Consider the following 283,014-nt stretch of genomic DNA (forward strand, 5'->3'; position numbering starts at 1 on the left):
TAACGAAAACATCGATCAGCAGGTAGCTGGATCTTGGGGAAAAAAAGAGAGTATTGCTTCTTTCCTTTTTCTGTTTTGATGATACCAAAAAAATATTATTTAGACGCAACTCAAAATTTGTATTGAATTTATGGAAATTTCATTGTGACAATTTTGACAAGCAAACATCATGACACATCAAGTCATCCAAACTTAAAAAACAAATGAAAAAGAAACGGCTTGTTCGAGAACTACCACAACAGCAGAAGGGCAAGAATACAGATCAGCGTTTTAAACTTGTGTGAACTTGAGCCAGATTTCTCTTCTTGCTCGGCCTAAATTCTTTGCATATCCGATAATTTTACAACATTTCACAAGTGATAATAAATACATAAAAAAAATATCATTCAGGAAATATTCGATCACTTCAATAATGTAGCTCTTCCTCACATCTTTCAAAGGATCAAGTTGAGTACTTGATAAGAAATCGATTTTAGAAGCTAATCAGTAGGTCACACAGTTTGATGGAAACTTGACAAGCATCCAATCAACATATGGTAATTAAGTGAAATGAGATCGCAAATGCACCTCTAAAATCTCAAAAATAAGCATATTCATTGAGTGATGACAAAGAGGAAATAGTCTACATCAGAAACAAGATTAAGAAGAATTGTTGATAAGGGAGAATACAGCTTATAGATGAATTCTTCCCAAAATATAACATGTTTTTGGTAAATTTTATTTATCAGAAATTTACTCTGCTAGTAACTATGATGCAGATACCGCTACACCAGGATCAACAGCAGCTACTTATTCGTTTGCGGGCACATCATCTGATGGAGCAGTATTACCATCTACATATATAACACAACCCAAAAAAAAATATTATGTACTGTAACCATCCTAACCAGTCTCCACCAGAGAATATTTTTAATTTTTAAGGTATTTTCTTTTTGGTGCAAAATATATGAATCTTTGGAACAATTATTTTGTGAAAAATCAAATTATAAAAAAAAACATATAGAGAAATTGATACAGTTCAACCGTTTCGAGAATTTAAAAATGATCCATATGGAAGAGTCTAGCAATCATGCATACCTTCACCTTCTGATGGAGCATAAGGAGATTTACGATATCGGGTTTGCTGTTGTGTTGGCTGGAACATCAAATGCAAAATGAGACCGAATGTGTAAGCAAAGTGGTAAAAGAGAAATTAATCCACAAGCTAGCATCAGGTTCATGCTCAGCGTGAAGAGGAAAACAGAGTAATGAGATAGCATATCAATGTCAAATATACTCAAGTTTATTATTAATCTAGTGATTCAGGAAGGTGACTGATTGGTAGTCTGTACTCGAGCATCTGCAAATCGACGCATGGAACACTAACTGGAGCATAACTAGGTTCTGATATCCAGTCATGAAGAAATTGAAATGACAGCTATGATATAGAACATATTTGAAAATTTTAAATTCAGCCAAGAATATAGAGAAGGAAAAAAAAAGAAAAAAAAAAAAGGAAAGCTCAACAGTTGATCTATTTTTTTTCCCTCTCGGGTATGAAAAATGATGACGGGAGAGAAACTGGATGTGTTATCTGCTTTTAGCAAGCCCTCATAACCACATAAATGAATTGAGAGAGCAGGTATCAACACCCAGTTAGATCATAGATGATCTAAGACTTGTATATACCTGTAACTTAGGCCGAAGAGCTTCTAGTGGTCCTTTGGGCTTGTCTGCACCTTGCTGTTATGTCAAGGCATGAATAATTATTAGTAGCCATAAAGGCACATGTATGCCAAAATTGTACATTCTGAGTATAAAGCAAATTTGTCCAAACATCAGCAGAGAGTACCTTGTTCAAAGCCCAGTCAGCGGAGTCAAAATAGGCTCTTTCATGATCCTGGCAGAAAGGATTCCTTAGGTTCTTAGCAAAAGAAATGTCAAAGGTTATGGTTATACCTTTGAGATCAGTGGTGGTTTCTTGGGGACAATTCCCCCATACTTCTTCTTAACAGCTTCCTCCTGCCAGCAAACCGTTTCTTATAAGAAAATGGCATGAATTTAATAATAAGTTTGACAGAATAATGTAATTAGAACACAACCTCTTGCTTTGATGATGGCGTGGACTTTTCAGCATCCTCCATAAGAGCATCTGTTTGCTCTTTGACTTCCTCAGTGCCCGACATATTCTTACCACAAGCAACCTATAAACAACACCTGAAATGTATGCAAATCACTAATTCTAATTGGAAAACTATTATTTGAAAGAAACAGTTTATAAAAAGTTAGGACCTTTCAAAGTTAGAATTCATGAAGCAATGACACCAGGTCCTAACACAGCCACCATTCAACATCGTATGATTAATAATCTATTACTTCTAATAAGGCAGATATCCTAAGATCGAGCACATAAAGCAAGTGGAAAACAATCTTTCATAATTTAAACTTCTAAAATTATGTAACGAGCAATGTGGTGTCATGCTATGAGTTATCCATGAAGTTCATGAATTACAGATTTTTGCACGAGTTTTAGAGACAAAGTCGAACAGGTACATTTCTCAAAATGCATCGTCGCAGAACTGCTCGATTAATTATGTGCCCATTAATAATTCAATAGATTTTTATTATTAATTGCTTGCGGCCACAATTATCTTCAAATACTCATACTCATAGTCTCACAAAAAGCCCAGTAGCAGAAGTAAATAATGAGGAAGTCAACATTTCAAATAAAAGAGCCGCACTTTCAACTCCAAATAACTAAATGATAGGTGATATCCAATTTGTGATCAGACTTCACCAAATTAACCATGAACACAGGAAAATTCACACATCAGCATCAGTTTGAGCGAAATCCCCAACAACTTTCAAATAAAATCATTTACATTAACCATTACTGTCTCAAATATATTCCCAAATCTCACATTCCCGTTCAATTGACTTCAGTAGACATCCGATAACCCAGATCCTTATAGATCCAAACAGAAACTACGACTAAAATCCATCCCTTGTACATCTCGTGATTACAGAAACATGCAAACAAGCTAGGAGCTAGAAGAGAAAATTAATAATGAGCGGTAAATCGATAAATAATTTTTAAAAAATCAGAAATTAAAGCATAGATGAATATAGTCATTGAAAAGGGAGATGAAAACACGTAATGATTGATTACCCGGAAGCAGGAACTTGAACGGAGAAAGAGAATTGTTCGTGTAGCAGAAGACGCTGGTTTCCGTATTTAATTTAACAGATAAATTCAAGGCTTAATTAAATGGGCCTCTCTCCATAAATATTTCTATATGTTTTTATAAAGTATATGTGATGAGTGTATATCATAAGTTTTTTAATACATAATTCTTCATGTTAATTAATTTTTATTTTATTTTAAAAACTAACATGAAAAAACAAATATTCAAAAGTTTACACTAAAATAAAAAGATATTTAGTAATTGAATTTAATAGAGAAATTCAAGACTTATTAAATGGGCCTATCTCTCCATAATTGCATGTCATTACAAAGTAGAGTATATGATGTTTGTATATATATATATATATATATATTTTTTTTTTATGTTAATTAATTTTTAGGATTTTTTTGTTTTGTATTTTTTTCACTTCGCATTTTCAGTCCTCTATATTTTCAGATTTCAGTTCTAATCCGCTATCTTTTTTTTTTGTAATTTTAGTCATTTTTCTGACGTGTTGCTGATGTGCCACCAATGCAATGCTGATGTGGAGTGACGTTATAGTATCATGTGAGCATTTTCAAAGAAAAAAGAGTGAAATTACCAAAAATCAAAACATGCATAACTAAAACTAAAATATGAAAATATAGAAAATCAAAATCGCAAAATAACAAACATACATGATCAAAATTACATTTTTTCGTAATTTTTATGTTATTTTAAGAATTGAGACGAAAAATAAATATTCAAAAAATTTATATTAAAATAGAAATATATTTATTTAGAAAGTTCTAAAAAGTACTTTTTAAAAAAAAGTTATAAAAAGTAGATAAAATATGGTAAATAATAATGAATAAATGATGTAATATTGATTATAAAGAAGTCCGAGGTTAGATAAAAGGTGATTATTTAAAAGTATTTTTAAATAAAATTAATTAAGACCACGTCAAATTGATTGAAATAATTTCTTGACGGGAATTGATTGAAATAATTAATAAAATAATATATTTTAAAACAAATAAAAAATAATAATCTCATTAGACACATCTATACAATATAATAATGCATGAACCCTTTAGAATAACTACCTTGTCAATTTAAATTCACGTGCGTGAATTACTAATATATATATATATATATATATATATATATATATATAATCTATCAATATAATAATGATTGAACCCTTTAAAATAACTACATTTGTCAAGTTAATGGGTGGACAAAAATGCCCCTTATTTTATAACTATCACCTTTCAATTTTATTTTTCAATTTAAAAATATAAAAAATGTTCATTATTTTTAGATGTAATATAAACTATTTATGCACGCAAATTTTTGTGTGCGTGGATTACAAGTATATTTACATATACAATATACATACAATATAAATTATATTATTATTATTATTATTATATTATTATTATTATATATAATAATGCATGAACCTCTTAAAATAACTACCTGGTCAATTTAATGGTTGGACAAAAATACCCCTTATTTTATAACTACCATCTTTCAATTTTATTTTTCAATTTAAAAATATAAAATATTCATTAAAAATGACCCTTATTTTATAACTACCATATTTCAATTTTATTTTTCAATTTAAAAATATAAAAATGTCATTATTTTTAGATGTAATATAAACTATTTATGCACGTGAATTTTTTATTTGCGTGGATTACTAGTATATATAATAATTATTATTCTATATTATATTATTAAAATTGAATCATTTAAGGCCCTATTTGATATCAAAAGTCAAGCCAGAAAATTATTTTTTAAAAAAATTTGTTTTTTCAGTTAATAAGGTGTTTGGATGATCAAATAAGTGCTTAAAAAATACTTTTTTAAGTCAAAATTAGAGTTTTTTAAAAAGCCAAAAATTATAGCTTAAAAAAGAACTTTTTTAAAAAAAAATATCTGCAAAATCCAAAACTCTAAATATCACAATCCATCCTTCTAATCAATATCAAAATTATCAAGATTTGATTTAACATTATTAAAATAATAAATGTAATGTAGTGATGACTGATGATGAGAAATTTTATAGAACGTCGTCGAAAATTTATCATCTTCAAATATTTGATTATGTTCATAAATACTTAACAGAAATATTCACAAAACAATGCACGAAACGCTTAGCATCTGCCATACTTTCAATGTTGCAAGACTAGAAGTCTACCACCATCGCATAAACTCTAACGGAAAACCTCAATTCATCATCCTTGCAGACAGGTTTGAATGAACTATTTCTCATACAACTCACATGTTTTTATATATATGAAACTCATGAACATCCGTACATTAAAAAAAAAAAAAAAAAAAAAAACTTGTAGCCCATCAGGACTACTTATTTGGACTCAACAAAGAACAAAATTGGTCAAAAAGATGACGAGAACGAAAATCCACCGAACGGACCTTCCGGAATACTCCATGAAAAAAGAGAATATATACATATTACCAAAACTAGATACAGGTTACACACTCGTACACAACCCTAGCGTCCCTGCGAGACACTAGATAGGGTTATATGAAGACTTATGGCAAGAGAAGGAAACATCATAGCAGTATACAATATGCCGATTGTCTTTACCAGAAAACCGATTTGACAAGCAGCCACCCGTAGTCACTGTAAATTAGCTGCGTTGCATGCTTTCAGTTGCTTGCGTTATGGTATAATCCGGGTTTAATATAGGATCTCAAAGAAAGAACACCACACATCTATCCATGATCCTAATCCTTGTTCCCTTATCACCGAGGCTGTAGGGATCTAAAAAAACCTTCTCCTGAAACTCCTAGTCGTAGCTTGATATGAACGCATCAGTAAACCAACACCAATTCCAACTCCAAGGCACATCCCAAGCCCTATCCCGACACCAACCCGTACACCAGCATTGAACCAAGAAAGTTGGCCATCTTCACCGTGGTACATGTCTTCTGAGTAATAGCTGTGTCCAACTTTCCCATCAGACTCGTAGTCATATGCATCTGCTTCCATGAACTGCAAATAAGGTCACAGGGAGCAAAATTAAATAACTTAAGACTTGGGTGGATGAATGGTGTTAAGCACGGGTTAGGGAACTGATGATTAAATCTGCTCTTGCAAACACCCGGTTAGAATAACCATAAAATTGAGTCATGAATGAAAAAGAAAACAAGATCTGTTTTTAGTCAACCTAGCATCATTACATATACAGGGCAAATTAATCAGAGTCATAGCCCTGAGGAGGATGGTATTCCCATTTAAATGAAAAAATAATGATAATATTAATAAAAACTTTTTTGTCATAATGAAAGTTACCTGTCTAACTATGATATTCAATCAAGAAGTTGATTATGTAACAAGTACAATTAAAAATTGACCAGAGAGAGAGATATAGAAGGTAGTCAAAACATGGATTCAAAGAGTGAACACAGCTGCCGTACGGCAGTTCTTTGCCCATGATTGCTCCAGCACAATCTACCACTAGAGTGGACAACACAACAAACATTATTTTGCAGCGAATTCAGAAAAAAAAAAAAACTCAAATTACTCTCGTCAACATGCAAATCCACCTCAATTCAGGAGTTACAACTCAAGTACGGTGTAAAAAAATTTGTTTCAGCAAAAATAAGTGCTGCTTGGTTCCTGGGTGGGACACCAGCCACAGACGCGTGAGACCAAAGCCAGAAATAAGAATATGAAATCTGGATCAACTAGCTTAATCCAGGCATACGTTCATACTTTGATCCATACAACACTTGACTTAAAAAACAATAATAAGGCACCATTTGATAGGTGTCACGAGATGATCTAAAGACATGGATGTATAACATGAATACTAACAAATTTGTTAGACACAGGTAATTTATGATGTGTAATTAATTACATGGCATTTGGTGTGTGCGCTGAGTGTGGGTTGGGCGTCGAAGAATCAATAGATGTCTTATCAACCAATACCGAAAACTTATCGTTCACAACAATCAGTACCATAGACCACTTCTGCAGAAAACAGGCTACAGGCACCAAAGCTAGAATCCTCCATCTACCTTTACTAGCAGACAATCTAAATAAGAGGCATTTAGTCCGGCTAGCATTTTACTTGATAACACACAAGAATTACTTATCCAACGTTAACAACAGTTAAAAGCTTCTCCATTCTTTGTTAACAGCTATCGATAATCATTAAAGTAAATTTTAAGCAACCCTAGCATCTTTACTTGAGATTTAGAATCACCACCATTAAAAAAGCATGAAACATGCAAGGATAGTTTGCTGACAACAGATATTGAATATTTTATATATATATATGAGTCGGAGGTAATCATTGGAGAAGAAGAGAAGTGATGTAGCGAAATAACGCTGACTCATTGACATTACCTGCAATTTCCTTTGCCTAATAAAACCATTGCTTAAACTGCCTTGCTCCTTTCCTGTCTCTTCTTCCTCGGGAATAGCATCAAGCATCCCTTGCCTCGGTACCTTCCTCCTTGGACTGACCAGGATAGTTTTTGTCAAAATTTCCGGAATTCCTGAACAGCATCCCGCTATATAAACCTCGATTGATGGGGAGGAAACACCAATCTTCGGCTGCAAAAACGCAGACCTACCATTAGCAATGGAGGTTGCTACATAACAATCCATGCTCCAGCCAGAGCCATTGGTCCAGGAAGCGACATCGGCTCTCTGCAACGAGCCACACAGAATCAAATCCTCCTCCTCGCAGACCTCAAATTCCGCAGGACCCGATATTTTGACGCTGTCTGTGCTGACATAGGTGACCTCCGACGCGTCCTTGTCGACACGATCGCGGCGTAGGGAGATAGAGACGGAATCGGACGACTGAACACGGGATCCGTTGATCTCTAAGGACACACCGAGTTCTCGGCGGAGGTGGCGGAGCGTGAGTCGATCGGGGAGGGTGTCGACCGAATAAGGCGCAACACGGACGTAGAACAAACGGATTTCCAAGCAACCCCCCGTGAAGCTCAGGGGTTTGTATATAGCGAGAGCTAATTTATCATCCTTATCATCCATTTCAAAACCCCAAATTTCGGTGAGTAAAAACTAAACGAATCAGGAAAATTAGGGTTTTGAATATGGAAATTCACTGTTTCGGGACCATGAGAGAAATATCTGGACGGAGGAGGCGAATCGGCGATTGTGAAGGAAGACCGCAATCGGTGGAGGAGGAGGGGCGTGGCTCTCACGCGTCAGAAAATGGTAGAGAAGAGAAGGGATAACGAGGAAATCTGACCTCGCGGCTCGATACAGAAATCGCAGCAGAAGACAAGCATCCGAATCCAGATTCCAGAATAATAATAATATAATAATTGAATTACCGAATATATATTTATTTTGGGAAAAATAAAAATAAAAATAAATAAATGATTATCGCATTTAGAAATAAACCGGGGCTCGAAATCCCCGCCATTTGTTTGTTTTTTGTTTTTTTATCAAAGAGATTTTTTTTTGGAAGAGAAATTACATTAATCAAACAAAGAATTAGATATATCATCTAGATGTTCAATCAAATAGTGTGGAATCTAAAAATAAATAGAAGAACTTGTATATAGAAATTAAATGAGCAGTTTGAACAAAAGAATGAATTATTATATTTGTTTGTGTGTTAACAATTTGAACTGAAAGCAAGGTTTTTTGACACAATATTGTGTTGATGCACAATAGAAATGAAGATATGTTGCCCAAAAACCAAAATAAACTTCCCTTCATTGAGATGTTGACTTAGTTGTTGTTTTCAGATTAGTTTGATCCATATTTTATAAAATAGAGGTGATAAGAAAATAAAAAACAAAACAACAACAAATAAATTGTCAATCGTACGTAGTAATTCAACTTTCTTCTATCTGCTGCATCGATTCTCTCTTCTACTGTTTTTGCAAAAAGGATTGACCCCAAAGGGGACCCCATTTTACATGAGTCAAAGGCCCATTGACTCATGCGAAGGGTAAATCGAGGGATGTGCACGAGCGGCAGGGACCTGAAGGAGGGAGCACATGGCCCAATCCCCAGAGCATACCCCCCACACTATTTCAATAGGGAATATGCTTCACTCGAGGATCGAACCCGCAACGCTGGGGAATTTCTTCCCACGTCACCTCAGGCCTTACCAACTCGCCTATGTCCCTGTGGGCATTCTTTCTTCTACTGTTGATCATGTCACTACGAGCTTTTCCCTAGGATGCACAGGAATCTGAGACAAACAAACAAAAAATCCAAGAAAAAGAAAGTTATTTTCAAAGGAATAGAGATATACATGTTGTTCAAATTTTACATGTTCCGGTTGTGGCATAAGGGCAAGGACAATTTTCTCTGCACCAAATAGAGGAAAGGGCGGAGCCAGGACTTTCAATGTATCCGAGTTACAATTTTTACCCCTTGAATCTTTCATTATTTTGAATCGAACTACCAGTTCGGGCGGCTATAAGTGTGGCTCCGCCACTGACTAAAGGACGAAAAAAGAAGAAGGAAGATTAAGAATGTGTATATGCATGTATGTATGATCAAAGTACAGTGCCACAACTAATTCACATTGCAGACCGCAATGTGTAACCAATTGGCTTCGTTTGGTTTGAGTGATATGATAAATAATATATAGATAAGTAATGTAATGCAATAAAAAATAAAAAACAATGATAGTAAATATAATATTTGATTGATAGATTATAATTTATTTGATTTAATTGATTAAATTTTATATAAAAATACAAAATTACCATTTTGTCCTTTTAACAATAAATAAAATATGAATAATATTATTTATAAGGAATAATATAGTAATTTAAATTCAATGATTTGATAGATGTAAGATAAATAATTAATGATTTGATTGATGTAAGAATAAATAATTAATAGAAATATGTCTTATTTACTTCAAAAAAATAGATTAGTTTATAAAGTTTTTTTGGTCTATATTTATCTATCTATGTTATTATTTTTTAACAATAGTTATCAAATCTGTAAGTTTGCAATGCGTGGAACCATGCACTATTCTATATAATATAATGGTAATTTGGGAGAAAAAATTTGTGTCTTTTTTCTAAAGAGCTCAATATTATGCTCAAGCTTGGTACATAGGATTGGATAATAGATGATATATAATATAATGAGAAGTTTTTTTTTTTTTTTGAGAAAAAAATATAATGAGAAGTTAAGGATAATTAAAATGTTAGGATATTATATTGAATTTTTAGTATGATTTTAATAAAAATGATTAAATTTATATATTCGATTTTAATGACATATCATAACGTGGATGAGAATGAGGAGTGTTTAGAGTTTAGGTATTTTATATATAGAAGGTAATTATGTCTTTTTGTAGTATATTTTTAGTTGAATTAAATTTATCACACCAAATTAAAGGGATACATAGTCCACTTGTAAAATCATTTATAACGGGCTCATTGATTTACCATAAGTTTTTTAAAAATGTACCAAGAATGAGATAAAAGAGTATAATTTATTAATCACTATCTTATCAAGTGTACCAAACTATGCCCTTTGTATTGAATAAATTTTTATCATGATCGTTACTCATAGCCGAATCAAAAAAAATTAGCACCATTTTTTTCTCGTTAAACATATACAAAGTACAAGTTTTTTGTTTCTTCATTGTTTTATTGTTGTTGCTAAAATATTTTAACTTTTTGTTTTAATTCTTTCTTTTTTTTCCACCAAGAAAAATTTATTGGATTAAGTGATTATTCACTATATCTTACCAAACCATAATAATTTTATCTATTATGTATGAGACATATATAGTTTGGTATACATGATAAGGGAGTGATTAATAAATTATTCTCCTTCATTTCATGTTTGGTACATTTTTAAAAAGCTCATGATAAGTCAATAAGTCCTTGATAAATGTTTTGACAAGGGAACTATGTATCCCTTTGATTTGGTGTGATAAATTTAATATATATAACTAAAAAAATACTACAAAAAAACATGATTACCCTCCACATATAAAAACTTCTAAACTTTAAACACGCCTCATTCTCTTCCACATTATGGTAGGGTTAATTTTGTCATTAAAATCGAATATATAAATGTAATCACTCTTATTAAAATCATATCAAACATTCAATATAGTGTCCTTCCATTTTACTTATCCTTAATTTATCCTTATATTATATATCATATATTTATCCTATCCTATGTATCAAACTATTATAAGAAATTTTGAATGAATGTGTAAATTAATATACACATGCACATGTGTATATTTTAGTACTTGTTGATAAGTGCATTTTGTGTGCATTATTTTATGTCTATTTGGCATGCATTCATATGGCTTCATGTGTGTTTTTATATTTTTTATTTGTAATTAATCTCATGCATGAGCATTTCTGAAACGACCCTAACTCTCTAATATAAATAAATATGAGGAATTTTTTTTTTTTTTATACTTACTAAGTAAAGATATGTACATACATGCCCATACATATATGCACAGAATAAATAGATTTAAAAATAAATAAACTAAATAAAAATGCAATCTTTAATGAATTAAATATCTGAGTCAAACATTTAATAAAATACTGACATAAGTAAAAATAAATAAAATTTGCATGCACTGAAAATATTTAAATAAAATATTCCATACTGTCAACCACTGAAAATAAATAAATAAATGTATAACATGCTAAAATATTCAAAACATGCATAAAGACTCAGACGACTATCACGGTCACGGGGTCACTGCATGTCCGCTCATATGTCCTCGCCGCCGGTGGGTACCACATCCTCCTCTACGTACTCACCTGCACCATACCAGTGTAGTGAGCCTAGAGGCCCAAAATGCTAACATAACAAGGGTTTAAAAATAGTTTAAATCACTTTAATACTAATACATAACATATACATGAATGAGCATGCTTAAAAATATCATGACATAACATAACTTAAATTAACTTAAATATCATAATCATTCATAATACATAAACATTGTTGAGCAAAGTATTTTCTAACATCGCATGGTTGTATCCATAGTGTAACCTTAAATCATACATTAAATATTGATCAGCGTGAGAAACCAACGTACGTGGCGGTGACGAATCACCTCTTAAATTGACAGTAAACTGCCCTTCAATAGTTCACATATGGGGACGAATCCCCCTTAAATTGTCACACTACTTCAACTTCCAACATAAAATTATTTTCTTTTGCTCAACCTTAAACATTAAATCATGCATAAAAATTATTTCATGAATGCATGTACTTAAATAAAATGTGTGTTCTTCATATATATTTAATTTAATTTTTATACTAACATATAAATACTAAAATAACATTCATGCATAAAATAATTAAATATATATTTAGGACACATGCAATTTCTCATGGTTTGTGCTGAACTGCTGGCCCTAACACTCAAGCCCATTTTCTTAAATTCTGGCCCACTAACACTGAGACTGGCCCATTAACATACTTAAGCCCAATAATCAATTATTCTAAGCCCACCTAATTAATTAAAGCCCATTAAAACATTCTTGGCCCATTAACATTCTATTCCGGCCCAATGGGCCCAAAAGCCCAAAGACTGGCCCAATAATTCCCATGGGCTCTCAAGCCCATAAAAATTAGTGGACTAACTTAAATTAATTATTCAAGTCCATTAATAAACTTAAATGTAGCCCATTAATTTAATTAATCTAATTAGCCCAATAAAACACTTAACTTAATAATTAACTTAAAATTAAAAATACCCGAGCCCAATTAACTTAACCCGGACCCGGACCCAACTAATTTAACCCATGACCCACGGACTTGACCCGGACCACTAACCCGACCCGGAACCCACTTGGAACCCTAGAACCCGTCGCCCCCCATTCACGTTCTGCTGCGGTCGTGAGCAGCAGCCGTTCCCAAGCTGCTGCTGGCTTGCTCCGGCCGCCCCTGGCCGGAGCGCCGCCGCCCAGACGTAGCCCACGTCTGGGCGGACCTAACCTGCACCAGCCCTCAGCCCCATGCAGCCCAAACCGCCGAGGCCGAAGGCCCTTCCCGAAACCCTAGTCTGCGCGTCCAAGAACCCGATCGAGCCTAGCTTACTTCCTGGGCTCGTTTGGCTCGAACCACTCGAGCCACTCGAGTCCAGACCACCCCCTCTCGCCTAGGGACCCTGACCAGCAGTCGTATGGACCATGGCTAAGGAAAACGTGAGTATGATCAAGAATCACAAGAACAAACGCATAAAACCTTAACCCATCTCGTTTTTCTGAAAATTTTTGAAGAGGACTGATGCACACGCACACACCCGCATATACTCGGTTATTGCACGAAAAAAAAAGAAGAAATCATGCCTTGCACCGTTAAAGGACGAGATAGGAGCGTGTAGAACGAATCCGGGACGACGGGACGATGACAACTTGCTTTGGACCTTCAAAAACGTGGCTATGGAGTCTTCGTTGGCTGTTGGATCGACGAAGAAGATGATGGAGATGGGGGTGAGGCGGCTGATGGAGAGTTTGGGCGTAGGGTTGGGTAGTTTTAGGATTAAAAATTTTAAATATAATTACACTACATAATTTACTTAATTAATATACCAAAATATATAATTTAAAACTCCACTTAAAAGATTTAAATCTGATACTAAATCATAAATCCCGAAATATATAATTAAGGAAATTTTAAAAATACTAAAAAGTCATTATTTTGGCTTATTTTGAATAAAAACGGACTCCTAAAATTATATAAAATTAAATACTAAAAATATTGAGGAAATAAAACTCAAAATAATATTTTTGGGCTCTAAAAATTCTCATGAAATAAATTGGATAGAAAGTTGCCATCTCGTCCGTCCACGGTCCCGTCTACGCGATCAAAAACAATTAATTTCCATAAATCGTGAAAATCACTAATTATGGGTTAAATGCTTAAAAATAACTTAAAACATGCACAAATAATTTCACATAATTATTTAACCCATAAATCTAAAATTTTAAATAAATAAATTTCCTAATTATGCATGCGAATTTACGTATTTAAAAATACCGGGTGTTACAATTTCACTCTCCGGGTTAAGTTTGTAGGAAAATGGGTTTTTGAAGAATGAATTACGGAGCAGCCTTAATCAAAAATTAAAATTTAGCTTTTGGGAGATCCAAATCAAATCTTCATTGTCCAAATTAAATTTCAAGATGTTTTGAAGATGTTGTCAAAATTTCAGCTCAATCCGACGGTTAGAACTCACGTTATGATTTTTTCAAGATAACTGCGCGCTGAAAACTGGAGGCAGAACTTTTCAAGCCATGGCGTGATTTTTCCTGCGCCGTGGCGTGAACCGAGGATTTTGAAGAAGTGAAAACAGAACTTTTCACGCTATGGCGTGATTTTTCTGCGCCATGGCGCGACGCAGACTGAAAAAATATTAATTTTCTAACATTAAAAGTTGCGATTTTTTGGGGCTTTATTGGATGGGCTTTCAACCACATATAAAAGGGGACATATCAGACGTGAGAAAGGGTTCCGAAGTTCCACACATCAGAAACGCAAGGGAGGAGGCGGCCATCCAATGAGAAGAACGTGAAGAGGGAGGAAACTTGAAGAACTCAAGAATCGCAACACTAGTTTTCTCTTTTTTCTTTTATATTTGTTGGGATTTAAGGGATCCTACCCCCAAAACTTTGTTTTGATTTCTTCTTGAAGATTGAATTTGGTTTTTATGCATTCTTTATTATATTACTGTTTTTATTGATTATTTGGAGATTGATCAACTTCAAATTGATTTTATGTGTTATAATTGATACTGAAATAAGATTTTATAACATGATAGGGTAATATAGTCAATGGATCTACAACTTACATAGACATATGAGGTTGGATACATGTTGATAGTCATAGTCCAATAGGTCGAAAGCTAGAGGATTCCACAAATCGTAATGCAATTGCAATTGTTAAATAACACAAGGACACTTGGTTATTGCAATTTGTTAATTAGATTAATATAACTCGACAGAGTATATTGATAGATTAGGGAATTTCGTCAAAAGCATGACTTGAGAACTGAATTTCAATCATTAGAGAAGAAAAAAGGGTAGGTGAACCGAGATCCTAACAATCGTTTATTTATTTTCTGAATTTAATTTTATTATTTTGTTTTTTTTTTCATCTTTTATTTTAGTTTATTAATTTATTATCATGTTATCTTAATTAACTAAAGAATAATACTTGAGTAATTTTGTCAGACATCAATCTCTGTGGGACGATACTCGTACTTTGTCCACTATATTATTACTTGACTCGTGCACTTGCGATATATTCGAGCTTAATTGATATATATATATTTAGGTTGATTTTCAATGGTAGTATTTGCTCGACCACTTGTAAAGTTTAATATTCATTCATTTAACAAAACAAACTAACCAAATTAACAACAGAAATAACCATTCACAAATCATGTCTATATTATAAGAGACTTTGCATTTCTTCAAACAACTATATAATCATATATAAACTAAACATGGAAAGAAATTTTAAGACTCATCAGTACTTGTGTGTATAATCCCAAACAAAATTAACATATATATAATGAAAGTTCTAGAAAAAAAGTAATTAGAAATTTTCATCAAATCAAATTTCAATAATTAAAAAAATGTATGATTTTGATTAGACAAATTTTATTATTATGGAGATTAAAATGAAAAAAATAATAATTCTAGCTTGTATAGATAATGGTTTTTTTAAAGGTACTTTATTTTTGAAAAAAAAATCAAAATTAATTTAATTCAAAAATATTACAAAAATACCCAAAACGCCATATCTTACCACAGACGCTGCTACCGCTGTCATAGTAAGTGAATCCTGACAGCACGGTACGGGCCGGAGATGTCTTTCTTTCTTTATTTTTTTGTATAAAAAATATTTATTTTTTATAATATGAATACTTGAAAAATATATAAGACTAATAAAAATATAAAAAATGAAAAAAATTGTATAAATATATAAGATATGTACAAAAATGTATGAAGATGCAATATATATTATATATATTTAAATAAATGCTTGTAATAATAATGTAAATTTTTTAAAAAAAATTAAAAAAATGCTTGTAATAATAATGTAAAATTAAAAAATATATATATATTTTTAAAAAATACTTGTAATAATAATGTAAAATTAAAAAAATATTTAAAAAAATAATAAAATCATATGTAATATGATATGTTTATTTAGGGTGTATATGTCAATTTGTAATTTTATACCTTAAACAAAAAGACAAAATCCAAAAAAAAAAGCATCAAATTTAAAATTCTTGCTTTTGGGTAAAAGTTGTAGAAGCTAAAGGAGAATTTAACATTCACAAACATTCAAAAACACTTCTATACAGCTAGAAGCTAAGAAGCACTTTGTAGAAGCCCTACCAAACACTACCAGAATTGTATACGAATTCCTTATTTGAAACATAAAAATAGAGAATTGTAAAAAAAAATTATTGATCTTGATTGAAATCATATAATCCATTCTCGGTCGATTCGATCTACACATACATTTGGTTTTTATTTGTGAATATAGATATCAAAATGGGCAGATTTAAATTCAGTCTCACGATATACATGATATCGTGTTCGAAGCGGATTTAGGGAGTGTTTGATAGAGTTTCTACAAAGTGTTTCTTAGCTTTTAGATGCATACAAGTGCTTATGAGTGCTTGTGAATGTTAAATTCTACTTTAGCTTCTAGAAATTTTAGCCAAAAACAAAAAGCTAAAATTTGATGTTATTTTTTTGCTTTTGATTTTTGTTTAAGGTATAAAATTACAAGTTGACATATATATCCTTAATAAACTTATAATATTATATATGCTTTTATTATTTTTTTAAATATTTTTTAATTTTAAATTATTATTAAAAGTATTTTTAAAAAAATATTTTTCTAAATTTACATTATTATTACAAGACTTTTTTTAAAAATATTTGTTAAAATTTTACATTATTATTACAAGCATTTCTTTAAATATATATATATATATATATATCATTTTTATACATTTTTGCACATATCTGGTATATTTATACAATTTTTTCATTTTTTATATTTTTATATTTATTAATCTTATATATTTTTTCAAGTATTCATCTTATAAAAAATAAAATATTTTTGATACAAAATTCATAATGTAAAATAATATATAAACTCATTTTTTATATTGTGAGTATAAAAAGTTAAATAATCAAATAAGAGTATGGTTGTCATTTAGTTAAAAAATTAAGTTTGGAAGTAATTATTCTTCAAACACTAAACTTTAGCTTGTATTAGTTTTCAACTTCTATTTTAAAACACTTTCTACTTTAGCTTCTCACAAACTTCAAAATATTCTCTACTAGAATCACTTTTAAATAAATAAAAAATTCTCCAAAACACTCTCTTATAGACTTCATCAAACAAAAAGCTGGATAGGTCTAGACCCATCAACGGATTTATAAAAATGTTCATGGTGGGTAATGGTTTCAAATTTCAATAGACCTCTCTTCATCACTATGTATATTAAATTATTAATTACAAATAATACGTGTATATTTTATATTATCTATACTAAACGTACGATATAATAGTGTATGAATTAATAACCAATTGAGTCGTTTTAGTGGATGAATAAATACGTCTCCTCTTAATTTTCTATTTAAATAAATTTATTTTTTTGACAAGATATTTAAATAAATTTATTATCTCTACTTACCATTTTGTTTTTCGATTTAAAAATATAAAAAATACTAATTTAGTTTTATATATGTATAATATAAGTTATTTAAGTACGCGATTTTTGCATGCATGCAGGGCTTTCTATATATTAATGAATGTCACGTTTAAAATTGATTCCCAATGTTTTCGGTTATTGTTGTTAATTTATTATTAAAACGTTGTGGTTTAGATTTATTTTTCATGAATATATTCATATTTTGATTTTTTTTTTATTGTTCATTTACTAGAATTAAAGTTGTGTTTAATGTGTAATGATTTTTTGTCCAACCTAGATCCATGACTTGCCACAGGGTCGAAAATGAGACAGACAAATCAGATCCTAGTTTTGGAAAAAGATCTCTGTTATGGAGATAGAAACAATATATGATACTGTTATGATTTCAATATTCCATGTATGTAATTAATTAATTATTTATTTATTTAATCCTGTGATATGAATTACATAATACTATTTAATGCACAGTATTTTGTGTTGTTTCTTTCTACGCAGCAGAGAACCCGGATCCTTTTTTTTAGCAGAGCACATCTTGTGAATATTGACCAAATCCGTCTCGTACCCGTGCCGTTGTGAACCCTAATGGTGAACCAAAATTGACCATTTAATTATCTCAAATATAATTTCAATTTAAGCACTCAAATTGAACCACCTAATCAAGACAATGTCAACATCAAGAATATCAAAGCACTAAAATATTCACCACAACTAAAACCACTGATTCTCACGAGTCACAAACCCAACCACATCACCTTTGCTTTATTGCTAGAAAAACGGACCACCAAACCAGTTCCCACATGTAGTACAGTCACACTATCTTCATATGGTTCTCTTGTTTTAGAAAAAAATTCCAATAACGAATGATACCAAAGCACACAAGTGCTACTATTTATTTGGGCTTATGTATATTGTCTATATTCTTGTCGTGAATAATTCACGATCGACATTTTCCATCTTGACCTCGATTAACTCGATTCACACGCTAGTTTAGCATCGAAATATCGAAATCGAGATTCCAAGGAGCTAGAACAATCTCAAAACAATGGGTTGAATATCGTCGCAGCTCGACTAAAAACCAGTTATGAACTAAAATGCTAACATACGTTGTTTCATCGTTTTTGCTTAAATATTCTGTGTGATGTATGCATGTGAGTGTGAAGTACGAGAGCAGGACAAAGAACTGGCTAACGTTAATTGCTGGTTATCGAATTAGCTCGAAATTTATCTAATGCATATGAATAAATATAATTTGCAGGTTGTAATTGGCACCAATTTTTTTAAAAAGAAAAACAAAAAACAGGACAAAGAGTAAAATATATTTAGGACCTGAACAAATTCATGCCTCGGTGGTCCACTTTTATGTTGTGTATTAACTGCAGATATATAGGCCGGCCATATTTCTGTCATAGCTTTTGAAATTATTGGACACAATTTAATGCCAGAATTATTTCAATGTATAAAAATCTATATAATATTTTGTATGGATTAAATCAATCAATCACTCATACAAAGAATGAAATTAAGAATGGAGGATAATTATTGAAATGATGATTATACCTTATATTTAATAATGTAATCTGTTCAATGACACGCAAGCTGCTAAGATAATATATAGAATTGTATTATATATATACATACTATTTTATATATTACTATTAAGATAATAGCTAATATTAAACGTGATATTTTGCTAATTAATTGGGACTATTTGCGAGATATTATTATGTAAAAAAACTTATATGAGACGGTATTATAAATTAATTTTGTGAAATGTATAGTTTTATCATATATATTAATGCAAAAATACTATTTTTTGGAGTCAAAAATATCATTTTTCATTTCGATTGGACCGTACTGTCCGTCTCACGGATATAAATCTTTGAAACTGTATAACAGAATATATATCAACTTTTGTAAAATGTATAACTTTATGGTGATTGATTTTTTTATTTTAAAAAAACAATTGATAATTGGCGTATATGAATATTTTATCTATACATTAATTTTATCCCATTACTGTTCTCTTAAAAATGTTGATTGCAAAAAAGTAGAAAATGAAATGAAAGAAAAAGGTTGGTGAAGACGTATGAAATAATTAAAGAAAATGAAAATTCTGCTCAAGTGCTTATCAACCAAGGGTAAAAATCAGAAAACCAATAATTTCCAGACTCCCAAGTCCCAACCACTTTCCACTATACTGTCTATTTATTAATTTGTGATAAATTATTTGTCTCACAATTTACTGTTGCATGCATTTTTTTTATTTTATTTTTAAAAAAAATATTCAAGTATATAAAGTCTATGAGTTAATTAAGATAGGAAATAAAATCGAGAAGATCAATAACGAGAAAAAAATATATTTTTGTCACAAATATTAGAAAATCCTATTAATGATAGTATAAATAATTTGTCAAAATCTAGTATAGATGTATTTTCAATTCAATAATTAATTAATCTATCAACTGTTGGGAGAAAACCTCTATGTATATATAAATAAATAAAATAAATAGAAATGAAGGATATAATGTGTATAAATCTGGTCTAGATATTACATCAACCTAGCACGTAAAGTTAACAACTTTTATTAATTGTACTTGAATCATCAATCATAATCTTCAACATTTTAAAGGTAGATTTACGTAATATTGTAGGCGAACTGTCGGCATGCGCTCTCAAATCTCTTACGACTCTCTTCGATTCGAGTATTGAATTTGGTTCATTATAATTAGGAACAATGGTTTTTCGTGAAATATCATAAAATATTAGTTTTTTTCAAATTGATCGATCTCATTTATGATTTAGTACATGTTGCCCGCAGGGCATTACCCTGCGGGTGACGTGTAACCCCATGATTGGTCAAAATTAGTAGATCTCACGCGGGGCCCACTAATTTTAACCAATCATGGGCCACCACGTCACCCACGTGACACTAACCTGCGAGTAACATCTACTCAACCCTCATCTATATCTATGTCATAAAAAATAATTATTATTTTTTAATGCTCATATCACATTATTTATTTGTGTGACCAAGTTTTTATGTATAATTTAAATTTATACATATACACACATAGTAGATTAATACCACATATTATATATTATATATAAATATATAGTACAATTTAGCATCTCGAAAATATTATTTTTCTGGTAATAATATCGTCTTCTTTTTCAGTGAGGCCATAATTATTACTCCTGTCGTTTTCTCGCACTCGTCTCTATATTTCTCCCCGGTCTCATTTCCCATCTTTTTAAGCTTTATTTGTATACTACTACAGGACTTCGTTTTTCCGTGCTACCTGTTAATCCTCAAGGCCTCAACTACATTTCGAGGCAGAAAAATTACCTGAAAAACCCACGAAGAAAATGAAGGTTTGATTGCATTATTCTTCTCTTTCTGTTCGGATTCTTCGTGGGATTTCTTTTTCTTTTTCTTTTTCTTTTCTTTTTTTGGTTTTTGTCGTTTATTTTTTTGGTGCACGTTTCGTAGAGTTTTAAAGAATGGTTTTTCCCCATCTAAAGATTGTTACTTTTTCGTTTAATTGATTGTCGATTTGTCATGCAGTGTTCGTTTCGTTGATTCCTTGACAAATATTTCGCGGGTCATTGTAAATCCCTTGAATCTACGTATATTTTTGTCGTTTAATTTGAGCGGTCGTGGAAAGTTATGTATTGTTATTTCTTGATTTCTTTTGTTTATTTGATATATTATTGTGGAGTTTTGCTGTTCGATCGTTCAAAAATTAAACGTGTTTGGCATCTTTTTTTTTTTTTTTTTTTTTATATTTTGTTGCAGAAATTCGTGTTGAGGTTGGATTTGGCAGATTTGGACGACAAGAGAAGGGCTTTGAAGACTGTTTCCACTCTTGCAGGTATTTTGAAGGCCTTCTATATAAATCTTTACTTTTGGTAACATCACCAATACCATTGGAAAGACTAAATTTTGAGCTTGCTACCAATTTTGTGTACTTGTATGCTTTTTATGTGCTATTGATCTAATACACGATCTCTAAAATTAAAAACACAGACCGCGATATATGTAAGACATTCAGCATTCTTTTATGTTGTAATTCGGGTTGGTGTAATTTGTAATTTTTTCTGGGAATTCGGAAGTGGGGAAAGTTAATATTGTGTTTGAAAAGTTTTTTGAAGTTACAATGAAAGGAACTTGTAGATTGCATATAAGATGCCTCAACGGATGGACCGGAATAGTTGCCCTGCCTTTTGGAGAATATAGTGATGTAGATATAAATCCGTGTGTTTGACATTCACCTCTCTAGGCATGTCTTTACTACTTTTGTGATCACTTATTTTTCAACAAAGGCAATTGATCATATAGCTTTATATGAAAAGGGGTCGCTTTTTATTATGATTTTTGTTTAGGTATCTTATATGCATTATTGGGAGTGATGTGTAATACGTCTGTCTGTATGAACAACCTTAATTTGAGCCGTGGAAGTTAATTTGTATGGGATGATGCAAGATGCAAAATTGTTGATCTCAACTTATGCTGCTATAGTAGTCTATATATATATATATATATATCGATCAAGAAATGGTTAATTTGCTCATACCACACTTTCAAGTTGGGTGTGCTGGCTTGCATTTATTACTGTTGGATGTCATCAGTTTGGCATATGTTTTGCATGAACTTCCAATGTTGTACCTCACCAATCTTCCCAGCGAAGACATAAATAAGTTGTAGGGTCGTAATAATTGTTCTCACCGTCCCGGTGTACGAAATTGTCACCTTGTCATGATAGATTTGAGGACTTGTAGTTTGGCAAAGTGTGTGATTTTAAAATTTTAAGTAACATGCTGTCGATTTTAAAATGTACTCTATCTTGCATGTGATACTCATTTGAAACTTTGGGAGCATCTTTGTTGTAGGCATTGATGAGATCAGTATCGACATAAAAGGGAAGAAACTAATGGTAATCGGGACTGTCGACCCCGTGACCGTCGTTAGCAAACTGCGCAAGAAGAATTGGCCGGCTGACATAATCTCGGTTGGTCCAGCGAAAGAACCGGAAAAAAAGCCAGAGGAGCCAAAGAAAGAAGAAGCTAAGAAAGAGGAGACAAAGGAAGAGGCCGCGAAGAAGGACGAGGCCAAGAAAGAGGATCCCAAGGATGAAGCAAAGAAAGACGAGCCCAAGAAGGAGGGCGAAAAGAAGGCTGAACCCGCCGAACCGGTCCTCGGCACGATATTGCCGTATAGACCCTATTACCCCCCGATGAACACATACTACTATATGCAGCAGCATCGCAGTATGGAAGAGAATCCAAATGCTTGCATTATCTCGTAAGCGATCTTGCTTTTTGTATCGGGTTGATGCAACTACATGAGCTCATCAACTTAGTAATTTAAATTTCATCCACTGCATGTACTAATTAGAATTTGACTTTGGAGTGTGTATATATATTATAAATTTTTATTAAATTTTTCTTTGCTCGTCATTCTTGGTTTTCAGTATCGTTTTCTTATGCTTCGCTGGAAAGTCGATGTTGGCGCAATTCTTGTTTTCTTTCTTGATGGAGACAAATATTAATTAGGTGGTTTCTAATTGTTGCGCTATGAATACTTGTTATTATTGGCATTTTGCAAATGGAAGGAATACTTTCCATTTGTTTCCTTACGTGGACATATAATTTATTACGAATTAAAACAAAGAATATGTTTTTCTTGTGGGTGACTTATAATTGAGTCTCGAGTTTGAGATTTTATAATATACATTTTATGTGTACACTACTGATACAAGTGGGGATTTTCGCGTAATAAACACTTGAATAGATTTGAATTGCCTCCCCTATGTCCTTTTCATGAAACATGGCCCTCTTGCAAATTGACGTTACACGAAGGGTAACGTACAATTACAAAATGGTCGGTCTTGTAGGTCATACCCAAGATAAAAAGAAACTTGGTCGAGGTCCCCAAAAGATTTAAGGTTAAAAATGTTTTATTAGTTATTTATATATTTTATTTTTGTTCGCATTTTGTGAAAGATAATGACCTAAGATTCTCTTGCAATATTTATTAATATAATTGAAGGAGACAAGGCCGTCTAAATTTCAGAGTGACACATCATATCGAGTCAGTGACAAGATAGACCACCAATCTGTGAAGTCAATAGAAATAGTAAAAATATTACACACTAAAATTGTGTACTAATTAATTAATATAGAGTTGTGATATTATGTCTAATTATTACAGACACTTAAATGAACAACAATTTACGTAATATATTGTACATGTAGACGTGGTATTTTGTATATTTAATCAGTAATTAGCAAGTCAATTGATGTTTATTTATATATTTATGATAATTATCTATGATATCAAAACTCTCTTTTTTACATATGTTAGTTGCGAATCAAATGACTTTTTTTTTTATTAATTGTGTTAAAAATAAGAAAGTGATCTGTCACGTTTTCTTATTTTTGGATGAATTATCGCCCATTTGGCATGCGGCATGTAGTACTTTATGCAATTCATTAGCCTTTTCAAATAATTCATTATTTTTCTAAGTTTTGGTGTGTTCTTCCATCGCCCACTAAATTTAGTCAATGCCTAAATAATTAAGAACTTTCCCTTTTTATGGCCAACCACACAAGAAATTAGCACCCTTTATTACTTTTGGTTATTCAAAAAGGAGACCTTTTAATTTTTTAAATCACTGATTATTTATTTATTTAGTCATATATATTGTAAATCAACACAAAGCAATCTGCCTTTCATTGACGTACCATTTTAATCTTTTGATACGATGGTGATGCTCTACCAATTATCCTCGTTGTTGTCTGATCAGGTTAAAAATAAAATCTCAACCAATATAAATATAATATGATCAGCCTATTGAATTTTGACAATAATTAACTTTGTAGGGAAATTTTTATTTTACGATAAATATGCAGGACAAAAACTCTTGATGAATAAATTACTGTATAAAATGTTCGTGTATTTTTTGTATAAGATGTTAACACAAACATCTTTTATAAATACTCGGGACACAATTGATACATTTGAGATAAGCTTCAATTTTTAGAGTTATATATGCTTTTCGTTTAGAACATAACTTCAAGCCTTTATCCCAAGCAAATTTTCCAGTTTTTCATTTCATTATTATTTATCGTTCCTCTTGAATTTGAACAGTTGTTCATTGAATTTCACTGCCATTTTCATTCTGAATTCCTTGTTTTTAGAGTTCACATCGATTTATGAGACTATAACTAACTGTCAAATGTGAAATTCGCAGTCGTTTGATTTCTTAGAAATTAGATCTTCACTTTTCTAGTTTAATTAGGTGCATTGCACCTCCCACGCCCGAATCTTTTATTAGTACAAGAAATTATTGGGCTTTTCATGGGCTAAAATGGGTTTGCAATGGCCGATGCCGATGAGCAAGAAGAACCCCATGCTTCCAGCCCAAAAATAAAATTAAGAAGCCCTTTTAGTCTCAGCCCATTATTAATTAGAAATCTCCGATTCGTCGTCTCCAGTTCACCTCATATTATTTGCACTCCAGTACAGATCCGATCACACCGTCTAGTGCGTGTCAGTGTGTGAACTCTCCGTTTATCCATCAAAATCTTCCACTCTGTAGAAATCCCAAATTTTTTTGGAACGGAAGAGTACAAATCAAGGAAATGGCATCACAATTTCTTCATCAAAGGCCGAATCAGAACGCTTCCACAGATCGCCACCAATTATCCCCTCGATCCCTGCAAAATTATCACAAACCCATATCCTCCGCCCTTCTCAGCCGTCCGGCCTTGCTCCTCCTCCTCTCTCTGCTGGTAGTTATTGGTTTGCTGTTCCCTTATATTCAGGCGCCATTTAGCTTTTTATCCTTGAATTCGAGCTCAAACTTGAAGTGGCACCACTACACCTTGGCCGATGCGGCGGCTCGAGTGGCAAAGGATAATACTTTGATCGTTTGTGCGGTGAGTGAGGCTTATTTGCCGTTCTTGAGCAATTGGTTGATTAGCATTGCGCAGCAGAGGCAGCAGGAGAAGGTTTTGGTGATTGCGGAGGATTACGCTACGCTTTACAAGGTTAATGAGCGGTGGCCGGGGCATGCGGTTTTAGTGCCTCCTGCGTTGGAGGCGGCGGCTGCACATAAGTTTGGGTCGCAGGTATATGTTATTTATTTATTTTCTTTTTGAGCGATTTGGTGATATATACACATTTCCTTTTGTGGAATAGCTTGTACATTATTTGTAGGGTTAACATTAACATGTGTCTGGTATCAGCTATAGGAGCTTAGAGTTTTTGTATCCATTATCTGAAAATTAATACAAAACGCGATTCCTGTAAATGTATATTTAGGATTTTATAGTTGTTTTCAATCGGATAATGATATACTGATAGATGCTATTGCTTATTGTTCAGCAGTAGCTGTCTGTGGTGACCTAGTGCAACTTGCGGCACTTGCCTACGCTTGGGCTGCTAATTGTTGATCATCTTTTGAATCATATTTTAACTTTCTTTAAAGCATTTCTAGAATTTGAGATGATATTTGATATGATGTTGCTGATGGAGTTCTGATAACCGGTAGGGAAATTCATGGTTCATTTTACGAATGTGTATGGTCCGGTGAGTCTTGGCATTCTTCAATCATTGAAGTGTTAATCTACAAGTTGGTTTCAAATAAGCTTTAATTCAAGAAGCAAATATTTCGGAACAAAGTTAATTTGAACATACTAGCTGCAATCCTTTGTAAGATGCCTTTCTGATTTTTGGTAGAAAAGTTACTGCTACAGCTAATTTTAACTTGTGTGGTGTAAATACTTAAGAGATGGATGCTATAGGATTGTTGTTATAAGCTATTTTCTACAAATGTTTGTCTATTTCTAGTGAGCAACTTCCAGATGTGACAGTGGTTTCTCACTTTCTTGTTGATAATCCCTGTTTATTTCATGTTTCAGGGCTTCTTTAATTTTACCGCCAGAAGGCCCCAACATCTTCTACAAATTCTGGAGCTTGGCTATAATGTCATGTACAATGATGTTGACATGGTCTGGCTGGCAGATCCCTTTCCTTATCTGAAAGGCGAGCATGACGTGTATTTCACAGATGACATGGCTTATGTAAGTATACTAGAATTGATTGCAAATTCAAATGGATTAATTTATTAATTGCCAATCGATCTGTAACTCAAAGACTGGCTCAATTGAAATCTAACATATGATCGTAGAAGAATTTGTTCTTTCCATGAATTTTTACTAGGCCCCTTTTTAATGTCAGGTGAAGCCTCTGAATCACTCTCATGATTTACCACCTCCAGGAAAAAAGGGCCGGACTTACATTTGCAGCTGCATGATCTATCTGCGTCCCACCAGTGGAGCAAAGCTTGTTATGAATAGGTGGATTGAAGAACTTCAGGCTCAACCTTGGTCTAGAGCCAAGAAAGCTAACGACCAACCTGCCTTTAATTGGGCCTTGAATAAAACTGCCGAGCAGGTATGCATATATTGGGATCAGCATCTATGTAGGTCATGTCCCCTGCTCTAAGTTCCTTATTTTACTTGTGCATTATATCTGTGATATCACTTTAGGTGGACTTGTACCTGCTTCCCCAACATGCTTTCCCTACTGGAGGTTTATATTTCAAGAACAAGACTTGGGTACGAGAAACCAAGGGGATGCATGTTATCATCCATAACAACTATATAGTTGGTTTTGAAAAGAAGATAAAGCGATTTCAAGATTATGGCCTTTGGTTGGTGGATGATCATGCTTCCGAGTCTCCACTTGGCAGACTATAATGAGTTGGAGGATGCGTTTCACGGAACTCTCTTTCTCAACTTTGGAAATTCCAACACCAAGTCTGAAGGACTCATCAAACGCAGTGGTTCATCAGTCAATCCAACATGAGATTTATCTGATTTTCGCTTCATTTTTTGGTTGACGGGATTCAATTGTTCAAATTTCTTAAGCATCGGCTACGAGTTTTATCTGCATTTGCATCGACTACTGCCAAAGATGTTGGAGGCGTTGAGAGAGAGATTTTACATTCTTCATCACTGCACCACACCGCTGTGGATATCGCTCCTGGAGACACCTATAAATTTGGTATGTGGTGGTGTTGTCGTTCTACATGCACAAGTTTTGTGGTTTATGATAAGTGCAACTGAAGTAGTAATTCTGGACAAAAGTTGTGCTTGCTGAATCCCCACTGCTAGTTATATACTTGTCCATCTATTTGTGTAAAACAAAACTTGAAACCAATATTTTATTGTTATTTGTTATAAAAATAAAATACATGCAAGACAAGACAAGATACTTTTCTGCAATTGGTCTAAATGGCATATTAATAATAAAAAAAATATAAAAGAAGGGAGAAATCGAAATTATTAAATATTTTTTGTAAGAAATAAACTAAAAATATTTATAATTAATTGAATAATAAGTTATAACACAAAATATATAAATTTACCAAAATATCAAATAATTTATTTTTCAAAAGATCGGTAATAAGAATAGGGTTTTTTTTTAAAAAAAATAATATAAAAAAATAAAAGATTTATAAAAATAAAACATTTGTTAAATGTTTTAAAAAATATAACTATCTGGGTCTGAAAGTCTTCGATTTGGTAGAGTTCAACCTATTTTAAGAATTTTATCCTAATCATAAATCAAATGTCTCATGATTTGCCACATCAACAATATCTTATTAATTATGTTTCTGTGTAGAGATATTGATCATCGAAAACATGATTTGGGTAATACTCATAGCCCCGATTCAATCATAGCCTCTGCCAACATAGCACGGGCTCTGATTTTATTTTTTATTTTTTTAATTAAAAAGTTTTATTTCCTAAAAATCATTTAATTTTTTTTGGCCCATTGGCCATGCAATTTTTCGATAAAAACTACGGCAAGAAAAATTCCCTCCAATCTCAATCCTTCTCGAATCCTATATCATTCTCGTCTCAAAATTATCCTGATTCGAAATTTTTTCGACCCGAAGTTTCTGGATTTTTTCTATTAGGGATCGGGAATAAAATCATTTCCTGATGGGATTCCCGACCCATCTTGAAATAATATTATAATATATTTTATTAATAATTTTATTAATAGATTGGACAAAATATTATTTGGCATTAGCCTATATAATAATTAATTGTGGATTTAATTCGTTTAATTGAATAGTAGAATCGTGAAATGACATTTTATTTTCGCGTATTGTTTTAAAAACTAATTATTACTTTATATTTATTAATATTTAATTACAAAATATGTAGAATAAGATATGTAGTTTTCCCATATATTTAACAAAATTTATATAGTAATTTGCTTCATGAATATTTAATTATTAATTATGTGATGTACAGTATGTCGTTATTCTTTTAACAAAATCTTGAAATATTATTCACAATATTTTAATATTATATGTTTGAAGTTGAAATTTTCTTTTTTCTTGAAATATAATATTCGAAGTAGTATTTTATTTCAAAAAAAAAAATAAAAAATTATTGTTTTGGGTTTTTCGAATAAAATTTTAAAAATGTCGGAATATTCTCTCCCTATTCGACGGGATCTCGAATATTTGAGTTCTGAAATGTATCGATTACGAGATCGGAAGAAAACGTCTCCCGATTATTTTCGAAATAGGGATTGGAAAGGAGGATTACGGGACGAGTCCCAACCCGATCTCAATCCTAATAAAAACTAAAAAGAATAAGGATAAAGAGGAAACACATTATTCTATTGTGTTTGTGTATTTCGATTTATATATAATATTTAATTTTTCACGTGTACAATTAACATATTTTTCTCAAATTTATTTTATAATTGTAATCATATATTTCAACTTTATTTCAAGTTATTACCCAATTCGTTAACTTTGTATTTAATATCGTATTTACACTTAGGGTGTCAATTTGGGTGGTCGGGTCAGGTTGGCGAAAATTGTTTTAAAAATTTCTTAACTTGAACCCAGTTAACAAGTAAAAATTGTTTTTTCTCTGTTTTTATCGGAAAAGCGGCTAGACAATGGGTAGTAAAAAAATTAAATTGATAATTAAAATTTATTGTTAGGAGAACAAACTTTTAAATTAAAATTAAAAAAGGAATCTGTTGAATCCGGGACTGGATTGTTATATTTTTAAAAACATTTAACTAATGTTTTATTTTTATAAATCTTGACAAGAATCAGTTGTAGATCAATTTCAAAAAAATTTTGATATTTCGTGGCGGCCTTCAACTCCAATTTCTTGAAGAAGTCGTTGCCGCATAAAAATCAATGGATCTAGAACCTATGAAAAATAAAGGCGCTGATGAGTTTCATGGCGGAGTTTGGTGAAGCCGTGTACAGTTTTATAGTTGTCGTCACTGCTTCGACAGCATTCCGGGGACACCTGCAGAAGTTGTTCTCTAGTTGGCGGAGAGAATATCATCGTGAGAATTAGAGAGGTTTTGGACAATAGTACTGTTTTTTCTGTTGTTTTTTTCTACTTATTTTTAGAGATACCGATTTGAATTCGTTTGTTGATATATTCACGATAAAATGTTTTTCATGCATCTATAAATTTTGGGTTTCTTGAATTCACTCTTATTGAAATCTTTATGAATTCTTTTGTTGATATATTAACGATAAAATTCTCAACCCGCAGCCTGTTTGGGTTGACCCATTTAGACCCATCTCCAAACGGGCCTACTTGTCACAGACTTAATATAAGATCACCGCTGATCACACGTGGTTTGCCTCTCGCGAGTACTAGCTAAGCAGCCTTTATTGCGCAAGTGTGTAAGTATTTTAGTACGAACACGCGAGTTTGGAAAATGCTTTGTATTTTTTTTTTTCTAATTTGATGATTTACAAATGAGGGTTTCACTTTTTTATAGTAGTGACTTCTACAATATATATATACAAGTCCATTCCAAAGAGTTCTACACAAGTCTATAACATGACTAATGTATAGAATTATAGAATTTATATAACCTCTACCATACACTATGCTCCGAAAGTCTTCCAGAATACGCATGAAGGTGTCTATGCGTGACACTGTGCTTTCGGTCCCAGATTGTTACTCCTTTCATCCCAATTATAATGTCCACGATTCTTTTTTTGTTTGTCCCAAATATTAGGGGTGAACAAAATATTGGTTTAACCGAAATAACCGACTGAACCGAATTAAATTGGAAATTCGGTTCGGTTTAATCGATCGTTTTTTTTTTTTCAAAAATATCGCTCAATTCGATTTAGTCGATTCGGTTTCGGTTTTGAATTTTAAAACTCGGTTAAACCAATTAAACCGATTTTAATATATATATATATATATTTTAAAAATTATTATTCGGCCTGATTTATTTTTTGAATTCAGATTATTTATATTGAGCTTTAATCAACATCTCCAAAGAATTCAGATTATTTATATTGGGCTTTAATCAACATGTCCAAAACCCAAAAAGACAACTCATTTGTTGCCCTACCCAACTCCAACTGCATCTTGGGCCCCGACGTCGTCTTATTCTCTTTTGTGTCATCTTCTTCTTTCTCTCAATTTGTCTGCGTTCGAGCCTCGAGGAGTCTAGCCACGACTTCTTCCTCTTTGAACCAAAATGAACTAAAAAGGTTAGAGGCAAATCGGTTTTTGTTTTTCGAAAATAGGAATATCTGTTTTTGCTTTTTGATCTAACCAACTGTATCTTCTCAATTTAGGTCATGATGCGTGACTTATCCCCAGTGACATTATTGATTTGTGGAACTCTTAATTGTGAGACTTTGTCGAAGCATCAATAATTTGTTAGGAATGGATTTGAGGATTACTTTGGATATTCAATTTTTTTTTATTTTTTTTAAATAATCGATGTTTAATCGGTTCGGTTAACTTGGTTTTTATGCTAAAGATCGGTCGGTTCGGTTGTTCGAAAAAAGATTTTGGTCGGTTCAGTTTTGTTAATTTCGGTTCGGTTTTGATCGATTGCACATCCCTACCAAATATATAGGCATATATTATATTTAGCAATATTTTTTATACTTCTTTACTAATATATAATCCTATTAACTAAATTTTGAAAATTGTGCAATCATTTTTTAATATATTAAATAGAAATAAAATAGAAAGTTTATATAAAATTTACTTTCACAATAAATTTTTCTTTAATTGTGTGAAAATAAAATAGGACAATATAATGGAACGTAAGTTTATTTTAAAAAAATTTAACAAATGTTTATTTTTATAAATCTTTTATATTTTTATATTATTTTTTTTAAAAAAAACCTGTAAAGGTGGTCCCCTGCTTTTAATTGTTGAATTTATAATAAAATCTTTGTGATTATAAATTATCCAAAAAAGCAAACTTATCCAATACAAAATTCTTCTCCTACCCAATTTCGAAGAATGATTCGTCCACCTCTTCTCTCGCTCACATTTGGTATTTAGAATTATCGATCTTTAAAGCTTGAAGGGAAGAAAATGCTCATCTTTTGAAAATTATCGCGCAGATTTGGATTTATTTCCTTTTCCTGATATAAAAAAATGGCGCTTCTGATCCCCTATCCGGAGATGTTTTCATCTCTTGGAATCAGCCGAGAAAATCAATCATCAATTGGTCAGAGTATCAAGAGTAGGAATTCTGGGATTAGGGTCTTTTCTAGTGTTAGAGATTTGGAAAAGGGTTCTGCTCAGGTTTTGAATTTGAGGGGTAATTACCAGGATAGTGTTGGGTGGTTGCACGGAATTTTCTCCTCTCAGGTGAAGCAGAGTGAAACCGCGCCTATTCCTTCAAGGAAGAATGAGGATGAGGAAGAAGAGAGGCGGAACTATTATGTCAATATGGGTTATGCTATTCGGACCCTTCGAGAGGAGTTTCCGGAGCTTTTCCACAAAGAGCTCAGCTTTGATATCTACAGGTTTGACGTTGAAGAAACTTCTTCATGCCTTTTTGTTTGGGGCAAAAAAATGCATAATCGATTAGTTTGATGCTCATGATGGCCATCTGTTTGTCTGTTCTCTGGTTTATTCTCTGTTGATGTTGAAAGCTGTATAAGTTTCGTATTGATCAGTTTTTTGTGGCCAATTTGGCTTATTTTTGAGAATTTATTGCTTAATGCATGATCGAGGTATAATTAAGGGAACAATCCGCTTTTATTTCCTTCGATTTAGGTTTGGAATTGATCTGCAATACTTTGATATCCATGTATCTCTCCTGTCATGTAGCTTGGGTGGTCAAGTACACTGGTATGGATGAGGAGTGATAAAAGAAAGATGATTGGCCATATAGAACGTCTGTCAGTCTTGATTAGTTGGTTTCCTATAACTTAGGTCCTGCGATAAAGGATTTTATAAAATTCACTAGCTTATTGATTGTATATGTTGATTTGCCATATGTGCGCATCTTGAAAGTTTTTGATCGACTTCTTATAGTATAGTATCCCCCTCAAATCAAACACCAATGTATATGGAGCAGACGTTTCATAAGTTTATTCTGCTCGGAGTGTATAGAAGGGCTTATGATTAGAAATGTGAATGTGTTTTTCTCTATTATTATTTAATCGAACTTTATAATTTCATGAGAGTTGTGACACTTTGTCTCTCACTGTGAATGCAAAAAGGACAATATTAACTTCTCTAATTCTTCACTCTTCTTTTTCATGGCATAGGGATGATATTGTGTTCAAAGATCCATACAACACTTTTGCTGGTATAGAAAACTACAAGTCCATCTTCTGGTCGTTGAGATTTTATGGAGGCATCCTTTTCAAAACCTTGTGGGTTGACATTGTTAGTGTCTGGCAGCCATCGGAGAACATGATAATGGTTCGTTGGATTGTTCATGGCATCCCACGAATTCCATGGGAGAGCCGTAGCCGGTTTGATGGGACCTCAGAGTACAAGCTAGACAAAAATGGGAAGATCTATGAGCACAGAGTTCACAATATTGCTCTAAATGGACCCCATAAATTTCAAGTGTTAGGGGTGGAGCAGATGATTCAGACAATAGGCTGCCCCTCCACCCCAAAGCCTACTTATTTTGAATTTTCATCCACCTTGATGAAAAAATGTGCTATTATTACTGAAATTTCCGGTGAGTAAGTGTTACTTCGAAAGATCATGAGAAACATAGCGCTTGTCTGTCTTACAGGAGTTTTGGTCAGTATTACAGTAGAAGAAATTGAACTTTCCAACTTTCATCTTCTCGAGCGCTAATTCGAGCTGGGATTATATATGGGATATGTTGTGCCTATGTGGTGGATGTTGACCCTTGTGTTAATCGTGTCCTCCAGCTTATCTTGAGATGCCTTCTTTCCAAAGCATTGTGCTCTGGGATTTCAAAATGTATCAAATTTTGTATGATGCTGACACAGTTCGAGTTTAAAAACTCAGGCATCTGTCAATAATAACTATGCAATGTAAATTCCCTGAATGGCATATGAGCTGAGTAAATACTAAGGTCCTGTTCTTAGCTTCCTTGGCTTATATCTTCTCAACAATGCCTGTCTTGAGCAAAATAAATTATGGATTTCATGCTTTAGGACACACTTCTAACTTTCTAATTGTTTCACTTTGTTTTATAAGTTGATATCAAAAATAAAAATCCTGCGAATTTTGGATGCCACTTTTTTTAGTTTTTTTTTGCGGGCTCCGTAAAATTGTGCACCCAGGTTCCGAAACCTGGCGAGCCCGTGGATAAAATCATTGGGGAACACAAACTTTGGTGCATCGTGTACCTTCATCAGGAAGCAGCAATCTTGGCGAAGTTCATAAACTCAAAAACCTTTCTAAGAACACTTCAAATACAGGGATTAGACATAAGATGAACCGCATGATATTAATAATTCACTTTCTATTATAAACTAATAAATATTTGTTTTATGATTATAAATAGTTTCCAAGGTACGTTATACTATTATCCTTTAAGATAATATACTCCTTCACCCAGGCCTGTGTCTGAGCCTACCACTTCTAACTCGGTCTGGTATGGGCATCTGGTATATGTTTAGTAGCAAGAACACTTGTAGGCTTGTACATTTAAAAACTCCTCATTTCATTTTCAAAAAAGTAAAATTGGATGGGCTAGTTCCTGTCAACCTCTGCTTATCTAAATACCTCGACTCCAAATTTTTAGCCGGCCCTCATTTTTTTAATAAAAAAATTATTTGAGGTGAAGAATCTTGCGGTTAGATGTAGCGAAAATTGAAGTCTGATAGCTGTTGTGGATATGTTGAATTACTCGTAATTATTATTATTTTTAATCAGAATCATGATCATTCAAATCAATTTGAATGTAACAAAACAAACAGCAGCTAAAAGACACACACACTTTTATAACACGAAAGGTTTAGTTTTTTCTGAACTCCGTGTGCATTAAAAATACGTGACCTTTCAGCCACGCATACAACCAGAAAGGCACAAAAATATGTGACAAAATATCGGCTAATCATACATTAACTCTTGCACTATAAGAAGCATGCACTGCTACAATAGTTTTGCACCAGAGAAACTCAACAAATCTACTGAGTTTGAATCCAAAGATCGATACCTTTTTATGGCTTCCAAGAAATCTACCATCTCTACTTTTCTTGCACTGCTGATGCTAATGCTAGTGGCAGGCTCGGAAGCCGGAAGAATCGCGATATACTGGGGTCAAAACGGGAACGAAGGCACACTCGCTGATACCTGTGCCACTGGAAACTATGAATATGTGATCTTAGCTTTTCTTGCATCATTCGGAAACGGACAGAAACCAATGCTCAATCTTGCCGGTCATTGTGATCCTTACAGCAACGGATGCACGGGTTTAAGTTCGGATATTAAATCATGTCAAGCAAAAGGAATCAAAGTTCTGCTGTCTATCGGAGGAGGAGCCGGTGGATACTCTCTTGTTTCCTCCGGGGACGCGAGGCAACTTGCTACATACCTTTGGAACAGCTTTTTAGGTGGAAAATCAACGTCCCGGCCTCTTGGTGGGGCTGTTTTGGATGGAGTTGACTTCGATATCGAAGCTGGAACAGGCCAGCATTGGGATGAACTTGCAAGATATCTTTCAAGCTATAGCAAGAGAGGCAAGAAAGTGCACTTGACCGCAGCTCCACAGTGCCCGTTTCCTGATCAATGGGTGGGAGGAGCTTTGAAGACTGGCCTATTCGACTACGTTTGGGTTCAGTTCTACAACAATCCTCCTTGCCAGTTCAATCCTCTAAATGCTACAAGTTTTCAAGAATCTTGGAATATATGGACTTCTTCTATTCCTGCAACCAAGATCTTCTTGGGCTTACCCGCAGCACCTGATGCAGCTGGAACCGGATTCGTCCCTGTTTCCGAACTGATCTCGAAAGTGCTTCCCAAGATTAAAGGGTCCAAAAAGTATGGAGGAGTGATGCTTTGGTCCAAATACTATGATGATGAAAGTGGTTACAGCTCTTCTATCAAAAGCCATGTCTAGAATATGTAGATATGTATGTTGTGAACCAGTTAGAGTTGTGTTACTCTGCTTGTATGATCTTGTTTGCACATTTGATATTTAAAGTTTTTATTGCTTTTTATTTGTGCTTGTTATTTTTACAAAAAACGATATATGAATAATCTCAAGGAGCTAAAAGAATAAAAAAGCATGAGAAATATAAAATACCATGGTCTCCCAAAGTTATGTAATTATAAAATTTTGAGTGACAGATATATGAGTAATTCAACATTAGTTAATGCTCTCCAAATCGAATCAAGTACACTAGATATTGTATCAGCAATTGGATATTATTAATTCTAAATTGACTATATTATTTATAGCTTCAAACGAACACGAGTTCATTAATTTAGATACTATTAGACTCATAAGAAAATGATGAAAGATAAAACGATAGACTAAAATGATAACTAATATATTTTACTCCGAAACACTTGCGATTAAACATGAATCCTACATCCTTTTAACATATAATCCTGCCTTAAAAAGAATTTTTTAAAAAAAATAAAAAGAAAAATAAAAAAGAGGTATTTCTAAGAGTGTGGAAATGGAAATTGATTGCTGACTGCTGACCGTTATCCATAAAAATAATTTTTTTAAAAAAAATAAAAGAAAAAGGAAAAAAGATATTGTTGAACGTTAATGGGCTGGGAGCTGGAATCGAGCCCAATTTTCAAAAACTGAAGCCCAAAGAATTGGTAATTACTGCTATTGGATTACCGATTACGTCGCCTGGCCCGTTCAATTTTATTTTTCCTTTTCCTTTATTGTTATTAATTTTTTTTTCCTTTATTGTTATTATTATTATTATTATTATTTTTCACGTAGGCGTTAGGCAACCTATTTAGTTCACATTTTTATCAGATCTACCGTAAGATTAAAAACCCCAAATCTAATTCATTTCAATTTCCAAGTTTTTCCCTCAATCGATCTTCACAATTCTCTTTGAGTTCAAATCCGAGAAGATATCACCAAGAAACATTCAGATATATATGCAGGAATAATACAGAAAGGCATTTTGCCGCGTATAATTTGATGCCATGTGGAGTTCTGTAGCCACTTTAAAGGAAAGTTTGAGTAAAATTGCGCTAGATGTTCACGATGAGGACGATGATGAGCTCTCCTTGTGTACTCCTCCCCGGGAGCGATCGGAAAACAGCAATGGAGTCTCTGAGCGGCGAATTTCTCGCAATTTTGATCGTTCGCCGATGCATTCACCAATCACCAATGGCTTTGACTCCCCTTATGATCATGAGGTATTCGCGAGTTATTTGTGCTGTATTTGTTTTGATTTCGCGAGGTAGTGTGTTTTCTCCGACTATTTTTTGAATATATTTTTAGTTGGAATTATTTACCGTACTTATTATTTTTCTTCTCCATCTGACAATTAATCTGGTTTGAATTATCATTTTTAGGCTTGATTTTGGGTGAGGTTTGATACTTTGATTGTTTATGGAAAAATCTATCTATGCTAAAACCTACCATGATCTAGAAATGAAGATCGTATCATCAAAATTTCCTGAATGTGATTTTCATTTGTGAAGAATAGGATACAAGTTGTAGTCGTGCGCTTGAACATATGCACATTTCGTAGTGCAGTTCCTAAGTCCTAACCTAACTTGCATGAAATGATTTCTGATTGCACTTGAACATATGCACATTTCGTAGTGCAGTTCCTAAGTCCTAACCTAACTTGCATGAAATGATTTCTGATTTTCTTCTAATAGATTATACTTTTGCACAATACTTTTAGCCGAATTGTTATTAATTTTGATAGAGGTGGGGTGGGGGTGGGGGTGGGGGTGGGGGTGGGGATAATTTTATTACTTTTGCCTTGAATTATTTTGTTCCAATCTATACAGAGCGATTTGTAGCTTCATCCGGCATATGGTGTGACCAGCTGTGATCATAGATACATTTTTTTTCTCTTGCAGATTGAACGATACAAATCAGATATTAAAAGACTTAAGGAATCTGAGGCAGAAATCAAAGCTTTATCAGTTAATTATGCGGCTTTATTGAAGGAAAAAGAGGTTGTTTGTTTTCCCCTTACAGTACTTACTTCTTTTGCTAAATAGGTTGAACTAAAGAATTTTTTATAAGAGTAAAACATTAAAGGATTTCTTCCTTTCTATGGTACTTTTTTACTTTTAAAATCTAACTCTGACTCTTAAGTTACAGGATCAAATTTCAAGGCTGACTGAAGAAAATGGCTCATTGAAACAAAATCTCCTTACTACAAACAGTGCTCTAAATGCGGCCAAAACTGTGCATAAGGTACACATAAAAGATTTAAAGACACTTTGAGACAGAAATATGTTAGAGGATTTGGATTTTGGTCTTAGATGAATGTAAATTAAGTGTTGGATTTACTTATCACGAAAAATGTAAGATGTGAATATGCAATTAAGGATCTTAAATTCTTTGAGGAGGTATATACTTCAGTCGTAGTACACATTTTTAGTTTCAACTGTGAACTCAATTTGGTCATGGAAAGCAGTTTCATGGAGTTTGAAGTATAAGATTGATTACCTTGGTGGAGGTGACTGGAGGAGAGGCTGGCTAATACTGATATGGAAGAGGGATATGGAATGTAAACAGTGAAGCTGATGCAATTCTGAATTGTGTTTTATTGATAAGTATAATGCTTTGGACATTGGCTCCGTTAGAATAAGTAGATTTGATAAATGGCCTTCTGTTTGATAAATGAAATTGTAAACATTTTGTCGCAAATTTCTTGGTCTAAGCTATTTGGCAAATGAAGATTTACCTTCTATAAGCTGATGCCTACTTATTTTTTCAGGGGAATGGCGATCTTTCTTCTAATCGCCATAATAAAGCTGCAGCAAAGATCCGTTCTGTTGGAAGCTCACAAATCAATGGTGTTGTTCCAAAACAGGATGGACAAAGCAATGGAACCTCTTCAACAGATGCAAAAGTAAGAGAAAAATGTTCTTTTCCAGATATAGAAGCCTTGGTCTTTCGTGGGGTGGAGCAGCGTTTGCTTTTCTATTCATGTAGAAGTCATTTTGTTTCAGAGAAATGGCCGAATCTTTACTTCATCCATGTTCTGATTCTTGTCTTCACTAATGCATATGATTTTTCTACATTGTTGTTTTTCTATGCACGTGGAATTGAAACTGGAAAGCCTAGTCTTGTTCCTCATCAAAAAATTTGTCCCATTCTACAATTGATAGTTTCCACATTCCATCTTCCAACTGTGTGTGGACTTGATAATAGCTGTATTAATGCCTTCTAGGAACTCACAGATATGATGGAAGAAAATATGGCAGTGATGAAAGCAACTCATGAAACACAAATGAAACAACTGATGGCACAACTTGAGAAAGAACACGACAAATTGGCAAGTTTGCAGTTAATGTTACAAGGTATTTTTGAACTCTTTAAAGATCCAGCTCTGCTTCTATGTCAGCTTTATTTAGTTGATGTATTTCATCAATTCTCAGATGAGAAGAAGTTGAACGGATATGTTCGGCAAGATCTGAGCTCATTAAAAAGGCAAAATGATGAAGTGAGTTCCTTGGTGTTCAACAGAATTTGTAGAGGTTCTTCATGTTTTAGGTAAATTTGGGAATTATTATGTTGTTGATACTGATATACAGCTATTTTTTACTCCTCATCTCTAGATGTCAAAAGAGTTGAACAACGCACATGAAGAGCTGAACCGGAAGATATCAGAGATAGGACGATTGGAAATGGAGTTGCATAGAAGTGACACAGAAGAAATCAATGACACAGTAGAGAAATTGAAAACAGTCATTTCCTCTTTAGAGAATGAAAAGATTATTATAAAGGTCAATATCTTACCATTTCTATTTTGTGCGCGCTTGTGTGTTCAATACATGTATATGTGCCTATTTATGCTTCATGCGTGTACATATGTATATATTCGTATGCGTCATGCACCGTGGATGTAATATCTTTTTTCACTACAGAAAGAAAAAGATGAGTTAGAGGCCGCTTTAAAGGCAAATCATTCTTCTCTGTTGCACCAAAACATACCTGGTGTTATAGACTCTTCAAATAAGCATTCCAGTAGCTCGAATGAGGTGGGTCATATTTTCCTTTTCCGATGTTGATTATGATCTATTTTCCATTTTTCTTTTTAAGTTGGCTCATATCCCGTACTTCAATTCATTTAGCTTCTTTAGAGGGATTAGTATTTGAGCATTTACTTTCACTGCACTGCATTTCTCGTGGTGTGCATTCATACTCTTTAATATTTTTGCACTTTAGTCTAAGAGGTAATACACGGCAGGCACTTTCCCACAAGGAAGAAATAGTGCGATCTATGCAGAAGTTGGAGAACGACTTAAATGAAACACGCCGAGAAAAGGATAAAGCGGTAAAACAATTGAGACGACTTAAGCAGCACTTGCTGGAAAAGGTCTGGCGCTGTTCCGCGTCTCTTTTTGGTGTACTGTTGTCTATCACAATATCAATGATATAAGTGCTTGTTTAAATTGAGTAATATAAAAAAATATCCACAGGAATCTGAGGAGTCAGAGAAGATGGATGAGGACAATAAAATCATTGTGGAACTGCGAGAAGCCAATGAATATCAAAGAGTTCAAATATTACAATTGGAGAAAGCTCTGAAACAGGCAGTTGGAAGTCAGGAAGAAATTAAAATGTCTAATATTAATGAACTTAAGAAGTCTAAGGAAACTATAGACGAGCTTAATAGAAAATTGACTAGCTTCAGGAGCACTGTAGATGCAAAGAATGTGGAAGTTCTGAATCTGCAAACTGCCCTTGGCCAGTATTATGCTGAAATTGAAGCTAAGGTAAAACTTTGTTCCATCGTTGAAATTAGATGAGAAAGGCAAAGAATATGTGTATGACTGTGTGTACTTTATGTTTAGGAACGTCTTGGACAGGAGTTGTCCGTGGCCAAAGAAGAATCTGCTCGACTTTCCGAGATGTTGAAGGTGTGATTTCTCAACTTTATCACAGTTTTCAACATCAGCACACACCACACTTGTATCGAAGCTAATAATTTTTAAGTCGTGATGTATTTGAGCAACTTACAGTTCTATTTCATGTTTTTGTAAATGTGGTACACGACCGTGAGCTTTGATATTTTAAAGTTTGCCAGCTTTCTCATTCATGGTCAAGATCATGATCTGGCTGCTTAATAAGATGCATGTCCTTTTATATTGTTTCCAGTTCAACTTAAACCCTCATCTTTCCCTGCATCTGCTGTTAGGAAGCACACCAACAAACAGAAGCATCAAAAAGGGGGAAGGAAGAGATGTTAGGGAAGCTTTTGCAAGTTGAAAGAGTGGTTGAGGAAAGAAACAGAAGAGTTAAGAAGCTTGAGGAGGATAATGACAAACTGCGTCGAGCTCTTGAGCAAAGCATGACAAGGCTAAACCGAATGTCTGTGGACTCTGATTTTCTCGTTGACAGGTGAGAGAGCCTGATCTTTTCATTTCTTTTTATTCTAGGTGGACCAAATATGATCATTCTTTGTGACGCAGTCAGTATCTCTAGTCATGACTGATTTTTATGGTGTCGCTCTAAAAGGCAAAAGCTATCTACGTTAATGTCTGTGCGAGGACCATTAACCCAAATTGACTTCACTACTTGGTCATCATCTGTATCATATTATACCTTTACGGTTTCACGTGTAGGAAATCCAAAAAAAAAAAGAAAAAAATTTAAAATAAAATAAATGAATTAAAAAAATAAAAAATAAAAGAATCCCCAAACAAATTTAAAAAGGAAAAAATAATAAGCAAAAGACGGAAGTTGAGGAAGTTGTAAGAAGCTTCTGAATATGCCCTTTCCGTGGGAAACAAGGCACCGAGGGTATCAAACTATCAATTAGAAAGCTGGCGATGTCATTTTTTTTTCGTTTTTTTTATCTTGGCAAAAAAATTTCTAATCTAATCCAGAATAAATTTGAACATGTTCTCTGGACTGTACCCAAACAGTTAGCATGTAAACTACCTCTTGGTTCTAGTATCAGCAACGTTAGAGGTAGTTGCGTCTACCATATGAACTTGTGCACTCCATCTAGAACTACAATGCACCATAGTGAACTTCCTTGTACTATTTTGTTTTCGTTAAAGAATCTAGGAGATTGGGGGAAATATTGGGGCTTAGTTTTTCTGCTCGTCTTGCCAACTGCCCTTCCTCTCCCCGATTGTTCAAATTTGAAAGCGTGGTTTGACTATTTTGTGGCTCTAAAATGACCTTGTTTGTATTATGCTGTCAGTTTTGTATGTATTTTCTTTTAAGACAGTCATGGATTCGTAGTTTCATTATCCATATGATATTTGAACTTAAATTAGCTCTAGTTGATATATATTCTAAAAGTTTTGCAGGAACTTTTCTTTGATTAGAAGGAACATAACAAGTGTTTTTATTGCAGGCGCATTGTAATTAAATTACTGGTGACCTATTTCCAGAGAAATCACAGCAAAGAGGTACAGTAACTGATCTGGAGGATGTAGAAAGCTTTACTAAGGAACTAAAGCTACTTAAAAAATCATTATAAGTATTTCGAGTAATCCTGTTCTAGCTCTGTTAAGAATCTTAATACCTAATCAAACATTCATCTGAAAGCTCATGCCCATCTGATTCTGTATGTAGAGTATCTTATGGACAGTTTATATAATGAAGGAGCAAGAAGTACCTGTCTGGCATCCATGGTAACCTCTACTTACCCATTGTTTCAGGTTCTTGATCTCATGGTTCGCATGCTGGGATTTTCTGATGAAGACAAGCAAAGGATAGGCATTGCTCATCAAGGAGCTGGCAAAGGTGTAGTACGGGGTGTGCTGGGTTTTCCTGGTCGATTAGTTGGGGGCATCTTGGGTGGCAGCTCTGCTGAAGCTTCTACCGCTATGTCAGACGACCAGGTCTCTCTCACTGCTCCATTCTCTTGTGGTTTTTTATTCTCCTTTTGATACTGGTTAACACGCCTTATATAGTTTCCCCCATTTCATTCCATCCGAGAAACTAGCCTTCGTAGCTCTTCAATTAACATGAATTACTAAAATTTAAAAAATGGTGGGTTCTCCAATATTCTTCCACCAAATGCCTAAAATACTTTCTGGAAACTTTTATTCAGTCATTTGCAGATCTATGGGTGGATTTTCTACTTAAAGAAAATGAAGAAAAAGAAAAAAGGGAGACTAACAATGGATCGAAGCGAGACCAACTCGAAGGAAGTCCTAAAGCCGCAGACACAGATTTACATCTACCCAACATTGGGAATTCCTCCAGATTGTCAAGTACTGCTACACCGAGCTCTTACATCAACCAAAACCAAGTGCTCCCTGCGATTCATGGAAATTTCTTGCATCGTGAACCTTCTGATTCGGAGTTTTCCACTGTTCCTCTCACCTCATCAGAAAACAATTTTCAGAACTTAAGAATACCACCAAGGTATTGATAATGAATGGAATTGTGACTGTAAATACTCAAAAAGTATAGATTTTTGTTAATACCCCTTGAGTTGCCATATTTTGTTCTTTCGATTCTTTTGTCCGGTCTGTTGAATTAAAATAGATTCATACCTATGTAATTTAGTCACTTAGGCACTGTATATTCTGATTAGCAATTGCCGGCGACTGCTGGGTAAGGATATTTGAAGCGGACTCTTGTCTCTTTGAACCGTTGTAAGGAATAAAATTCAATACGTTGAGAATTTAATGTTGTCAAACTTTGTAATTGATTTTCTCGTGCTTGAAGTAACTTCCTTCGTTCGCTCGCCTATGTTTTTATGGACTAAAAATTTCACGATTCCTAGTCGAAGTAAAATATAGTTTACCCATTCAAAAATTTCGAGGAAGTTTGAATTTGTCATCGATAATTCAAAATAAAAGATATGCATGTAATAAGGAGGGACAGCTCTTACTCATACTGTAATGTCACGAAACAAATCATCTTGACTCAACTTAAAACTTCATTTGCATGTAAGTAACTTAAAGTGGCAACAAGAAAAGGCATTGCAAATAGTATTGAGTTCCAAAGAGAAAGCAGTAGCATTATACATAATAAATTTATCACATTTAAAAAACAACTACGTACGTAGCCTTGAAAGTGAGTTCCTCATCAGGCCTTGGAATTAACTACTTCTGCGTGCATTCATTTTCTTTTGCCTGAGAAAATCCTATGGTCGGCTCACAAAATTTCTTCAACTGTTGATTTTCAAGACCATCTATCTATATGGAATACAGGATTGAATAATACGCAGTCACACTGCATCATAAATTGAACCATAGATGGTTAAACACAAAATGCATCAGCTGATTATCATCTTGTCAAGGTATTCTGCATGCTCCGGAAAATAATTTAGTAGTTCATCCTTTGTCACCCAGACAAAATCTTCGCATTTTCCGATATTTAACTTGTTTGTAGCAATCACTTGAGATTTAAAAAAGAATCGCTGCCAAGATGTAGGAAAGATTAAACAAGAGAACTTACATAATGCTACATGAGTGTATGTCTAAAGAAAACAGGACACTTACCTTATGAGAGGCGTTGTCCTGATTATTCTCCTGAGAGTGTATGATCATATGGCCCATTGGAGCATTTCCAACAAAATATGTATGGGAAAGATCTCCTAGCACAGATTTTAAGGCAGATTCTGCACACTGCAAACATTTGGATTATGTTAACCTTTTTTCCCACGGTATAAATGAAATGAATTTGAGAAAACATGACACCCAATAACGGAGGTTCCAAATCCATGGAGGATGGGAATAATCCCTCGCTACTTTTAATATTTGTTTTCACCCTATTCCTCAGTTAATAAAATGATTTGAAATGAGTACCTCAAATCTAATCATCTAACCAAACTTAGCCTACATATATTTGCAAGCTAAATTACCCCGCGTAATGTCTGTTCAGACTCGTAAACTTTTTCAGGAAAATGCCAGACAGGATTTCCCGTAGAACAATATGCAGTACCATAAAGGAGAAGATAGAGTCTCTGATCAAGTGCTCTTTGCAGTGACCTACATGAAATAGTTCGTTTTCATCAATAGAATGGTGTATGGGCATACGACGTTGGTAGCACAAATGAAACTTCTCAGCATGCATTTATACTGTGCGCTGATGCATTCCTATAATACAAAAACATGCAGACCTAACAAAAGAAAAGGGAGGAAAAAAAAAGGATTTGATCATCATGGTATCATGTTGCATTGTAACTTGACCCGAGAATCAGAATGAAAATTATTACATGAAAACGGAGTAAATGGAAGGTTTTAAGTTCATGGTCCCAGAAAGAGAAAAAAAGAGAACTGATTGTCAAATAAATAAATTAGAAATATACCGTTGATCATTATTTTTGTCAGCATCGGTGATCCGTGGAGCTGGTGTGTAGTCAATTTGATAATCTCCTTTTCCCCTGTATATAAACACTGTTACCACACATAGAAAACCGCACAGACAATACTAGAGAAAAGAACTGAATTAACTTTTATGCAAAGGAATGCAGCAGCGTAAGGACCATAGGAGATACAGGGGGTTAGTTCCTGTCTGTTACTACTGATTAAGAGTATGCATATTCTAGCAGCCTAGTCATTGAGGCACATATGAATTATGAAGAGATATCACATGTGTATTTGTTATTAGACCAGAACACGAACCAACCAAAAAGGTAAAAGAAAAGGAAAAAAGGGTTACCTGGCATCAGATTTTTTCAAGAAAGCTTCAGGGTATTCCCGAAAATATTGCTGTCTCCATCGGAACCTGGACATGGATCCAAACGCTTCAAAAACTAATGAACAAAATAACCATTTAAAAAAAATCACAATCAACAACATTAGCCAAAAAGGAATATGCTTATGTAGCTGATTCCAAAGATATTGAATATCCTATTGTTCATTTCTCCACGAAACAAAAGAGCAATGCAATCATTTATCTTCCCCAAATCCCTTCCAAACAAAATAAAAAGGGACAAACATTCCACACGAATGTAAAAGAGTTCAACACGTTATCTGCAATAGGATATCTCCCCGAATGGTTCAACACGTTATCTGCAATCGCATACTTTGCCTCAAAATGTAAAAGAGATCACGATGTATAGCAAAATGCTCACGAGAATTCTTGAAATGCATAGACAATAGGGTCGATTTTGGGAATGACAACCGGAAGCCTCTCGAATAGCACAGACGCTACGATCTTCTCATCGCCACTCTTGGAACAAAACCCTCGATTTCTTGTCACCAGCCTCGCATACGACGTCGTTCTCTGCATCTTCCTCACTCTGAGAAGAAGAAATCGGAGCTGAATTTTGGTTTTTATGGTTGTACGAAATGGGCCGCGGTTGATTGTAGGACCAAATCGGAAGGCCCATGGTCTCACTTCAAGTTATTGTAGGCCCAAATGAATAAGGTAGTCTCGAAAATGGGTTTTTTGGGGGCCTCTGTTAGGATTGATTGTAGGCCCATAATATCATAATGGATCTCTTAGCAGTGATTGTTGCCAGAAGCGAAGCAATGAAATCTCCAATAATGAGTCTACCGTTTACGCTTGTAGACCCAATAATCTAGAGTAATGGCCCTCTTTCTTACCGTATTTATAGGCCCCATAGTCTCAATTAATGGGATCCTGCTGTTGGTTGATCGTATGACCAAATCGGAAGGCCCATGATCTCGCATTGTAGGCCCAAATAACAAGAGACCCATAATATCTAAAATGAGGCTAGCTTGCATTGATTGCAGGCCTAAAGGAGGCCCATAATCTCAGGAAACGATCCTGAGCTTTCCTTGAATGTACGCCAAAAATAAACTCGATTAATGGGTCTATTCCCTTTAACCGTAGGCTCAGAATCTCATAATGGGTCTGCATTGATTGTAGGCTCAGAAGAGCAGGCCTATACTCCAATAATGAATGAGCCGCCTGTAGGCCCATATAATAAGTTAGTAAGAAAAAGACGTGTTTATAGGCCCATATTCTGCTAGCGATTGAATGTAGGACCAAATGGAAAGGCCCATAATCTCGAAAACTGGGCTCCGCTTGCATTGTAGGCCTAAATGTGAAGGCTCATAATCTCGGCTAACGGGTATGTGCTTTCCTTGAATGTAGGCCCAAATAGAAACAATCTCGAGTAATGGGCCTCTGTCCGCATTCATTGTAGGCCCATAATTTCCAATAAGGGGCTGTAGGTAAGGCTCATAATATATATATATATCAACCCTAACTCCTGTAGTCTTATTTAGACCTAATGTTTTTTAGTGCAAATTCTGAAGCTCACGAACTCATTCATCACTTCAGTGCCTTCATAGGGGCTCATTCTATGTTAAATCGGTGCAGCATCCACCGTTCATGAGTCCGAGCTCCACACAATTTGTGTGTGGGGGCCCAACCCTTGTATGTGGAGCCCGGGCCATGAACGGCCAAGATCCAATTCACCCGGTGGAGCCAAGAATCACCCCTTCATGGGGAAACAACTTTTTTTCTGAAATGTACTGTGAAGTGTAAAGAAGGACCTTTTGACTTGTTAGTGAAATATGTTTTCGTGCTAAAAAAAGTTTGTATTGGAAATGTGAGACTACAATATTTGCATCCTTTCACAAAGCTGCATACTGGAGAGGAGGTTTGAGATTTTTGTTTCAGTGAACTTTAATTATTTGGAATACTATAATGGCAGAATTATTTTTACTTTTGAATATTAATGGGGATAATTCCCAATTCAGTCTATCTTCTTATGCCACAGTCTCTATTATATTTCGTCCCATGTTTTCAAGTAGACCCAATTTAGAACCCCTTCGTGGGGCAATGTTTTCAAAACCAGGTCAATCAGCTTAGGCGTCTGTAGTTGTAAGTTGTAATACAATTATTTAATGATGAACCTTGTCCATTGAGTTGTAATAGCTATCATAATTATGACTGCTATTGATTAAAATAGTGTTTGGGTGAGCTTCTATAAAGCACTTCTAATCTTTTCCATCACAAAAATTTGAAATTTTATAAAATTTTGTTAACAAAAAGCTGAGAAGTTCTACCAAACACTACCTAAGACCGCACCTATCGACCATATAAACCAGGTTTAGTGAATGCCAAGGAACAAATAGAACCCCTCGAGCTCAATATCAAACAAGATTATTAAAGTTAAGACTTAAGAGGAAGTTCATAGTTTGGAGTTCATGGATTTAATTTTTTTTATCTTGCTGACAATACACATCAATCTCTGCATCACTATTGTTTTTTGATATATGCAATATTGGACTGACATTTGGATATGTGCAGTGATGATTATGTAATGCTTTTTTTTCTCTCTCTCTCTTTTTCCCCAGCTCAAAAAATTCTCCTTGAAGTTGATTTGCTGATATTATGTTCGTTAATTCCGCAAATGTTTTAAGATTTAAGGTGTGGATTGACATCTTAAATCCTTTCTCTTGACAGATATAATAATAACGTTATGTTAATGTTGCTTATAGCAGGGTGATATGTTATCATATATCCTTTCACTAGTTCGTATCTCTACTTTGGGGAAAGGGAAAAAAGTATTTTTAGCCTGTTAGTCACAAATATAGAATCCGTGATCAACAGCATTTGTTGAAGTTATCCATGTTTTTGCTAAATTTTGGGGATTATTATGCTGGTGATATTGATATTGGACGCAATCTACATATCTGTATTAGTAATTTATTAGTCAATTTACTCAATTCTTGAACTATGACATCTCTGTAAAGATCAAAGAAGAAGATGCACTAGCCAATATACTTCATTTTATACTATGTTTTGCGATGGGATTTTTCACCGGATTCACCCCAGCCGGCAAACCATCGATTTTCTCGGGCCGTGTTTCATCCCTAAAGGCAGTAAAAGTTTATCAACAGACCAAAAAACAGGATCATCTCAACCGGAGTTTGTCGTATGAGAGGCAAGAACTAAAAGCGCGCGTTCAGAACTTGAAAACTGAGGTAATGCCAGAAGAAGAGTAGTAGGAAATTCAAGAAACGGATTCGAGAAGATTGGTAATTGTTGTTACTCCCACGAGTGACAGAAATTACCAGCATCCAACACATTGACGTCAATTGCCCACCTTGTTTGATTGGACAAACCATTGTTGATAATTGATAATATATACTGTTTGTAACCAATAAAAATAAGTGATTATGGTTTTAGAGGTTGCAAACACTATCTAAATAGTTAAGAGAATCACTTTCAAAGACGTTTAGCTCATCTTATCCTCTTTGCTGTTTACTCCTATGGCGCTGACCGTCGGGAAGATGTGCTCCGCCAAATTAAAAGCTTTCCACTTTTTTTAACCATTTTTTTTTAATATTTAAAGTTTATACGTTCGAATTTGAAGATTAACGATGTGCTACAATTTATTTTTGGAATAAATAATGTGCTATTTATATTGCTATATTATAGCTTCTATTATACAGTCACCCTGCTCCTTTGTGCCTTAATTTGAAAAGCAGCCAACAATAGAAGAATAACACAAGTCCACAACATATTTAATGTAAGCTGTAATACATACCAAGGATTCCTCTATTACAAGGAACTAGGAATATTTTGATTGAAGCTTAAATACGAAAATCAGCGGACTCCCAAAAGGAAATGAAAAGTTAGAAGAACTAAGCAATTGATTAAAATGATGCCGGATCTTTAATATTTCATTATATATCATTATCGTACAACAAGAGACAAGAGAAGAATCAACTCTTTTTTCCTCCACAAGGCTCTTCGTGATTGAGATTCCTATACCTCACTCATCACAAAAATATACAAGTATTATATTATAATATATATATATATATATATATATATATATATATGCTGATTCAAGATTCTTTACAACGAATAGCTGCTACAATTGTTGTCTTGTGCCTACAAAATAAAAAAGAAAAAAGAAAAAAGAAAAAGTGAGTGACCAGAAAAGCATCTAAGCACTTTTTTTCAGGTCAACCACCACCGGCGGCGGTCGTAGTTGGATGGGTGGCAAGCCAAGGGAACTGGAAGCTCGCCGGGAAGTGATCGGAGAAGCAATTGTCAGTCACGGGGGCGACTATGAAATCCTCCAAACCCACGAAAAAATCGTCTTCCAATTCCATGTTGGAGACACTAAACTCATTCTCATCGTCATCACCTTCAGCCAAGTCCTCTCTATCTTCTCTGCTGCTCTCCTGATTTTCCGGAGCCGGCGATTCGGGATTCGCCGGAGACGTGAGTGGAGGTGATGTGTGCTTGCCGCAGGCGGGGTCTTCCGAACTCGGGGTGGCCGCCTTCTGACGCGCGCTGCCGGCGAGTGAGTTCCGTTGAGTCGGCAGGGGGTGGTTGTGCTCCGCCGTGTAGGTGACTATGAACATTCTCGGGTCGGATCTGTTTCGCTCCACTTGTTTCCGGGCCATACAACCCTTTAAGGTACTGCATTTGTAATAACCCCTGTTTTTGCACAACAAATTCTATGAGCAATTTATACATTCACTTGGCTATTATTTTGCTCTCCAAATGTTGGGAAAAAAGTGAAGAGCCAAACCTCGGATAAGGGGAGCCTTTGATGGGTTTTTGCCCATATTTTCTCCAAGACCACGTATCAGAAGATAAACTCTCAGCGGGTACATGGCAAACCCTCTTCAGATTATTCTTTCTGCGAAGTTACATGATATCAAACAAAATTCAGCATTTGAAACTTCTCACAGCACCGACCATTTCGAGAGAAAAAAGATAAATTAATTTACCTTCTTTTGGAACTTGAGGTGGGATGATTTGGTTTGGAAGCATTGGGAAAGGAGAAAGACTTCTGCTTTTGCCTTGCAACTTGCAAACTCTGCTGCTGCTCTGCTGCTCCTGCTTGATTTTGAGATCTTCCAAGAACAGGGAGAGGCGAAATTGGTGAACTCTGTTTATGGAAGAAAGGCTTGTAAAGGTCTTGTAACTCAAGAACCAAGTTTTCTTTCCTGGGCTCAAACAGATCTTGGAAGCCTGCAGAGCCAAAGCTGTGATCTTGATTAAAGGTGCCGAAAACTCGACCACAAGAAGCTTCTGCTATGGCGGCCGGGGCGGCGGCGGCGGCGGTGGTGGTGGAGCAGCCTCTGACCACCGCCTGTAGATCCCAATCATCCTCCATTTCTTTGTTTTTCTTGTATTAAAAAAAAAAACGCTGACTTTTGGAGATAAGAGAGAGAAGGGAAGAGATTTGGGAAATGAGTGGAAAATCGAAACTATGATGGTTTTAGTTTTATAGAGAGAGAGAGGGAAAGTCATAAAGCTTGGCTGGTTTTGCTTTATCTTTCAGACATAGAGAGCAATTTGGACGGTCCAGATTTGCTTATCTAGAAGATGATGGGATCTTTCAGTGTTCAGACACTTGAGGCAAACCGGTTTTGCGAAGCGGTTTGGTGGTTGACATTTGTAAATGTCAAAGGGGAAAAAGTCCACGCGATATTGTTTCATAGTATATTAATTATTGTTTGAATTTGATGGGGTGTTGGTTGTCCTATTATTTGGTTTTCGTAAATGTACAATTAAATGAGATTTAAGAGTGTTTGTTAAAAAGTATATATTAAAAATATACATTGACTTTCAAATATAATGCTTATTAGATTTTAAATTTTCATTGGTATTATAAAAATATTTTATTAACTTTTAATATTTTAAAATTTATTTAAACAAAAAAGTCCGTGAGATTATTTCATTGGTAAATTTTGCGAGATCGGTTTTTTGAATCAACCTAACTCATGAAAAATATATTTTTCGTTATAAATATGCGTCAGGTCACTTCGTTTCGCGAAAATAAATTTATGAGATCGTTTCAAATATAATTACTTAATTTTTTAAATAATTTCGGTAAACAGGTCGATCTGATCCATATATGTTGTAAAAAAGTGATATTTCTTCTCGAGTCATTTATTCGTGGTTGAAGCCCAGATAGTCCAATGCTGGACTTGAGCACAATCTGATGAAGCCACTCGCTTCAGGACCCAAGATTAGAGGGGGCCCAAATAAATCAGTTCTATTATTATATATGGATATATAAAGGTATTGTTAGGTTTAAAATCACATTAATATTTTGAATGTTCCAATTTTTTGAGTACTATATTAAAATAATAACTCCTAAAATTCGTATGTTTTATTTTATATTTTGTACATAGTTTTAATTGATAAAATCATAGTTCATTTTAAGGGGACTTATGTTCAAAAAATTCATTTCAGACCAAGAAAATCTCAAATACGACACTGAGAGAGTCTATGAAAAATTGGTTGTGTTTTTTTTTTCATTGTTTATTTGTGATAACATTTATTTGCATTGACGATTTATGAAATTTAATTATTTTACAGGTTTCATTTTCACAGAATGAATTGATATATTTGTTAGTTAGTAGTTGTTTTATGATCACAACTAGCACTTGTATAGTTGATTGATATAATATCATAAATAAAGATAGGTCGGATTGAGTCGAATGATATTCATATTATTTTTATTTTTACTCGAAATAGTTTATTTGAATCGATTTTCGTTAAGCTAAAAATAGCCACAACGAAAAAAAAAAAAGATTATTTTTTGGGTGTGATTTAGCTGACTAAGACTTTGAATTCAAAGTTTTTTAATCTAGTTCGACTTTTTATTCAAGCTTTGCGGTAATAGACTTTCAATTGAGACTTCGTTGTTGTTATTATCTGGATAATACTACATTTATTTTATTACATTATCAATAATCGATGTTATTGTATTAAAGATTACAAGTATCTATGTTTTGTAGAGTAATTTGGGGAGCTCAACTTCCGTACCTCAAATGTGAATCTTAGGTAATTACATTTGACTGGTTTGATGTGATAATTAATAATTAAATCCAAGAAAATAATATATCTGTATTAAGTAATTATTATTGAAAAATATAAAGTTGTATTTTATCATATTTATAAAATAATACTACTTCAATACTTCAATTTGTACAAAAATATTTGATAACCAATGCAAGAATTTAACCCCGCCGATTATTATAGTACATCACTCAAAAAAATTAATTTAATATAAAATTTTATATGAGACGAACGTAAGAGAGATTATCTGTTGGATAAACATTAATTAATTAATTAATTAATTAATAATAATAATAATAATAATAATAATAACCGTTAAAACGTGTAGATACCTAACCAACCAGGTGAAAAGCAAAGAACCTAGGCCACGGAGCGACTGCAGCTCACGCGGCTATTACGCGAGTAGGATTTCATGTCAACGAGTTTGACGAGATCAAAGGAGATGGACGGCTGTGATTGGAGGAAAGCGATTGATGGAACAGCGTGGGAGATAAGGTTTGGTTGGCACGACAACTTGCTGATACTGCGGGCCCCACAGGAGAAGCAAGAGAAAAAAGAGTGGACACGCGTGCACGCCCCGTGACCTTTAATGCTCAAAAGCAACCCCTCTTTTACTTTATTAATTATTTGGTTTTTCTTCCATTAATCTCTCTGTAAATAAAAAGTAAAAAATTATTTATTATCCGTTATGAAATTTATTATTCTATACAAATAATATTTTTATTTTATTTCGAATAAATAATGTTTTATTTTTTGGATGAAGGGGAAGTTGATTTTTTATACCTTTGGGATGAATAATAGTATGTGTTTTTGTTTCGGATATTAAGTGCTTGAAATTTGGGTTTAAAAAAAAAACAATGTTTGAAATTTGAAAGAGAAAATTCATTATTAATACATACTACTTCCTCCGTCTCAATTATATTGTTCACATTTCCTTTTTTTTCTCAAATATATAGTCATATACCATATTTAGTAATAATTTTTTACACTTCTTTACTAATATTCATCTATTAACTATATCTTGAAAATTGTGCAATTATTTTTTAATACATTGAATAGGGATAAAATAAGAAGTTTATATAAAATTTGCTTTCCCAATACATTTTTCTTAATCTGTGTGAAAATCCAAAAAATACAATATATATGGGACGGAGTCGAGTATGAATTTGATGGCCGCGAGAGAAAGAATGAGAAGATGTGAGAGGTTTAAAAAATCTAATTTCGAAGTCAGTGTGATATTGTTAAACAAAAAACATTCTATAAAAACAAATACATTTATCAAAAAATATCATAAAACTTAATTGATTTTAGTAATTTTTATCAATAAATATCATTTTCTTTCAATTATCATATTTCTATAACATAAAATGCTTAAAAAATATTATTATTATTATTATTATTATTATTATTATTATTTGTTTTGATGATAAAAAAAATATTATTCAAGCTTCGTTCGAACAAGTAATTTAAAAATATTTTCAATGGTTTATATTTGAACAAAATTAAATAATGTTCCGGATAAGATTTTTATAAAATATTTTTCAAATATAAATTTTAAAGAACAATCGAGATTTTTTTAATTATATGTTAGAATTTAAGACAATGAAAAAAATCAAAATATATCACTTTGTAAATGTAAAATCTCTTTTATAAAAATAGTTGTTCACAGATGCTTATTATTAAAATAATTTTAATTTTTTATAAACTGTAAATTTTTTTAATAAAATAGTTATGAATTTATATTTTTATAAAAAATATTTTTTATCTGAATTGGAAAAAAAAAATTATAGCTATTTTTCTAGAGATGCTAAAACGTATTGCACCAGACCAGTGTATCTTATGGCAGTATATTTCTGACAAAAGCAGCATTTGTCTATTTTATTAATTTGTCTGTTTTATTAATTAAGGGTAACCGCAATCCTGAACTAAAAAACTCAATTTTATCGTGGGACCTACTATAACACATCATTCATATCACAAAATAAAATTTTTATAACTTTTTTCCACAATCGTAAACCCAACAACTAACTTTTTTGGGGTCCCACTAATCAATTCTATACATATTATATAATTTTTATTTACTAAATAATTTAAATTTAATTTTTATAATAAAGTAAAATTAATTTTAATTAAATAATGCTAAATGCGTAAAAAATTTTAATAAATTAAATTTTAATTTTTTATGTAATTAATTAATCTTTGATTAATTATATTTTAGTATTTTAGATTGATTATGTAAATTAATGTAAAATGATGATTAATTAAATAATGCTAACATTTCATTTAATAAAAAATTATATATATATATATATATATATATGATTAAAGGAACCACAAATCAAATTTTAAAAAAAAAAAAAATTTGGAAGCTTCAGCTGCCTATATTAAACCTGCAGGCTGCTGCGTTGCAGCATGTAGGTTCAGCTTCTTCCCAACTTTTTTAAATTGGGAAGAAGCTGGGTTGCGGATACCCTAATAGCTCAATATACATCAGTGGTCACGGTATGCCTTTCACTCTCTACTTTACTTATTTTTAATTCTTTACATAAAAACTTTGCAATATACGTCTTTCTCATTTCTCTCTATCCTTAAATTTATTTACGTATGAAATGAAATTATATCTGAATAATAGACAATCTCTAGTCAATTGTTTTCTTACGAATTGAAGTATAAATTAATTTTGTCTTTCTTTACATATTCTCTAATCAATTGTTTTCGTACAAATTGAAGTATAAATTAATTTTGCCTCTCTTTACATATTCTCAACATAATAATATAGATTGGTATCTTCTATTTTTATTGGCAAAGGATTGTTTCCATGTTAAGGAAACAAATAATATCATATCAAGGGGACAATTCCTAAATATATCCATGTATCTTTTTCATTTTTCGTATTATATCTTTTTCACTTTTCATGTTTCAAATATATCCCTGATTCATTAAATAGTTTTTTAAATTTGTCCTTAAAACTAAATAATGCACATTCTACCCTTTATTTTCCTATTTAAAATTTAAAGGTTTAATCCCATCATGCTTCCGTCAATAAATTAAAGCAGAATACCTCTTTGACCACACTGTTGCCGGGTTATGTCCACCGGATTTTACAGGTTGTTCCTCACAACCAAACCACGTGATCGCAACCGATGGTTCCTGACACAGACTCCTTCAGCAGCAGCTAGCACAGCCCCATTTCGTTTCCTACCTTATGGCGTATAGTAAAAGCTTAATTTTTTAAATAAAATAACATGATAGAGAAGAGCTTCGGAAATTTATTCAGACAACATATTATTACATAAATCAACCTCCTTTGAAGAGGAGGAGATAACTTGTTTAGCTACTCATTGTAGCCTTGTTATTGAAATACATAAAAGTAAAACTTAATACAATATAAAGAGAAATATTACAATGTTTTATTTGTAAGAAAACTGAAGGAAATGATCGATGTCTTCAGCTTCCTTAAAATCCTATATTTATAGCCGAAGTTCCACTCGTTTCACCGAGAAACTTCAGGGAATCTTACAGCTGTCTTGAATTCTTTATGCCATTATTGATGGCATCTTTTGCTAGTGGGAGTCACATGCCCGATGACATCTTTTACTAGTGGAGGAGTCACATGCTTGACTTCTTATTTTGGATTTATTCTCCTCACATGCCTTCTTTATTGTTGTCGGGGCATCTTTTGCTTTTGCAGTGGGCCCCTAGGAAAACGCGGTTTTGGTGGTCCCTGTCCACCTTTGCTTGTCTCGAAAAAATCTTTTCGATCCGTTCGGGGTTTGAAGGTTTTTCCGAATTCTGGCTTCTTTTGGTTTGGACATTATGGGCAGATATTCTCTGACCATCTTCCGATATGAGCCATATTACAAAATTTTCGGCGAGTTTCTTTACTCCCCCAGCAGCTTGTTGTTCCACAAAAAGTTCCTCTTCTTTTCGAAGAGTTCTTCCGCAAAAGCCGTAGTTTTTCCTGTCATTGTGTTTAACAGAAATGATCCGTTCACAGAATTTTGATAAAATTTGAACGGAAACTTGACCTTATCCATCTCGGTGTGACAAACCCAAATACCCCATGCCCTCCTGGTTGAAATTTTATTTTCTCCAAAGGTGGACACCAATGGTATTTTTTCAGATATAGGATCCTTGATAAATCTTTGATTATTCATGTCAGGTCTCCTTAGCTTGATGAAATGAAAGGGCTCATGTGATCCTTTTCCTGTTGGTTCTGGAGCAGCACTAAAGAAGTATAACTCGAGCACATCTCCTCTGAACAAATGATCATTATTTGCCTATGTCTCTTGGACTGCTTCCTGAATCCATTTTGGTAGTTGTGATATTTCTTGGAAGCCTGGTGAAGTTGTATAAACTGAGGCTAGAGCCCCAAATTCATACCATAGCTTTACATCCTTAGGATTGACATTGTTTTTTAGCCAAACCCTTGGATATATTCCTGCAACATCAACCCTGCAAGTGATCGGGTTGATTTCACTTCTTGTACTTAATTTCTCCCATCTTTGTTGATAAACCTGAAATGGAGAAATTACAGCTGGGTTAGTATCAATCTTAGATTTGTCCTTGTCAGTGTGGGGCCTAAGATTGATCTCTTCCTATTTTACCCCAGAGGCGGAGGGTTGACTTGATGAGTTATCCTCATCAATTGTTGCTTTATCTAGATCATCAAAAGCTGATGATAGATTAGCGTTTGTTTCTTGAGTATTAGAATCCTCAACATATTGTTTTACAACCAGTGGCTGTATTTCTTATTTTTGAGAAACCAGTGGTTTTTCTATGGCACGCATAATTGGCCCTTGAATAACAGCCCATAGTTGAGTTTGAGCTTGCATACATCCTGTGATTCGATTGGATACTTTGATCCGATCAGCTTGTTGTAACCTGTCCGCCATATCGGCACTTATGACAAGCTGGTTGAACTCGGTTTGAAGCAACCCAAGGTGTTCCTTGAGATGCCTCTGCATTTTCATGATGGAATCTACGTCACTGCCTTACATCTCTTGTTATGAAATCTGCAAGAATATTTTCATGAGATTTAATAATAACAATATCAAAAATATAATTTTGACATAAAGCTTGTCATCTTAATAACCTAGCCTTCTCAGGTTTAGATTCAATCTTATTCCTTAGGAAAGCTTTTACCTGAGTGTTATCAACCTTCAAAGTGAATTTTTTAGCAAGTAAAAATAATGGCTATTTTTCGAAATCCCTTTTAACTGCATAAAATTCCTTTTGTTGATATGCCATCTGATAGACTCAGATTCTGAAAAAATACCGCTACAGTATCTGCATGGTATTTCTCCATCCGGAGTGATCTTAGTAAGAACTGCTTCCCACCATTCGTCACTGGCGTCTGTAAATAACACCAGATCATCTTCATCCACGGGTATAGCCATTTTTGGAAGATTCTTACATATCTCTTTTAATTGGTTCACCCTTTTAGTATGTTCATCGGTCCATATAAACCTTGCATCCTTTTTTAACAAAGGACTAAACACCTTTCAATACATTACCAGATTGTTTATGAACATCCCTGCAAAATTAACTACTCCTAGAAAACTTTGGAGTTGTTTTACATCTTTGAGTTTATCTGGAAAATTCTTTACCTTTTCCACAATATGAGGTTGTAGAATTATTCCAGTTTCATCAATCTCAATTCCAAGGAATTCAATTTTCCTTGTTGCTATGACTGCTTTCTTTACAGATAAAACCAGTCCTTCTTATGTACAAATTTTAGAGAAAATCTCTAAATGTTTAATATGTTCATCTATGTTTTTTGATGCTATAAGAATATCATCAATATAAACAAACATGAAGTTGAAATAATCTTTAAAAAGATTATCCATCTATCTTCGAAATATTTGGGGTGCATTAGCCAATCCCATTGGCATAACTTCCCAGATATAATGTCCTTGTGGTGTAGAGAAGGTTATGAATTTCTTACTGCCTTCTTCCATTCGAATCTGGTAAAATTCAGACTTACAATCAAATTTTGAGAACACTCTAGCATTTCGTACACAACTAATTAGATGTTCTCTACTGGGTATGAAGTACCCATCAAATTCCAGGATTTTATTAATACCTTGGTAGTTAATAACTAACCTGGGTTTTCCTCTTTTTATTTCACCATGATTTCTGACTAGAAAACCTGGCTGTTATATTGTGAAACTCCTTCTTTGATTAGACCAAGGTCCAAATGTTCCTTGATAATTCTTTCATATCCCTTTGATTTGTTATGTTCATTGGGATAGGCTTATATCTAACGAATTCATACTCTTTGTCTTTCTTTAGAGTAAGACTGACTTTGAGTTGATTTCTATCCCACCATGCCAAAGGATGCTCGTTGTAACTTTCTTTGAGACTCTTTTTGACATCTTCAAGGGATACTTTATTTTCTAACTCTATATCTCTGTGATTTAGAGTTACTTTGAGAAGCTCCATATCCTCTGTTTGGAGTTCTTGTTTTGTTGTTATTTTTAACATGGTTTCTCCAAACCTTCTTGGATCTTTCATTTTTGGGTAAACAAAATTGTCCTTTATCACCACGCTGGCTGCGAAATATTATCGGTATTTGTCGATAAAAAGCAACCTTGAGTCGTTGAACGATAATTTTATGATCACAAATTGTAGTGAACATAAGTCTTTTTGACTCATTGTCTTGTGTGTACTTCTTAAACATTTGTAAGAAGTTATTTCCTAACAGGATATCAGCTCCTGTATCATAGAAATAGATTGGTGGTGTCTTTACCTTGTACCAAGGTGTTTGACCTGCTCCTCCTATAAGCATCTCTGCTTGTTTTATTCCTTTGCAAAGAATTAAAATTCTTCGAGAGAAATCTTGTCCAACAATTTTTGGCAATTCTTCTTCACATTCTTCAAAGAAGACTCCTCTTTTTGCTGTACAAATTCCTGCTCCGGAGTTAATATAAGCTGCAAAGTATTCAGCCTTATATTGTTCATACAACATCCCTATTGGAATGTATATGGAGAAAGGACTTGTTGTCATTTTTTAAAGGGATTACTAAATGGCCCCGCTATTTTTAACAGACTGTGTTGTAACTCAGTAATCCGATTAAGACTATTTACCTTTAGTTTTTCTAAGGCCTCAGAAGGTAGAGTATGGTTACTAATTTCTACTTCTTCAATGCGTTCTAGTAAATCATGTTCATGACTTACTAATTTCAACAATTGCTTCTTCCTCTGTTTGTAAACAGAGTTTTCGAATCTGATTAAGGGATTGCTCCTTATCCAATTCTCTTGGTTTTCCATCTTGTAGAATTCTTATTGAATCCTCCAAGTCTTTTCTTTTGCCATAAACTCTATTCCTTTTTCAAGGCGTTTCCATGGTTTATGGTCCTCCAGAAACTCTAGGCCAAGAATGAGCTGATCCACTTCTTTTTTTGGAATTCCACAGATTTGAACTTCCAATTCTCCAATATTTATTAATCCTTGGTAAGTTCCTATTACTGCTGCTCTAAATAGTAAATCGAGTTACAAGGAAATTGGGTCCTGTGACTTGTAATTTCGAATATTATTTTGACTTATTTCCATCCTTTTGGAGATCTAATTTTTTCTATTATTGAAAACTCATTTTCTTCTGGTGAAATTTCCTGAATAGGAGATTTTTCCCACCTTCGAATTGTCATTCGGTCACCTTGGAAAGATAACCTTTGGGGTTATATTTTTAGATCTCTGTATAGAACCGGTTTATCTTGTATTTGAATGTCTGTTTTCTGAATTAAAGGAAACTCGATTCTTTCCGGGTATATTGCTTGAGCAACTTTTCCAAAGATTTCTGGAATTTCAATAAACCCATTTCTAATAAATAATTTAGTATGGTGCGTATTAGAAAGAGCATATGAAATTTGATAAGTAATAGAATATGGTTTATTACCTTCTTTCATTAATCTTTTTTCCTTGAAGTTTTGATGCAACGTCAAGGCTCGACTAAAGTCTCTGTCAGCTAAATTGTAGGTTATTTTTGGATAAATAACTCCTACAATTTTTCCTGCACATAGATTTCCTGAGATCGTACCCAGAACAGCATCTTGGATATTTCCCATTCTTTTATCACATACTACGATATCTATGGGTGAATCTATTCCTTCTTTAAAAGTTGCCTTGATCATTATTTGGATTGCTCCAATATGAATCCAAGACATCGTTCTTGCTACCTCACTTTTCAGCTTTTGCAATTCCTCTCTTACTTCTTCAAAAGGAATTAACTGCATCTCTATTTGATTACTTGTTAACTCCATTGGGATTGCCATTTCCCTTCTGGATACTTTGTAAATCAAATGATTTCTTCTTTGTCTTAGCCCTAGGTTGCCTAAGACCCTATCTACTTGTCCTGCCAAAAATCCTTGGTACTTCTGTAATGTTGGATTTTCTCTCATAATCCTTTGGACCATATTATGAGATATCGTAGTTTGACTAAAAAATCCATCCAAACTCTCTTGTGTTTCGTGTCGAAACACTTCTTCTTTATTCTGATTCTGATTCTGATTCATCTTCAGATTCATCTTGGCTAAACAATATCTCTTCTTCGTATATACTTTCATCTGAGGGGATATCTTCAAATTGATATACTTGGACTAGATCTTGAAAGAATACCGCATCATCCATATCTGGTGTTGCTTCAAAGAGTTTAACTCCCTTTTTCTCGTTTTCTGGACAGTTTGTAGATATATGTCCTCTTGCTCCACATGTCCAGCAGTTACAATCCTTGAAACTTTCACTTGCTCTCGTATGAGTTCTTCTGAAAGTTCTTCTAGATGGTGTTCTTCCCCTGCCTTATGATGAGTTTGTTGTTGAGGATGTTCTTGTAGGCCCACTTCTTCTACATGATCTATAAGATCTGGCCTTTTGTTTGGACCAAAATGTTCTTGGTTTCCAAGAATTTTTCATTCTTTTATTGTAGGGATTATTTCTGAATTTCTTCCTTTTAAATCCCTGTGATTTATTCCCTATAACCGTAGAGAGATCATTTTCTCTACAACATAGAGGAGTATGCTTGTTAATACCCCTTATTTTCTTGTAGTTCTTCTGTAATGCTGCCATATGACATCATTCAGCCAATTTTCCTTTCAAAAAAGAGGTGCGTCTTGCCAAAGTATCAAGATTACCTGGAACGTATTCTTTTATCAGCATTTCTCTCCAGGGGCTTGGCATTTTTGCGAAAAATAGCTGAATGGCTACATTTTCTTCAACTCCCAAATTCCATCTGTATTTGATGAATAACATAATATATTCATCAACTAAACAGATATCATGTAACTCGAGGCTATACAGAGCTTGAGTATATCTTCTCTTTTTCTCTGTATCTTGATTATTGAAATAGTCTACTCCTATGAATTGTGCTTTAAAAAAGGTGGTCATTCTTTCTCCAATCTCGCTAAGTGATTCTCCTGCTAAGATTGATTCCTTGGTTTCTGGCATGGTCATTTCCCAAGCTATCTTGACAGATCCCATTAGACTCATTTCCAGAAGTTTGATAAATCCTTTTTTATTGAGATCTAAAGTTCATGCTGCTATTCTCATGGCTGATGTCCAATCATCTATGAGATCTTCTCTGTTTTTGAAGTCCAGAACATCCAGGTTTAACATAACCCCATAAGGATGTATTGGGTCTAAAACGGTTTTTCCATAAGGAGTTTGATGTATTGGTATATTACTCCTTCTTGATCTGGTTCCTGCTGGATGTGAATTTTCTTCAACATGGAACTCACTATGTGGTTCTTCTGTTTTAACCACATATCTCGGGGGATTCCCTATGGGTTGTTCACCCTCAGGAGAATTCATTTTTAGATCTACTACTTTAAGATTCGAAAAAGAATCCGCAAGATCTTGTAGATTCTCGAGATTTAATCTTTCTAAAGTAGTCATCAGATAGTGTTTTTCTCTGATACTGTCTTTATAAGATTAAACATCAATTCATCATCAGTTAAAGGTTTGTGAACCATTTTGGTTTTACCTTTCTGATGTAACAGAGGTTCGGTACCAAACGAGAGTGGTAACCTTCCTCCTGTATTTCCCTTTCTAAAACCAGAAGTATGTTCTAGATTTATAATTTTAGTTTGAAGATCCTTTAGAGTTACAAGAATTTCTTCTTGTTTTTTAAGGATTTCTTCAATCTGCCGAGGTATTTCATACAGCTGATTACTGTAATATTGTACCGTCTTTTGAATTTCTCTAAGATCTCCGGAGAGTTAGAGGAATCTGGTGTTGTGAGACCTCGATTCTAAACAACTAATCTTGGATTAGACAACAATTAAGCAACCAAGATTCAAGACTAAAAGCAAGAATTTTATTTTTTTTAAAAGGGGGTGCGCCCGGGCGGCTAAAAACTGCAGCCCGAGCGCCTCCCAAAATAGCAACCTGCTGTTTGGCTCGAAGGGGGGGTGCGCTCGGGCGGCTAAAAACTGCAGCCCGAGCGCACCCTGCTGCAGAACTGGGAAACAGCAGAAAAATAAGGAGGCTCGACTTCAACCCTTCCAAAACGAAATCATGCATTACAACGCAACTCAAAAACGTTAATACACATGAATACTCCAATACCAAGTAGTTCTAAAGTTATACAATCTCGAACTAATAGAACATGCTTCCGTCTAGCTTATTCAATACAAAACAAGTTCGAATACGATCTAAGTTCGATTACAAACTCGACTTCTAAAATAACAAGGCCTCACTCTATCAACTCTTCCACCTAGCCATGCAATCTCTGACTCGGTCCTGCCCCACCTGTTGCCAAGTACACATACAAACAAAGACAACAGCCGGATAATCCGGTGAGAATATAATTCCCAGTAAAAGAGACTAGCATATAACACATAAATATATCAAAACATGATATAAAATCAAATTCCACATATTCCTCAAGTAATTCATTCAATTGAGGAATTAAAATGATATGCATGACTTTAAAACTTCTGGATTATCAAACTCAGATAATCAAATGGAATTCTTCTTTCTTTCTTTCTTCGGTTTGGGATCCCGAGGTTAAAATATCCAACAATCACACCGAACTCCCCTTTCGAGGTGGACGAGGTATATTTTAATCCTCTAGACTCTAGGGCATTATAGTGAGTTAATCGACATTTGTAGTAAGTCGCCTACCAAGGCCAATCAGCTATAATCTCCAGATCGTCTAATTCAAAATGAATAATCAATCGTCTCAATATGAATGCATATGTAATCTCATGCATTCAAATATGAATTCAATCATAAATTCATATAAGCATATAAACATGCAAGTATGTGATTTATTCTAGGACACTCGAATGAATCCATATTCGAGTTAATCATCCTATTCCATTTCAAAGTCATATTATACCTTCTCGTCGTTTCAAACTCTTCAATCTGAAAATAACAAATTCTCAATCAATATCCAAACAAGTTCATCAATCGATAAAGAAAGACATCGATACTATACCGGCTCAACTCTTCCAAACTAACAAAAGCTGCAACTCTAGCAACTCCAAGGACTCCCGATCAATATATTAGAAGAAGTCACAGATCAATATCAACATCAAAACTCAATCAAACTCGATACGATCAAACATCGAAACGATATCCAAAACTCAAACTGACGACATAACGGCTGTAACTGATCAAACCAAAAACACAGACAGCAGGGTATCAATTCAATATACTCATTCTAAACCTCAAACATCATATCCAACACAATACCAACACATCTCAAAAATCAGATTTTCGAAAATAATAAGAAAATTCATATCAAATCTGATCGTCGTTAGATCTTCGAACCGTCTTAGATATACTGTCACAGCTATCTAATAATCATCCTCTCCGAATATAAATTAATTCTAACAACATCCAAAAATTCAAACCTCTCAGAATTAAGATAAACTTACATCCCACGGAGCACTCGAAGCTGTGATCGTAGATATCAAGTCAGAATTCAATTCTATCGGACGGATTGAGCTAGAATCGAAATCACAAAAGCTTGGGGAAGCTTTTGGTCGCTTCAATGGAGGAGTGAACGGTTTGGAGGTGATGAAGGGAAGAAGTGGAGACTTAGTCAAAGTCTCTAACTTATAACAAAAACCATTTTTGCGTTTTAGTCCCTGAAATTTCCAAAAATTTCAAAAAGGTCCCTGATTAATAAAAAGTCCGATCTCGAATTCTGAAATCACTGATTATCTCAAATAACATAAATTAAGATAAAAACAGGGCGTTACAATTCTCCCCCTCTAAAAAAAGATTTCGTCCTCGAAATCATCGATATCAACTCATAAGAAGATAATTAAGAATTCAAGAACAGAATTAAGAACTCAAGTCAGATGAATAAATCAGGAAATCTCTGTCTCATGTCAGATTGTGTCTCCCAAGTCTCTTCTTCGACTCCGTGACGACTCCACTGAACTTTCACCAAAGAAATCGATTTGGTTCTGAGCTGTTTTCTCCTTTCTGTCAAAGATCTGAATCGGTCTCTCGAAGTAGCTTAGAGTTTCATCAAGCTCGGCTTCGTCAGGCTGTAAGAACATGAGAAGGATCGGGATGGTATTTCCTCAATATCGAGACGTGAAATACGTCGTGAATTCCAGATAAAGAAGGAGGAAGTTCTAATCGGTAGGCTAGATCGTCTATCTTCTGTAAAACTTCATACGGGCCGATGAATCTCGGTGACAACTTCCTCTCTTCCCAAATCTAACAGTACCTCTAAACGGAGAAATCTTCAAGAATACACGGTCTCCCTGATCAAAAGATAGAGGTCTGCGACGGATATTCGCATACTTCGCTTGTCAGTCTTGAGCAGTCTTCATTCTCAATCGAATAATCTTCACCTGCTCAGCCATATCACGAATCATATCTGGTCCCAAGTCTGGGGACTCAGACATCACATCCCAGTACAGAGGAGATCTGCACTTTCTTCCGTACAACGCTTCGAATGGTGCCATACCTATACTCATCTGAAAGCTGTTGTTGTACGAAAACTCAACGAGAGGCAATGAATCTTGCCAAGTAGTGCCAAATTCAAGCACCACTGCTCGTAACATATCCTCCAGAGTCTAAATTGTCCTCTCAGACTGCCCGTTCGTCTGAGGATGATACGCTGTACTAAGGTGAAACCTAGTACCAAGAGCCTCTTGCAGGCTGTGCCAGAAGTGAGAATTAAACCGAGGATCTCGGTAAAAAACAATCGATCTCGGCACACCGTGCAATCTGACAATCTCTCTAACATACAAGTTGGCCATCTGATCGTGACGACATGTCATCCTATAGGGAATAAAACAAGCATACTTCGTCAACCTATCAATCACTACCCAAATAGCATCACATCCTCGAACAGATCGGGGTAGCTTCGTGACAAAGTCCATCGAGATATGATCCCACTTCCATTTCGGAATAGATAAACTGTGCAGAAGACCTCCCGGCCTCTTTCGCTCGGCTTTCACCCGCTGACAGTTCAAACAACGGGATACAAACCTCGCAACATCACTCTTTATCTTCTTCCACCAAAACTGACTCTTCAGGTCGTTAAACATCTTCCGGCCTCCTGGATGAACATTGAACCGACTGCAATGAGCCTCTAGCAGAATACGCTGTCTCAACTCAGAAATATCAGGCACAACAATACGGTTATTCACAAGTAAAACATCATCCCTGACCTGAAACTCAGGCTGGTGTCCAGATCTCACTTTCTCTATCAAATTCTGAATACTCTCGTCGGATTTCTGTGCTTCTCTGATCGACACAAACAACTCTGGCTCGGCCTGGATAGCACAAACTCTGATAGGATTCCTATCTGATTCAAACTCCAATCCAGAATTTCAACAGTCGTCAATCAAACGAGACACTCCGATGGTCGAAAGAGATAAGGAACAAAGCTTGCGACTCAAAGCATCGGCAGCTGCATTCGATTTCCCCGGGTAATACTTAATCTCGCAGTCAAAGTCCTTCAATAAATCTAGTCATCTCCTCTGTCCCATATTCAACTCAGACTGTGAAAATAATTACTTAGGACTCTTATGATCAGACACTACAAGAAAAAGGGATCAAAAAACAGTTGTACTTTTAGGTGTTGTCAAAAATATAACATACAACAACGGTTTATATCCGTTGTGGATTCCAACATATGACAACGGATATACAACAGTTAATATCTGTTGTCGTACACACTATTTGACCATGGTTTATAACCGTTGTCTTAAGTAGGTGTACGAAAATAGTTCTGCAACAGTTTAAATCCGTTGTCTTTTGAGACTTACGACAACAGTTTTGCAACAGGTTAAATCCATTGTCGTTTCTTAAATAAAAATAAAAAAAATTAATATTCAAATTTTCAATATTATAAATCAATCAAAATTTAAAATTTTCAAAATAAAATTTAATATACAATTTTTCAGTATTACAAAACATCATATCAAAACAACAAACTTTACAATGGAATCCTGAAACTTCGCAGTTCATTCTTTGCTAAACACGTACAAGACACTTCACCTTAAAAGCATCGAAAAGATTTCTCAGGAATCTGCTTGGTTGCACGGTATGCATGTATTAGCCGCCTTCGTTGCCTTGAATATCTCATCTTTATGTACGTGTAGCTTCAACCGTGTCTCTCTTCTCTTTTGCTGTGTGTATTAGTGCCGCCTTGTTTTTCATACTTTCTGCATAATATTCCTTCTGGCTCAACATTTTATATTTATAACTTTCAAATTTTGTTCAGGATTTCATGTAAACCAAAAGTGATGATCATGAATAGCTTTATAGCCAAAATATTTACATTAGAACACACGCAAATTTGAAGATATATGCAAACAAGCAAATCGAAGTTAAATGTTTTTACCTCAAGTTTTCTTAATTGGGCGTCAAAAGATGTCTTCTTAGTGTTCTCCCATGAAGCTATATCTGCTACCTTCTATTGAGCCCTGTTCCATCACACTAAATTGTGATCACAATCTCAAACAGATCCAAGTAATTTCATACAAAAAAAATTTACATAAATCGCTCAAAGCAAGAATTCACCCCATCGGAATCCATTATTTCCCATATTTCATAGCTGAAACACGAGTTCATACAATTTTTCACAAGAAATTTAGAAGTGATATCCGGAGAAATCAGAGACTTACTTGTTCTCCACTTTGATTTTTTAATTTTCCTCCCAAGCCTACGACAACTTCTTGTCACCTTCGAATTTCGCAAGAGCAATATCTGTAAAATATTTCAGACACAAGTCATTCCCATTTCAATTTACAAAAATTCACTTGTTCCTTCAATAAATAAAACCATGACACCTATTAGCACTTCTCTGATCAAAAGCATAACTTTAAGAGATATGATTTTTTCCTCTACTTCCAAAGAATCACCTCTAACATATAGCACAAGTAAGATGATATAGTTATTCAGAACAGGAGCAACATTTTAAGACTTATGTTTTTTTTTCCTCTACTACTAATTCAAAAGAGGCAATCCTTAATTATGCTTTTTTGCAAGTTGCCTATAAAAGTTAACATAATTAATTCGACAGAAATTCGGTTGGCAGATCAGAAGTTTGGGTCTATAAAAGAAAACGCTCCAGATAAAAAAACGGGATATACCGATAGTCAATAGCCTGTTTAATGAGTGAGATCAATCTTGTTCTAACTAAATCATAAGCACTCAAGAAGCCACTATGAATCAGCAGATTTAAGAAGCAATTGCATGCTAATAATCGTGGGTCCAATAAATGCAGTTGCCAAACTGAAGCTAACAACCTAAATAGTACCTATACTTCTTGCTTAAAATCACCACCTAACCTTTCAGGATTTATCCTGTAGAAGCGTACAAAAGATCAGAAATATTAACTTTAAGCAAGCATCCAAATATAGTGCTTCTAAAGGCATCATCTTCATCGGAAATTTCTTGGGTAAGTGCTTCACATTTATTTACAACAGGTTCATGTTAATGGATTGAAGAGAAGCATTTGCCACAATAAATACATGATTGAAAGAAAAGAAAGCAGGATTTTTTTTAAATCGATGCATTACCCCGTAGGAACTAGCATCAAATCTGTCCTCAAATCCTTCCAGCTTGTATGGATGGAAAAAATGTCAGCACATCAGCAAGGAAAATAGACAATACTTGGTGTACTGATCGGCAAAATAGCAAACCTACTTGTTCTGTTCCCCTGAAAGCTATTATCAATCTTTTTTGTTCTGGGATCTTGCCAAATTGCTACCTGCATCCCTTATAAAGTACATGATCACTAAAAAGCCTAAAAAGCACCTTTACTTGGTGAAAATAACATCATTACCAAATTTGAAAAATTGATGAAGGCAATAACTAAAGACACGCTATATTGTGCATCTGCATACTATCATGAAAATATAATAATGTTCCTAAAAGCACAAAAACATAACCATAAAATTCTTGTAGGTAGGAAAACAGACGAAAAGATACTCCATTGAAAATTATCTCAGGCGGAAATAGATATGTCTAAATGAAAAGAAACCTCTACAGTTCCTGGGAAAGAAGAAACTAAATCTTAAAACCCGAACGAAACCGGATGCCGAGTTGGTAATAGCTTACCATGTTGCGGTGTAGACATCATAAAATTTATCATACGCCTTATTAAAACGGTAATGACAAACTAAAATATCTCTAATACCCAAGTTAGAACCTATACAAGACTTCGAAGGGTATATACCTTCATTATTGGACAGTTCAATGCCTTTCCAGCCTCCACAATTGCTTTTCCAGTTGGATGAAGGGTATTGAATTCAACTCCAGCAGCCAAATTCATAATATCAGCTTCAGACAACTTATGTAGATTCTAAAATTAATCAACAAGTTAAAACATCATAACAAAGAAAAAACCTACAAGTAAATGAAACAGATTTAGCATTTAGAAAGTGGTGTTTCACTCAACAAAAATACAACATAAATTTTACATCTCAAATCACTAGGAGAGAAAGAAAATCAAGAAACAAATTTAAATTCACAAAATTTATCTACTAATTTCACCACTGTCTAAAGATTAAAGTGCATACAAAAAAAAAAGAAATAAAGACAAAAATACTAACAGATCATCGACTCCAAAAACGGGAAGCAATAATTATCAGAAAAAAAAACACAAGAAAAATAGTAAATCGTCACCTCAATACCAGCAAGCAAAAATCACATAGATTCACTGGACAATTCAATGCCTTCGCAGCCTCTGCAATTTCTTTTCCACAATTATACAGATCTAATGCATAATAGCCACAATACAACAGAAGGTTCTGAAGAAAAATGCATTTAAAAAAAATTATTCATAAATATGTAAACATGATAACAAATTAAAATTTACTTTTCAGCCAATGTCTTCAACTGGGTGTATTCCTAAAAATTAATTTAAAAGATTTCACTCAAAGGTCGTACTTATGTAACAAGCTAAGTCATCTAGTACCTGAACATAAGTATTGGTGTAAGGGTTGGAGATATGGAGAGGGATCCAACAGGTTTCGTCCATGAATTCTTTGTATCTACTCCCATCTTCCTTCAAGGGCGAAGCAGCCACCACAGAGGCAGTGTAGATAAGCCTTCTCACTGTTCCTGATCCGATACAAAGACTTGTAGTGCTCTTAGTTGAATCAACAATCACATCCACCGTATTGTCGTGCTGTCCAAATCAATCATATATATATATATATATATATATATAATTTTCTGCTTGAAACAAATTAAATGGGATATTGAAATATATAAATCAAAAATTAAAGGAAAGACCTTGAATCCCGTAGAGTGGAGCAATGGTGTCTCAACATGGAAAACAAACTCACAACTTGAATCGCTTCCTCGAATTCCTCCGGTTTATAAAGATCAGCCACAAAAGGATTCAATCTTGTTGCTGCCCCATGAAAACTCTTCAAGATTTCTATCTTAGGATCATAATCTATTCATCATCCTTTGGCAGTATAAGGTGACAAAAACTATTCAAAGCATAATAATAGAAGTAGAGCTTCTAAAATTATAAGAACAAGAATCTAAGACGACATAAACTGGCAGGATCAAAGTTCGAAGCAATCAAAACTAATCCCAGGAAATAATACTATATATTATACATTTAGCAGCCAACAATGATTGGTCAGTCCAACTAAATAGCGTGTGCTTTAATTCAAATATCTACCAAGGAATCTAGCACAATGAAGCAATTAGAAAGCAGGGGAAATATCAAGTTGAAACAAGCAACAACTTAATGATATTCAGATTTTTATGTCATTAGATAAAAAGATAACAGCAAGTACTATGCTAAAAGGTATTATCTTAACCTCTCACTTGTTGGGGAAAAATAGCACACACCACTGGGGTCCAAATTGCAAAAAATTACATAATGTAAAGAAAATAAGCAAAATGATCTTGGGGAATTTGAAGCAAGTTTAAACTTAAAAACTGAAGAAAACATACGAATCGCCTGATGTTCAACACAGAGTCAATCGCTATTTTATTTGCTTTCTCTGTTGCTTCAATGGCTGCTCTACATTTTGCTTTCTCCATCTCTGAAAGTGCCAGGGCAGTCTCTTGAGCTAGCCAGCCATGCCTGCTCGATACGACTCATTTCACCTTGCTTCAGCTGCTGAAGTTCTGCAGCCTAATTAATTAAATTTTCCCTTCATTTATTGTTTCTTCAAGGACTGTCCAAATAATCATATGACAGAGTCAAGGTAAAAGGAAACGAATCCAAAGAAACAAACATAAAATAAGATTATATGAAGTTAAGAATCAAGTACAACTTTTCGCATTTGCTGCATTATTTTGTCTTACTTTTTCCCCATAATTCTCTATTTCCCTTTATTCAGGTTCCTCCCTAAACAGCCCATACATTTTCAGCCTTTGCCTTTCTTCGGAACTCTCCCTGTGTAGCCCCAACATTTTCTTGAGCCGCAAAGCATTTGTCAACTAAAAATCTACCATATGATAATCGGGTAGCCACTTACTGAAGTGACGAAATCGAATTTCATTAAGAGCTGAAGGTCTCTAAAAAACTACAAGAAAATCACCTTTTTTTAGGAGTCTTCATAGCTCAAATACTCTCTGGCCAGATTGTCAAAGTGATTTGCATAAAACTTGAATGTTTCCTGGGAGAAAAAGATCAAGAAAACTTGAATGCTCCTGTCCTACAAGATCTGCAATGTAAGGTACATGAAATAAGACAAGCTCAAGGGGCAGAGAGGAGATAGAAAAGATGGGATTCCACAATAGCTCAAGCTGTTGAACCCCAGCCGTTCTTTCAATCTCTTCTTCCTACTCATCGTAGGATCGACACCATCCATTCTCTCACTGCACAAATCCAGTATAGTTCTCGCCCCTCTCTGTATCTCTATCTTCAATTTTTCACATCAATAAGAAATTTCACATAAAAAAACCTCGATATTTAAGTTGTGACAAAAATGCAGTCTCGACTAGACAAGTAATTTCACATCAAAATAAAGCATAGCAACAAAATAGTTTGAAGTTTCGTGGAGTACCTGCCAAACTCTGTCGCTACTCTGCTATAGCATGGTTTTTTAATCCATTCACATTCACAACAAAATTGGCAGGAAGAGATCGAAAAAATATAGAGAAAACTGAGAGGCCTCAAATCTATGTCGTTGGAATCATTTTTCCTCTGCCCAGCTTGAGTTTCCTCTTCTTATTGACATTTAAAGACCACGCGACCAGAAAAATTCATGCTAGAGTTCCTTAAAAGATTCCATAAAAGAACGAAAAGTATAAATGAGAAGAAAATTAAAAGCACTAACTTCTCGCAACTAACAGGGGCCGAATTTGAAGCTTCAGGTCGACATTCCTTGATACATTGGCGTCAACACGATGGTTATGAAAACCCAAGCGTACTATTACCCAAACATTTAAGGGGCAATTCTATAACCTTCAAGCGCAGACAGAAGGGGGAATTCAAGGGGGGGCGGTAAATGGAAGGGAGGTAGTGGGTGGAGATGGGTGGGTGGTATTTGAGCTCGGGTGGAGGAAATGGAAGGAGCGGAGCGGAGAAGAGGGGCGGGGCGGAGAAGAGTGGCATGAGCTCTGAGGAGAAGGGCAACTAGGGTTGGGTTTTGGAGAGAAGAGTGAGTTAGCTGTGAGAGTGAGAGAAAGGAATTTGGAACGTGTATTTTTTAAAATAAAAATGAAAATAAAATTAAAATGAAACCACAACGGATTGAGTAAAGTGTGATCTTAGATGACATAAATCAACACAAAAGAACAACGGATATAAACAACCGTTGTCGTATAACATCAAATACACGTTCATAGACAACAGTTATTAAAAACCGTTGTCGTAGGGAAAAAAAACCCGCTCATAGACAACGGTTATTTAAAACCGTTGTCTTTTACCTATTAAAGACAACGATTTTTAAAAAACCGTTGTCTTTGAGCGGGTTTTTTGGACATATGACAACGGTTTTAAATAAAACTGTTGTTAAAGAGTAAAAGACAACGGTTTTTTCTGAAAACCGTTGTCTTTATAGTGTTGTGTATGACTATATTTTTTGTAGTGAGAAAAGATCTCAAAAGACTCACCGTACAGATAGTGACGCCAGATCTTCAAGGCAAAAACAATAGCAGCGAGTTCAAGATCATGAACTGGATAACGAGTCTCGTGCGGTTTCAACTGCCTCGACGCATATGCTATCACGTGCTTCATCTGCATAAGAATACATCCAAGACCAGAATGAGAAGCATTGCAATATACCGTAAAACCTCCAGAACCTGATGGAATAGAAAGTATCGGAGCACTAGTCAATCTCTTCTTCAACTCAATGAAACTGGTCTCACACTCTTTAGTCCAAACAAAAGGCGTGTTTTTCTGAGTCAGCTGGGTAATTGGCTTCGCAATTGAAGAGAAACCCTGGATAAATCTGCGATAGTAACCGGCTAAACCCATAAAACTTCGAATCTCAGGCACAGAAGTCGGCCTACGCTAGTTCATAACTGCCTCGATCTTGCTGGGATCAATAGAAATCCCATCTCCCGAGATAATGTGACCAAGAAAAACGACTCGGTCTAACCAAAACTCGCACTTCGATAGTTTGGCAAACAACTGTTCAGTTCTCAAAATCTGCAAAACAATCCTTAGATGCTCTGCATGATCAGCACGGCTCTTCGAATAGATCAGGATATCATCAATAAAAATAATAACAAACTCATCTAGAAAACGCTGAAATATTCGGTTCATCAACCCCATAAAGACTGCTGGGGCGTTAGTCAAACCGAACGGCATGACAAGAAATTCAAAGTGGTCATACCTCGTTCGAAACGTAGTCTTAGGAGCATCCTCCTCTCGAACTCTCAGTTGATGATACCCAGATCTCAAATCTATCTTCGAATAAATACACGAACCCTGCAGTTGATCAAAAAGATCATCTATACGAGGTAAAGGATACCTGTTCTTAACTGTCGCCTGGTTCAGTTGGCGGTAGTCAATGCAGAGACGCATAGAGCCATCTTTCTTTCTAACAAACAGAACAGGAGCACCCCAAGGCGATACACTAGGTCGAATGTATCCCTTGGCAATCAATTCTTCCAACTGCTCCTTCAATTCTTTCAATTCAATCGGAGCCATTCTATACGGAGCTTTAGAAATCGGCTGAGTACCTGACGTCAATTCGATGTTAAATTCAATCTCACGAATAGACGGTAATCTCGGAATCTCATCCGAGAACACATCAGAAAAATCTCTAACCACTGGTATATCAATCAACTCAGGGCTAGACTTCAAAACATCGACCGCATAAATCAAAAATCCCTCGGCTCCTTTCTGCAACAATCTAGTCATAGACAATACAGAAATCAAAGGAATTTTAGAACGAGAACCCTTACCAAAGAATCTCCACTCGTCTGACATCTCTGGTCTGAAACGGACTATCTTCTGAAAACAATCTACTGTAGCCTTGTACTTAGTCAAAACATCTATGCCAACTATGCAGTCAAAGTCAGACAAACCAAGTACAATACAGTCGATCTCGATCAAATTTCCTTCAAAACTCAATCCACAATTTCTAACAAAATTCCTCGCAACAATTCCTCCACCCAAAAGTGAAGTAACAGAAACTACCACAGGTAATGGCTCAAAAGGCAAGGCATGCATCAACACAAATCTCTCAGATATGAAAGAGTGGGAAGCACTTGTATCTATCAAAATATTAGCAAGATAATCAAAGATCGAACAATTACCTGCAATCACATCATCAGGTGCAGCCTGAGTTTGATCCTCATTCAGAGCATACACTCTCGCCTGTTGTCTAGGAGGTTGGTTCAAATTCTGGTTGCCTCCTTGACGATTCTGTTGTTGAGGTTGGAAAAAGTGAACTGCATTCAATTGCCTCTGAGGCTGAGACGACTGTCGAGAAGCATTTCCACTCTGTGCTTGCTCAAAGCCCCGCTGAGGACAAAGTCTAGCATAATGCCCTGTCTGCTGACAAATATAGCAATTCCCAAATATTCCCCTACACTGGTCACTGGAGTGACGACCTCGACACTTGCTACAAGAAGTACCAGAGGAACTTGAACCTTGACTGTAACTGTTCTATTTCGAGCCACCAGAACTTGATGAACTACTTCTCGAGTTCTTAAACTATTTCCCCTTGGGACGAAAGTAATTCTTCTTATTACCTCCACTGCTACCACCTTCAGTCCTCGGTGGTTGATTCGTGTATTGGGACGGTTGGGCCTGAAACTGCCTCTATTGTTGCTGAGGTGCAAACTGATTCCCTCTCTGTCTCATCAGTCCAGCTTCCGCACCCTTGGCATGATCCATAGCATCTGCGAAGTTATTGGGCCTCCCGGTATTGAGCAAAGTAAAGATATCAGGGTTCAAACCGTCAATGAAGTGGTCAGCTTTCGCTTCCTCATTGTCAGAAATGTGTGGAGCAAACCTCAATAGACTGTCAAATTTGGTAACATATTCTTCGATACTCAAATTGTCTTGCTTCAAATTTGCGAATTCGGCATTCTTATCCTTTTGGTAAGAAACTGGGAAGAATCGTTTATAAAACTCAGTCTTGAATAGAATCTAGTTTATAAGAGTACCTCTGTTCTCCATGGCTTTCTTAGTTGAGGTCCACCATTTCTTAGCCACTCCGTGTAGCTGATGAATAACCAATCTAATTCGTCGGTCATCGGAATAGTCGAGAGAATCAAAGAGCTGATCTATATCATCCAACCAGCCCTCGCAATCCACGGGATTCTCCGTACCTTTCAATATCGGTGGTCGGAAAGATTGAAACCTCTTCAGTAAGGTTTCCATAGGGGTAGCCGTGGCATCCATCTGATTCTCAACTGTATCGCCCTGGTCATTTGGAGGAGTCATTACAGGTGGAGTATTCATGTTCAATCTTCTTCGAGTACCCATCTAAAATCAAAGGGATTAGAACACATATATCTCAATCTCAAAATTTCAGTGTCCCACAACCTCTGATCTTCTTACTCAAGCCAAAAGACGGAACTCGGATTCAATGAATGATTATAGTTCATATCTCAATCAATTCATGCTTTATAAATTAAATCACATAATCATGTAATTCAAATAATTCTCAATCAATAAAGTATGTTCGCATCGTATTTAATAAATCAATTAAATAACTCAAACACATGCGTAGAGCCAAAACAATCGGACTCGATCTACCCCGCTCTCTTCTAAATTCAGTCCAAGATCTTAATTCTCTGATACCACTTAATGTGAGACGTCGATTCTAAACAACTAATCTTGGATTAGACAACAATTAAGCAACCAAGATTCAAGACTAAAAGCAAGAATTTTTTATTTTTTTTTAAAGGGGATGCGCCCGGGCGGCTAAAAACTGCAGCCCGAGCGCCTCCCAAAACAGCAACCTGCTATTTGGCTCGAAGGGGGGGTGCGCCCGGGCGGCTAAAAACTGCAGCCCGAGCGCCCCCTGCTGCAGAACTGGGAAACAGCAGAAAAATAAGGAGGCTCGACTTCAACCCTTCCAAAACGAAATCATGCATTACAACGCAACTCAAAACGTTAATACACATGAATACTCCAATACAAAGTAGTTCTAAAGTTATACAATCTCGAACTAATAGAACATGCTTCCGTCTAGCTTATTCAATACAAAACAAGTTCGAATACGATCTAAGTTCGATTACAAACTCGACTTCTAAAACAACAAGGCCTCACTCTATCAACTCTTCCACCTAGCCATGCAATCTCTGACTCGGTCCTGTCCCACCTGTTGCCAAGTACACATACAAACAAAGACAACAGCCGGATAATCCGATGAGAATACAATTCTCAATAAAAGAGACTAGCATATAAATAACACGTAAATATATCAAAACATGATATAAAATCAAATTCCACATATTCCTCAAGTAATTCATTCAATTGCGGAATTAAAATGATATGCATGACTTTAAAACTTCTGGATTATCAAACTCAGATAATCAAATGGAATTCTTCTTTCTTTCTTTCTTCGGTTTGGGATCCCGAGGTTAAAATATCCAACAATCACACCGAACTTCCCTTTCGAGGTGGACGAGGTATATTTTAATCCTCTAGACTCTAAGACATTATAGTGAGTTAATCGACACTTGTAGTAAATCGCCTACCAAGGCCACTCAGCTATAATCTCCAGATCTTCTAATTCAAAATGAATAATCAATCGTCTCAATATGAATGCATATGTAATCTCATGCATTCAAATATAAATTCAATCATAAATTCATATAAACATATAAACATGCAAGTATGTGATTTCTTCTAGGACACTCGAATGAATTCGAATTCGAGTTAATCGTCCTATTCCATTTCAAAGTCATCTTATACCTTCTCGTCGTTTCAAACTCTTCAATCTGAAAATAACAAATTCTCAATCAATATCCAAACAAGTTCATCAATCGATAAAGAAAGACATCGATACTATACCGGCTCAACTCTTCCAAACTAACAAAAGCTGCAACTCTAGCAACTCCAAGGACTCCCGATCAATATATTAGAAGAAGTCACAGATCAATATCAACATCAAAACTCAATCAAACTCGATACGATCAAACATCGAAACGATATCCAAAACTCAAACTGACGGCATAACGGCTGTAACTGATCAAACCGGAAACACAGACAGCAGGGTATCAATTCAATATACTCATTCTAAACCTCAAACATCATATCCAACACAATACCAACACATCTCAAAAATCAGATTTTCGAAAATAATAAGAAAATTCATATCAAATCTGATCGTCGTTAGATCTTCGAACCGTCTTAGATATACTGTCACAGCTATCTAATAATCATCCTCTCCGAATATAAATTAATTCTAACAACATCCAAAAATTCAAACCTCTCAGAATTAAGATAAACTTACATCCCACGGAGCACTCGAAGCTGTGATCGTAGATATCAAGCCAGAATTCAATTCTATCGGACGGATTGAGCTAGAATCGAAATCACAAAAGCTTGGGGAAGCTTTTGGTCGCTTCAATGGAGGAGTGAATGGTTTGGAGGTGATGAAGGGAAGAAGTGGAGACTTAGTCAAAGTCTCTAACTTATAACAAAAACCATTTTTGTGTTTTAGTCCCTGAAATTTCCGAAAATTGCAAAAAGGTCCCTGATTAATAAAAAGTCCGATCTCGAATTCTGAAACACTAATTATCTCAAATAACATCAATTAAGATAAAAATGGGGCGTTACAGGTGTGATCTCTAGAAATTGAGAATTAGAAATCATATTTCTTAATCTCTTCAGAGAGTATAAAAGACTTAAGTCTCTTTAAGTTCTGTTATAAAGAATCTATTTTAAATAGATTCACTTGTTTATGGGATTTCATATAAATGAAATCCTTCTGGTTCAAACTCTCGTTTGAATCCATGGTTTGTTGAAAATCTCTTACTCAACAAAGAAAAGTATGATTTAATGAACAATATAAAGTCTGAATAAAATTACCTAGTCTCTGATACCATTTTTTGAGCCAAGAGGAAATATTAATTATAATTGTTAGAATAAGGATATTATAGGCAATTTTTAGTTTGAGGGACATATTAAGGAAACTATTTGTTAAATAAGGGACATAATTAGGAACGAATAAAGTGTTAGTATATTTTTGGGAAAGTTAGAAAACTTTAAGGACGTATTTGGGTTTTATCCCCATATCAAGGTGAAGAATGAAGCATGCACGGTGTATAAGAGGGAGAGAGAATATACAAAAAAGATAGACGAAAAAATAAAAAAGCGGGGATACAAGCCCACGATCGAGTGTTGGAATCACGATTCACGATACCAAGTTTCTTGCCAACTACTCTGTTAAGATCGTTCAGGTGTTTCCTGCTGCTTTCTTGTTCTACTACACTCATGTTCGTCCTTTACTAGCTTTTTAGTAGGGGTGTTCATCCGGACCGAACCGAAAATTTGGTTAACCGAACCAAATTTCACCGAAAATCCGAACCGAATCTTGCGGTTCGGTTCGGTTCGGTTAAAAACCGAAATATTTTCGGTTTTTCAATTCGGTTTTCAGTTTAACCTAATTTTTATTTATTTTTTATTAATTTATATTTATTTATTAATAAAAACAAATTAAAATGAATTGAAATATATAAAAACAATTAAAAAAATCAAAAAACCAGTTTTCGGTTCGGTGAACCGAAGTAAAAAAACAAAATCAAATCGAAAATAAAAAATCCGAAAACAGAAAACCGAACCGAAATTTCGGTTCAAACCAAATTTTCGATTTCAGATCGGTTCGAACGGTTAACCAAATCATGAACACCCCTGCTTTTTAGTGTTTAGGGTGCAGTTCTATCATTTCAAGTGTATGAGCTAATCGTTTTGTGTCTTTGTCACTCTTGAGATTTAATTGTCAATATTATGTTCAATGTAGAGTGTTAGGATTACTCATTATGCTGAGAAATTTAATTTTAATAGGTTTGCTAGGATTGTTTAATTTTTGTAATTTAGTATTACTTTTCCTAGTGATGATTTTGGCATCACACAAATGTTTGCACTTGTACACAATAATTATTTATTGTTTTATATAATTCTGCTGTGTTTTTATTCGTAATTTCTTATTATATTTTTAAATTATTTTTTTGAAAAAAAACTCGTTAATTTTCAAGAAGTGTTAGTCATTGATGTTGTCAACATCATAGGACAATATCAACGTGTCAATTTACATAATCTTTTATAATGTTGGTTGGATACCTTTCAACATATAAAGCTAGGCATGATATTCAAAAGTCATTTTGTGATTAAAACTTTTTATTTTTTTAAGCATAAAAATGGATTTTGTGGTTGATTCGGTTAAATTAATGCTCATGCTTGTAAAAATCGATGACAGTTCATATTTTAGCTCATATTACTTTGTCAATTTTAAAAAAAATAATTTTACGTCTAAATTTAAAGTCATGGATGTACTGTATCGATTATGAACCATATATAAATTATTGTTTGAAATTGGAAAGAGTTCAAACGACTTTGACCTTAAAAGTTCGTAGTGGGTTTCAAGGGTTTATTTTTTTTTATCATTTTTTTTGCTAGGAAGACAATCCACACATATAAGTCATCATGTTAAAAATGTATATTTAAAAAATAATTAATAAATAAAATAATCCCAAAAAAAAATATTTTGTCACCAAAAATATACATTTTTGGTAAGTCAATAGAATCTGCGACCGTTATGATTTGATACACACTAAGTAAATCGTCAGGCTAATGCGATAGTTTGACAATTATGTTATCCATGTAAACTGTATCGGGCATACTCAATTTGTCAATCTGACAGTTTCGTCCGATAAAATAAAATAACAAATGGAAAAAGGTGAAAGAAACCGATACTTTGTCAAGCTTTGCTAATTGATGTCATTCGATAAATTTGGAACGAAGCAAAAAATGAAGATCTTGTATTTTGAAAATTAGTCACATTGCACCTGCATACTGCAATTTTATGTGATCATACATTTTTAAAATCATTTCTAACTAGAAAAAAAAAAAAAAAAAAAAAAAAAGAAGAAGAAGCTAAAATTGATGAAATCCACGATTAATCCAGTTTTTGATTGGGCCTAAATGTGAAACGATGGGCCTGAACTCTACCTTATTAGTTGTTCCCCAAATTTCATTTAGGAAAAACAAATATATATTTTGTATGATTAACAAAGAAATCGTTCAGTTTGGACGAGCTTATAAGTTTTACAAAATCGTTTATAAGTTTTAATCGTTCAGTTTGGACGAACTTATAAGTTTTACAAAATCGTTTATAAGTTGTTAAAATTTGTTTTATAATTTTTTTCAAATAACTTATTAACTTATAAGATGTCAAAATAAATTTTTTGTTAGTATATAACCTGCTTTTTAAAAAAATATATGGGTGACCCTTTATTTTTTTAAAAAATTATTATTTTAATATTTTATTTTCCAAAATATCCATTTATATTTTAATAAATCTCAATCATAAAATCCTCTCATTAAATATTAAATATTATTTAAATTTTTCCAAATGACATAAATTTTTCTAAATTAAATTATAAAATATTTTTATTTTTTAATATAAATTTATTATAAAACTATTTTTTTATATGCATAACTTGTTACATTATCTTCATAGCATTATAAATTTTTTTGGTAATTTTGATAATAAAAAGATTTTATGACATCAAACATATCAGTATCTTTAAGTTATTTAAAATAAATATATTCAAATACTATAAAAATTTATTTTTAAAATAAGTCCCACAACTTTATAAGTTCCTAAAACAATTTTTGAATTTCAGAAACTTAAAATTTATAAATTATTTTTAATAATTTTAACCAAACGTTTAGAATTCTCTAAAGTAAAATGACTAATTTAATCCTAAATAATCTGGAATATGAGAAAAATGTAGAAAATGATGAATAACTTCCAATTTGAAGTAATCTGAAATGAGTTCGAATTGATGTAACTTTTTTTCAAAAGGGTAAATTAATCATCTGCATCGACTCGCTCGTTTCGTTTTTTATTTTTTATTTAGCTCTAGTCCTTGTATTTACACATTTCATAACTTCACTTTTTAATTACAAGAAGTGGTTTTTTTTTTAAAAAAAATTACAAGAAGTGGTTTGTAACAACATTTGAGTGTAATTAATAATTTCCTTTTATAAGGGAAAAAACAGTGCAACAACTTTAAAAAAAAAAAAACAGATGACTGATAACTTAAATCAAAATATTTAATTATTTTTTAGAACGCATAGAGTGTGCCTTCGGTCTAGTTTGGAAAAGGAACATTTTCATGGCGTTTTCAGACTTGCAAATTAGAATTTGCCGACAAAGGAAAATTTTAAAGAAAATCCACAAATTTCATGGGGATTAAATGCGGTGTAGCTGTCTTCCAAAAAGATAAGGTCCGACTTTGGCTTTATTTTATTTTATTTTATTTTATTTTTAAAAATATTTGTCTTTTATGAAACGAACAACCTCGTCTTGAGTCATGCTTTACATAATATACATCGATATTTATCTTGATAGTGATAATCAACACCCGATAGAATTTTCAAGAACATAAAAAGGAAAATAAATTTCATTTTTTTTAAAGATAAATAAATTTGATTTTGATTCCCCGAAATAATGAAACACATTTTTAATGCAAGTTCGTAACAAAACAAAGACGTTTCTCGTCTCCAGATCAGATGTAAAATGATGAGTAACCCATTTTTGGACTGGTTTTATAATTCGGAATTGCGGATAATTAATTTTATTTACACTTTTTCGTAAGTGCAAAATTTAGAAAATAACCAAGACATACGTGAAAGTTGAAATTATTGAGAATATTTATGGTTTGTTTAGATAAATATTTAAAAAAAATTCAATGTTTTAAAATTGGGGAAAACTTAAGGTATGTTTTTTTATTAGATTTTTGTTAAATATTTTTCAGAAAAATGTTATTCGAATATAGTTTTTAAAAAATAATTGAAATGTTATTCTTGATTTTTTTTAAAAAAAAACATGGGGTTCAACGAAAAATAAAATATTTTAATAGAATATTTGTCCAAAAAAAAATAAAATTATTTTAATTACAAAATTATTATTTTTTAAATAGTTATCTAAACATTTTCTATACTATAAAAACAGGGCTAATTGCATTCACATCCCCTGTGAAAAGTTTAAAAGGCATAAAACACCCTGTGTAAAATTAATAGTATGTTAGACCCTATATTTTAAAAAAATTAGCATAAAAACCCCTATGAGATGATATAAATGTGCCCGAGTTTGTATAACATAGGGGTGAAATGTGCTACATTTTAAAAAACTGAGGGATGTATTAGCCTATTAATATTTCTTAGAGAATTTTATGCCTTTTAGACTTTTCACAGGGGGTGTGAATGCAATTAGCCTATAAAAACATTATAATAGTTGTCCAAACACATATTTATTTTTAAAATATCTTATAAAATTTTTATAAAAAATACGTTTGCAAAAACGTTATATAGATATATGTTCAAAATCCAAATAAACCATATAAACTGTTATCGAAATGTTTCCACGAGGTGGTACGATTCAGAATTTCAGATCATACATTGGATATGTACTTTTCATTGCACTTATATTATTAAATTCTTGTTAAAAAAATATTATTAATTACATTTGATGGATGAATTTGACTGAGACATGAATTTTCAATCCGTTAACTTCAAAAATTCTTTCATTTGCTAAATGAAATGAATTTTAAATCCATGTTAATCAAGTTTTTGGATTTAAAATACATTCAACACGATTGTTCGAATTTATCACTCCAATCCAACCTTTCTAAATCAGATCTTTTTCTCTAAATCAAATTCATCGCCTCTACATTATTATTATTTTTTTAAATAAAAATAAATAAAACTTTTCTTTTTCAAAACTTGACGTGTATAATCGTTGAAGAGCAACAAGGATATATATAAACACATTTAACGGTAAATTGTAATATTCGAATCAAAGGCGTTGACTATTTAATTTTAGTATCTTGCAGTGAAGATTTGTTCAGTAATTAAGAGGTGTCATTTGTGAGTCTAATCTGATTTGACTACTGATTTATCTCAAACCCAAAAATTAGCTGCAACTCTCACTATTATTAATTATATTTTAAAAATAGTAAATGTATTGATTTTTAAATTATTTTTAAAGAATTTAATGTTTCTTTTGAAGAAAAGGGCTTTATTTATTAGCACCATAATCAGCCACATAGAGAGAGCTTCACACGAATGTTTATATTTCGCGAATGCTAGAGGCCTACAAAAATTATTGGTTGTTTCTGACTCATTAACATATGTGCAAACAGTTACGGGCGGTGATGAGAACCTAAACTATATGGAAGCGCGAATTTCGCAAATTCGAAAACTTATGGAGAAAAAACTCAAGTTATTGCTTTCATATATGTTAACCGCAAAGCAAATTTTGATGCACATAATTTAGCTCATTTTGTTTCTTTTTCCTCTTCCTCGCTTATTTGGGAGAATGAAATTTTTTCTAACTTGGTTAAAAAATTTGTAATACTACATTATTTAATTAATAAGAATTACGAGTTTTCTTGTAAAAAAAAAATAAAAAATAGGCCTCTTTTTTCTCTTTATTTATTTTTTAAAAAAATTTCTCCAATTGTCATTTCGTGGTACGGTTGACTTCTAGAGGTGGAGATGTTTGGGAACTGTTATATCAAAAACTTCACATCACCTTACCAAAAAATAAAAAAATAAATAAAAATCTTCACATCTTGTATTTTCCGAAAGTTAAGTTTTTTAGTTTCTCAAAAAGATTCGATCTTGAAAAAATAAAAATTTGAATATCACTATACCCACACAAATATATTTATATAAATGATATACTAATAATAATTAATTGTATTATTTATTATTATTGTTTTTGAAAAGAGCCACCAACTCATATATATTATCATTTCTCGTGTTAAATTGTATATCTGATCTTTGTTTAAAAATTGAAATAAATTTATTTTTTTATTTAAAGTGATGGTGAAACACATTTATGTGAAATCAAACTGGAGATAGTCACACTCACTGGTAGAGGATATATAATGTCAAAATTGTACTATGATTATAGATCATGGAATCAATCACCCAATCATGTTGTCGCCCATGCACCCCCACTTTTCATCACAATCTTGCTGCTGTTATTAAATCCAAGCCACAAATTTAAATGAAGAAATATATATATGTACAATTTATTATTTACCTGTCCTACCAAGCAATAATTGAGATTTGATAAAAACATGTATTTATTAAGTTTGTTGGAAAATCACTAATTATGAGTCAGTTGGAAAATCACTTATATTATGAGTCAATTATCAGCCTTCCTCACGCTTAGGGTAAGAGAGTTATAAGTTGAGAGTGTGAAATTCATGGAGTTTTTTTTTTTTTTTTGGCTAGAATCTATCTATCTCCTTCCACAAGTTTTCTCGATGTATAGTTCATTAGTTTGCATGCCGCTACACATTTGTTGTTTACACAGTGTACACACGAAAGATAATGGTCGTTGCATAATGAAAACAAAAACATCACCTTTTTCGCATTTAGGTAACTGAGTTAGCTGAGTGTGTGAAGTTTATGATATTCCTTGTTAGATGTAGTCTTTTGCAAATTTACTTAGTATGCATGGTTTATATATAATGACAAATGATCTGATGTTTACACACGAAAGATAAAAATCGCGACATTACGAAAACATACTCGATGATGATGATGTCACAATGATGTCGATTTCATGCATATATATATACATATATATATATGAAAATATTATGCATTCATAAAGAGGTTGTGTGGTTATTTATTATTTATATTCATTTTTTGGAAGTGGAAGCTGAGAATCTGAAGAAGACCCCGCAAATCTAAACGATAACCACCAATTCTCATTTCTCCCTACTCTTTATCTTACACAGGTCACCAAACTATATATGCCACAATATTTTGTTTTCATTTTTTTCTAAAATTAATTTCATTATAAATTATTTATTATTTAACAGACAAGTTAATTTACTAGTTGATAACAAAGAAATTATGAAATCAGCGGGAGAAGAAGCCGCATAAATTTGAGAGGGAAATGAATCAATGTTTTAAGTCATTTAATTCAAAAAGATAGTCACCCAATATGTTACTTCTAATTATAAAAAACGATAACTAATTGAGTAAAAAATATAATTCAAACAATATATAAGATTTATAGTTTGTTCATTCTCAACTTGAGATCCTCGAATATGCATAATTTTAAATTTGTAGATTAATCAATCATTTTTTATAGCACAATTCAAATTTTTTAAAATCGTACAATAACTCAAACGTCACGTGACGACCGCTCGTAGTCATAACATTGACAATAATGCATAACTCAACTACTTAGTTGAGTTTTTCTCGTATATATGCGTGGTATTTTCGTTTCTAATCTAAGTAAATAATATATATATATATATATATATAACTCGAACAAAGTAGTATATTGTCTTGCTCAATTTGCTTTATTTATTACTCACCTTTGTTAGGTTGAAGAATTATGTCCGGTTTGATTGATTGATGTAGCGAGGACTGATTTAATTAATAAATAGATTCTTGTGATTCTAAAAAAATAAATTATAAAATTGAATCATTTTCTCGATTTATTTTAACCTACCTTCACAGACACTGCTCCATGATAGATCTAAGGGTCCTCATTTAACAATACATGCGGGGTCCACTAAAAATAATTAACTCCACATTTATTGGTAAATGCACACCGTTAGATCTATATCAAAACAGTGCCTATATAGGTAAAATCTAACTTACCCCTTTTCTTGGGACCTTATCCCAATATTGGTAGATCCGGTGGCATAGGGCCTAGGGGGCTACAAGATCCTTGTTTTCGAAGTGTGCAAACTATGTACAAAAATAATTATTTATAAAAAATGCCAAGGTCATGCTTGTAATTTTATCAATCACTATTGTAAAGTTCCCATTTTATAAAGTTTTGCGATTAAAAAGAAACTCAAAGCTGTATTATCTTTCTTCTTTTTAAAAAAAAAAAAAAGAAGAAGCTGAATTTATTAATTTTTATTATATTACATATAATTTTGTTTTTGCTAGCTAGAGGAACTCAAAAAAATTTGCACTAACTTTATTAACTAAAATAAATCTATAAATTTTATGTATCGTATCAATAAATTTCAAATCTCTGTAGCTTTTGTGTATATATATATATATATAAAATCAAGTGCGCCCAAGCTTAGAATTAATAATGTAACCCTGCTTAAATTTATTCAACTATACATATAAAATTTATTTAGGAGATTGAATTTTTGAATAAATTTGTTACATACTTGATTTACATATATCCTCGTAAGTATAACTTCGAAATGGAAGTACACATACAAGCATATATATTACTGTGTTTGTGTCAATTATTGTCTTATTTGAGCATCACTATGTCTATTCGTCTATTCCTTCGGCGCTATCAAAGTCTTCATTGTTGCATTGATGACAAGTTGATGTTGATTAACTCTTGAGAAATTAAAATAACATCTTAATTCTTAACCCATTTCCTAGCTCGTACGTACACAAACATATCATAAAAATTATAAAATGCGCGTGCGTATGTATGTTATAGTCAACGTCATACTCGTTATAAAAAATAATAAGTTGTTTAGATGATTAGATCCCAACTATGATAACGATTTGGTCGTGACCAGAAGTGAAATACCGTAAGATATTATACCAAAAATTATAGATCGTATTGAAAATTATAGTATAAAAAAATCTTGTTTCGATACAATATTGCAACTTTCGGTATATTGATTTCGGTTTACTGAAAGTTTCAATGCATGTATGTAACTAACATATCGATTATATTGAAATTTTACGATATATCGAGATTTTGATACGGTGTCGGTATATACCGTTTTATTCCGAAAAAAACTTATATTTTGTAAATTCATAAATTTATTACTTAAAAATATTATATATTTTTACATTTTTATATATTGTTTCGGTGTTTCTAATATATACCAAAAATTTCAAATATCATTATAAAAAATTTGGTATCGTTACGGACCTTACGGTAAGTAACCTCCATATAGATAATTTTCCTACCCCTAGTCGTGACACTTTGAATGCTATACCATTTAAAATATTTGATTTGCATCGATATGATAAATTATAGTTTTTAATAAAACGACAACTCAAAAAAAACATTTTTCTTAAAAAAATGAAATGTTTGGTTAGAAAAGCTGTTTTAGAAAAACAATTAAAAAGAAAATTTTTAAAAACTATAATTTCTAATTTTTTGGCTTATGTTTCTACTTCTGTTTAAAAATTTAAATAAAATCACTTTTCGATATTCATCCAAACATAAAATTTCTTATGTTTTTTTTTTATATATATAGTAAAAACACTTTAAAAAACTTTATTTAAACATTTTTTAAAGTTACAACTTCTATAACCAAACTGGACCTTAATCCTAGTTTCAGTGACACCACCATCACCAAAGAAATTGAGTTCGGGACATCACGTTATAATCCATCCTCTCCCAATGAGAATGAAGTGCCAACAATTCGATCCTTTGCTTAAAGCTTCAATTCTTAATTTGATTGGCAAAGTGGCATGCGAAGTGGGCATAGATTATTAAAGTGTTTTTATAGGACTTTACACTAACAACAGTAATATAATGACAGGTAAGTTCAAGTGACTCCATATGTAGCATAATTTTCCGGTCCAAGTGACCTAATTTAAACAAACTCTAGTCGATGGGGCAAAAAAGTCAAAAGAGATATTAAATAGAGAAGTGGATTTCATATTCATGCAATCGAATTTACATAAAAATATTACGCAAGTAATTATAATGCACTGAAAATGTAATATAAATGGGCTATTTATAATTTAAAATAAAAAATACTGAATTTTGAAGATTAGAGCAGATTGCAATTGAATTTATCGACTTGAAGTTGGACATTTTAAATTCATTGGTTTGTTTGAGTCAATACACTTGACAATATAATGAATTTCAATCTCGAATAGTTATTTTTTAAATCGTCGCATTGAAGTTCACATTTATTCCAACATAGAGTAATTCAAATAATCTCTTCAAATTTTTTACTCAACCTAATCTTCAATCCAAACACAAACTAATAGTTTTATACAAATTCTTTGGTTCTATTTCGATTTTTCGCATGCATAACGAATGGTACATATGATATAATTTGCCGCAAAATACTAGAAGGGGCAAACTTTATATTTATCCTTTATTATTATTTTGTATGCCATATTTCTCCTTTCTTAATATTTATATCTTTTGAGAAAGTCTTTTTAACATTTGATGAGAAATTATGTCCTACAATTTAAATTACAAGTCTTTCATTTATGATCATATTTACTTGCACATATTTTAATTTAAGTTATTTTTCATCGGAGGTGCGTCCATGTAAATCAGGCCATCAGCTACCTGGTTTAGGGGTGCAAACGAACCGAATCGAGCCGAATAATGATAAAATTTTAAGGTTCTAATTTGGCTCGATAAGAGTATATTCGAGTTCGAGAATTTCAAATATTTTGGCTCGAGCTCGGCTCGAAAAAGTTCGAGTTCGAGTTCGGTTCGAAATATTCGAACCTATTCGTGAACTATTCTGATATTATGGTTCGAAAAGCTCGAAATGTTCGAAAAAATTTGAAATGTATATATATTTATTATATAATTATATTATATTAATTAAATATTAAGGCTCGCGAACTATTCGCGAACTATCGAACAGAGTAATTTCGGCTCAAGCTCGGCTCAAAAAAAAGTTCGAACATGTTCGAATTCGGCTCGAGTTCGATAAGCTCGAATACGAATCAAATATTTATCGAGCGAGCTCGTCAAGCTCACGAACAGGTTCGGTTCGTTTGCACCCCTAACCTGGTTGATGGATTGTTAGCGTAAGATTATATATTTTTTTTACGTTCTTTTACTAATATACCCATATTAAGTTATTAACTATAATTTGAAATTTGTGCAATCATTTTTGAATACATTAAATAGGAATAAAATAGGAAGTTTGTATAAAATTTGTTTTCTAATGATTTTTTTAAATCTGTGTGAAAAAATAAGACTATATAATCGAAACTAAGGATGCAAACGAACCGAATCGAGCCGAATAATGGTAAAATTTTAAGGCTAAAATTCGGCTCGATAAAAGTATATTCGAGTTCGAGCTCGATTCGAAGCTCGATAATTTCAAATATCTTGGCTCGAGCTCGACTCGAAATGAAGTTCGAGTTCGGCTCGAAACATTCGAATATATTCGTGAACTATTGCTCGGTTATATGGTTCGAAAAACTCGAAATGTTTGAAAAGATTCGAAATGTATATATATTTATTATATAATTATATTATATTAATTAAATAATAAGGCTAGCGAACTATTCGCAAACTATCGAACAAAATAATTTTGGTTCGAGCTCGGCTTGAAAAAAAGTTCAAACATGTTCGAATTCGGCTCGAGTTCGATAAGCTCGAATACGAATCAAATATTTATCGAGCGGACTCATAAAACTCACGAACCGATTCGATTCGTTTGCACCCCTGATCGAACGGACAATAACATTTTCGACGTTACGTGGTTGTTTGTGATGGTAAACTGGTATGGCTCGAACTATGTTACACCGGGTGATTTTCACCCGGTGCAGCATCTGCCCTTGATTGGGCACCCGGGTCCAACCCATCAAGGTTAGACGATGCACCGGATGAATAGCTCTCCCAGCTGGTACCATGTAATTTTCCCATTTTATTTATTTTAGAGAAATAAACGCCATTAATGGCTTGAAAAACACTACCTCAACTCTCACGCATTCACTTTTGTCTGTATCAACAAAATACAAGAGCCCTACTACAACACCACCCTTCGCTTTCATACCCCTCCGCCCGTCGTCCGGGCCACATCAATAGAATGTAGAACGGATAAAATATCCAGGAGAAATCTATATTTTTCTTGCTATAAATATAATATTGGTTGAATCATAATATATGATATGGTACATGTGTTGGGATGCGTTTCATCTAAATCCAGACCGACCCATTTCGTGCTCTTCTTTTCTTTTCTGGGGATGTTTGGAAGGGATTGATTTCACGCCCATTTCCTGATTTTCGAGTTTCTTGAAGACTTTTGCTCCAAAGGGTGGAGCTTTTTTCTTCTTCTTGTTTTGTCTGGCCCGTTTCAGCGGTGAATATTGAGAAATTCGAGCATTCTGGGAAGGCCTATTTGTTTCGAGGAAGAGTTTTTGTATCACGGGTATGATGTTAATTTACATGAAAAAAATGTGTTTTTGTTTTCAGGATCTGCCATTGTTGGTGAATATAATTTAATTGAGTTTGTTTATTATGATTGTTGGTTTTTCCAAAATTTAATTGATGGTGGCTGCTTGGTGCATAGATATATAAATATATTTTTTTCGTTTTTCACCAAACATTGCTTGATGTTTTACCCTCTCAATAAAAAATAATTTAAGGTTTGGTGTCTAGAATTGTGAAAGTGGTTGCTCTTTCTTGAAAGCGCATTATTTTGCATGATAATTAATATTGCAGATGAATTTTTTGATTCCATTTGAGGTAATCATCTCTGGACTTTTCATCCTTTTGTGAAAAGAAACTGGTGGTTGCATTTTCTTCCTCTGTTTGCTGGTTATAAAATGTGATCTTTACTTGTAGGCAAACTTTTAAATTCACCAAAAGACAATGTTTACCTATATTGTAAGCTCATAACTTATTGTTCTAAATGTCGTGTTATCTCTTTTTCTCAAAGAATTAGGATGCAAATGTGTGAAGCGCTGAGTCTGGTTCCTGCTAGTTCTTTACACCTTTTAAGGGTATATTTTTGTGCTTTGTTTTTAAATGGAGGTATACATCTGCTCTTAGATCTCAAGGAGATTGATTTATCAGGTTTTTCTCTTCCTGAAAAGTTTGGTGGATAATTTTATTCTACCTTTATGGTCGATTCATGTGAAATGTACTCCGTATTCATCAATAAAATAAATTTGACATAAGCCGTGGATGGAAGAATGTTTCTCGGTTCCCTCTTTTCAAAAATCAATTTAAATCAATTTAAGTTATCTAATCTTGTGGGGAGTCAGTTGGTATACCGTTTTGGAACGGGCGTTTTGTAACTGCAGCGGCTGCGACAAATTTTAAGGCTAAAACAAATGTGTAACTACTACACTGTTTTTTTATGGCATATCAGTGATTGTACGGCCATCGAGGACTGGAACGGCATTTTCGCCCCCATTACCGCTGTTGCGGAATGTTTTTTAAATATTTTTTCAACTTTTTTCCATTAAACCATTTCCAAATTATCTAATCACTTCTATTTTCACCAAAAAAAACACCACGACAATAACTGCGACCGTTCCACGTAATGCCAATGGAACTGGAACAACAGCCTCCACGACATCGAACCAATAGCATTAGCAGAATTTGATTTCCATATATATATATATATATAAATACACATATACATATATTTGTTTTAGTCTCTGGATAGGTGTTTGTATGTGTACATATGCACTATATTAATATATGAACTCGGTGAAAGGTTCTTTCATCTGTCTGCATAGAAACTATCATTGATTTCTGAATTTTATGTGGTCCTGCTCGGCGATTTTGGTTTCTTCATCAGGCATCATGGTTTTTTGAATCTTTACACAATCTTTTGATGGGAGTTTTGTGCGAGAAAATAAGCATTGATAAGTGCTTTAACTTTAATTTTGTTGGACTTCTGCTCCAGGTTTCAAAGCTTTTTTTAATCATGGAAGAGGAAAATCAGTGGGTGAGCCATAGCATTTCTAGCTTTACTATCCCCTACTTGGAGTTCCATTCATTCTCAGAGCTTCATGAGCAAAATGATAAAGAAGTTGCTGCGGTTTATATGGATTTAATTTTACCCGATGATCTGTTGGAACGAATATTGGCTTATCTTCCCATTGCTAGCATTTTCAGGGCAGGCTCGGTGTGTAAAAGGTGGCGTGAAATTGTAACGTCGAAGAGGTTCATTAGGAATTATTCTCTTGCAGCTTCACCAAAACCTTGGTACTTTATGTTCACAAGCTCAGACGAACCAGTTGGTTATGCATACGATCAGGTCCTTAGAAAATGGCATGGCATCGATCTCCCCTGCATTGATACCTCCAACTGGTCCATTGCTTCATCTTGTGGGTTGGTTTGCTTCATGGACAATGATAGGAGGAGAGAATTGTATGTCTGTAACCCAATTACCTTTTGCTGGAGGGCGGTAGTTGAGCCTCCTGGCCCAAGATTTTCCGACTATCGTGCATTAGCCATTTCAGTGGACAGAGCATCTCATAATTACAAGATATTAGTTGTTAAATCTAGGCAGGTACCTGGAAATTTATTCCAGTGGAATCTCTCTATTTACATGTACAAATCCCAATCTATGACCTGGGGGATGATTTTGACAGAGAGCCTAACAGGGTGGCGAGCTGGTGATGAGAGCGTGATATGCAATGGGGTATTGTACTTCCTGATTTACTCAATTGGAAGTGTTGGTCCTGAGAATCGCCATGGCCTGATCATGTATAATCTTGGAAGCCAACCCTCCAGTGATTTACTGATGAGGAGTTTCATTGCTGCACCTTGTGCCCTCACGTGCGGTCGCTTGATGAACCTGAAAGAAAAACTTGTACTGGTTGGGGGAATCGGGAAACCAGATCGTCCTGGTGTCATCAAGGGGATAGGTATATGGGCTCTGAAGGGTCGAGAGTGGCAGGAGATAGCCCGAATGCCCCACAAGTACTTTTATGGTTTTGGCGAGTTCGATGATGTATTTGCCAGCAGCGGAACTGATGATCTTGTGTACATCCAGAGCTATGGAGCGCCCGCTCTTCTTATTTTTGACTTGAGCTTAAAGCAGTGGAAGTGGTCGCAGAAATCTCCGGTAACCAAGAAGTTTCCCCTTCAGCTCTTCACTGGTTTTTGCTTCGAAGCGAGGCTGGAAATTTCTCCTTGATCCTGTTATTTGATTTGGTGCGGCAGCCGTGAGGCTACTTATCGAGTATATATATTGAGAACATCCTTATTCTTTACATTCAAGAAATTTATTTGAGGATAGAATATGAGAAGTTTACAGCATCTTTCTGATCTTTTGCGGTACCATCTATGTTCTTAACTTCGAAACATACAATTCCGCTCTATGAAATTTACATGTTCTGCTTCAATGTCACCACGTCTGAAGATCTCGAGCTCTTTTTGTTCTGTTAACATATAGTTTTTTATATTTAAGAATTTTTTGGTCCCCCATCCTTTCATCAAATCAGCTTTTACAGTTAATGTAAGCTAAAATTACATGCAACAAAATTCTTATGATTCCGCTGTTTCTATGAATGTAGTAGTATTGTGTCCAATTTTAATGATACACTAGCCAATACATAAATTGGAGTGTGCAAACCTGGAGTGGGGGAGGAAGTTGGAGTATGGACTTATGGTGGAGTCTGCAATTTACAATTTAAAATTTAAAATTTCGATAATGGTCATATCATAGATCAATATACTGTCCACTGTTAATACGGGATAAGTCGATGCTATCCATCGAGCACTACCCTATGGGTAGCTGTCAGGCCTTGATTGGCCCAAGGCATGTGGGTCAGCATCGAATTTTCCGTTACAATCAAGGCCTGACATGCTGCACGCAGGGTTAGCATCGTTTCCGTTAATACGATAGAAGGAGATATATTTAAGATAAAATATCATTTACTTATATGGATAAAAATAAGTATTTATTGAGAAGTTTTATCTTTTCTGAATCTGAATTATAGGATCAAAGTCGATGACTTGCAACTCATCTAAAATCAAATCTTCCGAAACCAAATTAGTTGACGACTGAATTGTAAAAATTCATTCTCTAAAACAAAAAAAAAATTGATTTTAATATGTTTAGTAGGTTATTTTAAAATATAATAACATAATAAAATGTTTGTAAATATTTTAGCATTTGTGGGATGACATTACTAGATTAATAAATTTTAAATCCAATTCTTAGAGTAGTCAAATTTTATAACATCAAATTATTTATGATATGGTACGACATAATTTAATTAATTTAAATAATTATTAAATATATAGTACCATAAATGCTTTAATTTTTATGTTTTAAAATTAAAAAATAAAATAAATTTATACAGTCAGTGGGAGGGAGGCCGGAGGTTAGTGAGAGATGGCGGCGGCAACATTCCGGTACATAGTGCAGCTACGCAAGGATGTCCCGAAAGCAGCTAGATTCTATCCAGAGGGCCTCGGATTCACCATTAATGTCTACACTCAACGTTCGGCTGAGCTTCACTCATGTCCCCTCGAGCGTTCCCCAAGGTTCATGCCCTTCTATCTATTGTTTTCGGGTTCGGATATTCTCTGAGATTTGTTGTTTATTGTTTTCCGAATTGCTTGCAGTTATTGCTTGGTGTGGGTTAGTGGGTATTTAGATGATTTGCACAAGTCTCGGACTTGGAACTTGGGTAATTTCCTAATGGGTTTTTGGATTTGATCTTGGATATTTGTTCAGAAGGCATGAAGATATATCATTTTTCTTTGTTTGGCTTTAGGTGGAAAATACCGTCTTTCTATTCAGCATATTACTCCATCAGTAGCTGCATTTTATTCTTTTTTGTTCGACTGGGTAACATTTGCTCCAATTTCGATACATTGCTGAAGTTTTTATAGTTGCATTATTTCGGAAATGACCATTTTGTTTGTCGTATATGCTTCTTCATTTACTGAATGCTTCTTGCTGTGAACAAGCATATTCAAATTGAAAATTTGACACCAAGGCTTTCTGTACATCTGTTGCTAGATTTCAATCTTGGATTTAGGCAAGGAAAAGAAAACTCAGAGAAAACAGTATGCATTGGAGCGTTGAATTCAACCCCTTGCTTAGGTGTTTGTTTAGTTCAGCTGAGTCCAAGTTCCCGGCTTCTGGTCGATCCCTCAACTTGTTTTTATCAATTCAGGCTTCAGTTGCAACATATGCTAGTTATTTCCAATTCAAAATGTTATATCTATCCGTGTTTTATCACCACTTAAATATTTAAAGTTCACAAGAATTTTCTTGATTCCATCAAAATGAAGATTTTAGACTCAATATTGGTAAGCTATTAGATTATCTGAAATTATTTGTTCTAGCTAACAACTTGTGTACATCCATTTGCCAGTTTATGAACATATGAATACTTGACCTGTTGCTACTACTTTTGCGTGCACTAACTCATCTGCTTTCAACTAGTTTCAGTCACCATGTCGAGCGGAAGGATTACTCATCTCTGCTATCATTTACAGAGACTGACTGCAACAGTATCATGTCAAAACCCATGGACTTGGGTGCAGAACAGAATGTTCCTCTTTTCATCAACATCGCCTCCCTCCTCATCAAGTGCTTTGGAAAGGCTAGAATGCTTGAGGAATTGGTCTTGACGTTCGATTCCATGGATCCGAGATCAAAAAACACCCACTTGTTCAATTTAGTTATTGATGGGTATTTCAAATGCGGCCGGGCCGATGAGGCTTTGAAGCTGCTCAAAGAAATGCTGGAACCGGAATCGAATATTCCACCAAATGCCGGTACATTGGATATCGTTTTATCTTCCATCTTGAGGAAAAGGAGTGGGATAGTTGCTATAGATGAGGAAATTTGTCAGCTTGTTTCCAGTTTTGCTGAACATGGCATTTTTCCGGATACTTTCTGGCTTACACAAATTATTACAAAGTTATGTCAGAATGGCAAGTGTGATAAGGCTTGGGACGTGCTGCACAAGGTAATGAACATGGGGTGCGATGTTGGGACTGTTTCTTGCAATGCCCTCTTGACAGGGTTGGGGAAACATCAGGATTATACGAAAATGAATTTATTTATGAAGGAGATGCAAGAGAAGGGGATCAGACCCAATGTTGTGACTATTTCGATCATGATTCATCATTTATGTAAATTTCGGAGGGTGGATGATGCATTGGAATTGCTAGAGAAGATGGGAGATGGAGAACTCAGTATTGAACCCGATTTAGTTACCTTTAACACATTAATTGGTGGATTATGTAAAGTGGGGAGGCAAGAGGAGGGTTTAAAGTTGATGGAGAGGATGATTTTGGAGGACAAGTGCCCACCAAATGCCATCACTTATAATTCCTTGATTGATGGATTTTGTAAAGCTGGTGAGCTGGAAAGGGGACGTAAACTGTTTGAGCAAATGAATGAGGCCGGCGTGGAGCCTAATGTCACTACACTCAATACTTTACTGGATGGGATGTGTAAAAATGGTAGAGTTAGTGGTGCAATGGAATTCTTCAGGCATATGGAAGAGAAGGGCCTGAAAGGGAATGCAATTACTTACACAATCTTGATTGTGGCCTTTTGCAGTGCTAACAATATTGACAAGGCAATGAAGCTCTTCGATGAAATGCAGGGAAATGGCTGCTTTCCAGATGCTATTGCGTACTATGGCTTGATATCGGGTCTTAGCCAGGCTGGAAGAATGGATGATGCCAGCTTGATAGTATCAAACATGAGGGCAGCAGGTTTCTGCTTGGACATTGTCAGTTACAATGTTCTGCTCAGTGGATTTTGTCGGAAGAAAAAATTGGATAAGGTTTGTGAGATGCTTAAAGATATGGAACAAGCTGGATTGAAGCCCGACCGAGTTACGTACAATACATTAATTTCATATTTCTGTGCCGAAGGGAATTTTGAGCATGCCGGTAGATTGATGAAAAAGATGATTAAAGATGGTTTAACACCCACTGTTGTCACGTACGGAGCATTGATTCAAGGATACTGCTTGAACGACAATCTTGCCGAAGCTATGAGAATATTCAGAGACATGGGTTCATCTCTAAAGGTGCCACCTAACACAGTTATATACAATATGTTGATCAATGCCCAGTGCAAAAGCGATGATGTAGAGGTTGCTCTTTCTATGATGGATGATATGAAGCGCAAGGGGGTGAAACCAAATACCACAACATATAATGCTATCTTCAAAGGCCTTCAGCAAAGGAATTGGTTTGAAAAAGCTTTGGAGCTTATGGATCAGATGACTGAACACGCATGCAAACCTGATTATGTTACCATGGAAATCCTTACCGAGTGGCTTTCTGCAGTTGGTGAGACAAAAAAATTACAATCTTTTGTGAAGGGCTACAAGGTTGCTACTTAAATCGCGTAGAGACCCTGTTAAAGATGCTAGTTAAATCCCAACTTCTAATCCTCTGCTAGCATGTCCGGCTCAATATTGAATATGAATGAAGCCTTTGACGACATAACGCGGAAACACTATCACAATGACATCACTGTGAAAAAGCTTGTATCCAGTTCTTTAGAGGAATTAGTGACATCCTTGCGGAGGGCTAGCCGGCTATGATTAATTCCTATAATGCTCATGTATTTTATCTACCACTTGTTGGTCTTTGAATTTGGTGGCAGAAGTTGCGAAACTATGGAATCCATGTTTTTGATATTTACAACAGCCGATGTGTTGTACTATTGCTCCAAGTAAAGATTATTTTCTTCTGTAAATTGCATAAAGATGATTGTATTCTTCCTTTATGGTTGATTCATGTGAAATGTACCCTTACTGATTCATCAACATGAAAAATCTAACTTTATATCGTGGTTGGAAGAATGATTTTCAGTTCCCTCTACTGACTGGTGTGTGTGTATCAAATGTATATATGAACTTAGTGAAATGTTCCTTTCATCGGTCTTAATAGATTCATGAATTTTTTGCCCCCATCAAACTAGCGTTACAGTTAATCTGACTTTGTTATATACTTGGTTTCGGGTGCCATATTTGAATGCTCTTTAGTCCATTTTGTGGATCGCATATAACCTGGACTCATCATCATAATCATCCAATACTAATCTTCCTCCACTATCACGATTCCACCACCTCGTCCACTATCTTTTTTCTCTTTTTATAATTTTTACAATTCCAAAAAAAATATTAAATTTTTTTTTTTTTGTGGAAATTAATATGGTTAATATATGAGTAGCATGCAGACTTTGAAAATTGATCCATGTAATAAAAAAATGGTGGAAAAATTGGCTTGTTCACAAATGGACATTTCATGATGGCTGGCGGGATGCGAAAGGGGGATGGATAGTGACCAATTGATACATGGTCTAGTTTTGCCTGCACCTCAATTATTTTAATTTGGAGTACGTCATGAAATAATAAATTTAAAATAATTTCCTTTATAAACACATATATATGTTTACACTAGAAATATATTGCTCTTGGAATGGACAAATCGCATTTCGTCATTTAAATGCAAAAAATTCAATAAATTGATATTTGATAGTATCTATTATAATTATTGTATGTGTGAAAAAGATCGATCTGATTTCATGAATCAAGCTTGATTTTATTTTTGTCAAATAAAGTTAGAAATTCGTCTAGAGTCTGAACTGTCTTGTAAATTTTTTTTATACTTACGATGACGTTAGCCCATTGATTACGGGTCCTTTTGTAATCCCATTTTCATATATAAAGTCTTGATTAAAAAAAAATTTAACTCCCCAATTTGAGAACAAGTAAATATTAAAAATATACAAACTGCAACAATTTTTTGGTGTACATTAAACAACATAAAAAACGTACAAATGCGTGGTTACTTTGATTTTTTTAACTTGACTTAAGTTAAAATATTTACCCCCAAACAACATTATTGGTATGGAAAAATGCAATATATATACACATACATATAATATAAAAATATAAATATAAAAAATCATGTATTTGTTTACTTATTATTCCTTCGTCATTAATTTCTAATAATAATTTAATAGTTTTTATGAAAAGGCAGTCTTGAAACGCAGTTGGAGTCTGGATTGGACCCCTTGTCCTCGTGTCTTGCTCGCCATTTCTTGTGTTTTCCATTTCTCTTCAGCCTTTCAATTGATAGCATAGGATTGGAAAGGTTTGTATATTTTGATTATGAGTAATTTGGGTATGGATCTGTTCGATCCGAGGAGTGCTGTGATGGATTCGGACCTCATATCGTCCCCGACCCGAGGGCCTGACCCGGATTTTGGCTTCGCCTTCAACGACAGCAACTTCTCCGACCGGTTGCTCCGGATCGAGATTGTTTCGGATTCCCGAGCTGAATCTGAGGTTTGTCAAACCGTTGCCGATTGGGCGGCGACTCGGAAGAGCAAGCGCCATCGTGGAGATATTGTCAAGAAGGACACGGGTGAGTTTTCTGCAGCTGGTTTTCTAGTCACTCAACCTGAGCATGGGTGCTATCGATTTCTGTGTTTATTTCTTTATGCGATTTCAGTTTTTTTTTTTTTTTTTTTGATCTGATTGGTTTTTTGGACGTGATTGTTTCTGTGTTATTTGGGTTGATGAATCTCGATTGAAGCTTCAGCTTGATTTTGAAAACCCCAACCCTTGTTGATTCGTGGCTAATATGCTTTACGCGGTCAGCTTGTTAGCTTATTGAAGTTGGGTGTTGTTGAGTTTTAACTGGGTTCAACGGTTATCAACATTAAATTATTGTGTCACACTTTCCTGTATGGAATTGGGTTTCATGGAGAAAAAGTGTTAATTCCGCGTGCTTCATATTATTTCAATTTTTTTTTCTGGAGATATATCAAACCCTTAATTTTTATGTGACCAAATTATAATCACTTCATTTTATGAGCAATGTTCTACACTTATTGGTGAGTTCTGTGTTTTGTCTAATCTCTTTTCTCGGATCAAAAAGTTGTTATATAAGGATGAGGTTTTTTTTTTTTTTTTTTTTCAAAGTTCCATGTTTTTGGATATACAAATTTTTGTTTGTTCTTGTATTGTTTGTGCGGGAGGTGTGAAAGACTGCTATCAACTGTTATTTTTTCTGACATGCTTTCTTTTACTAAATTTGGCACAAACTTCATCTTCTCATTCTTATGCTGGTATGGGTTTGCTGATGTTAATCAGACATGTACCACTCGTTTGCAGCTTTGGATATCAACAATTCCCCGGAAGAGCAGATTTTAGATTGTCTGCAGCCAGATGATGAAGAAGGTGTGGGCGATGAGAATCATGATGAAGAAGAGATTCGGATGATAGAAGATCCTCATTCAGGTACTGGGAAAAAAATCAACCCTGGCATTTCTTCCTTCATCATTTGAATTTAAGTACGCTACCACGTTTAACTGATCCATTTTACGTCTTCTAATTTCTTGATTTGGGGAAGCAGCCAATTTTGTATTAGATATGGTTACTGAGTTTAATGTTTGAAACAAAGATTACAAGGTATTGCATCCATTATGATCTGCAGCATAATAACACAATGCATTTGCTTCAAATGCCTGCTAGAATTCCATCCTGATTCCTGACATAAACACTTCGATTATAAAATGAAAGTGAGATGATGTAGAGGCTTGTAAGAAAGTATTAAGAGCTACCGAAAACGGCTTAATCCACAATTCTGCTTACTCTTTTAGTCATTTATATTATATGCTGTGTTCATGGGGAACGTGTAGAAAACTTGAAACCTTTTAATGTTCTATGGCATCTTTGTGGTTGAATGTTTTGTGCAGAATAAGGAGGTTGCTTAATTTTTTAACAGAATATGTTCATTGAGGTTTGTTTGTTTCATAGTTTAAGTTTTCTCTCTGGAGTTGAAGTTCTATGTCTTATGTCACTTCTGCAGGGGATGAAGCTGCAAATAGTGATGATTCAAATTGGTCTGATGATTGTTCTAAAGTTCTAAGGGTCGAGATGTTACACATTAGCTCTCCCATCTTAGCAGCTAAGAGTCCATTTTTCTATAAGGTATTGATATAGTTATATAGCTAGTTATTATGTTTTCTTTCTAAGTTCTGGCTCCTAATGTTTTGTCTTTCTTATGCAGTTATTCTCAAATGGCATGATGGAATCGGAGCAGAGACACGTAACTCTGAGAATTAGTGCCTCTGGTACGTAAAGTTGCTAAAAGTTACATGCAAATTGCTTCTAATATGTTTTAAGATTATGACTCATAGTCATTTGTGTGCCTTTTATTAGACATTCACTTATTCTTTTTTCCTGGAACTGCATAACTCATTATAAATTTTAACTCCATTCCGAATGGAACAGAGGAAGCTGCCCTTATGGAACTTCTGAATTTCATGTATTCCAATACATTAACCGTAACTACAGCTCCTGCTATACTGGACGTTCTTATGGCTGCTGATAAATTCGAGGTCGCTTCATGTATGAGACACTGCAGTCGTTTATTAAGAAACTTGCCCATGAATCCAGAGTCTGCCTTGCTGTATCTGGATCTTCCTTCCAGTGTGCTAATTGCTGATGCTGTTCAGCCATTGACTGACGCTGCAAAACAGTTTTTAGCTTCTCGTTATAAAGATATATCAAAGTAAGTTTTTCCTTATACCGTTTGCTTTGTTTCTTCAAAAAGGAGACTTTGAAGAAAATTTGTATAGTTGTTTCCTGGTTTATATGTCTGTTACTTAGGGTGTTTGGATGAATAAAGTTGTAGAAGAAAAGCCTTTTATTTTTCAACTTCCTTTGCTACAATAAGTGGGTTTTTGTTTTTTGTTCTATGATATGTGTTTCTTAGGGCTTCTTCTCGAGTTTCAATAAAACAATACGAGAAAATGGTATTTCCACTTATTCCAGCATTAAATAAAAATCTAAGCTTCTAACAATTTTTTTTAATTAATTAATTAATTAATTTTTATTTCACACTAATCTACTCAGCGTATCAGGCATAATTGGTTCATGCTTGGACAGGTATCAGGATGAGGTAATGAATTTGCCTCTTGCGGGAATTGAGGCAATCTTGTCCAGCGACGACCTTCAGGTGGCCTCGGAAGATGCAGTGTATGATTTTGTGCTGAAATGGACTAGAACTCATTATCAAACTCAGGAGGAGCGCCGGGATATCCTCTGCAGTCGCTTGGGTCGTTATATACGCTTTCCATATATGACTTGCAGGAAGCTGAGGAAAGTTTTAACTTGCACCGACTTTGATCATGATTTTGGTACTAAAGCTGTGCTCGATGCCCTTTTTTTCAAGGCTGAAGCTCCTCATCGTCAGCGAACACATGCCATAGAGGACTCAACCTACATGAGTCGCCGCTTCATAGAACGTGCATACAAGTACCGCCCTGTGAAGGTGATTGAGTTTGAGGTCCCACGTCAGCAGTGTGTGGTCTACTTAGATCTTAAACGGGAGGAATGCTCCCATTTATTCCCATCAGGTCGGGTATACTCTCAAGCTTTCCACTTGGGTGGACAAGGATTCTTCCTTTCTGCACACTGCAACATGGATCAGCAGAGCTCGTTTCATTGCTTTGGTCTTTTCTTGGGGATGCAAGAGAAGGGTTCCATATCATTCGCTGTAGACTATGAATTCGCTGCCAGATCAAAGCCAACCGAAGAGTATATAAGCAAATATAAAGGTAACTACACGTTTACAGGTGGTAAGGCAGTCGGATATCGCAATCTTTTTAGCATTCCTTGGACTTCTTTCATGGCTGATGATAGTCTTTATTTCATCAATGGCATACTCCATCTCAAAGCTGAGCTAACCATCAAACGCTGATACAGTCGCGTTTTGAGAACCTGAACTAATCTAACACTAATTTTATTTCTTTCTGCTCGTGCAAAGCAAAAGAGAGACAAATTCTCAGGTAATAGCTAGCATTCATGATTGTGGCCACTATTGTATGTTTGTGTTCTCTCGCTTGGACGAGGAACTGTTTGTCGTCTGTCACGTGAACAAGTTACCCGCGGGTTGTAGGCGAAAGCCATTCTATACATACAACTGATGAGATTATGAGAATTCTGTAAATAGGGTCATTGTATTGGTTTAGGTGGTTGCTTTTTGGAAAAATCAAAAGTGAGATTCACATTGCTTTTGGCAATCAAATCCACGAAATGTATTTTCATTCCAATGATGTTTCCACTTGTTTTCCTTTTATTCCTACCCCTGCGTTGATTTTTCCTACTCTTAATGAGGACACTTGTTGCCAGGGCGACTTTTATTATTTAACTTTAAATTGTGTTTGGTACAAGTGATTGAATGGGTTTATGAGTTGTTTTTTGGGTCAAATCGTTTGGTATAATTTTTAATAAACCAACTCAATCAATTATAGAAAGGATAAAGTTAGATAAAGTGGGAGAAGTAAACTCACGTCTCACCGCAGTACTAACAATCCATTTGTTAGTCATGCTCAGTAGTTCCAAAAATACCCTTTGTACCTTTTTTAAAATATTTTTATTACTTTTTTAAAAATATATATACAAGAGATATTTTGGTCATATTATTAAATCCTCCTTTCTTAAACTTTTTCATAAAAATCAAACCAAAAATATCAAGTTTTATCACCACATATTATACATCCTTATCTATCATTTTTTAATCATTTATTTATTAATAATTCAATAATCTCATCAATCAAAATTTCGAATTACACATCCTTATCTATTATTTTTTAATTATTTATTTACTAATCATTGATAATGTTATCATTCCAACCAAACACAGTCTTAAATGTTAGAAACTTTTAACCTTTTTAATTTCGGACACGTGGAAAAAAAATCTGTCTCTAGCATTTATCGTATTCGTACCTTAAGGAGCATATGATTAATTGATATTTACCTTGTGAATTTAAATTACCAGAATTGATAATTTTCTAGAGTTGTGAACTGTTTCATTGCTGATAAATTAAAATTAGGCCGCCTGCAAATCTATTCCCATTATATCACGTGTTACTGCTTAAAAAAAATATATCTTCATTCTTTTTTTTAAAACCAAAAAAATTTTCATTCTTAAAAACTGACTTTTAATTAATTTGTGAAGTTCATATTTAAATTATGATAATAATCATTATTTTTTACACACGGATTATTTTTATAATTAATTTCGTCCTCATTATCTTAAGACTATCTTTCTTAATAAATTTTTAATCTTGTCTTTTTTATATTTTAAAATCATTAATATCTTTATCTATATTTTAAAATTTTAGATCATCTATCATTGAAATGAAAATATCACAAAAACTATTATGTTTAAATAAGATTATTATATGATTAATTATTATTATTATTATTATTATTATTATTATTATTATTATTATTATTATTATTATTATTTTTGTTGTTGTTGTTGTTGTTATTGTTGTACGGGTACCGATCCCACTGACGTTTTGTTTCAAAATAGAATGTTTAAGAATACATGCAATATATATTCGACTTCTTTTGTTCAATTTGAGCCAAAGGGTTCAAATATATTCGACTTCGTTTGTCGAATCGAGCCGATTCGCGAGCTTTTCGAGCCTAAATCGAGCCAAAATTATTGTTCGATAGTTCGTGAGCTTTAATTTTTTATTAATATAATTATTATATATATATATATACATATATATATATTTCAAGCCTTTTCGAACATTTCGAGCAATAGTTTGAATAGTTCGCGAACATGTTCGAATATTTCGAGCCGAGCTCGAGCTAAAATATTTGAAATTTTTGAGATTTGAATCAAGCTCGAACTCAAATATACTTACATCTAGTCGAATTCAAATATTAAAATTTTACCATTATTCGGCTCGATTCGATTTGGTTCGTTTGCACCCATAAGCTCAACTCACTTCTAATATTTATATATATATATATATATATATATATAAATTTATTAAGTATAGTTGAAAAATATATAAACAATAAACACATAATATTTTGGGATGTTACGATTTAGGTAATGATTAATTTAAGTAATACTTGATTCTTTTTTTTATTATTATTAATTTAGGTAATGTTACGATTTAAGTAATACTTGATTCTGGTATACTTGAGCACACACGTTATTTGAGCAATATAAAATTTAAAAGATAATAAATTATTTAAAATATAATTTTTAAAAAGAGGTATTTATCTTATTTCATAGGACTTAATATTTAAAACAAATATTATTTTAGGAAAATAAATTCAATAAAACGATGCTGTCAAAATTATATATAATGTAGTTTTAGTCTGGTGTCGCACCAACCCCTACCCACCCTTTTCTTTATTTTCACTCTCTAGTGGTCCCCATTTTTGAATTAAAAATTAAATAAAACTTATTCTTTGTACGTGGCTTTGTTATACCTATCGAACCAGTCCCGGCCATGCAAGACTATCAGTTACGCAAGGTTTCCAGCCGATATACTCCGGATTAAGGGTCCAACAAGCTTCCGTAAGATAAATTGAATTTAAATACCTCTTTGAACATAATGTCGTCGGGTCATACCTGCCGAGTTTTACGAAGTGCTCCTCACACCTCAACCACGCAGTCGCAACAGATGATTTCTGCACAAGATCTTTCAACGACACCCAGCACAGCCTTAATTCGTTTTCTACCTTAAGGCGTATGGTATATAAATTTAATTATAAAATATGAGCATGAAAAACGAGAGATTTAGGAAATTTATTCAGACATAATATTATTACATAAATCAACTCCTTTGAAGAGGAGAAGACAACTTGTTTAGCTACTCATAGTAGCCTTGTTTTTGAAATACATAAAAGAAAACTTAATACAATAGAAAGAAAAATATTACAACAATTTATTTGTAAGAAAACTGAAGGGAATGATCGATATCTTCAGCTTCCTCAAATGCCTGTATTTATAGCTGTAGTTCCACTCGTTTCACCGAGAAACTTCAGGGAATCTCACAGCTGTCTTGTATTTCTTTATGCCATTATTGATGACATCTTTTACTAGTGAAGGAGGCAGCTGTCTGGAATTTTTTATGCCATTATTGATGGCATCTTTTACTAGTGGAGGAATCACATGCCTGCCACTTTCTTTTGGCTTTATTCTCCTTACATGCATGCTTTATTGTTGTCCCCCCATCTTTTGCTTTTGAAGTAGGCCCCTGTGAAAACGCATCTTCGGTGGTCCTTGTCCACCTTTGCTTGTCTCGAAAAAATCCTTTCGATCCGTTCGGGGTCTAAAGGTTTTTCCAAATTCTGGCTCCTTCTGATTTGAGCATTCTAGGCAGATATTCTCTGACCATCGTCCAATATGAGCCATGTTACAAAATTTTCGGCGAGTTTCTTTACTCCCCGGCAGCTTGTTGTTCCACAAAAGGTTTCTCTTCTTTTCGAAGAGTTCTTCCGCAAATGCTGTAGTTTTTCCTGTCATTGTGTTCAATAGGAATGATCCATTCACAGAATTATGATAAAATTTGAATGGAAACTTGACTTTGTCCATCTCAGTAAGACAGACCCAAATACCTTATGCCCTTCTGGTTGAGATCTCATTTTCCCCGAAAGTGGACACCAAGGGTACTTCTTCAGTTTTAGGATTCTTGATAAATTTATGACTGTTTATATCAGGTCTCCTCAGCTTGATGAAATGAAAGGGTTCGTGTGATCCTTTCACTGTTGGTTCTGGAGCTGCACTAAAAAAGTATAACTCAAGCACATCTCCTCTGGACAAATGATCATTATTTGCCCATGTTTCTTGGACTGCTTCCTGGATCCATTTTGGTAACTGTTATATCTCCGGGAAGCTTGGTGACGTTGTATAAACTGAGTCCAAAGCCCCAAATTCATACCAGAGTTTTACATCTTTAGGATTGACATTGTTTTTTAGCCAAACCCTTGGATATATTCCTGCAGCATCAACCCTGCAAGTGTTCGGGTTGATTTTACTCCTTGTATTCAATTTCTCCCACATTTTTGTTGATAAACTTGGAATGGAGAAATAATAGATGGATTAGTATCAATCTTAGATTTGCCCTTGTCAGTGTTGGGCCTAAGATTGATCTCTTCCTCTTTTACCCCAGAGACGGAGGGTTGACTTGATGAGTTATCCTCATCAATTGTTTCTTCATCCAGATCATCAAAGGCTGATGATAGATTAGCACTTGTTTCTTGAGTTTTGGATTCCTCAATATCTTGTTTCACAACCGGTGGTTGTATTTCTTGTTCTTGTAAAACCAATGGTTTTAGCATATCTTGTTTATGAGAAACCAATGGTTTCTCTATAGCCTTCAAAATTGGCCCTTGAATAGCAGCCCATAGTTGTGTTTGAGCTTGCATACATCCTGTAATTCGATTAGATACTTTGATCCGATCAGCTTGTTGTAACCTGCCGGCCATTTCAGCATTAATGGCTAACTGGTTGAACTCGTTTTGAAGCAACACAAGGTGTTCCCTGAGATGCCTCTGCATTTTCATGATGGAATCCACGTCACTGCCTTCCATCTCTTGTTAAGAAATCTGCAAGAATATTTTCATGAGATTTAATAATAACAATATCAAAAATATAATTTTAACATAATGCTTGCCATCTTAATAACCTAGCTTTCTCAGGTTTAGATTCAATCTTATTTTTTAGGAAAGCTTTTACCTGTGTGTTATCAACCTTCAGAGTGAAATTTTTAGCAAGTAAAAATAATGACCATTTTTCAAAAACCCTTTTAACTGCATAAAATTCCTTCTCGTTGATATGCCATCTAATGGTCTCAGATTCTGAAAAAAGACCGCTACAGTATCTGCATGGTATTTTCCTATCTGGAGTGATCTTGGTAAGGACTGCTGCCCACCAATCGTCACTGGCATCCGTAAATAATATCAGATCATCTTCATCTACGGGTATAGCCATTTTTGGGAGATTCTTACATATCTCTTTTAATTGGTTTATCCCTTTAGTATGGTCATCGGTCCATATAAACCTAGCATCCTTTTTTAACAAATGACTGAACACCTTTCTGTACATTGCTAGATTGTTAATGAACATCCCTGCAAAGTTAACTACTCCAAAAAAACTCTGGAGTTGTTTTACATCTTTGAGTTTATCTGGAAAATTCTTTACCTTTTCCACAATATGGAGTTGTAGAATTATTACAGTTTCATCAATCTCAATACCGAGAAATTCAATTTTCCTTGTTGCTATGACCGCTTTCTTTTCAGATAAAACCAGTCCTTCTTGTTTACAAATTTTAGAGAAAATCTTTAAGTGTTTAATGTGTTCGTCTATATTTTTTGATGCTATAAGAATATCATCAATATAAACAAACATAAAATTGAAATAATCTTTAAAAAGGTTATCCATCTTTCTTTGAAATATCTGGGTGCATTAGATAATCCCATAGACATAACTTTCCAAATATAGTGTCCTTGTGGAGTAGAGAAGATTGTAAATTTTTTACTTCCTTCTTTCATTCGAATCTGGTAAAATCCAGACTTACAATCAAATTTTGAGAACACTCTAGCATTTCGTACACAACTAATTAGGTGTTCTCTACTTGGTATGAAGTACCCATCAAACTCCAAGATTTTATTAATACCTTGGTAGTTAATAACTAGCCTGGGTTTCCCTCTTTTTATTTCACCATGATTTCTAACCAGAAAACCTGGGCTGCTATATGGTGAAACTCCTTCTTTGATTAAACCAAGGTCCAAATGTTCCTTGATAATCATTCTCATATCCCTTTGATCTGTTATGTTCATCGGGATAGGCTTATATCTGACGAATTCATACTCTTTGTCTTCCTTTAGAGTAAGACTGACTTTGAGTTGATTTCTATCCTACCATGCCAAAGGATGCTCGTTGTAACTTTCTTTGAGCTTCTTTTTGACATCTTCAAGGGATACTTTATTTTCTAACTCTATATCTCTGTGATTTAGAGTTACCTTGAGAAGCTCCATATCCTATGTTTGGAGTTCTTGTTCTGTTGTTATTTTCAACATGGTTTCTCCAAACCTTCTTGGATCTTTCATTTTTGGGTGAAAAAGTTGTCCTTTATCACCACGCTGGTTATCGGCAATTGTCGATAAAAAGCAACCTTGAGTCTTTGAACGATAATTTTATGATCACAAATTGTAGTGAATATAAGTCTTCTTGACTCATTGTCTTGTGTGTACTTCTTAAACATTTGTAAGAAGTTATTTCCTAACAGGATATCAGCTCCTGTATCATGGAAATAGATTGGTGGTGTTTTTACCTTGTACCAAGGTGTTTGACCTGCACCTTCCATAAGGATCTCTGCTTGTTTTATTCCTTTGAAAAGAATTAAAATTCTTCGAGAGAAATCTCGTCCAGCAATTTTTGGCAATTCCTCTTCACATTCTTCAGGAAAGACTCATCTTTTTGCTGTACAAATTCCTGCTTCCGAGTCAATATAAGCTGCAAAATACTGAGCCTTATATTGTTCATATAACATCCCTATCGAAATGTATATGGAGAAATGACTTCTTGTTATTTTTTAAAGGGATTACTAAATGGCCCCGCCATTTTTAACAGACTGTGTTGTAACTCGGTAATCCGATTAAGACTATTTACCTTTAGTTTCCTTAAGGCCTCAGAAGGTAGAGTATGGTTACTCCTTTCTACTTCTTCAATGTGTTCTAGTAAATCATGTTCATGACTTACTAATTTCAACTGTTGCTTCTTCCTCTGTCTGTGAACCGAGAGCTTCTTCCTCTGTCTGTGAACCGAGTTCTCGAATCTGATTAAGGGATTGTCCCTTATCCAATTCTCTTGGTTTTTCATTTAGTAGAATTCTTATTGAATCCTTCAAGTCTTTTCTTTTGCCATGAACTCTATTCCTTTTTCAAGGCGTTTCCATGGTTTATGGTCCTCCAAGAATTCTAGACCAAGAATGGGTTGATCCATTTCTTTTCCTGGAATTCTCCAGATTTGAACTTTCAATTCTCCAATATTTATCACTCCTTGGTAAGTTCCTTTTTTCTGTTGTTCCAAATAGTAAATCGAGTTATAAGGGAACAAGTTCCGATGACTTGTAATTTCGAATACTATTTTCACTTCTTTCCATCCTTCTGGAGATCTAAGTTTTTCTATTATAGAAAACTCTTTTTCTTCTGGTGGAATTTCTTGAATAGGAGATTTGCCCCATCTCCTGCTTGTCATTCTGTCTCCTTGAAAAGATAACCTTCGGGGTTCTATTTTAAGGTCTCTGTATAGAACCTGTAATACCCGAAAATTTTTATACGTAAATTCGCATGCATAATTAGGGAAAATAATTATTTAAAATTTATATTTGGGTTAAATGACATTTATGTGTTATTATGTGAATTATATGCATGATTTAAATTTATTTTAGCATTTAACCCACAATTATTGTATTTTTAGATTTTTGATTAAATAAGTTATTTGATCGCGTAGACGGGACCGAGGACGGACGAGAGATCAACTTTTGAGCCAAAAATATTTTATGAGATTTTATGAGCCTTAAAAATAATATTTTATGATATTTTGGTCAAGAAAATTTTAGTATTTAATTATATATTTATTTAAGGGTTGATTTTTAGCCAAAATTAGTCCCTTTATTGACTTTTATTAATTTTTAAAATTAGCATATTTATTAATTTCGGGATTTAAGTATTTTATCAACATGGTAATTTTATATTGAGTTTTATTAAGTATTATTTATATATATTATGCAATTATCTCCTAATTAACATATTATCAATCTAAAAATCTATTTTTTTTTTCACTAAACCTAAAACTCCAAACTCATGTTAATCCCCTAGCCGCCTCCCCCACATCATTCATCAGATTTATCATCATCTTCTTCAGCCCCTTAGCCGTGCCCTTCAGGATTTTTGTGGAGTTCTTCGCCGTCTCGTCGTCCCGGAGCCGTATACGCGATATTATTCGATAATAATTAGCAAGGCATGTTGAATTCTCTCCTTTCAACACCATATAAGCTATGTATTTCGTTTTTATGTTTGTAATCATCATTTTTTAAGGTTATATATGGATTATGTACAGAATTTTCGTTCATGGCATGAACAGTCCACAAATTTGGTTGCTTTCATGATTCATGCTCACGTTTTTTATGCATGGGATGGTCCAAGCTGATGTACAACGTCTGGGTGCATGTGTGAGGGTCCTTATGGTTGAGTGGTGTGGTCGGATTGGGGCTGGAAGGGTCTGAAACGAAGCACTTCTTCTCTGGTGCACCAGATCACGCATATTTGGGTTCTGAGGGAGAAGGCTTCGGTCTAACTCCTCAGGCCATGGTTTGGGGTGAGGTGTAAAGGGTTTGAACCCCCTAGATGTTGGCTAGGATTGAGAAGTGGTTTCACAGAAAAATATGGCCGGAGTAGGGAGAACGATCGGATTTACGGCAGCCGCTCAGGGCTGGACGCGAGCTTGGAGAACAGCATGTTGCAAGGCTTTGTTCTCCTTCCTCGAACCACTGTTTTGGCTGATTTTTAGCTTGATGGAAACGTATTGATGTTGGATAAGTTCTAGAAGTGGTTTCATGGTCAAATATTGTCTGATCAGAGAGAACGAAAGGAATTAGTACAACTGCACAGAGTTGGTTGTGAGCAAAAATATGTTTGAGTTAAGTTTTGAACTTTTGGGTTTTATTTCGGGCTGGGCTTGGGCTGGGTGGTCCGGGTCGGGTCTGGGGTGTCATGGATTGGGTCAGTAGGGTCCGGGTCCGGGTTAGGTGGGCCGGGCTTGGGTATTTTAATTGTTAAGTATTTAATAGTTTTAAGTGTATTTTAGGCTTTAAAAATTAGTTAGAAAATTATTTGGGCCTCCAAATAATTTTATTTGGGCCTTAAATAATTTATTTAAGTTAGTCCAATGATTTTATGGGCTTGGGAGCCCATGAGAATTTTTGGGCCAGTAGGTGGATTTTTGGGCCAGTCTAGAATTTTATTGGGTTTAATTAAATAAATGGGCTTAAATATTTTTATTTAGGCCCAGTTAAGTTAATCAAGTTATTTGAGCTAAGATATGATTATTGGGCTTTAATTTTAATATAATGGGTTTAGAGTGAGTGACCAGCGGTCTGGACCAACCCATGAAAAATAAATAAGTCCGAAATATATATTTAATTATTTTATGCATAAAGTTTATATTTTAAGTATAAGTATATTTATTATGAAAATAAATTAAATATATAATACGGACATATTTTCAGTGCATGCATTCATGAAATTTCTTATGTATATAATTATGTAAATGATGAGTAATAAAATATTTTGGTGGAAATTGAAGTATGTGTGACATATGGGTGGTTTTCCACCATATGATTCGGTAGTTTTACTATCATAGGGGTGGTTATCCACCATATGATTCGGTAGGTTACTACCATAGGAGGTGATTTATCACCGCCATCGTACGTTGGTTCATGAGACTGATCAGTCGACACATGAGCGTCACACTTATGGATAGGACCATCTTCAGGTTTCAAAAGCATTGCTCAATTATGTTATATATGATGAAGAAATAATATGGTTATGATTATGGTTATGATTTAGTTTATGATTCATCAGTTTTATTATGTGATGAAAATATTTCCATGCATGCTCATGTACATGTATATGTATTAGTAATTATGTGATGCATTATTTTAACCTTGTTATAAAGGATTAGACATGTTGAGCCCCTAGGCTCACTACGCTTATATGGTGCAGGTGAGCATGATGACGTTTATGTAGCTCCTACCGGTGGTGAGGACTTATGAGCTCACGGAGCAGTGGACCCCGTGACCGTTGCCTTAGAGCTTTATTATGTTCGAAATATTTTATCAAGGATTTTAAACACGTTTCACTTTATTTATGTTTATTTTTGCATGCATGGGTTTGAATTTTGAGTTACAGATTTTTATTAATATTGCATGTTTCAAGATTTTTATTTATTTAAGTTATTATTAAAAGAATTTATTTGTTAGTATTATTTTTAAATTTTATACATATATGTATGGGCATGTATGTATAGTAGTATTATTTAAAAAAAAAAATTCCGCATTTATTAGTAGTAGATGTTTCAATTGGTATCAAAGCGCGGTTCTTGGAAGGTGTCCTACTGCCACATGAAGCTCAGAAATCCTACTATCGGTCTGTAAGTTTTAAATATTTTATTATAATTTATCAGGAGCATATGTTATGACTTAAGACTTTATGTTAGTAAAGTTTTAAAATACTTAGTTATGCATTGCGATTTACGTGAAGAATATGTGGTGATGCAGTATGCCCCAAGACATGTTATACGACTGATTGACCACAAGGAATTTTGAATTTGGGAATTCGATTTTATTTTGTTGAAACTAATTTTGATATTTATGATATATGGGTTGTCATTTGAATTTTTCTAGTAACTTATTGATTTTAAGTTAGAATGATTTCATTGGTAAATTATTGGGTTTGTGATGGTAAGAGGTAGCGGACCCTATCTAGGAAATTTTTATGAAGAGCGGAAGACAGAACAATAAAGGTAAATTCCGATAAGAGGTATTAAGTTAATGTGATAGTAATATAATTATTGCTTGAGGCAAGAGTAGGATTCCTCGCAAGATCGATTAATCGAGGGTTGTATCATTTTCTTCTTTGGTGAATTTAAAATGTTACTTTATAGAGGCTAGTATATATTTTTGGGAATTAAGTCTGCTTGTGTCAAATTAGGTTAGTCGGGTTCATAGATATCATATTGTCATTCATTTAACTATTAAGGTTTTTCATTTGACGAAGAAGTCATGATTTTCTTGGAGATGACACTTGTATCATAAGATTATAGTTGGTGGTTTGTGGTTTTTAGTTTGTACTATTAATTATATGAGGTATAAATTGATGATAAGTATGTTTTGTATTAGGTTCTTGAATCTTTGAGAATAAGAATAATTGTGGAGTTAGTTTGATAAAGAATTTGATAATCTTTGATAATACTTAAGGGTTCACATGGTTGGGGTTACCATGTAAGTTTTATTGGGTTTGACGTTCAAGTTACTACGTTTAAATAAATAGATTTGGGAACTTGTCAGCCTGACTTATAAATATTATGATGACTGAATGATGAAGGCCTAAATTTTTATAGGCTCGCGTAATTGGTCAGGTGTGACATAACGCTTGTTATAAATTTTGGTTTCGATGTCAAGTATAATATAAGCTTTAGATATGGCCTAAGATTTGACGATATATATATATATATATTTGGAGTGAGTTATTTTGTTAAGAGTTGAGTCATTTGAGAATTTGGGTTGTTGGTCCGACACACATATGGGTATTTGAAGCACTTGGAATAATCACGAGTCAGCTTAATGACTTGATATTATAACTGTTATCTCGATACTTTCGTTTTACGTTGGGATTATTCAGTTTATTAGGTAATTGACTTAGTATTTTGATTTTGAGGAGTTTAGATTCCATGGACTGTAAGTAGAGGCAACTAGGAAATGATATAGAATTAACTACTGAATGTTATATGATTACGCTATTTAGAGACGATGACATGTAAATACTGTTAGGGGAACTTCAATCCTCCAATAGGAGAATCTGAGTGTCTTAAGCCTAAACTAACCACAAAATTAGAATTCATATATTTTAAGCATATTCCTGACGTTAGGAGAATTTATGTTGTACATGACGTTTGACACTAAATTCATTTTTTGGGTTTCATGAATTTATAACACTCGAGATTTAAGACTTTCAAGTGTTCAATAGTTGGAAGCGTAGTGATAAATGGATAAGTTGAAGAAAATTGCGATGAATGACATATGTTCAACTCAAAGATGTTTAACTTGTTATAGAAGGCTAGTGTGTTGATAAGCTTTACAAGTTGAATTTATTGGAGTTGATATTGTAATCCTATGTTTTAATAAGTAAATTTGGGAACAAAAGTTCACGAATGTTGGGGGATTGATGAGTAGAGTGTATAAGCATATGAAATCAGTCAAGTTTTGGCATAGTACGATTGTTGTGTTTAGGAAGATGAATAGTAGAGTTAATATTTGAGTTTTACGTATAAGTTGAGGTAAGTATGTGAGTGTACTTTCATTATAGTACTAAGATTTGTATAAAATGTCAGATTTTGTTTACAGTGGAATGTAAGTAAATTTTAATGATTCTCTTTACGAGGTGTTTCAGCAGCGGAAGTTTATAAATGTAGGTTTGATGGAGATAAAGAGGACACCTAGGAAGGATAAAATATTTTGTTTATCAGAGTGCGCAGCAGAAGCATGACGTTTAGGATACTGAAACTTGGGAACTAGATAGGTAATCGTGGATTTAGTAAATTGGATTTTTGAGAGACTCCGTTATTAGATTTTGATCAGTCGAATTTCGAGGACGAAATTCAATTTAAGGGGGGAGAATTGTAACACCCGGAAATTTTTATACGTAAATTCGCATGCATAATTAGGGAAAATAATTATTTAAAATTTATATTTGGGTTAAATGACATTTATGTGTTATTATGTGAATTATATGCATGATTTAAATTTATTTTAGCATTTAATCCGTAATTATTGTATTTTTAGATTTTTGGTTAAATAAGTTATTTGATCGAGTAGACGGGACCGAGGACGGACGAGATATCAACTTTTGAGCCAAAAATATTTTATGAGATTTTATGAGCCTTAAAAATAATATTTTATGATATTTTGGTCAAGAAAATTTTAGTATTTAATTATATATTTATTTAAGGGTTGATTTTTAGCCAAAATTAGTCCCTTTATTGACTTTTATTAATTTTTAAAATTAGCATATTTATTAATTTCGGGATTTAAGTATTTTATCAACATGGTAATTTTATATTGAGTTTTATTAAGTATTATTTATATATATTATGCAATTATCTCCTAATTAACATATTATCAATCTAAAAATCTATTTTTTTCACTAAACCTAAAACTCCAAACTCATGTTAATCCCCTAGCCGCCTCCCCCACATCATTCATCAGATTTATCATCATCTTCTTCAGCCCCTTAGCCGTGCCCTTCAGGATTTTTGTGGAGTTCTTCGCCGTCTCGTCGTCCCGGAGCCGTATACGCGATATTATTCGATAATAATTAGCAAGGCATGTTGAATTCTCTCCTTTCAACACCATATAAGCTATGTATTTCGTTTTTATGTTTGTAATCATCATTTTTTTAAGGTTATATATGGATTATGTATAGAAGTTTCGTTCATGGCATGAACAGTCCACAAATTTGGTTGCTTTCATGATTCATGCTCACGTTTTTTATGCATGTGATGGTCCAAGCTGATGTAAAACGTCTGGTTGCATGTGTGAGGGTCCTTATGGTCGAGTGGTGTGGTCGTCTTGGGGCTGGAAGGGTCTGAAACGAAGCACTTCTTCTCTGGTGCACCAGATCGTGCATATTTGGGTTCTGAGGTAGAAGGCTTCGGTCTACCTCCTCAGGCCATGGTTTGGGGTGAGGTGTAAAGATTTTGAACCCCCTAGATGTTTTCTAGGATTGAGAAGTGGTTTCATGGAAAAATATGGCCGGAGTAGGGAGAACGATCGGATTTACGGCAGCCGCTCAGGGCTGGACGCGAGCTTGGAGAACAGCATGTTGCAAGGCTTTGTTCTCCTTCCTCAAACCACCGTTTTGGCTGATTTTTAGCTTGATGGAAACGTCTTGATGTTGGCTAAGTTTTAGAAGTAATTTCAGGGTCAAATATTGTCTGATCAGAGAGAACGAAAGGAATTAGTACAGCTGCACAGAGTTGGTTGTGAGCAAAAATATGTTTGGGTTAAGTTTTGAACTTTTGGGTTTTATTTCGGGATGGGCTTGGGTTGGGTGGTCCGGGTTGGGTCTGGGGTGTCATGGATTGGGTCAGTAGGGTTCGGGTCCAGTTAGGTGGGCCGGGCTCGGGTATTTTAATTGTTAAGTATTTAATAGTTTTAAGTGTATTTTGGGCTTTAAAAATTAATTAGAAAATTATTTGGGCCTCCAAATAATTTTATTTGGGTCTTAAATAATTTATTTAAGTTAACCCAATGATTTTATGGGCTTGGGAGCCCATGAGAATTATTGGGCCAATCGGTGGATTTTTGGGCCAGTCTAGAATTTTATTGGGTTTAATTAAATAAATGAGCTTAAATATTTTTATTTAGGCCCAGTTAAGTTAATCAAATTATTTGGGCTAAGATATGATTATTGGGCTTTAATTTTAATATAATGGGCTTAGAGTGAGTGACCAGCAGTCTGGACCAACTCATGAAAAATAAATGAGTCCGAAATATATATTTAATTATTTTATGCATAAAGTTTATATTTTAAGTATAAGTATATTTATTATGAAAATAAATTAAATATATATTACGGACATATTTTCAGTGCATGCATTCATGAAATTTCTTATGTATATAATTATGTAAATGATGAGCAATAAAATATTTTGGTGGAAATTGAAGTATGTGTGACATATGGGTGGTTTTTCACCATATGATTCGGTAGTTTTACTATCATAGGGGTGGTTATCCACCATATGATTCGGTAGGTTACTACCATAGGAGGTGATTTATCAACGCCATCGTACGTTGGTTCATGAGACTGATCAGTCGACATATGAGCGTCACACTTATGGATAGGACCATCTTCAGGTTTCAAAAGCATTGCTCAATTATGTTATATATGATGAATAAATAATATGGTTATGATTCAGTTTATGATTCAGCAGTTTTATTATGTGATGAAAATATTTTCATGCATGCTCATGTACATGTATATGTATTAGTAATTATGTGATGCATTATTTTAACCTTGTTATAAAGGATTAGACATGTTGAGCCCCTAGGCTCACTACGCTTATATGGTGCAGGTGAGCATGATGACGTTTATGTAGCTCCTACCGGTGGTGAGGACTTATGAGCTCACGGAGCAGTGGACCCCGTGACCGTTGCCTTAGAGCTTTATTATGTTCGAAATATTTTATCAAAGATTTTAAACACGTTTCACTTTATTTATGTTTATTTTCGCATGCATGAGTTTGAATTTTGAGTTACAGATTTTTATTAATATTGCATGTTTCAAGATTTTTATTTATTTAAGTTATTATTAAAAGAATTTATTTGTTAGTATTATTTTTAAATTTTATACATATATGTATGGGCATGTATGTAATGTAGTATTATTTTAAAAAAAAAATTTCGCATTTATTAGTAGTAGATGTTTCAGAACCGGTCTGTCTTGAATTTGAATGTCTGTTTCCTGAATTAAAGAAAACTCGATTCTTTCCGGGTATATTGCTTGAGCAACTTTCCCAAAGATCTCTGGAATTTCAATGAACTCATTTCTAATAAATAATTCAGAATGGTGAGTATTAGAAAGAGCATAAGAAATTTGATACGTAATAGAATATGGTTTATTACCTTCCTTCACTAGTCTTTTTTCCTTGAAGTTTTGATGCAAAGTCAAGGCTCGACTAAAATCTCTATCAGCTAAATTGTAGGCTATTCTTGGATAAATAACTCCCACAATTTTTCCTGCACATAAATTTCCCGAGATAGTTCCTAAAATCGCATCTTGTATATTTCCCATTTTTTTATTGCATACTACGATATCTATGGGTGAATCTATTCCCTCTTTAAAAGTAGCCTTGATCATAATCTGGATTGCTCCAATATGATCCAAGACATTGTCTTTGCTACTTCTGCTTTTAATTTATGTAATTCTTCTCGAATTTCTTCAAAGGGAATTAACTGCATTTCAATTTGATTACTGGTTAATTCTATAGGGATCGCCATTTCCTTTCTGGATACCTTATAAATCAAATTATGTCTTCTTTGTCTTAGCCCTAGGTTTCCTAAGATTCTTTCAACTTGTCCTGCCGAAAATCCTTGGTACTTCTGTAATGTTGGATTTTCTCTCATAATCCTTTGGACCATATTTTGAGATATCGTGGTTTGGCTAAAGAACCCAACCAAACTTTCATGTGTTTCATGGCGAAACACTTCCTCTTTACTCTGATTCTGATTCTGATTCATTCTCAGAAACTTCTCGACTAAACAATATTTTTTCTTCGTATATGCTTTCATCTGAGGGGATATCCTCAAATTGATATACTTGGACTAGATCTTGAAAGAAAACCGCATCATCCATATCTGGTGTTGCTTCAAAGAGTTTAACTCTTTTTTTCTCGTTTTTTGGACAATATGTAGATATATGTCCTCTTGCTCCACATGTCCAGCAGTTGCAATCCTTGAAACTTTCACTTGCTCTTGTATGAGTTCTTCTGAAAGTTCTTCTTGATGGTGTTCTTCCCCTGCTTTGTGATGAGCCTATTGCTGGGGATGTTCTTGTAGGTCCACTTCTTCTACCTGATCTATAGGATCTGGCCTTTTGTTTTGACCAAAATGTTTTTGGTTTCCAAGAACTTTTCATTCTTTTATTATATGGATTATTTCTGAATTTATTCCTTTTAAATCCCTGTGATATGTTTCCAATGATCGTTGGAAGATCATTTTCTCTACAACACAAAGGTGTACGCTTATCTATACCCCTTATTTTCTTGTAGTTCTTCTATAATGCTGCCATATGACACCATTCTGCTAATTTTCCTTTCAAAAAGGAGGCACGTCTTGCCAATGTATCAAGATTGCCTGGAACATATTCTTTAATCAGCATTTCTCTCCAGGGACTTGACATTTTTGCAAAAAATAGCTGAATAGCTATATTTTCCTCGACTCCCGAATTCCATCTGTATTTAGTGAATAACATAATGTATTCATCAACTAAGCAGATATCATGTAACTCGAGGTTATAAAGAGCTTGAGTATATCTTCTATTTTTCTCTGTATCTTGATTATTGAAATAGTCCACCCCTATGAATTGTGCTTTAAATAGGGTGGCCATTCTTTCTCCAATCTCGCTGAGGGATTCTCCTGCCAAGATTGATTCCTTAGTTTCTGGCATAGTCATCTCCCATGCTGTGGGGACCCGGGTTGCTAATCTTATCTTAGGGCAATTTATTGTAATTAACAATTAAACAATTACTTACAAGAATTAAAGAAACAAGAGCTAAAATTTTTTTTTTTTTTAAAAAAGGCAGGGTCTCGCTCGATCGGGGAATATGCTGTCAAAAATCTGCTGCCAAAGAATGGATAAACAAGTCATAATCTTTTATACATGCTACAAAATCAAATACATGCTATCTTATAACGTCTTACAAGCTTCTAAACATAATAAACATAAACTATCATGTATTCAAGCCATAATATACAAAGTTCTTGTATCACTTCTAGCATGGTTCAACAACATAAAGTACAAGTCATGCTACTTAAGCCCGTGTCCTCACTTGCTATGCCTCTATCTCGAGCTATCCTTGTCTTTTTTGACTAGCTCCTGCCCCACCTATTGCCATGCACACATACAAAACAAAGCAATAGCCGGATAACTCCGGTGAGAATAAAATCCCAGTATAAACAACTTTAAACGCGAGATAATAAACGTGAATGCAATGCAAATGGCAAAGGAAGACTATCAAGCTGATATCAATAAAACTTAGTTCTTTGGGATCCCGAGGAATAAAATAACTATCAAACCACCGACACTCCCATTCGAGGCGGCATCAAGTATTTTAGTCCTCTGACTTTGGTACAACTATAGTGAGTCTTCTGGCTCTGAACATAAATCCATATTCTGTGCCATGAGTCAAGCTGACTCTAGAAATAAATCTACATTCCATGCCACTCACTACAGCTCTCCAAACGTCATCTGCACTCTAGGCGATGGCTGCCCTCTGTGCTATTAAGGCTGGAGTTCAAGATGAATGCAACATAAGCTGTATGCATTAAAAGCTATAAAACACATCTTGAACAACTAAACATATAAGCAAACAAAGCAATACAAACAAATAATCACATAAGAAATATAAAGAAACAAGTATGTGATTGACATGGGAATACTTGAAATGAAAGCTATTTCAAGCGTTCTATCCCATCTGGATTTGCTGTCATTTATACCTTTCTATGTCACGTCTGAAAGTACTTCAAATCTGCAAGTACATCAATGAGAATTCATATCAAAAGGTTGCTCCACTTCTCAACTCAATCTCAAGTGCAAATGCTAGCAAACCTTGCTTCAAATCCTTCTCGGTTTGACTCGGAGATCTCGAGTTTGGCAACTTCGATAGAAAGCTGATAAATTACATATCGAATAACTAACAAGATCAGATGCCATTCAAACCATGCTTCGGTAAATCAACAATATCAAAGTCTTGACATTTTGCAAATCGACGGCATAACGGCTAAAATCGGCAATCCAAACAATATCCAAATCAATCCAACAATCCAGATAACTTATAATCTCTAACATATCATCTCATTACCATAAAAATCAGTATCAATCAAACATGGTAGTGTTCGAATTATTCTTCCCAAATTCATATAAAATCCGAACGAAAGTCTTTTTCCGAACCGTCTGCGAATACACGATCGGTACAGCTGATATACGCATATATGATAAAATCATAATTTTCCATCTTTCACATAAAAATAAAATCTGAGATATGTGAATAAAACATGTACCAAATCGAAGGTCTCGGAGCGGTGATCGCAGATATATATTTCTTTCAAATTTCTGACTACCGGATCGCAAGATATCGAAGTTTGAAAGGGCTGAAAAATCTGAAAATGGCGTGAGGGCTTGTTTCTGATTCCTTCTCCTTCTATTCTGAACATACACGTGAGAATGATAGGAATTATGTGGACATGTAGATAAATATTGCATATTTGCACTTTAGTCCCTGAACTTTTGGCTATTTGCAATTCAATCCCCGGAAAAGCGATTTAATTCAATTTCAATCCTTTTCAATTTAAAAATATTAGAATTTAATTCTAAACTCTAAATATTCCCAAATTAAATATTCTCGAATTAAAATTAAATAATCCCGGGCCTTACATTTCTCCCCCACTAAGACATGAGTTCGTCCTCGAAATCACAAGCAAGATGTATAGACAATCTGTATACACATAAGATAATGAAATAGCATAAAACAAAATAAGAACTCACATCAATGAAACAACTCTGGAAATCTCTGTCTCATATCTGACTCAGTCTCCCAAGTCGCTTCTTCGATGCCATGTCGACTCCACTGAACTTTGACTAGCTGAATTATTTTGTTTCTGAGCTGTTTGTCTTTGCGATCAAGAATCTGAATAGGCTGCTCAAAATAACTAAGAGTCTCGTCAAGTTCAGCTTCATCAGGCTGAAGAATATGGGAAGGATCCGGCTGATACTTTCGCAGCATAGAGACATGGAATACGTCATGAATACCAGACAAAGATGGAGGAAGAGCAAGTCGATAAGCAAGATCGCCTATCTTCTCGATAATCTCATATGGACCGATAAAACGTGGAGATAACTTTCCTCTCTTTCCAAATCTGACCGTACCTCTAAACGGAGAAATCTTCAAGAAAACTCTGTCTCCCTGATCAAAAGATAGAGGTCGTCGTCTGATATTTGCATACTTTGCTTGTCTATCCTGAGCTGTTTTCATTCTTTTCTGAATAAGCTTTACTTTCTCTGTCATTTCTTGGATCATATCAGGCCCAACATCAGGAACATCTGAGATATCATCCCAGTACAACGGTGATCTGCATTTCTTTCCGTACAATGCTTCAAAAGGAGCCATCTCAATGCTCGTCTGATAGCTGTTATTATAAGAGAATTCTGCAAGTGGTAATGAATCTTGCCAACTAGTACCAAAATCTAGTACTACAGCTCTCAACATATCCTCAAGTGTCTGGATAGTCCGCTCGTCCGTCTATTTGAGGATGATACGCTGTACTCAGATGCAATTGAGTACCAAGAGCTTGTTGCAAGCTATGCCAAAAGTGTGATGTAAATCTAGGGTCTCGATCTGAAACAATAGATTTAGGCACACCATGTAATCTTACCACTTCTCTGACGTAGATTTCTGCCATCTGATCATGTCTGTACGTCATTCTGTACGGAATAAAACATGCTGATTTTGTCAAACGATCAATAATCACCCAAATGGCATCGCACCATCTGGATGAACGTGGTAGCTGTGTAACGAAATCCATGGAAATGTGATCCCATTTCCATTTTGGAACTGATAGACTCTGCAATAGACCACCTGGTTTCTTTCTTTCTGCTTTTACATGTTGGCAATTCAAACATCTGGCTACAAATTCAGTCACATCTGACTTCATTTGTTTCCACCAATACTGCATTTTCAAATCATTATACATTTTTCTGCCACCAGGATGAATACTGAATCGACTACTGTGAGCCTCTTTCAAGATTTGCTGTTTCAAAGCTGAAACATCTGGAACAACAAGTCTGTTATTCACATATAACACATTATCAGCACTGACCTGATATTCAGATTGATGTCCAGATCTGACCATAGCAATCAAATTCTGAATATTCTGATCCTCTTTCTGTGCTTCTTTGATTCGTATCAAAAGTTCTGGCTCAGCTCGTATAGCACAAACACAGATAGGTTGCATATCTGTTGCAAATATTAATCCAGAAAGACAACAATCTTCCACCATTTGAGATACACCTATCGTAGACAAGGATAAAGAACATACCTTTCTACTTAAGGCGTCCGCAGCTGCATTAGATTTTCCTGGATAATATTTAATCTCGCAATCGAAATCTTTCAATAAATCAAGTCATCTACGCTGTCTCATATTCAATTCTGATTGCGAAAACAGATATTTCAAACTTTTGTGATCTGAAAAGATTTCAAACTTCTCACCATAAAGATAATGTCTCCATATCTTCAATGCAAAGACAATAGCGGCAAGCTCCAGATCATGGATAGGATATCGAGTCTCGTGTGGCTTTAACTGTCTCGAAGCATAAGCGATAACATGACCTCTCTGCATAAGCACACAACCCAGACCCTTGTGAGAAGCATCACAATATACAACAAAATCACCTGTACCTGATGGAATCGTCAAGACAGGTGCACTTGTAAGCCTTTTCTTCAACTCCAAGAAACTAGTTTCACAGGCTTCAGTCCAGACATACGGCTTATTCTTCTGAGTCAGTTGCGTAATAGGCTTCGCAATGCTGGAAAAATCTCTGATAAAACGTCTATAATAACCTGCCAAGCCCATAAAACTCCGTATTTCTGGCACTGATGTAGGTCTAGGCCAATTCAATACAGCCTCGACCTTGCTTGAATCCACTGAAATCCCATCACCTGAAATAATATGCCCAAGAAACACAACTTTCTGCAACCAAAATTCACATTTCGATAACTTAGCATATAATTTCTCATTTCTCAAAGTCTGTAAAATGAGTCGGAGATGTTCAGCATGCTCATGTACATTCTTGGAATAGATCAAGATATCATCGATAAAAATAATGACAAAGTCATCCAAATATTTCTGAAATACCCGATTCATCAATCCCATAAATACTGCAGGAGCATTGGTTAAACCAAAAGGCATGACGATAAATTCATAATGTCCATACCTTGTTCTAAAAGCAGTTTTAGGAATATCTTCATCTCGTACTCTCAGTTGATGATATCCAGATCGCAAATCAATCTTCGAATAGATAGCTGAACCCTGTAGCTGATCAAACAAATCATCTATTCTAGGCAGTGGATATTTATTCTTGATGGTTACCTTGTTCAATTGACGATAATCAATGCATAAGTGCATGGAATCATCTTTCTTTCGTACAAACAGTACCGGAGCACCCCAAGGTGAAACACTCGGTCTAATGTACCCCTTGGCTAACAAATCTTCCAATCCGTCAACTCCTTCAATTCAATAGGTGCCATTCTGTAAGGAGCCTTGGATATTGGTTGCGTACCTGGCATTAGATCAATACTGAAATCTATATCTCGTACTGGAGGTAAACCAGGAATTTCATCAGGAAATACATCAGCAAATTCATGCACAACTGGAATATCTGTTACTGCTGGACTGGATTTCAATACATCGACTGCATAAATCAGAAATCCTTCCGCCCCTCTCTGCAATAAACGGGTCATAGATAACACAGATATCAAAGGAATCTTGGCTCGAGAACCCTTACCGTAGAATTTTCATTCAGATGCCATTTCTGGTCTAAATCGAACCACTTTCTGGAAACAATCTACAGTTGCCCTGTACTTGGTTAACATGTCGATACCAACAATACAATCGAAATCTGATAATCCAAGTACTATACAATCTATATTAATCACATTCCCGTCATATTGCAACGCACAATTTCGAATCATTCGAACAGATATAATACCTTCACCCAACGGTGATGAAATAGAAACAACAGTAGGCAATGGCTCAGAAGATAAAGAATGCATCATAACAAATTTTTCAGAGATGAGTGTATAAGATGCACCTGTATCTATCAAAACATAGGCAGGATAACCATAAATAAAGCAGTTACCTGCTATGACATCGTCAGGTGCCGCCTGCGCCTGTTCCTCAGTAAGTGCAAAAACTCGAGCCTGTTGTCTAGGAGGTTGAGTCACAGTCTGGCTTCCTCCTCCTCTGGTCTGTTGCTGAGGTTGCTGTAGCTGAAATGAATGCACTGATTGCCTTTCGGCCTGAGGTATTGGTCGAGAAGAACTTTCACCTATAGCTCTTTGAGGACATACCTTGGCATAGTGACCAGGTTGACGACAAATATTGCAATTACCTGTCACACCCTTGCACTGATCACTTGAATGTTTTCCACCACACTTAAAACAGAATGCTCCTGATTCACCAGTTCTCTGACCTACCCCAAACTGTCTCTGTCCACTAGAACTTGAAGAACTACTACCTGGCTTCTTAAATTGCTTTCCCTTTGGCCTGAATCTAGAATCCTTTCTGCCACTGCTTCCTCCCTCAAATCTGGGAGATGTTTGCTGAAACTGTGGCGGATTCTGTGAAATGAAAGCTGATACAGGCTGGGGAAATGGCTGTGGAATGAACGGTGCTCCTCTTTGTCACAAAATACCTGCTTCGGCTCCCTTAGCTTTGTTCAAGGCATCAGCAAAAGTATTTGGTCGTCCACTGTTCACCAAGGTAAACACATCTGGATTAAGGCCATTGATAAACTGATCCGCCATTGCTTCATCAGTAGCTGCTATATGTGGTGCAAACTTCAAAAGACTTGAAAATTTGGCCACATATTCCTCGATATTCAAATTACCTTGCCTTAGATTGGCAAATTCAGCACCCTTATCCTTTCTGTAGGAGACTGGAAAGAAACTTTGATAGAACTCAGTTTTAAATACAGTCCAGGTGATAATCGTACCTCGTTGTTCCAATGCCCGTTTGGTAGTAATCCACCAACTTTTGGCAACTTCATGAAGTTGATGTATTACCAGTCGGATACGACGATCATCTGTATAATCGAGTGATTCAAACAGTTGTTCTATATCTTCAAGCCAATTCTCACAATCCACTGAATTTTCTGTTCCTTTCAATTTTGGCGGTTTGAATGACTGAAATCGTTTTAACAAAGTCTCCATTGGAGTAGCAGTAGGATCCAACGGGTCAGTAGATGTACTACCCTGTGCATTCTGAGTTTCAACAATTGGCGGTGGTACTTGTACTGGTTCAGCTGGAGGAACCACTAATGGCTGTCTAATGACCGGTGCTTTACGGGGAGGCATATCTGATTGTCAAACAGATTAGTGCATAAACAATATAATATGCAGAAATTTATTCCATCCTTCTCTGATAAGCATTCTCATGCATTCTCATGAGAATTCAGGTTCTGACTAAGGATATTCTGGAATACAATTGCATATATATAGCATGAAGTAGCAATAAAAGCACATAATCATGCAATCATATAATTATTGCTATATATAAAGCATGCTAGCAGATAATGCACATAATCATATATAACATGTACTCTCATGCAATATTAAACAATCAGACAGACTCAAACTACCCCGCTCATCAACTTCTATCTAAATCCAGAAACTTATGCTCTGATACCACCTATTGTGGGGACCCGGGTTGCTAATCTTATCTTAGGGCAATTTATTGTAATTAACAATTAAACAAGTACTTACAAGAATTAAAGAAACAAGAGCTAAAAAAAATTTTTTTTTTTTTAAAAGGCAGGGTCTCGCTCGATCGGGGAATATGCTGTCAAAAATCTGCTGCCAAAGAATGGATAAACAAGTCATAATCTTTTATACATGCTACAAAATCAAATACATGCTATCTTATAACGTCTTACAAGCTTCTAAACATAATAAACATAAACTAGCATGTATTCAAGCCATAATATACAAAGTTCTTGTATCACTTCTAGCATGGTTCAACAACATAAAGTACAAGTCGTGCTACTTAAGCCCATGTCCTCACTTGCTATGCCTCTATCTCGAGCTATCCTTGTTTTTTCTGACTAGCTCCTGCCCCACCTATTGCCATGCACACATACAAAACAAAGCAATAGCCGGATAACTCCGGTGAGAATAAAATCCCAGTATAAACAACTTTAAACGCGAGATAATAAACTTGAATGCAATGCAAATGGCAAAGGAAGGCTATCAAGCTGATATCAATAAAACTTAGTTCTTTGGGATCCCGAGGAATAAAATAACTATCAAACCACCGACACTCCCATTCGAGGCGGCATCAAGTATTTTAGTCCTCTGACTTTGGTACAACTATAGTGAGTCTTCTGGCTCTGAACATAAATCCATATTCTGTGCCATGAGTCAAGCTGACTCTAGAAATAAATCTACATTCCATGCCACTCACTACAGCTCTCCAAACGTCATCTGCACTCTAGGCGATGGCTGCCCTCTGTGCTATTAAGGCTGGAGTTCAAGATGAATGCAACATAAGTTGTATGCATTAAAAGCTATAAAACACATCTTGAACAACTAAGCATATAAGCAAACAAAGCAATACAAACAAATAATCACATAAGAAATATAAAGAAACAAGTATGTGATTGACATGAGAATACTTGAAATGAAAGCTATTTCAAGCGTTCTATCCCATCTGGATTTGCTGTCATTTATACCTTTCTATGTCACGTCTGAAAGTACTTCAAATCTGCAAGTACATCAATGAGAATTCATATCAAAAGGTTGCTCCACTTCTCAACTCAATCTCAAGTGTAAATGCTAGCAAACCTTGCTTCAAATCCTTCTTGGTTTGACTCGGAGATCTCGAGTTTGGCAACTTCGATAGAAAGCTGATAAATTACATATCGAATAACTAACAAGATCAGATGCCATTCAAACCATGCTTCGGTAAATCAACAATATCAAAGTCTTGACATTTTGCAAATCGACGGCATAACGGTTAAAACCGGCAATCCAAACAATATCCAAATCAATCCAACAATCCAGATAACTTATAATCTCTAACATATCATCTCATTACCATAAAAATCAGTATCAATCAAACATGGTAGTGTTCGAATTATTCTTCCCAAATTCATATAAAATCCGAACGACAGTCTTTTTCCGAACCGTCTGCGAATACACGATCGGTACAGCTGATATACGCATATATGATAAAATCATAAATTTCCATATTTCACATAAAAATAAAATCTGAGATATGTGAATAAAACATGTACCAAATCGAAGGTCTCGGAGCGGTGATCGCAGATATATATTTCTTTCAAATTTCTGACTACCGGATCGCAAGATATCGAAGTTTGAAAGGGCTGAAAAATCTGAAAATGGCGTGAGGGCTTGTTTCTGATTCCTTCTCCTTCTATTCTGAACATACACGTGAGAATGATAGGAATTAGGTGGACATGTAGATAAATATTGCATATTTGCACTTTAGTCCCTGAACTTTTGGCTATTTGCAATTCAGTCCCCGGAAAAGCGATTTAATTCAATTTCAATCCTTTTCAATTTAAGAATATTAGAATTTAATTCTAAACTCTAAATATTCCCAAATTAAATATTCTCGAATTAAAATTAAATAATCCCGGGCCTTACACATGCGATCTTAACAGATCCCATTAAACTCATTTCTAGAAGTTTAATGAATCCTTCTTTATTGAGATCTAATGTCCCTGCTGCTATTCTCATAGCTGACGTCCAATCATCTATAAGATCTTCTCTGTTTTTTAAGTCCAAAACATCAAGGTTTAACATAACCCCGTAAGGATGTATTGGATCTAAAACAGTTTTTCCGTAAGGAGTTTGATGGAGAGGGATTTTACTCCTTCTTGATCTGGTTCCTGCTGGATGTGAATTTTCTCCAACCTGGAACTCACTATATGGTTCTTCTGTTTTAACCACATATCTTGGGGGATTTTCTATGTGTTGTTCACCCTCAGGGGAATTCATTTTTAGATCTACTACTTTGAGATTCGCAAAAGAATCCGCAAGATCTTGTAGATCCTCGAGATTTAATATTTCTAAAGTAGTCATCAGATAGTGTTTTTCTCTGATACTGCTTTTATAAGATTAATCATCATTTTATCATTGGTTAAAGGTTTTTGGACCATTTTGGTTTTACCTTTCTGATGTAACAAATGTTCGGTACCAAATGAGAGTGGTGACCTTCCTCCTGTATTTCCTTTTCTAGAACCCAAAGTGTGTTCTAGATTTATGATTTTATTTTGAAGATCCTTTAGGTTTCCAAGAATTTCTTCTTGTTTCTTAAGGATTTCTTCAATTTTCCGAGGTATTTCATACAGCTGATTGCTGTAATATTGTACCGTCTTTTGAATTTCTCTAAGATCTCCGGAGAGTTTAGAGGAATCTGAGGTAATCTCTAAAAATTGAGAGTTAGAAATCATTTTTTCTTTATCTTTTCAAAATTAAGAGCATTAATCACAACCTGTTGTAAGTAATCTATTGTGAATAGATTAACTTGTTTATAGGATTTCATATGAATAAAATCCTCTTGATTCAAACCTTCGTTTGAAGTCATCTTAAAAAAAAAACTTCTCCTCAACAAAGAAAAGCATGAATTAACGAATAATATTATGTCTGAATAATTAACCTAAGACTTTGATACCATTTTTACGGATAATTCTTTGTACCATAAATAAGCACAAAATCTTCAAATTTTAGCATAAAGTCTTTAGATTTTTAACATAAAAAAACATAAATCCAGTACAAGAATTAAATAATTAAATATTCAAGTTTTGGAGTCTTAGGGAGCTATTGCAAATAATCTTATGAGTAGGGAGCTAGGACAAAGTCAAGTTTGAGTTTGGGGATTTATCACCAATTTGCTCTTATAACATATTTGTCTCCAAATTATAAGTTAATAATAGTTGTACGTAAATTATATAGGCCCCGTTTGGTACACGGGATAGTGAAAGGATAAGTCAATATTCTCATGTTTGTCTCGGTTTTTGCACATGTATGGATAACCACGGGCCCGGGAATATTTTGGTGTCTGTGCAGGAAATGGAAGGAGAAAGTAACCCACGTGAAGGCAAGTATTGTGAGTCCCAATTGCTACAGTATATGGGAAAAGAAAATGCAATTACTATTTTCTCCTTTACCCTGAAAATTACAACCACCCATTTCTCTTCCCCACAACACCTTCTTCGTTCCGATTGATCAGATTGAAGGCCAAGAAAGAGTACTGTGGCTGCGGTGGCTGCTCGTATCACACGTCGAATGAGATTCAAGCCTTTTGAGGAGATCTGGTCGATTCATGTGAAGATATGGCGATAAAAATATCGGCTCGAAAACGGGTAAGAATCGAAATATTTGTACGAATTTTCTGAAATGGAAAGCAGAATTCGGGAACCAAATGCAGAGCTGAGTGATTCTTGAGCTTGATCGGAAAGCAACAAAGTCGAGGAGAATTTGCATGAAAGAGTGAGTGAACTGGATAGGGCGTGAGTGTCTCGTGCGAAAGAGTGAAATCAAAGCATGGAATTTTTTAAGGTCTCGAAAACGTGAAGAAATCAAGTTGTGAATGGAGAAGAGCAACCGTATTGTGCTTGTTTTCTTGGGAGCAGAGGCAGAAGAAGCTGTGAATGGAGAAAATAAGGTCGTGGAGTGGAGAGAAATCAGTGGTGGGGTGGGTGAGATAAATAACATGAAAGAGGGTTATTTTCGTCACATAAAAAATTAGACACAATTTTATCCTCAACATAAAAAATGTACCAAACAAAATCAAATTTTATCTCCAATACTAAATAACCTACTCACACATTAAACAATCACACCTCGTTAATAATCCCATCACCCGTATCAAGCGGACCCATATAGTCTTGACTCTTTAAGACGCGGGATTAGATTTAGACCCCTTTGAATTGATCATGATAGCTTGACGAGTAATTTGGGTATGGATTCGGATCTCAACCCGTCCCCGACCCGAGAAGCTGACCTGGATTTCGGCTTCACTTTCAACAACAGCAACTTCTCCGACCGGATTCTCCGAATCGAGATTGTAGATATTGTCGAAAGGGACACCGGTGAGTTTTTCTTCGACAATCATCAACGTTATTGTGTTCGTAAGTTCACAGTGCTTTATTTCTTTCGTTTTTTGCTAATTTAATTTGGCTTTCGAATCCCTTAATTTAAAGAATATTTTCTTGGTTCTGTTTTTGTTGGGTTTTCAAGAAATTTGTTGTGGGTTATTTGGGTTTTTGATTGATGGTTTCCTTTATTCAAAGGAAATTAAGAACTTAGTTGCATTCATTAATATCAAAATCAAATTTGTTATACATGTGTTCCTTTTTTTTTTTTTTTGAGGGTAAAACTTGTAAATCTTATTGAAGAATAATCAGGTCTTGAATTACAAGGGTTACCAACCAAAAAGAAAAATTCCCATGCACCCGCAGAGACGGGGATTGGGATGAAAAAGCAAACTGAGCTAAGGAATGAGCCACGACATTAGCTTGTCGCCTATTATGCAGGAGCCTGGTGTTATGATTAAGATCAAGAAGCTTCTTTATGGAAGAGGCTACTGCACCAATATAACTTAAGTCCGCGTCTGGAGTGGTGACTGCTTGCACCGCCAGTAGCGAATCAGAGTAAACTTGGTCAATCTTCAAACAGAAATCCTTAGCTAACCGAATACCCTCTTCTATAGCCAGTAACTCCGCAATTACAACTGAAGAGGGGTTGTTTATCAAACGAGCAAAAGCCAATACCGGTTGCCCTTCATGATTGCGTACCACTCCACCAATCGCCGCCTGGTTGCTGTCCTCTTTAACAGCTGCATCAACATCCAATCGTAGTTGATTCACCGGTGGAGCTGTCCAAGGGCGAAAAGTCATGCAAGCTTTCTGAAATTCATATAACAAAGGATCACACCAGTCCGCTGAAAGCTTCTTTGAGCCCTTGGGATGGCCATGTATAGCTTCGAGTCTTTCCGCCTAGATTGCCCAGGTTCTGATTGCAAAAAAACTCAAAGGACTCTTTGCTAAGTGCATCTTGCATCCAAGTGAATAAGTCAAGACTGTCTAAGTGACGGGCTTGTTTAAGTGTTGGCCAAAACAGAGTCTCCTTCCAACAACATTTAACCGCAGGGCACCAAAATAAAGCATGACAAGTAGAATCATTCCCAAATTTACATAATGGACAGCAGTTTATTACCGGGACATGGTGATAAAGGAGATTAGCTGTTGAAGGAATGATGTTATGCAGCCAATTTCCGTTCGATACCCATCGCGTACAGAGTACTTTCCTTTGGGGCCAAACAACCAATACCTCGTATCCGGTTTAAGAGACAGAGGAAGAGGGATATCCAATATTTTTTGAGCAACATGAGGTGCAAACAGGTCATGTACCAACTGAGCATTCCATCTCCCTTCCTGCATAAGATTATCAACAGTTCTATAATTACTATCACCTTGTATTCTCTCAAGGCAATTCTGCATTCCAGGCACCCAACGATCAGCAAAAGTTTCAATCTTATCACCAATGCCAACTCTTCAATAAAGACCTTTTGCAATGAGAGATCTACTCCAACAAAGCGACCTCCAAATAAAGGAAGGATTACTTTATAATTTTGCTTCCATGATGTCTCGATGTTTAAAGTACTTGGCTTTTAATACTTTGGCTACTAGAGAATTTGGATTGACGATAATACGCCAAATTTGTTTAGCCAATAATGCTTTGTTGAAGGACTGGAAATTACGAAACCCCATTCCACCTACTCCCTTAGGCTTGCATAATAGTTTCCATTTCATCCAATTAATTTTGTTCCTGCCATCCGCCGTTCCCCACCAAAAATTTGCACACTCCCTTTATATTGCTTTGCAAATAGATACCGGGATACAAAAACAAGACATAGTGTATGAGGGATGTGATTGAATCACTGATTTGATAAGCGTCTCTTTCCCTCCCATAGAATATGCTTTGTTTCCCCAACCCTTCATTCTGTTAACCACATTTTCTATTAGGTAGCGGAACTGAAGTTTTTTATTTCGGGCCGAAAAAGTTGGCAAGCCCAAATAAACCTCATGACCCTGAACAACCGGGATAGCAAGCATTGTTTTGATCAAATCTGCAGTCTCCGCCTTAATATTAGGGCTGAATGATAAAGAAGATTTCTAGAAGTTTATAAGCTGACCAGAAGCTTTTTCATATAAGGACAAACAATTTCTAATCCCCTCACAGTCAGCTACTGTTGCTTTGAAAAACACCAGACTGTCATCGGCGAAAAAAATATGTGAGATCGATGGGCTCGAAGAGGTAATCCGCACCCCTGAGAAAGCTTTACGATTTTCATGGGATATAAAAAGGGAGGATAACCCTTGGGCACACAATACAAATAGGTAGGGCGAGAGAGGATCCCCTTGTCGAAGTCCTCAGCCCGGAATCACTTGCCCGATGAGCTCACCATTTAGAGCAAAAGAGTATTTTACTGAACTTACACAGCTCATAATCTTATCCCCCCAAAGAGATGAGAAACCCAATTTGAGCATGATTTTCTCAAGGAAGATCCATTTCACTCTGTCGTAGGCCTTACTCATATCAAGTTTCAACGCTGCATAACTGTGAAGACCTTTCTTCCTGTTTCGGATCCAGTGTAATGTTTCAAAACCCAAAATGATATTATCAGAAATTAGCCGATCTGGGATAAAGGCACTTTGAAATTCATTAACTGTTTTCTTGAGGATTGGTCTTAGCCTGTTAGTCAAGGAGCGGGCTACTATCTTGTAGCAAACATTGCAAAGGCTGATTGGTTGGAATTGCTTCATTGTCAAAGGGTTTTTTATTTTAGGAACAAGAGTGACAATGGTGTCGTTCCACTCTAACAAAGATGCTCCTTCATTCAAGATTTTTAGGATTGCCACAGTAACGTCCTGCCCAACAATATCCCAATAACGTTGAAAAAATAATGCAGACATACCATCAGGGCCAGCAGCTTTGTCTGGATGCATGTCAAACAAGGCCTGTCGAACTTCCATAGCGGTAAAAGGGGCACAAAGATACGCATTTGCTGTCTCATCAATCACTGGTTCAACACACTCTAGAACAGGGGTCATATATGCTTCTGAAGGATAGTGCGAGGTAAAGAGATCAGAAAAATAATCAAGGATGATTGTGATATGCTAACCTTATCGGAGCACCAGTCACCATGAGAGGAGAGGAGTGCGCTGACAAAGTTCTTAGCTCGCCGAACAGAAACCCGATTATGGAAGAATTTAGTATTTCGATCTCCATTCGCCAACCAATTGACCCTACTTCTCTGTTTCCAATACAATTCCTCCTTCACACTGAGATGTTCCACTTCCCGTTCCAACTGAGTAATCTGTTTTGAATAACATTGCCAATGAACATGATTACGTAATCTGTTCAAAGTGATCCTCTTAAGTTTAATTTGAAGTGGAATTTTTCAAAAGCGTTCACCAGCCCATATTCGTAAAGATTCTTTACATTGTTGGATGCGAATAGGGAGAGTGATCCCGGCATCCAAGGAATACCACCCCCTTTGTACCACCTCAGCACAATCTTCCTCTGTAGCCCAATGAGATTCAAACCGGAATATGACACCGGGAATAAATTGGTGAGGCATGGCTAACCCAAACGATAGATTAATAGGGCGATGGTCCGAATGAAAGAATTCCAAAGACTGAGCTCGAGCTGCCAGGAATAGCAGTCTCCATTCAAAAGTACCCACAAACCGCTCTAGTCTTTCAAAAATGAGGTCCTCAGAAGATCGACGATTAACCCAGGAAAAGAATTCTCCAGATCCATGTAAATCTTGCAAAGAACATGTGTCCAAAGTATCCCTAAAAGCTTGCGTCTGATGATAAGGACGTGGGTTGCCTCCTAACTTCTCTCTATCAAAGTAGATTTCATTAAAATCACCCCCTACTAGCCAAGGGAGAGATTGTAGTTCTCGCATACCTCCCAAGCGACGAAGAAGATCCCAGGATAAGTGTCGAAATTGAGGATTTGGATGCCCATAAAACCGAGTGAATCTCCAAGTTTTTCCGTCATGATGAACCGTGCTATCGATATGGCCAAAAGTATAAAAATGAATAGTGACATCTAAAGTATCCTTCCAAAGAGGAATAAACCTCCACTTTTGCCAATACAGTCCACCCCAAACATTCCTCTGAATCCCAAAACATCTTTCCACCAATTACAATTATTGACCCTCATTTTCATCTCAGAGAGGAAAAGGAGGGTTGGGCTCTTTTCGGCACAAAGCCGTTTCAGTTCTCGGAACGCTCGTTGGTTCCCAAGCCCCCGAGCATTCCATATTATGCAACTCATAATTGTCGGCTGGGTTGCTTAGCAACCACCGCCGTATTGGAAATTTCCGAGGACCCCTCACTAATATCAAGATTTCGTTTCCTTAATGTGCTGGAATTGGACATATCATAATCCAGTCTCTTGCCACTTGATATCTCGGAGTGATCACTACCAACAGTACCCTTGGAGCTAGAACCATCCGCACGTGCTAGCCTCTGCCATTTCTTATGAATTTGAGATGGTGGCAAAGGGTCAGATTCTAGAAGGGGAGTTTGAATATCCATCTCAATCAAAGACATCTCTGGAGTCGCAAGAGGCAGAGAAGATTTGAGCTTAGTGGAAAGATCCTTGCTAGAATCTGGTGGCAAAAAGGAAGTGTTCTCATCATCCATCAGTAGTACTGAATTATTGCCTTTTAATTTCAGCAAGGTATCCATCGGAGAAACTTCCCCAGATATGATTTCGCGATCAGGACTCACCGAAATATTACCCGAGGAAGTCTCCTTGTGTCTCCCAGGGCTCTCAGTCGGAGGAGAATCATTCCTAGTCTTAGGAATAACATTAGCATTGGGACGAGTTCTAGCTCCCAGACCCACGTTGGGTGCTCTCAACCAGGTACCAAACTCAAAACCTTCCTTGCCCACAGGAGGCAGAGCACATTCACGAAACGGGTGCCCAATACATCCACAACGATAGCAAAAATCCGGAAGCCTTTCATAGGCTAGAAGGACACACACATCTTCCTCTTCAGGGTTGATGGAGATACGCACGAACTTCTTAAGAGGCTTAGAGATGTCAATTCTAATACGTATTCGTGCAAATCGATTCATATAGAGGCCATTATCACTCGTTTCAATCTCCTCAACAATACCGATTTCATTCCCTATTTTTTGTAATGAATCTCGGTGCAGCAGGGCTAAAGGTAAGTTGTAGCATTGGACCCACATAGAGACATCATCGAAACTCAACTCAGCCAGTGTCTTCATTCCAGGAGGTTCACGAAAAATGATGAGATCGCGGAACAGGTTCCATGGCCCTCCCAAAAGAGCACGTTTCTTATCTTGGATAGAGGAAAAGTCCAGTAAAAACATATTGGAACCCAAAGATCCAATATTTATTTGTCTTGAAGTTTGTAAAATGCGTGGTACCTGCTGCTTGAATGCCTCAATATTAACTGCTTTGGAAGATAGGATTTTCGCCACCAGACAAAACTCTAGCCTGTGTTCCCCCAATTGCAGGGACTCGCTACCCATCACAAGGGTGCTCTCATTTTCTGATTTAGGATTTAGCTTTAAGTCCTGAACCAATCTATCCACTTCTTCAGGATCCATACCTCCAGAGAGAACAAGAAATATTCTATTGTAAAACGCCACGATCAATTAAAGAGCCTACACGGAGGTAGGAAGAAATTCTCACCAGCAGCGCCACGAAGGAACCCTAGGAGAGAACTGCCTTCCAAGGAAGGAATTTTTAGACGTACGCCACAATTTATACATGTGTTCCTTTATTAATACTAACTATCACTATATCTGCAGCTTGTTTTGTATCCAACCTATGCATGGGTAGTATTGATTTGTAACTCCCACGTGTTTGTTTCCTTAGGCAGTTTTTGTTTTTTTTTTTAAAAAAAATGTGTCACGTATCAAAAATTATTATTATTTACATAAAAAATATAATCTTTTTATTGTAAATACAAGAAAGATATAAGTTTAACATGTTAGACCCTATTTTTTTTATTGCAGGGGATGAAGCTGCAAATGGTGATGATTCAGATTTGTCTGATGATTGTCCTAAAGTTCTCAGGGTTGAGATGTTACACATTAGCTCTCCCATCTTAGCAGCTAGAAGTCCATTTTTCTACAAGGTATTGATAAATTTATATTGATTGTTGTTAATATGTTTCTCTTTCTAAGTCTTGGCTCCTAATGTTGTGTCTTTCTTATTCAGTTATTCTCAAATGGCATGCTAGAATCAGCACAGAGACACGCGACTCTGCGAATTCTTGCCTCTGGTATGTAAAGTAGCCAAAAGTTACATGAAAGATGGCTTTTAATATGTTTTAAGATTTTGGCACAATCACTGCAAAAAATTTATCTGCAATATGGCATGTAGTGATCTTAGATTGTCACTTCAGGTTTATTTTGTGGAACTGCATAACTCATTATAACTTTACTTTATTTCTAATGGAACAGAGGAAGCTGCTTTTATGGAACTTCTGAATTTCATGTATTCGAATACATTAACCGTAACTACAGCTCCTGCTATACTAAACGTTCTTATGGCTGCTGATAAATTCGAGGTCATTTCATGTATGAGACACTGCAGTCGTTTATTAAGAAACTTGCCCATGACTCGAGAGTTTGCCTTTGTGTGTCTGGAATCTCTGGATCTTCCTTCCTCTGTCGTAGTTGCTGATGTTGTTCAGCCTTTGGCCGATGCTGCAAAACAGTTTTTAGTTTCTCTTTATGGAAATATATCATTGTAAGTTTTTCCTATATTCTTTGCTTTGTCCCTTTGAAAAGGATCACAAGTTGAAGAAAATCATGTGTACCCTCGTTTCCTGGTTTATATCCTTTTTTTATTTTTTGCTGTAACAAGTGGTGTTTCGAAGATCACTTTTCGTTTTCTTTTTTGTGATGTCACACTAATCTACTCATCAGCGCATATTGGTTGCATACTTGGGCAGGTATCCTAATGAGTTAATGCATTTTCCTCTTGCTGGAATCGAAGCAATCTTGTCCAGCGATGACCTCAAGGTAGACTCGGAAGATGAAGTGTATGACTTTGTGATCAAGTGGACTAGAACTCATTATCAATCTCAGGAGGACCGCCGGCGTATCATAAGACGTCACTTGGGTCGTTATATACGCTTTCCATACATCACAGGCACAAAGCTGAGGAATGTTTTCTGCCCTGACATTGATCCTGAGTTTACTGGTGAAGCTTTGTATGATGCTCTTTTCTTCAAGATTGGAGCCCCTCTTCCTCAGCGAGCGCGTGCCATAGAACGTGAATACAAGCACCCGCCAGTGAAGGCGATTGAGTTTGATGTCCCACATCGGCGATGTATGGTCTATTTAGACCTTACACGGGAGGAATGCTCCCGTTTACACCCATCAGGTGTGATACACTCTCAAGCTTTCCACTTGGAAGGACAAGAATTCACGCTTGCTGCGTGCCGCATCTCGGAACCGGATACGACAGTCCACAGTAGCTTCGGTATCTTCTTAAGGATGCATGGGAAGAGGAATTCCAAATAATTCTGTGTAGACTATAACTTTGCTGCCAGATTAAAGCCAACACGAAAGTATATAAGAAGACATAAAGGTAACTACACGTTTACAAATGGAGAGGTAGCCGGATGCCCCGATCTTTTTAGCGGTTAAGTCGATGCCGGCTCTGGGGTAGTACCCGGACCCACTCATCGACTGACATGTGGCAATGGGTTTTTTAAATTTATATATTTAGTAAAGCGATTTTTTCAAGAAAAATAAATGATGTTGACCTTGACCATGGTTAACCATGGTATAATGGACATTATACCCGAGTATCAATCAAGCGATTCTTCTCGTCCCTTTTCATTTCGCGATTTGGGGATTTGGGGTTTTTTTTTTCTTCAGTCACTCTCATCTGAATAAAGCGATTCTTGGCTTTTGTCTCTCACTAATAGATCGAATTGGTGCGGATCGATTTCAGATGTAGATCGAGGAGCTAAGAACGATTTGATTTCAGAGGCTCCATCGTGGTTGGTATTTTTCGAACCGTATTCTTCGTGCTCTTAGAAAGGGCTCCGTGGTTCTTATATATTTAGTAAACCGATTCTTGTTTCATCCTCTTGTGTTATTACATCGAAAAGGTGCAAATTTTTTTAAATCTTATTCTTCACTTGCAGATTGAAGAGATCAATTTTTTTTTGGGTTGGGACAACTGATTTTTGCACTTGTTTTAGTATGAACTACTGGTTAATTTTTTGAAACAATTTTTCTGAAGACTCGTTTTTTCCTCTAATTTTACATTAGCATTCATGTCATTTTGATTCGGATGTGTTGTAGCGTGAGGCAATGGATCTAAATTACTAGTTTGTCTTGTTAGCCAAATCTGTAGCAAGCATTTTAATTTGGAACTTGTCACTGATGTACGCTGCCCTCTTTCTTCAAGTAGGGTGGAGTTGTTCTTCAATTCGAACAGATAGTTGACATTATTTAGATGGTGAGTCACAGAGAGTTAATTGATTTATTTTGTTATAATGTGATTTTTTGTTTATGGAATCTTGAATTTTGTTTAGGGGAAAGCCTACGTTGTATTTGAAGGAGTGAATCCTGGTGTTTCTGGAACTTGGGTGGAAACATATGCTGAAGTCAAAGACTACAAAGATCCTTTATTCGAGAAGTTCTCGAGTAGGTCAAAGGCGATAAAAGCTTTTGAGGAATATGTGGAAAAAAAAACGTTCAACTAATACATTCAAGGCAAATGGTGAGGAAAGTTCATGCGCTAATTCTAGTTCAAGTTCGCAACCAAATTCTCGTCAAGCAGAAAACATTGTTGCATTGGAAGATACCCTGTCGAATTTGCAGAATGATGTTTTGCAGATTATGAAGAAAATGGATGAGATGAAACAAAAGTTGGAAGAGATGAGATTGAGTGGTCGTGGTTAGTTTGTGTTAGAAAATGTGATGTAATGTAATGCTAAACTTGTTTAGTGTAATTTTCATTTCAATATGTTAAGAGATTGTCAACGTTTTCATTTGTTTCCTTCTATGAATGAATGATATCTCTTTAAAATAGCATGTCTCTTTATGTTAATTTCAAGTACTTTTTGCTGGAAATTAGTTGATGATTAGAGAAGATATCAAAAGTCTTTTGTGTATTTTCATTTGCCCGATGGTGATATTATGAAGGTATAAGAAAATTGTGATTGTGATTTAGATTTAGATAATATCTATCCTGTATTTTATTAAAAGAATAATCTCATTTTATGATACACTAAAAAAGAAAATGACCCCTTACCTACTAATAACTTCTTATCATACAGAGTTTTTAAAAGAATGGAATGAATATGACATGAAATTTCCATATTACGGTTGAAGTGAAAAATGCCATTCCAAAACAGAAATTCCAAAACACAGTTAATTTCCATACAAAAAATGGAAAATGTCGAGCCACATCTGAAATTTAAATGGGACATTCCAAATCAGAAATTTGAAATTCCAGAACATAAAGAAGGAGTCAAGAACATAAATTTGGATTCCATAACAAAATCAATTAGGTTTTCCATAGCTTCAGGATTCTGATTTGTAGCTTCTTCCATTGATTGGGGATGAACCTTTTGGTTGCTGCTTTCTCGAAGTTGGGTATCTTAACCAAAATAGTTTTGCACAGAAGGTAGATACTGTAGAATGAAATACAAATATACATAGATTAGTTACACGGGATATATTAACTGGATCTCAGAAATTCTTGAACACGTGCAACTAAAAAAATGAAAAAGAACTACCTCAACAAGCTGAGACTGCGTTGTTATGATATTGAGCTACCTACTGTTAGTAGCATCATGTCCCTGACAAAAAATAATAAATATCATAGAGATCAAGTTGCAACAAGTTTAATCGTTCACATATGTTTCTTACTTGGAATGAACGAGAACTCTCAAACTGATATGAGAACATATGCATTTGACCATGAGAAAACAAGTTTGTATTACTTTCCTGCAACCAAATACACAAATAAGTAAGATTATACAGTTCTATGGGTATATATTACTAAAAGGTTAAGTATTGTAACAACAAAGTGACGTGGCTGGCTGTGAAATTGAGATCCAGTTGATGCAAGTTCAAAGTGATGTTGGACAGTAGGATTTTGATGTTGGGGATAATTTTTTTCTTGGCTATTCAGGAATTGAGAGGGTTGTGAGCTTTGTCCTTTGGTTTTTGCTCTTTTTGCATCTACATCACATAAAAAAAGAAAAAAAATCAGATTATGCAAAATAGCAAAGTTTGTCGATAAATACAAAATCAGAAAACATATTAAACTTACTTGATTGATCAGCTTTTCCCTTTCTTTTTTTTTTTTCTTGCTTTTATCATCCCAATGACGTTGGATATTTTTATTTGTTATTCCTTTGGACTTCACTTGAGGAGGATTACGCACAAGCATGTCATCCAACAGGTTAATGTCTTCGTGAACCCCCTCTTTGCAAACTTTTGGATCTTCCAAATTATGATTTTGGAACAAATCATCTATTTGTTCCCTCGCTCCATCCAAAATTTCTGTCAACTTACTTCTTGAAATTTCATGACCTTGACATCTCATGCTAAGAGCATAAGTCGATCTCATAATTTGATTCACAAAAACTATATCAGATTCACGAACACTTCTGCTTTTATTTCCACTTTCATACAAGGCAAAATTTTCAGGAATTCTATTTCTAGACTTTTTCATCCAGCGCTCTTTCAAGTAAGGTTTGGGAAGAAAATTCAGATTCATAAAATTGAAGATCAACAAAATGTGTTTGCACAATATTCCCACTGACTCAAATTTCTTACAACTGCAGTTTACCTCAAGAGTCTCCTTGTTGAAAATCACATGCCTAACCCTTGAATTCTCGTCATGAGATGTTACTTTAAACTCCAAAGAGATATCACTCAACTCTGAATGTATCTTAATGAACCGCATATTCAAAGAATTGATTAATTCTAATTCAAATAGCTTGTACACGGTATGAGTATAAAAATCAGCAGCAAATGTCAACAATGGATTATTTTTCAGCATCATCGGAGCTTTCGTATGATGACACCGTGTATCCTCGACCTTCTCTTTATCACGCCACCCAGCTTGGATTTTTTCATAATTCAACACAAAATCGTACAATGATATGACACTGTTTCCTAATCTCTTCAACAATGCATTTGTCACCTCACTTCTAGAAGTTGCTAAAAGCCCAGAACTAAACTTGTGATTGCTGAATGCAATAGCCCACTTGTATCTCAATCCATACATATTATTTAACCATTTATGATCAGTGAGATTGTATTCCTGAATCATAATCTTCCACGTACCTTCAAATTCCTCTTCAGATTCGCAATGACTCATGCATTTATTCCATAATCTTTTAAGTCTCGAATCACCATTCAAACTTTCAAAGTGTGATGGAGCATTTTGATTGATATGCCATTGACATAACCGATGGTGTGACAATGGAAATACTGTTCTAATTGCATTCATCATGGCTTGGAATTGGTCAGTAAAAATTGTTTCAGGTTGTTTTCCATTCATATACTCAAGATAAGTTTTAAACAACCATTCGAATGAACTCTCAGTTTCATCCGACATAAATGCCAAGCCAAACATTACATTTTGTTTATGATGATTAATTCCAACAAAAGGCGCACACACCAAATTGTAACGATTGGTTCGATAAGTGGTGTCAAATGACAAAATATCACCAAAATAATCAAAATCAACTTGACATCTCGAATTCCTGAAAAAGAAATTCATGACCCTATTTTCATCATCTAATTGCACATTCCAATAAAAATTTGACTCCTTATTTGCCTTATTAATGAAGTGATGAAGTAAGGCAGAAGCATCCCCATTTTCAACTTTCGTATGTTTTCTTATACGACCAAGGTGATCATATACATCTTTTCGAGTAAAGCTCAAATTTTGTGGTCCTTGTGCTTCATTTTCCATATAAGACACAACATTAGCAACAGATATCCCAACATTCACCAATGCTTCTAAAGTGGATTTCTGAGCATGAGAAATATTCCTTGATGATCTCAACAGATGTCTTTGATCAACTGCAACCATGTCATGATTATGCTCAACAACAAACCTACAAACCGTTCACTCCCCCCCCCCCCCCATTTGCCTACCTATTCTGAGCTTAGCTTTACATTTAGTTCTACTACTCGGTTTTAAGTAAGGAGGAATTTTTTCATTCGAGCGTTTTTCATCTTTACTACCTTCACATGAACACTCAAACTCCTTAGATTGCAATTCAGTACTGCCAGGAAAGTAGCGTTGATCACCTTTTTTAACGCTGAAGCCTTTAGCATGAGCATAATTGCAATAAAGTAAATATGTATCTTCAACGCTTTTGACTACTTGTCCAACAAGTAGTTTACTTTTCAATTGATCTACAATAGAGTTGGTAGATAGCACCTCAACATTCTCAGGAATCAAAAATTCTGAATTTACAACTTCAACATCTTCAATGTTGTCTCCCATCAAATCTGTAATAAAACAATGATTTAAATGTAAATAAAATTAATCATGATTCAAACTAAATAAAGAGAGATATAACTTAAAGAAATGGTCACAAAAAAATTGTAAGATTAAACAAATGTAATTTTTACACAACATCTAAAAGTTAAACGATAATTAATGGAAATAAACCAACATAAAACAAAAGACTTCACATTGCTAATTGTGATAGTACTTCTTAAGGATTTCCAGCTAGCATTCATTTTTTCCACAAAATATTTCATTGGTGATTTATCCGAATGTTATTTGTCTGATAGGAAATTGTAATACCTTGGATGAGTGGACGGGATGAATACAGGAAAGATGCATTAAAACATAAAGCATGTCATTAGTAAAATGTATTCTACCTTACCAGCAAAGACAATGGGCAACTTGTCAATCATGTACGAACTAAAAGTTAGGAACGAAAATAAACACCAAAAAAAAGAGAAATACTTCAAATCGGCATCGCAATATAAAATTACAGCATCCATCAAATATCACTCATTATTTAAACAGAATCATTAACTACATAACAACATTAATGCATATAAATCACCTAAAAAAAAATTAAATACAAGATATATTTATTATGTACAGCCCCCATAAGATGTAATCATTCTTTTACCTTTGAACAGCGGCACGGTGAAAGACTGAGAGCGACGCCGGCGAGTCGGTACAGTGGATATGACGAAAGGCGGCGTCAGCTTCTGCAACAGATTCGATGGTGATGGGAGCGACGCCGGCGACGTCGGTACAGTGGATATGACAAAAGGCGGCGTCAGCTTCTGTTGGTGATGGTGGATCGATGGATATGACGAAGGGCGGCAGAGTGTTTTGGGAGGGGAGGAAGTTGAGATTGTCTTTTGAGCGGTACATTCAAATTTTGGAACGAAATGTTTAACCATGGTTGGCTCTGGATTGGTAAAATTGACTAAATTGCATCAATTATTTTTCTTGAACAAATCACTTTACTAAATATAAATTTAAAAAACTCATTGCCACATGTCAGCCAATGAGTGGGTCCGGGTACTACCCAAGAGCCGGCATCGACTTAACCCTTTTTAGCATTACTTGGGCTTCTTTCATGGCTTTGGATAGTCGTTATTTCATCAATGACATACTCCATCTCAGAGCTCAGATTACCATCGTCAAGCCCACGGTTTAAATTAATCTAACGCCAACATATATATTGAAAGTTACAACCCGCATTTACGAGCTATCTATTTATGTAGTGGAATTACAAAATTATCTCAAATTCACCACCAAATGAATAACATTCCTTCCCCCAAAGTCCTAATTAATAGGACGTACGCCGGTTCCTTTATAATAGTTTGATTATATTATACATTGATATTATAGGGTGAGGGTAGTTGAATTATCAGGGTGGGAAACGGATGTACAAAATTTATAGGTTATATTAAAATTTAAAAGTTAAAATTCTTTTTTCGTAGAATTTTTTTTTTGGGTGATGTGATCTTCAAAAATATAGATTATAATAATAATATAATTATTAGAATATTAAAGTTTTAGTTAAGATAAATATTTACTAAAATATGTATTTGATTTTTTTAAAATTTGGAAATAGGATATTTTTAATTTATATTATCAAAGTACGCACCAAGTGACCAAAGTTGGCTATTTCTCCCTCAATTTTCATAATAATAATAATAATAATATGCTATAGATAGTATGAATACATCAGCATTTTCTATTTATTTTTTATTTATAAAAATTCTCACATTTAAAATTAAACTATAAAAACTTAAATCATTAAATTATATACCTATACCATAATATTAAACGAGGATTTTCGCAACTTCAAAATTTGATAATACTTATTCTCTAAAATGTTTACCTCATCTCTAATTTTCACCTGGTGATGATTCCATTGAATTTGAGGAAGAAGATATCGACAAACTCTAGAACTTTTGTGAGAAATTGGTGTTGGGAATGGTGTTCGTTCATTCGTTGCCTTCAAATTTATAACCCCCTTGGTTTTCTTTATTAATGAAATACTACAACATAGAACAGTTCTTGTCTTGAATAAGAATTAGGATGGGAGCATACATTGTAAATGTAACCCCATCAATCTATAGAGGTTCTTTTTGAATAGATTAACACAAACTTTATTAATAATCGTATTACACAACAAAAGTAGAAAGACATACACAAGAACCTATTCTAGAAATACAACGGGTGCTGCTCTTCCTCTACCATAGAAAATACATGTAAAACCGACGAATATGGGATGAATTTGAGACCCGCGACTCATGAATACATTTATTCAACTCCAGAAATCCTCTTCTTTATTGCTTCGATGTCTTCCACCAGTTCTTTTCTGCTTGACTGTAAGAATGTAACAATGACTCAATATCAACTATAGAAACTACTAGCAATAGAGCTTCTTGCATTCTTGTGTGTTAACATTCTTGGCAAGAATTCATGAATATTGCATATTATTTTAGTTGACATTTCTACAAGAAAGGCATGCTCTTGGAAGAAAGTGCTCAACTCTTGGGAGTACATAAAAATGAAGATGGAATAATCAAGAAATCGTCATACCTTGTAAAGAAGGTAACGGTACACGAACCATCCGGTGTATCCAAGACCAACCAACTCCAGGAGCTTTGGAAGCTGTGAGCAATCGAGTTTTCATATAAATAATAATGCCTAGTGTACAAGAGAATAGAAGAGAACCCACGCAAACAAAATTTAAAAAAGGCGAAAAAAAATTGTAATTTCGTTGAAAAACATACCAAAGGGACTGAGTTGATGGCGCCAACAACAGTGGAAGCCAACCAAAGAGCTACAACGGCACCACCTCCATAAAGAAGTACAGTGGACTTGTCTTCAACAGCATCCCACTGCCAAGCATGAGAAAAGAAGTCGATTTTGTGCTCCGGTCGAAACATTAATGTTGAAGTGGTGCAAATGCATGATATGGAGATATGATGCTGTTTGGGAAGAGTGAGCGAAAGAAGCCACACGTTTGAGAAACGATTTACCTTCTCTTTTAGGTCTGTGACTAATTCGTTGGCATCAATTGGGGAAGATTCGTCGGAGGAAGAAGCCCTGACACGGAGTTGAGAAGACCTCCTGGACCCTGTTTCGATACAGATAAATCAAACGAAGAATTCCAGCATCCATTACTTTTGCACGATTTCATAAAACAATACCAAGAACTTTGAATATCCTATCAAAAAATAAGTTGAGTTGCATTCGGCTATCAAGACGACATCCCGGTAAGTTTAATAGAAAGCTCAATGAGAATGTCGTTCGTTATCCATGACCTTCTCAAACAAGCTTAGGATTGTTCGAAGTGCATTCAAACGCAATTGGACATATAAATTCCTTTCAAATGTGAATTTTATCAAGTACTTTTTACAAGACAAGCGATATTTGGATTGTGGAATCTCTTTAAGATATGCTTTAAACTTAGCCGGAACCAAGAAATATATATGAAAATAATAATGCTAAAACAAACTTTTTCCCTCCTATATTCAAATATTAAAACTTTTGCTGTTTTCTTGAAATAAGGATACAAAGTACAAACTCAATTTATTCGGATACAAAACTACAGAAGCCAGATGAAGAAAACGCATTTTTTCCAATATTTTTTTAATGGACAAAAGAAGCTGAATGGAAAATAGGCACAAGTCAAAAATATGATTTTCCATGACTTTTCTTATTGAGTTTCTTTCTAAAAACAAAAAGAAAACTTAGCAATAAACAAAGGGATAGATTCCAAAAAAATCAACACTAGATTCTGAAACAAGAGCACATTGAGCCCGAATGGACTACTGAATTTTCCTAAAACTATTTTTATTCATGTCTCATACCAAGTAATTTTACCTGAAAATTCCCTGATTAAATTGGCCTAATCAAAGCCCAAGAGTATACAACTCAAAAACTTGTGCACATTCCCCACCAAATCCACAAACTAAACCATCCCAAAGTACACAAACCAAGAATGTTTAAAAAAACAAAAGAAGGCCAACTAGGAAGAAGAGTGTGTGCATTGAAGAATGCAATGCAAACCCATAATCTGGTTCAATTGAGCGGAGGTAGGGATACGGCGGAGAGGCAGGGTGGGGCCGTGAGCTGCCGGCTTGGTGGCGGGTAGGCGGTGCATGAAGACGGCGGTGGCCGCCATGGAAGTGGAGGATGCCGCTGCCATTTGTAAAGCTGCTCAGCAAACAAACAAATTAAGAGACAGTCTAGAATCTTTCTCTTTCTTTTATCTGTTGAATGTATGCAAGTATTGTGGCGATTTCGAGAATAAAATCGAGATCTTGCTGAAAAAATGTTTAGGATAAATTTCTTGTCAGCCACAATATTTCTCATTATTGAAAGAAATTGGTTTTCGTTGATGGACGCGTGGACAGATGGACCTTTTTCATTGGCGCACTGTATTTAGTCTATCCTAAAAATCTTCAAAAAAAGTTGTTTTGTCAGACATTCTTTTTTGGTGATTCTGAAACAAAAAAATTCGAAATTTAAAGAAGGGAAAATAAGAAGTTTTGGATAAATTTTTTTTTTTAAAAAAGAAAGAAAATGGCAGAGTATTATTTTATGGCATTTTTGGGGGTCGAAGGCTATATGTTTGGGCACATTCACATTTTGTTATCCAATTCAAAACACAAAACTCGTATCAATCCATCTCACAATATCTATAGATTTATGAGAATGATATTTTTATGTGATTAGATTCATTTGTATCAAAAATATAATTTATCATTTCAAATATGGATCAGATCAGCATGTATTATTTTACTAATATAAAATTATGAGACTGTTTCATATGACACCTACTTACTCAAAAAAATATTTCTTAGTTAGTATTGTTTTATTATACAAATTCAACTTAAATTATTCTTATTTGATCACACCTATGAATTACTATGTATTAATCCTTTATTTATTAAATGCAAAATAGCAAATATAACTAATCATATCGAGGTTTATTTAAACGGAATATTTCAAATCAAAGATTCAAATCGAGTTTAATTATCAAAAGAGAAATCAAATCCATCTTTTCTCAATATATATATATATATATATATGATATACCTCAATAAAGTGATCTCCTTGGATGAGCTGAAGAAACTCCTCCAAATAAGAGATGAACTGCTGCTGACCTGAAACCACTAACAAGAATGTTAAGGGGGGCCGGAAGGTGTTCCGGCGTATCCCCTCCGACGCTCAAGTCAGATGCTAGGATAGCGAAAATATAAAGAGTGGTGTGTGCCCACGAGTGAAGAATTAGGATGCAAATAATGAAAATGAACCTGGTATTTATAGGAGAGAGCTCCGGATTTAGCGACTACCAAGAATCCGCGAATCCCGGGATCACAATCCCGAATATTTAGGCTGAGATCTCGCCCGAATCTTGTCTGACAAAGGAAATAACAAACATTTAATCTGAGCTGAACTGTTATCATGAGGACGCTATACTACCTGGGGTCATATGGAAAAGGGATGAGTGATCTATTGCTGAACCCCTGAACTCAACCCTAGCACTGATCCTAACATCTTAGCTAGCTCATCAAGGTTGTCCAACCCCTCTACCGAGCTAACTCCCTACTGACATCGGGGCTGAGATGAATTCCAGAGCTCCCAACCTAAGATGGAGATGATGTTGGAGGAGTTTGAAGGAGGTCCTGAGCTCCCGAGCTGAGCTCCCGAGCTGAGCTCCCGAGCCGAACTGGATAATGGTGTGGAGGAGCTTGACTGAGCTCCCGAGCTGGGTGATGGTGGTGGAGGGGCTTGACGGATCTCCCGAGCCGACCTCCTGGACCATCCTGTCTATCTAAGGATTGATCTCTACCTTAGGGTCGTCTTTGAGTTGAGGTGATTTCCTCATCGGGGTATCACAAGTCCCTCCCATAAAAGTCGAATTGAGGTCAAAGACTCGAAATTCGTTTTTATGTTGAGATGACCCTAAGTGGATGCCGAGCTAAGGTGCCTCACCGAGCCCAGCTGTCATTCCGGCAAGTACTATGTAACGGTAATTTTTTGAATTCTACTCGATCTGAGCCGTCCACCTGTCCCAAGATCAACGACCTGGATTGATCCGAACTTTCTATAAATAGGCCTCACTGTAAAAATTTCATTTTTACTTTCTCCGTCTCTTGTTTTTGTGAATTCTCTCTTGGATTCCTTTCTTTTTCCGAGCTCCTTTGCTTTTCTTCCCTTCTCAAAGTTTCTGAACTCCCTAAGTAAGTAAACACTCCTCATGGCTACCTCTTCCCGAGCTTATTTTGGAAGCTCAGACGAAGTATTTGCTGAGGTGGATCGATTTGATTCCCTCACTCTTACTGCAGGAGAGCCTACAGGCCAGGATCCTGCTTTCGCATCATCCCCTGCTCAGGATGATGACCTGGGCTACGACCCTGAAGCCCCTGTGGTGCCGTGGTATGAGCAATACCCCTTCGAGCTGGATGCTTCGGATGAGGAGAAGATAAGAGCTCTATCCCACGCCCCTAAAAATTACGAGTTTGTCATTCCTGACCCCACAGACCGAGCTAACCACCCTCCTCCAGGATTTTATACTTTTTATTTAGATCAGCTGGAGGCAGGTCTTAGATTTCCCCTCCCCTTACTTTTCCAACAGCTCAGCCGATATTATGAGCTTCACCTAGGACAGTTCACCCCCAACTCCTTCCGAACTCTATGTAGTTTTGTAGTTCTTTTTAGGACTCTGGGCTTTGAAGTTAACTGTTTTACCATTTGTAACTTCCTGCTGCCCAAACGTTCTGAGGAGGGCCCCTTTTATTTTTCCTGCCGACCCAACTGTAAATTTTTTAAGGGTTCTCCCAGCTCCAATAAAAATTGGAAAAATGCCTTCTTTTTTGTATGTCCCTCTGACGATTGGGACATATGTTCTGCTTGGAGGGATGTTCTCCCCCTCCTACCTGTTCCCACCCCGGGCTTTCGTCAAGGGGAATTGTTTACTGGAGCCCAAAGGGCTATAGGGGGAAGGTGCTTTGATGTCTCTGCCCTTTTGGCAGAGGACCTACTCTGCCACCATGGATGTTTCCGTTCGAGGAAACTTAGGTACGACCCTTCCCCCGCCCGTGCTCCGCTTTACTAATATTATGCTATCTCATTTCTTGTCCTGACCTTCCCTATGTCTCGTGCAGAAAAAATGGTTATGGACTCAGCCATGAGGAGAATGTTGGAGAAGAAGAAAACAACCGCCCCCTCAGGGAGCCGAGCTGCCGGGAGCTCAGCCAAATCTAAAGCCCCTTCACCACGGGCCACCAGCAAGCCGGAGCCTTCTGCCACCCCGTCCAAAGGCTCCAAAAGGCGGGCACCGTCAAGCCCTCACCCGGAGGTAGTGGAGCTGGACTCCGGGAAGTCTTCTATTTCGGAGGTGGCGCCCCTTCGTCAGTTCAGGGCAGAGAAGCCTCAGACTCCCGTGGTCCGGTGCAGGACCAATTTCTTCGAAATGTACCACGATGCCCTGCGCATTGTGGGGGTCGGGCCTACTCCCACGGCTGGGTCAGTCCTCCGGGATATGATTTCCCAGGCTGATGCCGATTATGTGAAAAGCCTTGGATGGGCTGAGCTGATGCAACGTTCTAACACTGCCTCAGCTGAGGTAACCTTCCTTTGTTCAGTACTTTATGTTCTTCTTTTGCATTCTCTTTTAATTGTTCTTTTCCTTTCCTAGGCTGCTGTCCTGAACGCCGAGATGTCCCTCCGAGCTTCCATGACTCGAAAGCAACTTTCTAAGGATGCCCGAGGTTATGAAGCTCATTTTGCTGAGCTTAGCCAGTTAGCGGAGGAGGCGAAGCTTGGTTATGAGAAGGAGGTAGCCAATCTCCGAGCCCAGATGGAGGAAATGAGGATGGGCTTCCAAACTGAGCGGCTGAAGCATCAAAATGACCTCCGGGTTTCCGAGGTGCAGAAGGAGAATCTTCGGGGCGAACTCAAGGGGTCCCATGATCAACTTGCTCAGGCCCTTCAAGAACTGGAAGATTCCCGAGCTGAGCTTTCCAAGGGAGCTGAAGGCTTCAAGGAGGCATTCTTGAAGTCTGATGAGTATATGGACGAGGTGGCTGCTCAAGCCTATGGTTATCTGGCCAAAGGGTTCGACGGCTGCACTCAGCAGTTCAGGGCGGCAGGCTATCCTCCTGAAGGGACCCCTGTGGACTTCCTGGACCTAGACGGGTTTGCCCTCTCCCTTACCTCAGCAGAGGCAGCAAAAGAGGATGGGGGCGCAGATGAACAGGGTGAGGATGAGGGCGAGGGAGAGAATGAGAGTTAATTTAGGGTTTTTGGAGATGTAAACATTTAAATTTTTGTCAGATTATGCAAACTCAGTTCTATTATTATTCTTTTAGGTTATCACAATTTAAGTTGCGATTACTAACACCTTAAAATGAGCTGAGCCGAGCTCCCCGGAGGGATGCAAAATTAACACTTAAAAATAAACGAACACCCAAAAGGCATTGAACTGAGCTTACCTCTAGGTGGTCGAGCTGATCTCCTTAAGGGGAGGTAAAATAACCACTTAAAAATAAAACAACACCCGAAAGGCCTTGAGATGAGCTGATCTCTAGGTAGCCGAGCCGAATTCCCTAAGGTGGCCGAGTTCCTGAAAGGGAGGCAAGATAAATACTTAAAAATTAACTAACTCCCGAAGATGAGCTGAGCTGAGCTCCTGAAGGGCGGCAAAATAGATGCTTAAAAATTAACTAACTCCCGAAGGTGAGCTGAGCTGAGCTCCTGAAGGGAGGCAAAATAGATGCTTAAAAATTAACTAACTCCCGAAGGTGAGCTCCTGAAGGGAGGCAAAATAGATGCTTAAAAATTAACTAACTCCCGAAGGTGAGCTGAGCTGAGCTCCTGAAGGGAGGCAAAATAGATGCTTAAAAATTAACTAACTCCCGAAGTTTAGCTGAGCTGAGCTCCCCGGAGAGAGCACAGTACGGATTTACAAATAAACTAACATTCGGAGGCGCTGAACAGAGCTGAGCCCCTTAAGGGGAGCAAAGTACTTGTCTTAAAATAAACTAACACCCGGAGGCGTTGAACAGAGCTGAGCTCCCTAAGAGGAGCAAAGTACTTGTCTTAAAAATAAACTAACACCCGGAGGCGTTGAACAGAGCTGATCTCCTTAAGAGGAGCAACGCACTTGTCTTAAAATAAACTAACACCCGGAGGCGTTGAACAGAGCTGAGCTCCCTAAGAGGAGCAAAGTACTTGTCTTAAAATAAACTAACACCCGGAATCCGAGCTGAGCTGTAGGAGCCGAGCTGAGCTGCCGGAACCGAGCTGAGCCTCTGGAACCAAACTTCCGACCTGACCTAAAATGTATTCTCAGATTGCCTAAATGGACTCCCGAGCTCCCGAGCTCCCCAGCCAATATTCCTGGACCGCCAACTCATCTACATGAGACCACTATGAAGTGACCCGTAACTGAACTGCGCCCGAAAATCAGGGTCGAGGTGACTAGACTAAGGCAAAGGGCTGAACTAAAGTCAGGGGCCTAAGAGGCGTGACTAAGGTGATGAGCTGAACCCAAGCCAGGGGCTCAAGGAGCGTGACTAAGGTGATGAGCCGAACCCAAGTCAGGGGCCTAAGAGGCGTGACTAAGGTGATGAGCTGAACCCAAGTCAGGGGCTCAAGGAGCATGACTAAGGTGATGAGCCGAACCCAAGTCAGGGGCCTAAGAGGCGTGACTAAGGTGATGAGCTGAACCCAAGTCAGGGGCTCAAGGAGCGTGACTAAGGTGATGAGCCGAACCCAAGTCAGGGGCCTAAGAGGCGTGACTAAGGTGATGAGCTGAACCCAAGTAACCAAAGTCAGGGGCTCAAGGAGCGTGACTAAGGTGATGAGCTGAACCAAAGTCAGGGGCTTAAGAAGCGTGACTAAGGTGATGAGCTGAACCAAAATCAGGGGCTCAAGAAGCGTGACTAAGGTGATGAGCTGAACCAAAGTCAGGGGCTTAAGAAGCGTGACTAAGGTGATGAGCTGAACCAAAGTCAGGGGCTTAAGAAGCGTGACTAAGGTGATGAGCTGAACCAAAGTCAGGGGCTTAAGAAGCGTGACTAAGGTGATGAGCTGAACCAAAGTCAGGGGCTTAAGAAGCGTGACTAAGGTGATGAGCTGAACCAAAGTCAGGGGCTTAAGAAGCGTGACTAAGGTGATGAGCTGAACCCAAGTCAGGGGCTCAAGGAGCGTGACTAAGGTGATGAGCTGAACCAAAGTCAGGGGCTTAAGAAGCGTGACTAAGGTGATGAGCTGAGGCACATTTACATCAATATTTCTAAAAAAATAACTGCTTATAGATAAACGTAGAAAGTAGCTTGCACAAATTATAACTTAAAGGAAAATTGAACTTGCAACATTTAAGAATAATATTTGCGTAAATTGTAAGCGCTCCAAGGTCTCTTCAACAACTTTCCTTTTGAATCCTCCAAGTAGTAAGCATCCGAACTGAGCCTCATCACCACCTTGTATGGTCCTTCCCATTTAGGGTCGAGCTTCCCTACAGCCACCTCCTGAACTTTTCTCAGCACCAAATCTCCTACCTGGAAATCCTTTCTGCGCACCCGACGATTATAGGACCGAGCTATCCTGTTCTTGTATGCCTCCATCCTGATAGCAGCAGCTTCTCTCTTTTCACCCAAAAATTCTAAGTCTTTCCTCCTTCTCTTTCCATTTTCTTCATCATAGAAAATGATCCGGGCCGACTCTTCTCCAATTTCTACTGGCAGGACGGCCTCATTTCCATACACCATACTAAATGGAGTCTCTCCAGTTCCAATTCTTGGTGTGATATGATATGACCATAACACACTAGGGAGCTCTTCCACCCAATTTCCCTGGGCTTGGCCTAAACGCGTCTTCAAGCTTTGCACCAAAGACCTATTAGTCACCTCCACCTGACCATTACTCTGAGGATAATGGACAGATGTGAAGTGTTGCTGAATTTTCATTTCTTTACACCAAGCTTGCACTCGAGCCCCTTGAAATTGCCTCCCATTGTCAGATATGAGCTTACGTGGTACTCCAAATCTGCACACAATATTCTTCCACAGAAATTTCAAGACTTTCCCTTCAGTAATTCGAGCTAAAGCCTCTGCCTCAACCCATTTAGAGAAGTAATCAATGGCAACCAACAAGAATTTCTTTTGAGCTGGGGCTGGAGGGAAAGGACCCACAATATCAATTCCCCATTGATCGAAAGGACATGCTGCTACTATCCCTTTCATTAACGCTGCTGGTTGGTGCTGAAGTTTACTATTTCTTTGACAACTATCACAAGAAGTCACCAAAGTTATGGCATCTTTCAGAATAGTGGGCCAAAAATATCTTGCCAAGAGCACCTTGCGGGCTAGAGAATAAGACCCTAAATGATTACCACAACACCCCTCGTGTATCTCCTTTAGGACATATGAGCTTCCTTGGGGCCTAAACACTTGAGAAGAGGTCCGGCAAATGACCTCTTATAAAGAACTCTCTCCATCATCACCAAGCGGAGACTCCTCTGTTTCAACTGATATGCCTTCTTCGGATCCTTTGGTAATTCACCCTTCTCTATGTAATCCAAGAGCTCCTTTCTCCAGTCACTCTCTTCCTGAGCTAATGGTGCGAGCTCAGTAGAGGGTGTCAATTCCACTTGCACAACAACTTCCCTGGTTTTCCAGCTATGAAGTGAGCTAGCCACCTTGGCGAGATAATCTGCTTTTTCATTGCCCTCCCTCGGGATTTTTTCAAACAATACCTCATCAAAGAAACCCTTAGCTTCCTCTATCGTCCTCATATATTCCTTCAGCTTTTCATTTTTAACTTCATACGTTCCATTCACCTGCTGGGCTACTAACTGTGAATCAGAGTAGAGGTGCACCCGAGCTGCCCCAGCTTGCTTAGCTGCTCGGAGGCCAATCAACACAGCCTCATACTCTGCTTCGTTATTAGAAGCTCGAAAATCCAACCTAACTGCCAATCTGATCTCATCTCCACGAGGGAAGATCAAAAACACCCCCACCCCACATCCTTCACTATTAGAAGAGCCGTCAACGTATACTTTCCACAAATCCTCTGCTTCCATATGTCTCGTTTCGGCAAGGAAATCAGCTAACGCCTGGGCCTTAACGGCCGTCCTTGGTGCATACTGGATATCATACTCACTGAGCTCCGTAGTCCACTTTACCAACCTTCCCGAAATATCAACTCGAGTTAATATCCTCCCAATATGGCTGTTGGTTAACACCACAATAGGATGTGATAGAAAGTAAGGTCTGAGCTTCCTTGCTGTCATAACCAAGGCTAATGCTAACTTTTCCACCTCTGAATACCGAAGTTCTGCACCCTTAAGGGCATGTGAGAAGAAATAGATAGGGTGTTGAGCTGTTCTCTCCTGCCTAATAAGTACTGAGCTAACGGCCCCTTCCAAAGCTGATAAGTAGATGTACAATGGTTCACCAGGAATTGCCTTAGCCAACACAGGGAGCTCAGCTAAGTAACTTTTTAAGTCATCAAATGCCTTCCCACATTCATCATCCCATTCAAACTTCTTGGCTTTGCGAAGCACCTTGAAGAAAGGTAAGCTTCTATGGGCTGATCTTGATATAAATCGAGACAAAGCTGCAATCCTTCCTGCCAACCTTTGAACTTCTTGCAAGTTACGGGGAGCAGACATGGATCGAATAGCCTGCACCTTCTCGGGATTGGCCTCTATGCCCCTCTCAGTAACCATATACCCCAAAAACTTACCTCCCCTGACTCCGAATACACACTTCTCCGGATTAAGCTTCACCTGATAAGCCCTCAGAGTCGAGAAAGTCTCCTCTAGGTCGGCCAGCAACCCCACATCATCCTGAGACTTTACCAGAATATCATCTACATAAACTTCCACATTTCTGCCAATTTGGGAGGCAAACACTCTGTCCATGAGTCTTTGATAAGTGGCCCCTGCATTCTTCAAACCAAAAGGCATCACTCTGTAACAAAAAGTTCCATGAGAGGTGGTGAAACTTACTTTGTCCTGATCTTCCTCCACCAGAGGAATTTGATGATACCCCTGATATGCATCCATGAAGCATAAGTACTGATGACCTGCCGTTGAATCAACCAATTGATCAATTCGAGGCAGGGGATAGCAATCCTTTGGGCATGCCTTATTTAGGTCCCTGAAATCAACACACATCCTCCACTTGCCTGAACTCTTAGGGACAAGGACCACATTGGATAACCAGGTAGGGAATTGAACTTCCCTAATGTGTCCTGCCTTAAGAAGTTCCTCTACCTCTTTTTTAATGACCTTATCCTTGTCTGGACCAAAGTGTCTCTTCTTCTGTTTTATCGGTCTTACTCCCGCAAGAATATTTAATCGATGAACCATAATTTCTGCACTGACCCCTGTGAGCTCCGATACAGACCAAGCAAAAACATCTTTGTTCTTCCTTAAGCAACCAACCAAATTTTGCTTCACGGATGGGCTCAGATCAGCAGCTAATTTGACACTCTGAGCTCCCGGGATTAATTCCACCTTCTCATGACCTTCTTCGGACATCAGAAGCACCTTCTGTCCATGCGCCTTCAATGTTCGACCTATTGAAACCATTCTTACCTCTCTCTTATTCTTCTTTGAATCAATCCTTACCTCATTCACATAGCATAATCGAGCTGCTTTCTGATCACCCCGAACAACCCCCACTTTTCTTCCACTTGGGAACTTCAACTTCTGATGATAGGTAGATGCCACGGCTCGGAAATCACTCAGGGCAGGGCGCCCCAATATTCCATTGAAAGAGGATGGGGCCTCCACCACGGTGAAGCAAGCCATTTTGGTTACTCTCTGCTCTCCACTCCCAAGGGACAAGGGGAGCACTATCTGTCCCAATGGTTGCAGAGCATGACCCGTGAACCCATACAACTCTGTGGTGATTGGATCCAATTCAAATCCTTCCAATTTCATTTGGTCCAGAGTTTCTTTAAAGATAATGTTTACTGAGCTCCCAGTATCCACAAAGATACGAGCCACGTCATAATTGGCTATGGTCAAGGTGACCAGTAGGGGATCATTATGAGGTAGCACCACATCCTTTAAATCTTCCCTTCCGAAACTGATGTTCGGGTCAGTGGGACAGCTGAGCTGAGAACTTACCTCAAAATTTTCCAACCTACGCCCGTGAGCTTTGCGAGCCCTTCCCGAATCTCCATCCGTACTACCCCCGGAGATCATATGGATAACACCCCGATCGGGATGATTTGCAATCTGCTGCACCCTATCTCCTCGACCGTTTGGAGGAGCTCTTCCCCGATGATCACCTTGATTCTCTCTATCTTCATTCCTTTGATTCCTCCATTGGGGAGCTCGGCCTTGGCGAGGAGGATTTGCTCTTCGAGTCAGCTCAGCTCTGATTCGAGGGTCATCATACATGATCCTTTGAACCTCCTCACCTAGCCTCTGACAATCATTGGTGATATGCCCATACTCCTTATGAAAATCGCAAAACTTGTCAGATGGCGGTAACCGCGGGCCTTTCTCAGCATTGCGGGGCCTCACAAGTGCTCGCCTATCCTCACATACTTGCATTGCCTTCTCCAGGCTCACCGATAGGGGTACATAGGGGTAGGGTCCTTTGGCCCTGTTCATCTCTTCTGCCACCCTCTTCCTTCCTCCTTCTGTCTTCCCCTCGGCCTTTGCTCCCACCTTGGCACTGGGCTTACTCCCAGACGTTCCTTCCTGTCTCCTCTGCCTCTGTGCATCCTCCAAATTCACGTACTTCTCAGCTCTACTAAGGAGCTCATCATAAGTCAAAGGAGGCTTCTTGACTAAGGATCTGAAAAACTCCCCTCCTCTCAACCCTTGAGTGAAAGAGTTGACCAAGGTGTCAGCAGTGGCAGCAGGTACTTCCAGAGCTGCTGTATTGAAGCGCTGAACATACTCCCGCAACGATTCCACCTCAGATTGCTTCATATTGAACAAACTGAGAGAAGTCTTCAAATATTTCTTGCTACTCGCATACTGGTGTAGAAAAGCTGAGCTGAAGTCATTGAAACTCTGAATACTACCAGGCTGTAAAAGGTTGAACCATTGCTGGGCTGACCTTACCAAAGTAGTGAGGAAGACCCGACATTTAATTGCATCTGAATATCTATGCAACAAGGCTGCATTTTCAAATCTCCCCAAGTGTTCCTCCGGATCTGAGCTCCCGTCATATTCCCCTAAAGTAGGCTGCTTAAAATTTGCAGGGAGTTCCTCATCTAGAATAGCCCGAGCAAAAGGACTTTCCCTTTGTATAGGCCCAGGCCGACCTCCTACTTGCCGACCTAGTCTCCTAATCTCTTCCCACACCGCATCCATTGGGTTTGGCTGACCCACGGGAGGAGGTGGTGGATTGTGACCCATGGCCGCTTGCACCGTTTGAGTGATGAACTGGCTGAGCTGATCTACAGTCATATCCGCCACATTTCCTCTTCCCCTTCCTCTTCCTCTTCCTGCCATATCTACGTCTTAGCCCGATTTTTCCACAGACGGCGCCAATTGATATACCTCAATAAAGTAATCTCCTTGGATGAGCTGAAGAAACTCCTCCAAATAAGAGATGAACTGCTGCTGACCTGAAACCACTAACAAGAATGTTAAGGGGGGCCGGAAGGTGTTCCGGCGTATCCCCTCCGACGCTCAAGTCAGATGCTAGGATAGCGAAAATATAGAGAGTGGTGTGTGCCCACGAGTGAAGAATTAGGATGCAAATAATGAAAATGAACCTGGTATTTATAGGAGAGAGCTCCGGATTTAGTGCCTACCTTCCTTATCAAGAATCCGCGAATCCCGGGATCACAATCCCGAATATTTAGGCTGAGATCTCGCCCGAATCTTGTCTGACAAAGGAAATAACAAACATTTAATCTGAGTTGAACTGTTATCATGAGGACGCTATACTACCTGGGGTCATATGGAAAAGGGATGAGTGATCTATTGCTGAACCCCTGAACTCAACCCGAGCACTGATCCTAACATCTTAGCTAGCTCATCAAGGTTGTCCAACCCCTCTACCGAGCTAACTCCCTACTGACATCGGGGCTGAGATGAATTCCAGAGCTCCCAACCTAAGATGGAGATGATGTTGGAGGAGTTTGAAGGAGGTCCTGAGCTCCCGAGCTGAGCTCCCGAGCTGAGCTCCCGAGCCGAACTGGATAATGGTGTGGAGGAGCTTGACTGAGCTCCCGAGCTGGGTGATGGTGGTGGAGGGGCTTGACGGATCTCCCGAGCCGACCTCCTGGACCATCCTGTCTATCTAAGGATTGATCTCTACCTTAGGGTCGTCTTTGAGCTGAGGTGATTTCCTCATCGGGGTATCAATATATATATATAATGTTCGATATAATCATTGAACTTATAATTTTTTGTTAGTTATTGGGACTCGAATCTAAAATCTTATCTCAAATTTAACACATGGATGAACCCAACATGAGATGGATCTTGCCTCTTGGAGCCTCATCCTTCTTTGTGTACACGAGTTTTTGGATTATTGAGAAATCAACTAATTGGGCTTTAATTGACAATACCTGTAGACATGTAGAGAAGAGTTCTTATGGGCCCAATTCACTTGTCCAATGACAAGGATGTCAGCCCATATCCAGAGCCCGTTTATCCTTCCCAGTTACATGTAATTTACAATAATAAGATTTTGATTTTTTTTTTGTTTAACTTTTGAGTTCATTATTTAAATTTAATATAATATTTTACAGTAATAGTATACGACATATATACAATAAAGTAAAATCTGTCTTTTATCAAGAATCGTAATTATAATACCTCATTTCTTGCAATCTAATTACTACAAAAATTGTTTTAAACTTTTTGAAAAATTACAAAATGGCAGCTGCCATATTTTAAAATTATGAAATAGTCACCTTAAAAAAAAACACAATAATTATGAAATAGTCATTAAAATATATGACTACAACCATAATCATCATGCAAATTTTCAAATCTCAGTGGTTTATAGTTCTATTTTGTTAAGTTAAAATTTGAAACACAATCACCAATTCAAGAAATAATTATAATAAAATTTTCTCGTAACTATAAATCATAAAATTTTAATGTAAGGGTAAATTGGAGTGAAATATACCATGGATTCATACACATTAAATCAAAAGACAATATTGTAACAATAGAAGCCAACCAGCCATTATAAGTTTTTTTTTTTTTTTTTTAAAAAAAACAACCAACCAACCAAAACCAAAATTTTAGGCCTAATTTTAAACATGGCGTGCCATTTGTTGAAATACCCCAATTATAAACTTGCTCGGTCTTTGTATTATACAAAGAAAGGATCTGAGCAGGAAGCAGTCAACTTTTCATTTCCAAAGTTTCGATTTTTTTAATTAGATTTAATTGTGTATGTGGAATAATGCATTTAGTTACCTAAAAACAATTAAAGCCTATAATATACTATGTACCATTGCATTGACAAATACTCCTCTCATCTACATAGTTTGCATAAAGCTGACCATAGATGAAATTATATAAAATACAATATGATAAAATCAATTGATCTTACGATTAAAAATCATAATTTAGAAATAATCTTTAAAAAATAAAAATAAAAATAAAAATAAATTACTTGTTTAGAAATAATCGCATGAAAACGACACAACAAACTTGTGAATAATCGGGTATAATATTTATAAAAATAAAATAAAAAAGTACTAGTAGTTTTTTTTTTCAAATTATTACAAAGAAAAAGAAAGCAAATTGGGTACTAGAAAAGAACCCAACAACAACCTGAAATTAATAAACCGAACCGGACATTATTAAAAAACTAAATTCCAACTAATCCAACCGATTAAACAATTAAGCATAGCCAACACCAAAGAACAACTCAAAAGGCCTCTTCTTTTTCAAGGTGCCAGGCTAAGGGTGGCACTGGCGGCCATATACATAATACAATACTATATGCTATATGCAATTCAACCAACTCCCATAACCAAATAGATATATATACATAATATATCGATTCCATTGTTGCATTTGTAGCCATATTAAGTCTCTCTCCTTGGGCTCTATTCCCTCCAAATTCTTGGGCAAATGCCAAGGAGAGATTGCCACACGTATGATCACCTCATGATGTTTATTTGATTTGTGATCCTTCATGCAATCTTGATTCCTTTTGATTCTTTGTATTGTTGGCCGAAAATCTTGAAAAAGATTGTGTTTTGCAGAGGAAATCGTTTTTTGTATTGGATTTTTCACAGGTCTATGTATATGTTATGGTGTGAACGTGAAAAGTGAAGGCATGATGAGAGAATCTTGGAAATTTTGATGGGTTCTGAACGACATTGGATCCTTATTTGGGTGGTTTTTCATGGGATTTTACTGTCAAATATTCAAGGATCGGAGATTTACAGCAAGGATGCATTGAATTCTTTCCTTCATGATTATGCAGTCAAGAATGCCCCAAAGCATCATACAGGTATATTGTATAATGTCTCTTTACCCGCAAATTATTCGGGCATGGATGTTTCCATTACTCGAATTCGAGCTCGGAATCTATGGGTGAATGGTGCTAATTTCAGTTTCTTCAAAATCCCACCAAGAGTATTGCCATGGCCTTTCGTAAGGAGGGTTGATTTAGTATTCCAAAATATTGGGAATTGGTCGGACAGTTACTATAATGTGCCTAACTACACGTTTATTGCTCCGGTGATTGGGGTTTTAGCCTATGATCCGAACGAAAGTTCAAGAAGCTATGGAGAAATCGGGCTAAGCATCATGGGAGAAAACCCCCTCATTGTTCGGTTACCAAATGTCACATTTCAAGAAAACAGAAATGTGACAGCCAAATGTATTAGATTTGACAGGAACGGCACGTTGGAATTCAGCAATCTGATCGCGAAAAATACATGCATTTCAAGAAGGCAGGGCCATTTTTCTATTGTCATTCCATCTCAAAAAACAATAACAAAGAAGAAAAGAGATAAGGGACTAAAGTGGTGGATCATAGGATTAACAGGTGGAATTGTGGTACTAGTCTTGCTTCTTGTGCTCGGATTTTTGGCCTACAAGTATTTTAAAAAACAGAGGATAAGAAAAATGGAGAGACAATCTGAAAGAAGTGAAGTATTGGATACAATATGGATTGGAAGAAGTAGAATGCCTTCTGCTTCAAGAATCAGAACACAACCAGTTCTTGAAAAAAGTTATATTCCTTGAGTTAATATCATATATTGGTTTTTTTATTAATATTTTTCGTGTTCTCTCCATGTTAACATACTTTATTAAGTTGATTTTAGATAATATCTTCTTCTCATCCATTATTTATTGATTCGGGAAAATGTTTGAAGTGCTGGACTGATAATTCGTGTGGCTGTATTGCTGTACCGGAGACAAATGATTTGAAGTCGGCCAGTTGGCTATTTTGCTTTTGGATCCACCTTAGTATATAATGTTTTTGAGTGGAAGACAACATAAAATGCAGCCCTTCAAATTCATTATTATAATATTGTTGACTAATAACCCTTCGTCAGTGATTATTTGTTTGTATCATAAATAACAAGTAATCAAAATTGAACAAATAATACTCTAATTTGTTGGTTAGGACATTGCTTTCTTGAAAAATTATTGTGAATAATTCTACTGTGGCAGATGAGTCACTTCACAGAAGTAAACAGCCACAGGATTTCTTGTGCATTTAAAAAAACATGTTTTCCTTTTTTGGTGAAAATTATTTCGTGTAATTCTGAGATGTTCCGACTGTGACAGCGTCCACTGCCTAAGACACTGTTTCTGTGACATGTTTATTACAATTTTTAGAGGGGATGGTGAAACGTGATCATCCAATCGGCTGGATATCGCAGAATTTCTGGAGCGAAAATGGAGGATCAAAATGAGAGTCGTCAAGGATGGCAGCAGCCACAATCTTGTTTGCTGCTTCTGTGGCATGGATTCCATCCCAGCTTACATAATTGTTTGGGTCACTGCACGCTGTGGCAGTGATGTTCTTCCCATCGATCAATTTTGTGTTTCCACAAAAAAGTTGATGGTTGAAATTGTAGTCACCACCCCCATATCCACAGCATGCTTTGGTTCCATATTTCATATCTAGATGAAAATCAGATAATTAGGTTGATATATTACACCATTTCATGCCTAAATAAGAATATTTTTCAAACTTGAAGCAGGTAAAGTCATGATAAAGGGGTCATGAAATCTTGAGTTAAGATTGAATACCATGAGAAGTAGGATGCTGGAATAGTTCTAGCATGACAGAATGAATGTCTGTATAAACAACATTGGCATCTGCTAAACTTTCTCTTGTTTGTCTTAATGCTTCTTTAAGCATATTGTTGTATTCGACCACAGCGTTATTGTAAGATATCATGCATCCAAATGAGTCAACATCAGAAGCATTGTGAGGCAGCTCGACCAAGAAGGCAGGATAGCAGCCTATAGGAGCGAGATTCAGCACCAAAAACGTTCGCCCCCCTAACTCATAGATCTCCTACAAAATTTAATATAGGACTTATACTCACAGCAAGAAATTATGAAATGGCTTCTTTTTGGTAATATTTTACCTTGATGGTGCTGGAAATTTGGGAAACCACTTGAGGAAGATACTGTTTTACGCCGCTTATTCCAATATATGGCAAATTTCCTGTAAAATCATTTTGGCCAATGTAGAATGTGTAGAGTGACTTACCAAAAATATCTGGCGCAGGTAGATTGATTTGCTCTACATAAAACAACAATAAACTTTTTTACCGATTTTTTCCTGGTACATAAAACTGGATGTATATTTTTCGAATGTCAAGTAAATTTTAAATATACCAGAAGATTGCGGCTCATCAATCTTGACTTTAAACTGCTTCATCTGATTGAGCTGGATGGCTAGAGAGAAAGGGCTAACACCGGTAACAAATAACGAAGTTTTCGGCAAAAGAACCGTGGATGCCAAGGTTGCAAAGTTAGCACCATGTCTGTAATCAGAGCCAATTGACTGCAGATATGGGCTCAGAAATGGCAGACCTAAAGCTTGAGCTGCATTTCAAGAAAATAAATTTTGAATCATACAATGTACTAAAAGATCATAATACACAAAGGTTCCTGTTTCGTGATTCTAAGGTTTGGAAAATCAACAAGTTTATACGTCTCTTCTTTTTTGGGATTTGCGTAGTTTGTCCCTCTTATGAATGAACTAGAATGTACATAATTTCGTTGAAATCATGTTAAGACATAAAATGGAAAATAAATGGTAACCTGCGCACAGTAGTAACAAAAAGTTGCATTTGTGGGGTTATTCAGTGCTTCATCAATAGTATTTTGTCTCATTCATTCTTTAGGCCTCTCAATAATTACCTAGGAATCAAACATGTGAACTTAGGGCACAAAGATTTTAAGTGATTATTTTTCATTTACTATTTCATCTTCAAGTACGTGATATTTTAAAAATGTAAAACTTGCCTTTGGACAATCTATAGGAGCCATAAAATTCATTTTCAAAGATTTTTGAAAAAGCCCTTGTAAGGGCTGTCTCAAAAATCAAAATGCAAAACTTATGAGGCATTAAATTGTATTGGATGATTGCAGGGAATGGGTTTAGGACTTGCTTTATGATCAAAGCCACAAAAATCCATAATAGCCAGCTATATGTTTTTTGTCTTTTTAACTGTGATTTTCTGTTAGTTTCGAAAAAACCATGAAATGGACCCAAATCAGGAACCAGACGTAGAGTAAAATAAGCACATTATGGACCATATTTACTCATTAACAGCAGTCTGTTTAATGAATCCAATAATCTCTTCTTATTAGGCAGGAATTACATTAGTGTTGCTTAACTTAATAAGTGTAAAATTTTCTGTTTACAAATGTCACTCATCTTGATAAATTAATCTTCAATTCAACCAATTGTCTTCGCATACCCTTGGTCTGACTGCCAAAAGATATCGAAAAGAATCCATCTACTTAGCCTTTCTGTATGTGTGCATTCGAAAATTTTTAGTTTTAAAAGGCAGAATCTTGAAACAAATCAGACCACTTGTAGCAATTGAGATCCAGAAAAAAATAAGTTCTGAATGAAAAATGTAAAATCTTGGAGGCAGATTATCTACAAGGACCATGGTATAATCAGACTTTGAAATGTACATTTTATGGTATAGATGCATAGACAGCAGACACACACACAATATTGAAGAAATCAAAATTTACCTAGAAAATCAATAATGACTCTGCCATCGGTTGCTCGGCCGACTGGTTTTTTAAAGTAAGTCATGCCATTGGGAGGCTTTTGTGCAGGAAAAGCAGCCCAGAATCCACCTGTATCTGAGTTTGAGTCTCCAAAGTTAAATATGGCCTCAAAATCACATTTAGCATCAGTGTTTTGTATTAAAGATCCCATGAACACTGTAAAAATAACCAAGATTTGGAACAATAATGCATTATCTTTCATTGTTTAGACGCTTTTCTTTATTTTCTTGAATTTGTGATAAGAGATGCCATAGACTTATATAGCAACAGAGTGATGGATTATAACAGACTTGTGGTGACGGATGCTGCCAGTTTTTTCACACAGGTCAAGGGGATAAGTTGATGTCAGAAAATTATTGAGTTTATTACGGGCTTGTGACGAATCCGGACAATTTAATCACTCTATGACGCCATATTTCGGAAAGTTGATGCAAGATTTGAGAAGATTTATGAAAATGGGACGGGTTAATATTGTTTCTCTACAATTTGCAGAACTATGAATGATCAAAAGAAAGAGCATGCACTGATCTTTCTAATGCAGATTACATATATCAAAGTGGATTTAAGTGCAAGACATCCTCTGATTGTTATTTGTCGGATTGTGAAAGAAATGTCCAAAAAACAACAAACTTTGGTCTTATGCATGAAAAAGTTAATTGGTGACGTACGGTTCAGTTAGAAGTAACAATCAAAGTCAATCTTGAAATTTTATTTATTCAATGAAAGGTGACTGCAGTAACAGTACAAATCAGCTTGTTTTCACTCTCAGCACAAATTTCTGGCACCGCTGAGAAGCAAAAGTTTTGCGCCTTAACCAACAGGCTGAATATCACAGTAATGATTAAGGGGGAAAGGAGGATCAAAATAAGAGCCACTGAGTAAAGCATATGCCAACTGCTTGTTAGCAGCTTCTGTGATATGGATTCCATCCCAGCTCACGTAATTCTCAGGATCGCCGCACGCTGTGGCTGTAACACTCTTGCCATCAATCACCTTGGAATTTCCACAGAAAACTTGCTGGTTGAAATTGTAAGAACCGCCTCCCCATCCACAGCAAGCAGTAGTTCCATGCTGTAATCCTGCACAGAAAACTTCAAGAAATTAGAACATGGGATTATTTTTTGTATTTCAGCATGTGAAGCATTAAAATCTAGGCTTTTAAGTGCTAGCCGTGAGTTGTTGGATGCTGGAATAGCTCGAGGAGAACGGAGTGACTGTCCACATATATCACATTTGCATCGTGGAGATCTTGTCTTGTTTGTTGAAGTCCATCTTTTAGCAGTGAGTTATATTCGTTTACTGCGCTGTTGTAAGACATCATGCATCCATACGAGTCAATGTCAGAACTGTCGTGGTTGAGTTGCACCAAGAATCCAGGGTAACAGCCTATTGGAGCAAGATTAAGCACCATAAACGTGCGGCCTCCTAGTGCGTAGAGCTCCTGTGTGTTAAAAATGAGAAATTCCTATCAGATTTGAAGTATATTTTGGGGCGGAAAGAGCTCATTCTGATGATATGACAATGCTTTTTTTTAACACCTTAATGGCGCTGGTAATTTGTGAAACCACTTGAGGCATATACTGCTTCACTCCACCGGCACCTGCTGAGCCTGCATAACCGGTGAAATCGTTCTGGCCAATGTAAATTGTGTAAAGGGATTTTCCAAAGATGTCCGGTGCAGGAAGATTTGTTTGCCCTGTCAAGAAAAATTTAAATCTTTAATGTAAAAATAAATGAATAAATAAATAACAGGCCCTTATTTTTAAACTTCTCTACCAGCCAAGGAAATTTGTTACCTGAAGACTGCTCATCCACTTTAGCCTTAAACTGCTTCATCTGATTCAGCTGGATGGCTAAATAAAAAGGGCTAACTCCACTGACAAATAAAGAAGTTTCTGGCTGCAGAACGGTGGAAGCTGATGTAGCAAAGTTGACACCATGCCTGAAATCTGAACCAATCGACTGAAGATATGGGCTAAGAAATGGCAATCCCAAAGCTTGAGCTGCATTATGATTCGAAAAAATCAATCATTTGGCAATCAGCAAAGTTATATATCAAACTCAAATTTGCTGAGAGAGGTTGAAACCTTACCTAGAAAATCAATGTAAAGCCTCCCATCTGCTGGTCTACCGGTTGGTTTCTTGAAGTAAGTCATGCCATTTGGTGACGGCTGCGAAGGAAAGGCAGCGTAAAATCCACCAGTATCAGAATTCGAGTCCCCGAAATTGAAGATGGCTTCAAAGGCACACTTTGCGCTAGTATTTGGAACCAACATAACCATTAAAAGCATCCAAGTAACCAAGATTTTTTTCACAAGAGAGAGCCTTTTTGGTGAAAGGTAACTCATTTTGGTAACACTTCAGTATTAACAAACAATTGCAGAGTGGTGATCAAGAAAGCTTGGTGGTAGCATGTTATATAGGGGTAAAAGCAGAGCACAATGCAGCTGCATGCTAGACACTTGTGGACTAGTTCCATAGCTGATCATCATCAGTTCTTGACATGAAATCCTTGCATGAAGAAGTTCAGTAAATCAGCCAACACGTCGATGCGTGACACACACTATTTCGAATTTGATTCAAAAACTGCATTTTAATATAGGTTCTAACAAACAATTTTTTTTCTCTTTGACACGATACTAAAGAATCCAAATTGCAGTTGGTGTTTTCACCAAATGGAATTAATGAAACTTTTAATCTGGTAGGAGGTAGCCAAAGATTACTTTGTGCAGTTGTAACCTGCAGGAGGATATTCATGAATTGCGTGTCACGAAAGTCAACAAAAGACAATCTCAAGATCACACTTCTCCAAAAAATTTCAATATTTGTATGGAATTTTCGTCCAGATCTTGGCCATTTCTCTAATTAATTCCTATGTTGGATCAAGAAAATAACTTTTGAATGCATACTGGTTGGACTAGTTTTGGAGTAAAATAGTAAAAACAGTCGCAATATTGGTCGATAAAAATGGTTTGTAGTGCGATTTCCCAGCAATATTCAATCAACTAAGTTCTAAATTTAGTTCGGGCACGATTGGAAAAATTAGATGAAAAAGAATAGTAAAATCTGTACAACAGTTTTATTTTTGTGTCAACTGATTCAAGAAAATGCTTCGTGTTGTGCCAAGTTTGAGGATCATGTTCGCAAAATGTTTCAAAATTTGTGCGCTGTTATTTGCTGATTTTTGGAGCGCACCTTGGCTAATTCTTTATGGTGGCTCAAAATTGACCCCAGAATACATACACCTAAGTTTAAGTTTTGTATATATTTCATGATAAATATTGTATTGCCATATTCAAAATTTTTACTTCAAAAAATAATATCATTTTATCAGAAAAAAATATATATTATGTCGATTTTTTAGTTCAAGAAAATAATATTCTTGATTCCCTTTTGCTCCCATGCTAGTGGGACTGTCAGCATGGAGCAGATTTGTAAATCTGTAACCTTAAAACAGTGTGCATTTTTAGCACATTTCTTCTCGACCGTTTGCTCAACTGTGTGTACTTTACACGTACCACCATACTCATTCTTCTTCTTCTCCAAAACTAAGCAAATGATAAAGCTACTTTTGTTTCTAAACATGAATGTTTTGTTGTTTGGATTTTTTTTAGGCTATCCCATGTTCCTAATCTCCTGTTTCTTAGCAGTTTGCTCTGGTTATTGTTTCTTTTAACCCTTAACATCGGGTAATAAATGCTTGATTAACTCCAGGACTGTATCGCACTTCAGTTTTATGCTGTGTATTGCGTAAAAGTTCACATTTTTATGATTCTTTTTTGGCATTTATTGATTATTTACGGTTTTCTCGAAATGGGTTCTCCGGAATCGAAATGCTTTGTGAAAAAGTTCCGAACTTTGTGGCATTGTTACTTCAGCGTTTGTTGTATTCACTTGGGGTTTAGATGAACCCATAATGACTGCGGAGAATTTTATGGACTCTGCTGAAAGTTTTCTTGCTAATTTCTTTTTCCTTTTTGTCATTCAGATTTAATTTAGATTGGGGTTTTATTCTTTCTGTAGTTTTCCACAGCTTCCTCAAGTTCTTGCACAACTATTCAGAGTAGTGTATTTTGTTTGTTAATGTAAGCATGAAGCCTTGTGGGCTTGCCATAGAATTTGGGTAGAAGGAGGTGTATGATGGGTTTTCCTTTGGATTTTAGTTCGATGTTAAGGTTTCTGGGATTTGTTCTAATGCTCTGTATTATTAGAATCCTTAGGTAGCTTTATTGATGGCATATATCTCATCTTTTTGCGTATTCAAAAGCGTTTGAGTTAGGATTTTTCCAATTTATGGTAGTATGAGGGCAGCAATGGAATTCTTGAAATGCTAGTTTTAAGTTTGCCTCACTAGCCAGGCACAAGAAAAGCATTGGCGTTAGTTCGCATAATTAGCTGTCAAAGTGACACTTGTCCCTCGTTCTCGGGCGGAAGCACTACTAGTACCGAGGAATTTATTTCTGCTTTTGCGTCGTCCTGGAGACTGGAGAAACGCAGACATTTTTTGTTCATTCGTTTCTTCAAAGGATGGGGCACTCTGCAGCACATTGGGACAACAGAGCACCATTTCATTTGACAAAGGACGTCAATGGAATCGAGCAGGTTGTGCTTTGGAACCCTCGAGGGGCATCGGCACGCGTAAGATTTCATTGTAGATCCAGTTTCTATATAATGTTTTTGATTATGGAAATCGATGATTTTATATATTCTTTGTTTGTGTTAATTAATGATGAAGAAATTTTTTTTAGATGTCATGTGTTGTTTGATTGGAGTTCTAGTAATTGTGTATTTTTAATCATCCAGATAAGTTTACAGGGAGGACGAGTTTTCTCATGGAGGAATCATAGAGGTGAAGAACTTCTATTCAACAGTAGCAAGGTGGGGTTTCTGTCCTTAATAATCACCACACATTTGAGAACATTCATTCATTCATTATTGAGGTTTTACGGGGATAATCTCGCGTTAGTGGCTAGATATTAGCACCAAAGTAAATCTTGGCTTATGGGGTAAAATTTCCTGAATGATGTTCATTTTGTGGATTATGAATTGAATGTTCAATGAAAACAAGGTAAGCTAGTTTTACCTCTTTGGTAAACTATTCTATACAATTGAGATGGCCAAAATAAAAGATTTCTGATGCGTTTAGTCATTCTCAGTGGGGTGATCTTGCTATAGATTTTTGCCTTTACGAAATGAAAAAACAGAAACCTCACTTATTCGCCAGTAGATGTGTATTCCTTATTTTTCGCACTCAATGTGACAAGACTTATCAATAGAAATATTTAAGGATTGTGTGCATTGCTTGTTATGGTGAGTGGCTCCTTCTCTGTAGCTATTTGAAACCAATTGTTAGGAAGCAACAATTGCCTCTACTCTTGTGTATTGCTGCCATTGCGGCACGGCGTGGCATTTTTGGCTGTTATATGGTTTGAAATATTTTGGTTGTATGCTCTTACCAATGGTTATAACTCTTTGTACAATGACAACATAGAGTTCTGCTATTAATTACATAGACAAATCACTATTTGATTCTCATGTATGATGTATTACAATCTTGTGCAATAAATGTTAGGATATTGTTTAGAAGCGAAAATCGCCAATATTATTCTCTGAGGCTGTTTATATGGATCGAAATATGGCAATTAGGTTAGTGTATAGTTATAGTGAGTTAAGTTTCACATTGACTGCAAACTACAACTTTCAGTATAATGGTAGATTCTCAGTCAACGAATTATGGATACACGCTTCATAGTATTGCTGCATTTTTGTGATTCCTGCTGTTAAATATGGTAATTCTCACTTTCAGCCATTGAAAGGGCTGTGCTTAATAACTCTAACAGAGGAACATTCTTGTGTTTTTTATTTTTGTGCAAATGATAGTTTCTCCATCTGCTTAAAGGTTTGGCAGGAAAACAAATAGAATTTGTACTCTGTAGCCTTTCTTGCCCTTTTTGAAACATAATTTGTTATGACATTACCATCTATTTCTTTTCCTTTTATATTGGCTCTGTAGACCAACTTTAAGGTTCCAAAAACGGTGCGAGGAGGAATCTCTGCTTGTTTTCCCCAGGTGCACCATTGGTTAATTTACGTGTCTATATAATCCAATATTTACGTGCACTCTATTAATGCATCTATCTTGCCATGCTGAAGTTTGGGAACTGTGATGCACTCGAGAAACATGGATTTGCTCGGAAAAGAATGTGGAAAATTGATGAGAACCCTCCGCCTATGCGCGTAAATGATTCTCGTGGTAAATCCTATGTTGACTTGTTGCTTGAACCAGCTGAAGAAGATTTGAAGTATTGGCCTCATAGGTAACAATTTTGGTTTTGCTTTAATTATAAATAACTCTGGCATTTTGAATTGTTCAATGTTTTATCAGCTTCGAATTTCGTCTTCAAGTTTCTCTGGCGTTGGATGGGAACCTGACGCTGATATCTCGAATCAGGAACTTAAATGGGAAACCTTTCAACTTCTCGTTTGCCTATCATACATATTTATCTGTTTCTGACATAAGGTATACAGTTTTCATGGTTTTTATCATTTGGAAAATATTCAAGTAATTCTTTCGCATCTTTTACTACTGATGATTAGTCTTCCATTATCTTCATTCAGATTTCAAAAATCTTAAATGTGAAACAATCAGAAATCACTATTTTATGTAAAGAATCAAGATCATTTCTTGATTTTAGTCTGCAAGATTTTATGCTTAGCATGCTTATATCTTGAATTGTCGTTCACAGTGAAGTGAGGATTGAAGGTTTAGAAACACTGGATTACCTAGATAATCTTTGCCAGAGAGAACGCTTTACAGAGCAAGGAGACGCCATAACCTTTGAATCTGAGGTAATCTTGTTGCACATAGAATCCAAGGTAATGGGTCTAGTTCTCATTAATCATAAGTTGGTATAATGCTGAGAGGAGGATAGTTGCACAACAGCGATTGCCCACCAATTCTTGGATGGCTGTCACATGGCTCGCTAATCGAGAAGTTGCGCTTGGACTGTTGTACAGTTCAAAATAATGGAGTTTGATTTAAGACAAACAATAGACATTACAGTACTATTGTCCTAATTTCCATCAAGGAAGAAATTAGACTTAGTGTGGTCGATTTCATGTATCTGTTTATGTTCTTACATCTGGATGAAGATCTGATTTGCTATATCATTTTAATTTCATTTTCTTAAACTTATGAATAGCATCTAATGGCCATGTTCTGCGATTTATCATGTTGAATCTTCGCTTGCTATTAGGTGGATCGTGTCTATCTTAGCTCTGCACCCTGTGTTGCTGTTCTTGATCATGAGAAGAAGCGCACATATGTTCTGAGAAAGGAAGGGCTACCAGATGTTGGTACGAAGCCCAAAGGATCATAACATGGCCAAAATAGCATGTTTGAGAATATCACGTTTTCATTCAAAACCATAGCATCTGCCAAAAAATGAATCCATTTACTCCCATTTTCAGTTTTCTCTAGAATGACCCACGTCTAAACTCGTGTCACTTGTTTTATTTATCCTTGGTGCAGCTTTGTGGAATCCATGGGACAAAAAATCAAAAGCAATGGCGGATTTTGGCGATTCAGATTACAGACAGATGCTCTGTGTTGATGGAGCAGCGATAGAGACGGGTGTTACCCTGAAGCCGGGAGAGGAATGGACAGGTCAAGTAGAACTTGCAGCTATACCTTCTAGCTTTTGCACAGATAATATCCACCCTCGTCTGAGAATCTTCTGATGTTCTTGTAGCTAAATAAAACATACCCATGTTATGTTGCAGACAAATTTCTGGTACAGTCTTTAGGCGCGTGATCAAACCGCGGAACCGAATAATTTTATTTTGTTGCATGCTACCAAATTCTATTCTATTGCATGCTACCATTTTAATGTATTCTCAAGCAGATTGCAAGAGGATGGTTCTTTAGAAAGGGCTGGTTTTGGTTGAATCTTTTGGTTATTTGCCTATTTGGTACTTTGCTGAGGCTTTTTAGGGGCCAAAGAAGATTTTCTGAACATATATTATCATATTCATTATTTTCTTCTATTAAAAAATTCTGTTATTATTATTATTATTTTTACTGGGCGAATTTTGGATGGGATTGGGGGTCGCAAAAAACTATCTAGTGAAGATTTTATTATTTTAATCATTTATTATAAACATTAATATCTTTTATGTATTATAAAAATAGAACTTTATTTATTAATATTGTTTCGACCATTTCAAAATCGTATTTATCTGTTTTTATTTTATTCATTTATATTTATAATCAAAATATTCCTTATTCCAAAACAAATATGTATACATTTACTTAAGTCAATAAATATTAAAAAATAAGCATTCAACCAATTTAATGAAACATAAATTGTAAAATGGATCACTAATAATTTTATAAAATCGGGTAAAAGTTGAGCCAAAGCTCAATAATTAGGCCAAAACTGACCATATTTGAAGCATCGCTAAACTAAAAGAGACCGAACAAACTCAGAATTCACCCCACTTTTACAAAACTATGCGTTCGAAATCCGCATTGCCTTTGTTTGATACGCTCCCCTTTGCTGGCCGTTGGCTATACACCCCGGCGTAGCTCTAATCCCTTGGTGTGTTCCAACAATACCTGCCAAAAGTAATCAATAGAAAATTGCAAGATTTGTGGCATGAGTGGCGATGAAGTGGAAAAAATCTTAACGGCCTTACTTCCCGAATGTAATTTGCCACTGCTTTACAGCCTTCAATTGCCAGTTGCATGACATTATCAAAAGTATCGATTGGTAATTTGGAATCCATCTACATATAAAAACTTTAAAGCTCTGAGGATTTTGACATTTTGAACCAGAAACAATCCTAAGAACAGGGTATCAAAGATTATACAGTCAAATCCAGACTGTTAAAAACCACATATAAGGTAAATAGGAACTTAGTGCTTGTCATGTTACCAAAAGTTATAGCTAATAATATGTTAAAAATATTTCCAAACATGCAGCAGCTCAAGCATAAGTTTCTATCATGTCGCTAGTTAGGGCACTTGTTGAGTCATATAATCCAGAAACGCATGACAAAGTAATTTCAAAACTGAAGTTCTGTGTACTGGAAAAATGACCTGTAGAAGGGTCACTTTATCTAATTTTGGCAGAATGCCGACAGTAACATCAGGTCCACCGGCGCTATCCTCCACATAATTTAAATCTGTATGATTTAAAAACACTTAAATATCATCATGCACCCCATATAATAACATCGCTCATATGATCAAAGTTATCAAACACAACGTACTACGTGAGACTGAAAACTTAAGATGAAAAGGGGCTAATCGACTTGCCAAGAAGAGGAGTGCCATTCAGGAATCCAGAACTACAGGAGGTAACAAGATCACACATTGGGATGCCGGCATCAGCAAGTGCCAAGGTTGCAGCATTTATGCACGCTGATCTTGTTCCTGGAAACTAAATTCGTCAGGCTCATGCAGGTAATTGCTAATGACATTGAAAAACATCTCATCTTACCTCCATCTGCTTGGAGAACTTGAACAAAAATATCTATCTGAAAAAACGAGGTAGAATTATTTCTATTTCTAATAGAAGGGAAAAAGAGACTAAAGAGCCCTCAAAGTAAGAGTCACATTAGGTAGGAAAAGAACCTGAGAACGAGGCATTAGGTGAGTTAATATGCATGCTTCCATTGTCTGACGAATAACCAAAGATATCTCTGTTGATCGCCTGTGTGTCACATTAAATATTATTCCAAACTAACATAGATAACTGACCCTTCATTGCCACTGAGTCACTAGTGAGATCAGATTTAAAGTCCTACAAGCTATGAAGTATGAACCATTCACATAGACACATCCATCAGAAAAACCCTCAAGACATGCAATGGGTGGTGGATTTAAAGTTCCACTCCTCTTAATTGAGATATCTAACAAAAAACAGGGACAATACTAGGAAGAAAATACAAAATTTTGTTTGTAGTTGAGAACAATTTAAAATTGACATCAGTTAGACACAAAATTATGTCTTCACAAACAATTCAAAGCAGTTTCAAGAGAAATACATTCACGAATCTTACGACGAAGGATTGCATAAATACGCCGATGGTTATAGATGAATATAACAATCAACAATCTGCTCCCCCACATATTCAACCATGGAAAAACATGATAATCCAAAGTTCATGACAACTATATCATCCCAAGAAACTAGTTAGAAGAGCTGCTTACCTGTCACCCTTTGGTTTTCTCATCCGATCTCCAGTACTGAAATTGGCCATGCTATACTCACATCGTACCTGGCAATAGCATGACATAAACCAAGATCAACGGACAAGAAATAGACTTTGTAAATACAAATGGCGTATGAAAAGGTAAATTACCAATGCCTTATGATTGATCTGTTGGCTCCTATTTTGAACCTGTAAAATATTTGGCAGACAATTTCATGTTTACATGAAATGAAAAAACTTGATGCTGTAAAACCCCACACTTGCAACTACATCATAAGAAGAAAGTAGCTGCATTAAACAAAATAGTAGCTTTTTCTCCTCGTTTTCCTGTTGCACAATGGACGATGAGAGTATGTTGAAATGTTTACATTTACTTTGGAAATTAAGAAAGACTGTGCAAGAAATTACAGTAAAGGCTTGTACTTTTTTGAGTTTAACAAACAAATACACTTAATCTCTGTGCATCATCTACGAAAGAAATTTATCATCCACAATGCATATCCCTAAAAACTAACAATCCAACATACGAAGTGATTAAGACTCAAGGATTAATAATAATCATAATGACAATGATGATACCTATGAAAAAAAAATTTCAAGAGCTTGTCAGTGCAAAACAGTTGTCAATCGAATCAATAAGAATACAAATACAAAGATAAAAGAATGCACCTCTCTAGGACCATAAACCGCAGCTAGGACTCTGGTGTTGCCCATCTCAAAAGAAGCGGAACTGCAAAGCAAAAGATTCTTAATATTAAACTAAACCCACTTGAACTCAGCTCCAATCGAGCAAAATCAATCATCCATTCTACGACAAATATACTTATGCTTTAGTTAGAGTCGAAAACACACACACACACACACTTGACTGCGTTTACGTGTGCAAGGTAACTAAAGGTCTGAAATATTACCCATCAGCTTTGGAAACTACGCCAATTTCTGCACGAAGCTGCCTCATCTAATGTTGTGAAGAAGATAGATTCAGTCATCAACCAACGAACAAATTTTTTTGTGAATAATAAAAAAAAATCTTGAAAAAAGGTGTGAAACCTCCATGGGGCGGCGACCATCTAACCGGAGGCCTTCAGGGTTTACGTACTCCATGGTGAGTGCGAGAGAACGGCCGAGCGCTTGCCTGGGACTTGGAGCGACGATGAATTTGCTGGGTCTGAACTAAACTGAAGCTATGACCCGACATAAATGGGCCTAGATTAGATATGTCGTTAGTTCAGGGCCCAAATCACATTAAATAATACTTGGGATGTAAACGAGTCGAGCTTTTGAATGTTCAAGCTCGGTTCATTTATAAACGAGCCGAGTCCGAGCTTATTTAACGAATATATTCATGGCTCACGAGCTTATTCGAGCTTTTATCGACCCTAAACGAGTTTAATATATTTAAACTATAAATTTAAATATTTATTAAATTAATTAAAAACTAAATTATATATTTGAAAAAATATAATATTATTATAAAAATTTGTAATTTTATTCTACTAAATTAATTTTTATAGATTTTTCAATATTTTTCATAGTGTAAATTTATAAATTAAATATCAATACTATTATTTTTTCATCTAAGAGATGACTTACGAGCTTGTTAACGAGTCTGTTAACGAGCATGTTAACGAGCTAACGAGCCGAATATTGTAAAGCTCGAGCTTGGTTCGTTTGGCTTAACGAGCCTCATTAAACGAGCTCGAACGAGCTTTTAACGAGCCGAGACCCGAACAGTTCGCGAACTGTTCGTCTCATTTACATCCCTAAATAATACAGTAAATCATCTGTAATTTACTCCTCCATAAATTAATAAAATCTTTAAAATAATTTTTTTTTCTCGGTTCATAATCGAACCGACTTTTTTTGGAAAATTGAACCGACCGATTTACTTGCAATAACGGATCAAAATCGAACTGAATCAACTATTTTTTTTTTTTTGAAATCTTATTATATTGTTAAAGAAGAACACCATTTAGTAATCGAATTAAAATTAATTTGGTAGAAACCAAATTAAAATTAATTTGACGAAACCAAAGACGAAATATCTGTAATATCCTTTAAAAAAAGAAAGAAACAAAATCTATTTCTCTATTTTAAACTTATTTTTCCATGATTTTCTCTATTTTTGTGCCTTTATTTTATTTTCAAATTTAAATTGATTTAAAACAAAAAAGTAATATATATATATAAAATAAATAATATTCATATTTTAATCACACATACATTGATGGCGCGACTGGTAGTTTAAAACAGTGAGAGAAACCCTTATGCGACAGCGGCAAAACTGTGTAATTGTAATTACAAATCTCATTCTTAGCCGGCAAATAAGTCATTGCATCGAGGAAAAAACACCAGAGTATATGCAATTTCCATTAAAAACATCTCAAAATTATTACAAAGGGATGAAAATTAATCGAAGGGGGCACGATGACTTTCTTTGCCCATTTAGGGCTCGATGGCTGTGAGCTTTTAGGATTGAGTTTGCAAGCCAAGAGTCATGATCATCTAAAATCTATATAAAAAATAATTTTTTTAAATAAAAAACCGAAACCGAACTAGTTAAACTGTTTGATCGATTTTTAAAAAAAATTAAAATCGAATTTTCGGATTAAATCGATCAATTCGATTAAACCGAATTCATGCATATCCCTACCTTTAGTCCCATTAATATTATAAATTAATAATTCACTAAAATGATAAAAATAACTAATATAATTTAGTGAAATATGATTATATTGTTGTTTGTTTTTTCACCTGTCTTAGCATGTGAGGTATTCCATGAAGTGAAATCGCACCCACAGCTCGACCTCCACACCGATATTTAGAAAAAGATTTGACAAATGAAGTACGTGTATTTGTTTTTTTAATAAAATACATTTTTCTATAGAAATAAGAATAAAATATAAAATAGGAAAATATTGTTGCATCGTGGGTAGCCCTTTTAAATTATTTGAATTTGAATTTGTTGTTGCTGTTTCACCGTTTTGATTTGTTGGATATTTGTGAGCGTTCATACCTCCTTATGTACACATAGCTTTGCTTGTAAAATGTGTTAATGTATATGTACTAGTAAAATGTGTTAATATAGAGTCGGGACATTTTGGTGTGTTTTATTACAAGTAGTGTCTCATGCATGAGATGAAAACTAAACTGAAGTAGGTCTTTAATTTATTGCTACCTTGTGATAATCACTCTGCTTTTTTTTTTTTTTTTAAGTTTGGAGTCTTGATGGCTTCATAAAGGTTCTCATGCGTTGTTCTCAATCTGTTCACCAATTTAAGGACTGTTTGCAATATTTAAACATAATCATCGCCTTTGATTTAATTTTTCACTTGATAGGAGCAAGGTGCAAGTATCTTGGTCCCATACCCCAATATTAGTTAGGTAGTGTTTGAAATAGTTTATAGGAAGCATTTATCAATTTTTACTTAATAAAATTTTGAAATTTTGTTATGAAAATGCGGAGACTCTAAAGCACTCTCAAACAATGCCTTAATCCAGTGTCCAACACATTTAAGTAAAACTGACGCATATCTCTATCCGAAAAATAACCGATGGTATGAAATCTGAAGAATGAGTTTCAAATGACACTGAATGTTTAATGTATTTAAATCCATCAAATATTTATTATAGAAATTCTAAACTGAAATATGATTCATCTCCTCTCTTCTATCCTTCTCTACATTTTGGTGCTACATCAAATCTATATCGGACGATGTTGAAACATTTGTACTCAATCAAATAGATGATGCAGCATTGTGTGTATGGTACCTCAAAATCTAGATATACGAACTTAGAACAAAAGCATACAGTTTAGCATTTTGGATAAACCGCAATCGAAACAAGAAGCGCGGGATAATTAAAAAAAATGGAGGAATTTCACATGTAGAGGGGAGGATATATAAAGATGTTCATGTTATTCAGAACAAGTAGGAAGAAGAAGAAGAAGATGCATCCAATGGATGGATGAGATATGTGAGCAGTAACGCTACCAACATCAGCATGTATGCAATCCCTTGATCAATTGATATCCCTGTTGCAATTCAAGCACGCATCAATTAACACGTAAATAATGCACATTCTGATACCAAAACAGTTTCATGTTCAACTATTCCCTTAATTGAATAATCTAGGGCGGGTGAAATTTAGAGGTTGCACAAATTATAATCTGAAAAAATCATTTTTTTTGAAAAAAAAAATTAATGCTAAAAGCAAAACGAAGAATTTCTCTTCTGTATAACACAAAATGCCAACGTTCGGCGGCCTCGATCAAATTACATGATCCCACGAGAATTTTATGGAAAAATCGAATAAATCAACATATCCGAAACACAGAGAGGGTTCGAATCGTGGGTTGTGGATTACCATCGCTGGAAGGTCCAGGAGAAGGCGCCAAATCCTGCGCTTGAGCTGAAGGGATCGCGTAGCCCAACATTACAGCTAAAATGGCAACGAATCCAATCAATGTTCTCATGGTGGAAACAAATTAACGACGAATCTGTTAAGAATTTCGGATTGAATTGGGTGAGAGAGAGAGAGAGAGAGAGAGAGAGAGATTGTGTGCTTGAATTAATGTATTGATTGTGACGAAAGAAGGGGGGGTAGGGTTTGTAAGGCGGAGACCCCACCATGTTCCCGCCAGACTGTACTGCGGTGTCCAAAGGACCAGATTACCCCCAACGTTATAATTGGAAATTTGGAGTACATTATACATACCATACCGCTTACAAAATGGGATTACTAGATTTCGAAATCAGAGAATTAGGTTGAGGACGATGAATAAAGTGGCTCATTATTTTTCGTGCCTTTATTTTCTATTCTCCCCATCAGCCGTGGTTCGACGAACACGTGGCCGCATATCTTCCGTCGGTTCCAGCTATACAATAGGTAGTGTTTGATAATGTTTCTAGGAAACGCTTTTGAATTTTTCAAATTTTGTGAATGGAAAGTTCAAAAGCTTCCTATAAACATTCCCCGATACTACATGTTGGGGAAAAGTTCATAAACACTTTTTGAAAACAATCTTAATACTACCTATCAATATTAAAAGAATGTGAAACTCGGAGGAGAATACTAAAATAAAATTTCTGATTTTTGTTTTAAGAAGTGGATGTCCGAAAATATACTGAACACTCCGATATACACTGACCAATGCAAGACCAATGAGTGCGCTTCTCTAGTTATTTGAATTTCCCTGCTAAGTCACGCAGCATGTTACATTCCGATGCAATACGATGTATTTGGAACTTTTATGCAAGTAACAACAGATATGCATGTATCTGAAGAAAAACATTATGGTTGCCTAACTTTAGGAGTAGCGTGTATTGACCAAAAAACCTGCTCATAATGTCAAATCCTGGGAAACAGAGCGCTGCATCTCTTTGGATGGTTCACTTGTACTTGATCATAATCTCACCGTGCAAGATTGGAGAAGCTGCTGTTCTCGTGCCCTCCCCAAACAGACAAGTTTAATATGCAACATTCTAACATTGAAACGAAATCATTGTCACTCGCTTATCTACAAGCAACTCCCACAATATTATTCAAACATAACTCGGATGATACAACGCACATCAAAGTAAAGAGAGGGTCATTCCACCACAAAATCACAAAGAACCGAGACATGAAATTCACATGGATTGTGATGCTCAATTGTTCGTCAGAAACTAACTTTATTCAACTAAAAATTTTATGTTATTGTGCAGCAGACATATCCAACAAACACAAAAACTCAAACAAACTCATATAACATTGAGTCACCACATATTCATCTGGCTTTTACTTGGTTGAACTTGATGTTTCTTGCTTCTTCTGATCAGTCTTGCGCAACCAATCCTGCACAATCATTTCGTAAAACTAGAATCAGAACAAGAAATTGCCACAAATTATGTTCAATAATCAGACAGCTTAATGTATGGACCCTACAAAGAAATCAATGAGTGGCATTTGAAGTTACCAGGGAGATACATGCTGGAAATATAAACTCCAAGACATTTTAAGCTTTAAGATGATTCGTCATTGTTATAAAAAGAAAAAATAAAAAGTCAGTAAAATTAAAATAGCACCAAAATCTGTAAGATCGTGCTAAGATTGACGGATTTGGATCCACTGATTTTGAATTATTTGACTTGCTTGGAAATACAAAATTGATGTGAATGCAATTTTAATAGTAATCAGGGTGGATGTCCTCAAATATTTCCTTAAACCAAATCTCTGTATCTAAATCAAATCCATCGATTCAAGTGAACACGTTAATTAGACTGCAACAGATTTAAGCTTTTTTTCACGATAACCATACAAATGCCACATAAATTTTAGATAGGCCTGATACATTTTTCATTCCTACGAAGAAACACCGACAGATAGGCGGGTAAAGGCAAACCCAAACCTATATATAAGTAACTGAAACACATATATAGAATGGGGGATTGAAGCTGTTCTCTGGGTAATACTGATACATGTATCATCCAAACAAGGAAGTGATTAATTGAAACATTTATTAGCTTTTCCATGAAGCTGAAGTTAATCATTTCATCATAGGTGGGAAAAATGAATCTAACATGTTGCCTATACTACATTATGGGTAAACTAAGACTCGAAGAGCAGAAAATGGCATAAGCCGATAAACTGTCAAGCAAACGGTAGAGTCATGCTAGCATAGGCACTACCCTCGTGTTAAATCCAAGAGTCGAAATTTTTTTGAGCATGTAGCTAACTTAAATTAGACATTGGATGTGGCCAGGGTACTGCCCTTGTGTCGGCATCTCAAATGCCCAATCAAACATATGCTCGGATGCAGACATTCCACATTCAATCGGAGACAGTTTCGTATTTGATACAATCTAAAAAAAACGTCTCCAAGATTAATCAATGATTTTGGCGTAAAAATCCAAACCACATCCTTCCGAGAATATCCAATTCTATCCTTCAGATCCCGAAGGGATTTGCATAGAAGGAAAAAAAAAAAAGCTTCAGATGTTATTTCTTCGTGGAAACTCACAGAAGACATCACGATTCAAAATCGAGAAAAACTTACTAAAATCAACAAAAACTAAAAAATCGAGAAAAACTTACTAAAATTAACAGAAAATTGATTCTAAATCTTACGTTTTCGATGAAGAGGAGATCAGCGACGACTATGGTCCCGACGATTCCGGCGAGAATGGAAGTCGGGCCGGTAAGCAGACTCCATTTTCTGTATATCATCTTGTCCCAATTGTCTCACTAACGTCTCCACGGTGTTTGTTAGAGGTATGAGATTGGGCTTTTTCAATAACCTATTTTGTTGGGCTTTTTATATTTGGGCCAAACTCAGCTGGTTCGCAAGGTAGAACTTATCGGGCTTAAAATCAGTCTATGTTCACCGGATTATATGCTTGATCCAGTCTCAAATATGAATGTCACATTATATTTTCATCTATCTCAAATATATATTCTCATTTCCATGTTTCATATTATTTATCTATTAATTTTTTTATAATTTTTTAAGAGAAATTTATCTATTATTTTATGAGTCTATTAGACTATTATCATTATTAAATACATTAATCCCTTACAAAAAAATTTATCCTATTAAAATATTCATTCAATAATAGCAAATGATTAAAAAAAGATTGAGTTTACTTGTTCAATACTTTATTGATATGTATGAAAACAAATTCAAGCCTAAATAAATGAAACGTGAGATTTCAATTTATATAGTCAAATAAAATAAAGTATTAAAGGACCATGTATGAAATGCGTGTAGAACTAATATGTTCAATTATGTATGTTCCGCATTAAAATATTTTTCCTCATAAGGACTCAACACACATGAAATCTCACCCGCATTAAATATTTTTCCTGATAACGACTCAACACACATAAAATCTCACCCATGTTACATATGCTAAAACAATTGTCCGTGGCTAACATAACACCAGTACGCCACCAAATTTCTATCCAAACATCGGATAAATTTGCTTTAAATCTTTAACTCCAACCTAAATTTTGTATTCAGTCCTTGTCAAAAAAAAAATTTGTTTGCACTCTCCAATATGCATGAAAATGTTTCAACATTCTCTGGACCCACATATTTTTTTTAAACGAAATTCGGAACAAAAACATTGAAAATTTGATAGTAATATATGATATTTGGGTAATAATTGTTAAAGATATGATACTAATATATGTTTTTAGAGTTTTAAAAATGTATTTAAATATTTATATTAATGATATTTGTCTTTTTTGTATGAAAATCGATATAAAACATTGAAAATAAGGTACAAATACAAGATCTTTGAGTACTAACTTTTTAGATATGGTACAAATATATGATTTTTGAGTATTTAAACATTTGTTGTAAGTGCTCATATTAATAAAGTTGTTATAAACTTTTTAATACTCAAATATCATATATTAACATCATATTTTCAATATTTTTTATCGAATTTTATACGAGAAAAAGCAGGTGTATATTTTTATGTAGATTAGAAAGAGCAAACAAAAAAAAATTCTAACAAAAACTCAATGCAAAGTTTAGCTTGGAGCTAGGGATTTAAAGCAAATTTATCAGCGCAACACCCGACATGCATTTATTAATTGTTTCAACGAGGGGTGACAAAAATTTCCTAAATCTCGAGCCTTCCATACTATATAATTGCCCAACTTTAAAAATTCCAATCTACAACAAAACAAGGGGAAAAAAAACTACTATATAACAAGGCTTTAATTAGCTTTCTCCATTCATCATTCACATAATCACGTTAAATTAAGTAGAGACTCGATCTCTCTTTCTGGTTTCTGCACAGAGAAAGCTTGCCTCCATTTTCATCCATGGCGAACGAAAAAAAGACCCACATAGCCATTCTCCCGACTCCAGGCATGGGACACCTCATTCCTTTGGTGGAATTCTCCAAGACCCTCTTCAGCAAGCACGGTGTACTCTCCACTTTCTTCGTCCCCACAGATGGCCCTCTCTCTAAAGCACAAAAATCCTTTCTTTCCGATCTTCCTCCCTCCATACAATACGTGCTTCTCCCGCCCGTGTGTTTCGACGATTTGGGTCCGGGCACCTTAATCGAAACCATTATTTCGCTCACCATCACACGCTCTCTTCCTTCACTTCGTGACGCTGTGAAAGCTTCGCATGATGGTGAGAAGTTCTCTGCTTTTGTGGTCGATCTTTTCGGGACAGATGGGTTTGATGTAGCGGCGGAACTCGGCATCCCGCCGTATATCTTCTTCCCTTCCAACGCCTTGCTTTTGTCCCTCGTACTTCACTTGCCTGAGCTGGATGAAAAGGTGACCTGTGAGTACAGGGAAGTGCCGGAGAAGTTGCAAATCCCGGGATGCGTGCCTCTTCACGGAAGAGACCTTGTGGCGCCACTTCAGGACAGGAAAAACGAAGCTTACAGATGGCTTCTGCACCACTCCAAAAGGTATTCCATGGCGGAGGGAATAATGGTGAACACTTTCAACGAACTGGAGCCTGTTACCATCAAAACACTGCAAGAAATTCATGGAGGTGGATCATCGAAACCACCTTCCGTCCACCCCATCGGTCCTCTGGTTCAAATGGGTTCAGACACGAAATCCGAGGATCATGATTCCTCAAAATGCTTGAAATGGTTGGATCAGCAGCCAAACAACTCAGTGCTGTTCATCTCATTAGGTAGCAGGGGAAGGCTTTCACACGACCAGTTGATCGAAATGGCACTGGGTCTGGAGTTGAGCGAGCAAAGATTCCTGTGGGTGATCAGATGCCCAAACGACAAGTCTGCTAACGCCGCATATTTCGAGATTCAGAACACAAATGATCCTTTGGCATATCTGCCAAAAGGGTTCCTGGAAAGGACCAAGAACCAAGGCCTGGTGGTGCCGCTATGGGCTCCGCAAGCTCAAATCTTGGCACACGGTTCCATCTGCGCCTTCCTGTCGCACTGCGGGTGGAATTCGACTCTGGAGAGCGTCGTAAACGGAGTTCCCTTGATCGCGTGGCCGCTGTACGCGGAGCAGAGGATGAATGCGGTGCTGCTGCATGAGGATGTGAAGGTGGCTTTGCGGCCTAAAGTTGGTGAAAACGGGCTGGTGGGACGGGTCGATATAGGGAACGTGATCAAGAATCTGGTGGAGGGAGAGGAAGGGAAAGGGATCCGGAATCGGACGAGGGATCTAAAAGATGCTGCGGCTAGAGTGCTCGGTGAAGATGGGACTTCCACAAGATCACTCGCACAAGTGATTAACAAATGGAAGAATAAGGCTTGATCATTATGTTGGTCGGTGTGTTACGTACTGTGTAATGTGTTTGCATGTAATTTGAAGCAGATTATTGTGTGTATAATTTTGTGCTTTCTAGGGTGGAATATTTTCTTGCCATTTTAGGAAGGGGGGATATTCAATTGTTGTGCGGTTGGTTGGTTTAATAGAATAATAATAATAATTGGTGACAAACAAAAGTTTAGGAGTGGTACAAAAACATAAATATAGTACTGTACCAAAAAATGCAAATATACTTATGATCAAATTTTTCGGTACATCGAGAATTGATATAACTGTTAAGTCAATGGAATCTGGATATATCCGCAATGATATGATATTGTCTACTTTGGGCACAAGCCGTTTTGATTTTGGGAACACACCCAAAAAACCTCATACCAATAAAGATATCATTTCATATATTAATCCACGATCTTTCTCTTAAATTTTCAATATGGGACTTTTCCTAACAATAACTATATTTTCGATACGTATAGTCCTTGAAATGACTAAAATCAACAGAAAACTGATTCTAAATCTTACGTGATGAAGAGGAGATCAGCGACGGCTATGGTCCCGACGATTCAGGCGAGAATGATTCTAAATCTTACGTTTTTGATGAAGAGGAGATCAAGGACGACTATGGTCCCGAAGATTCCGGCGAGAATGGAAGTCGGGCCGGTAAGCAGACTCCATTTTCTGTATATCATTTTGTCCCAATTCCCACTACTTCGTCTCCACGGTGTTTGTCTGCGGTATGAGATTGGGCTTTTTCAATAACCTATCTTGTTGGGTTTTTGTTTTATTTGGGCCATATTCAAGGAGGTTCGCCATGTAGAACTTTTCGGGCTAAAAATAAGTTAGGTTTACCGGAAGAAATTATGCTTGATCCAGTCTCGAATATGAAATGTCACACTATATTTTTATGGGATAATTCCCAATTTGGTCCTTCATTTTAGGTCTCAGTCCTAATTTGGTCCTCCATTTTTACATCGACCCAATTTGATCCTTCCTTTTTACCATATTTCCGTTATTGATCCTTCCGTCCAGTGAAGTGTTAAAATTAACGGAGATGACCTGTTTAGCCCGATAAAGTTTTCCCTCTCACCTCTAGAACGATTAAACCCATTTTTAACAATTTCATTCTCCCCAAATCTGTAAACATAATCTATTCCCTCTATTCTGTAAACTTTGGGTGGCTACAATAATTTATTCTTGATAGCTGACTAAGAATATCAATCGAACTACACTTGTTTCCTCCTGAACCTGGATTGACTCTTCCAACCGAGTAGTAGGTGAGTTGAAATTTCAATTTTTTTTTATTTTTGCTTTGGGAATGCATCGTTTCACTAAAGTTTTGATTTTCTTTTAGTCTCACCTTGTTAGGCTTTACATTTGTTTAACCAAACTTTTGATTTATATTATTTTCACCTTATTTACGTTTTCTTCATTTCTGTTGCTCGGTGGATTAAATTTCAGATTTTTTTTTATTTTATTTTGCTTTTACAGCTTTGTTTGTCCAAAATTTAGATTTTATTTTAGTTTCATCTTATTTAGGTTATATATGAATCCCAAATTTACTTTTGTGTTTATACAATTACAAATAGTGTGGATTCTTCTTGGTTTCCTAATATAATTGAATTAACCGTGTAACTTAGACAATATTAAGAAACAAACTTTTTTTTTTGGCAGTCCTAGATGACCTTTATCTTGGTTTTTCGGTTGTGTTTCATTTAGTTACTTCTATGTATATATTATTATGAATCGTGTGATTTCACCTGAATGCTGTATAATTTAATTAAACAGTGAAATGTAGACACTAAGAGAATTTTTTTTGGGTTGGGGGATGATTCGGGTCTGGCTGACTTCCATCTTGGTAGTGTAAATGTTTTATGAATCTTCAACTCTACCTAAGCATAGTTTTTAAAAAAAAAAATTATTTGCAGGACTGAAAATTTTAAGAAAAGTTCATTTGCTGATTACACTCGATTTCGTCTTGATGAGATTTAATGGCTCAACGTAGTAAATCTCGCTTGGATCAGACTCCAAATTATGGTAATAGATATATTTCTAACTGATTTTCATATTATCACTATGTTACTATTTTCATTATTTATTGAGTTATAATTTTTGCATTTTTTTAGGAATTTGCGGACGACCAGATTGTCTTACGATTAAACTACATTATAACGGGGATTTGAAAACAGGTCTTCAGTACAAAGAATACATCGGTGGACAGTTTGAGTACTTTGACTATGTTGATAGGGATAAATTAGGGATGATCGAATTGTGGGTTTATGCAGAGGATGTAGGATGTCTTGACAAATAGTGTATCAAATTTTGGCATAAATTTGGAGAAAATTTGAAATATGGAAGATATTTAGAGAATGACATAGATGTTATGAACATTATCCCTCATATTCCAAAGAATTACGAGGTCGAAATATACATCCAACGTAACGATGGTGCGAGCAGTCAGACGGGATTGGGCAGCATACTGATTAGGATGAAGACAAGAATTGGGGGATCTGAGATACGTAATACTGACAGTGAAGATGAAGATGTTGATGCATTTAACGAAAGTGATTATGAACATGATGAATTGTTTGATACTTTCATAGATCGTGATGCTTGTTTCAGTGGGTATAATGATGATGGGATCATATCTCAGAATTTGCTTGATAGAATGCAACAAAATGAGGGTGATGATGATTGTGCAAATGATGATGGATCAAGGAGTCCATTGAATTCTGATGAGGATTATGATGATATGCGACATTTTCCTATGTTTGATCTAGTGACTGAATCTGAAAACCCAGAATTAAAGCTTGGGCTGATTTTTAAGTCAAAGAAAGAAGCAAAATTTGCAATTGAGACTCATTGCATCAAAAGAGGAATGTCGGTCAAGTTTGTAAAGAATGATGGCAAAAGGCTTAGGGCGCAATGCAGAAACAATGACTGTGGATGGGTAATTCATGTATCAATGATGACCAATGATAGTTGTTGGCAAGTGAAAACTTTCCAAGAGGAGCACAATAAATGTTTTTGGCTTTTGAAAAACAAAAGCGTGAACTCAAGTTGGTTAGGAAAAACATTTGCCAAAAAATTCATATCAAATCCTAAGTTAGGAAGCGTCGAGTTCAAGAATCAGGTTCGTGAATCATTGAATTCAGATGTTACCATGAAAGTGGCTTATTTAGCAAAGAGAAAATCATTGACTTTGGCAGAGGGCAGTATTGAGGAGCAATTTAGTAAAATTAGAAACTATTGTGCTGAGTTGAAAAAGACTGATAGAGATGCCTCAGTGATTTTGAAGTTGACTGGTGATGAAGGTAGACCGAGGTTTCAAAGGATGTATGTTTGCTTTTCTGCCTGTAAGTTTGGTTACCAAGATAGTTGTAGGCCCGTGATTGGCATTGATGGTTGCTTTCTTAAATCAAGGACTGAGGGACAGTTGTTGTCTGCTATGGGATTAGATGCAAATAATAACATATTTCCAGTATGCTATGCATTGGTTGAGGGAGAGACGAAAGATTCTTAGATGTGGTTTTTGCAGTTGTTGGCCACTGACATAAAGATAGAGAATGATTATGAATGGACATTTATGTCAGACAAACAGAAATGATTGATTCCTGCTTTGGAGAGTTTATTTCCGAATGCTGAGCACAGATTTTGTGTAAGACACTTGCATACCAACATGAAGAATGATGGATTCAAAAGTGTGGCTGTTAAAAATGCTTTATAGGCTGCTGCAAAGTCAACTAGAGTCGACGAGTTTCGTAGACGGATGCAAGAGTTGAAGGAGATTGATCGTAATGCTTACGAGTGGTTAGCAAAGAAGCCTGAAAATCATTGGAGTAAGGCATATTTCAGCACTGTCCCCAAATGCGACATATTGTTAAATAATATGTGTGAATGCTTCAATAGCTTTATTTTAGATGCAAGAGAGAAGTTAATAATTGAAATGTTTGAAGCAATCAGAAATCTGTTGATGTTGCGGTTTCAGTTAAATCGTGAGAAGGCCGAAAAGTGGAATACAAGAATCTGTCCAAAGATAAGAGTCGTCTTACAAAAAAAAAATTTGGAGGCTGCCAAACAAATTCCCATGAAATCAGATGATATGAACTTCCAAGTTAAGGCCTCAAATAGTCAGGAACAATACACAGTCGACCTTTCAAAAAAATCTTGCAGTTGTAGACATTGGGATTTGACTGGTATTCCATGCAAACATGCAATATGCGCTCTTTGGTTCAAGCATGAAGACGCAGAGACTTATGTAAGTCACTATTACACGACTGAATGTTACAAAATTTGTTATTCAAGGTCAATAATACCAATCAATGGACCTGATTTGTGGCCCGATTGTGATTTTCCCCCACCACTGCCTCCTGTTTACAAGAAGAACAAAGCTGGAAGACCAGCCAAATTGTGAAGAAGGGAACCTGATGAACCCCCAGCCTCGAGTCGCACCAAATTGAAAGCTTTACTAAGACAAAACAAGTGCAAGGGTTGTGGTCGATTAGGTCATAATCAAAGGACTTGTACGAATGAGGCAAAATTCACAAAAAGAGGCCAATTCACAACAAAGAAATGTCCAACCAATGGACATAGATACAGTCATCAACACAAGGGAGAAATTACAGGTATTTCACTGAATTCCTTCACCCTATATTATTGTAATGGTTGAACGTTCTTATTTTTGGTAACTTGTGATTATTTTTGGTTTCTCTTCTTTTTTGAAAAAATAATTGGCATCCCCATATTGATTCCAAAATCGATTGAATATTCATGGGCATATAGATTGCTTACTCCAGGCAGTAGACTTTTTATATTTGGGAGGCTCGGCTAATGTGAATTGGTCCTCTAACTATTTGTTTTGATGCCATGATATCAACTATTATGTATTTGCGCATTGTGTTGGTTTATTTTTCTTTATTCTTTCATAAATTATTTTAACATTGTATATAGGTAAGAAAACCAAGTGCTACTTGAAAACATATTGAAGGAAGCTCGAACACAATATGTGATGTGAATGTAAGTTGAATCGGTCTACTATTGGTCAAAAACCAATTATTGATTGTCATTTTTTTCTCAAATATTAAATCTACGATTTAAATTGTTTTAGGTGAATCAATCTACCATAATTCACAAACCAGTGTTTGTCAAAGGTGGTAGAAACTACACCACTATCTCCCGGCTAAGAGCTGCCTCAAATTATCAAAGAAGACAAGTTCAATCAACATCTCAATCAATGGCATCGGTATCAAAGCCTAACTCTGGACCAACCTCAAAGGAGAAAATAACTTTGTCGCAAGCTTCGATCAACAAGAAATGACCATTATTGGATTTTATGAGAAGAATTGTGTTTTGCTACTGGTGGTTATTTGTTTTGGTTAGATTTATGATTTGGTTAGAAGTATTATGCAGGGCAGCCATAATATTTAAATTTGGTTAGGTTGAATTCGTGTTTTGGCTACTTTTGTTCTTTTTACGATGTTATTTTTTCTCTAGACCGTGGTGAAAATACATTAATTTCACTATTTTTACTGAGTTTGTGCCCGTATTTATATGAGTTTATGCAATATTATCAGTTTATGAAATGCAGTATCAACTTTGACTAAATATAAGACACTTCTTGCCTACCTTTCGTTTCTGCCTCTACACGTTTGCATGCCAACCTACATTGCATTAAAATACATTAATTCATTATTATATTATTATATTTCTTCCAAAAATAAATAAATAGGCCAGTAGAAACATATAGATTACAATTTCCTATGATTTTTGTTACGCATTATTATTCTATTAAAACTATCCATTCCATTTTAAATGAATTACTACATATCAATTTAAGCCTAAATAGATACTTCCTGCTTAGCCATCAAATATTCAAATTAACTCTAAATTGATACTTTTCGCTTAGCCATCAAATATTCAAATTAACTCTTTTTTTCACTAGCTATATCGAATCAAATCGAAATCGAAAACCAAGGTGTTCAAATGAGTAGATACGAGTACACAAACCAGCATAAATATATAGATACGCACAAACACAAATATTCATGTCTTACAAAGTGATCAAATGAAAAAGTTAGTCGATAACACAGCTTAATATTTTAGCAATAACAAGTTCAATCATCCTCTTTCACAACTGGAAGGATTTCATTGTTGTTTCCATTTCTTCATACATCTTTGCAACTCGTAATGCGTGATCGCGATTCTCCTGCGCTAACGCCAATTGAGAATCCAACAGTTCGGCCATTATTTCAGATTTTCAGGTGCGTTCCTAGAACTGGAAGTTGAAGTTGAAGTTGAACATTTCTCGTAACTAAAAGCGAATGAAGCTGCGGACTGTTTCGACCTTTTCTTCATAAATGCATCAAAAGCTTCCACGGCCGTTTTCCTGCTCAAATATGATTTATAGGGAGCACCACTAAATGTATTCACTTCATCATGTGCTTCTTTCCAACTATCATAGACACCGGGTATACGACCAACAAACACAACATATGTTTTCCCCTAGATTCAAAAATAAATCTTAATCAACATTAGTTCAAAGAATTGAACAAAAATTAAATTTTGAGACTCACCATTTTAGCACCAGTGACCTTACGAAGTACAACCAAACCTGAACAACAGAAAATATTCCACAATTACAAATTTCAAAATAAAACAAAAACTAGGATACTATCGCAAAATCACAATTATATTAAATGTGATATGTAACAATAAGTTTGACACTAGTGTAGCACTTAACAAGCATAGAAAATCTGTCCAATTCATTAATATTGATAAAAAAAATTGAAAACAATCCACTGTTTTTTAACCACCATGATGAAATTTGTGAGTGACTTCAATCCAATCTTGGTATGGACAATTATAAAATTTGTGAGTAGCATATATTGTACTCATTCTATACGTATATGTTGAAAAAAATTAGTGCACTTGAGTCTTTAAGGTTTTTTGTTCTTGGAATGCATAATTTACATTTCAATGTTAAAATCTAAGATGATTTATACAGATCTTATCTCCTCACAAATAACATAAAAACCGTACTTCTAAAAATAATAATAATAATAAATAATAAATCACACAGGTTATTATTCATGGGGAAAAAATTAAGAAAAGAAGGAATAAAACCAACTTATAATCGATCACAAGAAACGTGTGATTGCTAGGAGTTTCAAAAAAGAAAAAATAAATAAATTTTCAACAAATGCTAAGAAGAAAACCTAATCGAGAAGAATAAGCCAATAAAACTTAAATATTTCCAGTTCATCACCAAGAACTTGAAAAAATAACCAAAAAAGAAAGAAGGAAACTTACTACGTTTTTTAGCGGCCAAATTCGAGGGAACGAACTCTGACTTAGGGTTCATGCGTTTAAGAGAAAAGGAAACGAGGAAGGTGGGTTTACAGGTTTAATAGGTGAGAGGGGAAGCTTTATCGGGCTAAGCAGGTCATCTCCGTTAATTTTAACACTTGACTGGACGGAAGGATCAATAACGGAAATATGATGAAAAAAGAAGGATCAAATTGGGTCGATGTAAAAATGGAGGACCAAATCAGGACTGAGACCTAAAATGAGGGACCAAATTGGGAATTATCCCATATTTTTATCTATCTCAAATATATATTCCCATTTCCATGTTCCGTATAATTTTATGAATCTATTATCATTATTAAATACATTAATCCCTTCCAAAAAAAAATTATCCTATTAAATTATTCTTTCAATCACAGAAAATGATATAACAAAAAATTGGAGTTTATTTTTCGATACTTGATTGATATGTATGGAAACAAATTTAAGCCTAAATATATGATTATGAAACGTGGGAGTACAATTTATATAGTCAAATAAATTAAAGTATTAAAGGAGACCATGTATGAAATGCGTGTAGAACTCATGTTCAATTATGTATGTTCCACATTAAAAATTGATGCTAAAATTTGTGTCTAACAATAATGTAGCCAAGGGGGGAAAAGCTTTAAAGGCTTGATTCATGACCACTGGCCAGAATGCTTCACATGTATTTATGTAGGGGAAAAGTCGAAATCGAATTTAATCTGATAAACGGTTACACATCTCTTACTTCTCTTGCTATTTAATAAAACAAAAGAAGGTCATAGAAATTAGGGTAATGTTACATGTACACGGAGGATTACACGTTGGGTTACACGTAGCACTTGAAATTATATAAATGTATTTTGGAAATAGTTTTTTCAAATAAAGTGGAGGGATACTTTTGTAATTTCATGTGTAATTTGTAATCCAACGTGTAACTCTCTATGTACACATAGCATTTCCCAATTAATTATATTTGGTATTTTTGTGTGATTTGTCTAATATATCCTTCATATGATCATATCAATAATAAAAAAAAGAATAATTTTTTTGGATTATTATATAAATTTGAAGACCACTCAACCTCCAATACACACATTTTATCTTCTCAACTTCTTAATATAACATCAATTTAAATGAAAATCAACAAGAAGAGACCGAGTCACCGAAGCGTAATGAATATCTCGATTGCGATCTATTGTACAACAGTACAAGTGCATCTTTAATTCACATTTTGTCCGTCGTTAACATAACACCAGCACCACCATATTTCAATCGTAGCACCCCACAATGCATTAATTAATTGTTTCAAGTCCTTCCAAACACACTTAAAAAATAATAATAATAAAACAAAAAAAAACAAACAGTGGCACACGTAATGCTGACATGTTCGTTGATGTCATCAAAGATCAAGTTTGAGAAAAAGAAAAAAAGAAAAGAAAAATAAACCCAAACAAGGAACAAGAGTATGATCATCCATACCATCCCACAAAATAATTGCCCCACGTCCAAAATTCCAATACAACAAAACAAGAAAACAAAAAATAGTATATAATAAGGTTTTATTTAGCTTTCTCCATCCATCATTCACATGTTAAAGTAGAGTCCATCAATTATTTTTCCCTATTCATTTCTCAATCTTCTCTTTCTGGTTTCTGCACAGAAAGCTTGCCTCCATTTTCATCCATGGCGGACGAAAAAAAAACCCACATAGCCATTCTCCCGACTCCAGGCATGGGACACCTCATTCCTTTGGTGGAATTCTCCAAGACCCTCTTCAGCAACCACGGTGTTCTCTCAACTTTCTTCGTCCCCACAGATGGCCCTCTCTCCAAAGCTCAGAAATCCTTTCTTTCCGATCTTCCTCCCTCCATACAATACGTTCTTCTCCCGCCCGTGTGTTTCGAAGATTTGGGGCCGGGCACCTTAATCGAAACCATTATTTCGCTCACTATCACACGCTCTCTTTCGTCACTTCGTGACGCTGTGAAAGCTTCGCATGATGGTGAGAAGTTCTCTGCTTTTGTGGTCGATCTTTTCGGGACAGATGGGTTTGATGTAGCGGCGGAACTCGGCATCCCGCCGTATATCTTCTTCCCCTCCAACGCCTTGCTTTTGTCTCTCATACTTCACTTGCCTGAGCTGGATGAAAAGGTGACCTGTGAGTACTGGGAAATGCCGGAGAAATTGCAGATCCCGGGATGCGTGCCTCTTTATGGAAGAGACCTTGTGGCGCCACTTCAGGACAGGAAAAACGAAGCTTACAGATGGATTCTGCATCACTCCAAAAGGTATTCCATGGCGGAGGGAATAATGGTGAACACGTTCAACGAACTTGAGCCTGTTACAATCAAAACACTGCAAGAAATCAATGGAGGTGGATCATCGAAACCACCTTCCGTCCACCCCATCGGGCCTTTGGTTCAAATGGGTTCAGACAAGAAATCCGAGGATCCAGATTCCTCCAAATGCTTGAAATGGTTGGATCAGCAGCCAGAAAATTCAGTGCTGTTCATCTCGTTAGGTAGCGGGGGAACACTCTCACACGACCAATTGATCGAAATGGCACTGGGACTGGAGTTGAGTGAGCAAAGATTCCTGTGGGTGATCAGATGCCCAAACGACACGACTGCTAACGCCTCTTATTTCGAGATTCAAAACGCAAGTGACCCTCTGGCTTATCTGCCAAAAGGGTACCTCGAAAGGACCAAGAACCAAGGCCTGGTGGTGCCACTGTGGGCTCCGCAAGCTCAAATCTTGGCACACGGTTCCATCTGCGCCTTCCTGTCGCACTGCGGGTGGAATTCGACTCTGGAGAGCGTCGTAAACGGGGTTCCCCTGATTGCGTGGCCGCTGTACGCGGAGCAGAGGATGAATGCGGTGCTGCTTCACGAGGATGTGAAGGTGGCTTTGCGGCCTAAAGCGGACGAAAACGGGCTCGTGGGACGGGTCGATATAGCGAACGTGGTCAAGAATCTGGTGGAGGGAGAGGAAGGGAAAGGGATCCGGAATCGGACGAGGGATCTAAAAGATGCTGCGGCTAGAGTGCTGGGTGAAGATGGTACTTCCACAAGATCACTGGCGCAAGTGATTAACAAATGGAAGAATAAGGCTTGATTATTATGTTGGATTGGTGTGTAATGTGTTTGCATTTTTAGAGTAATTTGAAGAAGATTATGGTGTGGATAATTTTGTGCCTTCTAGGGTACTGGAATCTTTTCTTGGCATTTTAGGAAGGGATTTTTAATTGTTGTGCGGTTGGTTGGTTGGTTGGTTTAATAGAATAATAGTTGGTGACAAACCAAAGTTTTAGAGGTGGTACCAAAACCTATACTGTACCAAAAAAATAGGACAAGGAAATATATACAGATATAATATCAAATTATTCGGTATAACCGCATAACGAAATTTTTCGTTACGTGTAATTAGCATATATGTTATTTCAAAATTTTGCAGCGTATCGAAATTTTGGTATTAATATGTATTAAAAAATATCTTATATATAATCTATTTTATAACTTTATTATCTAAAAATATTACATATTTTTAGATTTATAGATATTGTTTTGATATACTAAAATTTTTAAATTTTATAATGTTATTGTACCAAAAATTTGTTATCGTTATACAATTATACCATCATACTTAAATTTTTGTATTTTTGTATACCAAAAATTTGATAAATTTGATTTGTTTTGTTTTTCAATGCTCACAGTAAACTGAATACTATATTTTCCACCACTACAATTCTAATCGAGACTCGGACTATGCTACATCGGGTGTCCTTCATCCGATGCAGCATCTGCCCTTCATTGGCCCAGGACCCACACCAAATTATGTGGGTCCCGGGCCAATGAAGGGCCAAGATCACACCGGTGAAGGACACCCGGTGTGGCATAGGCCCTTCCTCTAATTGAGGATATCAATTATCATGCTTCCGGCTTCCCTCGTCTTGTTTAGACTTTCCTTTTGTAACCTTCTATTTCTATTTCATTTAATTGATGAGACTGTTGATAGGAATTGTGATTTTTAAGGAGTAATATTGAATAAATTAATAGTAATGTGTTTGATTTATTGATTAAATTTGAGATAAAGATAATGAACTATGATTTTATTTTTCAATAATTAATACATATAAATAAAATAACAGATGAAAGATAAATTTTTCATTCAGTGACTTGATTTTATTGATACTTGTGAAATAAAAAGTTCATGAATTGAGTTATGTAAATATAAAATAATTAATACACAACAGTGAAACCGAACATTTGATAGGAGAGGATTGCCAACCATCCAATCCTATCAACCAAACCAAACATAATCGATGATTTTTAAAAGTAAAATTAATTAAGAAAATAAAAAGGATGCATCGAGTGGAAAAGACAAGGAGAAAGCTGAAACAGGAGTACGTGGTCAGTATAAATATTATACAACTATGTTGAAAATGATTTGCAATTTATTTATTTATTATCATCAAATTCAGTTCCTCATATATAATTTTTTAAAATGAATATAAAATCTTTTTTAAACACACATTTATTAAGCAAGAAGGCTTTAAAAAAACTACTTGGTTTCTTGGTATGACACCCTAATTTGAAATTTCAAATTATTTGAGAAAAAAAGAGTGAAAAATAACTAATATAATAAATTATGTAAAAAAGAGTGAGAAATAAATAATATAATAAATTATGTTTTAACTACTCCTTATGGTTAATATTTTAACCCAAAAAACATACATTTTTTGTTTTCATTAATTTATTAGATTTTTTTTCGAAATTAATTTTTAAAAAATCAAATTTTTCGTCACAAACAATGAGTATGTGCAAATACGCTAGTTTTTTTTATTAATTAACATATCATGACATACGTAATGTGTGTATTTAAAAAAAACTAAAAAATAAAGTATTTATTAAGATAAAAATTATATATTTTTTGAAATCGGAATGGTAGGATGAAAAATAAAATATAAAAAAATTATATTAATAATATAATAAAATCATGTAATTAGTTTGATAAGATGAAAAGTGTTAAACAAATCTAATTACGTCATTATTTTTTATGGTTAGTATAAAGTAAAAAACATATATTATGTTGAATTTCCTTTTAACAAAAATATTCTCACCAAATTACACAAAAAATTATAATCTTAAAGGGGGAAATCCAGACTATATTAAAAAACTCCAACAATTATTAAAAAAAATAAAAATAACTATTTAGTATTTAAACATGCATTTACTTTACATAAAAAAAATACTATGGAACACAAAAAAAAAGAAGAAAAAAGGATTGTCTTGATGATAAGGAAACAAGGAATCACGATCCTATAATGAAAATTATGCAAACAGGTATGAGTTACCTTTGCAATTACAAATTTATTATAGATGTATTAATGGAAATATGTCTTTATTGTAATAAATTTATAATTTTAAGTATAACATGTAAAAAAATCAATGGTAATTTTTATTTTTTTTAAAAAGGGAAAATCAATGGTATTAGGCAAAGCCCAATCGCAATTGATTGAACATAGTCGTGTGTTTCTGGAAATATTGGACACTCCACGTCTTCAACTAAAAATCATGTCACAATCATGAATTCTTGATCAGCATCCAATTTATTTTTATTTTTTTAAATTTTTACCAACCACATGCATGTTAAAATTAAAGGAAAGTATAAAGTGCCAAGAAAAAAACCAAGAAAAGTTAAAAAGTGGTGTTTCCAAGGGGGGAGAGCAAAATATATTATTCTTATTATTATCTATTTTTTATTTATTTTTTATGAAAGCAATATTTTCTTTTTTTTCCCCTACTTTACCTTCATGCAAATTAGCTAATACCCTTGCCAAAAAGTTTTCCTCTTTATTAGACCAACACTAAAAACCCTCTAATTTTACGGCAGAACCCAGCAAAAAGTAGGGTGTCAAAACTCAACTCAACCCGTCAACTCGATACGAGTCGACCCGAAAAATATATTTTTAATTATTATTATTATTTATATAAAATTAAGATAGATTTACTAAATTTTTATACGTTGTATTTTTGAAAAAAATTATTGTATATTGATATAATAGATTTTCGTTATTTAATATTTATTTTGTACAATTTTTATTTTTTAAAATAATTTTTTATTTTTTGTAATAAGTATTCTTTAATTTTTTTTCAACTAAATGTTCAAATTTAAATTATATATAAGCTTAGATTTTGTTATTATGTGATTAAATTAAATATTAATATTATTATTGTGTGTTTTGAATTTTTATTTAATTATTTTGTTAAAAAATAAAAAATAAAATCGGGTTGGTTCGGGTTGATCGGGTTAGGCGGGTACAGGTTCGGGTTGGGCATTTTCGGGTTGGGTCAGGTTTGGATTGACAATTTTTTTAGAATTATTTTTTCAACTCGACCCAAACCCACCCAACCCTCTCGAATTGACACCCCTAGCAAAAAGTCTAACATGTATAAACCATCTAAAAAATATTAATAAATCGACAAATCCTCTATTTTTTTAAAAATAGATCACGTTTTAAATTTTAATCCATTTGTGAAAAAACTCAAGCACGTTTATCTATTTATAAAAATTTATATCTGATTTTACATAATTTTAAATACAATTAATTTTACGTCTGACACCTTCGCTATATTATTTTTTACACTATTCGTTGCAAAGATTTATTGACTTTTTTTAAATGACATACTTTTCTGGAGTTGACAGATTTCTGCATATTTTTATAGAATCTCACAGACTTTTAATGACTTTCATAGAATCTTACAGATTTGTTTTTCATGACTTTTATTAACATTTGTAAACTTTTTGTAGAAACATATGAGTTTTGAAATTAATGATTTTGATTTGATTTATTTATTAAAATTATTAATCGAATGTCAATAACTTATGTTATATTTCTTTAAAATAATTTTATTTCTTTTTAATATTTTTATCTATCATATAAATAATTTTTACTTATTAATTTGATTTACAAAAATCAATAAGTGGTATTAAATTTATTGTAATTAAGAAATTAATATAACTTTATAAAATTTGAATATATTTAATTTTATATAGTATCTTTATTTATATAATATATATATTAAACACATTCGTGTTAATAAATTTTTAAAACTACGTCAATATATATCAATCATATACATATTATTATATATATATATATATATATATATATATATATATATGTATATACATATGTATATTAAAGTGAATAAAATGTAAATTTTGAGTTATAATAAAAATTAAGCTACAGATTAAAAAATATACAAAATAATTAAACATCAAATTTTATATAATAAATAATGAATTAATCATAAAAAATAATTATTGTTATTTTTAATTTATGATCAATAAAATATTACAAGTTTTTGTCGAGTAATATAATAAGTTTTTATTTTAAAATTTAATCAATATGATTTTAAATTTCGTGAGATTTTGTAATTAAATTCAAAAAATTATGAATGATAAAAAATTTTATTTTATTTTAGGGGGTGTATTGATTCTTAGAAATAGAAAAAATATATTGTATATATATTATTTTTAATATAACTAGTATTTATGAGGCTAGTGTATATAAGATTATTTTAATGAAAATGAAAATGAAAAAAATTGTGTGAAAATTTCCATCCAAATCTTTAGGTTGAACCAAAGACAATTACTAACATTTTATTGTTGTACCTTTGACTTTAATTATTGTATTTAATAAAATTTCATGGAGTTTTTAAAACTCTATTGACATTTTGAATACCTTTAGATTTTTGTAGAGTTTTTAAAAGTCAAGTTTGAATACCACATAATTTTTTTTAAATTCTACAAATGTTCATCTTGAATATCACTATACTTTTATGAAATATATAAAAGTCTAGTTCCTAAAGGGGTGTCCAAGTTGATGGAGTAGGTGACCTCTTGGCCATAGGTTAGAAGTTCGATTTTCTCTGCTAACACTTTTTTGGACTAGCCTGTCACACATGGCTTGCCTAGTATGGTTTACCTGACTAGCGTAGTTTGTAGGCTATTGCGTTAGTCCGAGGGTTTACCCAGAGCTCCGAAAGATAGCGGCTGCGGGTTTCCACATCACAAATATATATATATATATATATATATATATATATATAAATCCAGATTGAATACCTTTAGACTTTTAAACTCCACAAAAGTCATTAAAAATCTAAAACCAATACACCTAAAAAAAGAATTAACATTTTCCAAAAATCATCTTAAAATCTATTTCCTGAAATATATATTTAATGAAAGTTCAACCCAACCCAAAAAAAGGGTTATTACTTATCATATTACCAAATCATAATGCCACGCAATGCCATAATTATCATGCTGAATTGTCAAAATGCTATCATATATAATCATACATTTTATGAAACGCCTCCATTAATTAATTATAACTAGAATGTGAAGTTCAGATTTTAGTTGACTTCTCAATATAAATTATCCTCCCTAAATGAGTCAAACTCTATTTTTCCCAACGTACATTTTAATATATATTGTACATTATCTTCTTCTTTTCATTTGATTTGCCCCCCACATTTTCGTATATATTGTAATAATTAATCACAGCCTACATTATTATATCAATATATTTATTGATCAGAAAATCTTTGCCGTGATCGTAGGAGAATCTCAACGCAACGGATGAGTTCAAATGTAATATAATATATATGATAATAATTATTCTAATATAGCTTTTGTTCAGTTTATCTGAATAATGTGATTATTATTATAGAGATTGTCAAATTGTATGAGAGCAGAAATAATCTTGGTATGATAAATATTATTAAACATTATATTATTTTTATAAGAATAATTATTTGCTTCCAAATGCTCACAAAAGCAAAAACGCACCATTTGATCAGTTTTTGTTAACTTTTAAACAGATTGTTTATTATTAACGTTCCTCCAAAAATAAGAAAGAAAGATTCTGTTTGAGACACACTGCTTTTCCGCTTACAATTAAACCCTTCCCCAAGCCCAGCTTTAAGAAATAATTACTTTATTTGACTAAATATCCTTTTTACCATTTTTATTTCCAAACATTATATCTATGAAACGTGTCGATCTAGTCCGTATTAGTTGTGTGATATTTTTGACATAAAAATATAATGTTTTTAACTCAAATCAGTATATTGTTATATAATATTTCTTCATAACATAAATAAAAAAATGATATTTTTGCGTTGAAGAATAATATTCCCATGAGTCGATTCGGGTTGAAAATTCATCTCACAAAACTAAGCATTAAAACGGTCTAATCTCACGGGAGATTTTGTGTTGTTTTATACCATGCTTAATATATCATAGGCTTCTGTTACTTTCATGCATATGTTTCTGCACTGAACAATTTTATAAATATGTATTAGTCCTTTTTTACTTTACTAATTTATTTAATTATTCTTTTTTGTCTTTAGATTTAATATTTATTGATCTAAACTTTATCCATATAGTTTTTAAATACAGATACTTGACTTGGTTTTTTATTTTCTTCGATTCAAATTTAATTTTTGTCAATTGTGTTGGACCATTTAAATGTGGGCCAAGTATAAATTACCTGCGATGCCCAATTTCAACATTTTGGGCCAAATTAAGTGATGTGGGATAAGCCTCGTGGTATTTAATTTCAAGTTTTATTTATGAAATTATTAGTATTTTTTAAAATAAAAATTGAGAATGTTGACCACTCCTTTTTTGCTCCATCCAGCATGTCTAATTTAGATTATGATTGTGTTTACATCTCAAATTCCTTGATTTACAAGTTTTTCTCAGATCCATTTCATATCCAAGGTCTGAAATTTTCAAGAACTACACCAATCCAAGCATAAGGGATTTTTTCTTTCTTTCTTTTTTTTTTTTTGGGTTTTTTTTCCTTCTAATTTTCTTGTGTATATTTCGTTCAATTAAATCCACTATTTCGATCTTTTTAATTCAAATCTTGTGGAAAAAAATTGGATCAACTCGATTTATATTTAAAACTCCATCGAACTTACCAAAGAGTAACAATTGAAGTGTTGAGCAATAAAGGAAGGGGCTTGCTTACATACATCATTCTTCCTATACCAGAAAGGGAGCCCCCTCAACTGATGAAAAATCAACCACTACAATCACAACATACACATAAATATGAATGCCTATCTGAGTCGGGAGTCTAGAGGTGGCTCCGAATCTAACAAAAGTTAACAAAGGCATCGAGGAACTTAGTATCGAAGTCCGCGCGATCAATCGACAAATCCAAGTCTTCGAATGTCGATGTTGTTGCATTGGAGATAATCTCAGCAAAATCTGATTCAGAACCCAAATTGTCCCCCATCACAAAACCATTCACCTGGCCTGGTGACAATGAGAAACAGGATTCGGACGTTGCCGGGGATATAAACGACGTCGAATAGCTTCCCAAGAAGTTGGTGTCTATCGGTGGATCGAAAAACAAGGGAGCACCCTCGGAGTCTTCGGATTCTACAGGGGTCGAGGGAAAGTAAAATGAAGGAAAATTGGCCGTAGCATCGTCTGTTACACCGAGTTCTCGAGTTTCGACTTTAAGACCCGACTCTGTATCATTTCCGAACACCATTTGTTGAACTTGTTTTACACCCTCTTCTTCTTTGTTTCCTGCACAGAAGTTTTCTCTGTTCTGCTTTGTAGTTTCTTGAACACAGCTGTGTTTCCCTTTATACACGACTTCGAAGATCGAAGGGTCGTCATCCGTTCGCTGAACGTGTTTTTTAGCTAAACAACGTTGTGTGTTTAGATAGGTGCAACGGTAGTATGCCCTGCAATTGAAACACCCTTCGGTTAGAAAACAACACTGATTGTTTTGGCTAAATCAAGAAATGGGTTTGAAATCCCTTAGATCACACTATGCCTCAAGTACATCTATCATAGGTGTCTTTTTTTGGTAAGAACTCAGAAGGGCTGAATTCATTTCTCAGTATGTAGTAGCACTAGCAGTTGAGGAACATGGCTTCCTCATCAAATACTCAAAAAACCCGAATCCGAATCGACTTCAAGTTTTTACATATCGGCTCATGTGATGTTATACAGGTGAAATCAAGAAGAAATGAAGAAAAAGAAGCGGTTAAAGTGATTATTCTCACGTTGTGTACACAGGACCTTCACATGAAAAACAGTCTCTCCAAAGGGGCCAACATTTATTATCTAACACCAGCATTTTCCTCGAGTGATGAAGCAAGTGGCCAAATTTATAAGGGCTGGTAGTACAAAGTGTTGATGAATGAATTAATGGCAACTACATGAGATATTGATTGAGAATTCAGGCAATCTACCAAACAATTTTAATGCATCCAAGTTAAACAACCAACCAAAACACAAAATTTTCTCTCTCCTAATTGCTTCAAAGTTCAGCGGCTCAAAATAAGATCCTGATTGGAGATACGCAATAAATTATATTCAAAGTTTGAACAATTGCATATGATATGAATACAGAATTCTCAGAAAAATATGTTATTCATACTGAGTCCAAAAGGGTGTTAGAGTTAACGACAATCCAAGAAACAGTGATTTATGAAACTAATCAGCACCAATCAAGTTAAAGATGAAAACCATTTACTGACCTTGGATGATTAGTGTTTAAAATCACTTTCTGCCCATATTTTCTCCAACTATATCCATCATTCATACGACTTTCTAGCCCTGCCCCAGAGCACAAACGTACTACATCATCCCGTTTTTGGTTTATCTTCCTGTAAAAGGAAAAATTACCACATAAAAAGTCAGATAAATGCCAAATGGAAAAAAAAATCCTCCACTGAGAACAAGAAAAAGGCTTAAAGAAGCCACCTACCTTTTCTTGGAAACACCTTTATGGGTCTGGTCCTTGTAGTCCGGGTCCGACCCTTCACTTTTCGAGCTATTCTCAAGAAGATTAGGTGACTGGGACGTATTCCCAACAACATGAGAAGGGTTTCCATTTTCAAGAAGAGCCATGGAATTTATCAGGGCTATAGCATTATCGAAAGAAGATCCTATTTTCTCCACCAAAAATTCATATTTATCGCTTGAATTGGACAGCTGAAACTGAGTTTTCAGCTGATTTACAAACTCCCTGCCTTGCATCAGCCCTATTAGAGTATTTTGGTTCCCAGAACAGCCTTCTTCCATCTGAAATCCAAGATAATTTAAGTGTTCGGTGAAACCTTGCTAGTAGTGAAGAATATCTACAGCTTGGCTTGAAGGGATTCAAGTTTTTTGAATCAGGATCATGTCAAGCCTTCAAACAAATGGGAAATGGAAAGCTGCCCGCAAGAAACTTGATGATTTTAAACAGAGTAAACATTCAAAAGAGATTGATTAGGAGGGAGTTTGGATAATGGTCTAGTAGAGATCACTAGCTTCTGAGCTAAAAAATGGCAGAAAACTATAAAATGGAAGCCACTTTATGTAACTAACATGATCAAGAATGAGAACAAAAGGTAACACTTTAAATAGCTAGCGACTTGGAGTGTGGGATGGGGATGGAGTAAGTGAATGCAATCTCTCTATTTAATATTTAATTTGGTAGAAAAAAATATTGTGTGATCCGAAACAGCCAAATGGATTCTTAGTGACGAAGGAGTGAGGAAGGAGAGGGGGGACATTTAAAGAAGAAAAGTTGTGGAAAAAGATGAGATTTTTAGACAGATAAAAGGGGTTGGATAAATAACTATTCAGAGGGCCATTACACCACACCACACCACACCACACCACACCACTAAAGGCTTTCTAGTACTTGAGAAAGCACACATTCAGATTAGGAAAAAAGTGTTCTTGATTTATTAGTTATGGATTCACACACAATCTTTGAAAATATTAATTTTTGGAAAACATGAACTCACCAATGATTGTGTTTCAATCTTTTTTTTTTACTTCAAGGCAAGAAATTCTTCCAATGAAAGATGTGTGAAATCCTTTCCATGTGTGTGTCTTGAATGGTTGGATAAATAGAAAATTACTACAAGTAAGTTGTTATCCCCCCCAACTTTGATTATTCATCTTTTAAATTTGGAAAAAGAAAACCTATAAAATATGTGGTTCGAAGTAAGAACAAAAAGAGCCCTTCTAGATGCATTAGTCTTGTTTCAAACTATCCTTTCTATGAGTGAGCCGGTCAAAAAAAACAATAATGAAATTGAGTCCAGATATATCCAAGAAATCATCAATTATAAATGGCAAAGTTAGTTTCTTACAATATATAAATATAAATATAATATAATGAACAATTTCTTGGCAATTCATGTGGCATAAATTTGAGAGTTAAGGAATTGTTGGTATATCTATCATCTATTGAATATGAAGAAACAAGGAAGGTTCTTTGAAAATTTGAAAAAAATGCGAGAAAGTCAATGTAGGAATCTTCCTCCTTGCTTCCCGTGTTGATAACGTGATCCATTGATGACGTCATCTATGATGACGTACGAAATTCGGAAATGACCCAATATCACTTTTTTTTTTCAATAAGAAAAATTATTTATTATCATTATTGTATCATTACAATTTACTCTTATTATAGTTGCAGTCGATATATTATTTTGAGGGCATGAAATTTTGCAATCATAAAAACTCTTGTGAGATTTTTTAAGTTAATTTTATGAGATAGATCTCTTATTCGACTCAAATCATAACAATTGTTCAATTACATTGTATGTCGGATGAAAACAATGTAAAAAAAATATAAATCAATGCAGCCCTTTTTCTCGAGTAGTAATAATAATCATCCGAAATTTTAAATAGTATGAATTATAACAGGAAGGTTATGAATGAAATTATATAGGTGACCATTTTATCTACTTTATATAAAAAAAAAACAATTTATCATACATTTTTAGTTAAATGACTAGAGTTGAATATCTGTGAGATTTTTCTTTTAGAGTAACTACGCACTAAAGTTGAAGTTCTTTTTGATTAAATTTTCAAAATTATTTCTACCATGTAAAACGATTATATCATTATTATATGTTAGATTCTGCCAATTAAATTTAAGCTTGATATAAAAATCAATTTCAGCGGCCTTAAAAAAAAATCAATGATATTATCTCCATTCTCCTCGTGTTATTATGTATATATATGTGCCTTTTTGCATGTTATTGGAGTGGACCCCACTTCGTAGTCTCAGTGTTCACACGTAGGAGTTTCGACGTGTGGGGCCAAGGGCTGCTCTTGCCCTTTGTCCATTCCTACCATGAACGAATAATAATAACAAAACAAAAGAGGGGACAAGCAAAATGAAGAAAAGATATGGCTCAAATAAAAAAAATGAAGAAAAGATGAGAAGATTTTAAAAAACACATTACCTGAATTTCGACTCACGATACCAGTTCATCGAACTATTTTATCTCCTAAATACACATGACTATGATCGGTGTTCAAGACTGCGGTCAAATGTCGCCTATCGTCTAGGTAACTGTCTTTGTCTTGAGGCGATTCGAGGCTATCTGACGATCAAGGCAGTCAAACTCAATCAATTTAAAAAACTATCATATATGATAAAAACATCTCCCACCACTTTTTGTATTTACTTTTGGTAAAGTGTACACCATCAGCTACAAACTGCATCCAGCCGCTTGCAGCTGCCATCAACCATCGCCTTAATTATCTTGTTAGTTTGCATTTATATATTTATTTGCACTTTGTATAGATTGTATTGTATTGTATTGTATGAAGCTTCATTATGCATAAAATTATTTATTACATATATTACATAAAAAATTATGACTATTTGTAATTAAATTGTATGACTATATATAATTACCTATAAAAATTGCTAAAAAAATCAACCATTAGGAGGTCGAGACGGTAGGCAGTCACTGACCGCCCCACCACCACCTCATGCCATTTATAACATTGGCTGTGATAATAATATGATCACAAAAACTTCTATGAAATTGTCTCACGAATCAATTTTGTAATACATATTCTCGACCTAGTTCAATCGTTAAAAAAATATTACTTTTCACTAAATATAGATCAAATCGATATATCTCATGTATATAATCTGTCAGACTATCTCACAAAAGACATACTCCATATAATATACGTTAAATTAGTATTTTATACCGTTTATAATATGTCTAATCTCAAAATGTATATGTATTATAACTAGTGTATTTGATAAATGACATCATTAATTTGTATTGACAACATTGGAGCAAGTGAGCAAAAGAAAAAATAAGAGATATAATGAGTTATGAGGAAATAACTTAAGGTTGCAGTTGGATTAATGGATTTTACTTGAAGAAAAATATTTGATGATAAAGATTTGAGAGATATATTTCAAATTATATCCATCTTAGAGACTTAGAGTGCATTTGAAATTCACCACAATTGTTATTAAATTTGTACAACTTCGTGCAGTGAACTTGAAATCCATTTGAATTTTGTCAATCCAAACAATTCATAAGCTCAAATTCATCTATCCAAGTAGAACCTAACATTATGTTTGGATTGAAAATTTTAGATCTGTTAAAAAGATTTTAAATACTCAAATCATTCCATCTAAATGCAATCTAAAAGATTTCAAATAATAGTACAAAATAGTGTTCTCTTGACCTCAAGAAAATTAGTAAAAAAAAATGTAAATTAAAGAGAGGTGAGAACTATGTTACAGTGTAGCGGTGTCACCAAGGTTGTCCTTTTCCACCTATTCGACGAGCCAGCTCGAAATCTTTCTTCACTGCACAGTGATAAAACCAAAATGAGGATGAACAAACACATTGAGTTAAAAGGAATGGTGACACACAAGAGTAACAACTTTCTCAATGTCACGCGCTTTGCATGTATCGCACAAAGCATCGCCTCTTCAAACATTTGAACTATATAATCCTCTGCTGTCTATGAATACAACCAAAGGAAGGATGTGAAATTGATGAGTTCACTATTACCTGTCCAAACAGTCCTACAGAGTTCATTCAATTTGGAATTACTTTTCATTGTGGGAAACAATATGGAGACACTAATTTAGAAGAGAGTTAATATCAGTTATGTTTAGCTAGCAACATCTGGCTCTACACGATTAACATGATGTCGAGATGAACTCAGAATTTGAAAAACAAAGATTAACTTGCAGAGGTCAATAATCCATCACAAGGTAAACTGCACATTCATCTGATAAGAACTGCCTGAAAATTATCATGGTCCTGGCTGAATGACTAACAAAATCCAGATCTGTTCAAATAATTTTTCCTGGAAATTTCGATATCTGGACATATGGGCACCCTTTAAACTTAAAGTGAGATTGGTCTCTCCTGTGCATTTGTGTAGCAGTGACATTAACATAAAGATGCTGCCACAAGAATGAGCTATCCTTTCAAGTTTAATATGAAGACAAAAAAAGCATGTTAAAAATTAACAGACTGAGAGAATAAAAATTGAATGGTAACATAGCCACATTTTATGTAGATTCATCACAAAAAAGATCAGTGTTCAACAGTTCCACACCTCTTGCATGGCTACTAAGGCTTCTGCTGTCCAACGAGATATGTCCAGAGCATACATGGCAGAAATGTCTTTTACCTGTCAAACATTAAGAGACATAGCCACAAAATCTATGAGACAAAATCATGCTACTTTAATACAAATACAAAATATGCGCTAAAATAGAGGATATATTCGAGATGAATTAAAAAAACTAGGAAATATAAACTTAACATTCACGAGAAGTTCAAATATCTTACGATAGTAGAATAAATGGAATTATGGACATGCGAAGGGTGAGAGTGGAGCCTACAGTTCATATGAAGGGAGCAGCAGGAATCAAAAGGTTCCAAGATTTTTGGTACTTTCGGATTTCATCCAGTGCCACCGTCCCTGCCCTTTTCCTTGCCTTTTTTTTTAGCTTGCGCTTCCTTTCTGACTAGAAAACAAACTATCAAACCAGATAGAACCAAACCATATATTTAATTGGCCCATGAACTGCACCAAAACTAGGGTTTCTAATACTCAAACAATAAAGAATTTGAAAGACAAGATTCTGAATTCTCACTGGAGGATTTGCGCCGAGAACTTCTCAGTCCATCTCGTTGTTTGGTTTTCGCCATCCTCTGCTTTTCAAATGAAGTTTCTGAATATCTGCCTTCGAAGTTCGAAATCTACATGATTTCAAATCTCCGCCTCAAATTTTCTTCGCTTCCGATTTCTACTCTGTATGATTGCCGATGAACAGAAAATTTCGAAGGACAAATTTTTCTTTCCCGCTTTATTTTGATTTGATTGTGCCTCTTGCCGCCGCATTTTTTGTTTGGGTGGCACATAAAACGTTTTTTTAAATAGAATCGCTTTTTATGTAGTAGCGACTTGATTCACTTTTAAATATTGAAGTGATTTTTTATTTTTATTTTTTTTTTAAAGCCAAACAAGGTTGGCCAGCATTAAACATACATGTCCATTAGAACATAAAGTTTCAAACATAACAGTGTGTTTGGATGTCTAAAAAATGAAATTTAGAATTGGATTTGGATTTTAAAATCCATAAAATTGAAATTCCGTTTTGTATTTGGCAAAAAGTTAAAATATATTTTGGAATTTGATAGTATAAATTTTGGATAAATGATATTTTATAAAAAATTATAAAAAAAACTTAAAATTTATAAGTAAAGTATATGAATTTATTATTAAAAATAATTTTATTGATTTATAAACTCAAATCCCTGAAATCCAACCAATTTTGTCAATATTTCACTTAACTAATTGAAATCATATGAAATCACACCAAATACCAATCCCGTTTTGAAATCTCAATTTGTCAAACACTAAAACGATATTTTCAATTCCAAATCCCACCGAATCCCGTCCAATTCCCGTGATCCAAATGAGTTCCACATGTAAAGCCCTGCTGAGCTAAGAAATGTGCGGCGCCATTGCCCTCACGATAACAATGAATAACATTCAGGTAAATCTTCAAAAATGATTTTTAAAAAATATTCTCCTCAACTATCATATGTGAAGATTGCAATTTGCAAATCTGGACAATCGACGAGGTTCGAGATCGAGTATTCCCTCATTAGTTTTTTTTTTTTTTTTCTCAAATTGTTATATTAGATAATGTTATATACATTTTATTTTAAATTAACTTATGAAAAAGTATATGTAATGTGTTAGTTTAAAATATAATATAGTGAATTTAAAGATGATAAAATAATAGAAAAAAATCAATGAAAAGTATGGTAATGTGAAAAATATTGAAACGTAAAAAAATTATTATTTTTTAAGAAAATCTAGTTACATCTTTTGCTTGCATAAAAAGTAAAAACACAAGATCTCAAATGAAGAACTGATAGGAAAATTAAGAAACCAATTCTGCTGTGCAAATATAATTTCCTTTGACATTGCATCTTTATGTTACAGTCATGCAACCATGGAACACTTTAGACTGCATGCCAGATAAAGAAAATATATGCTAATAAGGTTACCCAAACTTACTCCACATTTCATACTCGCACCAAATCTTAGAAAACCGAAAATGGCGAAAAGAATAAACAAGAAACCGACCACAACAACCTTTATAACACATGCTTCTTGGTGAAGTATCAAAAGCTCAAAGACCAGGAAGAGAGGTTCGACGCAGAGCGCAAGAGTGGAAGAATGAATGTTTCTCCTGCTGCAGAGATACAGCAGTAGGGAGTAGCGACTCTATGGCGGTGATGGCATAGGTGAAGATGGAGGCTTGTAATCAGGATACTGCAATCAAGAAAGGATACAAAGAAATAGAGTTAGATAACTTAATCAGATCACTTGACATGACTGGAGTTAAAGCATTTTCGGAATTACATTAGGGAACGGTGAAAGAGGCCTAGGCATTCCAGGTAAAGATTCTTCTTTAATTTCAGATTTGGGGACAGAATTGATCGGAGCAGACTCGGATTTCTGCACGGTGCTATCAGCTGGTGCGGCGGTAACCTCTGTTGGGGCAGGTAGGGCCTTTGTGGTCTCTGGAAATGGTAAGAGAGCATTCCCGATTCGCTAAAAGATTGAATACAAAAAGCACAAGTAAAAAGTTTATTAGTACACAAGGAGAAGGGGTCTAAGTAAAAAATTAAACCATCACATGACATGCAGCTTATAGCTGTTGGCACAAAACAACTCTCCAATTTTAGTGTAATACCTGTATATCATCCACGAACTCATTTGCAGCGATTTTGGCATCCCAGAACTCTTCAACTTGCTTGACGGTTTGTTTTCGATCCTGTCACCAATTTTTCATTTTTGTAATAAAAGTTAGAATGGGATACCAGGCTTTGAACAGTAACAGACTAACAGTAAACAGCCTGATTTCACCATTTCTCTTGTCTGCCTTTAGATTATGATCTTAAATGGATAAAAGACGAATTAAAAACCTCCGCAAACAGGAGTTTCGTGCTGACTAGCTGAATGAGGCCCACTGAACCTAGGACTTGGAGAATTGTTTCCACCTGAAAATAAATGGGAGAAATTGGACGATTCATAAAAACATCAAATACACCGTAAATTTGAAAAACTCCGGACCCTGACCTCCGCAAAAGCTAAAGTTCCGAGTGCAGCTACTGCTGCAACACCAAGGATCAGAGGCACAGTATCAGCACCGTCCTGAAATTCCATCGCAGCAGTTAGTAATTGCTTCCAGAAATTTAATTCAAAATTTTCGACATGACATCCTCTCGCTTTTGATCACATCTATTTGATCCAGCATCTATGTCGTAACATTAGTCTATTATGCTACGATTAGTAATCCATTATATAAAGTCATCCGCACATCCCCTTGGCTGTAATCCAACAGGTGCATAAGAGCTTTGGTTCAAACCCATTACAGTACCATCATTTTGCATCTTCCATCCAATCTTTACCATTTACCACATTTCATTTTGCAAGTTGGTTACCACACAAAGAACAAAACTTTCAATAACATGAATTAAGCTTTCCACTTTCCAGTTTATTTTATTACTTAGCAATAACATTCAGCAGGAAGAAATGATGCAAGCTGAGATAATTACCCCGAAACCAATTGCATCGGTCAGGCTGCCAAGGTCGAAGCTCGATTTCTTTGGAAGTATAAACGGAAGGCCACTGTTCTGTATATTTTTGCATATATCCTCAGAGTTACAAACCAGCAAATGTACTGATTCGGACGAACAAAGAGTTAAAAATCGAACAAGATTAAAAGGGGGTGAATCAACCTTCCAGCCTCGGGGTCCATCTGCACCATCTCTGATTGCATAAGCAGCTTTGAAGCCATTTGCTGTTACCAGCTCCGCCACAAGTTCAGAGTTTCCATCAAATCTGGCTTCCAAACAAATAAATTTTCAAAAGAAACGCAATGTAGCATAACATTACAGTATATATCCAAGTATTCTTAATATTAACATACGAAAGTGAAAAACCAACCAATTATTTTCTATCTACAAGCCAAATTATGAAAGATGAATCCAAAAATCTTACTTGTCCAGAACAAACAATGTCGTGTTTCCGGGTTCTTTAAACTTCAAAGATAGCTTCTTCAGGAAACCTGGCTTATCTTCACCTTTATATACAACCGATACAGGCTTCTTCTTCAAGCCTCGAATATCTGGGCTACCCGACTGCTTCGCCTCCACTGATGCTCTTATATCAAGCAATTGAGCATTTGAATCATCGCCCAATTTTGCATAAGCAGTCTTTGCACTCTCCACTCCCCATGACTTAGGATTGCTCAACAGCTGAGAAACCAGCAGTGGCACAGCCAGAACCGCCACTCCGCCGCCAACAATTATGGGATTCTCCGCCGCAAAACTGAGGACACTATCAAGAACTCCACTTAATTGCAAGTCCGGCGAAAAGCTGTCACCGCTCACTGATTGCTGGAGGGCCTCTTCATAACTCAGCGCTTTGGCAAACCCAGAACTCAAAACTGAAGATAAAAGCACAGAGCATCCCGTCAGGCAACTGGACACAGACAGATGACCCTCCGAGTTGTTAAAACTTGAAAAAGCTTGATTCTTGAATCTACAAATGGAGGCCGGTGATGGGTTTTTTCTGGACCCTGATCTTTTACCAAAACCCGAAACTGGAGTAAAAGCAACAGCCTTTAGCGCCTCCATTGCATTATTCAAAGCACTGATTCTTCAGCTCTGAATGCTCCAAACACCATAGAAAGTGGAAGATATATCTCGAACTTTTTGTGAAGCTGATTGTAAACACTTGTATGTTATACTCTGTAACACTTTTCTGTCCAACAATTGCGATTTGGCTGGTGGTTCGGCTCGCACGTGGAAGTGATATGAACAATTAGCCAATCGTTGCATGCAACGTGTCAATGTCTGATCCTGATTTTGGACTTTAATGATTTATGTGGCTCACAAATTCCCACGAAATGTTCTTGGAAAAGCCTTTAGATACATATGCTTTACTGTACGACATTTGTGTACATTCCACAGGGAATGCTAGTACATCATGCATAAGATGCCAATCGTGTTCTAGTACCAAAAAAGTTCTTTATTTTATTTTACTATGAAGGTGCACGTGCGTGCACGTGATGAACCTAAAATTATATATATGGTTATGAATTAATATTCAATAAATTTTATGAATATCTGACTGATTTTGGTCATAGACATTATTTTCAAATTAAACAAAAAGATATAAATCAATAAGTTAAAAATTATAATGTTTATTATAGATTTAAGTTTCAAAATTAAACATAAGGGAAATAAACTCAAACACTAAAGATAAGAAAAATTTACAATTCTAGTTTTATAAGTTAGCCTATTTTGACTTTTAGTTATGTGGCTTGTAAAAATATGATTTTTATCAAATAACTTCTAATTTTTTGTCTTTTTTTGCCTGAAACATCTAAATATATAGAATATGATTTATTTGAAATCGGTGGTTTTTTTACATAGCACGTGTGTTGAAATAAATTTTATATTACACATTAAAATTCATCGAAAATTAAAAAAAAAAAAGAAAATAAAGCAAAATTATCCTCAAAACATCAAAATAAGAGGGAAAAGTTTGTTGCTTTCCTTATTTTTTTTTGGGAAAATTGCATGCTAGCTGCTAGCATATACAATGTAACACCATTTCAACGAAAATGAATTAAAATAGCTAAAAATCTTAGCATCTAAAATTGAAATATGAAAATATGAAGAACCAAAATCACAAAGTAACAAAATTAATAAACTTTAGGTAAATTTTTGGGAAAAATACATTTTTAGTCCTTATACTTTCATATCAAAACACTTTTGGTTCCTAAACATTTCAACACATCACTTTTAGTCCTTAAACTTTAAAAATGGTAACAAAATTAGTCCTTGCCATTTATTTTATAGTTAAATATATTTGTGAGAACTAAATTATGATATTATTAAATTTTAGGGTCTAAAAATGAATACAATTAATAATAAAATATTGTGAAAAGAAAAAAACATAAAAATAGTAAATGAAACTATATTTTTTTTAAAAAAATGTTTTATCTTTATTTTAAAATTTTAAAAAATTAAAAACTAAAATTTAAATTAGAGTTTCAACTTTCAAGATTAATTTGTATACCATATGTATTTTTTATTCGTTTTAATTTATTATTGATGTTTAATATTTACAAACATAATTATATATATTCAAGGTTCTAAAAAGCGTGAAGCATGACGAAGCGTCACGGTCAAGCTTCAAGCTTTACAAGTTTAAGCGAGTTTAAAACAAGCTTAAGCATGAAAAAGCGTTTTTTTTATTTTTTTATAATTTTAATTATATTAAATTGATTTATAGAATAAATAACATATAAACTTAAAGATTTTAAGAATAAATACATAAATTTTCAAGTTATAAAAAATGTAAGTCTCAAAATAACAAATTATCTAGAGTAAAATGTTTGCGTTAGACCAGATTTCATCTCTTAGTCGCAAAGAAAGGAAGTGTACGAAACAAATTTAATTTTGATGTATTTAAATATTTTTTTAAAAAATATATATTATTAAATATTTATCATTTAAAATAAAATTCAAAATTTAAAAATATTAAATAAAAATTAAAATTTTAATTGAATATTATTTTTAAAAAATTATATTTTTTCACGTTTTTTTCGAGCTTTTCACGTTTTTTTGCGCTTAATATGGTCAACCAAGGAGTTGATCGCTTTTTTCACGCTTTTGTCCAAAACAAAGCTTTTTGCTCACGCTTCACGCTTTTTCGCGCTTAAGCGGTGCTTTTTCGCGCTTTTTAGAACACTGTATATATTACATATTTATATTTGATATTTTTAAAAAATTAAAATTTATCTAGTTCGTATCTTATTATTAAATAAAAGTAAATACTTAATTAAATTTGATATCAAATCAGTTATTTAGTATCAAATATATTAAATAAATTTTATTTTAAAAAAATTTTAGAAAATACATTAAGAAATGTGCTTATTAAAATATTTATAAGATATTTAATTTTAAAAACATATTCGATTATTTTTATGAAAAAAATATATATTCTAAAGTAGATATTTTATGTTTAATAAAAAAAATCGTAATAAATTTTATTTACATATAATAACATCATAAAAAAGAATAAATATGTTACTCAAAAAAAATGTTTGTGTTGTAGATATTATGATCTTTATTTTTCATGTTTTTTTATTTATTTAGGTCTCTATAATTTAAAAATATAATAAGTCCCCAAAAATATATTTAACCATAAAAAAACTATAAGAACTAATTGTGTTGCAATTTGTAAAGTTTAAGGACTAAAAGTGTTGCTTTGAAATGTTTAAGGACCAAAAATATTTTAATGTGAAAATATAAGGATTAAAACTGTACTTTTTCCTAAATTTTTTAATGTAAAACATAAGCTTCATTTTTATCACATTAGAAATGTAAGATAACATCGGTGTCAAATAAATATTCTCTAATGTATTTAATGATTTCAAGTAACAAAAAAGAAAAAAAAAAAAAAAAAACAACTTATAGGATGAAATTCAAAATTTAACAAGTTATATAAAAAAAATCAAAACAATCCAACTTACAGGAAAATAACACTTTCCCCTAAAATATATTATGCTAATATAATAAATATGTAGGATAATAATTAATTTTTTTAAAAAAATGTACTCTCTAGTCTAAAGTTCTTGATCCATTTTAATTATATAACGTAGATAATGCCAAAAAAATTTTTAAATTAAAACACTTGAAAAAATAATGTAATTAAAATAAATGTACATAATAATTTCAAAATTATGTATATAAGTGTTTGACACAAAAATTAAGTGAATCTAAATGACAATTCAAAATCGGTTAATTAATATATTAAAAAAACTATTGTGATAAAATGAAGTAGATAGGCATTAATTGATAATAGACAATAATATTCAAAAAATTTATAATTGAGAAAGTTCAATAAAATAAGTGTAATTTCTCCTTGAAAAAAAAATTACTCTGACACGTAATAATCATTTGATGCACGTTGTTAGGAAATCAAATATATGAGTTTAGGCGTTTGACAAACAACTTTGCACATCAACAAATTGGAAAGTAGAACAAGAGCAAAAACAGCGTCGCAGAACAAGAGCAGAAGCAACGGAGAAAGCAAAACATAAGTGAGGACAAAAGTAGAATAGCAGAAGCAGAAGAGAGAGAAGATCAGAAGTTGCTCACCAAGTAAACAGTCGAAGTCTTTAACCTTTGGAAAAAGACTTCCGTACCATGCTACACTCAGACTGAGAAACTGCATTACAGTGTACTTTCATGTCAGAGACAAGACAACGACTACAATCCAATGGATACATATTTGAATCAACATAACTATTGTCTTACTTCTATAAATAGAGACCATTGGCTGCAAAAAAAAAAAAAAAAGAAGAAGAATCTGGCAAAATCAAGAACTTGCAAATACTTACAGTATACAATTTCAGTATAAGAGTTCAAAGCTCACATTGAAGATTGTATCAGGAGCCGAAAAACACCAGCACACGCATCAAGCATATCAGATCAAGTGAGATTATATGGTGCGAAGTGTTGAGTTGTACAAACAATGTAAACATATCAGTTGAGTGTGCTGACCAAAATACTATTGTAGAATCAATTGAGGGCTGATTTGTTCTGAGTTGAGTTTAGGAGTCTCAGTTGTAGGAGTGGGGTAAGTACTAACTGACGTGAGGTGTTGAAAAGGATTGTAATACTCAAAGACTTTTAGAGTGATACTTTCTGGTAGAACCGGAAGAAGGGGTGACGTAAGAGAGTTTAGTTTCGAACTCCTAGAAACAAATTGTTGTGTTGATTACTTTTTGTTAAACACACATACAAAACCAGTAGCCATTTGATGAGCGTACTCACTCTGTTAGTTGACTTACTTCCGCACAAGTACATTTGTTGGTCAATTAGCAAAGAGACGCGAGAAAAACCCGATCTCAGTAGCTAACACTACTGAACTCACCATTGAAGATTCCAGCAATAGTCTACACCAGTAAACATATGCAATCAATCAAAAATAATCGATCCTGAAAAGTGGGTTTATTTCTCACCTTTGTATATGATTCAAATGGTTGTATTCAGTGAAATTGCAAAGAGCTTTTGGTACAACACATTGGACAACTGTATTACCGAAACCATCGAGACATGTTCTACTGAAAAGAACATTTGGCAGCAGTTGATCAAGCTAGGCGACGATGAGGAGACTGAGCAGATCAAGAGTTCACTGAGTGAAGATATTGAAAAACTCTGCTGCTAATACATTTACAGGCTAGAAGACGAGGAGAGCACGAGTCAACAAATCTTGCCTCTTGACTCACTCAAAGATTGTTGAACTGAACCGATTGATTTTTTTGAAGAATCTTGTTGTTCAGTTAGCTCATCCAGCTCTTCTGTTGAAGATGAATATAGTTGTCTCATGGCCAATGATGATCAAACATCTGCCAATGAAAAAGCATCTGAACAATTTTCTTCAAGTGGACATGTATATGACTTTAACTTAGATGAATTTATACGAGAAGAATGAGTCAATGCACTACACAAAATGACTAATGAGTACCAAAGATTGTGCTTAACATTTGAGAAAGTCAAAGCAAAGCAAAATGATCTGACACACACCATGACTGAAAATTCAGTAGATATACTAAATCTTAAGGCATAGATTATTAAGATCAAAACTGAAAATGCTGAGATACAAGTGGAAAATTAATAGTTAAAATTAGAAAATCTAAAGCTGACTGAACTGATAAACACTTGGAATAAGTCCTCAGCCATGCTAACTGAGATGCAGGAGTCCCAACAGCCTTCTGGAGACAGAACTGGTCTCGGATTTGGTGACAAGGGCTGCAAACCAGTTGAGACAAGTACTCAATCATGTCTGGATCGACAAGAACACTTCAAAATAAGTGAAATTTTTCAGGTCCAACATGATATATGAAAATTTAGAACCCAAGATTCATGTAAGTTCGACAATATCTCAATCAAATAATCTTTACCATCGTAGATTGGGATATGAAGAACATGAGAGTTCTAAGTCTAGTTGGATCAAGAACAAACCCGCTTGGTCTAGATTTGGTCAAATCAGATAAGGCTCTGTGAAGGTACATCATTGACATCTTATTTCAAAAATACATCAGTTCAGAAGAGATATTGGAGGCCTAACTTGCAAATTCAGTCTAGACAGACACCTCAAATGCACACACAATCATATACATGCATATCATACACATCACCCACATATCTGTTTATGCACAACCACAGTGGAAACAAATTGTTGTGTCGATTACTTTTTGTTGAACAAAAATACAAAAAACCAGTATCCATTTGATAAGTACTCACTTTGTTAGTTGACCTATTTTTGCACAAGTGCATTTCTTGGTCAATTAACAGAGATACGCGAGAAAGACCATAGCTCAGTTGCTAACCCTACTGAACTCACCACTGAAGATTCCAACAGAAGTCTAACCAGTAGAAATAGAGCATCAATCAACGATAAATCGATCCTGACATACGCATTAGTATTTCTAAAGTTAGTAAATCTTACCGTTTATATCTAAGTTGTAACATAGTAAATACATGACATAAAAGATGCATATACATTTACATAATTCAATAACTAATTACACACAAAATACATGTATATATATATATATATATATATATATATATATATATATATATATATATATATAATTAGAACATGTATAGTTTAAAAATCAAAATTACATTTTTTCATCCATGAGAAAACAAAAAAATAAATTCACATAACAATAAAAATTTTGACAAATAAATTACATTTTTCCATCCATGAGAAAACAATAAAAGAAATTCACATAAAAATAAAATTTTGACAAATACGCTAACCACCACAATAGATAGAAATAAAATATAAACAATGACAAATGATTATCAACTAAAATTATCTAATGTAACAAAATTATCTTAGTAATTCAAAATAAAACCACAAAAATTATTCATTAAATTTGATATTTAATTATGTTTTCGTCAAATTATAACTTCTTCTGGATTTTGGGTACCTTTCCTCGTTTGCCATAGAATAACATATTATGAATAGTTAATTTTATATTGGAACAGATATTTTGTGAATTAATATCAATTTCATGTGAGCATTAAATTTCAATTTTTAGTCTGATATCTTTGTTTTTATGGTAAGTTTAGTCATTTTTTCGACATGGTACTGAAATGGAACAAATATACTGCTGATGAAGCGTTGGCTTGTAAAATGTTACATTATCACTACCAATGAAATAGGACGAAAGTTGCAAAATATAAAAGTTTTAGGGCTAAAACTGAAATGTGATAACATAAATGACCAAATTTCCAAAAATAACATAATTATAGGATAAAAAAATGCAGTTTCCTCAAAAATAATAAGTGTTTAAAATTTATTGTTAAGAGAAAAATAATGTTCTTCAATTTTGTATGTGAAAATTTTAAGTTAATATAATTATTCAATATAAAAATTAATTAATCGAAGATATATTACAATACAAAAGAATTAATAGATTAACACAAATGCTTTGTAATTAGGGATGACATTTTTAGATAAGAGAAAAATATATTTGAAACAATCTTCATCCGAGAAAAAATATATGTATTTTATGCAAATTACGTTTCTTCGTAATAATATTAATGCTAAATATTAAAATATTTTAAAAAGACAATTTAACAAATTTTAATAATAATATGTTAACCATAATATGGTTTAAAATGTGTATTTTTTAAGTAATAATAGTAATAGTAAGAATATAATCACTGCAACAATGAACAATTAAATTAGCTTTATTAAATTGTGAAAAATGACTTAAAATACCCCCTTGGCTTTTTATATTACAAATGAAGCAAAATTTAAACAAGGGCAATTAAGACTATTCACAAATCAAAAAAAATATATTTGAAACAATCTTCATCCGAGAAAAAATATTTGTATTTTATGCAAATCACGTTTCTTCGTAATAATATTAATCCTAAATATTAAAATATTTTAAAAAGACAATTTAACAAATTTTAATAATAATATGTTAACCAATAGTAATAGTTATTATTAATATAGTGTAGATCGATAATATGGTTTAAAATGTGAATTTTTTTTAAGTAATAATAGTAATAGTAAGAATATAATCAATGCAAAAATGAACAATTAAATTAGCTTTATTAAATTGTGAAAAATGACTTAAAATACCCCCTTGGCTTTTCATATTACAAATGAAGCAATAATTTAAACAAGGGCAATTAAGACTAATCACAAATCAAACTCACATATTTATATATAGTATAGATAAATATTAAAATATTTTAAAAAGATAATTTAACAAATTTTAATAATAATATGTTAACCAATAGTAATAGTTATTATTAATATAGTGTAGATCGATAATATGGTTTAAAATGTGTATTTTTTTAAGTAATAATAGTAATAGTAATAATATAATCACTGCAACAATAAACAATTAAATTAGCTTTATTAAATTGTGAAAAATGACTTAAAATACCCCCTTGGCTTTTCATATTACAAATGAAGCAATAATTTAAACAAGGGCAATTAAAACTATGCACAAATAAAGAAAAATATATTTGAAACAATCTTCATCCGAGAAAAAATATCTGTATTTTATGCAAATCACGTTTCTTCGTAATAATATTAATCCTAAATATTAAAATATTTTAAAAAGACAATTTAACAAATTTTAATAATAATATGTTAACCAATAGTAATAGTTATTTTTAATATAGTGTAGATCGATGATATGGTTTAAAATGTGATTTTTTTAAAGTAATAATAGTAATAGTAAGAATATAATCAATGCAACTATGAACAATTAAATTAGCTTTATTAAATTGTGGAAAATGACTTAAAATACCCCCTTGGCTTTTCATATTACAAATGAAGCAATAATTTAAACAAGGGCAATTAAGACTAATCACAAATCAAACTCACATATTTATATAATTTAAACAAAGGCAATTAAGACTAATCACAAATCAAACTCACATATTTAGATATAGTATAGACTAGCAACAATGCACGTGCGTTGCACGTGGAAAACACGTGTTGGAGTAATATAATTCAAAACAAAATTAGACAACTCTACAAAATTATTTTGACAGTAGTATTGAAACTTTTGACAATTCATGCTAAATAATTACTCTCAAATCGATTTTGAAATAAACATATTTGTTTAATTATTTTTAAAAAATGGATTAAATTTTGTAATGTTTTTTTATCGTATAATTTTCTTTTGTTTGTCTTATTATGGATTTCATTACATTTTTTTGGTCTTTTGTTATATGTATTATTCTCTCAATATATTTTTTTGGGCAATAAATGATACATACTATAACATTTCAGATCCGACGACTATCCCCACTATATCAACAAGGATCTTTCCAGCATGCTTATGTTCGTCCTCACTCGCACACATCCTCTGAAACATCTCAAGGGTCGTCGATCCTATAATTGTCTCAAGTCAAACATGCTTAACTTTGGAGTTCTCATATATACGATGAGATCTCAAAAAAAAGATATTCACCTTGATGATATGAGTAGTTCCTATCAAAATTTTCAAGCCCAAACCGTTCAGTCACATACCTACGTAGTCTGAGACCTCTATCATTTCGGTATAAAATCGGTTCATTCAAATTCTTCTCCTAAAAGCCTGTCAATAGCCTCTTAATTCTTTTAACTTCTTCACACCGACGATTATTCTCCACCCTCTTGTCAGTCTCGGACATCACAAGTACAGTCTATGAACTTTGACTTTTTGCAATGATGCAACATAACCACTTAAGGTGAGTAAACTCTTAATTTACACTAAAAGAGATACTTGTATATTTGAGTTTTATACAACTTAACCCATTTAATATTTTTAATAGTTCACGTTGTGTTGCATCTTTTAATCCACTAACTTTGTAGTGGATCATTGTAGCTCAATCAAATGTTAGTTTTTGATTTTTTTTAACTAAATAAAAGCCTCTCTTTTCCCCCAATTTTGAGAGTTCAATATTAGTAAGCTATAGGTAATAGACAATTATTTAGTTTTTACTTGTGTTACTTTTTGTTTAATTGTGTAGTTTTTTTATATACCTTGTCTAGTTCACGTTTTATGGGTTTTTTTTTAATTTTTATATTAATGATTATATATGTATTGCATGCATACAATATACATATACAATTTATATTCCATATATCAATATTTATGCGTCAAAATAAATTTATTGAATCATAATTTAATAACTATTTACAAACTAAAATATACATCATAATTAAGATTCAAGATTAACATGCTGACATAGAATTATGATAAAAATCTGAAGAATAAACGGTGTTAGTTCAAAGACAAAATATGATAATTATAAATGACGTTAGATTAATTAATTAGAATATTTTAATATCTATGTTTAATTAATTAGAAAGTTTTCGATACAGCATGTTGATAATTGTTTTTTATGTATGAGTTAGTGATTGAGTCATGTATGATCATGTTTTGAATTTTTTTTCCACCTTAAGTTCTAATAATAGTTTCTTGTGAGTTAAATTTCCAAATGAAACAAATTATCAAAACAAAAACTAATTATACAATTCAAGAATTCGGTTTATTCGATCAGTGACATCATTAGTTTGCTAATTTAATATATTTTGAACTCATATTCGATGAGTTTGACAAGAAAAATAACTTAGAATAACAAAATTTAAGTAAAATTATTTGATTGTATTTGTAGCGCAATATTTATATTTCATATATGTTTGAATTATTTTATTTATTTATTTTTAATATCCATATATTATTCTGTAATATTAGTAGATAAACAATGTGTAGAAAACATAGACATTTAAGTATGTAGTACATTATACAATTTTTTATTTAAATATTCATATAATATATTGTAAAATTTATAGAAAAAATAGTGTATGAAAAATAAGAATATTTAATTAAACTCATAATTAGAACTCAAACAATGATTAAAAAAGATATATAAATTGATTATATTTTTTAATAGTAACTAATATATAATTGATAATAACTAATATATTAACATAAAAATAATGTGTAAAAAATAAATTACATTGTGTACATTTTTATATTTTAAGTATATTATTATTATTATTATTATTATTATTATTATTATTATTATTATTATTATTATTATTATTATTATTATTATTATTATTATTATTATTATTATTATTATTATTATTATTATTATTATTATTATTATTATTATTATTATTATTATTATTATTATCTTGTAAGATTAATAGAAAAATAATTTGCATTAAATAATTTAAATATATTTATAGGACTATGTAACATTAATTTACTTTAAGTACTCATATACTATCTTGTAAGACTAATAGAAAAATAGTGTGGATTAAATAAATTAAATATAGTTTGAAAGAAAAACTTAAATAAGAAAATGAGCAAATAATAAATAGTATATACACAAAATATGAAAGTGAAAAAAATAAAATAGCGTGTAAAAAAATATTTAAGTTAATTCTTAATTGTTATTTATATATTTATAAAAGTAATAGAATAGACCATCGACATATTAATAGAAAAAATAAATTACACGATGTAAATTTTCTATTTTAAGTATTCATAAAATATCTTGTAAGATCTAGAAAAATAATGTGAATTAAATAAGTTAAATAAATTTTGTAGGAAAAACTCAAATAAGAAAATGAGAAAATAATAAATAGTAGATATATAAAATATAAAAGTGAGCTTCAGAAAATTGATGTGTAAAAAAATATTTAAGTTAATCGTAATTCTTACTCTCCTATACTCATAATAGTAACAGAATAGATAAAAGCTAGATTAATATGAAAAATAAAGTACGATATGGATTTTTTTATTTAAGTATACATATACTATCTTGTAAGATACCAAAATTTATTATTATTATTAGTATTACATGTGTTGGTTCATCTGTGAAATAAATAATCGAATACAATAAAATATAAATCAAAGTAAAAATTTGTTTTAAAAATTTTATTTGAAAGAGTACATAGTATAATTTTTAAACAAATAATTTAATTGAAGAGTCACATGAATAAATAATTGAAAAAAAAAATTCATTATGTAATAAGAAAAACGGTAGTCACGTAAATTCACAATGAAAATCACATATTTATAGTAAAAAAATATTGTAAAAATATTAATTGCATTTTAATTTTTTATTTGAAAGATTTTATAGCATAATGCTTAAATAAATAGTTTAATTGAAGAGTCAAGTGTTAAACTCACATATTTATATATATATATTTAAAAATACAAATAGTATTTTTTTTTTGAAAGAGTTCATAGTATAAAAATAAATAAATGAAGAAAAAATACATTAATATTATATAATAATAATGAAAGGGTAACCATGTAAATTCACAATGAAACTCACATATTTAGAATAGTAATAGATATTTAAAAATAATAACAGTATTTTTTTTTGAAAGAGTTCATAGTATACAAATAAATAAATGAAGAAAAAACACATTAATCTTATATAATAATAATGAAATGGTAACTATGTAAATTCACAATGAAACTCACATATGTAATAAGAAAAACGATAGTCACGTAAATTCACAATGAAAATCACATATTCATAGTAAAAAAATATTTTAAAAATATTAATTGCATTTTAATTTTTTATTTGAAAGAGTTTATAGCATAATGCTTAAATAAATAGTTTAATTGAAGAGTCAAGTGTTAAACTCACATTATATATATATATATATATATATATATATATATTTAAAAATACTAACAGTATTTTTTTTTTGGAAGAGTTCATAGTATACGAATAAATAAATGAACAAAAAACATATTAATCTTATATAATAATAATGAAAGGGTAACCATGTAAATTCACGAATAAATAAATGAAGAAAAGACACATTAATCTTATATAATAATGATGAAAGGGTAACCATGTAAATTCACAATGAAACTCACATATGTAATAAAAAAATGGTAGTCACGTAAATTCACAATAAAAAACACATATTCATAGTAAAAAAATATTTTAAAAATATTAATTTCATTTTAATTTTTTATTTGAAAAGTTTATAACATAATGCTTAAATAAATTGTTTAATTGAAGAGTCAAGTGTTAAACTCACATATTAATATATATGTCTAAAGATACTAACAGTATTTTTTTTTGAAAGAGTTCATAGTATACGAATAAATAAAAGAAAAAAAACACATTAATCATATATAATAATAATGAACGGGTAACCATGTAAATTCACAATGAAACTCACATATTCATAGTAAAAAAATATTTTAAAAATATTAATTTCATTTTAATTTTTTATTTGAAAAGTTTATAACATAATGCTTAAATAAATTGTTTAATTGAAGAGTCAAGTGTTAAACTCACATATTAATATATATGTCTAAAGATACTAACAGTATTTTTTTTTGAAAGAGTTCATAGTATACGAATAAATAAAAGAAAAAAAACACATTAATCATATATAATAATAATGAACGGGTAACCATGTAAATTCACAATGAAACTCACATATTTATAATAGTAATAGATAATAGATTTATTTGAAAGAGTTTACAGCATAATGCTTAAATAAATAGTTTAATTGAAGAGTCAAGTGTTAAACTCACATATTTATATAGATATTTAAAAATATTAATAGTATATATATTTTTTGAAACAGTTCATAGTATACGAATAAATAAATGAAGAAAAAACACATTAATTTTATATAATAATAATGAAAGAGTAACCATGTAAATTCACAACGAAACTCACATATTTATAATAGTAATAGATTTATTTGAAATAGTTTACAGCATAATGCTTAAATAAATAGTTTAATTGAAAAGTCAAGTGTTAAACTCACATATTTATATAGATATTTAAAAATATTAAAAGTATTTTTTTTTGAAATAGTTCATAGTATACGAATAAATAAATGAAGAAAAAACACATTAATTTTATATAATACTAATGAAAGGGTAACCATGTAAATTCACTATGAAACTCACATATTTATAATAGTAATAGATATATATATATATATATTTAAAAATACTAACAGTATTTTTTTTTTGGAAGAGTTCATAGTATACAAATAAATAAATGAACAAAAAACACATTAATCTTATATAATAATAATGAAAGGGTAACCATGTAAATTCACGAATAAATAAATGAAGAAAAGACACATTAATCTTATATAATAATGATGAAAGGGTAACCATATAAATTCACAACGAAACTCACATATGTAATAAAAAAACGGTAGTCACGTAAATTCACAATAAAAATCACATATTCATAGTAAAAAATATTAATTTCATTTTAATTTTTTATTTGAAAAATTTATAACATAATGCTTAATGAAAGAGTTCATAGTATACGAATAAATAAAAGAAAAAAAACACATTAATCTTATATAATAATAATGAACGGGTAACTATGTAAATTCACAATGAAACTCACATATTTATAATAGTAATAGATAATAGATTTATTTGAAAGAGTTTACAACATAATGCTTAAATAAATAGTTTAATTGAAGAGTCAAATGTTAAACTCACATATTTATATAGATATTTAAAAATATTAATAGTATTTTTTTTTTGAAACAGTTCATAGTATACCAATAAATAAATGAAGAAAAAACACATTAATTTTATATAATAATAATGAAAGGGTAACCATGTAAATTCACAATGAAACTCACATATTTATAATTTTATAATAGTAATAGATAATAGATAATAGATTTATTTGAAAGAGTTTACAACATAATGCTTTAATAAATAGTTTAATTGAAGAGTCAAGTGTTAAACTCACATATTTATATATATATATTTAAAAATATTAATAGTATTTTTTTTGAAACAGTTCATAGTATTCAAATAAATAAATGAAGAAAAAACACATTAATTTTATATAATAATAATGAAAGGGTAACCATGTAAATTCACAATGAAACTCACATATTTATAATAGTAATAGATAATAGATAATAGATTTATTTGAAAGAGTTTACAGCATAATGCTTAATTAAATAGTTTAATTGAAGAGTCAAGTGTTAAACTCACATATTTATATAGATATTTAAAAATATTAATAGTATTTTTTTTTGAAACAGTTCATAGTATACCAATAAATAAATGAAGAAAAAACACATTAATTTTATATAATAATAATGAAAGGGTAACCATGTAAATTTACAATAAAACTCACATATTTATAATTTTATAATAGTAATAGATAATAGATAATAGATTTATTTGAAAGAGTTTACATCATAATGCTTAAATAAATAGTTTAATTGAAGAGTCAAGTGTTAAACTCACATATTTATATAGATATTTAAAAATATTAATAGTATTTTTTTTTGAAACAGTTCATAGTATACGAATAAATAAATGAAGAAAAAACACATTAATTTTATATAATAATAATGAAAGGGTAACCATGTAAATTCGCAATGAAACTCACATATTTATAATAGTAATAAATTTATTTGAAAGAGTTTACAGCATAATGCTTAAATAAATAGTTTAATTGAAGAGTCAAGTGTTAAACTCACATATTTATATAGACTAGGAAGGTGGCACGTGCGTTGCACGGGGAAACACATAGTGATGATGTTAACATAATTGAAGACATGTTGTATGAAATCGGTTGAGCAAAACAATCTAATTGTATGAGTGCAATAAAACGAAAAAACTTATAGCTAATATATTTCATAAGAAATAAATTAGTCAATTAATGTCTATTTATGTTTTAAAAAAAAAGAGGTAGTAATTGTAAAAAGAGAAACAAAGTCCTTATAAAAGCAGGTAATCAAGTTTTGATAGAATAATCCGTTGACGTTTTTTATTTTTTCCCCCTTTCTGAAGTAAGTTTTTTTTGTTACGTGCAACACGTGTCTTGATGCGTTTTGTATATTCTTCAAGAAACTCGTCATCTTGTATGTCCATTGCAGTGTGACTTGCTTCAATTTTCTCGGGAATGTTTTTCTTTGCAGATGTGGATGTGGATATGTTTGATCCTTCGTTGACGGCACACTTTGTCTTTTTTTATCAATGATTTTTTTTTGAATGTGGTTTTTGAATGATCTCAACAATCATCAAAACCTTGTCTTTATAGTTTTTGTCAGTGTGATCTAACTTGACCAAAAACCTGTGTGTTAGGAATTCAAGATCTAAGTTTCGGTGTTTGAGAAATTAATGAAGAAGCAGAAGAAGATCTATGCACAAGAAAGTAGATCAAAGAAACATCATCTGGAAAGCAATCAAGTAAGCAGATCAATCAAGCAAAGATCAAATGATTATAGAAGATCAAAGAGTCGTTGTGCTAAAAGACAAATTGTAATGCCCAGAATTATTTAATTTTGATCCGAAAATATTTAGTTTGGGAATATTTAGAGTTTTGATTTAAATTCTAATATTGTTAAATTATTTAGGATTGAAATTGAATAAATTGAGAATTTGAGGGCTGAATTGCAATTATTGCATAGTTGAGGGGCTAAAGTGCAATTTTTATTTCACTTATCAGAATTTGATATTGAGGACTCAGCATGCACGTGTAATCCCTCAAAATATTCAGAAAATCGAAATCAAGAAACCAGAGGAAAATCGAGAACAAAAATTCCAAGCTTTTCTTCATCTTTCAATTGCGATATCTTTTGCTACGGTGATCCGTTTTCGATTCCGAAAGATGTTCTGGAATCATCGCGAGATGAACTTCGATTTGATGTAAGTTTCTTCTTTGTTTATCAAGGTTTGAGAAGTCAAATTTGACAGAGATAAGATGTTGATATGAAAGTGTGGTTGTTAACCTTCTATCTTTGATAATCTTAAAGTTGGATTGAAGATTGATTTGTATATCATGTTCTTATGAATTCCAGCTATGATTCGATTGAATATCTGTTGATATGTTGAGGATTATGCTGGTTTTGAATTGTATATAGCTGATGTTGTTCTTGATATGTTCGGAATCGCCGAAGTGATACCGATATGCCGTCGAACTATTGATTTGAAGTGATTTGTTATTGTTTTTGGATTTCGAAGTTGCTGAACTATTAGCTGATGATTCCTTGATTGTTATGCTATCGTTTCAGTGCTTGAACATGACATTTCAATTCATTGATCTTAACTTCGAAATCGAGAGAAGAAGGAACAAGGTTGGAGACTATTCTACATTCAAGTTGTATGGTTTTGAGCAGAATTGAGTCAAGGCTTATATTGGTCATCTTGTACAGCTTTGAACAGTTAGAAGACATCCTACACTTCACATTTGAAAGGTAAAAGTGGACTACTATTTGATTGGGATTACAACTCGAGATGGTTTGTATCGAGTTCCCCTAAATCACATACTTGTTTGCTTAATTGCTCTTATGTGCTTTCCTTTGAGTTGTTGAATAAGTTTTGATGGTATGAATGCTTTGATGATGATATATGTTGCATTCATCTTGAAGACTTATTCCTTGATTTTGAAATGAACGGAAACGTTCGAATAGACGATTTGAGGAATCGTATATGTATGGCCTTGGGTGGTTGTTTTAGCCTAGCGTCTGATTTGCATATATGATGGCTTCAAAGTCTAGAAAAGTGAGATAAGTAGCCCCACCTCGATCGGAAGAGTCGGTGGATTAGTTATGATATCTACTTCTCGGGATCCCAACCGACGAGATAAGAGATGAACCTTGTTTTAAAACATGCATCGTATTTACTTTTATATCATGAGTTTGATATATGATTTGTATTGCATGTTTAGTTGATTTTACTGGGAAATATATTTCTCACCGGAGTTATCCGGCTATTTGTTGTGTTGTATGTGTCATGACGATAGGCGGAAGTGGATCCGGGCAAAAGCGGAATTGAAGAACAAGGGATGAGAGATTAGCGTGATGATCCGATATAGAACTGAAGTTGCTGTCTTATATGTTTAGAATAAGAGTTGAGGCTTTGAATTAGTAGACTTGAACTTTAGTTAAAGTGTTGATAGTTGATCTTGTACAAACACTTGAAATGGATGTTCTACTCTTGCCTTGAGTTGTTAATGTATATATATATGTTGTTGACTTGATATGATTTATATACCATGATGATGATTTTGGGAGTTGATACAACATGTTTAAAACTTGATTCTTACTTTGTGCATGTTTTAGTAGATCAAAGGTTCAAGTTTGACAGCAAGTTTTAGAGCTGGTTTTGAGCTGCGTTTTGTGGGCAGGAAACTGCCCAGGGCCGTGCCCGAGCTGCAGAAAATAGCAGCCCGAGCATAGCCAGGGAAGTTGGCTACTGTTTTGACACCAACAGGGTGCGCCCGAGCGGCGCATTTCAGCCGCTCGAGCGCAGCCTATTAAAAAAAAAAAAAATTTCCAGCTTTGAATGCTTGGTGTTTGCTTATCTTTAATTCATGATCTTGGATTAATTTTGTGAATTTGAGAGATTAAGAACCGGGTCGTCACAACAGGTGGTATCAGAGAAAGACAATTCTGGACTTAGATAGACAGGGAGTGGGGTAGATCGAGTCTTCTGCCTTACTTATTTTTTTTTTTTTTATCATGCTATGATTTAATTACGTAATTGAATTACATGTTTTAAATGCTAGCATGATTTACTTTCAAGTATTTTATTACAAGATGTTGTATTTATTTTATTTGAAAGTATGATTACGATAATTAAAGATGCATGCCTATTGGAATATCTGAACTGATTAGAGGCATGGATTCTGATGATTTATGATATGCTACCTGATTATCTGAATTGATTGGAAGCATGTCTTGTTGAGTACTTCGATTATTTATTTAAATATTGAATCAGAACCGAGTCTTGATCAGATGTAAGATGATCAGAGGAGGACTGAGATTAATTTGATGATTTGGTATCCTAACCATTTTGATAATCAGATATGTCTCGAAGACCAGGACGACCTCCTCTGAGACCCCATGTTCCTATTTCTCTACCAGAACAGACAGTTCATACTCCACCGACAGTTGTCACACCGATAGTGCCTGCAACTGCAGTTCCGAGTAATGAACAGGGCAGTACATCACGAGATATGACAGATATGACTGCAACTCCCATGGAAACACTACTGAAACATTTTCAATCCTACAAGCCGCCAACTCTGAAAGGTACCGAAAATCCCGTTGAATGTGAAGGATGGCTTGATGATATGGAGATGTTATTCGATTCACTAGACTACGGTGATGAGCGAAGAGTCAGACTTGTTGGTCATCAGTTGCATGAGGTTGCAAAAAGCTGGTGGTTCACAACAAAGAAATCTCTGGAGCGTCGAGGAACTATTCTGACCTGGAATGTCTTCAAGACTGAATTCTATCAACGTTTCTTTCCGGTATCTTATTGAAAAGACAAGGGTGCCGAATTTGCTAATCTGAAGCAGGAAAACTTGAATATTGAAGATTATGTTGCAAAATTCACTACATTGCTAAGATTTGCTCCACATGTTGCAGACAGTGATGAAGCTATGGCTGATCAGTTCATTAATGGACTGAATCCTGATGTTTTTACACTGGTGAACACAAGGCGACCGAATAATTTTGCTGATGCCTTGAACAGTGCCAAAGGAGCAGAAGCTGGCTTGATACAGCAGCGAGGAGCTTCGTATAGTGCACAGCCTCCGAGACAGTCACAACCTTCAGCTTCAACTCAGCAACAGTCGTCTTGATTTGACAGTGGTGGCAGTAGCAGTGGCAGGAAGGGATATTTGCAAGCTAGAGGAAAACAATTTAAGAAATCTGGAAGCAGTTCTTCAAGTTCCAGTGGTACGAAACAGAAGTCTGGGGTATTCTGTAACACTTGTGGTGAAACGACCCTAACTCTATAATTATTAAATAAATAAATATGCGGAATTTTTTTTTTTTTTATACTTACTAAATAAAATATGTACATATATGCCCATACATATATGCACAGAATAAAAAAAGATTTAAAAATAAATAAATAAATAAACAATTAAATACTTAAATAAAAATGCATTATTTAAAATAAAATAAATATCTGAGTCAAACATTTAATTAAAAATACTGCATAAATAAAATGATTAAAATTTGCATGCACTGGCAATATTCAATAAAATATTCAAAACTCACAGCCACTGAAAAAATAATATAAAATATGTAACGTGCTAACATAATCAAAAAAACATGCATGTGACTCAGACATCTATCGCGGTCACGGGGTCACTGCATGCCCGCTCATACATCCTCGCCTCCGGTGGGTACAACCTCATCCTCAACGTACTCACCTGCACCATACCAGTGTAGTGAGCCTAGAGGCCCAACATGCTAACATAACAAGGGTTTAAAATAATTTAAAACAATTAAATACTAATACATACATATACATGAATGAGCATGCTTGAAAATTTCATAACATAACATAACTTAACTTAAATAACATAATACATAAATATTGTTGAGCAATTTATTTTCTAACATCGCATGGTTGTATCCGTAGTGTAATCTTAAATCATACATTAAATACTGATCAGCGTGGAAACCAACGTACGTGGCGGTGACGAATCACCTCTTAAATTGGCAGTAAACTGCCCTTCAATAGTTCACATATGGGGACGAATCCCCCTTAAATTGTCACACTACTTCAACTTCCAACATAAAATATTTTATTATTGTTCAACCTTAAACATTTAATTATGCATAAAATTATTTCATGAATGCATGTACTTAATTAAAATGTGTGTCCTTCATATATATTTAATTTAAATTTCTTACTAACATATAAATATTCAAATAACTTCAATGCATAAAAATAATTAAATATATAATCAGGACACACACAATTTTCTCATGGATGGTCCTGGACTGCTGGCCCTAACACTCAAGCCCATTTACTTAAATCTGGCCCATTATCATACTTAAGCCCAATAAAATTGTTCTAAGCCCAAACAAAATAATTTTAAGCCTATAAAACATTCTAGGCCCAATAACAACTTAAACTGGCCCAATGGGCCCAAAAGTCCAAAGACTGGCCCAATAACTTTTATGGGCTCAAAAGCCCATAAAATTAATGGACTAACTTAATTAAAATTTTAAAAGCCCAAATAAAATTATTCGGGAGTTCAAATAATTTTATTTCTAATTAATTGGCCCAAAAACCAATTAATTCATAAAATATTTTAAAAATAAAAAGACTCGAGCCCGGCCACCAAACCCGGACCCGAACCCACTTAACCCGACCCACTACCCTACTGACCCGACCCGGACCACACCTAAAACCCTAACCCGATCCCCCTTACCTCTTCTCGGCTGCGGCCGTGAGCAGCAGCCACTCCATGGCTGCTGCCGGCCTGCTCCGGCCGTCCCTGGCCGGAGCGCCGCCGCCCAGACGTAGCCCACGTCTGGACGGACCTGACCTAACCCAGCCTCAGCCCCCATGCAGCCTGCTCGTCGAACCCGAAGCCCTTAACCCCGAAACCCTAGACTGCAACTCCTTGGGACTCGATCGACTCTAGATGGTTTCCTGGCTCGTTTGGCTCGAGCCACTCGAGTCCAGTAACACCTAGGACACCCTAGGGACCCTAGCCAGCAGATAGAACGCACCCATGGCCTAAAAACTTGAACATGAATCATGAAAAACAAGTAACCTTGGAAAAATCCAAACACTCGAACCATTTTCTGAAAAAGATTGAAGGTTTTGATGCATACACAATCTACACAATATAATATCTGATAGGTGCAAAAAGATTGGAAGAAAATCATGCCTTTCACCGAAAATGAAGAGAAAAACGGGCGTGAGACGATTTCGGGACGACGGGACGACGACGACTTGCTTTGGACCTTCAAAAACGTGGCTATGGTGTTCTTCCTTAGGGCTGATCGATGAAGAAGATGATGGAGAAGGGAGGGAGGCGGCTACTAGGGTGAAGGATCGGTTAAGGGTTTGGGGTAGATTAGGTTAAAGTTTTTTTATTTTTAATTAAAATAGGTTTTAGGATAATTAAAAGTTTTAAATATAAAACCTAAAATTTTAAAACTCTAAATAAAAACTAAAATCTGATAATTTAAGTTAATCATATACAAAATCCCGAAATTATAAATTTAAGAAATTTTAAAAATACTAAAAAGTCAATATTTTGGCTTATTTTGCATAAAAATGGACTCCTAAAATTATATAAAATTAAATACTAAAAATTTTGAGATAATAAAACTCAAAATAATATTTTAGGGCTCTAAAAAGGCTAATGAAATTAATTGGCTAGAAAGTTGTCATCTCGTCCGTCCATGGTCCCGTCTACGCGATCAAATAATTAAAATACTAAAAATCATAAAAATCACTAATTATGGGTTAAATGCTTAAAAATAAATTAAATCATGCACAAATAATTCACATAATTATTTAACCCATAAATCAAAAATTTAAATAATTAAATATCCTAATTATGCATGCGGATTTACGTATTTAAAATACCGGGTGTTACAATTCTCCCCCCCCCTTAAATTGAATTTCGTCCTCGAAATTAAAGTACTTACCCGAACAACTCCGGGTAGCGAGTCCTCATATCTGCCTCGGTCTCCCAAGTAGCTTCCTCCTCCGAGTGATTCAGCCACTGGACTCTGACCATCGGTATGACCCGCGTCCTAAGCCTCCGCTCCTCCCTTGCCAAGATCCGCACTGGCCTCTCCTCATACACTAGATCTGGTGGCAACTGTAAGGGCTCGAAATCCAACACATGCGACGGGTTGGAGACATATCTCCGAAGCATGGATACATGGAAAACGTTGTGCACTGCCGCTAGCCCTGGAGGTAGAGCTAAACGGTAGGCCAACGTGCCAACTCTCTCCAAGATCTCGAATGGCCCTATATACCTCGGATTAAGCTTGCCTCTCCGGCCAAAACGCACTACTCCCTTCATAGGTGACACCTTCAGGAATACGTGATCACCTACAGCGAACTCCAAATCTCGTCGTCTGGCATCTGCATAACTCTTCTGCCGACTCTGAGCAGTCCTCATCCGCTCTCAAATCTGAGTCACAATGTCAGCTGTCTGCTGCACAATCTCAGGACCCAGCAAAATCCGCTCACCAACCTCATCCCAATGCACAGGAGATCTACATCTCCTCCCATACAATGCTGCATAAGGAGCCATACCTATAGACGACTGAAAACTGTTGTTATAGGTAAACTCCACTAATGGCAGTCTAGTCTCCCAAGAGCCCCGAAAATCAATGACACAAGCTCTCAGAATATCCTCGAGAACCTGGATCACTCTCTCAGACTGACCATCTGTCTGGGGATGAAATGCTGTACTGAACAAAAGCCTCATCCCCAAAGCCGTGTGCAGACTCTTCCAAAACGCAGATGTGAATCTCGGATCTCGGTCTGACACAATAGACACTGGTATGCCATGTAGTCTAACAATCTCTCTGATGTAAAGCTCTGCATACTGTGTCAAAGTATAAGTAGTCCTCACCGGCAAGAAATGAGCTGACTTGGTAAGTCTATCCACAATCACCCAAATCGCTGTGCAACCTCTGGCACTCCTCGGTAAGCCAACCACAAAGTCCATCGTAATATTCTCCCATTTCCATTCCGGAATAGGAAGAGGTCTAAGAAGTCCTGCTGGACGCTGATGCTCTGCCTTGACTTGCTGACAAGTCAAGCACTCTGACACCACTCTCCCGATGTCACTCTTCATCCCGGGCCACCAATACAATAGCTGCAAATCTTTGTACATCTTCGTACTTCCGGGGTGAATGGAGTACGGAGATGTGTGAGCCTCTGCTAAAATCTCAGCTCTCAACTGATCGGCGTTCGGTACCCACATCCTACCACGATACTGAACGATACCATCCTCCACTGTATACAAGAGATTACCCCTAGCCTCATCTCTCTGTCTCCATCGCTGCAACTCCTCATCCGTAGACTGTCCATCCCTAATCCGATCTCGCAGAACTGGCTGCACCGTCAACACTGACAAGCTCGGTGCATGGCCACTCGGATAATACTCCAAGCCAAATCTCTGAATCTCGCTCTGTAGTGGTAACTGTGCGGTCAAACATGATACCACTGACGACTTCCGACTCAAAGTATCGGCCACTACATTAGCTTTACCCGGATGGTAGCTAATGTCACAGTCATAGTCCTTCACCAACTCCAACCATCTGCGCTGTCTCATGTTCAACTCCTTCTGTGTGAAGAAGTACTTGAGACTCTTGTGGTCTGTGAAAATCTTGAACTTCTCTCCATACAGGTAGTGCCTCCAGATTTTCAAAGCGAAAACCACTGCTGCCAACTCCAAGTCATGCGTCGGATAATTCTGCTCATGAATCTTTAGCTGCCTCGACGCATACGCAATAACCTTACCACACTGCATAAGTACTACGCCTAAACCCAGTTTAGACGCATCGGTGTACACCACTAACTCCTCGTGTGGTACTGTCATCGCTAACACTGGTGCAGTAGTGAGTGCTTCCTTCAGCTGATCGAAGCTCCTCTGACAGTCTGAACTCCAGATAAACTTCGCATTCTTCTTGGTCAAGAAAGTCAAGGGTACTGCAATAGAGGAAAAACCCTTGATGAACTTCCTATAATACCCCGCCAAACCCAAGAAACTGCGAATCTCTGAAGCATTCTTCGGAATACCCCAATTCTGCACTGCCTCAACCTTAGACTGATCAACTGCAATCCCATCTCTCGAAATAATGTGGCCAAGAAATGCCACCTGCTCAAGCCAAAACTCGCACTTGCTGAACTTGGCATACAACCGATGCTCCCTCAAAGTCTGCAAGGCTGTCTGAAGATGCTGTCTATGCTCCTCGATGCTCCTAGAATAGATCAGAATATCATCAATGAAGACTATGATGAACTGATCTAGATACGGCTGAAAGACTCGGTTCATGAGATCCATGAAAACCGCTGGAGCATTGGTCATCCCAAATGGCATCACTAAGAACTCGTAATGCCCATATCGTGTCCTGAAAGCAGTCTTGGACACATCTGCATCTCTAACACGCAACTGATGATAACCAGATTGCAGGTCGATCTTGGAGAACACTGAAGCTCCCTGCAACTGGTCAAATAAATCCTCTATCCTCGGCAATGGATACTTGTTCTTCACTGTGACCCTGTTGAGCTCCCGGTAATCGATGCACAGTCTCATACTGCCATCCTTCTTCTTCACAAATAACACCGGAGCTCCCCACGGAGAAAAGCTAGGACGAACAAAGCCTTTCTCTAACAACTCCTGAATCTGCTCCTTCAACTCTTTCATCTCGGTAGGAGCAAGTCTGTACGGTGCCTTAGAGATAGGCACGGTGTCTGGCACTAAGTCGATGCTGAACTCCACCTCTCTCACTGGTGGAATTCCGGCCACATCCTCCGAAAAGACATCCGGAAAGTCACGAACCACCTCTATCTCTGATAATGAGCTGCTAGATGGCTCTGAAGTCGTGACAATACTCGCTAGAAACCCCTGGCAACCCCGTCTCAACAACTTCCTCGCCTGAATATGAGATATCACCCGAGGCATATCACTGCTATGAGATGCATGAAAAGTGAACGGGTCGCCCACTGTAGGTCTCACTGACACTGATCTCCGACGAAAATCAATCGAAGCTCCATTGACTGTCAACCAGTCCATGCCCAAAATCAAATCGAATCCACTCAATGGCAAAACTACTACATCTGCTCGAATAGAGTGTCCCTGCAGCTCCAACTCCAGTCCTAGAATAACCTTCGAGGTAGAAATAATCTGCCCTGACGGCATAGTAACATCATACCCACTGTCACTACTCTCAGGTGTGATGCCTACCCGCCTGATAAACTCCAGGGAGATAAACGAATGCGTAGCCCCTCAATCTAGCAACGCAAACGTGGAGTTGCCTCCAACTAGAATTCTCCCTGCACGCAGAAAATTCCCAACAGTTTCATACCACTACTAAATTTTTCCCCAACGGGTCATTACTAATTCTTAATCCTAATCACAAGTAAAACATGCTTCCTATTCTAACATGCAGTTAAATAACCCAAATAACAATAATTCCAAATTAAAGACTATATTTTTAACCAAAGGAGAGTTATTAAAATGCTAGGGATAAGATATACCGGTGATCAAGGAGGTGTCTGGATGCCCTGGCTCCCTACAGTGGTAGCAAACTCCTGCTCCCAATAGACAAGGTCCCGAATGCATCTTCTGGCACTTCGGGCAAGTAGGATAAGCTATGGCATTAGGGGCCCCGCCCCTCTGCTGCTGCGGCCTCTGCTGCTGTGGCCTCTGCTGCTGATTCGGGCCCTTAGCCGGCCCTGTAAACTGCTTCTTCGTAGGAGGCTGCGAAGATGGTCGCTGATACCTAGCCTGAAACTGCCTCTTCCCTTGCTGCTATCTCTGAATCTCTCTCCGACCCTCCTCGGAACGCAAGGCTCTACTGACTGCAGACTCATAAGTAAGGACGTCTGCCATGCGAACATCATGCTTGATATCCGCCCTCAAACCCTCCACAAACTGCCTCAACTTCTCTGGTGGACTATCTGAAATCAGAGGCACAAAGTGACAGCCCCTCTCGAACTGTCTCACATACTCAACCACTGTCTTGTCCCCCTGACGGAGACTCATAAACTCTCGGATCATGCGACTGCGCACATCCTCCGTGAAGTACTTGGCGGAGAAGATACGCCTAAACTCTGCCCAGGTCAGTGTAGGAAGGTGAACTCCCCTGGCTGCACCCTCCCACCAGAGCGCTGCATCACCCCTCAGCATGTACGTCGCACAGTTCACCCTGTCGGTGTCTGTGATCCCCATATAAGCAAAGGTGGACTCCAGAGAGCGAATCCATCCCTCCGCCACCAAAGGATCGGTGGTACCAACAAACTCCTTGGGTCCCTTCTTCTGGAACCTCTCAGCAACGTCCTCCTCATGGGACAACCTGGGACGAGTAGCCTGCTGCTCTAACAGAGCAGTAATCCCTGCCATCATATTCGCATTGGCTTGTTCCAATGCTGCTAGAGGGTTCTGCGGAGGTGGAGGTGGAGGTGTAGGTGGAGATCCCCCACGTCGGTTCATCGGTCTAGGAGGCATCTGCACCACCACATATTTCTTTACGTAAATCGCCATGCATAACTAAGTTGTTTAAAAGTAATACTAACTTAAATCCAAAGAATTAAATCATGCTATAAACACTTAAAACTTACAGACCGGTAGCGTGGATTTCTGAGCTCGCATAGCAATAATGACCCCTCCAAGGACCGTGCTCTGATACCAACTGAAACGACCCTAACTCTATAATTATTAAATAAATAAATATGCGGAATTTTTTTTTTTTATACTTACTAAATAAAATATGTACATATATGTCCATACATATATGCACAGAATAAAAAAAGATTTAAAAATAAATAAATAAATAAACAATTAAATACTTAAATAAAAATGCATTCTTTAAAATAAAATAAATATCTGAGTCAAACATTTAATTAAAAATACTGCATAAATAAAATGATTAAAATTTGCATGCACTGGAAATATTCAATAAAATATTCAAAACTCACAGCCACTGAAAAAATAATATAAAATATGTAACGTGCTAACATAATCAAAAAACATGCATGTGACTCAGACATCTATCGCGGTCACGGGGTCACTGCATGCCCGCTCATACATCCTCGCCTCCGGTGGGTACAACCTCATCCTCAACGTACTCACCTGCACCATACCAGTGTAGTGAGCCTAGAGGCCCAACATGCTAACATAACAAGGGTTTAAAATAATTTAAAACAATTAAATACTAATACATACATATACATGAATGAGCATGCTTGAAAATTTCATAACATAACATAACTTAACTTAAATAACATAATACATAAACATTGTTGAGCAATTTATTTTCTAACATCGCATGGTTGTATCCGTAGTGTAACCTTAAATCATACATTAAATACTGATCAGCGTGGAAACCAACGTACGTGGCGGTGACGAATCACCTCTTAAATTGGCAGTAAACTGCCCTTCAATAGTTCACATATGGGGACGAATCCCCCTTAAATTGTCACACTACTTCAACTTCCAACATAAAATATTTTATTATTGTTCAACCTTAAACATTTAATTATGCATAAAATTATTTCATGAATGCATGTACTTAATTAAAATGTGTGTACTTCATATATATTTAATTTAAATTTCTTACTAACATATAAATATTAAAATAACTTCAATGCATAAAAATAATTAAATATATAATCAGGACACATGCAATTTTCTCATGGATGGTCCTGGACTGCTGGCCCTAACACTCAAGCTCATTTACTTAAATCTGGCCCATTATCATACTTAAGCCCAATAAAATTGTTCTAAGCCCAAACAAAATAATTTTAAGCCTATAAAACATTCTAGGCCCAATAACAACTTAAACTGGCCCAATGGGCCCAAAAGCCCAAAGACTGGCCCAATAACTTTTATGGGCTCAAAAGCCCATAAAATTAATGGACTAACTTAATTAAAATTTTAAAAGCCCAAATAAAATTATTCGGGAGTCCAAATAATTTTATTTCTAATTAATTGGCCCAAAAATCAATTAATTCATAAAATATTTTAAAAATAAAAAGACTCGAGCCCGGCCCACCAAACCCGGACCCGAACCCACTTAACCCGACCCACTACCCTACTGACCCGACCCGGACCACTGACCTGACCCGAACCACACCTAAAACCCTAACCCGATCCCCCTTACCTCTTCTCGGCTGCGGCCGTGAGCAGCAGCCACTCCATGGCTGCTGCCGGCCTGCTCCGGCCGTCCCTGGCCGGAGCGCCGCCGCCCAGACGTAGCCCACGTCTGGACGGACCTGACCTAACCCAGCCTCAGCCCCCATGCAGCCTGCTCGTCGAACCCGAAGCCCTTAACCCCGAAACCCTAGACTGCAACTCCTTGGGACTCGATCGACTCTAGATGGTTTCCTGGCTCATTTGGCTCAAGCCACTCGAGTCCAGTCACACCTAGGACACCCTAGGGACCCTAGCCAGCAGATAGAACGCACCCATGGCCTAAAAACTTGAACATGAATCATGAAAAACAAGTAACCTTGGAAAAATCCGAACACTCGAACCTTTTTCTGAAAAAGATTGAAGGTTTTGATGCATACACAATCCACACAATATAATATCTGATAGGTGCAAAAAGATTGGAAGAAAATCATGCCTTTCACCGAAAATGAAGAGAAAAACGGGCGTGAGACGATTCCGGGACGACGGGACGACGACGACTTGCTTTGGACCTTCAAAAACGTGGCTATGGTGTTCTTCCTTAGGGCTGATCGATGAAGAAGATGATGGAGAAGGGAGGGAGGCGGCTACTAGGGTGAAGGATCGGTTAAGGGTTTGGGGTAGATTAGGTTAAAGTTTTTTTATTTTTAATTAAAATAGGTTTTAGGATAATTAAAAGTTTTAAATATAAAACCTAAAATTTTAAAACTCTAAATAAAAACTAAAATCTGATAATTTAAGTTAATCATATACAAAATCCCGAAATTATAAATTTAGGAAATTTTAAAAATACTAAAAAGTCAATATTTTGGCTTATTTTGCATAAAAATGGACTCCTAAAATTATATAAAATTAAATACTAAAAATTTTGAGATAATAAAACTCAAAATAATATTTTAGGGCTCTAAAAAGGCTCATGAAATTAATTGGCTAGAAAGTTGTCATCTCGTCCGTCCATGGTCCCGTCTACGCGATCAAATAATTAAAATACTAAAAATCATAAAAATCACTAATTATGGGTTAAATGCTTAAAAATAAATTAAATCATGCACAAATAATTCACATAATTATTTAACCCATAAATCTAAAATTTAATAAATTAAATATCCTAATTATGCATGCGGATTTACGTATTTAAAATACTGGGTGTTACATGTGGTGGAGGACATCCAACTGATCAGTGTCGAGGTGTATCTGGGAGATGCCATATATGCCATCAGACTGGCCATTTTGCGAGAGTATGTCCTCAGAGAGGTGCTGGACAGGCACGAGGTGCAGAGTCATCACGATCAGTGGCTCAACTCGCGAGGCAAGCCTCCTCTGTCCATTCCTTTCAACCATCACCACCTCAGCAATAGTCGAGGCCAGGAGGAAGTCAGGTAGGCAGTCAGCCACAGAGACAGCAGACTCATGTTTATGCATTGACGGAGGAGCAGGCACAGGGAGCACCGGATGATGTGATTGCAGGTAACTGTTCTTTTTATGGTTATCCCGCATATGTCTTGATTGATACAGGTGCATCCCATACGTTTATATCTGCCAAATTTGTTGCATTGCATGCTTTGCCTGTTGAAACATTACCTGTTATAGTATCTGTTTCTTCTCCTTTGGGGAGGGGTCTTATATCGATTCAGATAGTTAAGAATTGTATACTACAGTATGATGGTAATAAAATTGAGATAGATTGCTTCGTACTTGGTATGTCTGATTTCGACTGTATTATTGGGATTTATATGCTGAACAAGTACAGAGCTACCGTAGACTGTTTCCAGAAGATAGTGAGATTCAGACCTGAAATGGCTGGAGAATGGAAATTCTATGGTAAGGGTTCACGTGCCAAGATTCCTCTTGTTTCTGTATTATCTATGACCCAACTTTTGCAGAAAGGAGCGGAGGGATTTCTTGTATATGCAGTTGATGTTCTGAAAGATAGCCCGAACCTGGCTGATTTGCTAGTGGTTAGTGAATTTGTGGATGTTTTCCCTGATGAGATTCTAGGATTACCTCCGTATCGTGAGATTGATTTCAACATTGAGCTGATGCCAGGAACTGCACCGATTTCGAAAGCACCTTATCGAATGGCACCAGTTGAACTGAAAGAATTGAAGGAACAGTTAGAAGATTTACTGGCCAAGGGATACATTCGACCCAGTGTTTCTCCTTGGGGAGCTCCAGTACTATTTGTCAGAAAGAAAGACGGTTCAATGAGATTGTGTATCGACTACAGGCAACTGAACAAGGCTACGGTAAAGAACAAATACCCTTTGCCTCGTATTGATGATTTATTTGATCAGTTGCAGGGTTCTTCTGTGTATTCCAAGATCGATCTGAGATCTGGATACCATCAGCTGAGAGTTAGGGATTTTGATATTCCTAAGACTGCGTTCAGAACCAGGTATGGCCATTATGAGTTTATAGTTATGCTGTTTGGTTTGACAAATGCTCCAGCTGTGTTTATGGCTTTGATGAACCGTGTGTTTCAGAAGTATCTCGATGACTTCGTGATTATTTTTATTGATGATATTCTGATATATTCAAAGAATTTTATTGATCATTCTGAACATCTGAGAACAGTATTGAAAACTTTAAGAGCCGAGAAACTGTATGCTAAACTGTCGAAATGTGAGTTTTGGCTGAAACAGGTTGTCTTTCTTGGACATATTATATCTGGAAATGGTATTTCTGTGGATCCAAGTAAAGTCGAAGCAGTGATCAGTTGGTCGAGACCAACATCTGTTCCTGAGATCCGGAGTTTTATGGGATTGGTTGGGTATTATCGTCGATTTATTAAAGATTTTTCCAGTATTGCAAAGCCGATTACTCAGTTGACTCAGAAGAATACTCCATTTTTCTGGTCTGATGCTTGTGAATCCAGTTTTCTGGAGTTGAAGAAACGATTGACCAGTGCACCAGTCTTGACGATTCCTTCAGGTACTGGTGGTTTCACTGTTTATTGTGATGCATCTCATCGAGGTTTAGGTTGTGTTTTAATGCAGCGAAGTCATGTGATTGCTTATGCCTCGAGACAATTGAAGCCTCACGAAACCAGATATCCGATTCATGATCTTGAATTGGCCGCCATTGTATTTGCTTTAAAGATTTGGCGACATTATCTGTACGGGGAACAGTTTGAAATCTATTCTGATCACAAGAGTCTGAAATATATGTTTTCTCAGTCAGAATTGAATATGAGACAGCGGAGATGGCTTGATTTGCTGAAAGATTTTGACTGCGAGATTAAATATTATCCAGGAAAATCGAATGCAGCAGCTGATGCATTGAGTCGAAAGGTATGTTCTTTATCCTTATCGACGATTGGTGTATCGAATTTGATTGAAAATTTATCTGGATTAGTATTTGATACAAATTATCAGCCATTACGACTCTATCAAATGCAAGTTGAACCAGCTGTAGTGGTAAGAATTCGAGATGCTCAGAAACTTGATCAGAATGTGCAGAACTCGATTGAGAAAGTTCGATCAGGGCATGTATCTGAATATCGGGTTCAAGATGATCTTCTATACGTTCACAATCGCCTTTTAGTGCCTGATATTTCTGATGTACGTCAACACCTATTGAAAGAGGCGCATTGTAGTCGTTACAGTATTCATCCTGGTGGTAGGAAGATGTATAACGATCTGAAAGCTCATTATTGGTGGAAGCAAATGAAGACTGATATCACTGATTTTTTAGCTCGATGTTTGAATTGCCAACAGGTGAAGGCTGAGAGAAAGAGACCGCCTGGTTTGTTACAGAGTTTGTCTGTACCTGAATGGAAATGGGATCATATTTCCATGGATTTTGTGACTAGATTACCTCGATCTTCTAGAGGTTGTGATGCTATCTGGGTGATTATTGACAGATTGACGAAATCAGCGTGTTTTATTCCATATCGTATGACGTATAGATACGACCAGATGGCAGAGATTTATGTCCGTGAAGTTGTCAGATTGCACGGAGTGCCCAAATCTATTGTATCAGATCGTGATCCTCGATTTACATCACATTTTTGGCACAGCTTACAGAGCGCTTTAGGTACTCAGTTACACTTGAGCACAGCTTATCATCCACAAACTGACGGACAGTCTGAGCGTACTATTCAGACATTGGAGGACATGTTGAGAGCTGTAGTGCTTGATTTTGGCACTAGTTGGCAAGAATCACTACCTCTTTGTGAATTCTCGTACAACAACAGCTATCAATCGAGTATAGGAATGGCTCCTTTTGAAGCTTTATACGGAAGAAAATGTCGATCTCCTTTGTACTGGAATGATATTTCTGAAGTACCTGATACTGGTCCTGATATGATACGTGATATGAATGACCAGGTGAAGCTTATTCAGAAACGAATGAAGACAGCTCAAGATAGACAGACGAAATATGCCAACATTCGACGTCGACCATTGTCTTTTGAACAGGGGGATCGTGTATTATTGAAGATTTCTCCGTTCAGAGGCACAGTCAGATTTGGCAAGCGAGGGAAATTGTCTCCACGCTACATTGGTCCTTATGAAATTCTGGAGAAAATAGGCAATCTCGCCTATCGATTAGCTCTTCCTCCATCGTTATCTGGAATACATGATGTCTTTCATGTATCGATGCTTCGTAAATATCTTGCTGATGAATCTCATGTGCTTCAATCTGATGAGGCTGAACTCGACGAGACTTTGAGTTATTTTGAAAAGCCAATTCAGATTCTTGATCGAAAAGAGAAGCAACTACGAACGAAGGCTATTCCACTTGTGAAAGTCCAGTGGAGTCGTCATGGTATGGAAGAAGCGACTTGGGAGACTGAATCTGATATGAAGCAAAGATTTCCAGAGATGTTTCATTGATGTAAGTCTTCTTTAGTTTTCTGTTATTTGATATTGTATATATGATCTGTTGATATTACTTCAGATTTCGAGGACGAAATCGTGTTTTAGTGGGGGAGAATTGTAACGCCCAGAATTATTTAATTTTGATCCGAGAATATTTAGTTTGGGAATATTTAGAGTTTTGATTTAAATTCTAATATTCTTAAATTATTTAGGATTGAAATTGAATAAATTGAGAATTTGAGGGCTGAATTGCAATTATTGCATAGTTGAGGGGCTAAAGTGCAATTTTTATTTCACTTATCAGAATTTGATATTGAGGACTCAGCATGCACGTGTAATCCCTCAAAATATTCAGAAAATCGAAATCAAGAAACCAGAGGACCGAGAACAGAAATTCCAAGCTTTTCTTCATCTTTCAATTGCGATATCTTTTGCTACGGTGATCCGTTTTTTATTCCGAAAGATGTTTTGGAATCCTCGCGAGATGAACTTCGATTTGATGTAAGTTTCTTCTTTGTTTATCAAGGTTTGAGAAGTCTAATTTGACAGAGATCAGATGTTGATATGAAAGTGTGGTTGTTAACCTTCTATCTTTGATAATCTTGAAGTTGGATTGAAGATTGATTTGTATATCATGTTCTTATGAATTCCAGCTATGATTCGATTGAATAACTGTTGATATGTTGAGGATTATGCTGGTTTTGAATTGTATATAGCTGATGTTGTTCTTGATATGTTCGGAATCGCCGAAGTGACACCGATATGCCGTCGAACTATTGATTTGAAGTGATTTGTTATTGTTTTTGGATTCCGAAGTTGCTGAACTATTAGCTGATGATTCCTTGATTGTTATGCTATCGTTTCAGTGCTTGAACAGGACATTTCAATTCATTGATCTTAACTTCGAAATCGAGAGAAGAAGGAACAAGGTTGGAGACTATTCTACATTCAAGTTGTATGGTTTTGAGCAGAATTGAGTCAAGGCTTATATTGGTCATCTTGTACAACTTTGAACAGTTAGAAGACATCCTACACTTCACATTTGAAAGGTAAAAGTGGACTACTATTTGATTGGGATTACAACTCGAGATGGTTTGTATCGAGTTCCCCTAAATCACATACTTGTTTGCTTAATTGCTCTTATGTGCTTTCCTTTGAGTTGTTGAATAAGTTTTGATGGTATGAATGCTTTGATGATGATATATGTTGCATTCATCTTGAAGACTTATTCCTTGATTTTGAAATGAACGGAAACGTTCGAATAGACGATTTGAGGAATCGTATATGTATGGCCTTGGGTGGTTGTTTTAGCCTAGCGTCTGATTTGCATATATGATGGCTTCAAAGTCTAGAGAAGTGAGATAAGTAGCCCCACCTCGATCGGGAGAGTCGGTGGATTAGTTATGATATCTACTTCTCGGGATCCCAACCGACGAGATAAGAGATGAACCTTGTTTTAAAACATGCATCGTATTTACTTTTATATCATGAGTTTGATATATGATTTGTATTGCATGTTTAGTTGCTTTTACTGGGAAATATATTTCTCACCGGAGTTATTCGGCTATTTGTTGTGTTGTATGTGTCACGACGATAGGCGAAAGTGGATCCGGGCAAAAGCGGAATTGAAGAACAAGGGATGAGAGATTAGCGTGATGATCCGGTATAGAATTGAAGTTGTTGTCTTATATGTTTAGAATAAGAGTTGAGGCTTTGAATTAGTAGACTTGAACTTTAGTTAAAGTGTTGATAGTTGATCTTGTACAAACACTTGAAATGGATGTTCTACTCTTGCCTTGAGTTGTTAATGTATATATATATGTTGTTGACTTGATATGATTTATATACCATGATGATGCTTTTGGGAGTTGATACAACATGTTTAGAACTTGATTCTTACTTTGTGCATGTTTTAGTAGATCAAAGGTTCAAGTTTGACAACAAGTTTTAGAGCTGGTTTTGAGCTGCGTTTTGTGGGCAGGAAACTGCCCAGGGCCGCGCCCGAGCTGCAGAAAACAGCAGCCCGAGCGCAGCCAGGGCAGTTGGCTACTGTTTTGACACCAACAGGGTGCGCCCGAGCGGCGCATTTCAGCCGCTCGAGCGCAGCCTATTAAAAAAAAAAAAATTCCAGCTTTGAATGCTTGGTGTTTGTTTATCTTTAATTCATGATCTTGGATTAATTTTATGAATTTGAGAGATTAAGAACCGGGTTGTCACACAAAGGCAATAAATTATTTGAAAGTTGACAACAAATAACCAGAAAGTCAAGATTTGAGAGTCATTTAAGGAGATACGTTGGTGGCTCATTCAGATCACCTGTCGGCAGCTTAACAACTATATTCTAAAGGCTATAAATACTCAGAAATAAAAACACAAGAAGGAGAGCCAAGATATTGAGATTGATATAAATACAAGAATACACGATCAAGTTAAAAGCTTCAAGAGCAGTTGAAGCAGAGCAATTGAAGCACACACTCAGTGTCATATCAGATCAAGTGAGGATCATTTTGTGCTGAGTTTGTTCAGTTGTAAGATTGTACCAGATCAGTTGAGTGGTCTGTAAAACACTATCTTTGTAACAAGGATCAGTCGAGGGCTGAGTTCTTGAGTGTCTAGGAGTTCTGAGATAGACAGAGGTGTAAGTCCAATCTTGGATCGGATCTGTGCAAATTGCTTGTATAAGATCAAAGTCTTCTAGAAGAGAGTGAATCCTTCCGAGGTGGAAGAAGGGGTGACGTAGGAGATTGAGCTCCGAACATCCAGAAGCAAGTCTTTGTGTTATTTCTTATCTGTCAAACACATTCACTCACCTCACGAATTCAACCAAGCCATTTGATCTGTGTTCGATCTGTTAGTCAATCTCTTCCGCACTGATTGATTAACATAGATACACGAGAAAGACAAGAGTTCATTTACTAACCCATTTGAACTCCATATAACTAAGAAAGACATTTTTCGATCCTAACAAGTGGTATCAGAGCGAGGTACCTTCTCGTCTCTGAACATATTCAAATGGCCGCATTCAGTGATATTGCTAAAAGCTTCTGGTACACCACTATAGACAACTGCACTGCCAAAACTATTGAGACATGCTCCACTGCTAAGGATCTTTGGCAGCAGTTAATCAAGCATGGAACAGATGAGGAGGCTGAGCAGATCAGGAGTCCAATGATTGAAGATCTTAAAGAACTCTGCTGCTCAGATAGTTCCAGATCAAATGGTGAAGAGAGCACAAGTCAACCAATTCATTCATCTGACTTTCTCGAACGTTGCTCAACTGAACCAATCGCTTTTATTGAAGAATCTTGTTGTTCAGTGAGCACATCAAGTTCTGATGACAAAGATGAAGATAGCTGCCTCATGGCCAAAAGTGACCAACCATCTATCAGCAATCAATCATCAGATCAACTCTTCTCCAGTGAACAGGTATTTGATTTCAACTCAGATGAATTTACACGAGAAGATTTAGCAAATGCATCACATGACATGAGTAATGAGTATCAACGACTGTGCTTAGCATTTGAGAAAGTTAAGGCCAAGCAAAATGATCTGTCGGACTGCTCAACTGAACCCAATTGGGAAACATCAGTTGAGAAAATCAGTCTAGAAGCAGAGATTGCCAAGCTTAAAACTGAAAATGATAAGCTACTAGTGGAAAGTCAGCAGTTAAAGTCAGAAAACTTAAAACTTACTGAACTGATAACCACATGGAATAAGTCATCTGTTTTGTTGACTGAGATGCAAGAGTCACAAAAGTCTTTTGGAGACAAGACAGGTCTCGGCTTTGATGACAAGGACTCCAGATCAACTGAGAAAAGTACTCAATCCTGTCTGGACAAGAACACTTCAAATTATGTGAAATTTGTCAAGTCCAACACGATATATGAAAATATAGAACCTGATAATCATGTCAGTTCACCTATATCTCAACCAAAAACTCTTTACAATCGAGGATTGGGATATGTGGAACCAGAGAGTTCTAACTCAAGCTGGATCAAGAAAAGACTAGTTCGGTCTGGATATGGTCAAGCAAGACAAGACTCTATGAAGGTACAACATAGACCACCCTATTTAAAAAATAGATCCGTTCAAAAGAGATATTGAAGCCTAACTTGTACAATCAATCTAGACAGACATATCCAATGCACAAACGACACAATGCATATCATATTTATCATTCACAAGAACACATCACACAACACAAAATCTGGAGAGAAACGCAACAGATTAAGGGGGAATGAAGATTCTCTCTGGCATCTTAATTAAAAAAGAAAGCAGATCAGTCGAGAAGAAGAAGGAAGAACAGAAGAACTGAGCAAAGCAGATCAATAGACGCAAAAGGAGCCAGATCAACTTGGCGGTAACATATCAACTCGAAGATACAAAGCAAGAGATAAGAATCCAGATAAGTTGGAGCAGATCAGATCAGACGAAACATACCAGACCAGATCAAAGATCAATCGAACCAGAAAAGATCAGATCGAATCATAAACGAGCCAGATCAATTGAAATGATGAAGATCAACTAAGAGACTAGATCAATTGAACCAGATCATATCAGTTAAAGCTCAGACATGACCAGATCGGTCAACCAGATCATACAAGCTAGCAATTTGAACAATTCATTTGACATCACCTTTTAAGGGGGAACAGATTCAAAGAAAGTAAGAGCAGATCAAAGAACGACTAAAAAGGAAAAGATCATCAGTTGATGCGATTGTCAAAAAGAGGGAAAATGACAGATAAATTGCTTACCTTTATCAAACACCAAAAAGGAAGAAATTGTTAGGAATTCAAGATCTAAGTTTCGGTGTTTGAGAAATTAATGAAGAAGCAGAAGAAGATCTATGCACAAGAAAGAAGATCAAAGAAACATCATCTGGAAAACAATCAAGTAAGCAGATCAATCAAGCAAGATCAAATGATTATAGAAGATCAAAGAGTCGTTGTGCTAAAAGACAAAGGCAATAAATGATTTGAACGTTGCCAACAAAGAACCAGAAAGTCAAGATTTGAGAGTCATTTAAGGAGATACATTGGCGGCTCATTCAGATCACCTGTCGGCAGCTTAACAGCTATATTCTGAAGGCTATAAATACTCAGAAATAAAAACACAAGAAGAAGAGCCAAGATATTGAGATTGATATAAATATAAGAATACACGATCAAGTTAAAAGCTTCAAGAGCAGTTGAAGCAGAGCAATTGAAGCACACACTCAGTGTCATATCAGATCAAGTGAGGATCATTTTGTGCTGAGTTTATTCAGTTGTAAGATTGTACTAGATCAGTTGAGTGGTTAGTAAAACACTATCTTTGTAACAAGGATCAGTCGAGGGCTGAGTTCTTGAGTGTCTAGGAGTTCTGAGATAGGCAGAGGTGTAAGTCCAATCTTGGATCGGATCTGTGCAAATTGCTTGTATAAGATCAAAGTCTTCTAGAAGAGAGTGAATCCTTTCGAGGTGGAAGAAGGGGTGACGTAAGAGATTGAGCTCCGAACATCCAGAAACAAGTCTTTGTGTTATTTTTTATCTGTCAAACACATTCACTCACCTCATGAATTCAACCAAGCCATTTGATCTATGTTCGATCTGTTAGTCAATCTCTTCCGCACTGATTGATTAACATAGACACACGAGAAAGACAAGAGTTCATTTACTAACCCATCTGAACTCCATATAACTAAGAAAGGCATTTTTCGATCCTAACACTGTGGTTTTCTTTGTGATAGCTAATTATGTCATTGTTTTTCTGCATTGTATGTTAGACTTATTATATTAGATCATATATTTTGAAACAATATGATGAGAAAAAAATGTTTTAATTTCCTAATGATCATATATGTTGATCTTACCTGGTCACAATTCAGTATGTATTTTTCGACTGGAATACTAATGAATAATGTGATAGTTTTACCAAACATAGTTACTCTTGCAACTACAATTTCATCTTTGTTGAATCCGACATTTTGGTGATAACAAACAACAACTCATTGTATAGGAATGTGCTGCCAATCTTTTGTATTTCAAGAATCTACTACAACTCCTACCGCAACCGTCTAAACCCTTCAAGTTATCTACCGGAAGCTTATCAACCGCCTTTGTCTCTCGACCGGTTGCAGTCACAAGCCTATCAACTGGTTATTCAAACCAGCAGAGGATAAATCTATCTATCGGTAGAATGCCAACTGCTTATCAAGATATCTCAAGACAAATACTTGAGACAAGACGTTCATTGCAAGATCTGTTGACTCTTGCATCGAGAGATAAACCGGCGTATCAGAAGATCTGTTGACTCTTGCATCGAGACAACAGGTTGCACTAAAATGGCAAAAACGCAGAATGGCTACAGATAAAGCATTCGACCGTTTATACCAGTTTTGGACCCTGGAAGTTGTCTGCATTTAAAGAAGTGTACGATCTTCATACAGAATCATCAATGCATTTATGAAGCATTAAATGTGCATTCAATGCAGCATCAGAACGTTCAAAATAAAGACGTTGATGATTGACCTATATAAAGGGAAGATTGCTCAAGAAGTGACAAGAAGATAAGCAACACGAAAAATCTCAATCAACTCAATCACTTGAATACTATCAGAAGTCCTCATCTGATATACTGAAGCAATACTTGAGCACACTTACAAGATCATTCACTTGCTGCTCAAATAAACCCTCGCCTACAGTTTACATATCTGATCTTCAAGGATCATCCTAGGGTTTCCAAGCCTCTCGACCGCTCTGCAGTTTGAGAAGCTCAACCGGACTGTATTCATTATTGAAGAGACTTGAAGCTACTCTGAAAGCTTCCACCAGTCTGATAAGAACTGAGAATCTTATCTGTGTAAATCTAGGAGTTTCGGATTAGGCATTGGATAAGTCCTAAGTCTGAAGTGGGTGTATTGAAAGACGTTATAATAACCAAAGTCTTCTAGTGAATTCCTTCCTAAGTGGAAGAAGGGGAGACGTAGAAAGATTAAGCCTTCGAACTTCCATAAATCGTGCCTTAGTCTTTACTGCATATTTATATTATATATTGCTCATACATCGTGTTATAACTTGTCTTTTCATCACTAAAACCTCTGAACTATTTCCGCACTATTTAAGTTGTTCAAACCGTTTTAGAAGTTGAGAAAACAGATTAAGTGAACTAAACTTCACTTGATCATTTTGAAAAGAAAGAAAATAAGTTTCAGAGTGTATTCACCCCCCTCTACCCTCTGAACCGATCCCAACAAGTGGTATCAGAGAGGGTTCCTTTCTCAACTGCTGATCTAAAGTTTTAAAATCATGACTTCTTTCAACAAAATTCCTATGTTTTCTAAAGAAGATTATGATGACTGGAAAATTCGCATGCAGACACATCTTGCAGCACAAGACGATGACATGCTATATGTCATAACAGACGGTCCTATCAAAATCATGAAGGTCAACCCAGCTCTAACCGATGGTGCAGGACAAATGATTGAGAAACCAAGAGCTGAGTGGACTACTGAGGACAAAAAGAAGGCCAATCTTGACAATGTGGCCCGGGACATCCTATACAAAACACTGGACAAGAACATGTTCAGCAAAATCAAGTCATGCTCCACAGCAAAGGATATTTGGGAGAAGCTCACTCAGCTGTGTGAAGGAAATGACCAGACCAAGGAAAACAAGCTCACCATGGCCATTCAAAAATATGACAATGCCAAAATGAAGCCAGGGGAAACCATGGCTGAATTTGATGAACGGTTCAGTAGTATCATTTGTGATCTTATTGCTTTAGGAAAAACTTATACTAACCGTGAAATTGCTGTGAAGGTTATGAGAGCTTTGCCCAAAGAATGGGAGATCAAGACAGTGGCCATGAGGGAGTCAAAAGACTTAAGCAAGGTTGAACTGCATGATCTCTTTGCAGATCTCAAAGCCTACGAGTTCGAGCTCAACATGAGGACAGAAGATGAACCATCTACCTCTCAACCAACCAAGGCCTTAACCTCAACGGTGATACGTCCACCGGTCGAGGAAGCTCCAAAGAGATCAGCTGAGCAAATCAGCAACGAAGCCATGACACTCTTTGTCAAGAAATTTGGTAGATTTATGCGTAAAAACAATTCTAAATTTAAAAATTATCATAAATCGGACCATACAGACGATGGTCCTACTTGTTTTAACTGTGGCAAGCCAGGCCACTTCATTGCAGATTGCACCAAGCCTAAGAGCAATGATCAGAAGCAATTCTTCGAAAGAAGAAGGGGCAAGGAGGACAAGAGGACGTTTAGAAAAGGAAGAGACCAAAGGGTTCTAGTAGCAGACGAAAGCAAAAGCAAGTGGGTTGAGTCTGACTTTGACAACCCCAATACCGGAAGCTCTTCAGATGACAGCGATGATGAAAAGGTGGAATGCCTTATGGCTGACATCGAAGAAGAAGCTGAGGAGGTATTTGACTTTGGTTCACCTGAATTTACTCACAGTGATCTAGTTACTGCTTTACACGAAATGACTAATGAATACAAAGCATTATCCAAGGAATTCGAGGAGGTAAAGGCAGAAAGAGCTGACCTAAAAGATAAGTCAAGCGAATCAAGCTGCATGCAACGAAAAGAGCTTGATGGTTTTAAGGTCAAGCTAAGTCTGCTGGCTACTGAGAATGACACCTTGAAAAGAGTGTTCCAAGCAACCTTGACTGAGAACAAAAAACTACTTGAAACAATTAAGGCTTGGAATAAATCTTCTGTAACCATTGACAAGATTCAAGAAATCCAAAGACCGGCACATGACAAAACCGGTCTAGGGTTTGGAACAAATGAACAGTCTATGGAATCTTGTATTCAGTCAAGCCTGGACAAAGGCAATCTTAACAAAATAAGATTTGTCAGGTCCAGCACGATATATGAACATGATGAGTGCAGCTTTGACAAAAATCAGAAAGTATCTAACGAACGAAACTCTAAGCATAGAGGGTTGGGATATGTGGATCCCCAGATCTCTAATCAAAGAGGAACTTGGATTAAACCAAAACCTAATGAAAGAAGAAAGGGAAACCAATCTAATTTCAAAAGGCCATGGAATGAGTCTAACTACTCTAAGAGAAGATGGTCAAAGGAGAAGCCTTACCAGTACTTTAATTGCAGGCCAGTTCAAAAGAGGTACAGGCTAACTGATAAAGATCAAAAAGGCAAGCAGCACACAACAACCTCACAAGCACACACATTTACTGCTTATCGACCGCACAGATTTCTGGACACACACACGGGCAAACCTGTAAGGGTGTTCCAGGTGTGGGTCCCGAAAGGGCTAATCCGACCTGGACCCTACTAGATATGGGTACCAAAAGTTCTTTACTTTTTGCAGGTACTAAAAGTCCAAACGGGCGAGAAGACCACTTCTATCAAGGACACTACCTGGTACTTAGATAGTGGTTGCTCACGGCACATGACAGGGAATCCAGAACTTCTAACAGAAGTTGTGCTGTGCAAAGGACCAAAGATCAGCTTTGGAGACAACTCCAAAGGTAAAACCGTGGGTAAGGGTAAGATTATCCATGGTAACATCATTATTAAAGATGTGTTGCTTGTTGACAAACTGTGCTATAATTTGATAAGTATTAGTCAACTATGTGACAATGATCATTCGGTCGAGTTTCACAAACACACTTGCATCATCAAAAATGACAAAGGTGAGACTCTTATGACCGGTGTAAGAGACCTAAACACCTACAAGGTAAACTGGTCTTGCTCACATATTTCTTCACCTACTTGTCTTACTGCTCATCATGATAAACATTGGTTGTGGCATAAGCGGTTAAATCATCTAAATTTTAAGTCCATCTCTAACTTGAGGAAGCATGATTTGGTTTCTGGTCTGCCTGAAGGAGATTTTATAAAAGACAAAGTTTGTCCTGCTTGTCAACTAGGAAAGCAGGTGAGAGCAACCTTTAAAAATAAAGGGTGTATGTCTTCTTCCAAATGCTTAGATTTACTTCACATGGACCTATTTGGTCCTATACCAGTAAGAAGCATAGGGGGAATGAGATATGCTCTTGTTGTTATAGATGACTTTTCTCGATTTACTTGGGTCATCTTTCTCTCTTCAAAAGATCAAACTGCACCTCACCTGATTAAGCTTTTTAAACGCTTGCAAAATGAACAATCTACTGTGATAGATAGAATCAGGAGTGATAGAGGGACTAAATTTTTAAACACCACTCTTATGACTTATCTAGATGATCAGGGAATCAAGCATGAGTTGTCAGCTGCTAGATCCCCACAGCAAAATGGGGTGGCTGAAAGAAGGAACCGTACTTTAAAAGAAGCAGCCAGAACTATGATTGCTGATTCAAATGTTTCTCAAAGGCTTTGGGCAGAAGCAGTTAACACAGCTTGCTATACTCAAAACAGATCTATGATTAATAAACGATTTAACAAAACTCCATATGAGATCTGGAATGGCACAAAACCTGATATTTCATACTTCAAAATTTTTGGGTGCAAATGCTTTATCCACAACAATGACAAAAATCATTTGACAGCCTTCGATGCCAAAGCAGACGAAGGAACTTTTATTGGTTACTCAGCCGTTAGCAGAGCTTATCGAGTGTTCAATCAAAGATCACTAACGGTCGAGGAAACCATTCATGTTGATTTTGATGAATCTACTCTTTGTACAGAACAAACTCAAGGGAGCATAAATGATCTGAGTCATAGACTGGAAAACACAAATCTACAGGAAGAGAGTGACAGTGATCCATATCCTCCAAAGAAGGATGATCCAGTTTCCTCTACCGTGTGTGATCAAAAAAGGCCAGAAGAGGATCCACCGGTTGATAACGATCCTCCTGCCAATGATGATCCAGTAAACGAGGACGTTCGTCAACCAATTGATGACAACCCTTTAGGGAATTATTTTAGCTTTCATATCTCAAGTAGAGCCCAAGAAGATAGATGAAGCTCTATCAAATGCCAGCTGGATTGAAGCTATGCAAGAAGAGTTGAATCAATTCACCCGCAACAATGTTTGGCATCTAGTTCCTCGACCGGAAAATCAAAATGTGATTGGAACTAGATGGGTGTTTCGTAACAAGCTCGATGAACATGGCACTGTTGTGCGTAACAAAGCTCGGCTTGTTGCACAAGGATTTAGACAAGAAGAAGGCATAGACTTTGAGGAATCCTTCGCGCCAGTTGCAAGACTAGAAGCAATCCGCATCTTTCTTGCCTATGCAGCTTTCAAGGACTTTAAAGTTTATCAAATGGATGTCAAGTCTGCATTCCTCAATGGTCTACTTCAAGAAGAGGTGTACGTTGAACAACCACCAGGTTTTGTCAATCCTACTCATCCTCAATATATCTATAAACTTGACAAAGCCCTCTATGGATTAAAACAAGCACCGCGTGCATGGTATGATACATTATTAAAATTTTTACTGGAACATGATTTCCAAATTGGAACGGTCGATAAGACCTTGTTTAAATTTGTAAAAGGTGATCATGTGTTACTAGTACAAATTTATGTTGATGACATTATATTTGGGTCAACTAACCCCAAGTTGTGCTCAAAGTTCTCTAAGATGATGCAGGAGAAATTTGAAATGAGCATGATGGGTGAGCTAAATTTCTTTCTTGGCTTGCAAGTGAAGCAACTTGAAACTGGAATATTTATCAATCAATCCAAGTATGCCAAGGAATTGGTAAAAAAGTTTGGAATGGAACAGTGCTCAACTGTATCTACCCCCATGAGTGCATCAATCAAGCTTGATAAAGATGAAGGGGGAATCCCGGTCGAGGTAACAATGTATCGGGGCCTTATTGGCTCATTGCTTTATTTGACTGCCAGTCGACCGGATATCATGTATTCAGTTTGTTTATGTGCTAGATTTCAAGCAGCACCTAAGCAATCTCATTTCATTGCCGCCAAACGAATAATTAAATATATTAAAGGAACTACTAATGTGGGTCTTTGGTATCCCAAAGATTCAAATCTTAATCTTATTGGCTATTCAGATACAGATTATGCAGGTTGTAGAATTGATCGCAAAAGTACAAGTGGCACATGTCAATTCCTTGGAGATAGACTAATTTCGTGGTCAAGTAAGAAGCAGACATCAATTGCTACCTCGACCGCCGAAGCAGAATACCTTGCTGCTGGCAGCTATTGTGCTCAAATACTCTGGATTCAACAGCAGCTTAATGATTATGGAATCCGGTCGAGTGAAGCTCCAATCTACTGTGACAATACAAGTGCCATAGCCATCACTCACAATCCAGTGATGCACTCTAGGACAAAGCACATTGATGTCAGACATCACTTTATCCGAGATCATGTCTTAAAGAAGGAAATCAGGTTGGAATACATCTCTACCGATCAGCAAGCAGCAGACATATTCACCAAGCCTTTACCGGACGCTAAGTTTTCATATTTTCAAAATATTCTTGGCTTAGTAGATCTAAGTTAGTATGCATGCTTTTAGGGGGAATGATTGCTAGTATGACGTTAATAGCTTAACTGTTACATTGCCATAAATGTTGGCATATCATCCGCCTTTAGCTAGTCTCTGACAGGCTCCGTACTAGCAGCTTTGTGCTTTGAACCAAATGACATTGATTGGGCGCGGTGATTATACTCTTCAAAACTTTTTGAATTTCAAAAATACTTTTCATGACATCACCATATGGCCCATAGGTTCCTATATATACTTCTTTACACTCGTATATCAACCTTTCACCGTTGCTAAAGCTTTCATATTGCATTAAAAATTCTATCGTATTACTATCAAGCTTTTGCTTACTCTCTGCTCGAGTTCTTATCTACAGCTATCATGTCGATCCAGAAGACTTGCCTTGCAATCAACTTTGATTCCGTTATTGAGGCAAACAATGCAGGAATCACTGAGGTCTTCACCATGCTTGAAGCCTCTGGACTGAAGAAGTTTTTGGGAAGCAGCGCCATCTGCGATCTGCCTATCTTGAAGGAGTTCTTTGCAACCGCTCAAATCGAGCATGGGACTGTCAAATGCTTGATCCGGACAGAGTCCTACTCCTTCAATCAAAAGTTCTTCGCCAGCACATTTGATCTGCCCTCCAGGGGTTTGACAAAATGCGCGGATCTTCCCGATGGTAACTGCTCATACTGGTTGAAGGAATTCTCAACCACTGATGCTCCGATCAAACTGCCGGCTCAGCAGACATCTCTTAAAGCTCCATTCAGGCTATTGACCAACATCGTGGCCAAGAATCTTCTTGCCAAGGCTGGATCGTACGACAAGGTGACGATGGAGAAATTCCAATACATGGCTTGTATCGCCTCCAAAATCAACATCAACTGGTCTACTTTATGTGAAATGATCAGGGGAAAAGGGCAATCCGAGGGATTTGCTCTGCAAATTTGCCACACCTTGAGCGTCCTTGGAGTAGACTTCTCCAAGACTGAGCCTCTGCATCCCACCAAATGGCTCAACAAGTCTACAATCTTCAAGTTTCTGAACAAGAAAGAGGTTGCGGTCGACACTCTGCCTTCAACCGCAAGTGTTGTTGCTGTCACTCAACCGCTCTCAACAGTCCCAGTAGCGGCCAAACCAGCCCATACCAAGAAATCTGCCAAGCGTCAACTTATCATAGAGTCTGACTCTGAAGAAGAATCACGTGAGAACGTTCCACTGATTCAAGCCTTCAGCAAGTCATCTCCTTCTGTCTCCAAAGCAGCTATGCCATCCACGCCCGCAGGCGAGAAGAAGAGGCAGCACAAGAAGTTAAAGTCCCTTTCTGGACTTGCTCCTACCGTTCCAACACCAATTCTGCCAACGGACGAGACTACTACCACTACTACCACTACTGCTACTACTGCTCCACGTCCTACCAAGGGTGTGATAATTAGGGAAGGTGCCTCATCAACTCCAAAGGTCACTCTCGCTGATCCCAAGGACAAAGGGAAAGGTGTGATGATCTACTCACCTAAGGCTCAACCAGCAGCTACTGTAGAGCTCAACTTGATCATCTCTCACGTTCTCCACACTGTCAAGCGTCACCTACAGCGCTTTGACAGATGGCATCATTCCCGTACTCACCTGACGCTTGCTCAAATATTTCCTAAGTGGAAAGCTCTGAACGTTATTGAGCAGAAGATGCTTCTTTTTGCTGACACTGAAGACATCGTGGAGGCTCTGGGAAGAAGACAACTCATCGACTTGAAGCTTCGAGGAAGCCTGTTATCTCTGTTGATTACTGAGCGTGTCAATAACTTCAAATCCAAGGGTCCTACCGCCACCGATGACTTTGTGATTTTGACTGGACTACAGAATAGTCTACGTCAAATCACTCAACTACTTCAGCACTTCCAAGCTCTTAACAACGTAAAGACAACAGCTTCAGCAGCTTGTATATAGGCTTATGGACTGGAAGCACAGGTGATGATGAAGACTTTTCTTACCCAAGATCAGGGTGAAGAAAACGTCTCTGCTATTACTCTTTCAGATGGGATTCTGACCGGTCTCATCACTGCTGACCTGTTTCAATCATCCGCTCTAAGATCGAGTGTGGCAGCATCTTCATCGGTCGACCCCGCCTCAACCGCAGTCCAAGCAGTAATTCAACCGGAAGCAGCTGTGACTGCTCACTCATCTCCAGCGGCGACCGCTCACACCTCTCCCAGTCGTCTACAAGATTTTTTAGAAGTGATTGAACAAGAAATTCCTGTCACCTCTGTGGCAGAGGCTCCTTGCAGCAGTGAAGCGGTAGTGCCCCCAACAGAGATACCAAGCACTATTGTATTACTTGCACCTCCAGAACAGCCAGTGACTGATGCTGACCCATCACCTCAACCGTCTCCATCTACTGAAAAGTTTGTGGAAGATCTCCTAATGGATGAACCGAGTGCTGATCCTGCTACTCCACCAACCATCTTGGCTGCAGTCGAGACCCCTACATCTCCAACTGTACCACTATTGGAAGGTCCATCAGCTAGCTCACCAGCCAGATCACCAGCATCACATCATCTTGAGTCTGGCCCGGCTTCACCAAGGAATGACACACAGAGTCAAATGCTTCAGACTGATGACTCATATATTGAAGCCATGGCAGCAGCTCTGGATCACACATTGATGAATAGGCTTCATGAGCTCCTGCAAACAGTTCGATCCTTTTCACAAGCCATCACAAACACATCCTCATGGGTTGACAATTCACGCACGACGATGATTCGGCATTTTGAGACCGTGTCTAGAGACCTTGCTCATCTGTCCAAAGAGATCACTGCCCATCATCGCACTCAAATCCAAACGCTCTCTACCGTCTCCGAACAAGTTGTCAGATCCGAAAACCGCCTTCATAGGCAGTTGAATGATCGGATGGACACTATGCAAGCTACTCTAATTGCTCAACTAGATGCAAAAATTGATACTATGCAAGCCTGCCTTGGCACTCAACTCACTGAGATCATCCTTCGACTCAACCAAGGTGATGCCAAAAAGGGGGAAGAAGAGCAACGAAGAGCAGCATAGGCAAGAAGACGTGAAGAAGAATCCAGAAGAAAGGAAGAAGCCGACAGAAGAAGAAGAGAAGGCGATAGGTCAGGAGGAGCCAGTTGGTTCAAAAGATGAACAACTTGTCTCTTCTTTACTTATCGCAGTTGTATCTCTTTTTTTTTTCTTCAGTAGGTGTAATAAGAATGCTTATTGTAATTAATGAAATTCATTCTCTCAATAAAGTTCATTTTAATGCTTTCATATTGCTTTCGGAGCACTTAAGTTTTGTCATCACCAAAAAGGGGGAAATTGTTGAATCCGACATTTTGGTGATAACAAACAACAACTCATTGTATAGGAATGTGCTGCCAATCTTTTATATTTTAGGAATCTACTACAACTCCTACCGCAACCGTCTAAACCCTTCAAGTTATCTACCGGAAGCTTATCAACCGCCTTTGTCTCTCGACCGGTTGCAGTCACAAGCCTATCGACTGGTTATTCAAACCAGCAGAGGATAAATCTATCTACCGGTAGAATGCCAACTGCTTATCAAGATATCTCAAGACAAATACTTGAGACAAGACGTTCATTGAAAGATCTGTTGACTCTTGCATCGAGAGATAAACCGGCGTATCAGAAGATCTGTTGACTCTTGCATCGAGACAACAGGTTGCACTAAAATGGCAAAAACGCAGAATGGCTACAGATAAAGCATTCGACCGTTTATACCAGTTTTGGACCCTGGAAGTTGTCTGCATTTAAAGAAGTGTACGATCTTCATACAGAATCATCAATGCATTTATGAAGCATTAAATGTGCATTCAATGCAGCATCAGAACGTTCAAAATAAAGACGTTGATGATTGACCTATATAAAGGGAAGATTGCTCAAGAAGTGACAAGAAGATAAGCAACACGAAAAATCTCAATCAACTCAATCACTTGAATACTATCAGAAGTCCTCATCTGATATACTGAAGCAATACTTGAGCACACTTACAAGATCATTCACTTGCTGCTCAAATAAACCCTCGCCTACAGTTTACATATCTGATCTTCAAGGATCATCCTAGGGTTTCCAAGCCTCTCGACCGCTCTGCAGTTTGAGAAGCTCAACCGGACTGTATTCATTATTGAAGAGACTTGAAGCTACTCTGAAAGCTTCCACCAGTCTGATAAGAACTGAGAATCTTATCTGTGTAAATCTAGGAGTTTCGGATTAGGCATTGGATAAGTCCTAAGTCTGAAGTGGGTGTATTGCAAGACGTTGTAATAACCAAAGTCTTCTAGCGAATTCCTTCCTAAGTGGAAGAAGGGGAGACGTAGAAGGATTAAGCCTTCGAACTTTCATAAATCGTGCCTTAGTCTTTACTGCATATTTATCTTATATATTGCTCATACATCGTGTTATAACTTGTCTTTGCATCACTAAAACCTCTGAACTATTTTCGCACTATTTAAGTTGTTCAAACCGTTTTAGAAGTTGAGAAAACAGATTAAGTGAACTAAACTTCACTTGATCATTTTGAAAAGAAAGAAAATAAGTTTCAGAGTGTATTCACCCCCCCTCTACCCTCTGAACCGATCCCAACAATCTTCAATCAAGACATTAAGTTTATACCTGAGAGTGTAGTCAATAAGTACATAATCATTTGTGGATATAATGATCTGCAAAAGAAAAATTGGAAGTAGAAGTAATAAGAAACCTTGGAACTATCTCGATGGATATATCTGTACAATTTGGACAAGACATTCCATTAGTTGTTTTGTAGCAGTCGTACAACAATTGTTGTAGGTATCATAAAACAGAGAGACATTGTTAAGAAAAAGATGGCTTTTTCCGGATGAAATGAAAATTGGATACATATAACAGTTGAAAGATTTCCCATTCCTTTTAAGTTAATTAATGTATTTTTAATTTGTTATTTAACAAAATACATATTAGTTTTATTTATTTATATATGTGTCAGTAAATGAATGCTATTTGACGAAAAATCAGGCTTTTGATAAAAATATATTGTTAATTGATTTTTTTACGAAAAATATTGTGTTATAAAATATTTATTTATTTTAAACTTATGAATTTTGATATTTTAAAATTAATGCGGTCAAAATTTTACGAAAAAGTTACCATAAATTTAATGAATATTCATTAAATATAAAAAATGAAGATAAGTGGTTTTGTTTTTAGAAAATAATTTGTTCAAAAAAAATTTCAAAAATATTATAAAATATTAAAACGTTTTAAATTATTTGAAGTAAATTAGGTGTATTTATAATTTTTCATGTAACAAACTATTTAATAGTTTTTTGGACATTATTCATACATGTGTCAGTAAAATAATGTTGTTGGCCGAAAAATAACTTTTGGTAAAAATAAATTGTTAATTATAAAATTTTAAAATTTATACGGTCAGACATGATTATTCATCCATTTGAATTTTTGTAAGATGAACCTTGCTTATAAATATTCCATAATATATTTCAAAGTCATGAAGTATCTTGTAAGATAAGATTAATAGAATATAGTGTGCTGAGTATTCACTTATATATATAAAATACGAAGAGAAGTGATATATTTTAAAAAATCATATTTTTAGAAACTTATTTCTAAATCGTTAGAAACTATTAAAATATTTTTAATTATTTTAAGTAAATTAGATGTATTCGTAATCTGTTATGTAACAAACTACATATTATTTTTAAAAAAAAAAAAATTATTCATACATGTGCTAGTAAAGGAATGATATTGGACGGAAAGTTAGGTTTTTGATATAATGAATATCGTTAATAGATTACTATTTTTTACGAAAAAATAGAATGTGTTATAAAATATTTCTTGATATTAAACACATAAATTTTAAAATTTTGAAATCAATGCAGTCAGAATTTGATTATTCAAAGTAATAAATATAAAAGATATATCAATTTGAATTTTGTTACAACGAAATTTGCTTCTAAATATTCCATAGTATCTTTCGAAGGCATGAAGTATTTTATAAGATAAGATAAATAATATAATTTGCTTTAAATAAATTAAATATATGTTGTAAAAAAAATAAAATGAGAAAATATTAAATAGTAGGTTCAAAAAATATAAATGTAGACAATAAATAGTGTTTAAAAAAACATGTATTAGTTTTTTAAGAATAATATTTTAAAAATTATTATATGACACTAAGATTATATATATATATATATATATATATATGAAACTTTTTTTAAAAAAAAAAATTGATTGTAAATGTAATAATGTCTTTGAATAAAAAATTGGAGTATGATATAAAAATTTGTTATATGGATAAGATAGAGTGAACCATATATTATTTTTGGCAATTCATAGTTTGAACTTAGAAATATAGAGGACGCACAATTCATAGTTTGAAAATCATATTTGTCCACATATATTTGGTTGGAAATGAATTTAAAAAAAGAAGATAATATATCAATTCAAATTACTTTAGGCCTACTATTATTTTAGAAATGTCATTGTATCTTTTGAAGTTAAAAAATTAAATTGATAATCTATCTTATTGAAAAAGTAGCAATATATGCTCAAGTTATTAGCAGTCAAATTAATAAACAAAAAAGAAATAGATAACTTTGAAATATTTTCGACAACATTATTTTTAAATTTTCATCATATATTTTGAAGATAAAAGTAACCATGATTTTTTTTTTTTTGAAATAAAAGTAACCATGAGTTTTATGAGTACTATCCATTAACGGATATTCAATAGCGTATAACAGATGAAGATAAGTGGCTTTTTAATGGCGTTGGACGAAAAGTAAGGTTATTGATTAAAATAGTGTTATTAGGATGTACTCCGAATTCTGAAAACTTTTACAGCAACAAAAACAACAGCAGCAACAAAGATGAAAAAAGTCGAGGCGAGAGAAACTCTCTATCCGCAAATCGAAATTGTCCGTTAACAGTGCTTAAACGTTGGCGACAATTATCTTTAAGATACAACGACTATACAACCGAGATATAGCAGCATAACAAATATCTCGATCTTCGTCGAACTAAAATATGTATTAACTTTTTCTTTTGTGAGAGAGAGGGAAGAATTCACAGAGAAATCTGATGTATTACGTTATCAGATATTTCAGATTATACCTCTGTGTTATAACAGTCATATATATATACTATGACTTCAAAAAACACGTTTTATGGCGTAATAATGCAACCCATGACAGAAAAAGCCCAAAAAAAGACGCAAATTTTCAGACTGTAGAAGGTGCGCTCGGTCGGTAATTTTTGACCGATCGAGCGCCCCACTTTTGACAAACTTTCTGTCTCGCTCAAATAAGGGTGCGCTCGGTCGGTAGTTTTTTACCGATCGGTCGGCCAATTTTTCTGAAGACCACTGTCTCGCAAGTTGATCATAAGACCTCGCCTCGCCACGCCGAGCCGGTCAGCCGCGCGCGCGTGTTTGTTGAATCGATTAGCGTCTTGTCCATTTACAAAACATCCGGTTCCCTAAGGGCCGAATTCCATAATCCAAAGTTGGATTATATAAGGTGAGCAACAAATTGGAGTTGTACCAATGTGGGACAACCAATTCCCCATTTTTCTCCAATTTATTTCACCAAATTCAAATTATTTGTAACACTTGGGACAAACTTTTCAAGCCATTTGGGACAAGCTTTTCAAGCCCATTTCTTCCACAATTCATTCAATAACAATTTCCAACAAATAGTTCGTTAATTAATTATTATTTTTAAAAAAATGTAGTGTGTTATAAATATTCATTTATTTAAACTTATGAATCTTAACATTTTAAAATTTATACGATCAGACTACGATTTTTCATCAATTTGAATTTTTTTACGACTAAACTTGCTTATAAATATTCCATAATATATTTCGAAGTCATGATACGTACACTATCTTGTAAGATTAGATTAATAAAATATAGTGTGCTGAGTATTCACCCATACATATAAAAGATGAAGAGAAGTGGTATATTTTTTTTAAAAAAAATCACATTTTTAGAAATTTATTACTAAAACATTAGAAAATATATATTAAATTATTTTAAGTTAATTAGACGTATTCGTAATTTGTTGTTTAACAAACTACATATAAATTTTTTTTAATTATTCATATATGTGTCAGTAAATGAATGCGATTTGACGAAAAGTCAGGCTTTTGATAAAAATATATTGTTAATTGATTATTTTTTTACGAAAAAATAAAATGTGTTATAAAATATTTATTTATTTTAAACTTATGAATCTTAAAATATTAAAATTAATGTGGTCAAAATTTTACGAAAAAGTAACCACAAGTTTAATGAATATTCATTAAATATAAAAAATGAAGATAAGTGGTTTTGTCTTTAGAAAATCATTTGTTCAGAAATTTATTTCAAAAATATTATAATATATTAAAACGTTTTAAATTATTTTAAGTAAATTAGATGTATTTATAATTTTTTATGTAACAAACTATTTAATAGTTTTTTTGGACATTGTTCATGCATGCGATAGTAAAGTAATGTTGTTGGAAGAAAAAATAACTTTTGATAAAATAGATCGTTAATTAATTATCTCTTTTTAAGAAAAAATTTAATGTGCTATAAAATATATTTAATTTTAAACTTATGAATCTAAAATTTTTTACATTAATATGATCAGACTATGATTATTCAAAGTAATAAACAAATTTTTTTTATCGATTTGTTTGTTTTTTTTTTTTTTTACAACGAAACTTGCTTATAAATATTCCATGATAAATTTCGAAGTCATGAATTGTAAGATAATATTAATAGAATAAAGTGTGTTCATTATTCACTAATGGAAGCTCAATAACTTATAAAAGACGGAAAAAGTGGTTTTATTTAGAAAATCATATTTTTAGAATTTTATTTCAAAAAAATTCAAAAATATCAAAACTTTTTAAATTATTTTTAGTAAATTAGATGTATTTGTAATTTGTCATGTAACAAAGTATTTTTGAGTTTTCTTAACATTATTTATACAAGTGTCAGTAAGGTATTGCTGTTGAACGAAAAAAACAAAATTTTTGATAAAAATAGATAGTTAATTAATTTTTTTTAAAAGAAAAAATGTATTGTGTTATATAATATTAATGTTTTTAAAAATTTATGAATCTCAAAATTTTTAGATTAATACGGCCAGACTAAAATTATGCAAAGTAATAACAAAAAATATTTATTGATTTGATTTTTTACAACGAAACTTGCTAATAAATATTCTATGGGTAATCGCTGTTTTGAAAAAGTAGGTATAATTTCAAGAAGTATTTATTAATGGATTTCTTGGAATAAAAAGGAATAAATAAATAATATTTCATTATAGGAAGGTTGGGAAAAACATACGAAAAAAATTTAAATATCTTAAATATTTTAAGCAACTATGGTGGAATTGAAATTTTAGGTAATAAATTACTTAGTAGTTTTTGTAAAAAGAGAAAGAAACTTTCGCAGCTGCTCTAATGAAAACAACATAATCATATATTAAAGGTGAAATGTCAAACTTGAAAGGATTAAACGAAGCCTTCTTCCAATACTTGTTTATATACAACATTTTGTAAGCGAATATCATAATTGTTGCCAACATCAGGTTTAATTAAAAATCTAATAAATTTCATGAAATACCTCCGGACATAGCAACATACAGCTGCCCATGTGAGAAGACAAGATCGGGTAAATTCACACCAATTATCGGGATTGTCTGGCCTTGGATTTGTTAATGGTCATTGCAAAATACAACCTGATGGGAAACTGCTTCCGCTTGAATTGAAATGGGTAACCTTCGTTCTCAGTCGGAAACAAAGGTATCCGAGGAATTAAAACATTTTTTCCTGTGTGATGGCTAAGAGCGATTTCAGCGTGGATTATATTATCTGAAAACTCGCTGCCTCATTCAAACACTCAAAATTACTCCCGTTACTTTCTAGTAACCCTTACGTTGTGCAGCATCCTTGAAAGTTAAACACAATCTGCCGCCGATATTTAAAAAATCACAGTAGGACTTAGGGCCTCGAACATGAAGAAGTAATAGACGCAAATAATACCTTTGACCTTCTGCAGGATTTGCCGAGTTAACATATGCCCGATAACCTGTCTTTGTTTCCTTGGTTTCCAAGTTCCGATCGGTTGTTCCCAAACAAAATGCTCAGGGAATTTAAAATACAAAAACTTTGCTGCTTCACTGGATTGCGAAGCTTAAAAAATTCAGTCAGCATAGTTACGCAGGATTAATTTGGAAAACCAGTAAGGATATGAAAGAACAAAATAGCCGAAGGGGACAGCTGGTCGGTGAATAATTCCAGCAATGCTGCTGGAGTAACATGCGATGACAACCTAATCTTACCACAAGCGCAACAAAAAGATGGAGGTTCAAAAATAAATCTATGCGCGCCACAAAAACGACACGGAGGCACCAATGGTAAGCCACACATCAGCAAAATGTCTCCTTCTTTGTCTGAATTGAAAGTTTGGAATTAAAAAGAAAAAGGGATGCATTTGGGGAATAAAAACAAACATTTGAGGCAGAGTTCCAAGGAAAAAATTTCGAGACAAAGCATCACCTAATAACACTTACGATTAGGACGACATGCCACAGGAACAAACCCAATTTGTGCTGCAACATTAAAAAATATCATTGGACGAGAGAAAGATAATATGTATGCAAATAAAACAAGGAGCAAAGAACGGTATCTAACAATTGGAAGCGGGGGAAGCAGAGGAACCAACGTGCGAAGCCTCAGAAATGATGCTGTCATATTTAAAAAGCACCTTGTAAACCATCCAAAGCCAAAGGAAAATAACGACATGAATTTTGGAAAGAATGACATGAAGAAGAACATGAAGAAAAACACAAGTGGGAGAAAGCAGCACAGGCCTTGCAAGAAAGCCCGAGACGACAACCGAGCTCCTACCCGGTGTCATGAGATTCAGTAGAATGATAGTGGGAAAATAAAATGAGCAGACCACAAATGCAAAATAATGAAGTACGAAGGCACGAAGAAATGAGAAGGTAAGAAACGGTAGGCGGTAATGGGAGCTTGTATTAATGGGCAATAATGAAATTAAGTGCTATTATTGTTAAGAAAAAAAGAAAAAGAAAAGAATCGATTTTTGTTAAGAAGAAAAGAAGCGAAAATATGTGGAAAGAGAATACGCGAAAATGTAAGAAGAAAAGAAGGGAAACTCACAGGGTAGTTGGAAGGATAAATAAATAATTTCACAATTCAAACTGGCTTATTTAGATTATAGTAGATATTTAAAAATATTAATAGTATTTTTTTTTTTGAAACAGTTCATAGTATACGAATAAATAAATGAAGAAAAAACACATTAATTTTATATAATAATAATGAAAGAATAACCATGTAAATTCACAATGAAACTCACATATTTATAATAATAATAGAAATAGATTTTTAAAACAAATTAGTACAAGGAAGCTTCTTGTCCTATTTTGTTTTAAAAAAGTACGATAAAGTTTTAAATATTCTTGTTTGAATAACGTTAACTTTAGTTTAGCAAATCATGGAACGGTATTGCTGAAAGAAAAGTTTCCCTTCATCGTAATCGACTTGGACGTTTTGTTCATACACGAAAATAGCTAAAGATTCGGCAAGATGGTGAAATAACTACGTGCAAAAGGATTTGTTCTCCAATCTCCACCATATATCCCAGCAAGAACTCTCTACGCAACACACAACTGGTCAACTGGATACATTAAACTATACATTAACACGAGTTCTAGCAACATTCATGAAATGTCCATATATCTTACCATATATAGGCTACTACATCTTGACTTAGACCCTCGAGAAGTTTCGAAAATGCTCGTAGGACATAGTAGAGAACTGCAATCAAAACTATGTCCGTGTCTCCATCTAGAAAGAGCTGTAGGAGTGAGAATTATAAGAACAATGAAGACCTCTTTATTTTTCACAAAATGTCGAAAAAATATTCAAGGCCCTGCCCGATTTCCCAGATTGAGATGCCAGCCCCCCAAGATAGAGCTAGTTGCAGACGTTGTGAGATGGACATGAGTGATGGGTAGAATACAACATGCTTGACATTCTGATTATCGGAGTACACGGAGTAGTGTTCAGCACTGTTTTCCTCCCAGTGTATTTCTGGCTTGTGCTGTTCTAACAAAGAAAGGTACTCTCTTCCGACAATCGGTCCACCACCTAGACCTGCAGCGGAAAAAATATGAGATTTTAGGACGTCCAAAGTGAAACTCTGCTGGAGCTATTATGTAGATAGGCATATAGAACGTACCTCCAGATATGACAAAATCATTCCCATAAAAATTGATGCCAAGGAATATCTTTTTGGCCAATTTCTTATCAACGACACTAGCATCAAGAAGTAGTAGCAAGGTTGAGTGGATCCACTTTAAAGGTGCATTTGGACCTGGATTCTGAGGGCCAGAAAAGTCATATGTCATAAGAGAGAAACCATCTACAGATTCACTCAAGTACCGAAGATCTTCTGGTCCAAAATCATACTCCTTCAGCTCACTGGAACGAGGTGGACCGATAACATAAACTAGTTGCAAGCTCCAGTTTCGCCTCTGTGCCAAGTCAACAGAATGCATGGCTTGTCCAAGTTGCCTGATAAACCGTAGGGCCTGGATTTGTTAAAAGAAAATAGTCCCATCAGCACTAGTAAACATAATATCTTAAACGAGATGGTTAAAACAAATTTAGAACCAACTAGCAGTTTATCTTCAGCACACAGCAATCATCAAAATCAGACATTCAAACAGACAATGCGACAGGAAGCCTTCACCATTAAATATCCTTGAAAATCTTACTTAAGAGTAATTCACTCAACAGATACAAACTGGACATGATGAATAAAATCGTAATGTTAATCGGTGACAGATAAGCGATTAATCAATAGGACGCTAACTTTTCTAGTTGGAAAACTGAAAAGGACACAATAATTTATGAGAACAGAGTGAAAACATCGCCAAAGGCAACAAACATTTTACAAAGACAAGGAAAATGCCGCAACTTCACCATCTCACCATGCTCCGCATGTCTGGATCGTGCAAAACACCATAGGCAGCCCAGCTTGACCATGACTCCAATACTATGCCATCGAATTCCATTTCCCTAGAAAATGACAAGCATGGATATAAGACAGTGAGCATTGACGCAATGAAGGCAGAGTAAACGAGAGGATTTACTTGCACTCAGTTATGATAAGATCAACAGCTCTATCCCTCTGCTTCTTCTTTTTCAGCAGATTCACAGGGATCGCTTCCAAAACCACCCTAGGTAAAATCTATTTCATTAAAAAAATCAAGGAAATAAGAAAAATCAGTAATATGTTCAAGTGAATGAAAAAGATTCTGTTTTCAGAAGACATCTGGGTTCCAGCAGAGCAAACCTGCGCATTTCCACTCCTCCGGAGGTCCAAAATCCATTCTTTATCGACATTGTGTCTTCCTTCCAAAACCAAATTTGTTCCTTGGCTGGCATCAGACAAAACTAGTTTCAAGCAAATTAGCAAACGACATTAAAGTTCGCCTAGTCATGGATAGACAGCCCGTAGTATTTTTGCAATAGTACTACCATTGGTAACAAAGAAGTATCATTTAGATGCAAGTAAAGCCATGGATACAAAAAAAAACATATTGAAAAATAGAATCAAATCAAGAAGATGGAACTGCATATTAGCATCTAACAGCAATGTTGAAGCTCAAGATGAGCTGCGTACCTCTTTAGTTCATACCACACTGGAGATATATGAGTAAATTTATTATAGTATTTCTTGGCCATCTCATAACCCAGCGAATTCCTGCAAAAAGTATTCAGTGTCAAAGATCAAGCTAAAATCCAATGATTAACCAAACAATATTTTTTTAAGGTACCTCAACAATCGATATTTGTAAACACGACGATACAAAGATCAATCAATCAAAAAAATCAAATACCACGGAGTAACGTAGGCCAGGACAGGGTTTGTAAAATTCCGATGACTACTATACTCCGAAGTCTTCATATTCTCCTGAAAAAAAAAAACAATTTTCAAAACCCGAACTTTAAATTCAAGGAAAATTAATACCACTGCCAATTAAAGATTAAATAGCAAAGCAAAAATGGGAAAATTGTGCATACAGCTAACACTTGCAGATAATTCATTTCAGTAGTGACGAATCCATTCTGGCTGGCATACGGTCGGTCGGAGATTATAGTTTCTTTCGTATTCGGAGAGTATCTTCTAGCATAAAACATTAAGGAAATCGCAGGAAACACCATAAAGAAGAAAACAACGGCGCCAGTGGTGAGCTTGCGATCGCGTTTAGCAGGCGAGTCGGCTGAGTTCACGGCTCCGACAGCTCCGGTGGATTTCCGGTCGGCAGTGGGACCCAGTCGCCGTTCTCTCTTTTTCGCCATCTCCGCCGATCTAACTCCGCCACACGTAACCGACGGTGCGGCTTTGCGTGGAAGTAAAGTCGCTATCCCCAGAAGGCCTCTCTGCGCTTCATGGGCCTGTCCAAGAAAGTCCAATTACTTGGGCCCGTTTGGGAGCTTGTTTTGGTTTGGATATAAAGGTTTAATTCTTATTTTTATGTAATTTATTTTTATTAAAAGAAAGTATAATTAATGTTCGAATATAATAATAAAAAAGATTTTTTTAAAGAAAAAGAGACCTATAAAAGGAAATGGATTGTTTTTGTTTTTTGTTTTTTAAACGTGCACGTTTGATAGAAGGGTAGGTTTCCAAACACTCTCCTCTCCAATAATTGAGGCTGCATGAACAAATGGGACCTAAAAAATTAAATAATTTAAAATTCCAACTCAAAAAACAATTTAAAATTAAGAAAATAGGAAAAATTAATTATTTTTCAATTAAATATAATTTATTCAAATATTTTCAGAAATATATAGAACAAATAATTAAAATTTATAAACACTCAACTAAAACGCTTTTTAAATAAAAAATGGTAAAGTTCAACCTATCTTAAAGATATTACTCTAACTATGAATCTAACCATTAGTGATTTGTTATATCATCATTATAACATTAATTATATTTATGTATTAAGATATGGATCATCAAATACATAATTTGGATACTACTTTAAGGTAATGTCTCGTCACTTTATACTTTAAGAGTGACATATACCAAAATAAATACTTATGAATATGCATGATTAACCAAATATTTGGGTTAGATTACTTGATTCAAATTGTGAATTTGGATATTTCGGATAACCTCAATTAGAAAGTTTTGGAAGCCATCATTATTATGATAAAAAAAGGTAATTAAAAATTATTATTGAGAAATTTTAGATCAATATATATGGACTTTCCAAGAACAAGAGTCGAGTGGATTTATTATAAAAAGGGTTGACCCCGAAGGGTACCCTATTTCACATGAGTTAGAGGCCCATTGGCTCATGCGAAGGGTAAATCGAGGGATGTGCACGAGCGGCAGGGACCTGAAGGAGGGAGCACATGGCCCAATCCCCAGCGCATACCCCTCACAATATTTCAGCAGGAAATATGCTCCACACGAGGATCGAATCCGCAACGCTGAAAAATTTCTTCCCACGTCACCTCAGGCCTTACCAACTCGCTTATGCCCCTGTGGGCGAGTCGAGTGGATTTATTTCATCGACTCTTTACGGTGCATTTGAAATTAATTTATGAACGATTAATTTCATATCCATCAATTTGTTAACTTAATATGTAGCATAATGATTTTTTTTTTTTTTTTTTGAGAATATGTAGCATAATGATAATCATGATGAATTTTAAATACCCACTGAAATGTGTGCTGCAAATTTATGCCTAAGCTTACTTTCTTGGATTCAAACTTCTTCGTGTCTTGTTCTCGCATAGAAAAACACAACTATTGTAAAAATTTGGATTTTAGTACGTAGTAGTCGGGGTCCCTCAACGTTTTGGATTTTCGGAACCATTATATATGTTTTGGTTCTTCTCCACATTCTTATTTATCGGGTGATTAAGAAATGTGCCTACGATTTTTTCTCCCATGATTCTCGCATCATTTTCTTGAGAAGATGTTAACCGTGATACACTTTTTGAATGAATAGAGATACAGAAACTCTTGTGAAATCATCTTATAAATTAATTTTTTGAAACGAATTTTCATTTCGAGCTAATCCATAAAAAAAGTATTATTTTTTTTAAGCAAAAAATATTAGTTTTTTATTTATATATGAATCGAGCCAACTCATCTCGTAGATAAATATCCGTGAGACCAATAAAAGACATTGAAAGAATAATGTTTACCATTCTATTATTCACACACAAACCCTTTGATGACTTATCGCCTGCCTCGTTCGAGGAGTAATTTCACAAAAAACGAGACATCATCGAATTCATTCCATCAAAAAGCAACCTTAATTCCTAAATCCACCAATTGATGCAAGAGAAACCTCAATCTTGGTCACATACCATTTCCTCAACGAACAAAACTTTGAAAAAAACAACAAAAAAACAAAAACAATGATGCCTAGCTAATTACAATCATCGAAGGCTACATATTAAATAAAGTACTGTCACCACAAGATTAACTGAAGTCTACAATTTAGGTAGTGTTTAAGAGAGCTTCTAGGAAGCACTTCTCAACTTTTTCTTAACAAAATTTCATAAAATTTCAAAATTTTGTTAAGAAAAGCTGAGAAGTGCTTCCTAGAAGCTCTCCCAAACAGTACCTTAATGTAATTGATAAGCCACAAACTCACACCATTGTAAAAATCTGGTAGAAGCAAATACACAGCAAAGTGAAAGATAGGCTTTAGCTTTAATTATATTACATACAAGGAGTACTAATTTTACATGCCATTTTCCAAGCCACCTCGATCGATCATAGTTGATCACTGCTAGATGGATTTGGCACGACGCACCGCCGTTCTTTCGGAGACATCGGCCAGAGATTTGAGGTTGCAGTTAATCAAAGCGTTCACGAAGTAACACGTCTCATCTCCGGTGTTCCCTTGGGGAACATCCACCACGAACGATTCGACCACCATCGTTCCCTGTCTCCCATCGATCATCTCCGGATGGACAGTAGTTATCGATGAGTAATTCTGCAATACAATACAAAATATCTCTATTAATTTATCGAGTATTAATTTATAGAACGATAACATATTGTATTTATTTATAGGACCTTTAGCCTGTGGTCACCACCAACAAACTTGACTCCCAAAACATGTTCCTGGTCGTCGAGCATCTCTAGCCTCTCGGTGCTTGTGGTGGCCGGAAGCCCCGATTTCACGCTAACTTCTCGAACACTGCCAATCTTGAGATCTCCTTCTGCTACCGTGCATCTGCTAACAAATGGCTTGTACTCCTGTGGCTTATCGAAACTTCTTACCAATGACCACACCTAAAAAAATAAAAAATAACCCATTTTGTAAAAAGTTAGTAAAATATTAATTATTGACTTTTTTTTGTTTTAATCTCAAATTCTCAATTGATTTTTAACAAAAGAGGAGGGGGGTTAATTTCTAGATCATTGGATTTTAAGTTATTGAACATATGTAAGGTAGCACATGGATAGATGGATTTGATTTCGAAGTGAAATTCACTTCAATTTTATAGATCTAATTAGCAAGTCGATTCATTTGACCGTCTACCATCTCAAATCCGTCGATCCAACTCGTATTTATAACGCGAATTTCCGGTTTGTAAGACTATGCTAATCAAGAGAAAATGGAAATCAATAAAATCAAATCTACATATACAATAAAAAACAACCGTCGATGAAAGATAACGACTGCACATTCCAGTGAAACCAAAAAAAAAAAAAAAAAAACTCTTCCACATGAATAATTAAATCAAATAAACTTCCAAAGTATGATCTGAGAAACAAAAAAAAACCCCATGAAAAATAGAGTCTAGTACTCATGTATTCAAAGAAGCAAAACACATAAAAAATGAAGATGAAATCATGAAATCACTTGAGATGAATACATACAATGTTGAGTGGCGCTTTGATAAGCTTGGTGACAGAAGAAGAGCACTGATTCTCACTGGGATGGCGCCTGTGGTGCCTACATGTGTGCTGCTCCGCCATTTTCTTTTCTTTTGCTTCAATAAACAATCCCAAGATTTTTGATCTACAAAACACTCACTCACTTGTGAGAAATCCCAAAACAATGAATTCACACTCTATTTTTCACTTTTAAAAAGACAGGTCTGAATTTGGAGATAATATTGCAAATTAAAGGGTACGGAGGTATTTTTATATATTATTATTATTATTATTATCTTTTTGTATGGCCTTATATAATGAGAAGGAATCCAATATTCATGCAAGTTGCGAGTGAACATTTTTTCTCCTTTTTTTAATTTCTTGTGTGTTGGGTGTGAATATTTAATTTCTGGGGGTGTCTTTATCGAGACTCGCCGACTGGCCCCGCCCGCTGAGGGACGGCGTTAGGCAATTCTAGAGACTACGACTATTAAGCATTGCATTTATCTAAACAAAACTATATCTAATTAATTGTTTTCGATAGGGGAAATTAATTATATTTTTGGTCGTCACGTTATTTGCGTAGATATTTTTTGTCTCGTAATCTGTACATTGTATATGGTCACATAATTTGTAACCTTTTTTGTTTTCTTTTATTTTTTATCTTTATTTTTCGTCGAAAAACATAGCATCGAACACGTCGATCATGCTCGTGTCGAATCGTGAGAAATAACGACTAAACTTGAAAACAGTGTGAATGAGAGGAGTAACATAAGTAAAATCTGTTAACATGATATAAAAATAATAATAATAAAAAAACGTTTGCGGTTTTATTGTTATAATTTTTTAAGGTGAATTCTAGCTTTTCTTATATATTATATATATAATATATGAACAAAAAAGATTAAAATACTAGTAAAAATTTTGAGAAAACAAAATGTGCGTCCATGCACACAAAATTACTATTATTTTATTTGTGATGCAATTGGAGCTAGTTGAGGCACGCATATCGATGATATTGTTGGATACAATATCATCAACACACTATTTTAGTTGGTCAAAATTATAAACTTCAAATTAATAATTCATAAAATATAATATTTTTATTCAAAAATTGTGACACTTTTAAAATATAATATAATAGTTTGCTGGTAGCTCACTTACTGTTTTGTATTCCTATTTGCTGTCCATATCATGGCTCTGGCAATGAACGATGATGGCAATGAACGATGATATTTTAAATTTATGGGACCCTAAAGTTGCCACCCTTTTCGATAATATGCAATATAATATAATGGAGTCTCTCTTCTTCCCTTTGATTTTGGACACTTGGCGCTCAACATAACGAAGCTTTTGGCCAAATTTGCACCAATAAAACCAAGATGTGTGGCACCCTTCATTTTTAAGCCAAAGGAGTGTAAAGGAATAATAATCTATGATTATTGTAGGGAAGAATATCCTTTCAAATCAAGCTAGAGAAAATTAAGAACTAAAAATATACGTTTTTATTTTCTCTAAAGTTGATAAATGTTGTGAGAAAGGAAAATATTATGGTATATATTGATAAATTAGACGAATTTAAAGAGGTAAAATTATTGAGAAAAATGATGTAAGCGTGAGTGAAATTTTCAATTACTTTGACTTTTAGTAGTTGGTGGTTCCCCTTCAAATCCAAGTTTGAGATGGAGATGAAATGGGGATAGATCCAAAAATTAAAATTAAATTAATTAAATTAAAGCTCTAGTGATTTGATATTCTTACGCTGCTTAGCGAAGGAAATTTGAAAATGATCGCAAAATATATAATATATATTTTAAACGGCTTAAGACGAAATTTTAAAACATCGGTAGCTAGCTAATTAATTTGATATATATATATATAGTTTCTTATATATCTACCTTGTAAACGATTTTTGAGATGGCAATACCATAAAAAATCTATGTCTCAAATTAATTAGCTAGCTACCGATGTTTATATATATATATATATATATATATATATATATATATATATATAGAGTTTTGATATCCTGTCCATCCACCGTGCCCACATAATGTGCACACCATGAGGTGACACTCAACTATTGGACGCACAATTCATCACATCCAATAGTTGAGTGTCACCTCATGGTGGGCACATTAGGTGGACAGGATAGCAAAATTGTATATATATATATATATATCGTTTTAAAGAAAATCTGAAGTATACATGGATATATTTAATTATTTTTATTTTTGAGTTTATTTAAAATACATACTCATATGAATGGAGTAAACTCATCAAACCAGCGTGAGTCAATAAAATAATGTTCCAATAAAATTAAAAGCTTTTATTACTACTTTATTATTATATATCACATTTTATTTTTCGACCATTTATTTTATTCATCATCCAAAATATGATCACAAGTAGAGCAGCCCTGAACGTGTATCATGCATGATCTTTCACCTAATGAACCCTGCAAAATTTCAAGAAAACATTTATATATATCTTAACTTTGTGGCATTAACTTGATTTTGCTAATTATATTAATGATAATAATGTCAAAAAAATATATATGGCACATTTACTTGGAACAGTCGAACTTTTTGCTGATAGGAGGCAATTGAAGGTGTAGTATTCCACATACTTTGGGGAGAATAGTGAGGCGTTTGGGGTGGTAATATTTGAAATGAGAGAGAAGTTTCTTTCCACAATTACACATAGCTACTCGATCTGCTTTCGTTTTAACCGCGTTTCTAATCTTGTCGACGCCCTCGCAACAAAATGGAGTGAGATCTTTGCCTTGCAGGAAACTCTTGCATAGTGAGAGCTCTTTGTCGATTGCTGGACATGATGGAATCGAAACGGCTGATCTTGAAATGACCAAGAAAAAGGATACTAAAATAAATATGTAATGCTTCATTTTAATTTATTTGATGTGCATGTGGAATGAGGTGTTGAATTAATAAAACCTTAGCTTGTATATAAGGTACTGTGTGGGATTAAGTTTGTTGAGTTTTGTAAGTTTCATTGTTTGTGACAGATTTTGAACAACTTTTGAAAGTGCCATTTGCATGAAAAATGTCATTTGTTTATCTAATTTGAGTTGTTTCATGATAGTTGCTTCTACGATTTTATGCTAAAAAAATAGCTACCTATATATAGCTTTGATATCGCCTTTATCTAAATTTGCATATGATCAGTTTAGCAAAAATAGGTTAACTAAAAATTAGTAGAGTTAGGGTGGGAATAGTAATTTAATTCAATTTTGTTCACACCTATTTATCGATGGATTTGGATCTTCTACTGTTTTAAAAATATATTGCCTGATGTGCATATTTTACACGCGATGATCAGCTAGTAATCGTCTTGAAAAATTGTCAGAAAAAATGAGTTGATCATCTCGTATAAAATATCTACGTACAACACCAGATGCTATGTCAGTAGATGATCCAGCCATTTATCAATACACTATTCATTTATCAAGATGATCTAAGTTATCTATTATAATAATTAACTACATTCTAAATTTATTTCTAAGGTGTTCGTGACGTGCTAGCAACAAACAACTATGTTTTTGCATATTTTTGCTTTTGTAGATAATTTATTGTTATGAGTAAACTATATATAATTTTGTAGATTATGTAATTATATTTTCAATTCTTTGGGTATATATGTGGGGCCGAGATGTAATGGGTTTTCCGCATCTTTCATTATTTTTTTTTCTTTTCTGTCCATGAAATATGGGGAATTTTTAGTTTTGGATTATCAACACATGACGTAACTTTCACTAAAATATAAGATATTCATATGATCGAATGAGGTAAAGATATATGAACTAATCTTATAAAAAAAATATACTAATATTTTAATAAATAAATGATCAATTTTATGAGACGAATTTTCAATATGACTCAACTCATAAAAAATATTAATTTTTATATAAAATATATTATTTTTTATCGAAAAATAGATGGAGTAAATCAGATATTTTCACAAGAGACCCAAGAGACAGGGCTTATTTAATAAATAAGACGAATGCATGTATAATGACAACTGGGAAAAAAAAACAATTTTTTTGGTGGTCAAGATTAGTGGGGGAGAATATGCGAATAATTTTAAATATAATTATTCAACGTGAA

General features: G+C 35.0%; 26 protein-coding genes, 1 long non-coding RNA gene and 1 pseudogene across 35 annotated transcripts; 13 read left to right on the forward strand and 15 right to left on the reverse strand.

Annotated features, from left to right (window-relative positions):
- Positions 1 to 570: 570 nt before the first annotated feature.
- Positions 571 to 3,256, reverse strand: LOC140891934 (uncharacterized). The gene is made up of 7 exons (XM_073300635.1): positions 3,149 to 3,256; positions 2,082 to 2,196; positions 1,939 to 2,001; positions 1,832 to 1,879; positions 1,669 to 1,722; positions 1,078 to 1,135; positions 571 to 833 (listed from the first exon to the last, which is right to left on the reverse strand). Exons 2-7 carry the CDS (start codon positions 2,163 to 2,165, stop codon positions 790 to 792), a joined length of 351 nt encoding a protein of 116 aa, XP_073156736.1. The 5' UTR covers positions 2,166 to 2,196; positions 3,149 to 3,256; the 3' UTR covers positions 571 to 789.
- A 2,345-nt stretch (positions 3,257 to 5,601) lies between these two features.
- On the reverse strand, positions 5,602 to 8,472 carry LOC140890617 (uncharacterized protein At1g01500). Its single transcript, XM_073298533.1, has 2 exons — positions 7,528 to 8,472; positions 5,602 to 6,168 (listed from the first exon to the last, which is right to left on the reverse strand). The coding sequence occupies exons 1-2, from the start codon at positions 8,182 to 8,184 to the stop codon at positions 5,938 to 5,940; spliced, it is 888 nt and encodes a 295-aa protein (XP_073154634.1). The 5' UTR covers positions 8,185 to 8,472; the 3' UTR covers positions 5,602 to 5,937.
- A 12,610-nt stretch (positions 8,473 to 21,082) lies between these two features.
- On the forward strand, positions 21,083 to 23,303 carry LOC140891896 (heavy metal-associated isoprenylated plant protein 39-like). The gene is made up of 3 exons (XM_073300565.1): positions 21,083 to 21,235; positions 21,660 to 21,735; positions 22,754 to 23,303. Exons 1-3 carry the CDS (start codon positions 21,230 to 21,232, stop codon positions 23,167 to 23,169), a joined length of 498 nt encoding a protein of 165 aa, XP_073156666.1. The 5' UTR covers positions 21,083 to 21,229; the 3' UTR covers positions 23,170 to 23,303.
- A 2,076-nt stretch (positions 23,304 to 25,379) lies between these two features.
- Positions 25,380 to 28,126, forward strand: LOC140888000 (UDP-D-xylose:L-fucose alpha-1,3-D-xylosyltransferase MGP4-like). Its single transcript, XM_073295671.1, has 4 exons — positions 25,380 to 25,996; positions 26,789 to 26,950; positions 27,108 to 27,323; positions 27,419 to 28,126. The coding sequence occupies exons 1-4, from the start codon at positions 25,508 to 25,510 to the stop codon at positions 27,626 to 27,628; spliced, it is 1,077 nt and encodes a 358-aa protein (XP_073151772.1). The 5' UTR covers positions 25,380 to 25,507; the 3' UTR covers positions 27,629 to 28,126.
- Positions 28,127 to 32,177: 4,051 nt separating this feature from the next.
- LOC140888002 (uncharacterized) lies at positions 32,178 to 34,343 on the forward strand. The gene is made up of 2 exons (XM_073295673.1): positions 32,178 to 32,721; positions 33,472 to 34,343. Exons 1-2 carry the CDS (start codon positions 32,348 to 32,350, stop codon positions 33,902 to 33,904), a joined length of 807 nt encoding a protein of 268 aa, XP_073151774.1. The 5' UTR covers positions 32,178 to 32,347; the 3' UTR covers positions 33,905 to 34,343.
- Positions 34,344 to 35,305: 962 nt separating this feature from the next.
- LOC140888001 (hevamine-A-like) lies at positions 35,306 to 36,354 on the forward strand. Its single transcript, XM_073295672.1, has one exon. It carries the CDS (start codon positions 35,358 to 35,360, stop codon positions 36,252 to 36,254), a length of 897 nt encoding a protein of 298 aa, XP_073151773.1. The 5' UTR covers positions 35,306 to 35,357; the 3' UTR covers positions 36,255 to 36,354.
- Positions 36,355 to 37,154: 800 nt separating this feature from the next.
- On the forward strand, positions 37,155 to 43,958 carry LOC140887830 (golgin candidate 3-like). The gene is made up of 15 exons (XM_073295339.1): positions 37,155 to 37,528; positions 38,207 to 38,305; positions 38,454 to 38,549; positions 39,076 to 39,210; positions 39,532 to 39,661; positions 39,740 to 39,804; positions 39,920 to 40,087; positions 40,229 to 40,342; positions 40,552 to 40,680; positions 40,784 to 41,080; positions 41,159 to 41,224; positions 41,503 to 41,705; positions 42,673 to 42,727; positions 42,980 to 43,162; positions 43,375 to 43,958. The coding sequence occupies exons 1-15, from the start codon at positions 37,313 to 37,315 to the stop codon at positions 43,696 to 43,698; spliced, it is 2,280 nt and encodes a 759-aa protein (XP_073151440.1). The 5' UTR covers positions 37,155 to 37,312; the 3' UTR covers positions 43,699 to 43,958.
- Positions 43,959 to 44,471: 513 nt separating this feature from the next.
- On the reverse strand, positions 44,472 to 46,511 carry LOC140887575 (uncharacterized). Its single transcript, XM_073294901.1, has 6 exons — positions 46,354 to 46,511; positions 45,939 to 46,004; positions 45,586 to 45,660; positions 45,139 to 45,265; positions 44,777 to 44,902; positions 44,472 to 44,694 (listed from the first exon to the last, which is right to left on the reverse strand). The coding sequence occupies exons 1-6, from the start codon at positions 46,509 to 46,511 to the stop codon at positions 44,551 to 44,553; spliced, it is 696 nt and encodes a 231-aa protein (XP_073151002.1). The 3' UTR covers positions 44,472 to 44,550.
- A 3,363-nt stretch (positions 46,512 to 49,874) lies between these two features.
- LOC140887574 (WRKY transcription factor 22-like) lies at positions 49,875 to 51,451 on the reverse strand. Its single transcript, XM_073294900.1, has 3 exons — positions 50,951 to 51,451; positions 50,749 to 50,859; positions 49,875 to 50,654 (listed from the first exon to the last, which is right to left on the reverse strand). Exons 1-3 carry the CDS (start codon positions 51,337 to 51,339, stop codon positions 50,174 to 50,176), a joined length of 981 nt encoding a protein of 326 aa, XP_073151001.1. The 5' UTR covers positions 51,340 to 51,451; the 3' UTR covers positions 49,875 to 50,173.
- Positions 51,452 to 90,761: 39,310 nt separating this feature from the next.
- On the forward strand, positions 90,762 to 94,158 carry LOC140890776 (F-box/kelch-repeat protein At3g61590-like). Its single transcript, XM_073298820.1, has 2 exons — positions 90,762 to 91,223; positions 92,712 to 94,158. The coding sequence occupies exon 2, from the start codon at positions 92,733 to 92,735 to the stop codon at positions 93,948 to 93,950; it is 1,218 nt and encodes a 405-aa protein (XP_073154921.1). The 5' UTR covers positions 90,762 to 91,223; positions 92,712 to 92,732; the 3' UTR covers positions 93,951 to 94,158.
- Positions 94,159 to 95,126: 968 nt separating this feature from the next.
- LOC140887981 (uncharacterized) lies at positions 95,127 to 98,564 on the forward strand. 4 transcript variants are annotated; one of them, XM_073295631.1, is made up of 2 exons: positions 95,127 to 95,305; positions 96,216 to 98,564. In XM_073295631.1, the coding sequence occupies exons 1-2, from the start codon at positions 95,154 to 95,156 to the stop codon at positions 98,137 to 98,139; spliced, it is 2,076 nt and encodes a 691-aa protein (XP_073151732.1). In that variant the 5' UTR covers positions 95,127 to 95,153; the 3' UTR covers positions 98,140 to 98,564. The 4 variants fall into 4 exon arrangements, with proteins under 4 accessions (XP_073151732.1, XP_073151733.1, XP_073151735.1 ...); XM_073295632.1 differs by having other exon boundaries at positions 96,222 to 98,564; XM_073295634.1 differs by lacking the exon at positions 95,127 to 95,305 and adding an exon at positions 95,401 to 95,451.
- A 1,113-nt stretch (positions 98,565 to 99,677) lies between these two features.
- Positions 99,678 to 103,969, forward strand: LOC140886618 (BTB/POZ domain-containing protein POB1-like). Of its 3 annotated transcripts, none has more exons than XM_073293291.1 (6): positions 99,678 to 100,174; positions 100,906 to 101,052; positions 101,624 to 101,745; positions 101,825 to 101,888; positions 102,049 to 102,328; positions 102,706 to 103,969. In XM_073293291.1, the coding sequence occupies exons 1-6, from the start codon at positions 99,919 to 99,921 to the stop codon at positions 103,517 to 103,519; spliced, it is 1,683 nt and encodes a 560-aa protein (XP_073149392.1). In that variant the 5' UTR covers positions 99,678 to 99,918; the 3' UTR covers positions 103,520 to 103,969. The 3 variants fall into 3 exon arrangements, with proteins under 3 accessions (XP_073149392.1, XP_073149393.1, XP_073149394.1); XM_073293292.1 differs by having other exon boundaries at positions 99,691 to 100,174; positions 100,927 to 101,052; XM_073293293.1 differs by lacking the exon at positions 99,678 to 100,174 and adding an exon at positions 100,627 to 100,646 and having other exon boundaries at positions 100,927 to 101,052.
- A 27,903-nt stretch (positions 103,970 to 131,872) lies between these two features.
- On the forward strand, positions 131,873 to 141,036 carry LOC140886538 (BTB/POZ domain-containing protein At2g46260-like). Of its 2 annotated transcripts, XR_012151587.1 has the most exons (7): positions 131,873 to 132,066; positions 138,010 to 138,131; positions 138,215 to 138,278; positions 138,460 to 138,748; positions 138,954 to 139,594; positions 140,429 to 140,476; positions 140,553 to 141,036. XR_012151587.1 is itself a non-coding variant. In XM_073293147.1 (5 exons), the coding sequence occupies exons 1-5, from the start codon at positions 131,898 to 131,900 to the stop codon at positions 139,525 to 139,527; spliced, it is 1,218 nt and encodes a 405-aa protein (XP_073149248.1). In that variant the 5' UTR covers positions 131,873 to 131,897; the 3' UTR covers positions 139,528 to 139,921. The 2 variants fall into 2 exon arrangements, 1 of the variants encoding a protein (XP_073149248.1); XM_073293147.1 differs by lacking the exons at positions 140,429 to 140,476; positions 140,553 to 141,036 and having other exon boundaries at positions 138,954 to 139,921.
- A 1,119-nt stretch (positions 141,037 to 142,155) lies between these two features.
- Positions 142,156 to 144,915, reverse strand: LOC140888653 (protein FAR1-RELATED SEQUENCE 5-like). The gene is made up of 4 exons (XM_073296352.1): positions 144,885 to 144,915; positions 144,232 to 144,501; positions 142,301 to 144,066; positions 142,156 to 142,209 (listed from the first exon to the last, which is right to left on the reverse strand). Exons 1-4 carry the CDS (start codon positions 144,913 to 144,915, stop codon positions 142,156 to 142,158), a joined length of 2,121 nt encoding a protein of 706 aa, XP_073152453.1.
- A 1,698-nt stretch (positions 144,916 to 146,613) lies between these two features.
- Positions 146,614 to 148,837, reverse strand: LOC140886539 (protein CURVATURE THYLAKOID 1A, chloroplastic-like). Its single transcript, XM_073293148.1, has 5 exons — positions 148,553 to 148,837; positions 147,520 to 147,617; positions 147,271 to 147,378; positions 147,077 to 147,148; positions 146,614 to 146,860 (listed from the first exon to the last, which is right to left on the reverse strand). Exons 1-5 carry the CDS (start codon positions 148,689 to 148,691, stop codon positions 146,795 to 146,797), a joined length of 483 nt encoding a protein of 160 aa, XP_073149249.1. The 5' UTR covers positions 148,692 to 148,837; the 3' UTR covers positions 146,614 to 146,794.
- A 7,075-nt stretch (positions 148,838 to 155,912) lies between these two features.
- Positions 155,913 to 159,980, reverse strand: LOC140888655 (uncharacterized). Its single transcript, XM_073296353.1, has one exon. The coding sequence runs from the start codon at positions 159,978 to 159,980 to the stop codon at positions 155,913 to 155,915; it is 4,068 nt and encodes a 1,355-aa protein (XP_073152454.1).
- A 2,467-nt stretch (positions 159,981 to 162,447) lies between these two features.
- Positions 162,448 to 164,308, forward strand: LOC140887628 (uncharacterized). Its single transcript, XM_073295013.1, has one exon. It carries the CDS (start codon positions 162,807 to 162,809, stop codon positions 163,695 to 163,697), a length of 891 nt encoding a protein of 296 aa, XP_073151114.1. The 5' UTR covers positions 162,448 to 162,806; the 3' UTR covers positions 163,698 to 164,308.
- An 8-nt stretch (positions 164,309 to 164,316) lies between these two features.
- On the reverse strand, positions 164,317 to 169,168 carry LOC140888656 (uncharacterized). Its single transcript, XM_073296354.1, has 10 exons — positions 168,820 to 169,168; positions 168,524 to 168,730; positions 168,266 to 168,423; positions 167,898 to 168,168; positions 167,543 to 167,806; positions 166,689 to 166,931; positions 165,312 to 165,521; positions 165,059 to 165,216; positions 164,715 to 164,985; positions 164,317 to 164,585 (listed from the first exon to the last, which is right to left on the reverse strand). The coding sequence occupies exons 1-10, from the start codon at positions 169,073 to 169,075 to the stop codon at positions 164,317 to 164,319; spliced, it is 2,307 nt and encodes a 768-aa protein (XP_073152455.1). The 5' UTR covers positions 169,076 to 169,168.
- A 956-nt stretch (positions 169,169 to 170,124) lies between these two features.
- LOC140887263 (putative glucose-6-phosphate 1-epimerase) lies at positions 170,125 to 174,620 on the forward strand. Of its 2 annotated transcripts, none has more exons than XM_073294396.1 (8): positions 170,125 to 171,365; positions 171,531 to 171,605; positions 172,741 to 172,797; positions 172,881 to 173,044; positions 173,113 to 173,247; positions 173,474 to 173,576; positions 173,984 to 174,083; positions 174,259 to 174,620. In XM_073294396.1, exons 1-8 carry the CDS (start codon positions 171,255 to 171,257, stop codon positions 174,465 to 174,467), a joined length of 954 nt encoding a protein of 317 aa, XP_073150497.1. In that variant the 5' UTR covers positions 170,125 to 171,254; the 3' UTR covers positions 174,468 to 174,620. The 2 variants fall into 2 exon arrangements, with proteins under 2 accessions (XP_073150497.1, XP_073150498.1); XM_073294397.1 differs by having other exon boundaries at positions 173,179 to 173,247.
- A 480-nt stretch (positions 174,621 to 175,100) lies between these two features.
- Positions 175,101 to 178,130, reverse strand: LOC140891156 (exosome complex component RRP41 homolog). Of its 2 annotated transcripts, XM_073299491.1 has the most exons (11): positions 177,996 to 178,130; positions 177,857 to 177,903; positions 177,615 to 177,675; positions 177,096 to 177,134; positions 176,944 to 177,011; positions 176,365 to 176,443; positions 176,231 to 176,267; positions 176,047 to 176,163; positions 175,828 to 175,913; positions 175,425 to 175,514; positions 175,101 to 175,344 (listed from the first exon to the last, which is right to left on the reverse strand). In XM_073299491.1, exons 1-11 carry the CDS (start codon positions 178,047 to 178,049, stop codon positions 175,297 to 175,299), a joined length of 726 nt encoding a protein of 241 aa, XP_073155592.1. In that variant the 5' UTR covers positions 178,050 to 178,130; the 3' UTR covers positions 175,101 to 175,296. The 2 variants fall into 2 exon arrangements, with proteins under 2 accessions (XP_073155592.1, XP_073155593.1); XM_073299492.1 differs by lacking the exon at positions 175,425 to 175,514.
- A 2,480-nt stretch (positions 178,131 to 180,610) lies between these two features.
- Positions 180,611 to 184,192, reverse strand: LOC140891652 (uncharacterized). Its single transcript, XR_012152589.1, has 3 exons — positions 184,053 to 184,192; positions 181,311 to 182,780; positions 180,611 to 180,978 (listed from the first exon to the last, which is right to left on the reverse strand). It is a non-coding gene; the product is annotated as an uncharacterized lncRNA (long non-coding RNA).
- Positions 184,193 to 185,664: 1,472 nt separating this feature from the next.
- LOC140892086 (hydroquinone glucosyltransferase-like) lies at positions 185,665 to 187,381 on the forward strand. Its single transcript, XM_073300830.1, has one exon. The coding sequence runs from the start codon at positions 185,760 to 185,762 to the stop codon at positions 187,188 to 187,190; it is 1,431 nt and encodes a 476-aa protein (XP_073156931.1). The 5' UTR covers positions 185,665 to 185,759; the 3' UTR covers positions 187,191 to 187,381.
- Positions 187,382 to 195,958: 8,577 nt separating this feature from the next.
- On the forward strand, positions 195,959 to 197,919 carry LOC140890644 (hydroquinone glucosyltransferase-like). Its single transcript, XM_073298579.1, has one exon. It carries the CDS (start codon positions 196,215 to 196,217, stop codon positions 197,643 to 197,645), a length of 1,431 nt encoding a protein of 476 aa, XP_073154680.1. The 5' UTR covers positions 195,959 to 196,214; the 3' UTR covers positions 197,646 to 197,919.
- A 6,579-nt stretch (positions 197,920 to 204,498) lies between these two features.
- Positions 204,499 to 207,093, reverse strand: LOC140887760 (uncharacterized). Its single transcript, XM_073295215.1, has 3 exons — positions 206,338 to 207,093; positions 206,108 to 206,236; positions 204,499 to 205,306 (listed from the first exon to the last, which is right to left on the reverse strand). The coding sequence occupies exons 1-3, from the start codon at positions 206,652 to 206,654 to the stop codon at positions 204,703 to 204,705; spliced, it is 1,050 nt and encodes a 349-aa protein (XP_073151316.1). The 5' UTR covers positions 206,655 to 207,093; the 3' UTR covers positions 204,499 to 204,702.
- Positions 207,094 to 210,145: 3,052 nt separating this feature from the next.
- On the reverse strand, positions 210,146 to 211,564 carry LOC140888657 (histone H3-like centromeric protein CENH3; annotated as a pseudogene).
- A 1,220-nt stretch (positions 211,565 to 212,784) lies between these two features.
- LOC140891600 (rhodanese-like domain-containing protein 4, chloroplastic) lies at positions 212,785 to 215,702 on the reverse strand. Its single transcript, XM_073300190.1, has 8 exons — positions 214,938 to 215,702; positions 214,676 to 214,778; positions 214,493 to 214,570; positions 214,014 to 214,088; positions 213,860 to 213,934; positions 213,628 to 213,708; positions 213,294 to 213,485; positions 212,785 to 213,203 (listed from the first exon to the last, which is right to left on the reverse strand). The coding sequence occupies exons 1-8, from the start codon at positions 215,573 to 215,575 to the stop codon at positions 213,156 to 213,158; spliced, it is 1,290 nt and encodes a 429-aa protein (XP_073156291.1). The 5' UTR covers positions 215,576 to 215,702; the 3' UTR covers positions 212,785 to 213,155.
- Positions 215,703 to 272,485: 56,783 nt separating this feature from the next.
- LOC140891441 (uncharacterized) lies at positions 272,486 to 275,443 on the reverse strand. Its single transcript, XM_073299927.1, has 8 exons — positions 275,056 to 275,443; positions 274,872 to 274,945; positions 274,655 to 274,735; positions 274,325 to 274,409; positions 274,122 to 274,219; positions 273,960 to 274,047; positions 273,206 to 273,557; positions 272,486 to 273,120 (listed from the first exon to the last, which is right to left on the reverse strand). Exons 1-8 carry the CDS (start codon positions 275,332 to 275,334, stop codon positions 272,867 to 272,869), a joined length of 1,311 nt encoding a protein of 436 aa, XP_073156028.1. The 5' UTR covers positions 275,335 to 275,443; the 3' UTR covers positions 272,486 to 272,866.
- A 2,240-nt stretch (positions 275,444 to 277,683) lies between these two features.
- Positions 277,684 to 279,166, reverse strand: LOC140890544 (abscisic acid receptor PYL5-like). Its single transcript, XM_073298413.1, has 3 exons — positions 278,894 to 279,166; positions 278,084 to 278,302; positions 277,684 to 278,000 (listed from the first exon to the last, which is right to left on the reverse strand). The coding sequence occupies exons 1-3, from the start codon at positions 278,990 to 278,992 to the stop codon at positions 277,794 to 277,796; spliced, it is 525 nt and encodes a 174-aa protein (XP_073154514.1). The 5' UTR covers positions 278,993 to 279,166; the 3' UTR covers positions 277,684 to 277,793.
- Between the last annotated feature and the right edge of the window lie 3,848 nt (positions 279,167 to 283,014).

Source organism: Henckelia pumila, chromosome 3 (genome assembly GCF_033568475.1).
Source record: "Henckelia pumila isolate YLH828 chromosome 3, ASM3356847v2, whole genome shotgun sequence".
NCBI classification, from domain to species: domain Eukaryota; kingdom Viridiplantae; phylum Streptophyta; class Magnoliopsida; order Lamiales; family Gesneriaceae; genus Henckelia; species Henckelia pumila.

Coding starts and splice junctions, on each gene's coding strand:
- LOC140891934 (XM_073300635.1), bottom strand. CDS start 2,165: ATGTCGGGCACTGAGGAAGTCAAAGAGCAAACAGATGCTCTTATGGAG. Junction 1,723..1,831: donor CTGACTGGGCTTTGAACAAG/GTACTCTCTGCT, acceptor TTGACATAACAG/CAAGGTGCAGACAAGCCCAA. Junction 1,136..1,668: donor CTCTTCGGCCTAAGTTACAG/GTATATACAAGT, acceptor TTGATGTTCCAG/CCAACACAACAGCAAACCCG.
- LOC140890617 (XM_073298533.1), bottom strand. CDS start 8,184: ATGGATGATAAGGATGATAAATTAGCTCTCGCTATATACAAACCCCTG. Junction 6,169..7,527: donor TTAGGCAAAGGAAATTGCAG/GTAATGTCAATG, acceptor CCTTATTTGCAG/TTCATGGAAGCAGATGCATA.
- LOC140891896 (XM_073300565.1), top strand. Junction 21,736..22,753: donor GACTGTTTCCACTCTTGCAG/GTATTTTGAAGG, acceptor TCTTTGTTGTAG/GCATTGATGAGATCAGTATC.
- LOC140888000 (XM_073295671.1), top strand. CDS start 25,508: ATGGCATCACAATTTCTTCATCAAAGGCCGAATCAGAACGCTTCCACA. Junction 26,951..27,107: donor TCACAGATGACATGGCTTAT/GTAAGTATACTA, acceptor TTTTAATGTCAG/GTGAAGCCTCTGAATCACTC. Junction 27,324..27,418: donor TGAATAAAACTGCCGAGCAG/GTATGCATATAT, acceptor ATATCACTTTAG/GTGGACTTGTACCTGCTTCC.
- LOC140888002 (XM_073295673.1), top strand. CDS start 32,348: ATGGCGCTTCTGATCCCCTATCCGGAGATGTTTTCATCTCTTGGAATC. Junction 32,722..33,471: donor CTCAGCTTTGATATCTACAG/GTTTGACGTTGA, acceptor TTCATGGCATAG/GGATGATATTGTGTTCAAAG.
- LOC140888001 (XM_073295672.1), top strand. CDS start 35,358: ATGGCTTCCAAGAAATCTACCATCTCTACTTTTCTTGCACTGCTGATG.
- LOC140887830 (XM_073295339.1), top strand. CDS start 37,313: ATGTGGAGTTCTGTAGCCACTTTAAAGGAAAGTTTGAGTAAAATTGCG. Junction 38,550..39,075: donor CGGCCAAAACTGTGCATAAG/GTACACATAAAA, acceptor TTATTTTTTCAG/GGGAATGGCGATCTTTCTTC. Junction 40,088..40,228: donor ATGAAAAGATTATTATAAAG/GTCAATATCTTA, acceptor TTTTCACTACAG/AAAGAAAAAGATGAGTTAGA.
- LOC140887575 (XM_073294901.1), bottom strand. CDS start 46,511: ATGCAGAGAACGACGTCGTATGCGAGGCTGGTGACAAGAAATCGAGGG. Junction 46,005..46,353: donor TATGCATTTCAAGAATTCTC/GTGAGCATTTTG, acceptor ATCCATGTCCAG/GTTCCGATGGAGACAGCAAT. Junction 45,266..45,585: donor GACAAAAATAATGATCAACG/GTATATTTCTAA, acceptor TATTTCATGTAG/GTCACTGCAAAGAGCACTTG.
- LOC140887574 (XM_073294900.1), bottom strand. CDS start 51,339: ATGGAGGATGATTGGGATCTACAGGCGGTGGTCAGAGGCTGCTCCACC. Junction 50,860..50,950: donor ACCTCAAGTTCCAAAAGAAG/GTAAATTAATTT, acceptor GTAACTTCGCAG/AAAGAATAATCTGAAGAGGG. Junction 50,655..50,748: donor AAAGGCTCCCCTTATCCGAG/GTTTGGCTCTTC, acceptor GTGCAAAAACAG/GGGTTATTACAAATGCAGTA.
- LOC140890776 (XM_073298820.1), top strand. CDS start 92,733: ATGGAAGAGGAAAATCAGTGGGTGAGCCATAGCATTTCTAGCTTTACT.
- LOC140887981 (XM_073295631.1), top strand. CDS start 95,154: ATGGCGGCGGCAACATTCCGGTACATAGTGCAGCTACGCAAGGATGTC. Junction 95,306..96,215: donor CCCCTCGAGCGTTCCCCAAG/GTTCATGCCCTT, acceptor GCTTTCAACTAG/TTTCAGTCACCATGTCGAGC.
- LOC140886618 (XM_073293291.1), top strand. CDS start 99,919: ATGAGTAATTTGGGTATGGATCTGTTCGATCCGAGGAGTGCTGTGATG. Junction 101,889..102,048: donor TCTGAGAATTAGTGCCTCTG/GTACGTAAAGTT, acceptor CGAATGGAACAG/AGGAAGCTGCCCTTATGGAA. Junction 102,329..102,705: donor CGTTATAAAGATATATCAAA/GTAAGTTTTTCC, acceptor ATGCTTGGACAG/GTATCAGGATGAGGTAATGA.
- LOC140886538 (XM_073293147.1), top strand. CDS start 131,898: ATGGATTCGGATCTCAACCCGTCCCCGACCCGAGAAGCTGACCTGGAT. Junction 132,067..138,009: donor TCATCAACGTTATTGTGTTC/GTAAGTTCACAG, acceptor TTTTTATTGCAG/GGGATGAAGCTGCAAATGGT. Junction 138,132..138,214: donor GAAGTCCATTTTTCTACAAG/GTATTGATAAAT, acceptor TTTCTTATTCAG/TTATTCTCAAATGGCATGCT.
- LOC140888653 (XM_073296352.1), bottom strand. CDS start 144,915: ATGATTGACAAGTTGCCCATTGTCTTTGCTG. Junction 144,502..144,884: donor GTTGCCCATTGTCTTTGCTG/GTAAGGTAGAAT, acceptor GTTTTATTACAG/ATTTGATGGGAGACAACATT. Junction 142,210..142,300: donor GGGAAAAGCTGATCAATCAA/GTAAGTTTAATA, acceptor TATGTGATGTAG/ATGCAAAAAGAGCAAAAACC.
- LOC140886539 (XM_073293148.1), bottom strand. CDS start 148,691: ATGGCAGCGGCATCCTCCACTTCCATGGCGGCCACCGCCGTCTTCATG. Junction 147,618..148,552: donor TCAATTGAACCAGATTATGG/GTTTGCATTGCA, acceptor GTATCGAAACAG/GGTCCAGGAGGTCTTCTCAA. Junction 146,861..147,076: donor ACCGTTACCTTCTTTACAAG/GTATGACGATTT, acceptor ACATTCTTACAG/TCAAGCAGAAAAGAACTGGT.
- LOC140888655 (XM_073296353.1), bottom strand. CDS start 159,980: ATGGCAGGAAGAGGAAGAGGAAGGGGAAGAGGAAATGTGGCGGATATG.
- LOC140887628 (XM_073295013.1), top strand. CDS start 162,807: ATGGGTTCTGAACGACATTGGATCCTTATTTGGGTGGTTTTTCATGGG.
- LOC140888656 (XM_073296354.1), bottom strand. CDS start 169,075: ATGAGTTACCTTTCACCAAAAAGGCTCTCTCTTGTGAAAAAAATCTTG. Junction 168,169..168,265: donor AAATTACCAGCGCCATTAAG/GTGTTAAAAAAA, acceptor TTTAACACACAG/GAGCTCTACGCACTAGGAGG. Junction 165,217..165,311: donor TGATGAGCCGCAATCTTCTG/GTATATTTAAAA, acceptor TGTTTTATGTAG/AGCAAATCAATCTACCTGCG.
- LOC140887263 (XM_073294396.1), top strand. CDS start 171,255: ATGGGGCACTCTGCAGCACATTGGGACAACAGAGCACCATTTCATTTG. Junction 171,366..171,530: donor CTCGAGGGGCATCGGCACGC/GTAAGATTTCAT, acceptor TTAATCATCCAG/ATAAGTTTACAGGGAGGACG. Junction 174,084..174,258: donor GGAAGGGCTACCAGATGTTG/GTACGAAGCCCA, acceptor TCCTTGGTGCAG/CTTTGTGGAATCCATGGGAC.
- LOC140891156 (XM_073299491.1), bottom strand. CDS start 178,049: ATGGAGTACGTAAACCCTGAAGGCCTCCGGTTAGATGGTCGCCGCCCC. Junction 177,904..177,995: donor ATGGTCGCCGCCCCATGGAG/GTTTCACACCTT, acceptor TCACAACATTAG/ATGAGGCAGCTTCGTGCAGA. Junction 176,268..176,364: donor ACCTAATGCCTCGTTCTCAG/GTTCTTTTCCTA, acceptor TCGTTTTTTCAG/ATAGATATTTTTGTTCAAGT.
- LOC140892086 (XM_073300830.1), top strand. CDS start 185,760: ATGGCGAACGAAAAAAAGACCCACATAGCCATTCTCCCGACTCCAGGC.
- LOC140890644 (XM_073298579.1), top strand. CDS start 196,215: ATGGCGGACGAAAAAAAAACCCACATAGCCATTCTCCCGACTCCAGGC.
- LOC140887760 (XM_073295215.1), bottom strand. CDS start 206,654: ATGGAAGAAGGCTGTTCTGGGAACCAAAATACTCTAATAGGGCTGATG. Junction 206,237..206,337: donor AAAGGTGTTTCCAAGAAAAG/GTAGGTGGCTTC, acceptor TTCCTTTTACAG/GAAGATAAACCAAAAACGGG. Junction 205,307..206,107: donor TTAAACACTAATCATCCAAG/GTCAGTAAATGG, acceptor TTTCAATTGCAG/GGCATACTACCGTTGCACCT.
- LOC140891600 (XM_073300190.1), bottom strand. CDS start 215,575: ATGGAGGCGCTAAAGGCTGTTGCTTTTACTCCAGTTTCGGGTTTTGGT. Junction 214,779..214,937: donor ACATTGTTTGTTCTGGACAA/GTAAGATTTTTG, acceptor TTTGGAAGCCAG/ATTTGATGGAAACTCTGAAC. Junction 213,709..213,859: donor CGAAACTCCTGTTTGCGGAG/GTTTTTAATTCG, acceptor AATTGGTGACAG/GATCGAAAACAAACCGTCAA.
- LOC140891441 (XM_073299927.1), bottom strand. CDS start 275,334: ATGGCGAAAAAGAGAGAACGGCGACTGGGTCCCACTGCCGACCGGAAA. Junction 274,410..274,654: donor GTGTGGTATGAACTAAAGAG/GTACGCAGCTCA, acceptor GTCTGATGCCAG/CCAAGGAACAAATTTGGTTT. Junction 273,558..273,959: donor ATCCAGACATGCGGAGCATG/GTGAGATGGTGA, acceptor TAACAAATCCAG/GCCCTACGGTTTATCAGGCA.
- LOC140890544 (XM_073298413.1), bottom strand. CDS start 278,992: ATGGCGGAGCAGCACACATGTAGGCACCACAGGCGCCATCCCAGTGAG. Junction 278,303..278,893: donor TCAAAGCGCCACTCAACATT/GTATGTATTCAT, acceptor TTATTTTTTTAG/GTGTGGTCATTGGTAAGAAG. Junction 278,001..278,083: donor GTGGTGACCACAGGCTAAAG/GTCCTATAAATA, acceptor ATTGTATTGCAG/AATTACTCATCGATAACTAC.